General features: G+C 40.1%; 9 protein-coding genes across 9 annotated transcripts in view; 5 read left to right on the top strand and 4 right to left on the bottom strand.

Moving 5' to 3' along the window:
* Positions 1–8,693: 8,693 nt before the first annotated feature.
* Positions 8,694–97,122, bottom strand: kif26ba (kinesin family member 26Ba; the record flags this gene model as incomplete). The annotated part of the gene is made up of 28 exons (XM_083900423.1): positions 8,694–8,842; positions 10,053–10,203; positions 11,317–11,585; positions 15,000–15,214; positions 15,311–15,463; positions 15,658–15,923; positions 16,316–17,256; positions 17,352–17,976; positions 18,098–18,390; positions 18,536–18,715; positions 19,576–19,703; positions 19,823–19,924; positions 20,006–20,267; positions 20,444–20,573; positions 21,133–21,291; positions 21,370–21,708; positions 22,382–22,553; positions 24,472–24,655; positions 26,582–26,768; positions 27,389–27,505; positions 27,786–27,931; positions 32,135–32,228; positions 33,060–33,275; positions 45,131–45,335; positions 53,813–53,994; positions 65,409–66,137; positions 95,716–96,108; positions 97,063–97,122. 28 exons carry the CDS (start codon positions 97,120–97,122, stop codon positions 8,694–8,696), a joined length of 7,047 nt encoding a protein of 2,348 aa, XP_083756549.1.
* A 3,640-nt stretch (positions 97,123–100,762) lies between these two features.
* LOC310936515 (E3 ubiquitin-protein ligase TRIM65-like) lies at positions 100,763–101,797 on the top strand (the record flags this gene model as incomplete). The annotated part of the gene is made up of 2 exons (XM_083900588.1): positions 100,763–101,248; positions 101,360–101,797. 2 exons carry the CDS (start codon positions 100,763–100,765, stop codon positions 101,795–101,797), a joined length of 924 nt encoding a protein of 307 aa, XP_083756714.1.
* Positions 101,798–102,999: 1,202 nt separating this feature from the next.
* On the top strand, positions 103,000–110,315 carry LOC310936952 (PWWP domain-containing DNA repair factor 3A). Its single transcript, XM_083901119.1, has 14 exons — positions 103,000–103,148; positions 104,351–104,418; positions 104,973–105,274; positions 105,373–105,628; positions 106,223–106,366; positions 106,456–106,526; positions 106,670–106,746; positions 107,257–107,317; positions 107,419–107,494; positions 107,601–107,651; positions 107,736–107,989; positions 109,233–109,454; positions 109,608–109,696; positions 109,789–110,315. Exons 2-14 carry the CDS (start codon positions 104,412–104,414, stop codon positions 109,886–109,888), a joined length of 1,710 nt encoding a protein of 569 aa, XP_083757245.1. The 5' UTR covers positions 103,000–103,148; positions 104,351–104,411; the 3' UTR covers positions 109,889–110,315.
* Positions 110,316–114,364: 4,049 nt separating this feature from the next.
* On the top strand, positions 114,365–136,673 carry ahctf1 (AT hook containing transcription factor 1). Its single transcript, XM_083901221.1, has 39 exons — positions 114,365–114,495; positions 114,717–114,867; positions 115,059–115,161; positions 115,822–116,002; positions 116,173–116,380; positions 116,697–116,813; positions 117,200–117,284; positions 117,383–117,533; positions 118,027–118,159; positions 118,285–118,466; positions 118,610–118,671; positions 118,769–118,897; positions 119,985–120,075; positions 120,417–120,506; positions 120,878–121,018; positions 121,551–121,655; positions 121,773–121,869; positions 122,166–122,289; positions 122,382–122,438; positions 122,693–122,839; positions 122,934–123,124; positions 123,203–123,347; positions 123,559–123,690; positions 123,813–123,960; positions 124,193–124,343; positions 124,445–124,540; positions 126,673–126,817; positions 126,935–127,150; positions 127,237–127,852; positions 128,017–128,196; positions 128,390–128,495; positions 128,577–128,698; positions 128,817–129,115; positions 129,418–132,042; positions 133,091–133,349; positions 133,427–133,588; positions 133,676–133,764; positions 134,349–134,404; positions 135,765–136,673. Exons 1-39 carry the CDS (start codon positions 114,375–114,377, stop codon positions 135,961–135,963), a joined length of 8,412 nt encoding a protein of 2,803 aa, XP_083757347.1. The 5' UTR covers positions 114,365–114,374; the 3' UTR covers positions 135,964–136,673.
* A 1,746-nt stretch (positions 136,674–138,419) lies between these two features.
* kif28 (kinesin family member 28) lies at positions 138,420–151,936 on the top strand (the record flags this gene model as incomplete). The annotated part of the gene is made up of 27 exons (XM_083900470.1): positions 138,420–138,494; positions 139,511–139,702; positions 139,811–139,861; positions 139,933–140,085; positions 140,197–140,232; positions 140,365–140,484; positions 141,591–141,698; positions 141,819–141,973; positions 142,072–142,183; positions 142,800–142,867; positions 142,965–143,107; positions 144,353–144,474; positions 144,637–144,727; positions 145,216–145,276; positions 145,763–145,886; positions 145,966–146,101; positions 146,361–146,479; positions 146,766–146,873; positions 146,965–147,057; positions 147,536–147,676; positions 148,802–148,872; positions 149,023–149,157; positions 149,313–149,479; positions 150,298–150,392; positions 150,491–150,623; positions 150,854–150,987; positions 151,778–151,936. 27 exons carry the CDS (start codon positions 138,420–138,422, stop codon positions 151,934–151,936), a joined length of 3,102 nt encoding a protein of 1,033 aa, XP_083756596.1.
* A 2,831-nt stretch (positions 151,937–154,767) lies between these two features.
* On the bottom strand, positions 154,768–195,508 carry LOC310936999 (frizzled-3-like; the record flags this gene model as incomplete). The annotated part of the gene is made up of 10 exons (XM_083901179.1): positions 195,191–195,508; positions 175,747–175,943; positions 174,471–174,773; positions 174,213–174,375; positions 173,417–173,716; positions 172,957–173,208; positions 169,791–169,939; positions 169,215–169,329; positions 168,745–168,908; positions 154,768–154,990 (listed from the first exon to the last, which is right to left on the bottom strand). Exons 1-10 carry the CDS (start codon positions 195,500–195,502, stop codon positions 154,768–154,770), a joined length of 2,178 nt encoding a protein of 725 aa, XP_083757305.1. The 5' UTR covers positions 195,503–195,508.
* A 4,944-nt stretch (positions 195,509–200,452) lies between these two features.
* Positions 200,453–209,425, bottom strand: krtcap3 (keratinocyte associated protein 3; the record flags this gene model as incomplete). The annotated part of the gene is made up of 6 exons (XM_083900587.1): positions 200,453–200,524; positions 201,335–201,469; positions 201,622–201,819; positions 201,912–201,971; positions 203,184–203,368; positions 209,404–209,425. The coding sequence occupies 6 exons, from the start codon at positions 209,423–209,425 to the stop codon at positions 200,453–200,455; spliced, it is 672 nt and encodes a 223-aa protein (XP_083756713.1).
* A 2,580-nt stretch (positions 209,426–212,005) lies between these two features.
* kctd3 (potassium channel tetramerization domain containing 3) lies at positions 212,006–223,624 on the top strand (the record flags this gene model as incomplete). Its single annotated transcript, XM_083900820.1, has 19 exons — positions 212,006–212,076; positions 212,979–213,032; positions 214,532–214,577; positions 215,231–215,304; positions 215,415–215,473; positions 216,324–216,404; positions 216,551–216,712; positions 217,507–217,597; positions 218,213–218,403; positions 218,488–218,603; positions 219,109–219,196; positions 219,332–219,448; positions 219,998–220,168; positions 220,272–220,427; positions 221,256–221,352; positions 221,511–221,704; positions 221,897–222,035; positions 222,144–222,266; positions 222,854–223,624. 19 exons carry the CDS (start codon positions 212,006–212,008, stop codon positions 223,440–223,442), a joined length of 2,619 nt encoding a protein of 872 aa, XP_083756946.1. The 3' UTR covers positions 223,443–223,624.
* Positions 223,625–232,332: 8,708 nt separating this feature from the next.
* ush2a (Usher syndrome 2A (autosomal recessive, mild)) overlaps positions 232,333–244,253 on the bottom strand; it is a gene marked incomplete at both ends in the record, with an annotated part of 202,896 nt that continues 190,975 nt past the window's right edge. The window contains 12 exons of the mRNA XM_083900586.1: positions 232,333–232,422; positions 232,558–232,758; positions 233,847–233,915; positions 234,509–234,596; positions 234,706–234,847; positions 234,937–235,020; positions 235,756–235,932; positions 236,049–236,147; positions 236,687–236,805; positions 237,009–237,154; positions 237,861–237,953; positions 238,443–238,649. Coding sequence (XP_083756712.1) covers positions 232,333–232,422; positions 232,558–232,758; positions 233,847–233,915; positions 234,509–234,596; positions 234,706–234,847; positions 234,937–235,020; positions 235,756–235,932; positions 236,049–236,147; positions 236,687–236,805; positions 237,009–237,154; positions 237,861–237,953; positions 238,443–238,649 — 1,515 coding nt within the window. The remainder of the gene's footprint in view (positions 232,423–232,557; positions 232,759–233,846; positions 233,916–234,508; positions 234,597–234,705; positions 234,848–234,936; positions 235,021–235,755; positions 235,933–236,048; positions 236,148–236,686; positions 236,806–237,008; positions 237,155–237,860; positions 237,954–238,442; positions 238,650–244,253) is intronic.

Raw genomic sequence — 244,253 nt, 5'->3', positions numbered from 1 at the left:
CTATTTTTAATGCCTCATTTCTTTAAGTGGATTTTGTGGAACCTTGCCATCTGTGTGTGTGTGTGCGTGCGTGCGTGCGTGTGTAAGGTTTTCTAAACTGACGTCCGTACTCTGTACATGTTTATTACACATGCTTCCCGTGTTAATCCCTGTTTTTGTGTGTCATTCTCAGTATGTGACCGCAGAGTTAAAGCCAGAGTGCCTCTGTCATGATGGTATGTGCTTAAAGGTCTGTCCGTCTCTCTCTGACACACACACACACACATACGGAGTTGTGATGACACTCACAACACCATTCCATAGCCCTTTACTCTGACCTAACCAACCCTGAAACAACAATAGACACACACACATACACTTACTTCCCCATGTTAATCCCAAAATTCTACCATTTGCAAACTGATGACAGCACTTCCTCTAAGAGGACAAACTGTGTGTGTGTGTGTGTGTGTGTGTGTGTGTGTGTGTGTGTGTGTGTGTGTGTGTGTGTGTGTGTGTGTGTGTGTGTGTGTGTGTGTGTGTGTGTGTGTGTGTGTGTGTGTGTGTGTGTGTGTGTGTGTGTGTGTGTGTGTGTGTGTGTGTGTGTGTGTGTGTGTGTGTGTGTGTGTTTCTATAGTTTATGGAAGGATTACACTAACATAATGTTTAAGAACACAAATAAGTTTTTGCTTTTATGACACTTTTTACTCTCAGTTCTGCAAAATCCTTCATCCATCCCAGATTATTCAACTGTTCCATGTTAGTTCTTATATGAAATCACAGCCGTAAGTATGGTTAAGTATGTTTAACATTATAGACAGTGTGTGTAATATGAATTATTTAGTCAGTATTGATAGCAGTTTTACAGTGTTGGGTCATTGACTCCCACACTAATATGTTAATGTCTATATCTTGCAGTTATACAGCCTTTAGTCATGTGTTGTTTTGTAGAGCACTCCGTCTACTTCACCATGTCAGCAAATTTCACGTCAAGGCCCAAAGGATTTGTTGATCCACTGCTCTTCATCAGTAAATTTAAATATGCTGTTTTGTGACTATAATGATTGAAAAGCTGTTTGTTTTTTTTACGTAGGTGACGGAATGATTCCAAATGAGGCAGCGGTAAAGGCAGCAGCAGCAGCAGCAGCTCCTGTGTTCCAGTAAGCCATAAACACTGATTGTCTCTGTGCACTTTTGCTCTTCTTCACTCTATTTTGTTTCCTTTCCTTCTGTGAAGTGTGCTCTACCACCTGCTATTTCTAATAATACATATGACAAAAAGGGAAAACAGTCAGGTCAAAAATATAGAAATATGATGAGTTCATCCCTGCGGATACCTTCCTTTGTTTAAAATACAAAGTAATGTTTTTTCATTTGTGCCATAAATCCAGTTGTCACTGGTTGTCATGTTGGAGGAAATTGCATTCTGGTAGACGAGATGATAAAGTGGTGAAAGCAAGACTTTATGGGAGACATATAAAAGTGTGAGCGCTGTCATTTTTCTATCACGCTGTGCCATCAGTCTTAACATAAAAACCATACGTTTAAAAAGTTGCACTTGAACCTAATAAAGCTTCACATTGACCCTCAGAATGAGCAGGAAACCGGCGACTGTATGTCTTAATGTTTCTCCATGTTTTCTTCAGACACAGATGAGGAGCAACAACAGTCCGTCATGGCTGATCTTATCTCAGGAAAGATGGTTCTGCCTTTCATGGTTGACTGATCATGACCTGTGGTTATCGCTGTATATTCATGATATTCCTATAATCTCTCCTTGAATGGGGGGAAAAAAAGGCAGAAGGCAGGACAAGACCATATCTCACTGTTCACACCATGTCTCCCATCTTTCTGTCATCTTTCATTTCTGAACTTGATCATGTTTGCCTTCACCTTCCTGGGACAACAACAAAACTCTTTCACCCACTTCTGGTCATTAATAACTTTGTTCACATCGATGTTGCAAACACGCGAGATAAGGAAAAAACAACCACTGACTGATTTGTTCAAAATGTTTTTCCATTCTTAAATGTGGTTTGTGTTCTCCCCCTCCTCACCCATTTTATTCTCTTGCAGCACTTCCATGCCTCATCTCTTCCTCCACTCTCCTGAACTCTTAATCCTTTGTTCTTCTCACTACTCTCTCTCTCTCTCTCTGTCCGTACATTTCCCTTTTACTGCCTCACCTCCCCTTGTTCTGCGCTCTCTTTTCATCTATTCTTTCCTCGTTCTTTTTTCTCCTTATCCTTCCTTCCTTTTCCTTCCTCTTCCCTGCTGTGTGTGGGTGATCAAAGCAAGCTGAGCAGGGCAATATGTCACCGAGAAAACTGCCTACAGGGTAAGGTCCACACACACACACGCACACAGAGAGATAGTGGAAACACATCCTCACATGTATTAACAGTGTGTATTAAAACACTAAGATGATCCTGGTGAACACAGATGAATGCATCTGGACCATTCTAAATATAGAAACTCACAGAGAAAACAAATCCACTGAGGCTTTGTAGTAATGACCTGTAGCCTGTCAGACCAAGGTCAGATGGGTGTCTTTTGTACTCTAACCCACAAATCGAGGCCATTTCGTTCAAAATTAACTGTTCTTCAAAATGTGTTCTGAAACTGTGTAGAAAACCTAAATGTTTTGGATTAGATTAAGATTATTTGTATCTTGGATTCACTGTGAGACTCAGATTTGTTTATGTACATTAAGATAAACTAGTGCAGTGCCCGTAGGAAGTATGTATTCCTATAGTGGGAGCTGAAGAAGGTTTTTCAGTTATGGTAATGCATGATAAGGAACTTAAAGGCTAACATAATACAAACACTGTGCAACCATATTAGGCACAACGCAGATGTTTTCATATTCGATTAGCATTAGCATAGCTAGCTGTGTTGTGACGGTTTGTGATGTGCCGAATGAGGTTGCATAGTGTTTGTATCATGTTAGCTATACGCTAATGCTAATTGTAGCCTCGCTCGCTTACCTTTGGAAACTGGTTCGCCAAGTTAGCCGCAAAGTAGTAGCATGCTTGTATTATCTTAGCTCTACGCTAATGCTAATCGTAGCCTCGCTCGCTTACCTTTGGAAACAGCTTCGCCAAGTTAGCCGCAAAGTAGTAGCATGCTTGTATTATCTTAGCTCTACGCTAATGCTAATCGTAGCCTCGCTCGCTTACCTTTGGAAACAGGTTCGCCAAGTTAGCCGCAAAGTAGTAGCATGCTTGTATTATCTTAGCTCTACGCTAATGCTAATCGTAGCCTCGCTAGCTTACCTGTGGGAACAGGTTCACCGCAAAGTAGTAGCATGCTAATACAAAATAAATATGTGCTGGCGTATTGGTGAATGGACACCTCGCCGTTTTCAGTATAACACCATGTTCTGCGGTGAACCGTGTGAAAATGTTTCACATCACTGCCAAAGAAGAGGTTTTTAGAGGCATTATTTGTGTTGCATATTGGACCTTTAAAGGAATTACATTTTAATACTGTATATCTTCCTTTAGTTTTTAATCTCTCTTTATACCTTTTGTTTCTATTATCCTATCATATTATTCCTGGAGTAAACTATGTGTATTTAAAGGTCGGCAGCTGTATCGTTGAAAGAATGAGGAGTCAACAGTCTTAACTTTCCAGTACATTCCTTTATTTACATTCCCTCCGTCTTTTTCTTTTCCATCAACACAAAGTGCCGCACCACATTTTTCAAACAGAGTTTGGAGACGATATCTAATTGTAGAAGTGAAACGTTCCCAATTCACATTCACTATAATGTGCACTGATAAACTGGCTCTGTAGAGATTTCCCAACGACCGTCCTTGAAATCTGTTTTCAGAAAATGTGGTCTGGACCCATATTATTACACACACTTCTTATCATTATGCTATGTGTCAGATTTCTAGATAACACGTTATAATTCACCAATGTTGTTCCTGCAAAAAATAATGCAACAGCACAAACTGCACGTTTGCTAATTTCTGACTTTTGCGTCAACACGTCAACATCGATGAAAAACAAACTCTTACTCCTGAAAAGTCGACCGTGACCTCAGGTGTTTTTCACACTGTAGTTATTGCTGGAATTATAAGGCGCTACCAGAGAATATTTGGCAGTGACACATTGAGAGAGAAACCTCACACATAGCAGTTGAAAATGCACATGACATTCCACTCATTCAGAGGCTCCTGAAACATCCGCTTACTAATAGCACAAATGAATACTGTAGAGTGTAACACTGGCAGTTCATTTAACACAACACACACGCTGATTTCAAGTTGACATGCTTTTGGTGCCACTTTACAGTAAGACCTCCTAATACTCAGGTGATTAATTTGGGGTGTTGCTACTTAGTGAATGGTTTATCAACACTTGAAGACAAACTGAAACACTCCATCCTCTCTTTTTTTTCTTCTTACAAATGAGTTTCATTAGTTCCAAAAAGGAGCCCATTGGTGTGACGTTCACCTCACTAAAAGGAGATAAAACACATTTCCCCACACAACTAAAGTATATTCCCAGTTGTGTTGTTTCTAAAGACATTTTTTTTTGCATAATCTTTATTTATGCAAAGCATGAATTCTTGCACAACATTGATATTAATTTCCTGGATTAGGTTAAGACCAGGAAGAGATGATGTTTTCCATCTCTCTCGCTATAAAAAGACAGTAGAGCGTCCCCCTAACACCTTAAATAATGTGTGACAAGCCTCCTGTCGTTAAGGCTCCATGAAATTTCTGCTTAAGAATAATTTCGATGTGTGGCAGAGTAATTATTGAGAGAAAAGGTTGATGATGGTGATAACTGAATATCCGATAGTAACTTAAATATATCAAGGAGCTTTATTTTGTTGTTCAACATGTAAGGAACATGAGGAATGTCTGTCTCTTATACTTACAAGTAAATAGAATGTAATAAAAGGCAGTGAACAAACTGTTAGATATAAATGTCGGCCTATTGTGAAGACAAAGTCATCTATGGGATCTGAGGCTAGTCTCACTATTTGGCAAGCAATTTTTAAAGCCTCATAAGTGTCGTCTCATTGAAAAGTGGTGCCACCTTTTCTTCTTCACATAGAAACAAAACCTAATGAACCATAAACCCCTGGTTTTTAGAGTCTGCTCAGTATCAGATGGACTGTAACTCCTCTTGTGCGGAATCTGCGTGTGGACATTTCAGGAAGCCCCCAAAAACACATTAAAATTCCCAACTGGAACAGAAGGAGCAAAGGAAGTCAACAGAAAATATCCAAAATAAAGATGAGCACATATGTGTTATGTGTACAGTATATATATATATTTATGGCATGGGCTCAGCAATGTACAATTTCTTTTTTTTTTCTCGTAAATGCATAGTAACTTCTGAAAGTCGTAAGGCGTAAAATAAATAAGAACGTTAACTCTGCTCTCTTGAGCGCAAATAAATAAAAACATAATTCATGACGACAGTGAACTGGGAGATTAGTAAAGGAAATGAGAGACGTCGCAGGTCCACTTAATAAACACATCGTAGATACTGGAACTCGCAGGTTTGTCCTTCATGAAATTAATAAGTGGCACATTTTATTCAGGCATAAGATCGAACCCCGAAATGTCAAATACTGTATATTTCCTGGTTTTGTGTCTCAAAGAATCAAACCAGCGTTTCCTCTCCTGTTAAGTCTCTTCCTTTACTTTCCCCCCCATCTCAGTCTACAAATGGGATCTCCCAGGATGCTCTCTGCTTCCTGGGCAAAGGGCGTTCAGAGGAAAAGGGTGGTGGTGGTGGTGGGTGATGACGACAATCGACGGTGATGTAGAAGAAGCGTTTGACAAAGTATAGTTCTGTATTTCAGAGGGAAACAGGCTCTTTCCATATATTTATATTTGTACAAACATTTAGATCATAAGCATTTCAAGCACCATAGATAATATTCACAAATGTTCTATCCATTCAAAAAAATGGAACCAGGCAATGATACATGTCTCTTAATTTGGTCGTCATCCTTGTCTTTCTTTAGCTTAATTTCTTCATATATACGTTTTAGTCTGGATACAGGATTGCAGTACGGTATCATTTGTAGTCTAATTTCACTACTTTTGATTGCGATAAAACAAAGCCTTAAAGGTCCAATATGCAATATTTAAGTGTCGCTAATTGAGCAAAACAAAGGTAATCTTGACAGCCAGTCTAGACTATCATGACATCTAACACAATGTCAAGTTAGTCCAGAAGGAGAAAGACTAACTCCAAATCATCGTGGAACAATATTAATCCTCGGCTTATCTCTCTCCTAGTCTTCTTTTTTGTTTGGAAGTGGAAGTTTTGAACTATATTCTGCCATCTTCCCTGCATTCAAATAGTCCTTATGAAATCAGTAATCACCCTGTCCACACAGGACATCCTAAACTCTGAGCTTCGAGTAAACTCCGAATGAACATTTGAGTTTTGTATTTTGGTCACAATAAACAATTTCTGTCACATCACTGCCAAAGAAGAGGTTTGATTACAGCACGGAAAAGTGCGACTTAACTCTCTGCTCATGACATCAATACTATATATTTACATAGGTCATATTTGTTTCCTTAGTGTTGCATATTGGACCTTTAAAGGAATTACATTTTAATACTGTATCTCTTCCTTTAGTTTTTAATCTCTCTTTATACCTTTTGTTTCTATTATCCTATCATATTATTCTATCATACATAGTCTTTACATGGTCCCATTTAACTCAAATAAAAAAGATACAGTAATATAAAACACACACATTGACACGTCATTCAGTTTCTTTAAGAATAAGAGCATAACAACACAGATACAAACAACAGACGGTCCACGTGTCAGTCCATGGACTTGTACTTTTAACAGTGGGACATAGAAAAGCATTTTTTCACTTCCTCTGTGACTCAGACGCGCTACTGTACATGAAAGAGTCGTCACGACACCATCAGAGGGTCAAACTTCAGATGAGTTCTGTTGGTGAGTAAAGTGGAGGGGAAATAAAAACGACTGTTTGAACACGTATTATGTTCTTTCCTGTTTGGTTGTTGTAATGGTTAGTTTTGCTGTTGCTTAATAACCAAGCTATGCAGTTTTCCATTGGTGGAGAGCTTTACCAAAATTAAAGCTGGGGTAGGTAACATATGTTTGTTGATATTTATTATCGTGTAAAGATTGGATAATCAGACTGTGTTGTGATTGGCCAGTCAACGAGAGCTTTCCCAACTGTCTTGCGATTGGCCAATACCTGGAAGTGACGTAATTTGCACGTCAGCTCTCAGAAGCGCAGCTCCCCCCTCTGGAACGGTGGATGCACTGCTTCTCATTATCAAAACATTGTTTTAACAACGTTTAGAAATGGCTTTGTCACGACTCCCCGCCGCAGTCCTTTTTGCACCTTTGACCCGGTCAGAAGACACCGTCACAAGTGAAACACCTCCACAACGGGCGTTCTACTTCTGTGGTTCAATGTACGCAACCCGGATGTACCCGGAGCAGGAGGATCTGCTGTTCAGGAGACGGGATCTTTTACGTCACAATTCCAGGCTTTTTCAGACTGCTTGTCGAGCCCGAGATTACAATAAAACCTGTTCTTTCAAAACGTTAGGACTTCATCAACGAGATAATGGCACAGATTCATACCAAAAACGGCGTTAATTGAAACTTCCGGTCTATGGGAGCTTTAAATTACATGGAGGTTATTGGAAAGAAAAATAGTTGAGGTGGAATTGATCATGCAAGTTGCCGTAGACATGAGTACACTTTGGGTTTAACTCGTATACGGATACAGAGATATGTAGAAACGAAGCATTGGGAACCCAAAGTTTTTCAATTGAATCCAATCCACTATAGTGAGACGTTGACCCACGGTAAAACATCACATTTAGTAATGGCTATAAATTCAAAGATTTTCCGAGGACACTCATCTTTTTTGTGTGTTTTTTCTTTTTTTTCTATTTTAGCACCAAACTTAATGCATGTACACAAATCCAGAGACAAAGAGAAAGAGAGAATTGGTCTCAGTATTGTTGAAAATGTCCACAAGGCACTTATCTTAATCATTCCCATTGTCCTACTATCTTTCTCTTTCAACAAACGCACAATACCAGGCAATGCTGTAGTCAACGCTCGGTGTTTAAAGTCAATGGCTCTCAACTGTGTGTGTACTTTAAAAAGTGCTCCTCTAACATTATGGGAGAATTTGTTCCTCACCTCTCCTTCATCCTCCCCTGCTTTGAAAAAAAAATTGGCAGTTTTTGTTTCACTCTCCGCTCCTTTTTCTTCTCCATGCATTACTAAATGAACGTCTGAGTCTCAGAGATATTCCTCCGCAGTCCAATATGAAAATGTCATCACTTGATTATGCTTCTTTTCAGACTCAAAACCATCTGTCTGTGCTTCTGGGCGGCCATATTTATCAGATTCACAGAAACCTGTCCTTTAGATGCTGCTTTGTGCCTGTTTCCATGAAAATCTACAAGGTCATCTGTTTGTTTGCGTTGTCCAATATGTCCATTTCTTTTATCCCTCCATCTCTCCATACATCCATCCTTCTGTCGACTTACATTTGGAGTCATGAGGGAGTCTGACAAATTCCCTGTAGCCCCTCCTTCCATCTGATCCAGTGATGTATATATTTAGGAGATTCAAACTAAACATGTTAGATTAATCAACATCTGATTAAGTCTTGCTGTGTCTCCACCTCTCGTCCTCCTGTGTCTCCTCTCTCCCACCTCGGTCTACCGATGTCTTGAGGACACGTCGAAGCAGGTGATCATCATGAGATGAGCTTTGCAGAAGTTGACTCTGGTCTCCAGTTTGTCCGTTACCATTTCCAGGGCTGCCAAATACTCCACTGAGTCCACTTCATAGACCTGCTGGAGCTCGACTGGATATTAAACAGACGAGCAGAGAAAAAGAGGGTAAGACGGTAGACTGGAGATGTTCATAACAAAAGGAAACATTGTTTAGACATGTTCATTTTCTATAGTCACATTTTAGGTTTCTTTAAATCAATCCCACTTAAATTGTTTTGCTGCAATCAAGTATCATCCCACCACGATGTCACCCACTGGTTCTTATGCACTGTTTAGCAGCTCGCTCAGTGATTTTTCGAAACCAGAAAATACCATTATTGAATGAGCTGGGGAAGAAATGAGTAGTAGAGACTATGTCGCTTTTTCAATACAGTCTATGGCAGCAGTAAACATTCAGTAGAGCTCAACATTTGTGTCAGTCCACAGCTGAAAATACTCCCCAGAAAATACGATGTGTTTTCCTGGTTGAGTTATGGTCGAGAACTACAGCCCCAACTCAGCTTCTGTAAAATGACTGCGCCTTTTACAAAAGGAAAATGTCAGTTCTCTTTTAAAAGATTGATATCTTCAGAAGGACTGAATAGGTTTGTCAGTGTACGTGTAGAGGTGGGGTACAGTCATTATCACCAGAGATTCCCAGTGATTTAAGTCCCGTCAAAATGTGTCAGGTCAGTAATCATTATTAAGGCGATGTCAATAAATATTCCGGCTACTTTTAGCTTGGGTGAAAATTACCCCCGTGCAAATAGACCAACAGTGAATATATGTGTGTAAATATTTCTCCATATCTTGTTTACCAGTAAGCTAAGCAAGGAATTTCAAGCATGGACGCACTTGAAGAAGTATTCAGTTTTGCACTAGGCAATTAGACAAGTCTGTGGAAAGACCTCCACCATTACGAACCAACAGAAGGTCAAAAGCACTTGCCAGAGGCACTGGACTTCTGATTGATGAGAGTAAATAAATCTGAAATGGTGTGGTTAATGCACCATGGTCTCAAACTGCCTCTGAAATCAAATTCAAACACACACATATACGCACAGGAAGCAACGTCATACGCACATGACGTCAGGACGTGACGGCGGTGTGTAAATCCATTTACTCATCCCACTTGTGGTATTTTTTTTTACTGAGATTTCCTATCCCAGTGCGAATTGGTCATTTATTACAGATGTCCTGTGGTAAAATGACATTACTCCACCTACCCACCAACTAATCCCATCCGAATATACAGTAGTACTATAGACTATGCAGACGCACACTTCCTGATGCCTCACTTACACTCAGTGGTCCATTTTTGTGGCTCAAGCATCAGGTACTGTTTGGTTTGCTCCAGTTCTTTCTTCAGACAGTGATACTTGGCTCTGACTTCATTGATTCTCTGCTGGCGATGCTCCAGCAGACGCAGCTTCGCACTCGCAGACACCACCTCCTGACACACACACAGACAGAGGTAGAGGACAGACGGATCAGTGTTATTTATCCAGAGAGGTTGTGTAGGGAAACATGTGTCCCTGTTTTAACAGCAGCCTGCTTAACATTCACACAGCTACAAAAATTCACATCACACCTCAACAACTCCCAGTGTGACCACCGCAGAGTACACTTGGACACTGAGCTGCTCCAGTGGAGCAGCTGGGGGTTAAGTGGCTTCTTAGGGCTGCTGCAGGGAAAATCTATATTTCATGCTTTTCTCTCCTTTCCTCTGCAACACAGCGCACAATACCCTCTCTCCTGAATTCATCAAGGTTTAAAACCCTGCACTATGCATTCATTTGCACCCACTTAATCAAGTCTGTATTATATTAGATCGCTGGAATTAAAGGAACACAGAGGGAAATTAGATGTAGATTTATTGAAAATGCTTACTATTCACACACTGAGTTCTAATGTTCATTTATTAATTTTATGAAAATCCTTACTGTTGTGTGTTAAAGCCTGTCGGTTTTTCATAAGTCTTTTAACTCTTTGGCGTGTTCAGTTCAGCAGCTCAGATCTCTTACCCTCTGATGTCTCTTATCCTCTCCAGCTACCTCGAACAGAACACTTACTGCTTTTCACTGTTCAGCTGTGTGTGCTCGCTGTACTTGTCCGATCCCACTTTATCTAGCCCCTCAGTGCTTTGCTCTCTTGTTATGTGCTTTTAATGTGCCACCATAAACTAGGTTAATGCCCGAAAAAAGAAAAACCCTGGTAAATTATATTTTCAAAACATGTGACTCAAATTACACCCTTTTGTTCACTCATACAAACAATTCAAGCAGAAGCATTTACAGGGCAAATTGTTTTCCTTCTTCCACTGGTTTAGGATGCTTAAATTATATTGTTGGCTCTATACAAGAGAGTGCAGCAACACCAAGGGCTAAACTGGCCTCATGCTACTTGTTTGCTTCAATCCAATTTGATGTGGGGCCCCAAGGTCCCTTTTGGCTGGGGCCCCCAATATTTATGAAAACACCCCTGGTATTGCAAATCTTCCTGTGTTTGGCTCGCTTTTGCTTGGCCATAGGTCAGTTAGAATTGGTGCGCTTTGAATCTGACTCACCTTGCTCCCTCCTTTGTCTCTCCTCTTCTGTAGTCGCTCAACATCGTCTATCTCATAGACCTTGATCTCAAAGTTTTCTGTTGTTGCAGTGGTGCCGCGGAGGTTTGAGGAACCCGGGGGTCCCAGAGGTCCATCTACCCAGCATGCGCCAGGGCTGGAGGAGGAGGAGGAAGAAGAAGTGATGGCCTGCTTTGAGGAACGATGAGAGGTGGAGGAGGAGGAGGAGGAGTCCAAGGTCAGTGCTGGGATGAGGCGACGACGCTGAAGGCCTGGAAAAACAAGTAAGGGAAAAAATAGAAGTGATTTAAAGGTTGTTGGTGCCAGATGAGCTGGTCTGGTCTTTCACACACAACCATTCTTTAGTGTTGACAGAGAACACTTTCCAGCGTGCTGCAGTTCTCTGTGTGAAAATGCCTTGTTGATGCCAGAGGTCAGAGAAAATTTGCCAGACAGGTTAGAAACGATAAGACTGAACGCACAACGTACAGCGGGGCTACAGCAGCCGGTACATTAGGTTCACGTATACCTAATAAAGTGGCCAGTAAGTGTAAAGTACCACTGAAGTAAAGTGAGCTTTACTTTACACTAACTGTTTGCTTAGTATCAGCTGAGGAAAATGGGAAGATGGTTGCATGGATATGAAAGCAGAGCATTAGTAAGCTGAAGATAGAGAAAAGAGTGAAGAAAGAGTCATGGAAGAGAATTAACTATCCGGTTATTCACGTAGAAAGTGAGAAACATGTTTGTGAAAAAATAGTTGTGTCACTCTTCCTGAAGGTCAAATAATGAGCTGGGGAACACTAGGATGAACACACACATGCACACACTCACTTTACATAGAAATTGGGAACCATGGGATAATGAATGTGAGTGTGATTCACAGCAAAGACGAGACGACAGCCGCAGCCATCTATTGGTCTGAGTGTGGCACAGAAAGGTCAAGCAGATATATTTGTAGTCCATTGCATAGGAGGAAGCAGCATACAAGATGGCAGAGAAAGACTGATAGTCTACAGGGAGGAGAGGGAGAATTGGGCAAAAGAGGTAGAAAATGTAGGAGTGACACCTGAGAAAAGATGAGGACAGGTGGAGTCACGCAGGACAAATTGAGAGCTAGTGGATCTCATATAATGGGAATCAAGCACAAAGACTCCACTGGAGATGTGATTCACTTTTCTCTCGTATATCACACAGTGCTTCAGTCTGTGACACATCTGTCCCCTCTTTCTCTCAAGGCACATACGCACCAAATTGTGTGTGCCCCATCAGCAGTATCATCTAGCGACAAATTACCCCCCTGGTGACAAGAAGCAATAATTCGTAGCTTCCAGCGTAGATGGTGGATGTCCAAGCAAAGACTTCTATTTTTATGTTTGCTGTACACCATTTACAGTCCACCAAGCAATGTGAGATGCAGGAATCAAGGTTTATTTTAAGACACAACTACAACCTGAATTTCTCCACATTTTGGCGTTTTAGTTTTGACTAATCTCTGAGAACAAATCATATATAAATTTAAAGGTTGATGAATTTTGGTCAAAATGTTCCACCTCTTTTATTCTTGCTATCCCTACCTTTACACCACTTCCCCCTCTCCTTCTGCAAAGATCTCCACCAGCAGACTACAGCATAACATAAGCTACCTTTACCGTTAATTGTCAGTCAGAGACATAGCACTGTTCAGTATCCATGTTGCAACACTGAGTGCGTTTACATGCACACTAAAAAAAAACGATTACTGGCAATGATCGGGTAACTGGAATAAACCATTTAAGGTGTTTACATGTCACTAAGAAATCAGATTATTGACAGAAACCTAGGTGGGTTATACAGGTTTTTCAAAAAGCGATAAAGGCAATAAACCGATAATGAATATCAGTTTATTCCGTTTACATGAACACTTGAATAACCAGATAACTACAAAAACCCGATAATAATTGTTTTCGACTGTGCATGTAAACACACTCACTGTTTTTAAGCCGTTGTTATCGACTGGTCGTGCTAATAATGGCTAATAGTGGCTAGCCAACTGTCCAACTAGCTAATGCAAATGGTACGCACCACAATACAACAGAGAAAAACATGACAAAAGCCAGACACATTTATAAGCCTAACTAGGAGAAATATTTTATGTTATGCCATGCTTAAAGAAAGTAATATTTTAAAGTTCATGAATGTAGGAAGACCCAGAATGATGCTTGTCATGCTAACAACTAGCCAGCTAAACCAGAAACTGACTATTATAGCGGATATTACACTAACGACTGTCAATTCAGCACACACGCAGGCCTCGGTACAGGACACACTGCAGTGATGCCTGTCAACAGCTTTGCCTAAATTTAGGACCAAACTATGATATCTATCTTTGCCATAGCTGTCATTTCTCGTCTTCACCTTCATGTGCAGGAAACAGTCCTGTCTCTCTCTGTCTATGTCTTTTTTGTGTCCTCTCAGGTGCAGGTTCGGTTGACTTAAAAGTAAAATGAGAATATATTCACATTTGTTACATCCTACAAGCCCAGAGTTAAGGATTATTCCAGTGTAAATCAATAATGAGAGACCCATGAGAAAGAGCTGCCTCTGTCCGATCTGGTTTTATGCGCATATCCATCCTCTTTGTTAACCACTAGAGTGTAAATTGCAGAGCACATTAGCAGGCTCTCTGTGTGCTGTTGTTACGAATATATATTCATTACAGCCCTCACCAGCAGATTCCTTTCACCATTTCACAGATGGTTGGTCAGGGTCACCTTTCCTACCTGGCTCCTACGGCACAGCTTTCTTTCTCTTTTCTCTCTCACCTGCCTATTATTCCTTCACTGTGCTTTATCTCTTCTTCTCTTTCTATCATAGATACTTTCCAGTTGTTTTTTTCTCGAAGCTTTTAGAGTCTCGTGGTTGAGCATTTTTTAGCTGCTGAGCTAGCATTCAGTAAAAAGGAAATCAGGTCAAATCATTCCTCAATTCATTCTTTCACAAAAACAAATTATTTATGCTGTTTGAGTTTTGATAATTGGTTCTAATTTGGTGTTCAAATTGTGTTAAACCGCACCTGTTCTACTTCTGGTACTTTGAAAGGCAATGATTGAGGAAAATATGAACCTCAAATTGCACAATAAATTAACTTTAAATGTAAAATATAATTAGGGAATACTTATTTACTCAACAAATAAATCAAACCAAATCATGTTGGGTCCAACAAGCGTTTTAAACTCATTTTAGTTTAAAACGCAGGGTTCTTCACAGGGTTCTTCTACAAGGGCTGAGGTTCTACCTGGAACCATTTGCTAATGGTTCCAATAAGAAACCATTTTGATCCAGTGATCTGAATTCTGATCAGTCAAAGATGTGGTGGATTGAAACATATGTCCAGGTGTCGACAGTCTGGTACATGCTGTTTGTATAAGATCTCATCTCTCATTTAAACGTAGTTTCTATGCCTTACCTTAATTACTAATGGATTTTTAAAATAATTTTTCAGTTGATATAATGTTCCTGTTGCTGCTTGGGTCTCTTGTTTTAACTGTATTTAGCTCATCTATACAGTTTTTGCAATACTATTCAGATATTGTTCTTCTGAACTACATGAAAACAATAAAAGGCCACAGACTGTGTTCTCTTATACCTCTATGAAAATGTCTTCATAGTAATACAGATAATGGAGTCAAGAGTTTAACTGAGACCTGTGTTGCTCCTGCTCTTCTTGCTGCTTTTGGAGCTGCGTCTGGAGGAAGCCGTGGCAGTGCTGTGCTCACTGAGGGAGTCCTGAGCAGAGGAGGTGCTTCCTGTGTTCTCGCTGCTGTCTCTCAGCATGCTCTCATAGCCACTGCTGCCTCCACTGTGGTAAAACAAGGCTGTTTTCCCCATGGCTGGAGGGAGCTCGCCGCTCAGTACACTGCTGTTGGAGTCAAAGATGGGATCACATTTAATAGTATAAACAAAATATTATATATTTTTTTTAAATTTCTCATTTTTGGTCAACTTGAAGTCATACCTGTTATCGCTGGCATGGCCACTACTGCATTTGTGTGGTTTTCTGGGAGCTGTGATCTTGCTGTAGGGAGAAGGTAGTGTTTGGACCACGGCTGGTTTCTCATCACCAAGACTGCTGCCACTACTGCCACTACTGGTACCACTGGTACCACTGCTACTACTGGTACCACTGCCACCAGTGCCAACACTACTTCCTGCTGCAGCAGCCCCTCCACTGAGAAAGCAAGTAAAGAGGAGTCAGGAATCCTTACAAATCAAAGTTACACATGTGAAATTGTGTTTAAAAGACAGATAATGGTGTTCTTTTGTACCTACAGTATTCAATTAAAGAATGTAAATTTGACTAGCCTTGATGCTCCAGCTCCTCTTTCCTCTGCAGGATCTGTGCCTCCTCCCTGGGCATGACTCCTGGAACGGGAGCCTGCACTTCCCTGGAGGAGCTCTGAGATACGACCATTAACGGCCCTGAGAGGCAGCTTGGCTGACAGGCTTCCTCCACGACTGCGACTCAGAGACTGGGTAGACCAGGATCCAGGAGAAGGTCCCTGCTGCTGCTGCTGCTGCTGCTGCTGCTGCTGCTGCTGCTGCAGTGGAACCTGTACTGAGCCCTGGGGCTGAGGAAACAGAGGAATGACTGTTTGTCTGTAGGTAAGTAACACAACAACAAAAACTACCAAACCACTTTTCTCAAAACTTTGTATTTGCGCTTTGTATGTTATTGGAGTATTGCACTGGGGGGGTTCACCACAAAACTCTATAGACTATAAGACTATATAGAACTACCAAATTTGCATTTAGTAAAAACAAAAAACAAGATGACACTGGAGGAGCTTGTTAGTAAATAGCTTTGGTTTTTGAGTATTTTCTAGGTTTCAGTAGTGAATGATTTGAGTATGGTCTCATGTAAAAAAAAATAGAGTAGGTGACATTGATGGCTCTAATCTATGAAAATGTCTTTTTAGAGATGAGTAGTAGTATGATTTTTTCTACAGTAAAAAACACTTACTTTTCCATTGGGAGGAAGGCTAGAGCTGCGGCTGGTAGTTTGACTCAAAGACTTGGTAGAGAAGCTCAAGGTCTTGGTGCTGGAGGAAGACAAACTCCTGGATTTGGGACTACTGGTCATCAGCAGCTTACTCACAGCTGAGAGTTTTGACTGGCTGCTGGTTTTGGCTGGTGACTGTGGAGCGCTGCTTGAACCATGACTGCCATTGAAACTGGAGTTGGACGTGTTTGCAGTAGAAGAAGATACTGATCCAGCACGGGTGAGACTACGGCCAGTGCGAGGCATGGTGCTGTCCCCCCTAACTCCTCCTCTACCTCCCCCTCTCAGGCTCTCACCCCTCTCCAAGGAGAAGCAGTCATAGTGGTGGGAACTATTATGGGAACTGTGTACCCGACCCAACGAGTTGGTTCTGTTTGCAAGCTGTTCCAACTTGGCACTGAAAAGTCTACTGCTGTCTATGCCGGAGCCTCGTCTGGCAACACTTACAGATCCACATACCCCTGCATCATCTGCTGAGCTGCCAATCAGTGACACTCCGTGACTGGGTTGATGGAGAGGGCTGGCCGCCCTGCTGCGCTGGTCAAGGCTAGACTTACGTACTGGTGGCAGAGGTGGAATGCTACCCTTTTTGTGAGAGAAAAAGCCTTGTTTTCCAGTTGATCCCCGACGGTCAAGAGTAGAGCGGGGACTGCAGGGAGTTGAGGTGGTGACGCCGAAATTACGGAACTCACTTCCATTATCTAAGCCATCGTGTCTGTTGAGACGGTGCCAGGCACGGGGAAGACTAGCAGTGCGGTGGATCTCTGGATTATATGTGCTCAGACTCAGACAGTCTCCCTGGGCAACAACAGTGACCATCTCACAACCATCCACCACTCTTTTAAAGGAATCTGGAGATGACATAGCCTCACCACCTGAACTTGAGCTGCCATGATCCAGACCTAGTGATGATACAAGACAAAATATGATCTCAGTTTAAGACATTTAGAAAGCAAGAAGTTTTTCATTTGAGATATATATCACTTCTGTTTCTCACCATCCCTACATAAGCTCTGGTGGTCTCCAGTCCCAGCTTTAGTATTTTCATGCATAGGCTCTCTGAATCCCTCCTCCATGCCACGCTTCAACCAGGGGTCATCAAAGCTCATCTCACTGGACATTGAAGCTAAAAGTGATGCATGAACTTTGCTTGTGTCTTTCATGAAGCCACTCTTGGTCGGTGACGTAAGAAGAGTTGGTTCTTGGATCATCATGTGTTTGACAGCCACACATGGATGAATGCTTTTTGTGGTTTTGAAAGAAGAAAGGTTACCAGGTCCTGTCAGAATTTGAATGTTAGTCTTAGCCATGGAGGGAGGCAGTTTCCTCAGCCTGTCTTTGGTGCCTTTATCAGCCCCATTCTCTTGCAGCACCACCTCTCCTTCCAGACTCGCTCTTCTTGGATAACCACAGCTGTCATATCCACCCAGCCCCTCAATTTCAGAGCTGTGGCTGGCTTCAGAATCAGCTAGGGCCTCCCCTTGCTGGCTCTGAGATTGGCTGAAGCTGTGGAGAGACTGGTCAGCTTCACTGCCTATGCTCAAATCACTGACCCAGGAGCCACAGTTAGTCATCCCAGTAGATAAGGCTTCACCTTCTGTCCGCAGCTTGGCCATTGCGACCTGCAATAGAGAGCAATATAATCATACAAAGCATCTTGGAATCCACTAGATTTGAGGTGTAGATGCTTCTTCATACCAAATGATCTGACAATATATTAAACACCAAGTCTGTCACACTAACCTCTGCCATGGCGACAACCTCTGTAACCCCAGAAGTAACTGCCAGACCTGCAGGCAAAGAATAATTCCCCATAGCTCCATCCTCAGCAGCACCACTGATGACACTGATAGGCTGAGCGCCTGAAGCAAGGGCAGCGGCTGAGTCACATTGGCTGTTGAAACTGATGATGCTGGCCGGATGACAGTTCAGGCCACGTGTTTCCATGAGAGCAACAATATCAAGGTCCTCCTCACCTCCAGAGACCATAGTTAAAACCACTTCGTCCTCTCTGAGTCCAGCTCTTTCTGCAGATACTGCAGCTTCTAAGGCTGAAGGAAAAAAAAGACTTGTCAGCTTGAATCTTTTATTCTTGATTTTCATATTTTTCATCAGAATTCTAAGGGTAACTCTTTCTAACTTTTTTTTTTTAATTTTTACACCATTCCTTTCTTGTCTCACCATCTTTGTGAGGGTCCATTGGTATAGGTGGTACGTCATCATCACAGAGCGTCTCAGCTGAGCCCAGGCTGGCAGACAGAGACGGCGTTGGCTCTCTGACTTGTTGGCTCATGCCTACTGGAGATGTTCTGGACAGAATGGACTCTGTGGAGGAACGACCACTGTCTGCAGCCAAACTGTCTGCAGAATCACAAACACACATTTGCCATATGATTTTTTTTTCTTCCAAGAGCAGAATACATAAAACCACTGATGCACTGGTAAATTCAAGGGATTGGCATTTAAACTTTGTTATGGGTTTGTGTGTAACATTTATTATAAATAAATGTCCATAACATTCAAACTATTGACAGATGAGTTGACACAATGTTGATGACGCCTCAGTGCTTACACAACTGTGTTTCTTGGTATAGCAGTGTTTTGTTTTCACATCTGTGGTGACATTCCCATGCTGCACCTTGAGTGATGTGTTTTATGTCAGGACTGACGGAGGGGAGGGGGAATCATAACAGCTACACTAGTAATGCAAGATGGCAAGACGGCAGCAAACGGTTGGAACATAGAGCTAGAGTTGTCCTTTCAGAAAGCTCTGTGTGGGATAAGTCAGATGTCACTGCCAGCTTCTGATGCCAGCAGTGTTTTGGGAACAGACGTTGCAAATTGGAGCTTTAAATAGAAATATTCTAAATATTTTAAATATTCTAAATATTCAAAAAAGCAAATCTAGTTATTTGTGTTGTTGCAAGTCAAGGACGGTCTATAACATTCATGGCTTATCGGTATATTTCACCCATACAGATGTGACTGACTAACGACTGTGATGGACTGGTATTTGAAACACTATTTTGGCCCTTGAAGCAAATTTTGAAAGGACAGTGTATTCAAAGTGGGGAAAAAAGGAAAAGAAGAAATAAATACATGTTATATATTTAGAAAAATTGAAAATTTCAATCATCATAAAGATCAAATGTGTATTTCAAAGTGTCAGTATAAACACAATTCTTAAGCCCTGCCCCTAAACAAGATAGAAAGATGCGTACTATCAGAAGTCATAGCATCTGTGGCCTGTCCATCTTGAGCCAGAGTATGTGAGGACAGAGGGGGTGTTGTTGGCATCACACCCTTCTGGGTGTACACTTTACACCTCTGGGATGGGGAGGATGGAGGCCTGAGAGGGAAACACAAGAATACATGATGAATAAATTAATTTGTGATGTGTTTATTATATGACAAGAAGCTACTTTGTTTGATTTAGTCATAATAGAATAGTCTTCCTGTGCACGTCACCTGTAATCTGAGGTTTTGGTCAGACTGGCGATGCCAAGGCGCGGTGATCCAAGTGGACGTGCCTTTCCGTCTGAATTACCGTTCACATTGAGATTCTCACGGCTGTGAAGAAGAATGTCGAATATATATCAAAGACAAACAGCCAGACACACAGTAATAAGTACACCGTCAAAATTTCCTCACCTGTCATGTAGGTGGGAGCCTTTGACCCTGTGCAGTGGGTTGGTGGTGATGCTGCTGCTGTTTCCAGTCACACTCCAGGCGCTGGTGACGATGGAGGAACCAGAAGTTTGAGTCAGGCTGTGGATCATGGTCTGGGCCAGCTCAGCCTCCTCCACCACCTCCTTGATGTCCTGTAGCTGCTGGTCATTGGTCCTCCTCTTGGAGGCTGGTGCTGTGGAGGTGAAGGAGAACTGCACAGCACCGTCTTCAGCGAGTGCAGAGCCTGAAGATGGAAAAATAAACATCAGTGGCGTCTGAGGTGGAACCAAAACGTGAGTTTTACAAACAACAATAACAGAAATGTTGAGTCAAATAATTACAGACAAATACATTGGAGGCATTTTAGCCGGTTATGAGTACCTTGAACTCAATATTAATATAGAGCATAAAATGATTTACCTGTTGTTTCTTCTGTATCGGACAGAGCAGCAGATACAGGAGCAGCAGGAACTGTGGTTGAAGAGAGACATGGCTCTTGTTTGGCAGCTTGTTTGTTTGCTGGAACCTCTTCAAAGGGGAACTTTGCCACCTAAGCAAAGGGGTGTGATGATTATAGTGATGTCAAGAAACAGCTCATTCCTCAAATGAAATTCATATTGTTAAATTTGACTGCTGACAATGTTTACTACATCCAGATCTTTTTAAAATATGATCATTAATTAATATTTTTAACCAAATTCACGTCCACATCACACAATAAAAGAGCAGTTCAGTTGTGTTGAGTTAAATACTAAAATCACTCTAATCAATATCGGTCACTCATCACCCAGCAGTTTCAAGAGGCCAAAAATGTGATGTGTGAGGCCACCATGACCTTTGACCGACCAAAGCTAAACTTTTAATCTGTGAGTTCAAGTGAACATTTCTGAAGGTGTATATAAGATGACACATTCACGGTGGTGAGGTCACATGACCTTGGGCTTTGGCCACCGACATTTAATCACTTCATCCTTTAAGTGACAGTTTCTACCAAATTTGAAGAAATTCCCAGATGTTTCTGAGATTTTCACAAGAATAGGATGGATGACCTGCATATATAATATATATGCCACAGCAAAGGCAAAACAAGGAGAGAAAACTCCTATTACCTCTTCACTCCCATCGATGCAGTCTAGTCTCTCCTGCAGCTCTGCAAAAGTGTTGCACTTCAGACACTCAGCTCCTTCCTCTGGGACCGGAGCCAGCGGCTGCCCGAGCAAAGACTGAGAAGGACCACTGAGCTGCTCCTCCTGCTGACACTGCTGCACCTGCTGGAGCAGGAATCACATGAAGGTGAGTCATCTACACGTTCTATCTTCTACATACTCTTTGTTGATTGAACTTACCTTGTTCTGGGCTCCGGCTGCCGGACTTTGACTTTGTGTGTGATGCTGCTCTGGTGTTTTCCCTCGAAGCAGAGCAGGAATAATGGGAACAATGTCCGGGGGTCCCTCGTTGTCTGTGAGCTCACGGTCCGACACCGCGGCCCCATTCGGGCCCACGTAGATCACCGTGTCACATGACTGCTCGCTGCTGGAGTACTCGTCCGGATCGCTGGACAGCCGCAGCAAGGGAAGATCAGAGTCGCTGTCGCCGCGGTGATGGAAAGGACGCAGATGGGTCGGGCGTCGCATGCGGCCCTCTTCGCAGGAGCTCTCTCCTCCGGAGGAGCTGGATGTGTACTGCTGCGGAGAGATCGAATGACAGGGAGAGTGGGCGCACAAGAGGAGAGCGGTGAGAGAGAAAATCTTCCCTTTTTTAGATTTGCGGAGAGCCTTTAATTGACAGTTCACTCTGGAGGAAAAACGATGACGATGATAATGATGTAGGTCCTGGACTAACGTACACTAAACTTCAGTGACCCACCACATTGAAATGAAGAACTTTCAATTTCAAGTAAATTACTTTAGTCAAATTGAATTAATCCTTTTTTCTATCTATGTATGTCTTTACATCGTGTTTATTTGTGTAAAAGCCTCTATAACAACACTATAATCTGAACTACAGCCAAACTAAAGCTAATGAGATTATGTAAATTGTGGTTACCATGTTGTCAGTATCAGACATAGTCATGCAAACTTCCTGTCCGTTGCTGCCGTTATAGAATGCCCCTCAATCCTCCCTACGTCTAAGGCACCAACAGACTGCCGTACCTCACGAGCAGAGTGTGGAGTTCTGGCTCTTGACTTGGACAGATTATTGTGGAGTAGTAGAAAAGTTACACCTAGATTTACTGAGAGACCCATGTCACTAAGCAAACACTCAAAATGTCTCACTGAGAGCAGCTTTAAGTATAACACTGAATCTTTGCATTTCATATACCTGTCTTAAAGAAATTGAGGTTGGATGACGACTTACCACAGTGACTTTAGTTTTCTTCTTTTTCATGCGAAGGACACGGGAAGCAATCTGGATGGTGGAAAGTGTTTCTGAGAAATCTCTGGGTGAGGCAGAGATGTGAGCAATCATGGTGGTCCGGCAGTTCATGTTGCCTAGCGACTCTCTTAGCAACATGGTCAGCTTGCTGTCCCTGGTAACGCACATACACAGAGATGTGAGCGCCAGCGACAGGATGGAGATGTACACAGTTTCAAGCGTGGCAACAAAACATAAATACAATTAATTTAGTAACCGCTTCTCAAAACAGGCTAAAAAATACAAATACGCGGACAAGAAGAAGTCTTAGAAGAGACTTTAGATGTTAAACAGTAATCCAATATTGGAAGATGATCTATATTCCATAGAGATTATACTGTTGCAGCAGATAGAAGAGTAAAAGTAGGCTGTGTGTTTAATAAAAGACTGTCTCCTGGGTGGGCGACTGCAGCCATTCACAACATGTGCGTGTGTGTGTGCACCTGAGGCCTGCAGGCTGACAGTGAGTACAGCTCCTCTGTGGCTCAGTACCTCATGCTGCTGTCCCCCTTTTCTAAAAACACAGCCTGCAGGCCTGTCTCACACACACTTATATGTACATTCACACACACACACACACACTCCTATCTTGACCCCCTCTTTCTCATCGAGCCTTTTCCTCTCTTGTCGTCTTCCTCAGTTTTCTGCCTCCGGCTTTAACAAACCCCCCCCCCCCTCCCTCTCTCCTTTCCCTCGCTTCCTGTCTGCCTCGCTCGCCGAGATTAATGAAGGTAAATTCATGACTCATGAAGTATTCATTTGCATGTTAATTCAAGTGCCGAGACACTGTTGAATTGGATCTTCCACTTCAGCCTGTGCCAGAATTATTAGACCACTTGTATGTAACGTGAGGCCTGCTATTAAATCAAAGCTAAAATAAATGCAGTTATTATAAAGCTTTAGGTGTATTGAGCAGATTCCCAGAAAGTTGGGTCTTCAGATATCAATCATTATTAGAGGATGAATTAGTATGAAAAGTAAGTAGACGTTGAGATTAATTATGACCATGAGATATTTGATTTAGATCAGTGAAAAAGAAAAGAAAATGGAGAAAAAAGGAAGATATGAGACTGGTTTATTTCAGTACACCTGTGGATTGTGGGTAGTGCAGTACTTCTCTTTGTAATATAATATATATATAAAACTAATTTAAACTTTAACTGATTTCTCTATAACATCATTGTGCAATCCTGTGAGTCGACCTTCAGTGGTTACAATATTATGGCTGATCATTCACATCACTGCTCTGCTACACTCTGTGGTCTCATGTGCATTCAGGGCGTGTCCAAATAGTTGTTTATGAGGATTTCCGCTCCATCAAGATGGCAGATAGCAACGAACCAGTGTGCCTTACACCTCATGCTGAGACGATCACACCCATGGGAGCCCAGATGGGCACCGATGCATTTGCTAATGAACCATCATTCATTGATGGGGAAAATAACACTGGCATCATCAGGCACTAAGACTAAAGACACTACTGCAGATTCTGGTAAACTTGTCCAAATGTCCTCACAGTCTGGCACTAGTTTTTGAGTCACCAGTGCCAAACCACTGACAGCTTTGGTGTTGGTTTGCAGGTTGTTTTGCAATGTAAATGCAAACGCTGGTGATTAAATTAACCCAGCATGGAGTACAGAAGGGCACAGTCTTAAGGAGAGTGTCAGGAGGAAAGACGAGAGGAACAAATAAATGAAGGAAAAAGGATAAATGAGTAAATGTTGCACAAGTGTTAATATTTGTTATGTTACATGGATTTTTATTTATTTTACCCATTTTTACCATTTACTTTGTCTGTGTTATACCTCCTTATCTCTCACTCCCTCTTTGCTCTCATTAAACCAGCAAAATGAGTGTGATGAATATGGAACAGCAGCTGTTGTTGTTTATAACATTATGTCTCCAAAACCTGAAGCAGCTTAAGAGATCTGTCTTCAGCTTTTTGTTCCTCCGCTGTGCCAGCTCCAAAACATCCTCCTCTCCTCACTCATACACCTGCACACACACACACACACACACACACACCACCCTACTTGTATGGGATGTGCTTGCTCCCGTTGACCAGGGCGAGGATCACATTGCCGAGGGCAGATAAAGAGAGGCACAGTGGGGCCGAGCTGTGCGGGGAGTTCTCCTTGGTCATTTCGTTTCCTCCAAACGCTTTGACATCACAGCTGCCCAGGTCCAGCAGGTGGAGACGACTGCGACCTCCAGACACTATGATAGTAAAGACAGAAATGACAGAGGGTTGCAAAGACTAATATTTCAGTTTACAATAGCTGTTTGAAGCTGTTGCAGGCAGCACCATTAGAAAGATAGTGTTATATTTAGGTCATTCTGTCAGATCTGTCCAGTATCTAACACTGTTTTTGCTTTGGACCACTGGCAGTTGTTACCAATGCTGTATTAGCAACCTTCCCACTGAAGGGACTCGTACATGTAGCTGCTTTGTAGAACAGCCAATCAGAGCGCCCTCTGTCTTTCTGAACTGTTCTGTGATTGGTCACATTCTCCTGTCACATGTCAGATTTCCCCAAGTCTGGAAACAGAGTCTAAAGGATGTGAGGGAGTCTAATTCTCTGTCAGAACACTAGGCTGAAAGGTTTATTGATCACTAAACACCGAAAACAGACTTAGGTGATCAATACAAACATCTGATCGTGTCATAAGAGGCCGTTTTCTGACTGTATTTTGCCTATAAGTCCATAAGCAAAATACTAAAGTGTATAATATATACTTTGCATTACATTTACCCCACAATATATAAAGTGCGTTTGTACGTCAACAGTGTATTTTCCATTTAATATACTGTTGTATTTGCTGGTCGCTCTCTCATTGAGGCAGCAGCACACACCTGTGGCTATTTATTCACACTCTGTTCAACTCACAACAGGCAACATGGCATCATCATCACATCCCATGGTGCTGTTGTTACCATGGTTATCAGTGCATTAAAGTGCAAAGCAGTGAAATGCAAACCTTGCTGATTGAATTATATCTTTGTAATATCTGCTACAGCACAATTGAAGCTGATTCAATCGTTTGTATATTTTATTTCGGCGCAACATTACCGAATCACAATATTTTGTGTTGTTGTTGTTGTTGTTGTTGTTGTTGTTGTTGTTGTTGTTGTAACAGGTGTGTGAGCAGCCACAGCTGCGTCTTTCTTTCTTTCTCATATACTCAGGTTTCAATCAGGTACAACCTCGTCTCACAAAATGGACATTCTCCCACATGTATTTGCTTACAGATTATGTTTGTTCTTGTACCGCCAATGTAGTTCACAAGAATTTGAAGCAACATCCTTACTTGGGGGACGAGGAGGCTGGCGTCGTGGTATGTGACAAAGCAAAGTCTACCGAGTGCTAACAACAGTATCACGTTTATAGCTGCTATAGTCTGTAAATATTTAAATAAGATGATGTATTCTGCATGTCCTAGTAGACAAGGTTGTACTGTATTGGCTACAGAGTTTAATTTTACCTTTACATGTTAATATAATACAGTAGAACACAGATATGTAAAATTAAGTATAAGGTTATTATATCAGTACTGGTCATGAGAAAGTGGTTTCATGCCATGACCAGTTCCTCAGAAATGAGGTTCTGCCTCATTAGGACCAGGTTTTGGTCTTCATGAGGACTACTGGTTCTGACAAGGTCAAGGTCCATAGGCGATAACAAATACAAGTACACACACACACACAGGCTGTAACTATTAATAATGTTATTTTTTCTCTAACCCTACGCTGCTCTGTTATTATTGACAAAGACAAGCGTGATCGTGTGATTTGACTGTGAATGAATCAAAACACAGGATCAATAGAGCGATTGTCGGTGCGTGATACGTACGCCTTCAGTTCTTAAACTGTTTATCAATATTGACCATGAAGAGTAGATCGATCCGTCTGTCAGTGTTGTTTCCATGCTTTGATTTGCATGTCGTGAAGAAAGAAAATATTAATAGAAGCAGATTGTTTGTGTTTGCCTTTATGCTCCAACAATGATAACACAGCAGGCATTGAGTGATAACATAACAACCACGTAGCATCAACAGCAGCAGAAATACAGAGGATGTCAATGTTGTTGTTGAGTATTATTATTCATATTTACATCTGAAGTGGGCAAAGATAACTGTACTCACTCCCTCCTTTCCCCGTCTTCTCCATGCGGTATTGGTATATGTGTAACGTAAACAGCATGTGTGAGTTCCGGTGTTCTTCTTCGCTGGTGTCTGGGTGTTGGCTGCTGTGGCGAGCGGCTATGGCGGCGTCCAGAAACCAGGCGGCCTTTTCCGGGGTTGGGGCGCGCAGTTCAGACTGGTTCTGGAGCTGGAAGCAGGTGGAAATATAAAGGCAGCCGAGCAGAGAGAGAAAGAGAGGTGCCGCAGGATATCATTAGTCATGAGATTATGTCAGATTAGTGAAGGATTACACAGATGTGCTTGTATCAGATCCTGTAATCCTATAAACATATAAAGGACCCCCCTCACACACACACACACACATACACATAGACTTGTTGTTTGCATCCTCTTCATCATTGTAGATTATTTGGGAATCAGTGAATCAGAGTTTAAGGTGTTCTTCCATTTTTTTTGCACCTTTCTTGCAATTGTCTTTTTTACTTTGATTCTGACTAAGACATGAGCTGAAGTATTTCTCAACCTTGTTCTGATCCTCTTATACTTGTGTGTAAGTGTCTTTTGGAGGCTGTGTGGACTAATTGTCAAACAATCCTATCTTTGTGAGGTCATTTTGCCTGGTCCACACAACTTTAACAGACTAGTGGAGGATTAAGACGTGGTTTTAGGGTTAGAATTAGGGTTTGACCCTTAGTTGTTGTGGGTAATGTCAGGATAAGGGGCTTGGGATTGCATTATGTCTATAAGTGTCCTCAAAACCAGGGTGTCTGTGTATGTGTGTGTAGTCAAACTGTGTGTATACAGTACCTGCATGCCACAGATGGGGTCCTCACAAAGATACACTCCAGGTGACTGTCCGTCCTGTAAGCTGCCTGTCGCCACTTCAGACAGCAAGTCCTTCAGGTTCTCCTCTTTCCCCCAAACCTACACACATACATATATTCTAATTACATGACTTAAACCTGTTATTAAAACATGTTTTGCCTTTATTTGACGGACAGAAATGAATGCAATTTTATAGAGAGAAGGCTCTGTCCATTTAAATAAAACTATCTGTACGTCATGAGCCTTAAAACTTAAAAAAGGCGTAACTATTTTAAGTCATCCTTGTTTCGTTTAAGTCATCATAAAATGATCTGCTTTCATCACAGTGTCAGTATTGTCTTTGTTTCATTGTAAAGTTTGTGAGACGGTGAAAACTGACCTCGACTGCAGAGACACGGACAGAGAAGCGCGCTCCTGTTTTCTCCTTTCTCTCGTTGATGAGTTTAAACAACCAGGAAATGGCACAGGGGATCAAACCCAGGGTCTGAAGGGAGTCGTCACGGCCCATCATTGTGTAGGATTTGCCTGTGAGAGACAGACAGGGAGTCGGAGATAAACAAACATACTGTAAAAATCCAGAGGAGCATCATCAGATATGTGTGTGTGTTATCGTGAACATGACATGCATGCAAATCAAAATCTGTCACACACACAAACACACACACCTGCTCTGTTTGTCGGCAGTTGAAGATCAAACACACGGACACAAAGCCGCACTCAGAGTCACATGTAACAATCACACACCGACACAAACACAGGACATCAAAAGAGCGAGACTCCTGTGATGCAGGTGGAGAAATGTGTGTGCGATTTAGTTCTGAGGCAGGGACAGAGGGGAGGCTGTCAGCTACACTAGCATTTTACATTGTTCTCTCTCAGTGTTTCCTGGAGCAGCTAGACTTACTGTCAAAACAAAGGTACATTTCATGATGTATCCCAAACACATTGTAAAAGCAGAACTCAACTCAAAAAGGCTTGTGTTCAGGCAGAAATAGTTTATAACACTATTATCACCGCGTGTTCAAGGCAAATGTCAACCCACTATGACGTGACCCATTGGTGTGTTGGCTGCCATGTTGAAGTACTGAATGTTAGACTTTGTCTTTCTTGATTTTTTGAGAACAGGGGAGACGACATTTAAGGAGTATACCACCAAAATTGCACAAGGAAATTAAGATGCTAGACCGGGAGTCGACTCCAACATCTTCTTGCTGTGAGACAACAGTTCCATCGACATTATTCTGTACACTCTTAGAAATAAAAGTGCCAAGTAGAACCATATAAGGTTCTTCAGCTTGTCCTCAAAGGAGAACCCTTTTTGGTTCCAAGTAGAACATTTTTATAAAGATTCCACCTGGAACCCTTAGAGTTACAAAGAACCCTTGAGAAACAAATGGTTCCAGGTAGAATTCTTAAGACCCTTCATTCAGGAAAGGGGTTCCAAAGGGTTCCCTGGATCAAAATGGTTCTTACTGGAACCACCAGTGTTACCAAGAACCCTTGAGAAACAAATGGTTCCAGGTAGAACCTCAGCCCTCGTAGAAGAACACTTTTGTAACCCTTATTTCTAAGAGTGAAGGAGACCCAAAACTCACATCAAGTCGCCCCCTGATGGCCATTTGAGGTAATACAGGTTTCAGGCACTTCCAGGTTGGCTTTATTTTCCAGACTCAGAGACTACATTATATCCATTATTTATACACAGTCTCAGGCTTTGAGGCCCATATTGTTCTCCACAGAGCTTTATAACAGCTTAATGTGGTGATCAGTTATATTAAAACAACTATCTCAAAGAAACATTGGGTCATTTACTTTGATTTAGCGGTGGATTTTCTTTTGTTTAACAAATTAGATGGACTTCCTCAGTCATATTGTATATGATGCCATTACCACAGAGCACTTTAACAACCCTCCTTGCCCTTTCCGCGCCTCCGCACCGGTGTATGTGGAAGAGAGTCTTAAATCAAGCACCTTTGTGAGCACTACAGTGTTTGCTTCTCTACTTCAAGACTGACTAACAGTGCTACAGACAACAAAGCCGCATGTGTGTGGGAATCTGTGTGTGTGTCCTTGTCTGTGTAGCTGATGTATATTCCCAGTAATTGGCCTCATCGAGCAGAACTGCCAATGCTGTCAGAAAGAAGTGATGACAGGGACGAGAACAAGGCCGCACAGTATTGGGAGTTCAAAGAAGCACACACAAGTCTGCACTCACACGTCGTCAGAAAAAGATGATCCTTTTAAGGCCAATAACACATCAGTGTAAAGCCATGAAGATTCACTTACAGCCCTGAAGTTCCTCTTTCTATTTCATTTAGACTTTTATTTAATTTTCCTTCTCAATGAAAATCTGATCTTGTTAATCCTTGTGAAAATGTGGATGTGTGAGTACAGGAGTAAACTGTCGGAGTCTGACTCGCACAGACAGACATGGCTGCCGATGCATTACTTTCCGATAATATAATAAGAGGAACAATCTGTGAAGATCTGTGGCTAAATCTCAGAGAATGATCTCATCAGCTGCTATAACACAAAACTGGAACTAGGAAGGCCGGCACAATCTGCAGCATTACTTTAACAGAAAAATCGACTGAAAGGACAAATTGCTTTGACAGATTTTTCACTTATGTAATAGCAATGGCAGTGTCAACGGCAGACTTACATCATCAGACGCATTCAAACAGTGATAATCTGTTAGGAATACATGTCTGGTGGCTCCAGTCTGAAGGAATCATGAGACAGTTGGTCTTTTTTAATGTGTCAATATTTGACAGCTGAGTGAAAACATGGTGTTTACATCCAGTATCAGGTGGTGAGGTGGTGAGGACTGGTGCTTTACAGCAAGAAGGTTCAAATGTGTGGGTTTTCTGTAGGTGATCCAGCCTTCTACAGTCGAAATAATGCAGATTGGGGTGAGGGTTAATTGGAGACACTAAACTGACCATATGTGTGAACGTGTGGTGTGAATGGTTGATTGTTTCTCTTTATTGCCCCCTTTAGGAAATAAATGTTGTGCCACAGCATATCTGTATATATATATCACAGTTAATAAACAAGTAGATAAAAGCTCCTTAAGACAAGACATTTGTCTGACTACTCATGTTTCTTGCTTCATAAGACCCAGTTGGCACAATTTTAATCTTAATAAAAAATACTACACTATAATACCAATAATACAAAATCTGTTTTTGTTTGTGTTTTTAGTAATTGTTGGTTTGGTGTGTTCATTGTTACTTTGGTACTAACACGCACAGACAAACGTTCCTGGAATTTATATATAAATTCCAGGAACGTTTGCAATTTGATATCTATATATTATATAGATATCAAATTGCACCAGATCAGTTTCATGCACTTGCTAAAAACATGTTTTAAGGGGCAAATGTCACCTTGAACTTTGGCTTCCCAAATCTAAGAAATTAATCTCTGGGTCTAACTTTGAATAGTTGTGCCAAATTTGAAAGGATTCTCAAGGCTTTCTTATGAACATATGGCCAAAGTTTTTGCGAGATCCGAGCACCATTTGATTACTATAATCTAATAAATTCATCCTTGCCTTTACAGCTAGATGACCCGGGTTCGCAACAAGATCTTTTCTGCATGGAGTTTGCATGTTTGTACTCCTGTGTGTGCGTGGGTTTTTTTCCAATTTTCCTCCCACAGTCCAAAAACATGAGATTTGGGAACTGGTCAATCTACATTGACTGTAGGTGTGAGTGTGAGAGTGAATGGTTGTTTTTCTATATGTGGCCCTGTGATGGACTGTGTGTCCTGGCCAGGGTGTAACCCCGCCTTTCGCCCTATGTCAGCCGCAACCCTCATGTGGAGGATAAAGCGGTAAAAGATGAGTGAGTGAGTTACTCCGGCTTCTTCCCACAGTCCAAAAACATGACAATTTGACACTCTACAGTGACTGTAGGTGTGGATGTGAGAGTGAATGTCTCTCTTGATCGTCGCTGAATGTTGGCCCTGTGATGGACTGGCGTCCTGTCCAGCATAAACGCTGCCTTTCACCCTATGACAGTTGGTATTTGCTCGAGCCAGTGTGGAGGATAAAGCGGTAGACAATGAGTGTTCAGGAGAACGGGATGCAGGGAGAAACCTACAAGCCAAAAAACTGTTTACATCCTCATGAGAGAGACCAAAACTAATGTGCTTTTCAAAAATATTTACTTTTACTACAGATTTAGCAAAGGTGGGCCATTCCCTGCAGTAGAACACAGTGGTGTACATCACACGTTATTATTGATCCAGCGGAAACAGCACTTTCTGCTGAAATCCCTCATTCTCACCTGCTGCACGCAGTTCAAGACGAGCAAGAAACTTCAACTGGAAGTCTACAGATCATCACCTGAGAGGGATAATTCTGTCTGAATGTACAGGGATAAACACAACAGGGGTAGACCCACGGTGGAAGAGCATGTGTTTGTGTGTGTGCTGGGTCTTTGAGCCACCACGTGTATGAGTTCAGACGTGTTGCTCTGTGCACGGAGAGGTCCTGACCCTTTGTTAAGACCGCGTCTTCAAAACCTCAGAAGGATTAAAGAGCCAGAAACACAGACTGAGAATGCTTTCAGCTCCAGCGGACACTAATCCTCCTCATTCTCTCCCCGATAGATGAGGGCCAGTGGAGAGACGGCCAAGCGAAAGACGGACACACTACAGATGATTCACATGCTGCACATGCTCGGATTTTGTGGCATGTGTGTGTGTGTGTGTGAGTGTTACCCAGCTTGGAGTGTCCAAAGCAGAAGACACAGCCATCTGCTCCATTCACCACCGACTGAATCACCTCGGCAACCGTTCCCGCACACACTTCCGCCTAGCAACAGGCATAGAGCGAGCGAGGGAGAAGAGCAGAGGGGTGTAGGAAGATGGTTAATAAACGGCTGCACATGGTCCATGTGAAAACTTCTGCTGTGTTAATATTTATTATACTATATTAGGGCAATTTCATTGATTTTCATTTTTGATTGAACTGTTGTCATGTTGAGCCACACATTTAACTTTAAAACAATCTGGGAATTCATAGAAAGCTTTTGGATTTTTTAAACTTTAATCAAATCCTGTAGCCTTATATTTACACCAGATACAAAAAAAATCACTAAACTGGAGTCTGCAACACATAAGTGAAAATTAAAGGTGCTATATGTAAGAATGTGGCCAAAAACAGTAACTACATTCAAATTCAAAATACCAAGGTCTTTTGGTCTTTTTTTTCCTGACGTAACTGGCAACCCATGGTTGCTCAGCAGCTGAGACTGCAATGATTGGTAGACGGCGGTAGGTGGCGCCACATGCCAAAACATAAACATGATTTGCAGTCTGCAAATATCTTTTTTAATGCAAATATTTTGGCTGTACTGTTGTTGTTGGTGAGTTCAGTTTGTTATATGAACATTATTCCTGAGTCTGAGGATTTTATGGCCAGTTGCTTTAGATTTATTACATAATGCACCTTTAAAACTGATCAATTTCTGATTGGGAAGTTTTGTCTGCAAGTAAAAAAAAACTGGAAAATGGGGCTGAAATATAGGTGTAAACCAGGCCAAAAGGATGTGGACATGACATCACTTTAATGCTTTTAATGAACAACTTTATCAAAACCACATCCACCTCCTGAGTATCTTAAAGTCACAATGTTTATTCTCACCTGTGATGCATCAGGAGGGAACGCAGCATCAAACGTGAACATCTTTGGAGGCACCTGATTGGCTCCTGCCCTCTTCTGGGAAGCGGTGCCTGGTGTCTGATTGGCTGAAGGGTCCATGATAGTGATCTGTTTCTTCCTGGGATCCACTTTGAGGAAGGAGCTGGACTCTGCTGCGTCCGAGTGAGACACTGGACACACGCGTACCATCACCTTCACCTGAAGGTAAGAGGGCAGATCGTTTGATTTCAGAAACTGGTGACGTTAAGCAACAAGCACAGGGACATTGGAGTATGAACCTGACCCACGCACAAGTATCTGTAATACACTGTTCCTAAAAGCCAAGTCTTAAAGGTCTCATATTATACCCTATGTTAACGTAGTTCCCTGGTGTCCTAATGAACATGTCTGTGACATGCTTTGGTCAAAACACCTTAAGGATGAAGCACCATAGCAGTTCAATCCCCGTGCCAAAACAGCCCTGTTCAGAACGCTCAGTTTTGAGTGCCTGTCTCTTTAAATGCAAATGAGACACAGGAAACTACGTCAGCGTCACTGAGGCTCCGACAGCTAACAGCAGTTAGCATTTGGAAAAGCCATCATTTGCCGACTCTAGCCGGCACTCTCACGTTTTTTAGGGACAAAGCGGAGCTCACATGGCCTCCAGAGTCTCAAATATAAGTGATGATTAAAAAGTTGATTTTGCATAATATGTCCCCTTTAACATGGTTACTGCTTCTTTACCCCCATGTTACAAACACGTGCAGTGTAAATGATGGTCAATAAACCAAAACAGGTCTTTGGTGTTACATGGGGGCTTTTCTGTGTTATCCTGCATGTGAGAACACACACATGTCCTCAAAAGTCAAGGGTAATTATCTGGCACTTGTCTTATAGATAATGACTGATGCTCCGAGTGAGCTCACAGCAGGAAAAGCTCCAGATAACTCAAACCCACAGCGAATGAGTGATTGAGCAAAGGGTTCTTCCCTAATGCATAATGTGTTTAAACCAGGATGTTCCCAACATTCTACTGCTTTTGTGAAACCAAACAATCCATCGCTGCTTATTGACGTGTGTAAACGACGCACGCCAGAAAATGCCTGGATCCAATTTTGCAAACATTTTCCAGAGCTGGTGTTATTGATGATTTATTTAAGTGTTAAACGCCACACGAGAGAGAGCGCCAACTATTTCTCTGAGCATTGACTTTTTTGGGACCCATTTCACATTAGTGGCAGAATTGAGTGCTGTTGATTATTTTGTTAGGGTGGTGACCTTTCCAGGGCATATTCAGTCTCTCATGGCCCTTAAAGGATAAGTGGTATGGGATGGATGTATGGATGGATGGATGGATGAATAGAAGCTGTTTCAACTTAAAGTATTTGCACTTCAGCTGCGGCAAAACTCCCCAAGAGCCACAACATGCAGGTTTTTACATCTCATACAAGCATATACATGCTTTCCCTTTCTCGCCACCTTATTCACCTAAAGTGCTTTTCCCTCCTACCTTTACTCATCATCACTCTTTGGTTATCTCTTTCTCCACTGATCCTAAATCCCTTTCTTTCCTCCCCTTTACCACCCTCCCTGCCTTTGGCTCACCGCTGCACATCAAAAAGCCTGAAAACGCAGGAATCCCTCCTCAGCCGTCTCTCCTCCTCTTGCGATTCCTTTCTTCCCACTCCTGTCACAAAGTGTTAGCAGCCGCAATTTACCGCCTGACAGCTGCTGTTGTTCTCTTTCATATCGCAGGGAAGTGAAATGCTGAATCATCAAACCTGAGCACATTCCAGAACATTCTAACATATAAACAACCCCTTAATGTTGTGTTGAAATTTGAAGTTTGATTTTTTTTTTCCCCTCTTGTAGTTTATCATTCCTGTCTTTCTTCAGCTTTAGCTCGTGTGGGTGAATTTATAGTTGCGTCTCGTGCTGGTTTGATCTCTCAATGCCTGTGTCACTGATTCAGCCCATTTGTCTTTCTCTTTTCATGTTTGCCACTAAATCTCTCTTCCTGTTACATGCCACAACATCACCCAGAAGATTTAGACCAGGCTTTCCTGCTCCCCATCTGACGACGTGCAGAAAGGCTTTGGTCCAGCACATGATTGGCACAGGTTGTCAGCTACTGTGAGTGTTTTATGGTTCAGTCTTAAGTTTATGCGGCCTGATCATCAAATGTAGTTGATATTTACAGTGGGACGTTGGATGCTTTCTGATGTGTATGTGAACAGTCATAAAGTATCCAAGCATGTTAAAGATTTGCTCGCTGTCATGCTCAAAGCCCAGGTCTAAGGGAGGTTAGTGAGGAGACAGGTATGACAGCCAATCGTTTCATTCATTCAAACACCACAGATGCTATGTGATGTTTGTGCTTGTTGTCTGGACATAATCAGGAATTCCATTATGCTTCAGTGATCTAATCATCACTTCTTCAGGGACAGGGAAAATGCAAAAAGTAAATGAAAGATATTTTTATCTTTCAATTGAAATTTTTTTACATATCAATTCATACCACAGTTCTATGCCCGGATCATTCCCGGAAACAATAGAAGCGACAAAAACAAGGCAAGATTCAGGCCAGTAAGTTATTTGGGGCAGACAAGGAGACTGAATTTATGCTCTGTGACCTTAAAGAATGATATTTGTATATTAACCCTTAGAACACAGAGCATTTTGGCTTCTTTTTTCCATTGCTATGTTTAAACGTACAGTATAAGAGTCTATAACAATATCCTTATATCCTTTTTTAAAAACACAACCTATCTGATAAAAAACAACTATATCAACACACCTGAGCAAAAAGTACACAAAATGTTTAAAAAAAAAATATACATCACAGTTCAAAGTTCCCTTAGCTCGTTTTTATGAACAAAAAACTGAAAAAAACAGTCTATTTTGTGACTTCTGCACAATTATTGCTACTTTAGATCACTGCTAAAAATGTTATATAAAATAATTCATAACTTGACAAAACGCATAAGATTTTAAGCCTTAATATGTGACCTATAAACAGAGTGTGTATTATTTAGAGCTGAAACAATTTAGCGATCAGTCGGTTATTAATCGATCGTCAACTATTTTGATAATCGGTTAATCGGTTTGAAGCTTTTTTCATTACAAGAACGTTTTTTATTTTTTTATTTTTTTTATTTTATGAATTATAAATGACATGTATCAGTAGTGGCTGTGGCTGTGTGTACCTGCTGAGGATCATACTGTAAGGAAAAGTCTGTCAAAAATCGTTTTTTACAAGGTAGAAATTTATATCATCAGGGCACAAAGGAGCAGGTGAGATAAAAAGACGACTGTTTTTATGTGGCTCCTATGAGAGAAAGAGAGAGTGAGAGGGAGCCATCTTTTGTCTGTTTGTGCTTGTTAGAACGGATGAATCATTGTCAGAAGTGTGGTTCTAGGCTGCTCTTCCACTTAAACACCACCCTGGGATTAACAACTGCACAGTAATCCCAGAATACACCAAACCCACCACCTCACTCGCTGAATATGATGAGACTGCAGGTGATTTTATGCGACGTATTTATTCATTTAAGGATCCATTAGCTGTGACCGAGGATATGAGCAGAGCAGTCAAAGTTGCTCACTGTGTCAGTTTTCAAGTTATTTGATAATGATTTTATTGTTTGGAGGCAAAGCCAACGATGACAAGAGCAGGGTCATGTCAAAATGGAACAAATTAAGGACAATGTGAAAGCTTAAAAGCCTCCTGATTACTAATGTACTGACAACTGAAGAGTGCACAAGGCCAAATAAGAGTCTGATCATTAAACTGTGCTGCTGCTTCTGTCCCTTCTTACTCTCACTCACTCACTTTGTCTCTATCACACGCCACAGACTTTCCTTTGGTTGCATTATTTAATGGTTATGAGCCATTTCCATGAGACAATTCAACACAGTGAGTGCGTGAGTGAGTGCGTTAAAGTCTATAAAAGTATTTTCATTGATAAGGACGTGAGGTAAATGGAGATTCCACCTGAACACAGTAAAGCTGTAACCTTTATGACCCGAGAAATCGGAGATACTAAGCCTTAGTGTCAGGTCAAGGGTTTGTGTTGAAAAGAAATGCAATAGCGCTACACACACACACACACACACATGCACACACACATATGATTTATGCCCTCTCCTGACCCCAATAAAAGAGCCCATCACATCAGTGAGAGAGAGCCTGCAGGGAAGAATTTCAACATTGCTCGTTTTACAAGGCGTAACTCATAAAGGCTTCTCTCCCCCTGAGAGCTTATTTCTTCCTCGTGTAAGGTAAGAGGGTTTGTGTGTGTGTGTGTGTTTGTGTGTGATTAAGTATAATGCTGTAATGATACTTCACTTCTTGTCTGTTTTCCTGTGAATAAGCAAGACTCATACAGTGGGCCTTTTACCTCAATTACCTTTTCTTTTTCTTTTTTTTTTAATATAAGCTATCAAAACACTGTGGCGATGACAACCAAACAAACTGATGGAAAAGATGTCGTACAATGGAAACCCACATCGCTGACCTACATTTAAATCAAAAAATAGATCTGGGCTTTTGTCAGATTCGCTTGAAAATACAAGCGATTGTGATGTTGTTGTGTAAACTGCAGAACTCACTTATCTGCTGTGGAACGACTCATTCCTGGACGTCATTAACGTTGATAATTGACATTTCAGAAAAAGAGTTTTTGTTTCTGGAACGAGTCCGACCAAGTGTGACCATAAAACATTTTAGTCAGAGCAAAAGATACAGAACAAGGAAAGCAGACAGAGGTGCATCGTCATGTAAATTATTATTACTCTAATGGTGCATTCACACCAGAAGTGAACTAAAATGTTTAGTTTTTTTACCTGATTGGAATTATATACAAATTCAACCTAAGCAGCGAGTCGATGCCAGGTGATGCAAATCAAGTCAAACCAACTAAATTTGCATTCACATGCTCGACTGAAAATATCTGCTCTCGTGCAAGTGTCTGTGAAAGCAAATCGCATTCGAGATTAGAATAGAAGCTCCTCCGAGTATTTGTAATATTCTTAATTAGTTGATCTTAATTTTCCTGCAGTATTTGTCTTGTGTGAACGTATGTAGTGTTTACAGTTTGTGAGCAAACTCCTCCAATCAGAAACGTCACTGTTATACATGAGGATTGTGCTAAGTGTATAGTAATTCTCCTTGACATTGTGGATAAAATGTGTTTTTTCTACTAATGTAGGCTCTACACGTCTGCTTTCTATGACAGATGCTGAAGAAAAGAGGCACTGACTCTTTTCTGCTGAGAAACTTTCTTGGCCATTAGTTCCTGTTCACTCAGGTTCCATGAAGTCTTTGAGCCAATTTAAGTCAAGGAATCCCGGCTAAACAGCAACAAACAAAGGTGAGCGGACACAGGGTTGTTCGATAGACCCTCGCAGCGGTGCTTCATTACTATTGGCTGGAAAATCAATGAGACTGAGACTGAGGTCTAATTGGTTCCCAAAGACTGCAGGAACACACATCTGTGCAACCATATGTACAGAGAGATGGGTAAAATAAATACCATAAGGGAATAGTCAGCTCTGACTTTGGAGAATCAATTCTAGATGTAAGTATTTATTCATTCCAGCAGTGTGGTGTTAGTGTTTGTGTTTTATTCCACAACAGATGAGTCACTAAAGAACCTAAAAGAACTTGCATGTATTGTCTTGGTTTGACCAGAGCCTTTCTGTGTGGAGTTAACACCGTGAGCAATGTTTTTAGTAGCATAAGCACATGCAGATTTTGACGCTTTTCCACTATAGTTGAAGCACAGCTCGATTCTACATGGTTTGGGTTGTATTCCATTACTATAGCACCTACTATAGCACTGCCTCAATGAGGGCAGAGTGGTCACGAAACTGCCGCAATGTAGTTTTATGTCAGTGTGACTGTGACTTTGTCTGAATCCTGTTCATTCATATCCAACTGCATCGCAGGTCGATAAAATCCAATAATAAATAACTGCATCATCAGTATGAGGGGAAAATAGTTGAGTGCAATAAATGCAGAGGTTTACTTGTGTTTATGAGATATCATAAAATAACAGATATGTTTTGATGGGGTGGTGATTCAACTGTTTGATTAATCTGGAGCCCACCTGCAACCAGACAAAGCTACACCGAGGCAGTGTCATTCACTCACTCACTCATTCATATGATGCACACACACACACACACACACACACACACACACAGATGCATGTGAAAAATGCACTTGTTTACTCAAGACACAGACGCACAGCTTGTGGCCGGAGAGGGATCGTAGCTGCTATTAAAAAATTGATTAGCTGTCATAACATCATTTTCCCCCCAAGGTCACGTCGCAATCTGTGTGTGCATGAGTTTTTGTGTGTGTGTGTGTGTGTGTGTGTGTGTGTGTGTGTGTGTGTGTGTGTGTGTGTGTGTGTGTGTGTGTGTGTGTGTGTGTGTGTGTGTGTGTGTGTGTGTGTGTGTGTGTGTGTGTGTGTGTGTGTGTGTGCGCGCAAAATGCTGAGTGTAAATGATAAAAGACATGGAGGGAAAAAAAGCTCCCACTTTTTCATTGTCATTCAGGGAGGGTTTAGGAATAAAGGGATGGTTCCATGACATGGAAGACAAATCCTGGGTTGCTGTGAATAAACGGCAGATTCATGTGGAACAGATATTTTGGTTGTGTTTTTTTTTATATGTGGTTTAAACTGCATTAACAGTAGCATCTCTGATTACATACTGGTTTATTAACCATTACAGGAACAGTATTTTGTAATGATCAACAATGCTGTTAATTTAAGGCAGCTGCTGTATATGAATTCATCAGTTAAATATGATTAAATATAAATATGAGTTTTCCCCAAAATAAGGTTTAAAAAAAATGCCAGCTCTAATCTGTATTCTGGTGTAATCGAATGGTAAAATTTATCTTGTAGCTATCCACTGTCCCCTTTAAATTACATATAACAAATACATACACAAATAAATAAATAATTAGCATTACAGCCTTTTCTATGTAAAATAATGTTAGTTATATGCCCGCTAATGAAATTATCTCTAAAAAACCACTCACTCACACGCTCTGAAAGACACACTCGTATCAAATGCATCTTAAATGGTCGATATTTCAGCATAAGTAGTTCTTAAAGTGAAGTAAAAGATAGAGCGTAGATCTGCAGTGTGTTCTGATGGAAGACTCCCTGCTGACTGGGTTGATTAAAGCGAGGCAGAGCTCACCAACAGATGCACATGACACTCAGACAGATGTGGTGAGGGAAACTATTTAATTTGACATCACTAAAGGCAGCTCGGCAGAACTGCCATCATCATCATCATCATCGTCATCGTCATCTATCTCTCTTTTGCTGACCTGTGCAGGTGATTTCCCCTGGCTTAACATGTGACGTTTCAATCTGTCTTCTGCCGTATTAACATCAGCCACAACACTAACCCCACCACCCCCCCCCGTCCTCCATCCTCCATCCTCCATGCAGACAAACCCATGTATTCTGCAGGCTGTATTGTACACACTTGCACCAGGGGCTTCACTCCTTACATGATATCTTTCATGCTTCTCTATAATCCTATGAATTTCTGAGTGTGACTGTGTGCAAAAGCGATTCCAGCGGGGAACCGACCCCCACTGCAGGTGACATTTTTACTGGAGAAATGTCACCACGGCCATTTTCCTCCGTCTGCATGTGTGTGTGTGTGTGTGCATGAGAGTGCGCTTGATTAGGTCCTGGCAAGCTTCGACTGACTTAACAGCACAGAGCTGTGAAGTCCAAATACCAGAATATCTCTGTGCCTTGGGGCCATTTTCTCCTCTGTTTTCTTCTGACACATCAGCACCGACTGACTTGGCAACAAACATATAATATATAAGACAAGTTATACTGGGAATTTAGAAATTAGGAAGATGGGAATTTACAGCCAGTCGGTGGAGACTTTATTAAGAAGCCATGATGAATCTGTATAAACATTACAGCAAAACAGTGTAGTGGTTGTTTGCCTCCATTGACCAATGCAGTTTCAGTCAAAATTATTTTCCAGACGTAAAAGGACGTTAAAGGGCCACTTCACCCAAGATATATACAAATTATACTAATTTCCAGAGATAAATGTGTTATTTGATCATCAGACAGTGGATCTGAGAAACAGGTCTCATTAACCACAACAACAGAGGACTTAGGGATTGAAATAAATAAATAAAATTGGCAAATAAGTTGATGTTCAAAGGCACTTCCTTCAAAGAAAAAAAAAAGAGGGGGGGTTTGAGTAAAAGATATGAAAAAGCAAGTTTATTCTTCATTTGACTAAGTGGGAAAAAATGGGTGAAACCGCCCTTTAATGTTCAAGGGGCCAAAAACATGTTTTGTGAGGCCACAGTGACTTTGACCTTTGGCCTCTAAAATCTTCACTCAGCATCCAAATGAACATTTAAAGAGATTCTCTTGAGGCATTCTTGAGATAACACATTCAATAGGCAAACAAATGGCTTAACCCTTGAAACCTAAAGTGTAGTGATTTATTTAAGAAAAATAAAAAAGGACAACCTGAAAATCTAAGGCCTGTGACCACTGGATGTCATCAGGTGTAAACGGAACAAGCCTTTAATGTTGAAATAAAGTGAAATGTTTTTCAGATTTGTCACAGGTGATTAATGGCAGCAGGACGACAGGGAGTCAGAGTTGGCATGTAGTTAAATAACACGTTGATCAAAGCTCCACGGTAACACACATCACAGTGGAGTGTATATATATATATATATATATATATATATATATGGCGGCTGTGGAAGAGGACGGTGTCTGACAGTCGTAATTAAACGGCAGCCGTCGCAGACATTTACGCAGCGGGTCGGATCAGACGAGATCACAGAGGATCACAGGGGCTTTTAACGGAAGCCAGACAAGAAAAAAACAGGACCAGAGCTGGAGAACGTGAACACAGTTTTAGTGAATATGCAGTCGTTCCTAATATTTGCAGTGGATTTTTCGGCTCGTAATATAATACTAAAATATATTTGGCTGCCACGGATGTGAGTGTGAACTGGTCTCCCTGACAACTGACTGGACATCTGTCACCTCCATATGGACAGACACGGAAACAGAGTCTCAAAGGAGGAACAAAAAAACCCCAAATGGATTTAAAAAATGAATGAAAAACTGCACAAAATCACAATTTAAATGTTCAACACTGACAGTAAAAGTAGCTTCAAGATTTCAAGAACTGGAAAATGAACATGTCTTACTGTATGTGAGGGCAGAATTTAATTTAGTTTTCTTCAAAATGGCAGGAATGAAGGTGTCTCTTTGTTCAGGGCTGCAACAATGACGCAATTAATAACCAGCTACTAAATGTATCACCATCAATTTTTATAGTGTGTTTGTGGGTAATCTGGAAAATAATCAGCAGATTACGTGATAATGAAATGGATTATGAGTAATTGCCTTTAACATTGACGTGACTTTAACATTTTATTTTACTTTATTTACTCTATCATGTAGAAATATCCCATTTTCAGTTTTTTGCTATTTCATCAACACATTGTGATGAAAGAAAAATGGGAAAGAAAATGTTGAGATTGTTGAAACCAGATGAAGCAGATTCATCTCATCATTCTCGTCTGTCGTGGTCTGTTGTCAGCTTCCTCTTCACGTTCAGTGCCTATATCTTAATATACTGCACGTCTGTCTGTCCTGGATGACGGATCCATCCTCATTTTCCCCTGTAAAAGGGTTTTTGTGGAGATTTTTCTCACTCGAGGGCATATGCTGTGTTTGTGATGTCGGGCTATATAAATAAAAGTGAACTGACTTGACTTGACTGCAGATCGTCGATTTTCGTCTCCTCTGGTTGAGACATTTTTGAAAGAGGTACTGAGGCTTTTTTAGGTCTGGTTTTGTTTCTATTTCCAAAGCTTAGCGGCTAAAGTTCTCTTTGTGGTGAACTGTGTTATTGACTGGGTGGATGGTGAATGGCAACAGACCAAAACTACAAAATGTAAATAGACTGAATGTGCGGCTTCGAATGAAAATATATTTTGTGAATATATTAGCTGCACCATTGTTTGGTTCAATTTAAACAAAGCTGGAAGTCATTTGAAAAGGCTCATTCGATAGATAGATAGATAGATAGATAGATAGATAGATAGATAGATAGATAGATAGATAGATAGATAGATAGATAGATAGATAGATAGATAGATAGATAGATAGATAGATAGATAGATAGATCTTCTTTGCTCAGATGCAATATGTAGCAGAACAACCTTGTTTCAGGCTCTCAAAACTCTTTTTCATAAACATTTTCTGAAAGGTCAGTGGACATAATGAATGATGGCGACTGTATTTCTGGCACCAGTGCCGTTGGAAAAATGGGCAGTGACTGATCTGCGCTCTGTCGTCTCACAAAGAGACGCAGTATGCAAAGCCAACTGTGAAGCACTCTCTTCATTTCATACTGTATGAACAGCTGTGTGCACACGCAGAGGAAAACACATCACCACATGTGCGGGGCTCCTTTTCTAGTACAGGACACTGCTGTTTTGATTTTGTTATCTATTCTAATTCACTTTACACACACACACACACTCTCTCGCACACACACACTCTGTGGAGGAGGGGGCACTAAAAACTCATTACATGGACGATCAATATTGCACACACTTGAGAAGCATGACTCCCCCCACATCCACAATACACACATGTTTCATCAACCAGTCACCAGGGTGACAGATGACTTTTGTCAGCCTGAAATGTGTTACCATGGAAACCATTAGGCTACATTTCACTATGGTACAGCAGGGGCGACACACGCACACACACACACATACCGATAGACAAACTGCACAAGGTCATGGTACTTTTGTAGAACTGAGCCAAGTAGATTTGTTTGTTACTGTAGTTTATTTATAATATATTCAGCCGTTTAAACCTTAAAATGCACTTCAATTGCTGCTCCCATCAAAAAGATGAATGTGTGTAACTGAGCTGTCAGTCATGTCCTACTGTTTAGTAAAACAAAACAAAAAATTTCCATTTGCAACAGTGTGGCAAACGTAACAGTGGGTAATATTAAGGAGTTTTTTTTTTTTGGCAGCATGCTTTTTGAATTTTGCACCTGAATCTTTTTGCAGGTGAGAATTGTGTAACTGAAGGTAGGGATATGCAACACATTTGTGCCATTATTAATCAATAATTCCAATTCCAATGACCTTGCAGCATCATATAAATTGAGTGATCTGAGAGAGACTCAGATCACTCAAAACGAGACTCATCTCTTCTGGACTCTGTTTCAAACTTTGTGGTTATTTGGTCGTTGATAAGAGACTTGGACTAATCACGCTTCTTAACAGAACCAACCTGTTAACTGTCATTATATCTGATCCATAAAAACACACATGCTCTTATACTGACGTGCTTCACTTTTACAAATTTCAATTCACTGCGGCCAACAATAATAAAAAAAAACTAAAGCCTGTAAGAGATGAAAAGAATGAATGAAATGAAAGAATGACAGAATGAAAACAAAACAGTAAAAAAAAATAATGTATTCCACATTCATTGTACATAGCAATACACTGAAGCCATACATTGAGTGCACAAGCTGTTAGTTTTTCCCTTCATTGACTTTCAAAATAAAAGTATTGCTGGTAATGTTACCACCTGCTGCTCACCCACGTCTAGTTCATTTCCACCTGTGCTCGAACTCATGAATTCATGTATATTTTTTCACCTTTTTCACCTTTTTGTGCAGTTACCAGTCCCCACTGCAGGACTCTGACTCACAGGTCACTTCAGAGACAGATGGCGCTCCTATTGGCTATTCTACCAAGCAGCTGCACAAACCAGTGCCTTCAGTGGAAAGGTCAGCAGTCAACTGAGTGTTTTTATTCATTTTCTTAAACAAATCTTGACAACTATATATTTAATGCTGAGCTGAAGTGAAAAAAAAAGTCATCAAATAATCAAAAATCTGTTTTCATCAGGGTGTGTAAGCTACAGCAAATGTTACATAGTGTTCTTTAAGGCTGACTTTATAGATTTACTGTACGTTTAAGTAAAAAAAAAAAAACATGTTTATATTACCTTTCCAAGGCCAGGTGTATCTTTAATCTTATTGACAGCACGGAGGAGACAAGGTGGAGCTGGGGGTGGGGCCATCACCAGGGCAGAGCTGAAGTTGGTGGGGAACAGAGGTGGATCGCAGGATGACGATGAGCTCACTGGAGCCGTGGCCGCAGCAGCCTTCTGCTTCTTCTTCTTTGAGGCTAAGTTTAACTTTTGTGCAGCTCTGAAAAAGCAAGAGGAGAGAGGGAGGAAACGTTTCGAATCAATTATGTTAATGTCACACTTTGTCACTTTATAAACAACATCGTGAGCAATAAACAGTTTCAATGGATAAACATTAGGATGAGGAAGCACAGGACAAATGGTGGCACATGTGTATCACCACATACGTCCATAATTACATCCTTAAAGTTTACCACAGCACAACCAGGGTAAATATGCTAATTTCAGAATAGAAATGATTATATGCCCTTCAGCACATGCACACACACACACACGTGTACACACACTGCTGTTTGCATATGTACCAACATCTGGATTGGGAGTGGCTCATTTGCTTTCTTGCTGCTTGATTCCCCACAGCGTTTGGTTTAAAAGGAGATAGAAACACATTTGATTGAAATACACTCCACATATTCTGCACTCAGAACTCTGTCCTCCTTTTCTACTTTTAACTTCTGTGTCTCTATCTCGTGTCTTTTCTCACCTTAAAGAATGCAACAGGTTCTTTGTCTTTGCCTCTTTCAGTAACTCACATCATTTTTCGTGGCTCACTTTTTCTCTCCACTGTTCCTAAGTCTTTTTTCCCCACAGTGCAGAAATGTTTGATTTAGCTGCACAGCAGACTTCAACCTACATAAATGATCTATAGTAAAGAGTTATTATAGAGCTCTACGTTTTTCTGCGATGACAACCACAGACTGTATAATAACTGACCTGCCAACCAGGAAATAAGAATATATTGAATGGCCACTAGGTGCAAAAATAACTCAGTTTGAATCGAAGTCTATGGGGAAATGAGTCACTTCCCAATTGATTTATAACATCAGCAGACATTTTCCTGAGGAGTTAATGTTCTCAACCTAGATTCACCTCTTCCTCAATAGAACGTGATGTCAGTCTTGTAAATGATGTTCCACGTTTAGAGGAAAATAGATGATAAAGCACGGCACATACAAGAGACCACCAGTGTCACTGACAGTTTATATCATCCGACATCCAACAGGAGCCTGGTTGCAGGTGATATCTGTAAACAAGGCTCCAAAATTGCAGTTCAGACACCACAACTGATACAGGAGTGGTATTAAAGTGATGTTCTGGAATTTGTTTCTTAACAACATTTGTTTTCTTTTTTCTTTTTTTTTTGTAATCCTACTGCAAGGATGAGAACTTACAGATTACAGACAAAATTATAAGAACAAATTGCAGCCTTTGCAATTCACTTATTGTCTTTTTTCAAATTAGGATTTAGATTTTGTCCTCTCTACTCTTTACTCTAAACCACAAACCACCCAACCATTTCATTTAGACCACACGCGAATGATTGGCTGACGTACCTGTGTGTCACAAATCGACCTGTCTGCCTGCACACTCTCTGCCCGTGCTGATGAGGCATGAAGGCTGAACACGGGGTGGATGCATAGATTGCATTCTTTCCACAATGGAGCCTGCTTTTCAATTCCCTATCTATCTATCTATCTATCTATCTATCTATCTATCTATCTATCTATCTATCTATCTATCTATCCATCTATCCATCTATCCATCTATCTATCTATCTATCTATCTATCTATCTATCTATCTATCTATCTATCTATCTATCTACCTACCTACCTACCTACCTACCTACCTACCTACCTACCTACCTACCTTTCTCTATATATCTATATTTATATCTACCTTCCTTCCTTCCGTCCTACCCACTTCTGTCCTTCCTTCCTACCTTTTTCTATATATCTATCTCCTGACCTACCTACCTACCTACCTACCTACCTACCTACCTACCTACCTACCTACCTACCTACCTACCTACCTACCTACCTACCTACCTACCTACCTACCTACCTACCTACCTACCTACCTTCCTTCCTTCCTTCCTTCCTTCCTTCCTTCCTTCCTTCCTTCCATCCATCCATCTACCTAATTACTATATTTTCCACACTTACTGACTCTTTTGCTTTAACGTTAATGAATTAATAAAAACCCTCTAAAACCTCAGTGGCAGGAATTCCTCCTCTGTTCCTCTGTTCAGCTTCAATCTATCCTCACATATATTTCTATGATTATCGATAGAGAGAGAGAGAGAGAGAGAGAGAGAGAGACACACACACACACAGAGAGAGAGGAGACCTTGCACCCCAACACACTCTCTGTCAAAGAGCCATATTCTCACACCATTGGCTTTCAATTAACTGCAGCAGGTTACAGAAATGAGAGCGAGGGGGGAGACTCAGAGAGAGAAAGGGGGAGAGAGTGGAAGAGAGATAAATAGAAGAGATGGGGGGGAGAGAGAGACGTGGACTCAGTGACCCATAGAACGACGAAGCGTTTCACCATTTGACTAGCTCTCCCAGGAGATTTGTGTGTGAAGGTGTGTGTAGGTTTGTGTGTTTGTGAGGGAACATAAAGCTGCTCTGACACACGACACACACACACACACACTGATGGGGTTTCCCACCGTGAACCAGCTCAGCTTACACATTTACCGCTGCAAAGGCCAACAAAGGCATTAACAGTCGTAATTACTTGTGAAATTAAAAGCTTAAAAAAACATTACAATCAAAACAAAAAAACATGTTCAAATTAAAATATCTACATAATATGGTAAAATGAGGATACACATGTAGCAGAATCTAAATACTGCTAATTGTTATGTGCATAAATGAACTGTATTTTAAAAAATAATTAGGGGATTCAGTGAGATTGATGTGTCTGAGCTAAAATCTACTGCTGTTTGTACAGGAGGAGACAGAGTCATGTTTGTGCAGTGTTTCCTTCATCTCTACTGGTTTTCTGGGGGATGATTTTGTGGGAGTTTAAACCAAGAGTGTGTTTGTTTTGATATGAATTGACACATAGTTCAAGGAGGAGTCAAACGCTGATATTTTGGCCAGGTTTTCGTGTTTCGGAGTAAAATGTTTGTACATCTTGAATTTTGGGAAGCATCTACTGTAGATGACACACAGATGACAAGGCACGCCAAGAAACAGTAAAGTGAAATTGATTGAGTCATTTAATCCAATTATTTGGCAACTTGACTGAACCAAAAAAAAAAATATAAGCACTTATTTCCACTCCAATATTTCTGTCAAAGATCCAGGATTTTCACAAATGTGTTAAAATCTATAGCAGTGAGCACTTCAGCTTTGCTAAAACAGGTGAGACACATTCATATTCTGATTAAATGGTGTGATTATTGTCCAGGTGTGGCACCGGTTAAACATTCTTTGATTGTTGGTGTTTTTGCTCTTATTTTAATACTTTAATACTTTTAATACTTATAGGCAAAAAGCAAACGGACAACAATTCATCCAAATGTCCTGTTTTTCCCTCATTATTATTAAGAATTCCACATTCTGTGGCACAGTTGTTGGTCTACACACACACACACACACACACACACACACACACACACACACACACACACACACACACACACACACACACACACACACACACACACGCTAATTGGTAGCATTTAATGACAAGTGGCCAGGGATTTGGTCAAGTGGATCTTTTCCAATCCAACACTGAAGTGAGTGGCACTTGTTATCCATCCATCCATCTTCTCCGTCTCTCCATCCATCCATCAGCTTTTTCTCTGACACCCCTTTCTTTTATTTACTCACTCCTCCATTACTACCATTCATGTCTCCACTCCTAAATCCCTCTCACTCTTTAAAGCCCTTATTTTTTTTCCACTGTATCCCCGCTCTCCCCATTATTTTCATCCTTTGTTGCCCTCCCTTTGCCTTCCTCTTCCTCTTCTTCTCCTCTGTCTACTATCCATCCATCCAGCCCTCCTCACACATATTGATCCTGTCACCCATCCCTTCATGTGTCTCCCTCTCGTTAAAAAGCAGCACGGGTCACAAATAGTTCAGCTAGTCACATGCTGTTGCTTTGTTTTCCTCATTCTTTCACACTCAACAAACACTTGACGTATACATACAAAGACTCACACACACACATACACACACTGTTTCCATGACTTCAGAGGACATAGCATTGACTTACATTCATTTCCTGGATTAGTACTAGTTAGTACGCTCTTAGAAATAAAAGTGCTAAGTAGAACCATATAAGGTTCTTCAGATTGTCCTCATAGGAGAACCCTTTTTAGCTCCAGGTCCACCTGGAACACTTTTGAAAACCATTTCTTTGGGAAAGGGTTTTTCAGAAGCAAATGGTTCCAGGTAGAACCTCAGCCCTTGTAGAAGAACCCTTTTGGAACCCTTATTTCTAAGAGTGTACTGACTAATTGACCCTAACCTTAACCTAACCCTAACTTTAATACCTTAAAATGTAGTCATTTATGTTATGGGGACTTAATTTTTGTCCCCATAATGTGACTGAATAATTAGATTTAGGTCCCCACAACATAAGGAATACACACACACACACACACACACACACACACACACACACACACACACACACACACACACACACACACACACACACACACACACACACACACGCACACACGCACGCATACACACAAAGCTGATTTATTGCTGGTGTCCATGGACTGGGTTGTTTTCCCTGTAGAAAATTACATCCTATTTAACAGGGAAGAGATTATAAAGACACTATGTGCATGTGTGTGTGTGTGTTTGTGGGGGTCAATGAGACTGGCATGGACAGGGGAGTGGCTTTAATGACACTATCTATGGACACGTACATGTGCTCACTTCCTACATCCTATTAAAAACGCCACCAGATACGCGGCACGCTGTAAAAATGAACACATGCCTGAGCGCTAAAATATTCATACACCATTGTGTTCTACATGGGGCTGCAGTCACCACATGATACAGTATCGCTGGTGGCTGAAAATGTGTTGATTAGTAAAGGCAGTTTAAAAAGAAATGTCACAGTGAAGTGGTGGTGGTTTTGCACTGGTGCCTCTAAGCAAAAACGGTCTCAGTTCAAATCTCTGTTTGTCTGCTGTCTTTCTGTGGGCGTTTCACATGTCCCCACTCGTGTGTGTTGGTTTTCTTTCTTTCCACTTTTCAAACCATAACGCTACATCCGTTTTTACACAGTCTATGGTTACACACCACCACTAAATCCTCGTTCTAATGACAATTTTGTCTCAAATAAGTCAACATTACTTACAGTATAATGTGTATGAACAAGTTTGCCAAGATTTTATTCTGTACAGAATATACTTTTTTTTTTACGATGATAAAATCATGATTTACAAGAAAATATAGTAGTTACACCTTTATTTTATGGCAGCATGAGTGTATTGCATGGAGCAGTGTTTCTCAATCCTGGTCCTGGTGACCCACTGCCCTGCCATGTTTTAGATGTTTCCCTGATCCAACACACCTGATTCAAATAAATGGGTTGTTATCAGGCTTCTGCAGGACTTGCTGATTATGTGACCATTTGAATCAGGTGTGTTGGAGCAGGGAAACATCTAAAACAGGGCAGGGCAGTGGGTCACCAGGACCAGGATTGAGAAACACTAGACTAAAGAGTGTATAGAGTTTGTAGTTTTTGGTTAGTGACCTGTCCAGGTGTAGTTATCTCCTTGGTGCCCTCATAGGAAGTATTATATTCAAACTATCAGACCACTTGATCAGACCACTCCTACCCTTCTCTTTCAAAACTTCAAGCTTTGTTTAACGAGGGCCAGATTTGATCATGTGAAGATTTCTGGGGGCCAATGGTCACCTATTTTTGTACTGTTTTATAATAATTCCATTTTTAAATGGAAATGTAGCCAAATCCAAGCCACACAGGAGTGATTCTGCTTTTTAAAAAAATAGAATATGAGATGAGTGCATGTATTGGTTTATCATAGATGGGTTTTAAACCCAGGACTCTGGATTCAAAGCACAACTCTTAACAGTTAAGCTAATGGGGGTGACAAGACCTTCCCTGGCCATAAATAATACATTATAAAACTGAAGCTGCAGGTCATATAAAATCTCACCAAAGCCGTGATTGGACTTGCCGGACATGTCTGACATGTCTTAAATCATTAGTCGACCACTCTTAATTGTGGCTAATTGGGGGCCAATTGTCATGTGATGGCCTATTTATGCTGTAAGAGAAGAATTAAGAGGTAAAACCAAGGAAGAGGCAGTGACAGCGACCCCCACCCTCACGGTCATTCTCCATCCCAAACAACAACGCCCTCCCAATTCACCAGCTCACTGGGGACCTATTCATTTACTCTGTGACACACAGCCTCACACACACACACATTCAGACACACAGCCAGCCAAATCCCTAAAGGTCCAATCCTCTGAGCATGCAGCAAAAAATTCCTGCACCGATAGAAGCTCCCTTCCCCCCAGTGAGAAAAATGCCTGGGCCAGTCCTGCACGTCTCCATATCCTCTACCCCAGCATCCCCAGAGGGCCACTGCAGCACTGTGAGGATGGAGCATGGCCGTGTGAGTGTGACACATCCACAGACAGATTGGTACTAATGAAAGATATTACTCGCATTGCACATTAGCAGAGGTAAAGAGAAGGTCAGTGTGGAACCAGAACGGAGGAATAAAAGGCTCAGAAAGAATGGAAGGGAGGGAGAGAAAGTAGAGAACAAACGTGTAATAAGGGAAATTAAAAACGTAAGGAGAGGAGAATGAAGGATAACACAGGAAGATGAGGGAGATGAGGATGAAAGAGCTCAGGAGAGAGGAGATGTTATTTGTGCAAACACTGGGCAAGAGTGTGTGTGTGTGTGTGTGTGTGTGTGTGTGTGTGTGTGTGTGTGTGTGTGTGTGTGTGTGTGTGTGTGTGTGTGTGTGTGTGTGTGTGTGTGTGTGTGTGTGTGTGTGTGTGTGTGTGTGTGTGTGTGTGTGTGTGTGTGTGTGTGTGTGTGTGTGTGTGTAATAAGAGTGTCTGTATGCAGTCCACGTCTGGGAGAAAAGACCAAGACAACCATAGGATTTCCTAGCACTGCATGGCTGCATCCGTCGACCATTAACGCACACACACGAGCACCAGAGTCAAAAATAAAAGGTGACAGAGTGAGCGGTGTTTATTTACTTTGCCAATTAAACTGAAATCCGCCTATACACACACACACACACACACACACACACACACACACACACACACACACACACACACACACACACACACACACACACACACACACACACACACACACACACACACACACACACACACACACACACACACACGGGTGAAAGGAAAATGCAGGCAAACAGTGTGTGTGCAAATCTGTTTTTGGAAAACAAAACAAATCCTGTGACACTTTGTCACTCTGGTTTTAATTGGAAAATTACACATCATGCTACTGAGAATCCACTGTGATTGTACACAACTAAGAGAGATGACGGTTACACACAGAGACACACACAGACACACACAGACACACACACACACAGAGACACACCCATGTCCGCACCATGACACCTGCACCATTAAACAAAGCATGTTCTTTCACTCAGAAGGTGACTGCTCAGAAATTGAGATGAATTCTTTTGGAATGTCAACCAGATGTGTGTGTGTTGTGTTGTGTGTGTGAGTGTGATTGTGTGAGTGAGTGAGTGTTGGCCTTGACAGTTCAGGAGGTAAAGCTGGTGACATAGTACACGCACATGTTTTTGTAAGCGTTTTTACGAACAATTTATGAGTGGGTCTTGGTCACTGGTGCAGACAAAGACAGACGAGAGGAAAAACCACTATCATTTAAACTGTGTTTTAAAGTCTGTGCAGTATATACTTTACACTCTGTTGTTACTCATCAATAATTTAAACCTTCATTTTGAGCCAGCCATGTTATCAAACCATATGAGGCACGTCTGGTCATCCGGAGAAAGCACAGGTCATTGATGACTGGTGACTGAGGTGATGTCTTTCCTCATGGTTGCAATTTGTAATATGCTCACTCTTTGTTTTCCCTTTTTTGCTTAATTAGGTACTTAAACAATCCCTAATGTCCCTAATCAGGATATATGATCCAAAAAAATGAAACATTACACATGATCGGGTTTAACTAAATGAGGAAGTCAAAATGTGGAGGACAATTATTCTGACCACCAGGGCCATTAATATTAATATTAATATTAATATTCAACTACAAATACTGCCCAGCAGATGTGTGCATCCAACACTGTTTTCTCCAAAGTCGTATAACATGCATCTGTTGACCTAAAAGGCTTTTTGATTGACCTTCAATCAGAAATTCCAAAGGTGTACCTGAGACTTTGCCTTTTCAAGATCACGTGAGGTTTTATACGTTTACAGGGGTCTTGACCTTTGACCTTTGACCTTTTACCAGCAAATTTAAAAAATGTGACAGACTGTCAAACAAGCTAAAAACACAGCCACTGGCTGTCACCAGGTGTAACATTCACTATTACACTTAAAGTTAAAATTATCATCCTCTCCTGATCATTATAAAAATAAAACAGCTGCTTGGTGTGTGTGTGTGTTTGTGTGTGTGTACACAGAAAACAGATCTGTCAGTGCTACTTTGTTTCTTACCTGGCAAAGAACGAGGCAGCGGCTGATGTCGCGGTCTGTGCTGTGGTGGTCACAGCTGGAGTGTGACAGGGAGAGCCGGTGTGCGATGATGAATTTGTGTGTGAAGGAGAGTGTGTGTTGTAGCGGTTCAGCGCAGCTTCAGTCTGTCCTTCCCTGAAGGCCTCGGAGATCATCTGAGAGATCTGATGAGAGAGACAGTGAGACCCAAAACATAATTATTAAAAAGAGAATAACAGAAATAGCTTCACATTTAACAAGCGTTTTTAAAACAGCTATCAGAATGTGAGGAGGATTTCAACAAAAAAGTAAAAAAATAATAATTACAGACCCTAGCTTTAAAGAACTGTATGAGGTATAGACACATATTACACTGTCCTCAGTCCTGAGAGAGACATTCGTTCTCACTAAAACACGTCTGCCAACAGGGACACAATGAGAAGCAGATTTGAGCCATTTAACAAAACCATAACAAACATAGCACAAGCCCACAATATCTTAGGAAATTCCGACTGGATACTAAACTTTTCATCCTTTTGAAAACCATTTACTCCATAAAGTCCATGAAGAAAACCAGCATGTTTAGCTTGTGTGAACACAGGTCGCCATCACAGGGCATCACATTTGAATGATCCTCTATGGACTTTGGTGCAGATGAGTTACTTTTTGGTTCTTTGTTTTGTAAAACACACTCACACACATTTTCCTTCTAACTGTAAGGAAAAAAGAAAAGATGGATCACTTAAATAAAGGGACAACTGCTTTAAGTGTACATTTTCTAACAGTTTTTACCGTTTCATTTTTTTTTTAACACAGAGCCGACAGTGCAGAGGCACTACGGACCAAAAAATATGGCGAAAGAAAAATGGCTGTGACATGCAACATGGATCCCCGGGATGGAGCGGAGTACTGCAATTACATGGTATGTGCCTTCACCACGAGGCCACTCTGTCTGTGTATCTGCTGATCTGAGAGAGTGACCACGGAATCTCTGCGTGTGTCAGCATTTGGAGGCGTCTCATACTGCGTCCAGAGGACCACACTCAAACACACAGATGAATTTATACATCAATTTGACTCATATATATATATATATATATATATATATATATATATATATATATATATATATATATATATATATATATATATATATATATATGCAGTTATGCAGTTGCACAAAAGTGCAGTTGCACAGATGTGTGTGCACTTGTTCACAGGTATCATGTGTGTGTGTTAGATATGGATTATTGATTATAGCTCTTTATGTGCTGCCAGTACAGCAGACAGCAGAGCACCTAAATCACACCCACACGCTGCATTGCTGCAGCTAATCTGCGAGCACGAATGTCTATTGTGCGTATGTGTGTGTGTGTCCTTGTGCAGGCATGTGTCTGCACTCCTCTGCACCTGTGTGGATGTGTGTAAATCACTTTCCCTGCGCGTGTATTTACTGCTGAGGGCTCCTGGGGTCCGAGCGTGTAGCCCACTGCCTTGATAAATTACCTATTGTAAATGAGATGCCTCTATAGTTTATCTATGCCTCTGTGTATCTACACCCATTTCAAATGCTCAGACTTGGCTTGCTACCTATGCATTATTAAAGGAGTTGTGAGCACATTGGACCAAAAGGTTCAGGGAGCGACATAGAGTACCTGTGCATTGGTATCGCTAAGTCATTTGTCCTCATGAGCGGGGAGAGGGAAAGTACTGATACAGAAAAGGAAAAAGATTTCCCCACAAATGGCTCTTATGTGTGGGTGAAGACGGAATATGTGGTAATCTGAGGATTCAGCTGCTCATACAATATTTATTCATAGCATCCATAAAGCCACCTTAATATTACAGCTACACTCCTGCCCAGTGTTTGAATGTCTAAATATTTTTCCAGACTTGTATGTGCTTGCATGTGACTTTTCGCCTATGGTCACCCAAATGTGCCAAATTTGAAAAGATTCTCTTGGGGCATTTTTATATATGTGAGAAGAAGAAGAAAGCCAGTTGCCCCTTCCAAAGCTCCCTAAAGCTGGGGACACACTACAAGATTTTTTGCCCCATTTTACCGACGATTCACAGTTGGGCAGAGTCTGCATCAGTCAGCACTAGTTGGAGACGGTCAACGTGGCTCGTTGGCACAGATATCTGCAAGTGTGTGAGGTTAACAGACCCAATCTACCACAGTCACAGTCAAACAAACATGTTTGAATATTGGACACAATGTGGCCTTGTGTACTGATTACTAATACTATATAAAATAATATATATTAATATATATATATGTGTATTAATAGCAAAACAACGCTGAAGCACTCCACTTTGCGCTAGACTTTGATGCATTTAGTTGGCTTCAGTTGGTTTGACAATTATAAAAAAAATCAGCTGAAACCAGTCGGTTAGTGTGAACTCCAAGTCTTTTCAGAATTGGTAAAGACTGTGAAAGTTGTATAATGTCGCCCACCTTAATGTGCCGCTAATGGACAACATTTCAAATTTAAACTGAGAAAAAGACGTGTGTAGCTCTTATACACTGTTGCTATTTGTCACTTGATATCCTTAATTTTGCATTAATGCCGTTTCCTTATTACTTATTTCTTCCCTATTCACTTATCACATTCAACCGACTATTGATCATTATTGACCTCCGCCAGGAGGTATATGTTTTCACCGGAGTTTGTTTGTTTGTTTGTTTGTTTGTTCGTCTGTCTCTCTGTCTGTCTGTTAGTTAGCAACATAACTCGAAAAGTCACGGACAGATGGGACCAGGAACAACTGATTCAATTGTGGCCGCGATCCGAACACGGTGTGCGCCAGCAGGGTGTATTTTGTAGGCACTGAACTGCCGTGGAGGAGGTTGGCGCGCTCAGAGTGCTTTTATAGTTGCATTAAGTATTGGTTTAAGGTAAATGCATGACGTTTACAGATATCTTGCACTTTTGACCAACACAATCTAATCAAATCAAGTGTTTCCAGTGTTCCAAAACTATAGTCTGGTCTGGAAAAGGTTGCAATAGCAGGCTGCACTCATGCAACTGATACAACATCTCCTGTCTGCTCTCTTTTCCAAGCTTTGCCCTCAAAACACACAGATGCACTGTCTGATAAGAGCAGAGAGGAGAGAGCGCTTCACAGATACTAACTGCATCATGTCCTAATCACCTGTGAGTAAACACTATCGTATCATGATGAACTGAACATGTGAAGAAATTCCCTCAACATGTTCCTGAGATTTTGCTTTCAGTTCTCAGGGCAACAAAAAAAATTGCGCTTTGCAAGGTCACAGCAACCATGACTTTGGCCTTCAACCATCAAAATCTAATCAGTGGACAACTTCCAGTCGCCAGGCACAGAGGCATGAATATGTAATTCTCATTTTCACCTTTTTAATGTGTTGAGGCTTCAATACAAGTCTTTTTTCTGTGCTTCTCTGTCTGTCTCTGAACCAGCGGTATGTTAATGGCTAATTATGCTTCATGCTGCTCATTAACCCAGGTGAAATGTATGAGAGCTGTCGCATTAGCGCCTCATCTCAGCCGCTGCACACAGGAAGTACATGGATAGCATGGTAAGTCCCATTTAATTCAACAATTCATTGTGGTTATTAAAAAGTAGAGTACCCAGAATGCTCTTACTGAGACTATATTAATACTTAGATTCATTTATTTATGTTTCACGGACCTGCTCCCTTTTTTCCACAGAACACCTGGTGGTCAGATGGAGACTTTGAATAATGTGATTTCATATTTTCCCAGAAACAGGAAAGGTGAGAGAAAACAACACTAACACACTTGTCTTATTTCTAACTGACTCTAAAAACACTCTTTTTCTTCTTCTTCTTTATCTCCACCTGTCTTTCTCTACTCATTTATCTTCATCACAACACAAACAACGTTTCCCCAACATTTGCTTTTCTCATTTGTCTCTCTTGATTTTTTTTTTTTATTTATGCACAACACATTTATGCGTAACACAAACAACAAATTTAGATGTAGATAAATGGTCTGTTTTTCTGTGCGCGTAGATTCAGTCTGTAAAACAATGTCAATATTTACTGCGACTCAAAAAGAAAGGTTTTATTTCCCATTAAAGACGCAGTTAAAGAGAGAGAATGAAGAAGGTAAAGTGGGAAATAAAAGAAAATTAAGCACAGAGCACATGAGAAGTTATAGTGTCGTAGTATAGTGTGTTATAAAAGTGTGTTTGCACTTGCATAAACGTTACATCAATATATATTCAGGTAGATATATATTTTGGTACGTCACTGTGATAATTATTTTTATTGAACTATTGCCAAACCCCGAGCAGATGATGGATGATTTTATTGCGCTTCATAATAAAAAGCACTCACAATTAGGGTTGAACAATAAACTGTTTTCATATTGAAATCCCAATTAGCATATTTCAAAGGCTGACATGTATTCTTTGTATTACTCCGTGTTTCAAAAAGATGATGTAAATGCGTGACAGCGATGTTAGAGACAACTTACAGTTTTATGTTTAAGTTCCCGTCCTCACATTAGAGCAGTGTTTCTCAACCCTGGTCCTGGTGAACCCACTGCCCTGCTGCTCCACACACCTGATTCACATAGCTCATTAACATGCTCTGTGAAAGCCTGGTAACGAGCCGTTTATTTGAATCAGGTGTGTTGGAGCAGGGAAAACACTGCATCTTCCACAATAAATACTGAACTTACATTTTTGACGCATAACACTTTATATTAGGGAACACATATTCACCATTAACTAGGTGCTTATGGTGCGTTCCAGGGCCCATCCAAACCAGTTGGACATGGGACTTAAAGGGACACTGTGTAGTATTTATGGGTTTATATAACCCAAAATCCACTTTTTTATACATATTATGTGCTCCTGCATTGTCTAGTCGCTGTATAATATTTTTTGTTTCATTTTCGTAGTGTTTCAAAAAGTCATGTAAAATAACACGGTCGCGGACCGCGGTTGCATAGCCACTGTTAGCAGCGAGACGCCATGTTTCTACCGGAGCCTGTAAGGACAAACGCGAGAGAACAAATCAAGCGTCTCTTTACTTGTAGCGGAAGTCCCGCCTCCTCTCTCTCCGCTTCGTCTGCTACGGCCGCGGTAGCTCGCCCTCTCCCTCACCTCACGAACCTCATCTGCTGACACGGAGAAAGACGACGAGGACGACATTTGACCGGCTGCGGATACCGTAGCGCTCAGGGAAGGGAGGGGGTGAGCAGAGCAGCAGTTCTTTGTTGTAAATTTCAGCCTCTCCTCTAGATGGCACTATAAACTACTTACTTCACCTTTAAGGCCACATTATACTTCTCTGACTGCGGTAATGCGTTATCCGACTGCGTAACCATGGAGACCCCTCGAGCCTTCATAGTCCTCCGTCGTGGTGACGGATACGCACTGCAATTTTCCGCCCGATCAGTAGGGGTCGCTACGCAAGGTTGTTGTGCATTTGGCTACAGTGAGCAATGGCGTCCGAGAGAGAAAGACTGTTGTTGTTGTTGTTGCAGCTGAATAACATTGAAATAGTGGCCGTTTCTCACTTGAAATAAATATTTTCTGTGTCCCAGAACACACAGTTTTAAGATCATTTGAGGCGAGAAATTAGCCATTTAGAGTCTAAACATGTGGTTTGTGTATTAAGATATGAAGTATTTATAGTTTGGCAGCGACGTTGTCAGCGGTGATCAGCTCCGCCTCTGTGGACCCTCGGTGTGCCGGCACAGAGCAGCATTACCTCGGCCTGTCCTGAGGACCAATCGCAGCCCTTGCCGTCTCCGTTGTCCCTTGACGGAGTGAAGGACACTTAAAAAATATTTTGTGCACCCGGAGGCGACAGAGAGACCCTACGACAGCCTCTCCGGTGATGTTGAGGGGTCTCTGTAACCGACGTAGAGCACTTCACGCAGAAATATACATTGGGCTTTATCCTACCTCCAACTACAAAAAGTGAAGTAGGAGCTAGTACAATACAGGTAGGATAAGTCCCACATCCCATTTGTTTGGATGGGCTCTGGAACGCATACTTATACTAGCCCTTTATTGGTAATCATGAAGCACGTATTAACACCTTATTCTACATAATCTTATTCTACCTCTATTATGACATGAATTAAGATTTTTCCTACATAAAGTGTTCCTTAATATTTACTAATAAAGGGCTTGTATGCAACTTATATGCATGTTAGTAAGCACATAGTTGAATAAAGTGAATATGTGTTCCCTAATATAAAGTGTTACCAGAAGTTTAATCACAAATCAAATTGCAATCACGTCACCATGAGATAATTGTGCGTAGGACATGTATTATATTAAGACGTAAAACGGCCATAATCTGTCATCAGAGATTAAGCAGACATGTTATATTGAAATACCGATTTCACTGATAAGTGATACAATGGTGCAGCATCGTCATATACAAAATGAATGTTCATTTGTCGGCCACAGGCTGTGTTTATGCTTTGGTTTGGTGTTTTGTTCTGCACTGCAGCCCATCTCATCACACAGCTCATTGCACTTCAACACACAGGATGTCAACAGAGCGAGCAGCCAACAGGCTGCTATAGTGTGGGAATTACTGAACGTTAATGGACCTAAAAACGCTTTGGTAGCCCTCTTGACCAGAGGAGGAGAAAAAAAGTGAAGTGTCTTCAGAGAAGACATTAATAGATAGTAGAAAGGAAGCTGATGACAGACTGTGACAGACATGTTGGTGTGGATACTTTGCTCCCAGACAGGGAAACAACACGGGGAACTTCAGGTATTTTAAATACATACAGTATATCATCTTTATTATTTCATTTGAGACTCTGCCAGTTAAATGGTTCAGTGATTGTGAATAACACTGTAGTATGTGTGTGTGTGTTACTGTGTTTCTTGTTTTCTGGTCTTTGAAATGGGGGAAGGCCCAGTTATTATACATTCTTACATACATTCTGCAAACGAACAACTACAACAAGGAAACACAGTAATTATGTAAAAATTAAATACTATAATATTGTTTTTATCCATCCATTATCTACCACTTTATCCTCCACCAGAGGGTCGCGGGGGGTGCTGTGCCTATCTCAGCTGACATAGGGCGATTGGCGGAGTACACCATGGACAGTTCGCCAGTCCATCGCAGGGCCACATATGGAGACAACCACTCACTCACACCTACGGTCAATTTAGAGTGACCAATTCACCTAATCCCCATATCGCATGTTTTTGGACTGTGGGAGAAAACCCACGCACACACGGAGAGAACATGCAAACTCCTCGCAGAAGGGCCCTTGTTCCGAAGTTGTCCCAAGTGGGCCTCGACCCCAGGTTCAAGACCCGGGTCTTCTTGCTGCAAAGCAAGAGTGCTAACCACTACACCAACGGAAAATGGTCTACGTCGTTGAGCAAATAACACACAATGACAAGTTATTTGTCTACTTTTGCCGCATTTGTCTCATCATTGCAGTGAAAAACAGTTAAAGTTGAGCTTCAAAATCACGTAAGACGATGTCATCCGTGACAAACAGCTGATTCTGAACAAACTAGCGACAATCGCGTTCTAGCGCACGTTTAGTATTGAAGTGTGAATAAAGCACAGTACATATTTGACGACATTTCAGAGAAGGCTGAGCTTCCCTTGTTGTCTCAGAGCAATCACCGCTGCACTGAGCACACTGCGGTCTGACCTCACTCATTAGTCCTGCAGGCTGGAGCTTTGGTCGGGCAGCTCTTCACCTGCTGAGCCAGCAAGATTTTAATGTCAGCTCCACTGACAGACAGGTCGCTGCCTCGCTCTCTGTCTCCTCTCTGTATCATATCTGCTCTCAGTCTCCCTTTAACGGTGACATTAAAGGGGAAATGAATCATTAAAAATGGGAAGATTGAATAAAAATGTGCTGGTGCTGCTGCTGATCCAAGTGTTTTAAAAAGACACACATTTTTGATAAAGCCCATCGATTCCTGCTGCAGCTTTATCCCGTCTTTTTCAGCTCTCAAGCCATTTGTTTTCTCTTTGCAATATCTTACCTGTGTGTTTCATCAGTGCCATTAGTCATTGAATCGCACTCTGAAAGCTCCACTTATACATCGGGAACCGTGTTTTAAATCTCACGAATGTGTCCATATACACTTAAAGTTCATTTAAATACACAATATGAAGTGTATATTCTCTTCACTCTCTCTGTCCACATCTTTACCTTTCAGTCTAAATTCCCCTCATACTATAATTCCCATCATTTGATCATCCCTCTGCTCGGCTCTTCCTCCTCCTCATACCCTTTATCTCCCAGGGGTGAGTGTAAAACGACGGTGATTTATTATCATTCTCTGTTTTCTCCTTTCCTGCTGCCTGGAACACCATTGCTGCCAAAGTCACAGCACAAACATTCACTAACATTTTACACCTTTCAACACAAGCTTCCACTTAAATAAATCCCCAGAAAACACACACACAAAAAAGTCTCAGCCCCGGAATACACAACAGCTCTCATTCTAATTTATTTCTGACCAGTGGAGCAAGATAACAAAACAATTTCCACCGACAATTCAACATCCCTGTATCTGATTCAAATCATGGGCTGAATAAAAAAATATACAGAGACACGAGGGAACGGCAGGAGAGGACATGAACATGACAAACTGAGAAAGTGAGAAAGATAGGAATAGTAAAAAAAGGAAAGAAAAGGGCACTCTGCGTGTGTGTGCGTGCGTGCGTGCGTGCGTGTGTGTGTGTGTGTGAGAGTGAAGGGGTACAGGGGGTGTGTGACATAGTCCCCAGAGTCCTAATTATCACTGTATGAATTATTACATCTGTAGTACATGCTCATACACACACACACACACACACACACACACACACACTCCTCTGGATCTCACCAGGAGTCTCAGCTCTCCTGCCTCTCCACCTCTCACCTGAGGCGTTTTCTTCTTTCTACCTTCCTCTCCCATTTTCTTCTCATTCTCACTCTCTTCCTCTGTCTCCTCCTAACTTCCTCCTCGATCGTGTCGTATAACCTCTGTTGCCTATCTCTAAATAAGAGATGTTATTAGACTGAAGTATGTGATTAAGGTGATTAAAAATGAATTAACATAATGTCCCATCTCAGATTCTTTAATGATCACTTCTGCCCCTCTTCAACTTATGTCATAAATACTGTTTTAGGCACTATAAGCTGTCTTAACACGGGGATTGAAACAGCATTTAAAGACTGATCGTGTCACAGCACCATGACTCGTCTTAGCCGTCCCATTTCACATCCTCCAAATGAAGCTGACAAAAAAGTGTCCTTCAACTCCAGAGCAACAAAAGATCCATCAATCCTGGCTCAAACTATCCAAGGACTCAGTGAACATTGGAAACATTTGAGGACATTTGAAAGTAGAGGACCAACAATGACAAAACATCTAAAGTAAGATGTTTACCAGGCTTAAACTCAATTGGAGCTAACACATTATTTTGCAGTGTGTAAAAGTCTGGATGAGCAAGTGATAGAAAAGGGGAATCCTGTGTAGACCAGACTGTCTCATTTCAGCTCAGCCTCCGAGGTCTATCCTGGTTTTGCTGGCAGCATAAACCACGTCCTCCAGAGAAACAGTTCCAACAATGCTTTTGTTGCCATGGAGTCTGCTAATGAGCTACACTGATTTATTCTTGTGATATTGGCACCAATAATAAAGGGAAGCTAAATTCATGGTTCATAGTTTTATCCATGATACTGTAGAAAAAAAAGGGCTGCAACAACTAGTTGATATGATATATATTCTCAGATTTTTCAACTCCTTAAATGTGAACATTTTGTGGTTTCTTTGCTCCATGTAAGAAATAAATAATTAAAACTGAATCAATTATGGCACACGGCCAACACTCTTGCCTCACAGCAAGAAGGTTGCTGGTTTGCGTCCTGATCCAGGCTTTTCTGCTTCTCCAGTTTCCTCCCACATGTTCAAAACATGTAGAGATTAATTGGAACACTCTAAATTCCCCATAGGTGTGAGTGAGTGTGTGAGTGAACGGTTGTTCCGTCTCTATATGTTGGCCCTGTGATGGACTGGCGATCTGTCCCAGGGTGAACTCCAAACCTTTCGCCCCATGTCAGCTGGGATTGGAACCAGCAAACCCCTCAACCCTCATGTGGAGGATAAAGTGGTAGACGAGTAATGAATGAAAATAATCAATCATGCCAAGCATTTGTTTCAATAAATTCAAAGTAGAATTCTCGATGCAGGATGTGTCACGTTCAATTTGAATGAGATATGACTCAGAAAGAGGAGGATTTTTTACTTGACATTTCTCGAGCTCTATGGGATTTAATTGCCTCACGCATCCTCCCTGCATATCTTATATGTAGGAACACAAATGCACATACAGGGGCACACTTTGCCGGAGGTAAATGCAGCACAGCCTAGTTTGATTCTGTACAAACAGAGGAGAGGGTTGAACACAGTATTTGAAGTCAGGCTTTTCCAGTGGTTGATAGCTAACAATGTCACACTTCAGTAGGAAGACATGCTGAAGTAGAATCACCGCCCCCTTGATCATGTGACTCCACTGATCATCACTTCACATCTTTTTCAGTCGATATATTTTTCCATTCTCATACAACATGCAGTTGTTCACCTAAAGTAGGGGTGTCGAACCAATTTCCACTGAGGGCCACATCAGCATAATGGTTACCCTGAAAGGGTTAGATGTAACTGTCATAGAGAATAAATGTAACTAAATGTAAACAAATATAATGTAAAATGAAGGTAACTACTCTGTAACATTATTGCTAAATAACTTTCTGTATTTATTACTTATTCAATTTCACTCGTCGCATGATGCATATACTGTGATCTATTGGCGGTGCCGTCACTTCGCGGGTAACGCAATCGCCATGCATTATGGGAAATGTAGTTTATGGTCAACGCACACCTTAACGCAGCATAGACCTATTTTAACACAGATTTTTAAGACATATTAATCACTCGCTGTTGATGGTGGGCCACATCTGGCCCCCGGGCCTTGAGTTTGACACATGTGACCTAAAGCGTAAATATACACATTTTTGTCTTAAAATTGTCATTATAAAGTTAAAACTTATAGTGCAGTGTATAATGATGATGGGAAAGCAACATTATACACCTTTGTATTGATTCACTAAGCCTTCATTTTCACTAGGTTATTCTCTTGGTCTCCAGGACACATCCTTTGCAGGTTTTTTGGCAAAAAAATATTGCAGTCCCAAAAACTGCAATATTGTGGATCCAAAACAACGACGGAAATAAGGTTAAATCTGTGTTTATTGTGTTTTTCAGACACAGACGACACCTGCGTCCATATCAGCGTCTTGTTACTGCTGTGTGTGGCCACGCAGGAACTGCTAGAGACAGGAAAGTTTGCACCAAATTTGAAGAAACTCCCTCAAGACATTGCTGGGACATTGCTCAGAAGATCAAATTTGTTTTCAAAGGTCACAGTGACTTCAATGTTTGATCGTCAAAGTCTAATAACTTCCTCTGTGAGTCAAAGTAAATGTTGATTTAAAGGATTCCCTGTAGGTTTTTTCCTGATATCGTGTTAACATGAAAAAACTATATCATGATATCAAGATAGCAACTTAATTGATAGCTTATGGAAGCTTACCTGATACGGATAGAGCGTAACTCCTCCATTAGCTCGGTTCATGTGCTGATGGGCCTGCAGAGCTGCTGTACTCAGTACTGCTCCACTGCCATTATTACCGTTACCACTGTTATTGCCAGGGCTGTTTACCCCCGTCACTAGTTGCTGATGGGAACCAGCTGCCTTCCCTGAACTGGGGGACCCGTTCCTTCTGTCCACTCCACCTCCAAGACCCAGGGAGCTGGGCTTCGACCCCAGTCTTGGCCCTGGACTCTGAGGTTGTGGGTTAGAGCTGGACGTTTGCCCCATTGTGGGACTACCGTGGCTGGGGTTGGATAGTCCGTGGCTTGGACTGGGCGTTGGGGTCTGGTTTGGACTTGGGGAGGGTGACTGCGATGCTTGATTAGGAGGATGTGAAGTGGAAGCTGCAGCAGAGGAGGAGGAGGAGGAGGAGGAGGAAGGGAGAAAAGGAGGAGGCCAGTCCCGTGGCCCAGGACCTCCCGGTAATCCTGAAGCTCCCAGTGGACCTGGAGGTCCTTGAGATCCATATCGTCCAATTAGAGCAGGGGGAGAGGAAGTGGGAGACAAATCCCACTGGTCCAGAGTGAGGACCATGTGCACAGCTTCCTGTTTCAGTTGAGTGAGGTGAGTGCCGCATACATCACAGCGACTGTCGCGCTCGTTCCACGCCAGCCGAGAACTGTTGGGCACCTGAAGCTTATCATGGAGGAGGAGGGAGAAGGAGGGATCCTGGAAACAGAGGGAAAGAAACAAAGGATTGGGATTAATAAAGGAGATGAGACGAGACAAGAGGAGAAAGAGTCATGTAGCCTGAAGGAAGATGTACACACACACACAATTCAGGAAAGTTGACCATGTTGATTGATGTCACATGAGAATTTAAAATATACATGGTTTCCTTCATTTTGAGCATTTTGCCACCTGCTGTTTATCTGACCAAACCAAATGTCTTCCAACTTTAGCAAAAAAGCAAACAAAGATGGAATTTAAGATGGAAATAAACCACTTTTCGAGTTAGATTTGACATTATAGAATATATAGAATAGACATTATTGAATTGCCTTCACCTGGCATGTGTCCCCAGTGAAGGAAATGACAGATGGTGGAACAGCTGCACTTACAAAAACACAGCCTCTCAAAAGAATGAAATCCTGTAAAATAAGATGAAACGGGAGGCCAACACAAATGGGCATTCACTCTGTTGAGGGAGCTCCAGAACCTGAGAGGCTTTTAAAGTGACATGCTGGATACTACCAGACGTTTAACTCGAGGTTATTCTGAAAACAATTTTCTGCTTTGGACAGGAGCCAGGCTGCTGGCATTGAGTTAGCCACGGTAAAGCTGATGCTAGTTCATGTTAGGAGCCAGAAAATGATGTCGGAGCCTTGTAGCGCTGGAGGGAAGCTCAGGAAATTAACGGAATTAACATTTTTGGTTTGCTTTCAGGTTTTTGGTTTGTCTGATCAGATTAATAATGAAAAGTAGATGCACACTCGTTACTGCTCCCAAGAAAACTCTTTTATTGCCGACCAAGTGACGCCGTCACCTCGTCGGATATAAAAGATAAATATCGCAACACTGAAATATAATTGTTAATTAGAGAATATTTGCTGCTCATGTTACTTCCACAGTGCAATCAGAATGTACAATTTGTTTGCGCAGCTCTGTGTCTGTGTGGATGAATGTGCTGCATGTGTGTGTGCAGGTATGTCAGTATTATGTGTACATGTGCATGACACACACACACACACACACACACACACACACACACACACACACACACACACACACACACACACACAATGAGAGAGAGACACACAGACACACTAATTAGAGCCACTCAGACTCTCCTGCCATGACTCTCTGCTCTTAATATCAAAGTTAACAAGCACAACACACACACACATGCAGATACAGATCTGTCTGTAAACCTTATTTGACCCCAGTGAAAATAAGCTTTAAATGCGCTACTTCATCTCACAAAAAAACAGGATCATTTTGTTTCAAATAGATTTCCTAATAAAGGTCTGGGCCCTTGAGATTGATGCTGGGATTAAAGAGACATAGCAGGCTAATTATCGTTTTGTGTAGGTGAGTATTATCAGTACGTCTGCTCAGGAGCTCTGTAATTCAGCAAAACATCTGTGTTAGGTGGTGCCTGCCTGATAACTGTTATTAACCTCCTGCTTTCAAACAGCCCACCTTTTCTCCAACACTGAAGTCAAGTGTCTGCCCGTTTGTGCACGGTTAGAGCAAACTGGTTATATAAAGAAAAAAACATGCGACATGTGATGTTAGACAATAAAGACATGAATAGAATCGATTTAGAACACTGTATACGCAGTTATATGACACAAATGCGGGAGCAAATGATAGTAATATTTTCTGTGATTTTGATTTTGTGCTTTTTTTTTAGTTGTTTACATTCTTCTCAACAAATGGCATGAAATATTTTCTCCAAAACCACTTTACTTTTGAATCACGGTAATTACCAAGCACAGCTGCATCTCAAAAACAGCCATTGCAGTCTTCTGAGTACACTAGACTGGAAAAAAACACCATCACATTTTATCTGTTGGTTTTGTGAGCTACCACATCTTGGTTTTTTGAAAGCAAAAATAAAACCATAATTTGGAAAAGCTTCTCCACTGCACATCAACCTACACACACAACCATGTGTTAACGGTGTCAACGTTAATGCATGACGCATGACGACTGACCAGAAAAAGACGCGTGTGACGTCATGTTTGCATGAATCCTGAGTCCTGATTGCTAAAAAGAGTCTCCAAAGTAACACAGTTTTTCGTGCCGCGGCACCGGAGTCCAGGCACCATTTTCCAGTTAGCTCCTTAGCTGCGTTAGCTCCTTTAGCGTCGTTAGCGCACCTAGAGTCAAACTGTTTCGGGTCACATAACTTGCGTTACATGGAAAAATCTAAACTACACCAAACAGGAAACCCTCCTTAACCCTTTAAGGTATGCACCAAGGAAAATGATTTCTTTGCATTTTTTTTATCATTTTATTTTATTTCATTATGATAACCATAATGACAATCAATTTTTTTGTGGGGGGGGAAAAGTGAATGCTGGAGGATACAGTTTGATGAAGTGTTGGCCTAGTAGAGATTCTGCTTGCAGACATTTTTCCCTTTGATTTCTGAAGGCTGCCTCACCATCGTTTCTTCATCCATTTACTGATGACGCATATTAATCTACACCGAGTAACATTAAACACATCGGTCTTTGTTGTCATACTGGGCCTTCCACAGAGAAGAGGCTGTGCATGTGCACTATTCATCAAAGTGATGGGTATGTACTCTTTTGTTTAGTGAAGTTAAATCAATGCGTGAGTTATGGAGATGTGAGCCTGTGCGTCCAATCGATAGACATGTGATAGACACAGGTGACGTCTCAGCAGACATCAAAGCTCAGGACTGTAAGAGTGGAAAAGCTAACATTAGCGTGCTACACGTTTGACAAAATGCAATAAATACATCCCGGTGTCAGTGCTCTGGTCAAAGGGTCACCTCTGAAGGTTTGTAATTTCGCCATTTTGGCTACTGTCTCTGCAGCAAAGGTGTGCACAGGTACGCAGGTCGTTAACCCCGGATTTCCACTGGACACGCGCGTTACAGCTTCGTCTTCTGCCCAGCGTCAATCCCCACCGGGCGTGTTACAGCAGCGGCGCGGTGCCTTGGGAGCCAGCGGTATTCACGGAAGAATAGAATCGCGAGTTCACGAGATCCCGCGATAGATTGTGTGTATAAAGGAAACAACAACAACAACACAGCTTCTTTTCATTCTCTGACGTGGAAGAACTGTTGATCTGGTGTCATAAATGATTTTATGTTTCTCCACTTCAACAATCAGTCCCTCGTCGTACATTATGACTCTCCGAGATGCTCTGATTAATTGACTGTTGACCTGGGAGCACCGGTCACGACGTAATGTTGATGTGAAGTTGCGACAGGCTGTATGACCTGCGTATTGTGTTTTATTTTGAAAGGGGGGCGGAAATGTTTTACTTTGAGTCTGTGTCGCACTTCCTGTCTGGTGCGATCTGCTCTGTTGAAATTTACGCGGTTCAGCAGCAGCAACGGCAAAAATAGAACTGCTACCTATCGATATCGCTGTGGCGCAGCGAGCCGCTTCTGGGACGCTGCTGAGATGATCCGCAGTGCAGCCAGTGGAAATGCTCTCATTGATTAGAATGGAAGCTATTTGCAACAGCTGTAACGCGTCCAGTGGAAATCCAGGGTAAGTGATAGGTCATGTTTATTACAGTATTGCAAGCAGGGCATGAAATTAAGAACCAACCACACACCGAATGCAGGTACATTTTACGATTCGGCGAGTGAATTTTTTTTTTAACTTATGAGGGTAACTCAACAAGCCAGTCCAGCATTTTTTAAGCCTATATTAAGCGCCATATTGCGAGGGGGGAAGAGGCCGGTTGTAACAATGGACCAACAAGAGGATGACAGAAGTCTAATCCATTTGTAATTGGGACAAAATACTTAAAGGTTGAGGCAATTAGGCACCACAGGTCCTCAAAAAGCCACTTGCACACATTAAGCTGTAAAGTCGGGAGGGCGGCCCTCCCAGAGGAGACAGCTCTGCGGTCGAGGCACTGACATTCATTTCTATTTCTGTTATCTTAACAGACTAACTAGGCCTAGTCATTAATTAGATTTAGTTGGCTAATAACTCGACAGCACTTTAATTTGTATTCTGAACAAGTTCAAGAACCATTTTCGTTGTCGTTCAGCTTTATTTAAGGCACAAGAAAATGTGGCTGGTAAAAAGTCACTGTGGATGCTGGCCAAAAAAGTTAACTTCAGGCCAATGGGACAATGGACAAAAGCTTTTTTATTTTTGTTCCAGAAAAGACTTGTTGATGGCTATCAGGACAAATAAGATCAAATTTATATATGTATATAAAAAAAAGACTTTGAAAGATGCAGACAGGTGGCAGGTGATAGACAGTACAGAACATTGGTAAATAGTTATATCTACATTCACTGTTAATGTATTTAATACACTCCATTTAATACACTTACACTACAAACTAAATACAGTATACAAGCAGGTTCTGTGCGGCGCAGTGTCTTCGGTGGCCCGCATGCTGATTAAGGAACAGGAGAGTTAATGTAACACGGCGTCTGCAGCTCTTTCAATAACGAGCCTGTTACCTTTCCTCGATCAATAGCCATTTCTGTACAAGTGTGCGGGCAAATATGTGCGCACACAAAGCAACATTTCATCTAATAGTAAAAATGCAACCTCTCAGTCTGCGCGCTGCCTTCCAAGAACTGTGTCAACAAACCACGAGACCACAAAACACACACACACACACAGATGCGTGTGTGTTTGTCTGTGCATTCATGAATAACTACCTTGTTACTCAGGCAAAGTGAGTAGAATAATGAATAGAACGTAAGTTTTAAAACATACATACAGAATGAGCACATTCAGGTAAACCTGGCTGACACGAGACACCACATACATCTCTCTTTTTCTACTCCTCTGCACACACACACACGTACTGTACAACGTGTTTGAAGAGGAACACGCATGACAGGAGAAGGGGAAGGGAAAAGCAGAGGTGGAAGCAGATTTGAAAAGTTGATTATTTATGAATGCATGTATTCAAGGTTTGTGTTTTTTTTTTACTGTATTTTCAGTGCTTTGCCTTATGTGAAAAGTTGCACTGCCGTTTCTGCCAAAATAGAGATTTTGATTGACAGCTGCAATATTGTAACTATTCACGGTCGAATCACCACGTGCTTAAAGACTGTGAAACGATGTTAAGGATACATTTTGCTCTCAAATTCAAAGTACAGACATTTAAATTTTGAATATTGATGACATTATTTAGAGTCGCTCCCTTTTTTATGGGCGTTTGAAACCAACCAGTTATCTATTGTTGCTGATCAGTGATTCAAATCCCTCTTCCTCATTCCATCCATTCATCTTTTTCTTTTCCATCTTGTCCATCTGTCTCTCCTCTGAGCTGAGACACTAGAAGAGAAACAGTGAGTGAGACCTGCGCTTGACCTCAGTCAGCGCAACATTTGCCCAACACCTGAGTACATCCTTGTGTGTGTGTGTGTGTGTGTGTGTGTGTGTGTGTGTGTGTGTGTGTGTGTGTGTGTGTGTGTGTGTGTGTGTGTGTGTGTGTGTGTGTGTGTGTGTGTGTGTGTGTGTGTGTGTGTGTGTGTGTGTGTGTGTGTGTGTGTGTGTGTGTGTGTGTGTGTGTGAAGTGTCATTTATAACCTCTGTGTTATTGACCTTGCTGCTGCACAGACACTAAATCACTCACACACACACGCAAACACACTCTCGCAGTTTGTGTGAGTGTGTGTGCGTGTGTGTGCGCGTGCATGTGGTTGGGTTGTAATAACAGGTGCAAGAGAGCAACTATCCTACACACACACAAACACTTGCTAAAATAAGCTAGCATATGTTCCTATTCCTCGGAATTTATATGATTTTCTCTGTATTTATATAGTGCTTATCTAGTCTTGGTGACCACTCAAAGCTGCTTTACACTACAATTTTTGCCATTCACACCCATTAACTCACACGTTCACGAGCACAATGGGGTCAAGTGTCTTGCCCAAGGACACATCAGCATGTAGACAAGCTCTACCGAGGAATCGAACCCACAACCTTCCAGTTAAACCACATATTTGTCTTTTCTCGTCTTTCTGATCAATATTTTCCCTGACGACAGGTGAAGTAAAAAAAGGGTTTTTGATTTGATTGATATGGCATAGTAAAAAACATTTAAACACAATTATGGCACAGCATTACAATATTTTAAGAGGTCGAGGATAAAACACACAAAATTATAGATTAATTTTTTTTCCATGGCGACACATGGTACAGATTCACACGCCTCCACTAAGTTCCACTCAAATATTTAAAACATTATCCAGTAAACCAAACAAGAATAGTTGCACCACCATGAGTGGACAAAATTCACATTTCCCAACATTTAGTATATCTATCTGCCATCTCATGACTGTACATTACATATATCCAGGGGCCCCACGGTTGGTGTAGTGCTCTTGCCTTTGCAGCAAGACGACCAGGTTTCGAGCCCCAGTTGGAACAAGGGCCTTTCTGCATGGGGTTTGCATGTTCTCCCCGTGTGTGCGTGGATTTTTTCTCGTTGTTCTCCGGCTTGCTCCCACAGTCCAAAAACATGCAGAATTTGGGGAATAGGTAAATTGGATACTCTTAATTGACCGTAGGTGTGAATCAGAGAGTGAATGGTTGTTTGTCTCTATGTGTGGCCCTGTGATGGACTGGCGAGCTGTCCAGGGTGTACCCCGCCTATCGCCCTATGTCAGCTGAGGTAGGTACAGCAATCCCCCACGAGGATAAAACGGTAGATAATGGATGGATGGATGGTCAATATGTCCAGGACACAAAAAAACTGTGAGAATGTAATCACAAAATATAGTGGACAACATATAGGTGTTTTTGTTTGTTGATTTTATATGTGTGTGAGTTGGAGATGTGTGCGGGTGTGCGTTTGACAGCCGATTTCACTGAACCGTTTACCTCCGGTGCACTCACACAAAAACAGTGAGGGACAAACAGAGTCGCTCAGGTCCTCTTATCAAATCTCAGTAATGGAATCCTTCTGTCTGCAAACGTACAACCACCACACACACACACACACACAGAGACACACAGACAGACAGCTTCCCATTGCTGCACAGACTGATTGTCACACTGAGAGTCACCGGGGTCAATGTTCAGTTAGCCTGGACGCCATCTCCATCTCTGCGCTTCCTCTCCTGCTATCAGTCACTCCAGCCTCACAGTGCACAGCTGAGGCCGTGTTTGTCTGCCCTTGTAGGAGGAAATGAATCACACACGTAGGCTATCTGTGGTGCTGAGACCGATTGAGTCACTCGCAGAATACTGATGAACTCAGCGCTGAGGTGAACGCTGGAGGATACAGTTTGATGAAGTGAGAGAAAAGCTGCCAATATAACATTTAACAATACAGTATATATGTGCATATTTATTATTATAATGCTTATATAAACCATATTCATTTCCATGTTGAATTCCTTATTCTTTATGTTTGAACCAAATTCATGTCTCACACAGGGGTTTCAACACAATGATGTGTGAGTTGCTGTTTTAAAGAGTTTTGTAGTTGGTCATGATTTCTCTGTTTTATATGGTATTTCTATACTTAAGCTCTTTGTTTTTTAAACCAGTTGATGACCATATTTGGAAAATATATTTAGTGGAGCTGGGAAATAATCCGGGGTTGAGTTTTACTAAGAGTTGCCTTGTGTGTGATGTCACCTGTTAATCACACCATACCCACACCTTCATACCCGCCCCAATGTATTGTCAATTTGAACTGGAACTAATGATTGAGACTATAAAATCCTCATCAATTTTCTTTACAAATAAAATGAGAAGTCAGTTTATTTTCACCTAGATTAGAAATGCAAATCAGTTGAATTGCCCCCTGATGGACAGTCAAGAGAATACAGGTATCAGGTAACACTTCCACATTGGTACGGAAGAGGATTAGCGCTAAATGTAAAAAGAAATGTGGTGTCTGACCTTTTTTAAATTCTGACCTTTTTAAATGTTGCTTCCACATGTGGCCCTAATCCTCTTTCTGTACATTGGCTTCACTTTAAGCACCTGCAAAATGTGTCCAATATGCAGTCCATGATATTTATGTAGGACATTGAAGACATGACTCAAAGCAGACACTGTTAAACAGCATGTGGGAGTCTGCTCACGGAGGACTTTTGTCTTTGTCTCTTTCAGTTTCCCCTCAGTGACAAATAACTTAAGCGACCCAGTCAGTTTTCTCCCTCACTCTCCCCCTCTCTCTTTTCTTCTCTGCCAGTTCCTCCCTCTCATTTATTACCTGCACCCTCCCCCTCTTCTCCTTTAATCACCTTTTTAATTGGTCATTCCTTCCTTCATATGATCCAGTAGGACACACATACCGTACAGCTGCAGCCCATAATGCATGTGCACACACACACATGTAGACATATTAATGAACAGACACACACACACACACACACACACACACACGCACGCACACACACACACACACACACACACTCTCCTGTGATGTTGACACACCATATTAATAACAAAGAAAAACACATTTCAACGTTTGAGTTACCATAGCAATGCAGAAATAAATTAGCATATACAACTAACCAGCTAGAGGGGATGTAAATGACTTTAAAGTGTGTGTGTGTGTGTGTGTGAGTGTGTGTGTGTGTGCGTGTGTGTGTGTGTGTGTGTGTGTGTGTGTGTGTGTGTGTGTGTGTTCTTGTACTTGCGGCATACTGAGGACCAGTGAGGGTTTTTAAGAAAATTTTTTGTATAGTATAGTATAGTATGACGTTTTTGTCAAAAAAATCCTTTCAAATTTTGTGTCAATTTTTTTTTTCAAATTTTGTGTCAATTTTTTTTTTCAAATTGTGGGTCAATTTTTCTTTTCAAATTTTTGTGTCAATTTTTTTTTTTTCAAATTTTGTGTCAATTTTTTTTTCAAATTTTGGGTCAATTTTTTTTTTCAAATTTTGGGTCAAATTTTTTTTTGTTCAAATTTTGGACGACATAGTATAGTATGACGTTTTTGTCAAATTCAAATTTTGGACCAAAAATTACAAAAAAAAAAAAATCGGAAAAGTTTTCCAGCCCTTTTTGCTCTGGGGCTCCACCTGCAGACATGTTATGGTACTGCAACCAGTAGTTCTTTGTAGATGTCATTCATGAAGTAGATATTTGTAATTGTGTTGATTTATAAAGTGGAAATACTGGTCCTCACTTTGTCAGCAACCCAGTCCTCAGTATGCAGCAAGTACAAGAATATGTGTGTGTATGCATGTGTGTGCACTCTGTTCAACATGGAGCCTCCCACAATCAATAATAATACAGGTGTCTCTTGATATCTAATACATGATAAGTTTGCACATGTATGCAATTTCATCTCTTTGTTATATTCTCTCTGTCAGCACTGCAGCTCACAATCACATGCTGATATTGTCTCTCAGATTAATAATACACTAGATTATATTTCAAAAGATTCTGCTTTGCTATAGTAATCGAACACCGATTGATTAAACTCTACACACAATAGCGTCACGATGAGATGGCAGCTCGGCGGTAGAGCGAGTCATCTTTCAAGTTGAAGGTTGTGGGTTCGGTTCTTTTGCGCTATGTCCTTGTGCAAGACACGTTGCTCCTGACGGCAGTGTGCGAATGGGTATGAAAGAGGAGTGATACAAAAAATGTGCTGCACATGTGTGAGTGAACGGGTGTGAATGGGTGAATGTAGTGTAGAGCAGACTGTAGTGTAAAGCAGCTTTCAATGGTCATCAATGCCTGAAAAGCACTTTATTTAACATGTACTTGTTTTAGTGTTGAAGCGGTAAAAACATGTCACGAGAAGTTCCAAATTAAGGCCACATCCACGTGGAAATGGCACGAAAAAAATCTATTTCTTTGCTGTTTAAAAAAAAAGTTATTTCAGGAAATATCTCTGTCCACACAGAACCCTCTGAAACGACTCAAAACGCTGTAGTACGTAAGCCAGGCCTGTAAGAAGAAGTGGGCGCATGCACATAAAGCCTGCGAGATAAGTGCAAACTCAAAAACCAAATCACTTTAGACTACAAGACAACAAAGCTCCAGGAAAATGTTGGCTGGGAGTCGTGTCTGTCCAAATACAGTGACATACTGGACGCTTTTCGGATGCAGAGACGAGGGCAAAATGACTACACTCAGTGCGGCGAGCGAGGCTCTTGAAATGCGGAGGTTTACCATCCATTCACTGTCTATGACAACTCCATTGACACAGTTGTCCTTACCAGCTGCTGGTTCGCCCCGGTCGTCACTGTGGATCTAGAAGCATGTGGCTCACTATACCTCACTGTAGTGGTAAAGACTGGAGTATCAGATTTTTCTGGAGTATGTCCAAGAAGATCTGCGGCACTTATGCAATCCTGTGATCTGAGGTTCTACCTGGAACCATTTGCTTCTGAAAAACCCTTTCCCGAAGAAAGGGTTTTTCAAGGGTTCTTGGTAACACTAATGGTTCCAGTAAGAACCATTTTGATCCAGAAACCCCTTTCCTGAATAAAGGGTTTTAAAAGGGTTCTTGGTGGAACTCTCCAAAAGGGTTCCAGGTGGAACCTTTATAAAACTTTTATTTCTAAGAGTGTATGACGTTATTTTTGCACGGAAAACACGACGCCGACGTTTTCAAAAATACCGTTTCAGGTCCTGTAAAACGTTGTTTCCGTGTGGATGGAACATCTCTCTGAGTACATGTACTGACACCTCTGTAACCATGTGCTGCTGTAAGTCTCTTACAGAACAGTAACTCTCCGTGGAGGGAGAACAGCAGGACCAGTTCACCGCCTGAGCATAAAGACAGTGGCTGCTTTGATGCGTTCCATCTTCAATGGTTGTGGGTAAGTGACTCTCATCAGTGACGGTGTTCATGATAGGCCTGCAGAGCCTTTGAACTACTCCTTTAGACCATGTTGATGACGTACTTTCGGTCTGCAGACGGCTACAGGCTACATTTATGTTCTGACACCGGCTGTCTGAACATTGTCTGGAAGTCCTCATCATCAGACACTACTTTTTTCTCATTACGAACACACACACACACACACACACACACACACACACACACACACACACACACACACACACACACACACACACACACACACACACACACACACACACACACACACACACACACACACACACACACACACACACACACACACACACACACACACACACACACACACACACACACACACACACACACACAGTGAGTCCAGTGTGTACAGAAATAGCTACGGCTTGATCGCTGTCAAAGAGGCTACAGAATACATGAAACAGATACTGCAGAGAGATCAGACACCGTTATGCTTGATGTAAATACAACATATTCATGTGTTTTCATGAATGCTTTAAGCATATCGAAGAATTTGTGTCTGCCACGCTATGAATGTGTGCGTGTGTACTGTACACACTGTGCCTCTTCATTTTATGTTGGATGTACCAGGCCTGCAGCAAATGGTATAAGATGCACTTGTCTAACCATATTTTGTGGCCAGTGGTAAACAAAATTGAGACTGTGGATGTTCCATCAGAGCCTGAGATTGAAACTGATTCTCTGGTTTCTTCCCACAGTCCAAAAACATGCACATTTAGGCAAATCGAACAATTTAAGTTGACCGTATAGGTGTGAGTGTGGATGGTTGTTTGTCTCTGTGTGGCACCTGTGATGGACTGGCGATCTGTCCAGGGTGTGACCTGGCTTTTGCCCTATGACAGCTGGGATTGGCACCAGCACGCCCTTGGTACCCTCATGTGGAGGATAAAGCAGTAGAAGATGAGTGAGTGTGCTTTAGGTTGAGTTGAGACTAAGTTAGGTGTGTTGCACTATATATATTATTTTTATTTTGCACCTATTAATTGTCATGTACTCTAAATGTGTCTGTAAACATTGGTAACAGCACATCGTCCCAGCACACACTGTGTTAAGTTTAGGTGAGCCCACTGCCACAGTGTAAATTAACTTGCTATAGCAGGAAGAGAGTCTTGTTGCTTTTTCGCTGCCCTTTGCTGTCAATTTTTTACGTGAAGGATGCCTGCTGGTGCATATTTTTTTTTTAATTATCTGCCTATCCATGGTGGTGCCTGACAATTAATTAACTTCATATAAAGTCTGCTGCCTCGCTTAGTCCCATCTGCACCAGAGCTGAACTGCAAATGAGGCATTTGCTCTGCCTCAAATATATGTAGGAATCATCTTCTTCAGTGGCTTAGCTGGCTGCAAATTACACAGTTGTCTGGAATTTGAAATTTGCATCAGGATCTTGGCTCCGTTGCTAGTTAATTTAAGTGCGAGGGTAAAGTATGTAAATACTTGATTTCACGTGGGATGTCTGCAGGAGGTTTAACTGGCTCAGAGCGCATAATAATCCTATAAGTCCGTACAGTAAAACCACATGGTAAAAATGCAACAGTAAGTAAGAGAAAGTAAGAGTGAGTAAAAGCGAGGTGGCAGCAAACAGGTTGACGTAAGAATGAAAACACAGAGTGCCTGCGAAAAGTTTCAGAATTGAATTTCAATGCTCAGAAAACCTGATTGTTCAGCAGTTTGATGAGATGAATGCTTCTTGACTTCTGTTTGACAGAGAGCCCTTTTTAATATGAAGATGAAGCATGCAAACAATATGACACTGTTTATGTTCACAAAGACCAAACAGAGGCAGAATAACACCAGCAACAGCAACGTGAAAAAAAATCACTGGAGCTTTAAATAAGGTCTGAAAAACTGAATGTTCATCTTAGTCAATCAATCTGAACAAGTTGCCGATTGTTTCACATCTAAACTATTGGAACAGGTGTCGTTGGGACAAATGGGACCTTTTGTCCCTAAATCTAAAACTTCATGCTCAAGTGGTGAAGTCCATGGTCCTTTTCTTGTGTGGAGTAAAATAACTGAGCACCATCTTATCCTCATAATTTATTATTCACAATGATGTGCCATATTTACCCTTTACCCTCACAACACGTTAAATGGCTTTAATAGCTTACAGTGATGTTATGTCAAACCACTTGAAAATCCAGGAAGGTCAGCTCAAGAGCTTGAGGAAGCAGGAAGCCTGTAGTGCTCATGTTCACTCTTCCCAGAGTTGGTGATCCAGCTCACCTTGCTCCTCACCTTATCATTGTTCATAACGTAAAATATGATTCAGTAGGTTTACTCTCTCGCACATTTTTTTTTTATCCATCACCAACTATTCCTTCTTATTCCACAGAACACCCTCACCCTCTTTCTCTTCTCTACTCCTTTGCTTCCCTCTCTCCAAAGTCTCACTTTCCCTCTCTCTCTCTCCCTCTCTGACAGTGATAAATTGCCCGTTGCGTTGGGTAATCCATCTTCTCATATTCCCTACACCTGAACACACACACTCCCATGCCCTCTCACTCTCACTCCTCCCCTCTTTTCCTCCTCTTTTTTCTCCACATCCATCCATTCCTCCCTCCAGTGTCTATAAGTCTCAAGGTTAGTGAGGCTCACAGAGGTGGAGCTGAAGGTAAGGATCTGCCTGACAACTCCCACATGTGTGAGCGCGCGCACACACACACACACACACACACACACACACACACACACACACACACACACACACACACACACACACACACACACACCCACACACATTCTTGTACTTGCTGCATACTGAGGACCGGGTAAAAGAGCTGACAAAGTGAGGACCAGCATTTCCACTTTATAAATCAACACAATTACAAATATCTACTTCACGAATGACATCTACTAAAATTTGACCCAAAATGTTTGGTCCAAAATGTGAAAAAAAAATTTGACCCAAAATTTGACAAAAACGTCATACTATACTGTCATCCAAAATTTGAAAAAAAATTTGACCCAAAATTTTTGGTCCAAAATTTGAAAAAAAAATTGATGCAAAATTTTTGGTCCACAATTTGAAAAAAAAAAATTGGATCCAAAATTTGACGCAAAATTTTTGGTGCAAAATTTGAAAAAAAAAATTGGACCCAAAATGTTTGGTGCAAAATTTGAAAAAAAATTGATATAAAATTTTTGGTCCAAAATTTGAAAAAAAATTGGACCCAAAATGTTTGGAAAAGTGTTAGCATAGGAGCCGTATAGTACAGTATGTAGGTTTAACTCAAATATGCTTATTCTGTCAGGGGTTTTGGTTCAAAATAAGAAACTACATCATTTGATTTTACACCTGAGGAACCTTTAATTTGATAAAATGTTCAAAAGATTGTCCTGTTCTGACAATATTGTGGTTATAACTGAATGAGTGTATGACTGCATATTCCTGCTTCATTCGTTTTCAGATCTTTTGTTAAATATTGCATGCTTTTTGTGTCTGTTGGTGAAGCCAAAATATGGTTACCTGCTTAGAGACGATAACTATTGAAGTGATAACCACAAATATGGCATCGGTTCCCAAACTATCAGCATCTACCAAACCAAAGTCACACCGTTAATGTCAACGCCTGTGCTGTTTACATGAGCCTCTGTAGTCACTCTTCGCACTTGCAGTGTTTTAAAAGCTCTATTTTCTCTTAATAAACTGTTGTTTATTGATGGCCATCTAGATGTAAAGAGGATTTCAACAAATAACAAACAAAAGTGTTTCTGTAACAAATCATGTACTAAAGTTCTGTTAAATTAGCCATTTGCTATTCTTAATTACCCCTGTCATTTATGTGGTACTTTTACATTTTAAATGAAGGCACCATGAAGAACTGTTTTAGTGTGAATTGAAAAATAGCCACATGAAACATATTATACCTAACCTCGTATAATATGATGACGAAACCAATAAGTAGTAAAAAGGTAAACATTCTTAAGAATTTACACAGAAAACCTCAACTTTTTAAAACTATGTGTTAGTGAAACACATGAGAAAAGGGAACATCTGCACAATTTATGTATATGAACCTGATTATTCAGGGTCAGATTAATATCAACAAAGCAATGCAGAAAACCCAGTTGACCAGAACATTAAACCCATTTATCAGGTGTTTCCCTGAGGCTCACACAGAAAGAAAGAGGTTTTATGTCTTCTAACGTAAACCTTAGCTGCGTGCTTGAATGATCCTGCGAACCTCTAAAAACTAAAACACATTTTTTTTAACAGTTCTATGTCCATGAAAGTCAACCAAGCATGCCTGCTCTTTTCCAGGCTTCACAGTTGCTCCTATTCATACCTGACATCTCTGTGAAACAACCACAGGGCTTCACTGTTTGCACAGGGAGCTCCTCAAAGAGAGCAGCTGAGGTTTAAAAGTTATTTTTTATCCAAATGTCAAACCTTGATTCAAAATGACACCTGTCCAGCCACGACCGTTTAGTCCCAACAGCTTCACTGCTGCTGATCCCGAGTCAGGTGTTGTTTTTTCAATATAGTGTAAGATTTGAGATTTTGTGAGCTGGTATAAAAAAGGACATAAATAGATACAAAGCAGTAAAGATTAAAGATGGATTCTCCTTTATTGTGACATCGTCGCAGACACTGTATGTCACCTGCTGTATCATCAGACTCAGCAGATAACAGTAAACAACAACGACCATTTAAGAAGCTCTAAATCGAGCCTCGCAGGCTCCATCTGCTCAAGGTAATTGGAAAGTTTAACGGCTGGAGGCTATTCTCTGGTTCTGATTGAAGCCCCGGCAAGGAACAAACAGCCAATCTCATTCTCACTTTCTCTCTCCCACATGTGCCCACACTCTTTTTTATCTACTTTGGTGTAGCCCTTTTTTTTTTTACTGCCACTCATTTTCTCTGAACCTCTACTTCGACTCATCTCTGTCTTTTTTCCTCCTTTCTCGTACTCATTTGTCTCTCGTTTATCACCCTTCTCCTCCGTGTAAGTCACAGAGAATCTGGAATTGGAATCAACTTCAAAATAAATTGCCAACTCTTTAAAAAATTAACCACCTGTGACTTCTGTCAAAATCTTCTTTGCCAAAGCTTTCTTGCTCAAGGTGCAACATAAACTGTTTCTAAAACAACGATGAGATATTGGAAGAGTCTCAATGCCGAATGGCTTCCATAACATTGTGCCATGCAAACTTTTCATTAGGGCACGAGTGTCCAAACTTTTTTTTAATGAGGGCTAAATTTGATAATGTGAAGATTTCCGGGGGGCCAATGGCCCCTTCAGGCCTTTTTTTCAAAAATAAAAAAAATAATGAAATAAATAAAGGTTACATACAAATACACTGTTTTATAATTATTTTTTTTCCGCGGCACAGGTGTTTATAGGTCACATATTCAGGCTTTAATTTTTTTTTTCCCCCGTCTTCTTCTGTGTTGTTGAGTCAAAGTTTTTAGTTGATTTTTAGCAGTTATATAAAGTAGCAATTATTTTTGCAGAAGTCACTAAATTTATTTATTTCAATTTTTGTTTTTGTTCATAAAAACATGTGACTTTTTAAAAAAAGCAGCTAAAATTATATTTTCTATCACATGTGGAGTCAGATTTGATAACATAATAAGGGATCAATGGATGTGTCTTTCTGTCACAGCTGAGTTTCGAACACGAAAGTGCCAGTCAGAGCACAAATCAAAACTAAACAACAAAAATGGTTTGTTAAGAATCAGCAAAATAAAACTGCAGTACTATACAAATAAAATATACAAAAAAAATATAGTACAAGATAAACGCATGTAGGTATACAGCTTGTCACTTTTATCATCTCATCCCTTTTGTTGAATTCTGCAGAGAGAAGCTGCTACCAGGTACAAGCATTTCTTAAAAATAGCCTTTCACAGGAACAACTACTGTAATGAAGTCTGCCATGGAGCCAGACTGTAAATGTCAGCCATGTTCTTGTTTCACCTGCTGCCCTTTACAATGCCCTGAAACAACAGATTCACAGTCCTGATAATACTGAGAGAGAGAGAGAGAAAGTTCTCTTCTTGCACTATTATTGGCAGTAGCCAGACTCCTCACCTATATATGTGGTGAGGCTATAGTTATAAGCCAGAGAATGTACAGACTCACAAATGTCACAGGCGAGCAATGCAGCATATTTAGATCAGGAATGCCACTACATGACTTTTAAAACAAGAAGGACTGACTGACAAAGCTGTGGCTCAAATTAGTGTAGCCTTATATAGTTAGAAAGGTTGGATGGAGTGGTGGATGAATGATTTTTTTTTTTTTTTATTGTGCTTAAATATGGGTATTCTGAATCGTCTGAGGGGAGAATAAGTTGGTATTCACTGCTCAGGACAATGAAATTAATGTTCAATGAATTTTTATTAACTTGTCCAGAGCCATTTGATCCTTAAAGCCTGTGTAACTGCTTTAGCATGTGAACCTGAAACACCAGCGCGTTCAGACAAATGACTGTGAGGGCACAGAAGGATTTGCACATCATACATTAGTGAGCTCATCCTCCAGAAATAAACCACTGTGTGAGTGTGAGAGAGAAAGTGAGAGCAGACAGTATCACAATGACTTCATCCCTTCTTTCCTTTCACTGCCACTGTGCTGCTCAACATATACTGTACATGGACCAACTTCACATCACCACCTGACTTTTCAGCGAGCAGATAGAACCTAAAGGTCCCAAACTGACTTTAAAATGTATTTAAAGTTGCATTTATTGAGACTTGTATACCACAGTGTACCATTGTATTCTATTCGTTTGGTATTACATCTGTAGCTGTCAGGAATGCTGCAAACAGAGTTGTTTGTTTAGGGTTGGAGGCTCACTGTTCAATCATATGCTTGAATTGTACGACTCTCACGACTTGAGACACTTTTTATGTGTCTTCACAGCATAGAAAATTGCTACCAATTTTGAAATGGCAACCTTTACAACCACAGTAGGAGGCAGCCACTTACTCTGAGCTGCCCTGTGATTGGTCCGATGCTGAGACTGTGGAATCACTGATGTATAATTACAAAACTATTACCTACCCCAGCTTTAAACCAACTCTAGATGTTTTGATAAAAGTAAATGCCCTTATTTCATCAGACAGACAGACAGACAGCTAGGTAGGTCGATAGATTGGTCCGTAGGAAGCAAGAGGGGTAGTTACGTAGGTAGATAGGTAGGTAGGTCGGTCAGTTGGATGGACGGAAGGAAGGAAGGTTGAGAGATAGGTAGGTAGGGAGGTCGGTAGGTAGCGGTAGGTCAGTAGGTAGGTAGGTCAGAAGGAAGGTTGATAGCTAGGTAGGAAGGAAGGAAGGTAGAAAGGATGGTAGGTAGAACGGAAGGAAGGTCGAGAGATGATAGGAGATAGGAAGGAAGGAAGGATGGTAGGTAGGCGGGAGGGACAGAATGTGGATAGATAGGTAGGTAGGAAGGAAGGTCAGTAGATAGTTTGTAGGTAGATAGGTAGGTCAGAAGGAAGGAAGGTTGATAGCTAGGTAGGAAGGTCGATAGGTAAGTAGGTCGGTAGGAACGAAGGATGGTAGGTAGAACAGAAGGAAGGAAGGTCGAGAGATAGCTAGGTAGGAAGGTCGGTAGGTAGATAGGAAGGAAGGATGGTAGGTAGGCGGGAGGGAGGGACAAAAGGTGGATAGATAGGTAGGAAAGAAGGAAGGTTGATAGATAGGTAGGTAGGGAGGTCGGTAGGTAGGAAGGATCGTAGGTAGGTGGGAGGGAGGGACAGAAGGTGGATAGATAGATAGGTAGGAAGGAATGAACGTTGATAGATAGGTAGGTAGGGAGGGGTAGGTAGGTAGGTAGAAAGGAAGTATTGTAGGTAGGCGGGAGGGAGGGACAGAAGGTGGATAGATAGATAGGTAGGAAGGAAGGTCAGTTTCATTGTGTGAAATGTTGTTTTCTATTCACAAAGAAGTTTAAAATTACAATCAATTTCAACTTTAACCCAGCAGCAAAAATCAATTGTGTAGTAACTTTTTCATCCCTTACAGACTTTACTCATCTCCTTTGCAAAAGCTATGCACACACGTCAGTGAATTAGTGGCCCAGTGAAAAGACTCTCATTTTGCAAGCGCCTTTACTTTGTAAGTAAAAAAGAAAAAAAAAGATTTTCACACGTACGAACACAGACACACAACCACAAAAACACCTCAACACATCGTCCTTGTCTCCCGCTGCCTGTCGAGAGTTCTTTTTCCATGGTGAGGATAGAGTTGTGTGCACACGAGGTGTGTTTGTGTGCGTGTATGAGCATGCTCCTGTGTGATACATCAGCTCATGACAGCAGGCTGGCTAATGTTAGAAGTGTTGTTAGCAGCTCTTCAAATAAACCGTCAGCGAGCGAGACTTCACAGTGTCACAGGGAGCTGGAGCTGGCACCTGCTACTGGAACACTGAGACATTCTCACTTTCTTTTTTGGCTCTGGATGGTGGGATTAAAAAAAAAACTTTTCAAACTCCAAAAAAAAACATAAAAAAAAAACATTTTGAAGCACAGCGCAGTAGCAGAGAGGGAAAAAATAGACAAAGAAGTGCAAACCTTTGTCATGACCACTTAGTGTCAATAAACTCCCCTATCTTGCAAGGTTAGCAATTATTTTTAAAAAATCCTGATCCCGGATCCATCATCACACATCTAAAGCTTTCTTTCTTAGGCCATAAACTAAGTCCCCAGAAAATTCAATCTAAATCTGTCTTTGAGATTGTGAGTTGTTCTGCTCACAAACAGACAAAAACATCACCACTTTGACAGAGAAAATAAAGAAACACAATTCTAGACGCCTCCTGTCTGACTGGACGAGAAGTCAGACAGGAGGCAACTGCGGTACTACTTTGCAGTATTTTCTGCCTCTTGTTGTATTGCTGACGTGATGGAGAAGCAGTTGCCATGGCAGCAGACCACGTGGTAGCAGGTGCCTTTGCCACTTTCACCACCATCCAGTGTGTGTGTTGTTGGTGAAAGACAAATGAGCCAACGTGTTTGTCCATTTTATGGATTGTTTTCTTATGAACCTTGATGTTTCCACGCCCGTACAACTGTATAAGTATCATTACACATTACTATGAAGGACTGTGTTTGGGTGTGTTCACTCATGCATGTGATTTGCTGTTGTCTGCTTGCTTGCAGCAGTGGTGGTGAGAGTGTTTGCTGTGGTCGAGCTCCCTGTGAGTTATGCAGAGGTGCTATAAATGTAAAACAGGCTTCCATTTGTCACTGCTTTAAATCTTGGACCTGTGAGAGTGGAAAAGCTTGGAATAGCAGAGCACACCTGGACAAAACGCAACTGATACATCCTTCCCTTATTGTCACTATAAGTGCGTCTGTTTGTCCTGTTATCAAAGCTCCATCCACTGACACTGGAAGTCTCTGTCTGTTTTGGAACTGTGAATTTTGGCTACACGTTAGCCCCTTTTCGACCAGGAATTTTTATGACGAGGAATTTAAGAAAATAATTGCTGGTAATTTGGTTTCAACCGCACCTGAAAGTTCCTGAAAATGTATTGAAATCAGCCTGATTTGATGACGTACGGGGGAGTGGTATGAGAAACTGCACTACATCTCCAAGTGCCGCTCAACCTCCTCTGAGTCTGGACCTCGACATCCATCCGTTGTAAGTCCTTTTCTTTTGCTCCATATTTTTGAAATGTCCGACAACAAAATTAATATTTTTTTCTTTCTTTGTTGTCTTTTAAATTGGTTCCACCAATCAGTGTTCTTCAGCACACAACCCCATCTCTCTAGAGTTCCTGGTCAACTCAGTCGTCCAAGTTGCAAGTAGGTACTTCTTTGGGTGAAAGTTTGGGGTCGAGGGCAAGTTTTTCCCTGGACAATTTCGATGGAAACGCACCAAGGTTTTTCAAAATCTCAGGTTAACGAGAAAAGTTCCTGCAGTGGAAAAACGGGCTATTTTCTGACATTTCCTGGTATATACTGTATCTATTCAGGCTTGTTTGCGAAAGACTAACAATAGCAGTACTTAGCTTTGAGTTGGTGTTTTGTTGATGTGCTGGAGTAATTAAATTATAACAACAACCAAGTTGCAAGTCAATCAAATTGCATGAATATTCTTTAATTAAAAATGCAGTGAGTTATTGCAAATAAACTGTGTGTATTTATTTGAAAGCAGAGCAAAACGTAGCCTTGTTCAGAAGCATGCAACACCATCACCTCACATAGTCTTGTGATTAGGGATTCGAGTTTGCTTTGTTGTCGTGGAGACAAACTTGTTGCCATGCACGCTCAGCAGCTTTTCTAAGTGTATTTGGCTTCATTAAGCATATTAGCTGTTTTGGAGTCGGCTAATTTAATGTCAAGCAAATTAGAAATTTGACCAATTATTTAGGTCATTTGTCAATCATCGTCATTATCACAATCAAACATGACATTTAAATGTCAGAGTTTGCTGCTTTTCTTTGTTTTTGCATGACACTCTGAAATCTCCTGATCTTTTACATCAACCATTCAAAAAACTGACAGATTAACGGACAGTTTACACGCAAAAATTCCGTCTAATATAACAAATGTAACTAATCCCAACCACTTTTTATTTTTCACCACTGGATTGCTGTAATTACTCAAATTGCGTGGGCTGTTATTTCTCTGCAATCTGTCCTCAAATGGATGTTTTTCTTCACACATGTAGCTAACTATCCCATAATAGGCTACCCAAATCCCATAACATTACAGAAGCGAGCCCCCGGTAACCACGGCAGCTGGGTTGCCACGGAAGTGACATGTGACAGATGTGAAGCGCATACATATCTCCATCGACGTTAATGGGCTCCTCATAGCTGAGGCAGAGCGAGGGTAAAAATATATGAATTTAATGCGAATAAAGCCGCGTGTTGCATTTGTGTGTTTTTTAGAGCGAAAATGCATTCTATATTCGGTGTGTGTGTGTGTGTGTGTGTGTGTGTGTGTGTGTGTGTGTGTGTGTGTGTGTGTGTGTGTGTGTGTGTGTGTGTGTGTGTGTGTGTGTGTGTGTGTGTGTGTGTGTGTGTGTGTGCGCATACTATGTATTTGTTTGTGAAAAAGAGAGCGATCATACCCTCGTGATGCCGTTCAGGTGTGGGAGACATTACCATATAAAGAGGTGGCTTCATCAGTAACAGTGAGACGGTGTGGATGGATGGCTTTGTGTGTGTGTGTGTGTGTGCGTGCGTGCGTGTGTGCATGAGTGTGTGTGTGTGTGTGTGCGTGTGAGGTAGAGAGGAGGGAGGGATGCTGATGCAGGAGAAAATGATTGAGGAGCTTCTTAGTGGTTTTAACATACAGCAGATACAAACCACCTCAGGATCTAATATCTATTATTGCGTTGCTTCGCAGCGTTATTGTTATTTATTTATCCATTTAAAAAAAAAAAAGTGTTTAAAAATTTAGGTATTTACAAGGAAGCTAGAATACACTCAGTAGAGCGCGTACCTCAGTTGGACTTACCAGTTCGAATGAATACTTAAGCCATCAAAACAATGCTCATGATGAATTGTTTGGGGAAAAATTCACAAAAATATGTCAGAACAACAACCTATAGTGAAAATGTAAAGGTAAAAATCTTAATCTATAGAGTCTATGCATATACATTTCAGATTTATGGTTAAATGTGGCGTTAGGAGACAGATGGGTCGGACAATTATGCAGTTAACAGTTATTTCCGAGCAGGTGCGAGCATCTAATTTGATTGGACAATTTACAGGAATGTTTGATATTGAGCATAACAGCACCTGGGACTTTTAACTACAGTACGACTCCGCTTCACAGTTGTGTCTATAAAAAATACCTCATGACTGCATCACAACAGCGCTCCCTGATATTACTTAAACCTCATAGAGGAGCCGAGATCAGCGGGTGGTTCACTTAACTGACTGAGGACTCGGGAACATGATTATATCTAATGTTTAAAACGTGTGGGTTGTCTCTGTTTTTAAACTCCAAACGGACATTACAGGAGAGTGAAAGGCTTGAAAATGACTTTCTTTGGGACCATTTCTCACTGTTTATGTACCAGTGCATTTCCACGAGGCTCAGTGTGTCTCAAAATAAATCACAACAGTGACAACTTCACCTATTCTCCAGGCAGATACAGATAGTGGGTCCCCTTTGGGATGAGATGGAAGCAGCTTCAATGTGTGCTACTTAACATCTTGCAGAAACTAATTTACATCGATGGAGATCCCTGTGGATTTCCCCCCACTGCTGAATTGTACGCGTCTATACCACAAGCAACGCACAGGGCGTCAAAACCAGTATAGATTAGATGTGTTGGCACATGCTCTGCTATTTCTCCTACCTCTGTCCTATTGTCTCCTTTTATTGTCTCCTTGTTCCTCTGTCACACGTCGTCCTCTTTCTTACTTATTGAGAGAAAAAAACTGTAAAATCATCAGACGCAAAAAGGTTTAAATTTAGAAGCAGAGAGCGAGAAGGAAGAAAGAACATTTTCTCTAATAATGTTATCATTGTCATTATAGTCTTTGACCCAGAATGGACACACTTAATTAGACTAACTAGCCTCGCCAGTAGGCTGCCATGGTCAGCACACTGTGTGTGTGTGTGTGTGTGTGTGTGTGTGTGTGTGTGTGTGTGTGTGTGTGTGTGTGTGTGTGTGTGTGTGTGTGTGTGTGTGTGTGTGTGTGTCCTCCTATGAGGAGCCAGAGAAGCTACGAAAAGCTTTGCCAGTTCCAAAATGCAGCAGATGACAAATTAAGGTTTGCCACAGTGTGCTAACAAGGACATTAAAGACAAAAACTCACCGTGGAAGATGAATGGAGACTTTTTCTTGGTCTATTTTAACCTAAACGTCTTATTGTGATGTTAGTGCTGACAGCAGCTGATGACAAAAAAAAAGACCTTAGATTTACAGAAATAGATTTACAGAATTAAGGAATTGTATCCAAAACAATTTAAAGACGCTGCATCTACCAGGTTAAATCTTTGATGCAGGGATGTTATGACACAACACCTGTTCTTAGATTCTGAAAATACCTGTGTCCATACAAGCATACGCTCCTTGTTGTATCTTTAGTGACCACACAGGAACTGCAAGGGACATAAAAGTTGCTTGTTCCTCCTTTAATGCGGGACAAAAAATATATAAAAGTGCCTCAGACAACAAAGTCAGCTTACTGGGAAAGAGAGAGAGAGATTTCTTGGCTGTGTTATACAGAGAACTGACAGCTTTTATAGCAACATGCATAAATAAATGACCCCAGCATGTCAAGATTGTAGAGCGCTTTGCTTTTCTAATGTCACAGCATTGTGTCTATTAATGATCCCAGCCTTAGTGGGTGTGTAATAAAAGATCAAAAATCCATTTAGTGCAGAATCTGCTGACAGCTGTTTCATTTACAGCCACATATTCACAGACAAGGTAATGGCTTTGCTAATATAAACATGTTAAGTGCATTTAGTCTTCTACACTTCATATAACATGTTCAAAACCAGGAGTGCAAATGTAAGATCTCCATAAATCCCAAGCTGCTAGTAAGAAGTCAAAAAACATTTCCTTTTTTGGTTTTATTTTGTCTGATGTGGAACTGTGTATGTTTCACTTTATAAACACGGATCGTTTCTTTCAGCTGATCTGAAACAGACACACACACACACACACACACACACACACACACACACACACACACTGACCCACTTTCCTGGGCTGAAATGGACCAACCCAACACACTTCACCCTCCTTCAATTTATGGCTTGTATGTGGACGCAGGAGGACGAATGAACATAAACAGACAGACACACAAACGTACACAACAGCAGAGTGGGCACTGAGGCCTTAACTGGGTACAGCTGTGCAGCCAGATGTGCTTCTGAGTGCTGTGGTTACAAGAGAGCATGCGATTTACGTGCATGTGTGCGTCTGAAATCAGAAAACCTCTGTTCATTCGAATCCCTCAAAAGACCGACGTGGAATCACATCAGGAAAAAAAAGAACAACATACACATGCTATACATGGGACTTTGAGTTCCTTTGTCTGATGTCAGTGACATCAGTGCCATGTCTCCTAACAGCCACTAGGGAGCAGACTAATTAAGAACCGCTGTGTAAATAAATAATTATTACGCTTCCTCTAATTGGTAAATGGTCTTGAGTGGAGCTTTTGTACTCTCGACGACCACTCAAAGCGCCCAAGGACGCATCTGTATGCAGACGAGCAGAGTCTGGGATCAAACCGCTAATGTTCTCAGCCACAGCCCCTGCAACAACGCCAGAGATATACTTCCTGTTAATTACACATACGTGTTTGCATCATGGCTGTCCCACATCTGTGTCCGTTTGGTGCATTTGTTGACCATTATACCAACAAGTCTAATGGCGCTTTTCCACTACCCAGTCCCAGTGCAGGACTGGGTGGTAGTGAGTTGCTTTTCCATTAACAATACTACCTGGTACCTGGTACACTGGAAGAGTCATGAGCGCGATGTCCGACACAAGATAGTGTTGTGTCGGTCAGGAGTGATTCGTTCGAAAGTACGAATCATTTGAGTGAACAAACTGACTGGGATCACTTCATGAACTGATTCGTTCCATTTTTGGGCTTCACTGGGCTCCTGCTTAGAACTGAGCGATTCGGTGAACGAATCTTTTGAACGAATCATTTTAATGAACTGATTCAAGTGATTCAGTTCACTCAAATGAACTGCCGATCCCATCACTAACACAAGAATCAAACCGAACAATGCCATGAGATTCTAATTCTAGGCCAGCAAGATGCAATATTCACATGAACTCTAGGGGGCAGTGCAGAGGCAGGACAGCTATTGTCACCACATTATTGCTACACAGGTCACAGTATTATCTATGATGGAGCTGTGATTATTTTACTGCTGTGATCTCATAAATAACCACAAGTTAACCTTCTTCAGTGTCGCCATGATTTTCTATTTTTTTTCTTCTTTTTGAAAATGCAAATGTATTTGAAGGTGAACAATAATTACACAGAGTGATTTGTTGGATACATAATATTAATATTTGACATTTAGTGTCACATGTACGTGTGTTGTGTCTCAAAAAACATGCAAAATACCCGACACGGCCTCTCATGTATTATCCACAAGACAGGTCTCCACAGTTCAAGTGTGTGTGCATGTGTGTGTTTTGTATTATGGGGACTTGTCTTCCTTACGGGGATAAAAAAAAAGAAGTTATCATATAGATATATTTTAAAGTTAGGCTGAGGTCAAGTCATGGAAATCAGACTCTGTGTGTGTGTGTGTGTGTGTGTGTGTGTGTGTGTGTGTGTGTGTGTGTGTGTGTGTGTGTGTGTGTGTGTGTGTGTGTGTGTGTGTGTGTGTGTGTGTGTGTGTGTGTGTGTGTGTGTGTGTGTGTGTGTGTATCTACACTGGTAGGTGTTTTATTCAAGCTGTGAGGGGTCACATATGTCTCAGTGTCCCCATGGAATAACATGGGACCTCCTGCTAACACCACAACAGGAACACACACACACACACACACACACACACACACACACACACACACACACACACACACACACAGAGGGAGCGAGAGAGAGAGAACTGCTGCTGTGGCACATTTTGTGATAGCGAAGGATTACTGGGTCACATTGCATCTAAGGACACCAGTTCAGCGTTTCCCAGACACAAAACACCTTTGTGGGTCATTTCTCTCTTGTAAGAGTCTGGAGAAGAAGTCACTTTCTTAAAAAAAAAAGGGAAAGCAGCCATGAAATGCAAAGCTGCTCTTGAGGATGAACACTTGCTGTACATTTACAGTATGCAGCACTTGAGCGCCACTAGTGGCCGCACAGATGAACATGGATGTGAGGCTGAGAAAAAGGCAGCTATTGTGTCTACTGTAGCCGATCAACAATGAAAACAGACATGTGACATAACGCATGTTCAACACTCTATTATATACAGTATTTCCATAGGTAATATTAGTTTCCTGATGCATAATGCTGCATATTGTACCTTTAAATGAAACAAACCAATACTGATACAATGCAACTGTTTGGCCAGCATAAAGAAAGAAGAAATGACACAAGCAGTTCATCACACTTTGGTGCTCAGTCTTTATTTTCCCATTTATGCGCCTTATGCAAATCAACAATGAGTTACAGTATTTCTAAAGTGCCATGAAAGCGCTAATTGAAATGTAATATAACTTGTTCATGCAAGAATCCACAAATTGATCCCGAGTGAGTTGATTCCCACGACTGGGCAATGAGAGCTGAGCAGGAAAGCTTAATTAGAACGACAAAAAAAAAAAAAAAGACATTTTCAAATGCATAACAGGGACATGTTTATTCCGGGAACTGTGACTCTACTGTGACAAAAGTTAGTGTCAGTCTCCATTTTATTGCCAAGTTAGTAAAAATGTTGATTTCATTCACAAAATCCACGAGCCAAATATATTTTTATGCCATCCTGCAGCAGCAGCAGCAGCAGCATAGCATAGTTTATAGTATGTTCAGCGAATATTAAGCAGCCAGTTTTCGTTTCTGTGGCTGGCAGCTGGGGACACAAGCGTTGTTTTTTGACTCCTATTGTTTTATGCACATACTGTATACTGTATTTTTCCACATAGACACAAGGTACGATACTCAACTACATTAATGCAAGCTGTGTCTGTGCTTGTTCTGCAATGCAGTTCATTTAAAGTCAATGGTAAAACTTCAATCCTTAACCCAAACGTCACAAATGATGTTTTAATTGGGAAGTTTACCCACAGTCTCCATTAAAGTCTGCAGTTCCTAACTTGTTATAGTGAGACGCCACTGTCTCCACATCTCTCCCTCTGCACCATAATAACCCCATGGAGCATAGTAAGTGCTGATTTGTTATCAATTAAATGAAAGCCCTATGCATGACCCCACTGTACTCGTAAATCAACATCGAACCCAAAGGCAACACAAGACGTGCTGGTTTACCTCTGCCTCCATCGGTTAGTGTTTTGGCGCTAAAGCCCCAATGAAGGATTCCAAACTCTGAAGTCAAACAGTGATGGAGGCAGCAGTGGATCAACTGCTCCTGTGTGCTGTGAGCTTAAATTGCTGTTTTTGTCAATTGACACTGGTGTGGTGTAGTGAGCAGTTAACAAATGATGACGACATGGATTTCATTATGTGAGCCTTTGTTTGAAGTGGCTAAAATATATATATATTTTTTTTTTCTTTTGTCTCTCTCACAGACATTTTTCACTGCGCTTGTCTGCCTGCTGCCAGCTGCTTCAGAGCACAGGGAGTGAACAGAGGTCGTTTTCACACCGAATCGTCCGCCAGACTCAGTACGATTGGGGACTCTGTTCAATTGGGGGTTGCAACATTCAGCCGATCCGGGTTTGCTTTCACACTTTAGTGAAACGAACCGAACCTTTTGAATAACGTATTCCCCTCCTCGCCTGAGGTGGCGCTGCATCAAGAATTACTGATGGAGAAGGCAAGACAAATCCTATCAGTCTTGGGTTTTTTTTTTATTTTGTTTTATGCAACATTGGTTGTATTCACCCACAATGCGTTGTACCTACAGTGCCTCACGTTGTAGTTTGGTTCACTTGAAGCGAACCCAGGCATAAGTTTTAAGGGGCGGACCGGAGTTCACTGCATGGTGCGCATCAGAGTTCGGTTACGCATTCACACCTCCCCAAACAAACCGGACTTTCCGAGCAAACAAACTAGGGTTCGATTAAGTGGTGTGAATGCACTCAGAGTCACCTGTCTATGCTGCATCCCGGATTAAATAAACTAAATGAACTACCTGAACTATCCATTTAATGCCTTCTATGAAAAATGTTATAAAGAATTCAAAACTTAGATACATAATAAACTCATATGGCCCATGATCCGATGCTCCATCATAAATCAACTGAGAATCGCCGAACTGATGAAATTAAAATTGATTACATAAACTAACCACAGGAAAAAGAAATGACCTGTCAGACAACATTTTCAAAAAAATAGCAATCCATATAAATTAATATCTCTCCTAAATGGCCACTGTCTTCCTGTCATCCATGATGGCCATTCCCTCGAAAGGGGGGGGAAGCAATAAAGAATAAAGCAAAGCCATTGATTATGGTGATATGATCATTCCAGTAAAATGGGTAACTGCATGAGAAAAATCAAAACAGTCTTGTCTGTGGTTATCATTCTGTTTTTGGCACTCCATCGGGGATTGATTAACAGCTCCAGATACAATAATTATCCTCCTTCCCCAGAGGTTGTTTGGTTTCTTCTCTTATCAACAGTGAGTCAGATGATGGACAAATTACAGCATCCTTATGATGGATGACAATAATAACCTCAGACAACACAACATCTCTGTAAGCAAGGGTATGATTATAATCCCAGTTTGAGGAACCATCAATTAATGTTACTATCAGAATGCCACAGTTAATGATGGAGCAAGTTGTTTTTGGAGGCTACGCTGCAGAGCATAACCAAATCGTCACTGATAGCCAGAAAAATGTCACATCTAATATTTGGCCTAAGTGCCGATAGCAATGTTTCCTCATTCCTGTTCCTGGGGACCCACTGCCCTGCATGTTCTAGGTTTTGCTCTGCTCCAACACACATTCATTGGAATCAGGTGTGTTGGATTCATCGGGCTCAAATTATGAACGTGAGGTTCATCATTTTCACATCTCGATGATGGGCTGACCTAAGACAACACAGAAGTCCAACTTCATCAAGTACAAAATGTTGGTGAAAAACGAAGGCAACATAATAAAGTGTGGGACTATTTTTTTGGCTTGCATTTGTGTTTAAGGTGATCTTTATGTAAACGTTCGTATGCACCATGAAACAGAAAGGTGAGCAATTTAGTTTTTACCTTGCTGGAGTACGGTCCAGGGATGAGCAGCTTCAGCGCTTGTCTTTTCAGCTCTGTCAGCCGAGCGTTACAGTTCTCACACCATATCCCTCTTTCACTGCCAGGGGAACTTCCACTGCCCGAGGCTGGTGATCCGGTGCCAAAACCCGGGGAGCCACCAAGAGAACCAGGTGATCCTGTCCCAATCCCTGGAGAGATGGTTCCTGGTGATCCAGAGAAGGAGCCTGGTGAGGAGATGCCTGAGCCTGGCGATGGAGTCCCTGTGGAGCTTGGCATTGAGCCGGCACCCTCTGGGGTTGGACGTGTGCTGGACCTGGAGGTTTCTTCATAGGCTTTTCTGTACCATGTGTCAGGAAAGAAGGAGCCAGATTTGGTCGGTGATGTGTCAGGTACCTGTGAAGATTTGAGAATTGATTGTTTAGCCAAAACACTGAGCGAGAGACTCAAACACAAATCATCCTGGTTGAAATACATCAACCTGACTCACATCATGCAGTCATCACACACAGGCAGTGTGCAGCCACTCAGAGACTAAACTACCATTAAATCAAATGGTCTTTCAATTTAAAACCCACAGGCAAGAAGCAGCGATGTTAAAGCAGTCAACATATTGGATGCTTGTATTAAGTAAATAGGATTAAGTCAGACTCAGTGCATACACACTGGTTATTTCTCTCCCCCCCACTCACAGACGACTGCATGGGAACATCAAATGAGCCACAAAGAGTTGGAAATTAGATCTTTGGTGGCTGAGTAAACCCAGACAGAGAAGAGAGACCCCTTGATGTGGTGTTGGCTATTGAGGTTGAGCACTACTGCTACTGTAAAGCCTTACATGAGCTATAATGAGGCAGGGATGGAAGTGCTCAGTTAACTCCAAACCAACCCTGTGTTATAAATGAACACTAATGAGTATGACTGAGGTGGACAAACTTCACATTAGTACTGTTTCAAATCCACCAGTATCACATTGGAGCTGTTGATCTTTGACCCATCAGCCAGTTCTTCACCTCAGTCGCTTCTCAGTCAGACAAATTCATCATCTTAAACAATGAAAGAGTCAATGTAATGTCAATTATTTTTAATTTTAATATTAAAATTACCGCTTATTGTGTGTAAACGTGTAAGTTAAAAGCATGTTGAATGTTTGGTGGGATTTAGAACCAAGAGAGTGGCATAGTTAAGAGCGATATGGGGGGGAAAAGTCAACACCAATGAGACAAATCTGGGCCATGCTTCTTTTTCATGTCAGCCTGAGAAGAAAGGCTGAAGGTGAGTGAGCGGAGGTAAAGTGCTGCAACACTGAATGTGTCCACCACCCCGCGGCTCTTGGAATGAATAACCTACCCCATATTTTCTGCTCCGGCTGCTCACAGACCTCTCCTTGGTCCCAGACAGTGAAGTCATGTTGGAGGTGAGAGATGGAGAGGAGGAGGAGGAGGAGGAGAAAGAACCTCTGCTGCTGCGTCACATTCAAAAAAAAGAATCCACCGGGTCGACTTCAATTAGCTGCACGCCCCTGCAATTTGCTCTTCTGGAACCAGCCTCACGCGTCTTCCAAACGCACGTGCGTTAAACCACTTACATCCCCGTTCTGCCACCGACAACCATCAAATAAAATACAATCCAAAACGGTGTTTCTTTCTTTTTTTCCGTATCCCTGACGTTGTTGCCTCCAATCACCTGTAAAGTCCAGGACAGAAACACGCCCAGCTCGTGCGTAAAAGCAGACCGCTCCCTGTCAGCAGAGCGTGCTGTGCGCTGAACGCGGCTCTCTGCTCAACAGCGCTCCACACTCAGCTCTGCCTCCTCTTTGCTCCATCAGCTATGCGTCTCCGGCTGCCCAGGTGAAAGCACACACACCACACACACACACGCAGGAACCCAGGTTCCCACGCACCACTCGGATTTCCAACGAGGTCACGACGCGCTGGTTGCGCAGGAGTAAGGTCAGATACTCGCTGTTTGGAGTTGAGGTGTGAGTGTGTGTCCAGAGCCTCCTGTTGACTTCCCCGCGGCTCCGCACTCTGCTGAAGCGAGCGGTGGAGTGAGAGAGGAGGAGAGGAGCGCACATCTGGAGGAGGGGCGGGGCCTTCTGTCCCTCATCCACTAACACAGGCCAATGATACACATCCAGAGGTTGCAGCGGAGTGGCAGGTAACCTGCTGCAGCCTGTCGGACACGACTTTTGTTGTTAGTGTTTTATTATTCTACTCAGTTAGGTGAATTTGAAACAGTAGAGTAGGCAAATCACAAATACTGCAATTTAGAATATGCTGAAATGCTATACTATTCTACCTAATGTCAGAGATTGTTTACATGTCAGGTTCCTATTGGACGTAATAAATTCTTATTTATTTATTTATTTATTGAAAGTTCTTATTATTGCACTAGAGCAGTAGTTCTCAAACGTTTTACCACAAGTACCACCTTAGAAAATATTGAGCTCTCAAAGAAACAATTATCATCAATGCATCAATGATAAACAATGATACAGTGATGTAAATAGGAGGCAGATTTAAATAATCTATAATAAGATAATTTCTCTCATCCTCCTCTTCCTCACATGTACTTCAGACACTGGTAAAGTGACATTAGATTAAGATGGAGCAAGTGACCAGGTGATTCTTATATAATTTATTATTATTATTATTATTATTATTTGTTAATTGTTTCATTTTTCTACGCACTGCGGTCAAACTTCCTCAGCTCATCTCTGATCACATTCCCCAGTATATACCGTAGTACCACCGGAGAAGGCTTGCGTACCACCGGTGGTACACGTACCACAGTTTGAGAACCGTGTAGTATATACAGCAGTTGTAATGCTCCATCATGTTTTAAATATTTAGTTCAACACAGTGAATGTTGAACTAAAGCTTGGCCAAATCATGCCTCCTATTATAGAGTGGTATTATGATAATAATAATAATATGTGAGGTAGGACTTAAGTTCTGAAGCAGCAATTGCAGATGAACTCACGGCACAGTGGAATCATTATTTAATTACAAACAGGGACATATCAAGAGACTTTGGGGGCCCAGGGCAAAAGGGGCATTTTCACTCATACTCTAACCTGTTGCAGCTGTCATGCTTCACTGGAGCTGTAATAGCTGTTGTGCTTCCACCTTACCTCATTAGTTTTTACGCAAAACGCCTAAATTAGTGTGTGCGCAGCACGGGAAGGTCCGTGCATGACCTAAGAACAAAACACAGCAATCTTCTGAGTGAGTTAACTTGCTATGAGTTAAAGATGTTTCACCTCTCGTCCTAATGGCTTCTTCAGTTCTGGCTCAGGGGTGGGGGAGACAAACAGTTATTGTATCAGTCATTAAGTTGAACAACACTGAAACCTGCATTGAGAGGTGAAACATCTTCAACTCAACTCAAGAAAGACGACAATGATGTGGATGAGTGAGAAACTTCACAGACAGAATACAGAGTCATGTGTAGCTGACAGACCCATTATCTGTGTGAAGTCATTTGGCAGTGGCTTGAATGTAATGGACATTCATCCCTGTTGTGAGTTTGGTGCAAGTGTGAACAAGCCAGAATTAACATGATCATGTGAGGGCTCCAACAGTTGTTGCAGTGTTTGCACCTCTGGATTTTTGTAATTTGCACCTACTGTGTGTTATGGATGTGTCTAAGAAAAGACTGGCCGAACACATCTGTCACAGAGATGATCGTGGAGCTGAATTCATGGATTCACTGTCCTCATCCACCTATAAAACTATTGTCCAGTCAACCTTCATGTCTGGAATTGACTATGGAGAAACATCTGATACTGTCACGCTGTCCCCTGTATCACAGTGCACTGTGTTTTATCATAAAATCACCAGACACATCACTGTTTTCTATATCTGGAAGTGAGATATGCATCATAGAAAGTGAACACTGAAGCTCCCAAACTACCTCACAGCTAATCTCACTTAAATCCAGTTTCTACAAGCTGGAGTATCTTCCGTATCCCTTGAGTTTGCTCTGGTGTCACAGGTGCTATGCTCTGAGTAAATGGAATGGAACTCCAAACTGTGGTCAGTCTCTCGTGTTACAACCCCAGTGGATATTTTAAAATGTTACAAACTGATGTGTTTAATGATTCTTGAATTTTTTTCCCCTAATCTTTGTAATGTGTCATAGTACAATGTGTCTTTGTTGGTTATTTGTGGGTTTTTTTTAATTAAAATATGGCTTTTATCTAAATGAGACAAAGTAACTAAATAAAGAAAAGCAAAAAACACAAGTTGTATCAAACAGAGAGACTTTGTTTCCCTAAATTTTCAGCTGACACTGTGAGAGTCTAATATCATTTATTTTACTGAAACAGGGTCTAAATGAATCTAAAGCAGATGTTATTCTGTCGACTGTCGACTGACTTACTGCTTCAGTTCCTTTGTGTGCTACTTTGCAGTTTAGAGCATATTGACATGCAAGGATGCACAAACTGTGCACATTAACAATTCTGTGTGTGCTCAGACAGAGCATATAGACATTCTCAGGTGGCACTGGTTATAGAGAGCAGTATAAACGTGGTAACACAGTGCCCTCTGCTGGTTTGAGCTATTTGCTGAATTCAGCAGCATCTGTATGACTGGTAGGGTGAGGATGACAATAATAATGCAGTAATTTGGTCATACAGGAAAAAAAAGAAGTGTAGAGTGACAGGAGTAATGGTAGGATTGAGAGAGGACAAAGGTAACGTCTTTGAACTGGAATACATTACTTTCATCACAGGCAAAAAAGAAAAGGCAATAAAATATTGTCTTTTATCCTTTTATTAGCAGTAAAAGGATAAGCAATAATACTGTGAAGTGTGCATTATACCCAGCAACAAAGTGTTTTGATCGCTCTCTGCTCTCACATCGTCGTAGATTATACTGTACAACGTTTTCTGTTATTAATTTATTCTATTTAGTGTTCATTTCATTAATTAAACATATTTAATATTACTTGGTAACTAGTTACTTTTAACCCTGTAACTCAGTTAAAGTAACTTCTTCTGAGGACGAGAAACTCAAGACGGTCGTCGTGACTGAGAGGTGAAATGGCGCAGACACGAGTTAAGCTGCAGAGAGAAGCCTTCACTTGTTCCATCTGTTTGGATCTACTGAAGGATCCGGTGACTCTTTCCTGTGGACACAGCAGCTGTATGAACTGTATTAAAGACCACTGGGACACAGAGAATGTGAAGAGGAGCTACAGCTGCCCTCAGTGTAGAAAGGCCTTCACACCGAGGCCTGAACTGAAGAAAAGCACCATGTTAGCAGTTTTAGTGGACGAGGTGAAGAAGACTGGACTCCACACTGCTCCTGCTGATCACTTCTATGCCAGAGCTGAAGATGTGGCCTGTGATGTCTGCACTGGCAGGAAACTGAAAGCTTTCAAGTCCTGTTTGGTTTGTTTGGCCTCTTACTGCGAGGAACACCTTGAGCCTCATTATCAATCACCTCCATTCAAGAAACACAAGCTGGTGAAGCCCTCCGAGAACCTCCAGGAGAACATCTGCACTCGTCACGATGACCATGACACAGTCTCAGCTGCAGCAGAGAGGAAGCAGAAGCAGAGAGAGCTGGATCTGAGTCTAGAAGAAATCCAGCAGAGAGTCCGGGACGGAGACAGAGACGTGAAGGTGCTTCGACAGGAGAGGAAGACTCTCAGTCTCTCTGCTGATAAAGCAGTCGAGGACACCGACAAGACCTTCACTGAGCTCATGCGTCTCCTGCAGAAAAGAAGCTCTGATGTGAAGCAGCAGATCAAATCCCAGCAGGAAACTAAAGTGGGTCAAATCAAAGACGTTGAGGAGAAGCTTCAGCAGGAGATCACTGAGCTGAAGAAGAGAGGAGCTGAACTGAAGCAGCTCTCACTCACACACGATCACAACCAGTTTCTCCTCAACTACCGCTCACTGTCAGCGCTCAGTCCATCTACACAATCGTCCACCATCAACATCCGTCCTCTGAGACACTTTGAGGACGTGACATCGGCTGTGGCAAGGCTCAGAGGTCAACTGCAGGACGTCCTGACTGAGACGTGGACGAACATCTCACTGGCTGTGGCTGTAGAGTTGATGTTTAACTGACAGAACCATGCAGAAGCAAAGACCAGAGCTGAATCACACTGGATCCAAACACAACTAACAAATATCTGTTAAAGTAAGATTAATGAAGGGAAATCAGTTTTATTCTAGTCACACAGACAGATTTACTGATTATTGGTATCAGATCGTGAGTAAAGTGAGTCTGACTGGACGTTGTTACTGGAAGGTGCAGTGGAGAGGAGGATATTTTGTAGTAGTGACGTAAGAACATCAGAAGATCAGAGAGTTTGTTTTTGGATTCAATGACAAATCTTGGGCTTTATTTTGAAAACAAACCAGTTGTTATTTTCTTCACAACAGAATCAGGACTGGCGTCTCATATGTTTTGTCCTCCAGATTAGGAGTTTACCTGGATCACAGAGCAGGTCTTCTGTCCTCCACAGAGTCCAGACCACGTTCACTCAGACTCTCTATGCTGGAGATGTTTTTCTTGTCACTTTGTAAAGACCCAAATCTTTAATCACATTTAACATTTATCTCTTTGAAATAACTCATGTTGTTGTTTTTCTGTATCAATGTCAGATTATTTGATGTTTGGCCAAGGAAAGAACAATATGTACTTTAAATGTCAAAAATAATTTAAATGGTCAGTGAAGTGAAAAAGCAACTGTTGAGTTGGGGGTGGGTGATATGAGCTTCAAATTATATAATGATAAACTATCCTGAGATCAGTATAGCAATATTAGTGAAAATATTTAACAGAATTTCAAAACAAAGGTGTTTGTTTTGATCTGGTACCATACAAACTAAAGTATATTTACCAAGGCACAATGAAAGTATAAAAGGGACATACAGAAATAAATTTTTTTGCTTAATCTTCAAGTAAAATAGGTAATTATTATTATAATATTAAGTGACCCCATGCCATTTTTTTTGTCAAAAACAAGCATGTCCTGATCTTCACTCCAAACCGTTGGTGGCGGTAACGTACCAACAAACGTTGTCTGTGTGGTTTCTCAGTTATCCGGGTCTTAGTTATCTAAAAAGTCACCGAATAACTAAAAACTGGAACTGTACAACTATAAAAGACCAATTTCTTTCTCGAGAAAACCTACAAGTCCGTTTGCAACTGAATCAACGGTTTTCGGGACACCCCCGAGACGTTATTCGCCAACGGCCATTTAAGACGTAGAAGAAGAAAGAGGAGGAAGAGGAAGAGGAAGAAGGCGGGGAAGAATTGTTGTTTATGATTATTTACAGAAACTGTGTCGCAAACTTTTTCATTATTATTGCCATTCTTCACTCTGTGGAGACAGGGAAGGTTAAAGGAGTTTATTGTGGTGTTAATGCGCTTTGACGAGCTGGAGTAGGAAGCTAATGCAAACGTTTTAAGGTGAGTGGCCTGTTGATCGAGCTGAAACACCCGTCACATGTTTCCTTACTGGTCATTTTAAGACTTCGCAACCACGTAAAAAAGCGAACACTGGCTGTTGTACGTGGTTGTGAAGTGCACGTCTTATAATTATCAGTAAGGGAACGCGAGAAGTCAAGTTAGCAGGTTGGCTGCAGCAAACACTGACGTGTTTGTGACGTTACTCATCTATACGCAATATCTGCTCCTTCATGTTACTAAACATCGTAAATTAAATAATCTATCGCCATGTACTAGCTCGTCAGCTCTCGGCTAATGTGCTCCTACAAATAAAACAATAATAATAACAAATTCATAAATCGCTTTCTCTACACATATGGTAGCCTTGCTATTTCATATCCAATTTCCATATTCACGACAAGGTCCGGTTTAGCTCCTAGTTACTCAGGGAAAAGTATGACATTTGCTGCTGTGGTCATCCCTATTATTTTGCCATACCACCAACTGGATGGGGGAAAAAACAGTCATAGTAGTAGTACCTAAGGAAATGTTTAAGTTAAGATGAAAGGTTCCATTCTGTTATTTTACTGGCAATAGAAAACAGTGAGTATCAGGCTGCTTTTACGTTCAAAGACAGCAGTTTGAACAGCAGGGTAAACAAAACTACAGACTCTCTTACTAACCAGGATGATCGACAGCTCATTTGAATGTAACTTAACTGAAGAATGACCTCAAGTGAGCGACACAGGAAGTGTCAAAATGCAGTCATAGCAATGTGCAGGACGATAACAGTTCAAAACAGACTTCTTGAGGCAGGGCTGAAGTCATGCAAAGTCAGGAAAAAGCCCTTCATTCATGAAAGACAGCGAGGAGCCAGGCTGTAGTGTTGGTCATCAGTTATGGGCTTTGTCCAGCACCTTGAGAGTCCTTCAAGCCACAGTCTCCCACCATCTATCTTCCGCTTGACCACTTTTCAGAGGTTTTTAGTGGGGTCCATGACTGGATATTTGGCTGGCCATGGTAGGATTTTTATCAAGTGCTCCTCCATCCAAGATTTACCATGGAACACTGTCCCGTCTGAAAATATAGGAACCACCCTCACCTGCCTCTGCTCTGTAAGCAGCTTCCTTTGATCTTTGAATGGCTTTTGAGTAAAAACAAGAGTCATCTTTTTGCATTTTCCTTTCTCTGTATTCATTTCCACAACTGTGTCTCCTGCCCAGGTAAATGAAAGAACCATTACAGAACCAGAAGGAAGTCTCCTAAGAGCGTAAAACACCAACAATGAAAGGTAAGTCAACATGTGCACAATAGATTGGATCAAATCAAAATTGGAAAATTGTGATTGTGAAATCAGATTAGATTAAGTAATGCATTTTTTTTTCCCTTGAGGTTGTTCAAATCTAAATAAAGCCTCAGTTCCAGACTTTTTAATGGGATTTGGGTAGCTGATCTAAAAACGCAATTATTATGTCCCTAACAGATTAGTGCACGGTATGACATTTGCAGGTCCTTTTCTGAGAGACTGGTGAAGAATCCTTAAAGATAATTACCTTAGTTCGAAGATCATAAAATCATAAAATATCAGATAAAATTTGCTACACATTTAGTCTAAACTTGATATACTCCAAGATGGTGTATTACTTGTACTGCGGTTACATTATCCCTGCCTCTGTTGGGGGTTGTGACGGTCTTTACAGTACTGCTTGCAGCTCTACTTCCTACTGTATATTGATTTTTGATTCATAGCCTCAGTTGAGGTATCTGATTATTCAGAACATTTTAATCCAGATAAATGCTTTTGAACAATGAGGAGCATGTGTCATTATAAATGTCATCTTTCAGGCGGACCTTCAAAAACACGGAAAAGGAAACGTAAGACGACAGCAGAAAATGCCACTTCAAACACCGTTTCACCTGCAGACACGGAGGATTTAAATGCCTTGTTAAGCAGTGATGTTTCAGTCGTCCACATTTCGTCAGAATGTTCCTCACCAAGCACTCCTCAAAGATGTACGAGACGAACCGGACTGAGACAAGATGTCTGCTGGACCTCCTCACCAGTGCAAAGCAGCCTCTCTGACAGCCTGAGTAGCATCTCAAAGTCCTCATCTGGAGCAAAACAGGCAGAGCTAGAATACACAGAGGTCTTCACCCATTTCATTGATCATCTTTACTCATGAATATTGATTCTTCTTTCTAAGCACAAGATTTTTTCATTAATTATTGAACTGTTCTCTTGTAGGCCTCAGACGCAGATTCACAATACTGCAAATCCAAATCTACTATCAAATGCAGGAGGCGTTCTGATCCACCACACCCAAGACGACTCAGAAGCAAGGGCCGACAGGAGCAAAAACAAACCTGTAGTAAAACGAGAGAACCACAAATCAAGCGCCAGAATGGCAAGACGCGCAAGACTGAGAAAGAGACTTTGCAGGAGGAGACCGCTCAACGCTCAAGACCAAGATTTGAACTAAAGCCTGACGCAGCAGAACAAGGTAGTACTACCAGTACCTCCAGTCTATCATGCATTTTCATCACAATGCTTTAAAATGCTTTAATAGTTGTGTATTAATTGTACATGTTCTTAAGTGTTACAAGATGTCAAAGGCAGGCACGATGCCTCGACCACAGTGAAAAAGGCCGCTAGCTGACACCAGGAACAATTGAGAAAAATAGATTATAGTTTTAAAAAAGGCCTCACTTCATAAAATCTATGCCTGCTTACCTTAGCTAACCTTGCTGTTCGATGGCCATCGACAAAAACATACCTCACAGATCATATTAAGTAAACCTTAATTTAAATGGCTAAAATTTGTTTTGTTTTTTTTCATTTTGTCCTCCTCCTCAACACAGGTAGAGCACAGAGTGCAGTTGCCTCTATATTTAAAACACTGAATGTGAGCAATCGTACAATCTCTGTCAATCAAAAATCTATCACTTATTAACAATTATTTTGTGCTGTGTAGTTGCTATTTTTCCAACTACTGCGGGTGCAACACCTATCTTACATTTTTAATCCAGGTGAATAACATTATCTCCTCTAATTGTCCTGTATTGTTGCTGTCCCTGTTCTTCTGTCCCACAAACAGATGAATTATTGCTGTCTTCAGATCTGTCGATACAGCTGAGTCCTTATGAGGAACGGCTGCCATCTTGGTCTCTCCAGGAAGAACCGGAAACTGAGGAGGAACTGGAGGAAGATCTGCCCAGTTTCTTGATGGAGATGAACAAAAGTGAGAGAGAGTTCAGATAGTGAATGGTGTATTACCTTTATTAGGAATCATTATAGACTGGATTATGTTGACATACTATTGCATTTCAGAGCCCCCGCCCATTACAGAAGGAGCCTTTGTGTGGCACAAAATAAGAAATTATCCATTCTGGCCTGCATTGGTGAGTGTAAAAACCTGTTTAGTGTTGGTAAGAACATGTTTTACGATGAAAATCATTGTGCATAGTTGAATTTGTTTGCCTTCATCCAGAAAACAAAGCCTCACATCAGAGAAGCTCATGATTTTAAAATGTTTACCCTACAGGTCAAAAGTGTGAAACGTAAGCATAAAAAAGCCAGTGTAATATTCATTGATGACCTAATGATTCACCAAAAGAAAGGGTAAGAAATAAAATATTTTTTCTCTTCCTGAGACTATCTAGCTTATGAAGTACTTTGTAGTGGTAGTTTCGACAAACATGTCATTTTTGTTTATTATTAGAAGTTTGCGACTTCATCTTAACTGTTCACATATTGCACTGTAATGTCCATTAGTCCTGCATTAATCATTTGAACTAAATCTGGACTAAATTGACTCGATACCGGCTCCTACACTTGAGCCCCAGTACTGTTAACTGACCAGCATCACACACAGAGGCATGGAAATCACAATTAACATGATTTTTCTACTAAGAATCACCATAGTCTATCATGCATTAACGAAATACATTTTTGTAATTGGAAGATACTGAGCGATCAAGACGGATCAATCAAACACAACCTTAATAGAAATAATCAGATTTGATGTTAGTAAATCTAGCAACACAACTCAAGATATTTATATAAAACACTAATTGCTTGCCCGCTATCAAATATTTAACGCCTGACGTTGTTGTTGTTTGTTTCTTTAAGGTTTTCTGTACCTCTGAAAATTCTAAAGCCTTTTGACTGCAAAGAAGCTGATGAGCTGGTGGTAAGAACTTTTCAAAATGTTAAGTTGCTTTTCTGATGATAACAATGTTTTAATTACACAGTACCAAACTATCTCTGTGCTTCATATTGTTTTTGACACAGTGTGGCGCCAAAGAAAAGTATGAAGCGGCAATCAAGTGGTCCATAGACCTTATAGAGGACTACAGAATACGGATTGGTAAGTATTCTTTGTTGTAGACAGAAATGAATAATTAACACACTGTAACTGTGTTGTTCTGACACAAGCACATTATTTGATTCATGCTTATCTTTCATCTTTGTAGCATGTGGCTCATTTTCTGGCTCCTTCATCGAGTACTTTGCTCATGACATAAGTAAGTTTGACGTTCACATAAAATACAGCGTGAGTTCACCTGTGGCCCTGCTTGGTTCTCACAAGGCCTTTTGGATTGTTTCAGGCTATCCTGTGAGGAGAAAGTATCCACAGGAATCCTCGGCAAGACTCACAATCTCCAGCGATTCGATGCTGGTGGACGAGTCGGAGTGCGACGACGATGTTCTTGGTGATGATTCCAACAGTGAACAGCTGGAGAACGTCACCAGGTGTTCAAAGAGGCTGCTGCCGGACCGGACTCAATCTGCCCATAACCGTGCGACTCTAAAACTCGTAGATTTCATAGTCAAGCAGCACAGAGTGGAAGAACGCCTTCTGGTACGATTAATGCAGCTTTGCATGTTGTTGATGTAGATTTTGTAGATCACGTTGGTAAGGTCGCTACTTATGCACAATTTTGTGTGCCTTATTTTGTCATTTATGTTTGTATACTTTGCATTTATTTATTTGTTTAGTTGAGAGGGACAGCTTCATGTCTGCATCAACAAATTTTCACAATGTACCATACCGTACCCTTAAAGTTTGGGGTCAGCTATACAATTTTTTTTGTGTTTTCCATTAAAAGTCACACTTTTATTCATCAAAAGAGTTGCAAAATGAATAGAAAATATAGTCAAGACATTAAAAAGATTAGAAATAATGATTTTTATTCAGAATAATAATTTTGCCCTTCAAACTTTGCTTTTGTCAAAGAACCAGCAAAACTGTTTTCAGCTGTGGTAACATAATTGCGCAAGGGTTTTCTAATAATCCAATAGCCTTCTAACACGATTAGCAAACACAATGTACCATTAGAGAGCACTGGACGTTTGCAGCAAGAATAGTCGTTTACCACATTAACAATGTGTAGAGTGTATTTCTGATTAATTCAATGTTATATTCATTTAAAAAAGTGCTTTTCCTTCAAAAATAAGGACATTATTAAGTGACCCCAAACTTTTGAACGGTAGTGTATTCGTTAAGTTGAGAGGGACAGGGTGTCAGAAAATTTTCAGAATAAATGTACTCCCGTCACCCTGAAAAATGTATGTGATGTGACCACAAACTGCAACACTCGTATGAGCAGTTGGAGCAGCGGTAGTGAGTTGTTAATATAAGATTGCATTTTCCCATCATGGGCTCAAGAGTAACCACAAGCTAATCTTCACTGTCTCCTGTTTCTTTTGTCTTTTTAGTCAGTGACAGATTGACCTGAGAGATTTTGATTTCAGGTTGTTTCCATGTCCTTTCTTCTTTTATAAAATGTCTTGAGGGAATCCAAATACGGCACACACTGACTTGGACTCGAGGAGGAACTGATTTAGATTTTGGATGTTAAATGTCAAGTGTCACCCATGAGACCATAGCTGTGCCCCAAAGCCTACCCTGCTTTTTGGTGGGTTTGGGCATCAATAACAAAATGGGCATAATGCTGTATTGAAAAATATCTTAAACTAGTGACTGAGAGCATAAACAACTCAAGAAAATGCTGTACTAATGTTAGAAAATAATTTTTCTTTTATGCTTGCATACAACTAATGGAGTCGTCACATCACCTTTTACCTTGTTGTTCTTGTTACAGGCTGTTGTCCGTGGATGTCAGCCGTCCAGATGGCTTCGCTCTTTTCTGGGAAGCAATCGGAGACGAGTGGTGAACACGTACCTGGAAGATGAGGATCAGTTAGACCAGGTGTACTGGTACCTAAGCGATCTGTACGCCACAGAGATCACCAACACTCACTGTCTGGCTGAGGTGGTGTTCACTGACCCTATCCCCTTTGTCCTGGATGTGCTTCTTCCTGAGGTGCACTGAAGCTTTCATTAGCACTCACTTGAGTTATTTTTATTTCTATTGCACCATCCTTTTGTGTATTTCCTTTATATGTTCACAGTTTATGTAGTTGTGTGGTGGATGCAGTGGTAGGGAAGGAATGAATGGATGTGTCTTTCTGTCCAGGCTATAATCTATGCTATTGCTGGGGTTGATGATGTCTCGGTTAAAAAGGCAGAGGAGAAGTACCTGAAAGGACGATGTTTAAGCAACAGGTAAGAGTTTAACGATTAATAACATTCAAATAACTTTTTTTATTATTATTTGCATACAAGAATATGATGGGTCGTTATTTTTTTTCTTTCAGGGAAAGACAGGAGTTGGATGAGATGATTGAGCAGCAGATGAGGAGAAGAACACAACATCAAAAGACGGCGTTTTCGTTTTCCACCGACGTTATCACTTAGACCTGTTGAAGGATTAGAGCTTGGTAAAAGAGAAACATTAATTTATTTTTGTATGGTCCGTTTTTGTATATATAACTGTGCTGACAGTGTGCCAAAACATCCACACTGATATCCCATTGTCCAGGCTTGTACGATATTGCAGGATAACCTGTGTGTAGTACCATGGCTTATCCTCCAATTCCTAGCCCTGACTGACAGTTCTGCTAAATTAAACACGGCTCAGTTAAATGAAAACGATTGTTTATTCAGCTTATTGAGCTTAATGAAAACCGTGCTCAGTACAATGTCCATTCGTGTATATATATATATATATAAGTACCTTCTTCAAACTGTGCAAACTCTTATTTCAATGTGAATTTTATACTTTTCTTTACTCTGGCTTCATTTGCATTTGTACACGTTGAAAATTAATGTGGCTGGGTTTCGATGTCCCCTATGTCGGGTGGTAAAGTGTCAATATAACAATAATTATAATAAAATAAAATGTTTTGGTTTTGAAGTGGGACATTGAGGAGATGCATATGCCTTATTTTATCAGACAAAAACTTAAGTTATGTTTAAAAAAAAAAAAATTGGATGAGTTTTGAACAGAGCATCAGTAGCACATGAGTCTTCTACTGTGTAAGTAATATTCACAAGTTCTTTTTTTCTTAAACTTTGTTTTTGGTGTGTTTTTGGTACAGTGTGATGTGAGCCACTTTTACCGATATAATAGCTAAATAATCCTTTCAGACTTTCATCCAACTCGCATAACAGTCTACACAAAGTGCTAGTTCTGTTTATGCTGATATATCCACCCATCCACAGGGGGTCAGACACAGGGGTTGCCATTAATCCTGAATCCTGTTTGGATGAGATACTTTATATATAGCTGCACCAAAGGTTTTACACATATAGAACATATTTGATTTGACATTTGATTGAAATTGTTCGTTTTTTCCTGGTTGGGGACTCTCGTGGAGGATTATGCGGAACAGACTACCGGGGCCAACCCAAACCATTAAGGTGGATTTTATTTGAGGCCCACCACCTCAGAGTAACCAGTGCTTGACTGTTATAGATACCAATGTAACTATAAATTGGATTAATTATAATTGTGTTATTTATACCAAACCAGTGTCACTCGTTTTCTTTTTGTAACATTAGAGGTCATTAAAAATCACAGAAGTGGTCAAGCTGTCTCTATGTGGTCCTGAGTTGGACTGGTCAGCTGCAATAACTTTGTTAAAGTGGTTACACAATAAGAACCCACAACCTCCCATTTAAAAATATCGCACCCTACCACTGAGCTACCATGGCTCAATCCCAACTCCTCACTTTTTTAATACTTTTACTTCTAAAACTTAGTCTTTTTGGTTTCGTCTTCTGACGTAACTGGCAACCCATGGTTGCTCGGCAGCTGAGACTTTACTGACTGCAATGATTGGTAGACGGCGGTAGGTGGCGACACATGCCAAAACATGATTTCAAAACATAAACATGATTTGCAGTCTGCAAAATATTTTTTTAATGCAAATATTTTGGCTGTACTGTTTGTTGTTGTTGTTGTGTTGGTGAGTTCAGTTTGTTATATGAACATTATTCCCGGGGCTGTGACATATTAGGAGGATTTTATGGCAAGTTGCTTTTGATTTATTACATAATGCACCTTTAAGTGCATTTTATCAGAAATGTACTTTTGATACAGTAAATGTTATATACTTTAAGACTTTTAATTCAGTAACATTATAAAAAATTACTTTTAGTCATTTTCTGGTATGTTACTTTTACTAAAGTATACATCTTAGGTACTTTAAACAAATAACGTAAACACAGACTTGTTTCAGAAAAAGTAGTCATTAGACACAATTCCTTTCTGTATTACTGTATTTTATGTTTTATTCTATTTAATAATAGCAGTTACAGTCTTCAATACAACTAATCGTGGAAAGATAATAATCAATTGTATTGATTTGATAATTTGGTACAAACAGTAGTAATTATACCCAAACAGAGGAGGGCAGTATTCTGAGTTGAACCATATACCACGGATGGTGAAGAAGACGCGCATCAAGCGCTGCTCTCCTTTCAGTCTGCTGTAGACGTCAGGAATCAAGTCCGCGGCGTTTACGCATGAGGTGTACTTAAAAGCAACGGATTATGACACGTGAAAGCAGGTATCCAAAGACTTCTCAAGGGAAACGAAACATCAGTGGCTTCACAAAAGCCGTCAACATCACCGGACAGGTCAGTGTCTCGTGTCCGTTAATGGTGGCAGCAGTTTGTGATGAACTGCATCACGTTTTCTGGCGTAGTGGACAGAGAGCTAACCGGTCACTCACAGGGTCAGACCTGGGTGAATACACAGATTATAACTCACGCGTAATACCACAATTACACATTTATTCAACATACATGTGTTCTACCGTTGCTCACGAAGATCAACTCTTAATGGTGGTGTTGCTAATATAGCCACAAGCTAGTTGCTTGTCACCTGGCTACACAACGTTTGGGCAAATATACACCACTCTACTCTACTCTACTCTACTCTACTCTTGCTTATTCCACGCACTAACGTTTAGAAAAGAAGTGTATCTACTGACAGAGGTGTGTGGTGTTGCTACTGGTGAAATATCTCTCGGTTGTCGGGGTTTTAACGTAGGTTAGCTAAAGTAGCAAGACACATAAGGCTAGTCCAGCTAGCCACCCTGACTTTGCTTCAAACTCCTCATTCTGAACTCCGTGATATCAAATGACGAATATTGAATGTGCCGTGATGTGCATTATTTGCACCACAGTTATGGCGATTTAACAGCAGTCCACACTTGGAATAACAACATTGCTAGCCCGATCACCGAAATGCTCACTCACGTCTGGGGCTAGGCTAAATTAGCTTACTCAACTTTAACGTCGGGCTCGGAGACTGTAATTCTTCGTGACCTTGCGGGCTAACTGATTAGCCTGCTTATATAACTGACTGTAACTCTTCTCCTGTGATAAATAGCATGACCATATTCTTAACGTGTCGTTGCTGTCACTTTTGTGTAACACTTGTAATTCACACTGTACACAGGTAGCGATCAATTTTATGTTTACATTATGGCAAAGCTAAGCTCGCCGCTTGAAAGTGCTGCTGCATATGCTAATCCTTACTCCAGTCCGAATACGCTAACAGATGAGCTAATATTACTCACATAACTCGGCTAGTTGGCGTCTGTAAGACAATAAAGTTTGTAATCCATTTATTGTGGTTTGGTGTTTTGTAATAAGGTTGTTGCTGAAGTCGTAAGAGTTCATATATCACGTTCTGTTACATACAAACCCCACACACGTGAACGTTAGATGTTGGATGTGGAAAACCTAATTACAAACAAAACCTTGTTTGCCGTTACAGCACTTTAGCCTCTGTTTAGTGAGTCCGCAACAGGGTTGTATTGCGTTTAAGTCCACAGCTAATAACTCGTTTGCTTTGTTATTGTCATGAAATGTCTTCACGTTTCAGGTTTCATATAGCTGGGGCATGTGGCAGCGCAGTGACAGGCTTGTTGCGCGGGAGTTCGCTTGAAATTGCTGTGTTTTCCTTTGTGATCGCAGAGGGCAGTGTTGTGTCCTGTTTCTACTCGGGTTGACCCGGCATTGAAAGCACCACCGTGTATACAGTATACCAGTGTTTACCAAAGTTTGTACATTGGGAGTTTTGTGACCCACTTTTCAAAGATGCCTAGCAATCGCGACCCAGTTTGCAACATATAACAACACAATATAACAGTACTTTGTGCATACAATAGTCTCTATTCTTACTGCCACATTTATAACACCGATATCATTTTGAATAGCTAAAGCAGACATTTCCAAGAGACACATTCAATAAATAAATCACAACTTAATTTTTTTCAATAATTACGTTATTTTATTTTATGTATACATTAATAATATATAATGCAAAATTATTTAGTGATACAAAAAAATCCCAAGCAGAAGGGTCTTTGTAGGTCAGTATCTGCAAATGACAGAAGTTTACATACTTTGAAAACAGTGTTGATTATTTGTAAAACAAACATTAACAGACTGGGATCTACATACAGCTACACACCTGTCAGTGTGTAGCAGTACTATGCCATGTGTTGTTTTGACAGCAGGCACAAGCTCTGTTGCAGCAGCAGTCACTCAGCAAGTTTGCTGACAGCACATTTGACTAACAAAAATGGGTGCAACTGTGGTGTCCAAGAAAGAGCTCTTTTGTGGTGTAAAAATCCTGTCATGCAGATTAAACATGAAGCCGATTTGTGGAGTTGGACAGGTTCAGTTGGGGTTTTCCACAAGTTATCATTTTACTGTTGGTTTATTGTTTACTTAGTGAAGCTTTATGTAGGGCTTGGTATTTACAGAATAAGATGGCATTTTGCCACACAACGTAATCAGTAATGTTGCTGTTATTTCTAAAGTGAAAATAAAAAAAGCTGATTGCTAAAATACTACATGTCCTGTTTTGTTTGTACAGTGAGCAATGCATAATCTCACTGCCCAAGTCACCAGCAGTCTACTGCCTTTCCCTGGAGTGACTGTTAATGCGCTGGGTGAGGATGAGATCACCCTAGACTCTGTTCTTCATGGGAAGTTCACTGTTGGTAAGTCTTTTTTCAAATTATCTATATTTGCAGAACCTTTCAGAGATTTTAGAGAACTTAATTATTTTGATGCTTAAATGTCTTTTTGTCAGTGTGTCAAGGGGGCGTTTGTTTGTTGGTTAATGAGAAGTGTGAGGAAAAACTGAACCCTGCTCAAAGACGACCTTCAAATAAATCTATATGACAACCTTCTAAACTGATTTCTGTCTCTATGTTTAAAGGTCGCAGTGGTCTGGCCTGGCTTGTCTGTGGCCCTCATCTGGAGGTTGTGCATGCAGTGACAGGAGATCGTCTGTCAGCCTACTGCTTCAGTGGTGGAGGGGAGCATCCACCCAATGTCCTTGCTGCCAGAGACTTCAACTGGCTCAAAAGGTTAGTGCTTTGTGTCACTATCTGTCTTTATTCTTTTCATCTTTTTATTTATCACTCAAATACATGAATTGTAGTCACTGGCAACAGTAAGATGTATGTTTAACGGTAATCTGGATTACTGTAACAAATACATTTTCTATTATTAACATCAAACATAAAAAGGTAATTCTGCTTTTGTTTACATTGACCAGGTCTGGACTGCTGGTTGGTTTGGAAGAAGCAGAGGGCAATGTGTTGTGTCTTTATGACTTGGCAGTGTCGAGGGTGGTCAAAGCTGTGGTTATACCAGGCAGGGTGAGTTGGCTGTGCTCTTTACTCTTCACATGTTGACATGGTCATCAGGACAATTTTCCAATTGTGCATCCAACAATACATGAAAAATTAGCACTTATAATAGAGAAATACTTGGTCATTGTATTCAGACATCATTATGGTTTTTGTTGGTCAAACATTTTTCCACTACCACAAGATTAATTTCTTTATGGGGATCAATAAACCTACTCTTATTGTAAGATGGCTTTATGTGGAATATATTGGTTCTCTGTGCAATATTCTTGTAGTGAAACTTGGTGTATAGTTTGTAAACGTTTGCAGAAATTGTTTCTGTGATGGTCTGAAATTAGTATTGAACCTTATAACTTGTTTGGTTCATTGTAAGGCGGAGCCATTATTAATTTAGTATCATACAGAAAATGACAGTTTTCCATTGAGACACCCTGTCATTACAGCGAAATCACCTCATTTTGCAGAAACCACAGTCGGTGAATCACTTCAGTCGGCTAATCGTTTCTTCTCAAAGTGAATTATCAGCTGTGGTGGCACAACATGTTTTCAGAAATATATTTTAGGATTTAGGCTTCTTGAAAAACATTTGGACTTGAACTTTTGAAAAGCAGTAACATAAAAGTGTCTGATCTTTGCATTCTTACGGAATATTGTCCTTCTCTTATCTAGATCACAGCCATAGAGCCTTTAGTGAGTTATGGCGGAGCAAGCACTTCCACACAACACCTCCACCAGAGCTTGCGCTGGTTCTTTGGCATTGCTGCTGTGGTTACGGATCTTGGTCACGTTCTGCTTGTGGATCTTTGTCTCGATGATCTGTCTGGCAGCCAGAGTGAACTGGAAGCTTCAGGTAGGCTGCTGGTTTAAGAATGGATTGGGTTTACAGGTGCACCATATATGTTTTGGAAATTGGCTCTGGATGAAAATGGTTAAATATGTGGACATTAATGGCCCCATTGCAGACCTCTGTTCCCTTATGTAAATTTGAAATTAATCTCTTACTTTGTTTTCTGTTCACAGCCCTACAGGTAGTGACCAAGTCTCCTGCAGACATCCCCAGGCTGAGAGAAGTGGGCACCAGACAGGGCAGACATCTTTGTCTCCAACTGAATGGGCCAAGTGGAGTCGGAGCCACAGCTCTGCAGTACATCTCCAGGACCAACCAGCTGGCAGTGGGGTTTGCCAATGGATATCTACAGCTGTGGAACATGAAGACTCTTAAGAAAGAGTGAGTCTTTGTTTTACCGTTTATACTTTGTTTATGAGTATTAAATTAATTTTGATTCTGAGTTCTGACTAAAACCAGACCTTTATAAAATACATGTAAACATGTTAGTTTGAAATTGAATTATACTTAATAAAATTTCCTAATATCAGACTAACACACTCGCATAATGAGATTGGGAGTTGGGAGAATTACTGCAGATATTCAGTTGGACTCGAGCTGGCCTCCTCGCTCCACAGTTATAATGTTATACCACTGATGTGTATTTTGTAAATGACACAAATATGAGTTTAAACATTGTTGTGTTGTTTTCATGTAGATACAACTCCCAGTTAGAGGGTGGTGGGGTCCCTGTGTATGCCTTCACCTTCCAGGAACCAGAGAATGACCCCAGAAACTGCTGCTATCTCTGGGCTGTGCAGTCTTCTCAGGACCTGTAAGTCTTTCATCAGTCATACACCAGTGTGAGCTGCAGTCTGTTGATGTGTTGCTGTTCATGATTAAAAACCAGTAGAAAGGGGTGTACTAAGAACAGAGGTTGACCTGGAATTTTGTTGATTATTGTAGTTGTGAATTAATGAATTAATCAATATATTTATTGTCATTCTACACAAGGTTCAATGAATTTCAGTGAGGCTCTCTTTGTAAAATGTGGGAACGAAAGAACAGAATAAGATAAAAGAAGGCTATGCACCTTAAAAAAAAAATCCAGATTCTATTTTTTCCCCCAGAATTGTGCAGCCCTGTTATCCAGGCAAAGTATTTTATTTATTAATTTTTCAAGCTGTTATTTTCCATTTATCACCTCTCTCACTTATGCAGCGAGGGAGATACAGTCAGCCTCCGTCTGCTTCAGTTGGCCTTCAGTGAGAGGAAGTGTTTATCTTCTGGGAAGATCCTTTATGAGGTTTGGTGATTCCATCATGTCATTCCCAGCAATTGCACTAAATGTTGACCCTCCTTGATTAATGCTCCCACCCTTTTTTTTGTCTCTGTGACACTTAGGGTCTGGAGTACTGCGAGGAACGCTACAGTCAGGAGCTAAGTGGCACAGGTTTCCCTCTCAGGACACAGACGACAAACACCCGCCTGCTAAGCTGCCGGACCGTCGAGAAATTCAGATCCCATCCTGACAGAGATGACAGCATGAATGAAGGTTAACATGCTTCTCTTGAGAATAGTTGTGGAAGACTTGAGTATTAAGGGAGCTACTTTGTTGATATTTTATTCACTGTTGACATCATAGCTCAGGTCTGTAATTTCTTTCTGAAACACTTATTTTATGTGTTGACGTCCTCTTCGTGTCACAATAGCTATCAATACATAATACAAAAAATAATACCAGTTATTCAGTTGTGACCACATTAAATTATTTGCTGGCATTATACGTCACTAACCAACCTGCCTAATCGTGTGCACCCTGCCCATGCTTTCACTGTGTGGGCCGTAGAGTTGTACATCACTGAAACAGAGGACCAGAGGGAGGGAGTATTTCACAGTGCATCCTGCTAAGGCTAGCTTTTCCACACTTACAGACCTGATCTTTAAAACCACTATATGTGTTCTAAAACAGATAAGAACTTTTTTTCTCTTTTCTGTCTCTACTTGCTTTCATCTGGATCACATCATTCACACCTCTTCATTTTCAGCTGCATCTCCAGACACCAGTGTGTCTCTCTTCAGCTGGCAAGTCAAAGCCTATGGTCAGGGAACCCCATCCACCTTCATAGGAGTTTTTGACATCAACCGTTGGTACCATGCACAGATGCCTGACTCTTTAAGGTACATACATGATAAATGCTTAATTTATATTAGTATTATTATATTATTTATATTAGAGTAAATGCTATGCATCTGTCATGGATGGTATGTGATGCAGCTTTTCATTTATACTTATGTGTTGTCAGGATGGGGGAGTCTCTGCAAAATTGTCCCTACCTGGCAGTTTGGTCTCTGGACACGGTGGTGCACATGGTGTCTCCACATGTCCTTCTGGATGTGGTGGTACATGACCGCAGCTTGGCCAGGGGACTGACCTTCACCTGCCCCCCACCAGAACAGTACTTTAACCCCACCAATTACAACTTTGGTAAGCACGGACATAAAAAGTTTGACCATCTCCACGTAAAATAATATATTCTGTTATTTTTCTCGAGGCTTTGTTCTTTTCTAAGAAATTTACTTGCATATGTTTTGTATTTGAAATATTTTTGTTTTTCTTAAATGTCACAGATGCTACCTGCTTGCTCAACTCGGGAATTGTGCACCTAACCTGCCCTGGGTATCAGAAAGAGGCAAGTTTTTCATGTTTATTGATTTGTTTTTCTATATTTGCTAGTTTTATTTAAAGTAGACTATATTTTTACACATCTGTGTTGTCATTAAAACCAGACCCTGAGCTTTTTGAGGAAAGCTGCTCCTTGCTCCAGTGATATCATCTCTGCATGCTACTCCCGCTGCCTCATGTCCGGGCTACTCCCATCCCGTCTGGCTGACACTCAGGCCTCCAGCCTCTCTCAGGTACACACCCAGCTGACGTTTATTACTCGCGAGATCGTGCCCTTGAAAGTGACATCACATCAAGCACCCAGGCACCAGGTCAGAGGAGTCTTAGAAAATAGGGCAGCAACTTACCCGATAAATGGTAAGATTTATTAGCTTAAGATGACTCGTAATAGATTTTACAATTTAAATAGACATTTACAAAATATTGATGGCCAGCTAACGTTACGTAACATGTCGGTAGCTTAAGCTAATTGGGCCTGGTGCCAACTCAGTGTAGCTCACATAAGTAAACTGATAGCTTTAAGCGAATATCTACACGCCATGATGTAACTGCTGACTGCATTTTCAGATGAGCTCGTTCAAATATTTCTTGAAGAAGAGAAAGACACCGGATGAAGATGATGCTAGTCGGGTATCTTTAGCCTTTTACTGACTCATAAATGAAGAAGAAGAATTACATTTACTGTTCACATTTGTAATCAGATGTGATGTGAGTGTAAATTATCTAACGTTAATGTTGGTGCAGGAGAGCAAAGTGATGGTGCAGGAGGGAGAGATGAGAGTAAAGGATAAAAACGGGGAAAAAGGAAAGGGAAGCACATGTTTTATTTATTTATTTTAAAATCCATTTTAAGCCATTCAATAAATAGGTTGTAAAAGTAAAATCTGCAGTCAAGTGTCATTTGTTTACACCACCACGGCTCCCCGGAGATCCTGCCCCTGCTGCTGAAAAACATCCAAGAGGAAACGCTGCATACTGTTGTTTTGATTCCTTCCATTTGTTCACATTTAAGAAAAATAATTTGGAAGCTAAGCAGCTTCATCTTTATCATGTGTCCTGCAGACAGTATCACACACAGGGCTGGGTTTACCTGGTATTGAATTTCCTGCGTATCACCGGTTTTCATAAATGTGTTGTCAGTGAGTCTTTGTCGTGTTTTGAGAGGCTGAAGTCCAGGTATACATTCATGATATATATTGAAAACGTAATAATCAATACCCAGCAATAGTAACACACTACAAATAAGCAGGAATTACATGTATAATGTTTATTTAAAGTGTGGATAGTAATTTTCTCATGCAATTAAATTTTGGATTTCAGGAGGAGCAGCTAGACGCCATCTTATCCACTGCGGTTGAGACCAGCGCCCTGGGATTAATCACTGGCTGCATCAAACAGTGGACTGCAGAAGGTGAACATTCGTGGACAATAATTGCCATACTGTTTTTATTGTCCTTCACCAACACATGAGATTAGAGCAGCCTCGCTGATGTACGTCTCACACAAGTGAACTGCTTTTAAAAGCTTTTATTGTAAAGTGTTTACAAGAATGCAGATACACAAAGACTTGGTATTTAGTTGAGTACGTAGGCTGAGAAATATATATATATATATATATATATACACATACATATACATACATATATACACACACACACACATTTTAGGCAGTTTTCAAAGGCAACTCCTATGTAAAACATAGCAACAGATATGACTCGGGCTCATCCTTCAATTTCTGTCATTCTTCAACAGAACAACCAGGCTCTGCACTGAACCTGCGCTACGTCCTGGACTGGGCCTGGAACAAAGTCGTTCAGACCAAGGAGGAACTGGATGGAATCTGTATGTTTAAATGGGGATCTACTATTTTATGCCGTCATTAATCGGGGCTAAAATAAAACATTAGTTAGCTAAAAGCCAACTGTTTGGGGATATGTTTTTTCTTCTTCTACACCAATAATCCACTATCGGATCATCCTATAGATTTTATTAATTGTCCAGAGCAAAAGATCTGTACAAACCTATTTCACAAATGAGTGTGACCATTCCCAGTGATAAATTGGAAAAATCAGAATCAAATATGTTCACATGTACAACGCTTCTCTTGTCATATTATTTATAATGAAAAAAGGAAGCTCTTGTGAAGGCATGATACACACACGCCTCTCTTGTGTAGTTATTTATTTTCTATCTGTTTTGTGTGCTTTTTATAGGTGCGCCGCTGTTTGACAGCTCTTCAAACTTCACAGACCCTCAGACTCTGCAGTTGCTCCAGCACACCCAGAGGCTGCTGGGTAACCTCGGCACCGTCTTCCACTGTCTCCTCAGTGAAGCTCAGGAGCTCACACAAAAAGGTTAACACACAAATCCTCTGCCAGTATTTAGTATTACAGAAAAGGTTTGAATCAAATGCCGTTTCATGTGTGGTTGAGAATTCAAAAATGCACATTTTATCTCTGCAGAGAGCTCACCTAAATAAGTCACTCTTTTAATGTGTTTCCACACAAAGCCATTTGCAGATAAGATAACCAAGTAAACTCTGTCTTTCATGGAGGATCTGATGTCAAAGAGAATGTGTCAATATTTTCCTTGAGTTTAATGCATTATATATGGTTGGAATATGGAACATAGTTGCACACCAACAATAGACTGTCATGGAACCAACCAATAAATATATTGATAATTATAATAATTTTAAACTTGTGCACTTCCTGGAACCTTGTGTTTATAGTATTTACTTATAGTTTATAGTACTACAACTATTTGCTATTGCTAAAGCTTTCACTAACTGTTCATGCAGCCATATCAAAGTTTTATGACTGCCACTTTTTTCCTTTGCCATAAGTACATGTTTTATAATGCTTCATTTGTTGTTTTGTTGTTTAGGGCTAGTGGGGCTGATAAACAAGAACATGGTGTCCAGTCTGATATCCAAGTATGCTCAGGTGGTTCTCTGGTTCTGTCGCACTGGCCTCTTGCCGGAGGGATCAGGTAAGAACACAACGGCAGACATTTATTCGTCTAATATTGTGATATGTCTGATATATTTCTCTGAGATTAAATCTTTTGCATATCTCCCCCTCTCTGCGCTGCCTCCTACCCCACCAGATGATGACGCTCTCCAGATCTCCAGACCTTTCTACACCCACTCAGTCATCAGCAACTATTACACCATACGCAGAGAGGAACTCACCAGGCTGGCGAAGTGAGTGCTCTTTACTCAGACGCAGTAAAGACGAAGGAAATGTTGAATTTATTTTTAATTCAAGATTTACTTTTTATCACTTGGTTTGGTTTAAAAATGGATTCACTTTCCTCTGCGTTCCATCCATCCAATGTGCCAATTATCTTTTGAAATCATTGTTCAGTCTTTTATTCTACAAAATTCAGTGTGAAGTTCTGTTTTTGTAATGCTATAATGAGTGGAGGAACCCAAACTTTGAGCAAGTGATAATTACTTTAGTTCATTTCATGCTGAATCTCTCCTGTTGTCTTTTTCAGGGGCAAATGGTGTGCAGACTGCTTGATGATTGATGGTTTGGTCGGTCAGTGTGGTGAACAATTAACCAACCTATGGGAAAGAGATGAGGGTGGGACAGGGCAATATCCACCACCAACGTTGCATGTAAGCAAATGCATATTTCACATCTGTGTCAAAGTTTACTGCTTTTCCAACATTGTAAAGAGCAGGATAATGACTGTGACTTTGATCCATAGGCCTTGTTGGACATTTATCTCCTGGACAACATTGATGAGGCCACCAAACAGGCAATTGTATCCTTCACAATTTCCCCAGATAGTTTTTGCAGCTATTATTGCGCCTTTACGTTCTAAGCAAAGGTGAATAAATTATATTCAAAAAGCTGTATCAGTTAATTTTTGCAGTTTTGACTCTATTCTTGTTTTTTATTTCAATATTCCAAAGGTGGGCTTTAAATACATTTTCTTTCTTATGTTCTGATAGAAAATAAATAGAGATGTCCTAACTCAAGCCCTCTGCTTGTTTGAGCCTTAACCTTCTGTCTCAGGTGATTTACCTGTTGCTGGATGTCATGCATTCATTCCCCAATAAGGATGGAGCATCGATTCACTCTTTCCCTTCAGCTTTTGCCATTCCTGTTGGACTGGTGAAGCTTGTGCAGGGCCTCTGGCTGTTGGACCATCATGGCCATCAGGTTATTATATTTACACATTTTAATTATGCTATTCCTTAAGACATATTTTTTTCTATTTAGCCCTGAACTCTTTTTTGTTTTTTGACCCAATTAGAGTTCATTTGAGCTGCTCCTGCATCCGGCTGCCTCTACGTGTCACTTTAAATGGCAGCACGAGCGCGTTCTGAATGCTCTCATGTGCCAGGACCAGCACGCAATCGCACTGCGATATCTTCAGTTTACGAAGCCCCCGATCTCCTCCACCTCCCAGGCCAAGCTCTGCCTGTCTGTTCTGCTGCACAACAGGTAAGAAGATTGAAACAAGAACAAAGAACATGATGGCAATCCAATGCTAGCATCTTACATGGCATGTGCCTTTTCTAGGTGTCTCATAGAAGCGTGGTCCTTAGTACGGCAGCACTCAAATCAACTAAATAAGGGTGAGCTGCTTGGTATCCTGTATGAGAGCTGCCAGGAGCTGGGCCTCGTCACGGAACTGCTCAAACTCCCACTGGGTCTGGCTGAACAGGTAGGAGACGATTTAAATCTCATGATTGAAAAAGTCTTTATGACCTACCCATTGTTTTAGGGTTGACCATGTGTAAATCCCATACAGACTGGTCAACCATTGGGTGGTGTTCCAGTTATTATGATTCTGCTTGTACCTTGACATTTAGTTGTATCTTTGGATTATTAAGTTGATGCTTGAACTCCTGATTTGTTGATTTTTCCCTCTATAGGAATGCCTGGAGAAGTTTCTCCAGGGCACTGGAGGCCTGCAAAATCGAGAACTACTGATGGTGCATTACCTTCAGCAGGCCAACTATATACCTGCCCTGCAGCTCAACCACAAACTTAAAGTAAATCTGGTGGTACGTTCGACACCCACAGCAATTAGCAAAACATTAACCGCATAGAAATATGTGATATGTAGTATCAAAGAAAGAAGATGCTTGAAATAAATATCAATAACAATCATCCTTTTTATTTCTAGAATGAGCGAGATCCAAAGCTGAAAGAGCGGGCCAACACAAGGAATGCCATACTGGAACAGTACGGGAAGGTTTTACCCAGAGTCCAAAGGAAACTGGCAATGGAGAGAGCGAAACCCTACCATCCTCCGCACACCATTCACAGAGAGGGTAAGAAGGAGGTCTTCCACTTGGACTCACTTCATCAGTAACCCCTTTCTTTCTGAATGACTTGGGTTCAAGAATGAAATTTCATAATTGTGCTGAATAGGATTTTTTTTTTATTTACTCCTGGAGCCAAACTATTGAACCCAACCCATACCTGCTGTAACATGTTTTCACAGTGAGCAAAAAAAAAAAAAAAATAATATGATGAAAATTTCTTTAACCTCTGTCATTACAGTGCCTCGGCCACAGCCGCTGTCAACTCTCTCAAAACGCTCTGCAAGTGAGAAAGTGATCTCCAGGGCCGGATTTATTAACAGTGTCCTGACCAAGATTGAGGAGGTGTGGTTAAGCAAAGACGCAACACCACGGTCTTCACCAATCAGGAGGTGAGCATGAATCACACGTTAGACTTAATTTTTTTATAATTCTGGTTTATTTATTTTTTTCCCTTACATTTTTTTTTTCAATTTGTTTCTGTCGGTTCTAGCGTAGCTAATATTCCGAGCCCGAGCAACAGGCCTTCATTCCTCCCTGATCCCTTCCTCGGAACTCCCATCACCATGACCTCCAAACGAAAGTCAAGGTACTTTGGCGAGTCAAAGTGAGGCACCGTCGTATATTTTGTATACATTAGGCCAAAGGACCTGTTGAAGTCAAATTTCCACATCAGTAATACAGTTATAACATGAGTGGTCTCACTTTGAGGAACCCTTGAAGACATATTATGGACATGGAGTTCAATTAATGTTTTTGTCCTTTACATCTCATATGTTATGTGTTTTAAAATAACATTGAATAATATGCATGCAAATCCCCTGTTTGTTTTTTGTTTTCAATAGTTTATTTCTTTTTAAACTCAAAACTTAAAATGGCACCTACAACTGGATATTGTATTGATTTATTACATTTCTCTGTATTACACTCAATACATATTAAAATGTTAATAATATTAATAATCAAGAATGCTACATGAATGCATCCAATCCAACAGCTGAAACAAAGTGCTGTACATCAGAGATAAATAAAATATAGAAAAAACTATCTAAAAGACAATAATACAAAATACTGTAGAAAATGTTTTTAAAAAATCAATAAAATAATACGAATTATAACGGTAAAATCATTGTCTCATATTGGGTCGAAAGCTTAAAAGTCGAAATGGGTTTTAAGATACTTTGTACAGTGAAGGGGCGTGTCCAACATGCAGAGGAAGATTGTTCCACAATCTAGGGTCAGGAACAGAAAAAGATTTGTGAGGGGGGCAAAACATTTCAGGATTTAAAAACAAATAAAATAATTTTAAAATTAACTCTAAAGTGCAAAGGCAGCCAGTGGAGTGAGGCTAAAATGGGTGTTATGTGTTCCCTCTTACGTGCTCCAGTTAAAAGACTTTTGAGCAAGCTGAAGACGTGAGAGGGAAGACTGTTACTGTTTTGATTGCTGTTTTGAAAGGATATGTTTTACCTTTGTTAGCTTTCTTAAATGAGAAAACTGGACTCCACCACTGCACCAATTTGACGGTCCAATTAAAAATCACTGTCCATCTTAAAACCAAGATTTGTGACTGTAGGCTTAACATGCGGTGCCAAAGGGCCCAGGTCAACAGGAAGGGACTCACAGGAGCCATTGGGTCCAAACAAACATCACTTCCATCTTTCTTTTATTCAAATGTAAACAGTTCAGGGCCATCCAAGCTTTAATCTTTAAGCAATAAAAAGTGATTTGACAGAGTCAGTATTTTTCTGCTTTAGGGCTACATAAATCTGACTGTCGTCAAGGTAACAGTGGAAAGAGATACCATGTTTTCTAAGGGTGGATTCCAAAGGAAGTAAAATAAAGTGAAAAAAACAGGGGCCCTAAAATTGAGCCCTGTGGCACCCCGCGTGACAGGGGAGGAGAGGAGTATTCAAAACCAGCAAGTCTTCTACACATATTCTATCTGCCAGATAGGACCTGAACCATTTTACACAGTTTCAGATGCTCAACACAGACTGATCAAGACCCGATTTCATAATCAGGGGTTGCACTACTGCATGTTTAAAATTTGCAGGCACCACACCAGACTGCTGTTAATAATGGCAAAAACTGACTGATCTATGATTCGGAAAACCTCTTATAAAAAGTTGAGGAGGGACAGCATCACATTGTCCTTTCTCCACTTGCATTCAGCTTTATGGCACTTCCGTCTGAAGGCACAAGTTCTGTCATTAAAGGGGCTCAGGTTTACCTTTTGACTGCTTAGTTTTTTAATGGAGCCACAGAGTTGAGGATGTTTTGGCAGGAGAAGTGAAACGAAGAATTAAGTTCCTCAGTATCATACGGAATGGAGTCCGAAGGGAAACACAATTGGTCAAGAGCAGCAGTTAAATGGTTAAGAATTAGACATAGCCGAGCAGGAGCGCAAGTTTTATCTGCAGTGCAGGATAATCCAACCTCAAATAATACAGCCTTGTGATCGGTAAGCACATTGTCCGAGATCTCCAGGTTTACACAGACAAACCATATGAGAGGACAAGATCTAAAGTGTGCCCAGTGTTTGTGTGTGGGACCAGACACAGACTGAACCAGATTAAAATAGTCGATAAGGCTTAAAAAGTCCTTCACCAGTTACTTATCAGAGAGAAGTCATTTAAAAAGCCCTTATTGTATTTGGGAGGCACAGTAAATTAGATTTAATTCATACTGTGTATTATCTTTGTCATGAATGTGGCGCAGGCTGATGGACTTGGTGGTTCAGCCTTCGTGTCAGAGCCCTCCGCTCCTTCTCAGCCCCCCCAGACCTCCCACCTCCTGGGTTTCTCCGAAGAGCATCAGCAAAGCTCCTGAACTCGGTCTCCTGCAAACACCACAGGTCGTCAAGGCAAGTAGACAAATGTGGATTTTTTTTTACTTTGTAGGTAATGTGCTTTTATGGATAGATTTAATTTGTTTTAGGTACTTTGTTGTTTATGCTGTTTATGTGTTTGTGTCCTCTCAGCGAGCTCGAGCCTTGGCAGCCTCTGGCCCGGTTTTCTCAGCCTTCACTCCCCAGTCCATCCTGCGCAGCAGCCTGAGGCCCACACCTGTCGCCACCCCTTCTGCTTCTCCAGGTCGTTCCATCACTCCTCCACTCCGCAGCAAAGAAAGCCGCATCACTTTCATCAAAGAGGCAGAATCTCCTGAACTGGAGAAAGACATCCAATGGACCAATGGGGTAAGACAAAGACCAAGCTTTTTGGTCTATTTAATCCCATTTTGCATCCATCATCCAACCACCTTTCTTCCTTTTATCTTCTGTAGATGGCAGCAGAGAGTGAGATTAGCCTGTTGACCAAAGGCTCCACACTGTCTAAGGACGCTGGTAATACTTGGTCTTCACAGCCTGCTGAAGAGGAGGAAGAGGATGTAGATGACGGAAAGGAGCCGCCTCATGTGAAATTCTTGCCTCCTGAAGGTGGTGTTGCCTCTCCACAACTCCGATCCTTTGAGTCCTCGTCCATCCATGAAGAAACCAAAACATCACACCCTACACAAACTCGACTTAGCCTGAGCTTTGACACCACACAGACACCTGTGCGGTCCACAGACACCACTCTGGAGTACTATGACGCACAGCTATCAATAGACCAGGAAAGTGAAGAGCAACACGCAGTGACGGATGATGAGGATGTTGTGACGCTGAACATCAAGGTTCTAACCAGAAATGAAGAACCAGAGGAAAAGCCTTTACCAACCCTCGAGCAAACCCCCATGTTTACACTGGAGGAAGACGAAGTGGTGAAGGAAGACGCAATATTTAAAGACTTAATGGAGAAAGATCACGAACAGGAGGCTGAGGAAGATGAACAGGATGTTGAAACAAGTAGCAAACAACAATATGCTGCAGACTTTGACCCTGAGGATATGCCCAGTCAAGGTAATTCCATCGCTTAATAGTAGAGGTGTGGTATTCCACACTGCAAAGGACTAAAATCCACAGACAATCATATGCTCACAATTCTCAGAAATGTAATTTTATATAATCGTTTGTTTTGCTTCACCTCTCTAAAACATTGCTTAATTTGTTTTGTATCCTACTAGTTTGTAATCAGGTGACTGAGAGCATAGATGCTACCACTGTGGTCAAATCTCAGGATGAACCAGTGACGACCACTGAACAAGATTTCCAGGCTTACGCCACAAAGATTACTGAGCATCTGAAACCGTGTGAAGCCATAGAACAAACAAGTGAACCAGAGGAGGATCTGGAACAATCAGCAGGTTTGTCCTTCCGTTATGCTTTTACACTGTTCCTACTTCTTACATATTAACACCACACACTAGAAGAGACGATTGGTTTTTAATTAATATACAAAGCTTTGGGGAAATGGTGTGAGAAAACAAATATTACTTTGTTTTGAGAAAGAAAAATAACATGTTCTTAAAATCGGTGATTTTGATTGATGTCCCACAGATCTAACAGAGTTTGTGCAGCAGCATCTGTTTGGCAACGATCTGTCTCCTCCACTCACCCGCTCAGGAATCCACAGTGCATCACAGATGCAGGTGTCATTCAACAGGTACAGTACCTTCTTTGTAAATCAAATACTTTGACAGCATTTTATCTTAATAAGAAGTTGCAATGATTTACGTTCTTCCAGTGAGTCACTAGAGGAGGTTGAAGAAGAGGAGCAGGCAGCCGTTGAGCCTCCCCCAGTTCTAACAAGCCAGAAATCTAACGCTTCTGTGGCATCGTCCGAGCCAACAGGCACAGACTCCCACTGTGAGTGAGAGACTGCAAACACATGCACATTAACACTGTTGAACCTAGTGTTACAATACAGCGTTATGCTCCCAGTTCATCACTTCCACTTTTCTATTTTCTTTTTTAAATCTTCCAGCTGTTGTGAGTGTAAACGATAGTGAAGAACTTTCTAGCCCTGCATCTGAGGAAGATGAGGAGGAGGAGGAGGAGGAGGAGGAGGAGGAAGAATCGGAAGAGGAAGAAGAAGAAGAAGAGGAGGAGGAGGAGGAGGAGGAAGAAGAAGACTCTGGTAGTGAGGTGGAGATCATTGAGGAGGTGCCACCCATCACGCCCAGTTCAGTGTTTGTTCAACAAGAACACACACAATTCCTGCCAAGTCTCTCGGAGCAGGAGGCTGCCGAGTTCTCCCTGTTTACACCTGCTGTAGAAATGAAGGTAACGTCACACAGAGCTGATATAATGGAAAATTAGTCAATGATGATTTTAATAGCTGTTGAAGGATAAATGCCAAATATTTTCTTACATTAGTTAACATGAATTAATTGGCCAGCAAAGCTGTCTGTTACTGATCTGCCCGTACTCTTGCTGTGCGTGACCAGTGACCATAGCCAGAAGTTAGCAAGCAAGTCTCAGAAAGATGAGAGTGCAGTCAAATTTCCACTACAAACACCAGGATTGGAACATCCTTTTTGGTAACCTTTGATTACTAAAGTTTTTTGTGTTTTTTTCCTACACAGATGGTAGGAGGGGACATGGGGGATGAGGTGGTGATGGTGAGAGTTGGTACCAATGAAGGAGGAATGGAGGACAAGGAGCAAGCGTCATCGTACATGGAGCTCAAACCTTCTACCACTCTCCTGGTTCCCCTGGAGCTCGTAGAGGAACAACATGGTCCGCTGGATCTCCCCGAGATTCAGGAAAATGTTGTGTCTGATGATCAAAGGACTGAAACTCAATGCGGCTTCTCTCTGATGCTCGATATAGAGGAGGACGAGAATAAAGATGCAGGCGAGCTTCCTATGGAGAGTGATCTGCAGTCCTCCAATTTCTTCACCCAGACTTCAGAAGAGGAACCTAGTGATGAGCTTAATGAGGAGCCTGTGGCCAAACCTGAGGTTATTCTTTTGGGCACAGATGAGCAGGATACACCCCTTCATGATGAAGTCATACAAGATGACCAGAGGAAAGACGTGGACAGCCTGGATGGAATGGAGGTAGCTGAGCTAGAATCAGAACCTGAAAAGGTTCAAACTGACCATCAGGCTGCAAACACAGGGGAAACTGAGGAGATTGAAGAGGCCAATGTTCTGAAGGACACAGAATTGGTTATGCAGGCTGATGATCCCAATCCTGCAGCTCCAGAAGAGGAACTATCTGAGGCTGTGGTTGATGATGGCTCTGTGACAAAAGATGTGGCTGTTGAGGAGATGCAAGAGGAGAAGGAAATGTCAACAACTGCTGTTGAGGAGAAGGAAATATCAACAGCTGCTGTTGATGACATACAAGAAGAGAAGGAAACATCAACACCTGCTGTTGAGGGGATGCAAGATGAGAAGGAAACATCAACACCTGCTGTTGAGGAGATACTAGAGGAGAAGGAAACGTCAGTACCTGCTGTTGAGGAGATGCAAGAGGAGAAGGAAACACCAGTACCTGCTGTTGAGGAGATACAAGAGGAGAAGGAAACACCAGTATCTGCTGTTGAGGAGATACAAGAGGAGAAGGAAGCATCAACACCTGCTGTTGAGGAGATACAAGAGGAGAAGGAAACACCAGTACCTGCTGTTGAGGAGATGCAAGAGGAGAAGGAAGCATCGACACCTGCTGTTGAGGAGATACAAGAGGAGAAGGAAACACCAGTACCTGCTGTTGAGGAGATACAAGAGGAGAAGGAAACACCAGTACCTGCTGTTGAGGAGATACAAGAGGAGAAGGAAGCATCAACACCTGCTGTTGAGGAGATGCAAGATGAGCAGGAAACGTCAGTACCTGCTGTTGAGGAGATACAAGAGGAGAAGGAAGCATCAACACCTGCTGTTGAGGAGATGGATGAGGAGATGCAAGAAGAAAAGGAAACATCAACACCTGATGTTGAGGAGATACAAAAAGAAAAGGAAACATCAACGCCTCCTGTTGGGGAAATGCAAGAGAAGGAAACATCAATGCCAGCTCTTGAGATGCAAGGGGAGACGGAAACATTAATGCCAGCTCTTGAGGAGATGCAAGAGGAAACGGAAACATCAATGCCAGCTCTTGAGGAGATGCAAGAGGAAACGGAAGCATCAATGCCAGCTCTTGAGGAGATGCAAGAGGAGACGGAAACATCAGCACCTGCTGTTGAGGAGATTCAAGAGGAGACGGAAACAGCAACACCAACACCTGCTGTGGACCAGGAACAACCTGAAATGAATGGGCCCATTGAGACTGACACACAGATTGTCCTCAGTGCAGAGACCGAGACTGCTGTGGAGGAGCTGCAGCAGCAGGACCACAGAGCCTCAGCAAAGACAGAAGAGAAAACGATGGAGGAAATTACTGAAGTTGTTGAAACAAAAAGAACCAAAAGAGGAAGGCCTAGAAAAGAAGAGACACCTGTGAAAAATGAACTCGATGAACAGCCTGTTCCAGACACCCCCACTTCTCAGAGGAAGAAGGCTCCTTCCACACCAACAAGGGTGACCACAAGAGGGAGGAAGGCTATTTCTTTTATTTCTCCTGTCCCGGAGGAAGCAGAGGAGCTTGAGGGGAATGAGAAGGTAGAGCCAGAGATAAAGGTCCATGCCTCAACTCGTCGTACACCCAGAAAAAGCCAGGCCCAGACCAGCACACCCCGAAGAAGTACTCGCAAAACTCAGCCAGATCAAGAGGGGGAGGCTGTGGAGCAGCTTCCCACTGTTACTTCAACCTCCAAGGCCTCTTCTCCAGGCAGGCGACAGGTTTCCCAGAGACCTGCTACAACAAGGACCAGCCAAAAGGTCCTGAGTAGCAGCGAGGATTCATCTACAGATAGTGAAATAAACGAGGAGGAGGAACACCAGGAAGAAGAAGTCCCGCAAATAAAAGTTGGACGACGAACAACCTCCAAGACTCCCACTCCAGCCAAACGCAAGAGTGCTCAGGCAGAAACTCCCAGGAGATCCACCCGAAGAGCACTGAGCAGCAGCGTGGTGGAGGCGACGCCATTAAAGAGCTTGGCAGAGGAGAACGAACTGGAAGAAGGTTTAGCTCCACCTGTTAAACACAGCTCCAGAAAGAAGAAGTTGGAGCGGCCGGAGGAAGATGAGGACAAAAAACGCCAAAGTCCCAGCCCTGGCAGGGCGACTCGACAGTCCAGCCGCATTTCCCTCAATATTTATCCACAAGTAAGGATGGAAGTTTTCCTAAAATATATTAATCATCTCATTCTGATCATCTATTTTTTCTTATACATTGATTATACTCATGTGTGCAAGACATTCATCCATATTCTTTTTTTTTTTCCTTAATTGCCTCAAATTATATTTTTCCTTTGCTGTGTTTCGCAAATGTGACTTAAACTAATTCTCCAAATCTAATTTGTTAAATTACAATTAATTTCCTGTTACATAAACGGAGTAAATGTATCCTTTTCCCATCAAAATTCAGGCTTTTCATTTGCACCTGTGAGAATTATTGGCTGCCTGAAATGCAGTCTATAAATGAACTTATTAATGAAGCAGTTGCAATCTAGTTTCTAGATATAGTTATGAAATGGTGATGCTGGGGAGTCGACGGAGAGCAACATATACACTACCATTCAAAATTAATAGAAAATATAATCAAGACAGTAACAAGATTAGAAATAATGTGCTAACATCATTTCACAAGGGTTTTCAAGGGATTTTTAATCATCCAATAGCCTTGTAACGCGATTAGCAAACACAATGTACCATTAGAACACTGGAGAGATGGTTGCTGGAAATGGGCTCTATACACTTATGCACATATTCCATTAAAAACCAGATGTTTGCAGCTAGAATAGTCGTTTACCACATTAACAATGTATAGTGTATTTCTGAATCATTTAATGTTATTTTTTTTTTTCAACATTTATAAGGACATTTCTATGTGACTACAAACTTTTGAACGCTAGTGTATTTCACATTGAAATTGTTACACATCTTATGAGTCAGGACAGTGATTTATTGCTGTAATGATAATTTTCCTGCCTCCAACCGCCACCAACCATACAGTATATGCACTGTAAATAAGACCAGTGTTATCTAGTGTTTTTTGCCTACTAAATACATTTAGCAATAATCTTAACAGTATTGCTACTAGGGAAAGAAATATGATTACTAACTAACTGCTGCGCTTATACTATAATTCATTGTCATACATTTTTTTTCTTTTTCCATGATCATCATTGTGGATCATTGATGACACTCTCAGGTCAAACTGGTTCCTGTGTCGCTCCCTCAGAGTGTAAAAAAGATGAGACCAGCGACTACCACTGAAAACACAAATGAAGGCGATGACCCACACGAGTCTGGACAAAACCACAACACCAGTCACAGCAGCGCTCGTCCGCCGACCAGAGGCAAACTCTGGAACGACACGGAGGAAGATCGCCCCTTACTGAACTCTCCTCTGGAGGTGGATTCTGAAACTCCTGTTGCAGACGCCCTCATCAAGAGACTCCAGCAGGAAGGTATGTGTTGGCTTTGGACTGAGTTGTGTTCATTGTGTGGCTGCAGGTGTGTTATAGTGCAGTCACTTAAATTACAGGAGGAGTTGTTGTCTCAAAGATGGTGAGAACCAGCAAGAAGAGTACAAAGTCGTCATTGGAGCAGTCTGTGACAGACGACACTCTCCCTGAAGCCCCAGAGGATGAGTTGAGTCCGGGCGAGCATTCAATCATCTACAACCCGCCACGGAGAAGAACAAGAGGTGAGACGAGCTTCTATTTGCCCTCAACAATGTTCTCATCCATTTGTCCATGGTTGCTCTAAACCTGTTTTTATGTTTGTGTTTCAGCTCATAGAGCAGAGTCGCAGGGTCCAAGTGAAGAGACTGCAGCGCCTGTGACTCGCAGCAGGAGACAAGTCAAAGATGGTACTCTTCAGGTGAGACTCCCACACTTTTACTGTGCAGGAGGTGGGGATTTGTGTTTTTAAGGCCTGGATACTGTGAGTGTCACACTCCAGCGGTGACACACATGTGATCTTCCACCAGGGGGAGCCCTGACTCATGTGTTTCAGTCTCAAAATGTGAGCGGTGACAGAAGAATTGAGGCACAAAACCAGTTTCAGGCTACAGCCACATGACTGGATACCATTTTTAAGCTTCAGGGCAACTGCAAATGTAATGTTTCATGTCATAGATGCTATGGTGAGCTACTCTAATGTTCCGTGACAGTAGAGTGCTACTTAGGCACTATTGTCAACAAATGAGGCAAAACTGGATGCAAATCAGTTGCAAGTTATTAACTGCAGCGACCTCTTATTTTCCCAGCTGTTTTTTACTCAACTGTAATTTCTTTGAGGATGTTTGATGGTGCAGATAAAAGAGGCTGCTCTGCACTGAAATAAAAGACCATATTTCAGTGCATCATCACCTCTGTACAAAAAAAATTGTGAATTTCCTCGTGGATCATGAGGGAGAAATAATAGTTGTTTTTATATATATATATATATCCTTCATCTTCCAGGATGCAGCTGCTTCTGAAGAAGATGTGACGACGAGAAAGAAGCGCAAACAAACAAAGTAAGATTGTTTTCTTCTTTCTGCTAAAAACTTTTATGCCTCTTTATTTATTTTGACATTTTAAACAAGACTTTAATTACTAGAAATGTGTGGGCTACAGCTACACTGGCAGCCATGTAGTAAATAATGTGTGCATGTTCATTGCTGTTCAAAGAGTTGCAAAATGAATAGAAAATATAGTCAAGACATTGACAAGATTAGAAATCAGTATTATTTTTATTCAAAATAATACTTTTGCCTTTTGTCAAAGAACCAGCAAAAGTGTTTTTTCTCTTCAAATTACTATTATTTTTATTTGGGGTGTCAAATTATAGAGTTAATTGTGATTAATTAATTACAGTCATCATTAACGTGTTATGTTTTTTAATCGCGTTAATCTCTTATTTACTGATGTCCTCAATACCGGTGCAGCGTCAGACGCAGCGACAACAACATCATAAAACCATGTCTAACTTTAATAAACACAGACATGCTGCATACCCACAGAAAGGTCAGAAACTCAGCTAAAAGCTCATATAAACCATTCTAATGTTCACCAAACACAGTTGAAACACAGATGGATCAAACCCACAGGATGTGAAAAAAAACTTTACATCGCACATGTTTAAAAGCGGCACCGGAGCGTCGGCGTGATCATGTAAACAACGGAGAATTCACAGATTCCACCGGTACCATTTTTATCACCCTATGAACAAGATTCACGGATCCAGCCCCAAAAAAAGAGCAAAACAACAACTGACTTTCGAGAAATACAAGCGGAAATGTTGTCGTACTTTTGCTGTTTATCAAAACAAGTTATTTCCACTGGAACAAAACTGCTTCTCATGAAGAACTACACTTCCCAGCATGCTTTGGGAACAAATCCCAGTCTGATTGATTATTTACTTTGTATTTTTCAACAGTATTATTTTGTTACAGAAAAGAGAGAAATCTTTGGTTATTTATTTATGTTCAAATCTGTTCAGTGTTCCAAAATATTTGTTATTAAATGTTACATTAAGTTGTTATAAAAGCAAATGTTTGAATAAAATGTTTTTTATATTTAAAAAAAATTGTGGAATGTATCAAACCGTGGGTCAAAAATCGTGAATCGAATCGTGAGTTTGTGTATCGTTGCAGTCTTACTATGTACATATTCCATTAAAAACCAGAAGTTTGCAGCTAGAATAGTCGTTTACCACATTAACAATGTATATAGTGTATTTCTGATTCATTTAATGATATATTCATTGAAAAAAAAGTGCATTTCCTTCAAAAATAAGGACATAAGTGACCCCAAACTTTTGAACGGAAGTATATCTGATCCGATTTTGTACTTTTGTGTCATCCTTTTATGTTCATATTTCTTTGCCGTCTTCAGATCCAAATCCGTTTTGGAGCCTCCTCCTGCAGCAGAGGTCGACCTGATCTCGCCTCTGCCCAGCCCGGCTGATCCGCTCCCACGGTCGCAGAAGAGGGTTAAAGAAGCAGAGGCTCCGGCCTCCAGCATGAACCTCAGGCGCAAACGCATTATGAACATGGTTTTTACAAAACCAGTTACACGGAGGAAGAATCTATGAGGAGGTCAGTGGAGTCTCGAAAAACAAAAACCTCATGGCTCCACCTCAAGATCAGAACCGACTCGTGTTGGATCGAGTTAGACTCTCGGTTCTGCGTCTTCAGATGCCTCAAATTGTCTTTGTATGTCGGACAATACAATAAAAGCAATGAGAGGACTTTATTTTTTTGAAGTTTACTGGTCCCACTCATACAAACTTGATTTTTGATCCGTGGCCATTTTGTGTTGCTCAATGTAATCAGCCGGGCACAAAAAGAAATCAGTGTGTGTGCGTGTGTGTGTTTCAAGAAGCTGCCACAGATAAAAACCAGAGACTGAACCTAATCTGCCTCTGATTAAGGGGTTTTATTATTAAGATGTTATTTTAATCTTTTTCAGTGTTTACTTTTAAGGTTTTCGAGGCCTGCTGTTTCTTCTATTTAAGAAGAAAAGCAACCCTTACCCAGTGGAGATGACACATTTCTACTGCTAGATTTGTATATAGTCTTTTGCTATGTTCCAAATAAAGTTAATAAATAAATGCTTAAGAGTTTTGTCCATGTTCAGGTTTTTAATTGTTCCAAGTACATTTAATCATCTGATCAGCCTGCCGATACCACAGTCTTAAATTAGCTTTGGGAGTTTTCTGTGTAAGAGACACAGACTTGTACACTATTGCCAACCGAATGTGGCCGTTTTTGAACGTCATGGAGATATTATTGTATATTGTTGAAGGGGGAGCACTGCATTTGGAGTTGTTGAACTTGTTTTGGGACATGTTAATAATAGACTTGTTTAATCAAATAGGTAAATAGGCTATTTTCTGACAAATGTATGTAGAATGTCTTATTTTTTGATGACTGCTACCTGATAAATATGTCTAAGCTTGAATAACTCTTTATCCTCAGTGTCCGTTTCTTAAGTGCATGTGTTGTTTGGTCACAGAGCCTCAGTTTTCTGGGCGTGTCTGTTCATGCCATTTTCATGACATTTACAAACACCTTGAGGGAATTTCTCCAAATTTGGCGCAAACATTCACTTGGGATCAAAGAGGAACTGTTGTTTAGTCTGTCGGCACAATATGGATTTCTTCAAATTTGGTTCAAATTTGGAGCTCGATAGATTTGTTTTTCCTTTTTACCAGCATAAACCTTCCTCTAGGCTGACAAGATATGATGTGACTTCATGTTTTAGCCAACTTCCTGTCCATTGCTGTTAATATTCCTCTTTACATCACTTCATTTGTTGAAGGTTTATTGTTATTTACCCACCAAGGCCCTAATGAGCAGGAAGGACCGCCTCTATATGGAGCTCTGGGTCCTGATTGGATAAAGCTTTGTGGGGAGAGTGGAAAAGTTTCTCCAAGATTTAATGTCCGACTATTTTGTCCCGCAACACTGAGCGTTACTCTCCGAATCAGTGATCGCTGTCAGAATATAGAGTGATTTAACCCTGATTTAAGGTAAGGTAAGGTTTAAGGTTTAAGGTTTTTCACCGACTGCAGCTTTAATTGTGGTTTTATACTTAAAGTTGGAAATCTATAAACCCTTTTCACAGGAGTCGACCTCAGTTGAATGTGTAATTCACTTTTCTTTCCCCTGATTGTATGAATTGTTGTTTTTCATTACCCCAAAATGAGCCTTTTGTGTATATACTGCATATTTATTTAGAGATGTGATGCTAACTGAAGGCTACATATGTTCTTCATCAAGACCTGGAAGGGACGTGTGAGGTGAGGGAAAACCTATAAATGTAACTGAATTTTTCACTCTACCCTTCACATTTGAACGCACCTTTGTTAAGATTTCAACATCCACAGATTTAAAAGTAAATGTTTTTGGCCTCTTTAATATAAGATTAAATATTCATGCCCTTGGTCAAGCGTTGCTCACTGGAAGCAAACAAACACTGCAATAACTCGAGTTCTTGCCTCAATCTTTTCTCTTAATTATTCTGCACAAACCACTGAGATCAAAGTCAATCACCTTCCAGTTTGAAAAAGTAGTTTCTTATCAGTTACTCATTGGCATGATGTTTTTATTGAAGGTGAAGTTGCAGAAATGTTGAGGTAAATGCGGGATGTTTGTGTGCAACTGTCCTTTAGACATCCGACTCTTGTTTCCCTGCTAACTTGTGTGCACTCAATAATTTACTATGTTGGAGTTGGTGAAAGTGAAGCCATCTCCATTACTTCGCTCCATTAACTATTAATTTACTGCATTCTATATTGATCTCTAACGACCAGTACTTAAAATAAATGTGATATTTGATTTTTGGCAATAATAACACTAAATGTTTTGCTTTATTTCGAGTTATTTCCTTGCAGACTTGCTCTGTATGTACACTGTGGACCACACAGTCCTAAACGTGTCTGTGTGTGAATGTAACTGGAGCCAGTTGTTTGGAGTCGTTTCCTTGTCCTTTGTGAGGTTTTCTGATCTCACAGACGGCGTCGCGTCAGTCATCTGTCTGCACACAATGAGGCCAAGGACGTCGGACATGATCAACAAAGACTGTGTCAGAGTGGCGGCCAGAGTCCGACCCTTTAACAAGGTCAGTGTTCAGACATTTACTAAAATATCTACCATTTCATTTATACTGGAACTTGTTATCCTTTCATTGTTTTTACTTTCTGACCTGCCTGCTGTGTTTTCTAGCATATATGTATATATATATACATATGTATGTGCAGTATATACATATATATACATACATACATACATGTATACATATATAGCTTTAAAATTCAAATTGAGAGTCCGACTCCACAACATGCACTTGTTTTTCATGATGTGCTTGTAAAAGTTGATCTTTTTACATGTCTTCTGCTTGTGTTTTAACTGTGTAAATGTGTGACTGTGGAGTGTTTTGTGTTTGCTGCTGCCTGTCTTGGCTCGGACTCAATTGAAAAATAGGTTCTTAATCTCAATGGGATTTTCCTGGTTAAATAAAGGTTAAATGGTTTTTTTTATTATTGTAAATTTAGGTTAAAGTAATCAGAAAATGCTATTTATATGGAACTGTTTATTTTAGACCACAGTCTGAATCTGGTTATAGTTTGTTGGTATAGAGTATTGTCACCCATGTAAACAGTCACTTACTTTTTACTGTAAAGAGTAAACACAATGCAGATGTGGCCATAATTATTGCTTTACAATTTTCTTGCAGAAGTCTATGATCTTCATAATAATATGTTCCATCTGAAAAATATAATAATTATAATATTTAATTTAATATTTAATTTAAAACATTTTAATCATTATAATTCATATAGTCTGTGTTTTTTCAGAGATATTTGTAGAATAAGCAAGAATTCAGCTCTTTTCATACCTTATGTATATATAGTTATATATTCTATAGAAATCATTAGGCATTACAAGTAGTTATTGTTGCTTACATACAGCGCCTCACTGACCCTTCCGTCCTTCCTTCCTTCCTTCCTTCCTTCCTTCCTTCCTTCCTTCCTTCCTTCCTTCCTTCCATCCTCATGTATTCTTTGAGCTCCATGTTGAATGTGCTTATGAGAATTGAGCTCCTTCCACAGCCGTAATCTTCTTTGCCACCTCCAGAGGGAGAAAGATGCTGGCAGCCGCTGTGTCGTCTCCATGGTTTCCAGCTCCATCACCATCCAGGACCCACGTGACCCTCAGAACCGCCGCTCCTTCTGCTTCGACTTCGCCTACTGGTCCTACAGCGGCTTCTTTCAGGACCGCAGCGGCCTGTTTGTGCCCGAGGAGGCCGACGGACGCTACGCTGACCAGGTCAGATCCAACAAGACGCAACATAACAATAATTGTATTGTCTTTATTTATAAATATATATAATCACTACGAACGTTTATCAGCTCTTTAAATGTTTTCAATTTGCAGGACAGTGTTTTCCAGGACCTGGGAGAAGGAATACTTGAAAATGCCCTACAGGTAACTACATCATCATGTGAGATTTTATTCTGTGCTTCTTCTTACAATAATCCCTAATATTATAACTCCAGGGTTATAATGCTACTCTGTTGGCGTATGGACAGACTGGCTCTGGGAAGAGTTACTCGATGGTGGGCTATGGCCCGAACAAAGGCCTCGTCCCCAAACTCTGTGAGCGACTCTTTGAGGCCATTCGAGGAAACCAGGACAGCAGACAGTGTCAGGTCTAAAAGCTGCTTCATGCTGTTTTCCTTGAGTGTCATCATCACAGTGTTATCTTTGGTTGGCAAATGTAAAATTCTCTGCAAACGTCTTTGTTCTTGATGACCACACAGGTGTTTTTCAGTATGATGGAAATCTATAATGAACAGGTAAGACTTTAGTCCATTCATCCGTCTTTTAAATTCAGCATCTTTTTTTGTCCTGTAGTTCTCTGCAGACGACATGATTGCAGAGGTCAAGTGTTTTTTCCCCCCCCCCTCCGTCCGTGGTCCATGGTCCAGGTGATCGACCTGCTGTCCCAGGGGTCTCGTACTTCAGGCGGGCTCCGAATCCGCGAGGAGCAGCAAAGAGGTTTCTATGTGGAGGGTCTGCGTACAGTCCCGTGTGACAGCGCTCAACAGGTAGAGACGGGGATAAACTGAGCTGTAGCTGTGATTGGTTTCTGTATTTTTGATTGAATTTACTTTTGCTGAAGACGTTAAGTAAGATTTGTGCCTCCTTCTACAGCCCAGTCATCATTAACCCTTAGAACACAGAGTGTTTAGGCTGCTTTTTGTTTCCATTACTATGTTAACACGTACTGTATATACAGAGGCTATAAGAATGTGCAATAAAGGGTGTCTTATATCCTCTTTTTTTTCAGCACAACATACTGTATAGACAAACGGATGACATGATTTTTGGTCCCATTTCCATCAACTCTATAAGGACACCAGAGCAAAAATACTAAAAAAAAATTAAAGTCCGATTGAAATTGTGAAATTTGGAAATGAGTCACATTTCAAAGTTGGCTTGGCTCGTTTTTAATGAACAAAAATTGAAGAAAAACGGTCTATTTTGTGATTTCTGCACAATTATCAATACTTGATACTTGAATTTTGACTCAGCAACACATGAGAAGACGAAAAAACCCATTTTGTAAAGCCTGAAGATATCATTCCCACTGCAATTTACTAATTATGGGTTCACCTCTGGCACAGATCCGTGCCATGTGAGCACTAAGGCTAAAGCTCTTTGAGGCTGGTAAAGGCTCTTGTGGTTGTTGAAGTCCCATGTTACAGGACACACACTTTGAAAATGTGATTGTGAAATTTTAGCTACAAAATGGACTTTTGTTGTGTGGAGAGAAAGTCTGGTGTTCATCTACTACTACAATACAACAAAACTACAATGTTTTTTTCTAAATAAACCCTTTTGTTTTCATTTTAAACAGTAAATGCACTGTATTAACATTACAGTAAATTGTAAATAACTGCCAGATATTGAAAATTATTCTGGACAAAAGCACATTTGAGACTTAGGTGTTAAGAGTACAGCTATATTTCTATATTCATGTTTGAACCTAAATATCCTCCAAAAAGAGATGTTTTTCATCATTTATTTTGACTTTTCATTCATTCTTACAAAGGAAAAAAAATCCATGTTTTCCTCAACATGGCTACATTAATCAATAAGAGTCGTCATAGCACACTATTCAAAGACAGACATGTTATAAATGTTTGTGCAGGTGGAGCAGTTGATGGAACAAGGAACCAGGACTCGAACCACAGCTGCCACTCACATGAACGCCAACAGCAGTCGCTCGCACATGCTGATCATTCTACAGCTCAAACAGGTACATTTCAGTTGGCTTCCCTTTAAGTCAAGAGACACCCTCAAAAACATTGTAAGTCATTTTTTATTCCACTGGTATTCCTCCATATTTCTGCACTCAGTGTCTTCACTCGTTTTTCAGATCTTTTCCAAAGAGAACATCACCAAACAGTCCAACGTTAATCTCGTGGACCTGGCCGGCAGCGAGCGTCAGAGGTCGTGTGGCTCTGAGGCCGATCGACTCAAAGAGGGCACAGCCATCAACCTGAGCCTCACCACGCTGGGGAACGTCATTAGGTTCAGTCAGACCTGGTGTTTAAATGCTTCAAAGGTTCCATTCAGGGTTATTTGTGTTTTACATGCTCTCTCTCTCATCTCATCTCCCTCCTCCTCAGTGCTCTGGCTGATGTGGCAGTCGGGAGGAAGGTCATCCATATTCCTTACAGAGACTCTGTTCTCACAAAGCTGCTGCAGTCTGCACTGGGAGGCAACAGTCGCACTGTCATGGTAACAGATAGTGTGGATGCTCAGGGCTTAACGTGTCTGTGGAGAGACACTTTACATTTCCACATGTGTGTGTGTGACATGCTCAAGGTTTTCTTTATTAGTAGTAAAATAAAAAATACTATTATTAGTTCTATTATTCCACAAATAACATCTGTCTTCTTCGTTGCCTCTTGACCAATACAAGAGCAGCGTGACAGGAAAGTGTGGTGTTACAGGAAGTCTACGCATGTGTGTACAGTCTACAGGCCTACTCCAATTTTCATTTTCTTGAAGCCAAAATGTGTGATAAATGACCATTTTAGATTACGTGTCATCCTGATAATAAAATAAAAAATCCTGATTATTTTTAATAAGCACAAATAATACACCGTAATCATTTCAAATATGTTACTCAAGTGAAAATGAGAATAATTATGTAAAAATTCACTCTCATATCGAGAATCATTGCAGTCGCAATTTCATGTCAAAAGAATCACTCAGCCCTAGAAATTTCACACAGACCTTAGCATGAGGAAAGCATGACCAGTTCCTAACATAACACCATCCTTTTATCAGAGATCTAACTCCTCTGCAGGTTTATCTTGATTTTAATTTTAAAATTAATGATTTGTCCGAGATCGCCACGCTGAGCCCTGCAGACATCTGCTACGAGGAGTCGCTTTCAACGCTGCGTTATGCTGAGAGGTAGCTACAACAAGACTGCAATGACTTTCTACTTCCACCGATTACTTCTCAGCACACCTCAAACCTTGCCATCTCTTATCTCTCTCCACTTCTTCAGGGCAAAGCGTATCCAGAACCGACCGGTGGTGAACGAGAGCCCCACTGAGCGTCTGGTCAAAGAGCTGAAGGCTGAGAACGCCAGACTGCTGCAACGGCTGAGTCGCCTGGGTCAGGAGGGACGAAGAGCCAACGACGAGACCAGTAAAGTTTAATAATAATAATAGTCTGAATGTGTCACTGCCTTATTACAAAATATTATTATGTGATAATATTATTTTATTAAAGGTGCCATATGCAAGAATGTGGCCAAAAACAGTTACTACATTCAAATTCAAAATACCGAGGTCTTTTAGGTTTCGTTTCCTGTAACTGGCAACCCGTGGTTGCTCGGCAGCTGAGACCCTACTGACTGCAATGATTGGTAGACGCCACATGCCAAAACATGATTTCAAAACATAAACATGATTTGCAGTCTGCAAAATATTTTTTTTAATGCAAGTATTTTGTCTGTACTGTTGTTGTTGTTGGTGAGTTCATTTTGTTATATGAACATTATTCCTGAGTCTCTGTGACATATTAGGAGGATTTTATGACCAGTTCCTTTAGATTTATTACATAATGCACCTTTAAGTACAGCTGCTGAGTGAGAAGACTCCTCCAATTGTCTCTTCAGAGAAAAGGTTGATAATCCAGCCTTGGCTAAATTTAATAAAGCATGTTAATATATAGAGATATAGACCCTCAAGTGATTCTGCCTAACCCATCTTTAATCTAAACCAGGTCACAGAATAAGTCAGTGTCAGAATAAAGCACATACAGTGTATACATCTTAATCGGATTATAACATCCGTCACAGAAAAGGCTTGAAGTCATAACTGGATTATTCTCTAAAACAGTTGCATGTCAACATCATTCTCTAATCTGATTAATGTCTCACTCAGAATAAATAATACCTTAACCTGAATAGGGTCAGAATAATAACAAACATTACACAGATTAAAGCATGTGGAGTAATCAGATTTTTAATCACATTATGTAATCAGAATGTCCCACAGCAGCAGTGTTGTAATGTAACTTTACTTTGTTATTCATATTTCTAGCAACTTTTACTTTCACTCCACTACATTTCAACAACTATCTTTGTTACTCGTTACTACCAAATAAAATCAGAAGAAGAAGAGTTGGTAATGGTCTGTATTTAGATAGCAGTAAATGTCATATACTTTAAAACTTTTAGCAATATTATTTAAAGCAAAGTAATTTTCTGGTAAGATACTTGTACTTTTACTCAAGTATCCATTTAGGTACTTTATACAATGTTAACATGGAACATGAATGATATAATATGAACATCTTATTCAGAATAAGTGCAGATTATTGGTGTCCAGAATCTCAGAATCATACAGGACTCAGCACTTCTGTGCGTGTGTGTGTGTGTGTGTGTAGAAGAGCTCCGTCAGCTGCTGACCAACAATGAACTCCAGATCAGAGCCATTCAGACTCTGTGGGAACAACACCTGCAGGAGGCGCTGCGGGACTGGGAGCAGCAGTACGCTAACATCACACAGGTGCAAACAAACCCTTTACACACACACACACACAGTCACACAAGTGCACACATTGGAAATGGAAGGAACAGGCATGTGCAGGGTTTGTAGTTTGTAAAACACAGAACAACATAAATGCATTCGGGGGAAGATTTGAAATGAAAAACAATCTTTCTCTGTCAGGAGAGGAGGATGATGCAGATGCATCCCTACATCCTCAACATTAACGAGGACGCTCAGCTGTCAGGTGTGGTCAAGCTTTTCATCCAGGAGGGTGAGTCTGAATCTTTGACATCATCTTTTTCTTGTAGCAGTTCAGTGTCATCGTCAGTACGATCCAAAGCAGGACCTTCCTTTCCTCGCTCTCTCTCTCTCTGTCCGCATCTTGCAGGTTGCAGGATCCAGCTCCAGTTTCGAATCTACTACTATTATTATTATGATTTTAAAAGATGTCATCACCATTATTATCATCCTATTATGTATATTATATTATTATGTATAAACTCAGAACTTGACACAGTTGTTGTATGTTGCTGCACACCTTTGAGTCTGCTTCTGTCAGAGATTTCTTCTTCAGTTAAAAGGGAGTTTGTTTTTTCTCTCCACTTATGCCTCGTGTTTGCTCATTGTCTGAATTGTTGGGTTTCTCTGCTCTCCATGATGTTGTCTATATGTACAGTGCCTTGAGATAACGTATGTTATGATTTGGCGCTGTACAAATCAAATCAAATAGAATTGAATTATTACTGTGTTGCATTTCAGGTGAATGGGACATCGGACTGTGTGACTCCTCGCCAAGATCCATCACTATCAAGGGCCTAGGGTGAGTTTTCTAAATGAATTGTCAACTATTTTGATAATCGACGAATCGGCTTGAAGCTTTTTTTCAAGATTAAAACAAGATTTCTGATCGTTTCAGCTTCTAAAAATGTGAATGTTTTCTTCGTTTCTTTGCTCCACATAACAAAGAAATCATTAAAACTGAATCATTTTTGGTTTGTGGACAAAACAAGACATTCGAGAACATAGTCATCTCCAGGTTTGACAAACACTGATCAATGTTTTTTGTGTTTTTTTTCCATTTTCTGACATTATATGGACCTTAATTAATCAATTAATCAATTATGAAAATAATCGTTAGTTGCAGCTCTAGTGTGTGTCTCTATCCGTGCTCAGGAGAGGGGATCAGGACAGAGAGCCTACATCCCATAATCGTTCATATTTATCAACCTGAGGAGGAGACTGAACAATCCCAGCCCACAGCTGCTTTAACGTGTTCTCTCACACGTGTGTGTGTGTTTGTGTGTAGGATCCAGGAGCGTCATGCTGTTTTCAGAAATGAACAGCGCCGCGTCACGCTGACCCCACACCAGGGGTCAAGGGTCATTGTCAATGGACATGCCGTTTCCCAGACAGCTGAGCTGCAGCACCTGGTGAGTCTCAACACAAGCACAAACTGTACTGATGTGACAGAGCGATGTTTACACACATTCTCTGTCACTCTCTCTTCAGGATCGTCTCATTCTAGGATCTAACTGCACCTACCTGTTCATCGGTTTCCCCTCGGACAGGGGCGGAGACGAGTGGAGTCGCTATGACTATGACTATTTTCAGTCTGAGGTGGCGGCTGCTGAAGGCATCCACCTGGGTGGGTAGGGGGAGGATCAATGACCTGAAGTAAAGGATTATTTTCTTTTTGAAGGAATTAAAGTTAAAGCTGCTTTCAACGATGTCATCTTTTGACTAATTCCTTCTCGTTTGCTGACGTTAGAATATCCCTCCCTCGTCCCGGTGTCCCCTCATGAATATCAACTCTCAGCTATATTGAGAAATACAGAGAGTCAGCATTGTGTGAACTCATTTTGGGGAAGGCTTGTAAAAATGTACATGTGTCTTCATGTGTTCAGGTGAGTCCAGCACGGGCTGCAGTCACACTGAGCCCAGTCTCCTGGCTGTTTTCTACGACTACATTAAACTGATGCCAATGGTGGCCGAAGCCAATCAGATGAGCCAGGAGCTGAACAAGGTAACACAATACACACAGATGCAACATAAATTCATTTATATACTTACTAAACCTAACCCAGTACATATATAATCCATCTTGTGATGATCCTCTCAAATTTGGTGTTGATGTTCACTTGGAATGACAGATTAACTGCTCAGATTCTCCCAAAGCTGGTATATTGAATTTATTGATTGTAGTATTTTCTCTGGTTTTCATGAAATTTGTGGAAGATGATTTACTTTTATTTACATTTACTTATTGATTAAATACATAACGTGCTCTTTTTTGCCTGCCGTATTTGTAGGGGGTGGAGTTTAAGTTGGAGATCAAGAATTTGGCGCTGTCCGATTCAAAAGGCCACGATCTGGAGAAGGAAATAGTGGTCAGAGTCACCTCAGTTGGGAAAAAACAGGTCGGCCTCCACAGCTCCCTTTTTGCCTTTTTATGAATCCAAATTCAGTTTAGGTTTGTTATTGGAGTTCAGTGTTTGACCAAATCCACAGGTGTGGATATGGTCCAAGGCCAAGTTTGTGAACCGTAAGTTTCTGATGGAAGACGTTTACCAGCAACATCAGGCTGAGCAGAGAGAAACCAGTGTAAGTAAACTGAGTAGATATTCTGAAAACGAGTGTAAATCTGAATGTGTTTGCATTGTGCAAACATAATCACTTTGACTGTGTGAAGTATTTACGTTGTTGCAGCTGAGACTCTACTGACTGCAATGATTGGTAGACGGCGGTAGGTGGCGCCACATGCCAATACGTGATTTCAAAACATAAACATGATTTGCAGTCAGCAAAAGACTTTTTTTAAAGCAAAAATGTTGGCTGTACTGTTGTTGTTGGTGAGTTCAGTTTGTTATATGAACATTATTCCTGAGCCTCTGTGACATATTAGGAGGATTTTACTGCCAGTTGCTTTAGATTTATTACATAATGTACCTTTAAAGCCAAAATGTGTGTCAAAATATCATTTCAGATTCATTATTGTCTTGATATATTTACACCTCTTATTCTACAGACTGAAGAGAACAACATCTTTTTTTTTTTACATGTAAATGATTGACGCTGTCAGACAGTGGAGGGGCTGACGTCAGCTGCATTACCCAGAGATAAAGACCCGTTCTGGGATCCATTGGAGCCTCTGCTCCTTGGTACCGCTCACCTGTGGCTACAGTCTTTAGCCTTCCGCATCCCACTGGAGGAGCAACTGGAGGTAAAACCACACACACACACACACACACACACACACACACATTCTTGTACTTGCTGCATACTGAGGACTGGGTTGCTGACAAAGTGAGGACCAGAATTTCCACTTTATAAATCAACACAATTACAAATATCTACTTCATGAATGACATATATATAGAACTGATGGTTGCAGTACCATAAAATGTCTGCAGGTGGAGCCCCAGAGCAAAAAGGGCTGGAAAACTTTTTCGATTTTTTTAAATTTTTGGTCAAAAATTTTACAAAAACGTAATACTATACTATGTCGACAAAAATGTAAAAAAAAAATTTGACCAAAAATTTTTGGTCCAAAATTTGACAAAAACGTCACACTATACTATGTCAACCAAAATTTGAAAAAATCTTTGTCAAAAAAACTTTGGTCCAAAATTTGACAAAAACGTCATACTATACTATGTCGTCCAAAATTAAAAAAAAAAATTTTGACCAAAAATGTTTGGTCGTCCAAAATTTGACAAAAAGAATTTGGTCCAAAATTTGACAAAAAAAATTTGGTCCAAAATTTGACAAAACAATTTGGTCCAAAATTTGAGAAAAAAATTTGGTCCAAAATTTGACAAAAAAATTGGTCCAAAATTTGACAAAAACGTCACACTATACTATGTTGTCCAAATGTGATTTTTTTTTTCACAAACTGAGTATAGCATGTTATAGCAACCTAAGGAAGTGATTTCAATGAAAACAAAGTGAAAACCAGCCAAAATGTCCTCACTTTGTTGGTTAAAAACCCTCACTGGTCCTCAGTATGCCGCAAGTACAAGAACACACACACACACACACACACACACACACAGGTTAGCGCTTCATCGATAGTGAGGACCCTCATTGACATAATGCATAACCTTAACCCTCACAACTAAGTGATACGAGAAATAGAATAAATGCCAAATTGCCGAACCTTAACTTAACAATTCAAGTCTTAGCTCTAAACTTGAGATGAAGTTGTAAAAAGTTGATGTAAAGTAATGATTTAAGTTGGGTCTTTAACTTCTTTGAAATACAGTCATATTGTTGATTATTGAATGAATGTATTGATCCAGGTGAATGAATCACTGTACTGTACTGTGTGATGACTGTGTCTGTGCAGGTGCTGGGGTCAGAGGGCACAGAGGAGGCCATTCTTCAAGCTCAGCTGGTTCCCTGCAACTCTACTGGACTGTATGACACACGCACACACACACACTGTACACACACATTAAAGGGATAGTTTAGGTTTTTTTAAAGTGTGGTTGTATGACATACTGCCACCTCATACAACCATTCCTCAAAAAACCTGAACCTATCCCTTTAATAAATCAAAAATTCCAGCCCACTTGGTGAGGACGACATTCTGATCGACCCGTCTGAGTTACTGGGACGGCGACTGGACTTTCAGCTTGTCCTGGAACAGTGTTGTGGTCTGCGCTGGATCAGAGAGGCCCGAAACAGAGGGGTTCAGATCGGGTAAAGCAATACTATATAACAATATAACATTTAAATAGGACATCATTGTAATTTTACTATTTTGTTAAGTGGGAAACATTCTAGATACTTTATGAATATGAGATATTTTGTTCTCCTGCGTCCTCCTCACCCTTCTCTCTTGTCTCTTGTCGTAGTTTCAGCTTGTTTGACTGTAGCCAGCCTCTCTACACTCCAGCTGTGTGGCACAACGTCAACCCTCTGCTGGATCACAGAGTTCACTTTGCGTCGATCAGTACGTCCCAGCGTCTGCTCGACTACCTGCAGAGCAGCGCTGTGGTGCTGGAGCTGTGGGGTCTTCAAGGTACGGACAGAGAAATGACCAAGGCATAATCACTATGTTCATCCTGCATCCCACTTTCTTTCATTTCCTTTCACGTTATTGCCATGTTTAAGTCATTTAAATGTAGAAACAGTGTTGTAATGTAACAAAGCACAAATACTTTTTTTTTTACTGTACTTAAGTACAAAATTCACATATCTGTACTTTACTTTGTTATTTATTTTTCGAGCAACTTTTGCTCCACTACATTCAAATCAGAAGAAGAAGAGTTGGTAATGGTCTGTATTTATAAAGAGCTTTTCTAGTCTTGATGAGCTGCTTTACACTATAATTTTGTCATTCACACGCGCAAAAATTCTTGCTCAATGACACATAGACTACCAGAGCCAGGAATTTAACCCACAACCTTCCAGTTAAAGGACAGCTTGCCCTACCACTGAGCTACTATGGCTTACTCCTCACTGTTTTAATACTTTTACTTGTAAAACTTAAGTACATTTTATATCAGAAAATTACGTTTGAAAAAGTGACTTCAACTTCTACCAAAGTCATTTTCTTTTTTTTTGTCAAATTTTGGATCAAAATGTTTTTGGTCCAATTTTTGACCAATTTTTTTTTTGTTAAATTTTGGACCAATTTTTTTTTGTCAAATTTTGGACCAATTTTTTTTTTTGTCAAATTTTGGACCAAATTTTTTTTTGTCAAATTTTGGACCAATTTATTTTTGTCAAATTTTGGACCAATGTTTTTTTTTGTCAAATTTTGGACCAACATTTTTTTGTCTTTTGGACCAACATTTTGTGTGTGTGTGTGTGTGTGTGTGTGTGTGTGTGTCTCAGATGGTTGCACAGACTTGTCATCATCTCTGGAGAGAGTGAGGATGACCACAGAGGGCGTGTTCATCATCGATGACGCAGACCCAACAAACGGCGCAGTGAGTCTCACTCTGGCCTGTTTATGTAATAAATAATAATATACTATAGATGTCAAACCAGTGTGTGTGTGTGTGTGTGTGTTTGTGTGTTACTGTAGGCTGTAAATTCTCCAGAGCTCAGCTGTGCAGTGCGAGCTCTTCAACAGGACGTGGACGAACTAAAGAGTGTTAATGCTTCACTGAGGAAGGAAAATCACAGTCTGAGAGAACAACTCAATACAGCCAGGAATGGTATGTGTGCTATATTAATGTGTGTGTGAATGTTTGAACACTGCTGAACCTGCTCTTTTTCATTGGCTCTTGGCAACATGTGTTTGCAGTTGGGTCAGTAATCAGTACACACCACCTGATTGTGACCTGACATGTGTAACCTGAAAAAGCAGCCAGTGAGCGTTTAATGTGTCTTGTGTTTTAATTCATGAATTAAAAGTCAATCAAATCTCTTCACGCTGTTGTTTCAGGTGGTGATGGTGGGCGTGGCCGCTCGCTGCGTCCCAGCTGCGACGCAGAATTTGCCCGCGCTCTCAAGGTTTTCTACCACAGTATGACCTCAGTCAGAGCTCAGCTGCAGCGCCTGCGCAGACACAGGCCCAGTGTATGTACACCTGTGTGTGTGTGTGTGTTTGTTAATACAAAAATCTTGATAATCTTAGTGAGATTACAGTGAAGTTACTCATTATAACTCATTATATAACATTTTACATGTGATTTTCTTTTCTCCTTGACTGGAAAAACCAGGGAACATTAAACATGTTGCACAAGAGTGTTTGATGAAACTTTCATGTATAGTTTAGTATTTATATGTTTTTAGTAGTATTATTAGAGTATTATTTCATGTTTGCTATTTACAGACTTCGCTCCCCAGTGTTTAATGGACAGAAAACATTTACATATAATATATGTAAATGTTTTCTTTAGAACGCAAATGTTTTCATTTTCGATTAGCATTACCATAGCTAGCCACACCGCTAGCTACGTTAATGCTAATCGAAAATGAAAACATTTGCGTTGTGCCTAATGAGAATGCAGAGTGTTTGTATTATGTTAGCCTTACACTAATGTTAATTTTAGCCTTGCCAGCTTACCTTTGGAAACAGGTTCGCCAAGTTGGCCCTGCCTCTTCACTCCCACCTCCCTGCTCCAGACAGCGCAGCTGCTGCTGATGAGCCGCTAGCTGGTCATAACAGCTAGCTACGCAAATGCTAAGTAAAAAATTGCGTTGTGCCTAATTAGGTTGCACAGTGTTTGTATTATGTTAGCCCTAGACTAATGCTAATTGTAGCCTCGCTAGGTTACCTTTGAAAACAGGTTTGCCAAGTTTGCCGCAAAATAGTAGCATGCTAATGCTAATGCTGTGTGTGTGTTTCCTTGTGTCTGTGCTCCAGGAGGAGTCTGACCTGCTGGGCCTGAGACTGTTCACAGACGAGCAGAGTCGTCTGCTGAGGGATTTCTCCGAGCAGCTGGAGCAGAGCGTCTGCGCGCTCAAACAAGACGTCGCCGCCATCGTCCGCCGGAAACGGGAACGGTCGGGAATCTGGTCCTGATCGTCTACAGCACTCCAGAGACTTCAGATGTGAATTGTGAACCGCAGGATGACGACAGTGGCACATCACTGTGCTGAGAATATACTCTTAATCTTTTCTTTTTTTTTTACCACAAAATTGGATACAGTCCTGTCAGTGCCACACCTGCTTACATATAGATATATATATATAGTCAGTATAACATATTTAGATAAAACATTGTAGACGTTTCACATTCTACATTGTTTTCCATTCCATCGCTGGTTATGTTACTGATATTTGCAAGTTTTGTATCTGTACCTAGACTTGGATCATTTCATTCAGACCACATGGAATAATCAGCCTGCGTGTCTGTCACTAATAATATATGTAATCTACAGTTCCACTACAATGACAAATATCAAGTGTTTTTGGAGACAGAGAGCTCTTCCAGACTTACAGTCCTTCGCTTTAAAGGAAAGAAAAATGTATTTAAAGCGGACAATATTCATTTTGTCTTAGCATCTCACCCTTCAGAATACAGAATACACAGATCAATGAAAGTCTATAAAATGTTTATTAGACTGCGTGTGAAACAGGTCATCACAGTCCCAAAATGCGAATAAATTAAAAGCCAAAGTACAACTCAAGTTTCAGAATTCAGAAGAAACGTACTGCACAATTATGACAACATCAAGTCATGTCAGCTCGATTGACATGTTCAGTTAAAAAAGAAAAAAAGAAAAATTAGTATCATCTCTCGTAAAGATGTAAAAGCTTGAGAGTTAAAGTCTGAAGAAGTCAACAGCGGCACAGACACTTTGTTTAGGTCCAAAAAAGACGAGTGTGGACACACGAGCAGGAGGAGCAGGCAGAGGACAGAAGGTGTTTGTACGGCAGATTCACGGGAGGCAGTTGGTCTTTACAAGCTCACGTTAAGAACAGTTAGATGAAGATGAACCATGAGGCAGACAGGAGGAGAGAGAGGAGTCACATGTTTGAACTGAAGAGGTAGAACACAGAAACATAGATGTCCTGTGTGCTTGTGTGGAAACCATTGTGAAGACTTTTTTTTTTTTTTTTTTTACCACTTAAAGAGCTTGTTGAGTCTTGGTTTTAGGAAAGAAATAGAACAGTTTAGGTTAGGACTAGTGGTTAAGCATTTAGTCGTGGTGGTTAAGTGATCAGAAATACTTTATTGAAATTGCCTAATTATGTCTTCACAATTCAAGAAAGAGAGAAATGTGTGTGGATGTCGATGAAGGAAAAAGACAGAACCCATAATAAATCTGAATCTAAAAAAGAATACCCATACATTTGTGTTTGTGTGTGTATGCACGTCTTTCTGTTGTAAGAACAAACTTTGGTTTAAAGCTGTTGCTGTGGCAAGAAAAGGAATATTTTGGCTGCTCCTGATAACTTTAAAAAGAGTTCTCTGAGGGTTAAGTTTTAGTGTTTAAATTAAAGGGAAATGATGTGTAGTTGTGGCGTTAGGGTGGGTTTACCGTACGTATATTCAAACATACTAAAGTCAGAAATGTCAGAAATGACGTTGTTTTAGCCTGAGTGTGGTGTCCAGTTTCTGAGCTTTAAGTAAAAGGGGCTAAGAAAAGTGTCCTCACAACTATGGAGAAACATGAGTGAGTGGGTCCAGAGAAGGCTGAAGGTAGACGTGAGGTAGTAAACTGGAACTTGAGGGATCGTGGAACAAAAACACACAAACAGTAGAGAGACAGTAATATGACACACTTCCTGTAAAATAAAAGTGAGAAACATGTGAAGCCTGATCATTGTGAAAAGCACACACACACACACGCATGTCAACAGATTTCAGAATAAAAGCTTTTTAAAATGAAACTATGGTTTATACAGCTGTGAGACTGTGAGCACAGTGACGTGTGGCGACCTGGTCGTCAGGTTTGTTGTACCTTGAAACGATTGTGAAGCAATTTGAGGCAGACGTTCGGACACCAGTTTGTTGTGTTGCGCATAAATATGTCCATATTCTATATAAAACAACCCTGTTACGTCATGAAAAAGGTCACAATTAAAGTTTAGAACATATAAAACCACTTGTTTTGTGTCTTATTTCTTACATGCGCGCACACACACACACACACACCTGCACATACACATACACACCGACTGCGAAACAGCAGTTGATTTTCACAGTATAAAAATATCTCACCAAACTGCTTGATAGGGCTGTTAGTAATTGACGACTAAATTAACTGTCAACTATTTTAATTATCAGTTAATCTGTTAATCTGAGTGTTTTTCAGTTTCTTCAGTGTGAATAAAAGTTTTCCGACCCACACTTTTTGTCATTAAGATACTTAATGACACATAAACTGAAACTGATAACAATCAATTAATTGCAGCCCTCGTCTGTGTTAACCCAAACAGAGATTAAGATTATTTATCAAGAGCCGCAGACATTTTGGAATAAGTGGAACAGAGGTGAGGAGAAAAAAACATTTAAGATTTAAGTTATAAAAGCAATGCACTGCAATGTTCACATATTTAACAGGAAGTTCTGCAAGATGATGCAATAATCCTTTGTAAAATGTTGTTGGGATGGGGTTCAATCCTCCAAATCCAGGATGCGAGTCCACCTGTCACATCCCGTTTCCACATCCTGTCACTTTACCAAAACTTTCCCTCAGGAGAAAGTCACACAGGTGCAGCCAAAGTGGATTTATTCACGTCGGCTCCGCCTCCTGCTGTGTAAACATGTCTGTTTACAAATGACAAGCAGCCACTTTTCATGAAGGGAAAACTCTGACACGCTTCAGTGCATTTGCTCCGAGGGCAAAAGCATCAGGGCAGCGTATGCTGACAATTATTCCATTTTCAAAGTTTTGCAGCTTCTCTCAGGCACTGGTGCCGTCGTTCTCTTCCACGCGACTGTTGCTCGCCGTGGTTCCGTGCGTGATGACGGGAGGCGGAGCCTCTGAGACATCTCGCTGGCTGCTGCGCCTCGAGTTGCTGTCTATCTGGTGCAGGCTGCTGTGCGTGGAGAGCGGGTGGTCGAGACGTGGCATGCTGCTGTGGAAACTGCGCTCCTCGGTGCCTCTGCACGCCAGGGTGTCACTTCTGAGGAATAAGGAGGGTGTAAAAGTTATCACTCCAGATGACAGAAAAAATCATGGGTAACACTTTATAATAAGTACACACAATGAAGCGTCAGTTAAGCTTTGATAAATATTGAATACATCATTGAGTATTCATGCTTTATAAATTTTATAACACATGAACACTCATTAGTATGTAGTTTATAAACAGTTATACATGTTTTACTCAGCAAGTATTCATGTGTATTTATTAATGCTTAACTAATTTACAACATGCTATACTATGACTTTTTGGTCAAATTTTGGACGACATGCTATACTATGACTTTTTGGTCAAATTTTGGACGACATGCTATAGTATGACTTTTGGGTCAAATTTTGGACGACATGCTATAGTATGACTTTTTGGTCAAATTTTGGACGACATGCTATAGTATGACTTTTTGGTCAAATTTTGGACGACATGCTATAGTATGACTTTTTGGTCAAATTTTGGACGACATGCTATACTATGACTTTTTGGTCAAATTTTGGACGACATGCTATACTATGACTTTTCGGTCAAATTTTGGACGACATGCTATACTATGACTTTTTGGTCAAATTTTGGACGACATGCTATTGTATGACTTTTCGGTCAAATTTTGGACGACATGCTATACTATGACTTTTTGGTCAAATTTTGGACGACATGCTATACTATGACTTTTCGGTCAAATTTTGGACGACATGCTATACTATGACTTTTTGGTCAAATTTTGTACGACATACTTTAGTATGACTTTTTCGTAAAATTTTAGACGACATGCTATACTATGACTTTTTGGTCAAATTTTGGATGACATGCTATAGTATGACTTTTTGGTCAAATTTTGGACGACATACTATACTATGACTTTTTGGTCAAATTTTGTACAACATGCTATACTATGACTTTTTGGTCAAATTTTGTACGACATACTTAAGTATGACTGTTTCGTCAAATTTTGGACGACATGCTATACTATGACTTTTTGGTCAAATTTTGTACGACATGCTATACTATGACTTTTTGGTCAAATTTTGGACGACATACTTTAGTATGACTTTTTCGTCAAATTTTGGACGACATGCTATACTATGACTTTTTGGTCAAATTTTGGACGACATGCTATAGTATGACTTTTTGGTAAAATTTTGGACGACATGCTATAGTATGACTTTTTGGTCAAATTTTGGACGACATGCTATAGTATGACTTTTTGGTCAAATTTTGGACGACATGCTATAGTATGACTTTTTGGTCAAATTTTGGACGACATGCTATAGTATGACTTTTTGGTCAAATTTTGGACGACATGCTATACTATGACTTTTTGGTCAAATTTTGGACGACATGCTATAGTATGACTTTTTGGTCAAATTTTGGACGACGTGCTATAGTATGACTTTTTGGTCAAATTTTGGACGACATACTATACTATGACTTTTTGGTCAAATTTTGGACGACATGCTTTAGTATGACTTTTTGGTCAAATTTTGGACGACATGCTATACTATGACTTTTTGGTCAAATTTTGGACGACATGCTATACTATGACTTTTTGGTCAAATTTTGGACGACATTTCATAGTATGACTTTTTGGTCAAGTTTTGGAAGACATGCTTTAGTATGACTTTTTGGTCAAATTTTGTACGACATACTTTAGTATGACTTTTTGGTCAAATTTTGTACGACATGCTTTAGTATGACTGTTTCGTCAAATTTCGGACGACATGCTATAGTATGACTTTTTGGTCAAATTTTGGACGACATGCTATACAATGACTTTTTGGTCAAATTTTGGACGACATGCTATAGTATGACTTTTTGGTCAAATTTTGGAAGACATGCTATAGTATGACTTTTTGGTCAAATTTTGGACGACATGCTATACTATGACTTTTTGGTCAAATTTTGGACGACATGCTATACTATGACTTTTTGGTCAAATTTTGGACGACATGCTATAGTATGACTTTTTGGTCAAATTTTGACGACATGCTATAGTATGACCTTTTGGTCAAATTTTGGACGACATGCTATACTATGACTTTTTGGTCAAATTTTGGACGACGTACTTTAGTATGACCTTTTTGTCAAATTTTGGACGACATGCTATACTATGACTTTTTGGTCAAATTTTGGACGACATACTTTAGTATGACTTTTTGCTCAAATTTTGTAAGACATGCTATGGTATGAATTTTTGGTCAAATTTTGGACGACATGCTATAGTATGACTTTTTGGTCAAATTTTGGACGACATGCTATAGTATGACTTTTTGGTCAAATTTTGGACGACATGCTATACTATGACTTTTTGGTCAAATTTTGGACGACATGCTATAGTATGACTTTTTGGTCAAATTTTGGACGACATGCTATACTATGACTTTTTGGTCAAATTTTGGACGACATGCTATAGTATGACTTTTTGGTAAAATTTTGTTCGACATGCTATACTATGACTTTTTGGTCAAATTTTGTACGACATACTTTAGTATGACTTTTTGGTCAAATTTTGTACGACATGCTATAGTATGACTTTTTGGTCAAATTTCGGACGACATGCTATAGTATGACTTTTTGGTCAAATTTTGGACGACATGCTATACTATGACTTTTTGGTCAAATTTTGGACGACATGCTATAGTATGACTTTTTGGTCAAATTTTGGACGACGTGCTATAGTATGACTTTTTGGTCAAATTTTGGACGACATACTATACTATGACTTTTTGGTCAAATTTTGGACGACATGCTTTAGTATGACTTTTTGGTCAAATTTTGGACGACATGCTATACTATGACTTTTTGGTCAAATTTTGGACGACATGCTATACTATGACTTTTTGGTCAAATTTTGGACGACATTTCATAGTATGACTTTTTGGTCAAGTTTTGGAAGACATGCTTTAGTATGACTTTTTGGTCAAATTTTGTACGACATACTTTAGTATGACTTTTTGGTCAAATTTTGTACGACATGCTTTAGTATGACTGTTTCGTCAAATTTCGGACGACATGCTATAGTATGACTTTTTGGTCAAATTTTGGACGACATGCTATACAATGACTTTTTGGTCAAATTTTGGACGACATGCTATAGTATGACTTTTTGGTCAAATTTTGGATGACATGCTATAGTATGACTTTTTGGTCACATTTTGGACGACATGCTATAGTATGACTTTTTGGTCAAATTTTGGACGACATGCTATAGTATGACTTTTTGGTCAAATTTTGGACGACATACTATACTATGACTTTTTGGTCAAATTTTGGAGGAAATGCTATAGTATGACTTTTTGGTCAAATTTTGGACGACATGCTATACTATGACTTTTTGGTCAAATTTTGGACGACATGCTATAGTATGACTTTTTGGTCAAATTTTGGACGACATTTCAAAGCATGACTTTTTGGTCAAGTTTTGGAAGACATGCTATAGTATGACTTTTTGGTCAAATTTTGGACGACATGCTATACTATGACTTTTTGGTCAAATTTTGGACGACATGCTATACTATGACTTTTTGGTCAAATTTTGGACGACATGCTATACTATGACTTTTTGGTCAAATTTTGGACGACGTACTATAGTATGACTTTTTGGTCAAATTTCGGACGACATGCTATAGTATGACTTTTTGGTCAAATTTTGGACGACATGCTATACTATGACTTTTTGGTCAAATTTTGGACGACATGCTATAGTATGACTTTTTGGTCAAATTTTGGACGACGTACTATAGTATGACTTTTTGGTCAAATTTTGGACGACATACTATACTATGACTTTTTGGTCAAATTTTGGACGACATGCTATAGTATGACTTTTTGGTCAAATTTTGGACGACATGCTATACTATGACTTTTTGGTCAAATTTTGGACGACATTTCATAGTATGACTTTTTGGTCAAGTTTTGGAAGACATGCTATAGTATGCCTTTTTGGTCAAATTTTGTACGACATACTTTAGTATGACTTTTTGGTCAAATTTTGGACGACATGCTATACTATGACTTTTTGGTCAAATTTTGGACGACATTTCATAGTATGACTTTTTGGTCAAGTTTTGGAAGACATGCTATAGTATGCCTTTTTGGTCAAATTTTGTACGACATACTTTAGTATGACTTTTTGGTCAAATTTTGTACGACATGCTTTAGTATGACTGTTTCGTCAAATTTCGGACGACATGCTATAGTATGACTTTTTGGTCAAATTTTGGACGACATGCTATACAATGACTTTTTGGTCAAATTTTGGACGACATGCTATAGTATGACTTTTTGGTCAAATTTTGGACGACATGCTATACTATGACTTTTTGGTCACATTTTGGACGACATGCTATAGTATGACTTTTTGGTCAAATTTTGGACGACGTACTATAGTATGACTTTTTGGTCAAATTTTGGACGACATACTATACTATGACTTTTTGGTCAAATTTTGGAGGACATGCTATAGTATGACTTTTTGGTCAAATTTTGGACGACATGCTATACTATGACTTTTTGGTCAAATTTTGGACGACATGCTATAGTATGACTTTTTGGTCAAATTTTGGACGACATTTCATAGCATGACTTTTTGGTCAAGTTTTGGAAGACATGCTATAGTATGACTTTTTGGTCAAATTTTGGACGACATGCTATACTATGACTTTTTGGTCAAATTTTGGACGACATGCTATAGTATGACTTTTTGGTCAAATTTTGGACGACATGCTATACTATGACTTTTTGGTCATATTTTGGACGACATGCTATACTATGACTTTTTGGTCAAATTTTGGACGACGTACTATAGTATGACTTTTTGGTCAAATTTTGGACGACATGCTATAGTATGACTTTTTGGTCAAATTTTGGACGACATTTCATAGCATGACTTTTTGGTCAAGTTTTGGAAGACATGCTATAGTATGACTTTTTGGTCAAATTTTGGACGACATGCTATACTATGACTTTTTGGTCAAATTTTGGACGACATGCTATACTATGACTTTTTGGTCAAATTTTGGACGACATGCTATACTATGACTTTTTGGTCAAATTTTGGACGACGTACTATAGTATGACTTTTTGGTCAAATTTCGGACGACATGCTATAGTATGACTTTTTGGTCAAATTTTGGACGACATGCTATACTATGACTTTTTGGTCAAATTTTGGACGACATGCTATAGTATGACTTTTTGGTCAAATTTTGGACGACGTACTATAGTATGACTTTTTGGTCAAATTTTGGACGACATACTATACTATGACTTTTTGGTCAAATTTTGGACGACATGCTATAGTATGACTTTTTGGTCAAATTTTGGACGACATGCTATACTATGACTTTTTGGTCAAATTTTGGACGACATGCTATACTATGACTTTTTGGTCAAATTTTGGACGACATTTCATAGTATGACTTTTTGGTCAAGTTTTGGAAGACATGCTATAGTATGACTTTTTGGTCAAATTTTGTACGACATACTTTAGTATGACTTTTTGGTCAAATTTTGTACGACATGCTTTAGTATGACTGTTTCGTCAAATTTCGGACGACATGCTATAGTATGACTTTTTGGTCAAATTTTGGACGACATGCTATACAATGACTTTTTGGTCAAATTTTGGACGACATGCTATAGTATGACTTTTTGGTCAAATTTTGGACGACATGCTATACTATGACTTTTTGGTCAAATTTTGGACGACATGCTATAGTATGACTTTTTGGTCAAATTTTGGACGACGTACTATAGTATGACTTTTTGGTCAAATTTTGGACGACATACTATACTATGACTTTTTGGTCAAATTTTGGAGGACATGCTATAGTATGACTTTTTGGTCAAATTTTGGACGACATGCTATACTATGACTTTTTGGTCAAATTTTGGACGACATGCTATAGTATGACTTTTTGGTCAGATTTTGGACGACATGCTTTACTATGACTTTTTGGTCAAATTTTGGACGACATGCTATACTATGACTTTTTGGTCAAATTTTGACGACATGCTATAGTATGACCTTTTGGTCAAATTTTGGACGACATGTTATACTATGACTTTTTGGTCAAATTTTGGACGACATACTTTAGTATGACTTTTTGGTCAAATTTTGGAAGACATGCTATACTATGACTTTTTGGTCAAATTTTGACGACATGCTATACTATGACTTTTTGCTCAAATTTTGGACGACGTACTTTAGTATGACTTTTTGGTCAAATTTTGGAAGACATGCTATAGTATGACTTTTTGGTCAAATTTTGGACGACATGCTATACTATGACTTTTTGGTCAAATTTTGGACGACATGCTATACTATGACTTTTTGGTCAAATTTTGGACGACATGCTATAGTATGACTTTTTGGTCAAATTTTGACGACATGCTATAGTATGACCTTTTGGTCAAATTTTGGACGACATGCTATACTATGACTTTTTGGTCAAATTTTGGACGACGTACTTTAGTATGACCTTTTTGTCAAATTTTGGACGACATGCTATACTATGACTTTTTGGTCAAATTTTGGACGACATACTTTAGTATGACTTTTTGCTCAAATTTTGTAAGACATGCTATGGTATGAATTTTTGGTCAAATTTTGGACGACATGCTATAGTATGACTTTTTGGTCAAATTTTGGACGACATGCTATAGTATGACTTTTTGGTCAAATTTTGGACGACATGCTATACTATGACTTTTTGGTCAAATTTTGGACGACATGCTATAGTATGACTTTTTGGTCAAATTTTGGACGACATGCTATACTATGACTTTTTGGTCAAATTTTGGACGACATGCTATAGTATGACTTTTTGGTTAAATTTTGTTCGACATGCTATACTATGACTTTTTGGTCAAATTTTGGACGACATACTTTAGTATGACTTTTTGGTCAAATTTTGTACGACATGCTATAGTATGACTTTTTCGTCAAATTTCGGACGACATGCTATAGTATGACTTTTTGGTCAAATTTTGGACGACGTGCTATACTATGACTTTTTGGTCAAATTTTGGACGACATGCTATAGTATGACTTTTTGGTCAAATTTTGGACGACGTGCTATAGTATGACTTTTTGGTCAAATTTTGGACGACATACTATACTATGACTTTTTGGTCAAATTTTGGACGACATGCTTTAGTATGACTTTTTGGTCAAATTTTGGACGACATGCTATACTATGACTTTTTGGTCAAATTTTGGACGACATGCTATACTATGACTTTTTGGTCAAATTTTGGACGACATTTCATAGTATGACTTTTTGGTCAAGTTTTGGAAGACATGCTTTAGTATGACTTTTTGGTCAAATTTTGTACGACATACTTTAGTATGACTTTTTGGTCAAATTTTGTACGACATGCTTTAGTATGACTGTTTCGTCAAATTTCGGACGACATGCTATAGTATGACTTTTTTGTCAAATTTTGGACGACATGCTATACAATGACTTTTTGGTCAAATTTTGGACGACATGCTATAGTATGACTTTTTGGTCAAATTTTGGACGACATGCTATAGTATGACTTTTTGGTCACATTTTGGACGACATGCTATAGTATGACTTTTTGGTCAAATTTTGGACGACATACTATACTATGACTTTTTGGTCAAATTTTGGACGACATACTATACTATGACTTTTTGGTCAAATTTTGGAGGAAATGCTATAGTATGACTTTTTGGTCAAATTTTGGACGACATGCTATACTATGACTTTTTGGTCAAATTTTGGACGACATGCTATAGTATGACTTTTTGGTCAAATTTTGGACGACATTTCATAGCATGACTTTTTGGTCAAGTTTTGGAAGACATGCTATAGTATGACTTTTTGGTCAAATTTTGGACGACATGCTATACTATGACTTTTTGGTCAAATTTTGGACGACATGCTATACTATGACTTTTTGGTCAAATTTTGGACGACATGCTATACTATGACTTTTTGGTCAAATTTTGGACGACGTACTATAGTATGACTTTTTGGTCAAATTTCGGACGACATGCTATAGTATGACTTTTTGGTCAAATTTTGGACGACATGCTATACTATGACTTTTTGGTCAAATTTTGGACGACATGCTATAGTATGACTTTTTGGTCAAATTTTGGACGACGTACTATAGTATGACTTTTTGGTCAAATTTTGGACGACATACTATACTATGACTTTTTGGTCAAATTTTGGACGACATGCTATAGTATGACTTTTTGGTCAAATTTTGGACGACATGCTATACTATGACTTTTTGGTCAAATTTTGGACGACATGCTATACTATGACTTTTTGGTCAAATTTTGGACGACATTTCATAGTATGACTTTTTGGTCAAGTTTTGGAAGACATGCTATAGTATGACTTTTTGGTCAAATTTTGTACGACATACTTTAGTATGACTTTTTGGTCAAATTTTGTACGACATGCTTTAGTATGACTGTTTCGTCAAATTTCGGACGACATGCTATAGTATGACTTTTTGGTCAAATTTTGGACGACATGCTATACAATGACTTTTTGGTCAAATTTTGGACGACATGCTATAGTATGACTTTTTGGTCAAATTTTGGACGACATGCTATACTATGACTTTTTGGTCACATTTTGGACGACATGCTATAGTATGACTTTTTGGTCAAATTTTGGACGACGTACTATAGTATGACTTTTTGGTCAAATTTTGGACGACATACTATACTATGACTTTTTGGTCAAATTTTGGAGGACATGCTATAGTATGACTTTTTGGTCAAATTTTGGACGACATGCTATACTATGACTTTTTGGTCAAATTTTGGACGACATGCTATAGTATGACTTTTTGGTCAAATTTTGGACGACATTTCATAGCATGACTTTTTGGTCAAGTTTTGGAAGACATGCTATAGTATGACTTTTTGGTCAAATTTTGGACGACATGCTATACTATGACTTTTTGGTCAAATTTTGGGCGACATGCTGTAGTATGACTTTTTGGTCAAATTTTGGACGACATGCTATACTATGACTTTTTGGTCATATTTTGGACGACATGCTATACTATGACTTTTTGGTCAAATTTTGGACGACATGCTATAGTATGACTTTTTGGTCAAATTTTGGACGACGTACTATAGTATGACTTTTTGGTCAAATTTTGGACGACATACTATACTATGACTTTTTGGTCAAATTTTGGACGACATGCTATAGTATGACTTTTTGGTCAAATTTTGGACGACATGCTATACTATGACTTTTTGGTCAAATTTTGGACGACATGCTATACTATGACTTTTTGGTCAAATTTTGGACGACATTTCATAGTATGACTTTTTGGTCAAGTTTTGGAAGACATGCTATAGTATGACTTTTTGGTCAAATTTTGTACGACATACTTTAGTATGACTTTTTGGTCAAATTTTGTACGACATGCTTTAGTATGACTGTTTCGTCAAATTTCGGACGACATGCTATAGTATGACTTTTTGGTCAAATTTTGGACGACATGCTATACAATGACTTTTTGGTCAAATTTTGGACGACATGCTATAGTATGACTTTTTGGTCAAATTTTGGACGACATGCTATACTATGACTTTTTGGTCACATTTTGGACGACATGCTATAGTATGACTTTTTGGTCAAATTTTGGACGACGTACTATAGTATGACTTTTTGGTCAAATTTTGGACGACATACTATACTATGACTTTTTGGTCAAATTTTGGAGGACATGCTATAGTATGACTTTTTGGTCAAATTTTGGAGGACATGCTATAGTATGACTTTTTGGTCAAATTTTGGACGACATGCTATAGTATGACTTTTTGGTCAAATTTTGGACGACATTTCATAGCATGACTTTTTGGTCAAGTTTTGGAAGACATGCTATAGTATGACTTTTTGGTCAAATTTTGGACGACATGCTATAGTATGACTTTTTGGTCAAATTTTGGACGACGTACTATAGTATGACTTTTTGGTCAAATTTTGGACGACATACTTTACTATGACTTTTTGGTCAAATTTTGGACGACATGCTATACTATGACTTTTTGGTCAAATTTTGGACGACATGCTATAGTATGACTTTTTGGTCAAATTTTGGACGACATTTCATAGCATGACTTTTTGGTCAAGTTTTGGAAGACATGCTATAGTATGACTTTTTGGTCAAATTTTGGACGACATGCTATACTATGACTTTTTGGTCAAATTTTGGACGACATGCTATAGTATGACTTTTTGGTCAAATTTTGGACGACATGCTATACTATGACTTTTTGGTCATATTTTGGACGACATGCTATACTATGACTTTTTGGTCAAATTTTGGACGACATGCTATAGTATGACTTTTTGGTCAAATTTTGGACGACGTACTATAGTATGACTTTTTGGTCAAATTTTGGACGACATACTATACTATGACTTTTTGGTCAAATTTTGGACGACATGCTATACTATGACTTTTTGGTCAAATTTTGGACGACATTTCATAGTATGACTTTTTGGTCAAGTTTTGGAAGACATGCTATAGTATGACTTTTTGGTCAAATTTTGTACGACATGCTTTAGTATGACTGTTTCGTCAAATTTCGGACGACATGCTATAGTATGACTTTTTGGTCAAATTTTGGACGACATGCTATAGTATGACTTTTTGGTCAAATTTTGGACGACATGCTATAGTATGACTTTTTGGTCAAATTTTGTACGACATGCTTTAGTATGACTGTTTCGTCAAATTTCGGACGACATGCTATAGTATGACTTTTTGGTCAAATTTTGGACGACATGCTATAGTATGACTTTTTGGTCAAATTTTGGACGACATGCTATACTATGACTTTTTGGTCACATTTTGGACGACATGCTATAGTATGACTTTTTGGTCAAATTTTGGACGACGTACTATAGTATGACTTTTTGGTCAAATTTTGGACGACATACTATACTATGACTTTTTGGTCAAATTTTGGAGGACATGCTATAGTATGACTTTTTGGTCAAATTTTGGACGACATGCTATACTATGACTTTTTGGTCAAATTTTGGACGACATGCTATAGTATGACTTTTTGGTCAAATTTTGGACGACATTTCATAGCATGACTTTTTGGTCAAGTTTTGGAAGACATGCTATAGTATGACTTTTTGGTCAAATTTTGGACGACATGCTATACTATGACTTTTTGGTCAAATTTTGGACGACATGCTATAGTATGACTTTTTGGTCAAATTTTGGACGACATGCTATACTATGACTTTTTGGTCATATTTTGGACGACATGCTATACTATGACTTTTTGGTCAAATTTTGGACGACGTACTATAGTATGACTTTTTGGTCAAATTTTGGACGACGTACTATAGTATGACTTTTTTGACCAATTTTTGGACGACATGCTATACTATGACTTTTTGTTTAAAATTTTGGACGACATGCTAAAGTATGACTTTTTTGTCAAATTTTGGACGACGTACTATTGTATGACTTTTGTCAAATTTTGGAAAACATTCATTTTCTGACAAATATTTGATGACTAGCTATACTATGACCTTTTGGTCAAATTTTGAAGAACATTTTTTTTTTACTTTTCTGTCAAATTTTGGATGACATTCTATACCATCACTTTTTGGTCAAATTTTGGACGACATGCTATACTATGACTTTTTGGTCAAATTTTGGACGACATGCTATAGTATGACTTTTTGGTCAAATTTTGGACAACATGCTATAGTATGACTTTTTGGTCAAATTTTGGACGACGTACTATAGTATGACTTTTTGGTCAAATTTTGGACGACATACTATACTATGACTTTTTGGTCAAATTTTGGACGACGTACTATAGTATGACTTTTTGGTCAAATTTTGGAAGACATACTATACTATGACTTTTTGGTCAAATTTTGGACGACGTACTATAGTATGACTTTTTGGTCAAATTTTGGACGACATACTATACTATGACTTTTTGGTCAAATTTTGGACGACGTACTATAGTATGACTTTTTGGTCAAATTTTGGACGACATGCTATAGTATGACTTTTTGGTCAAATTTTGGACGACATGCTATAGTATGACTTTTGGTCAAATTTTGAAACATGCTATACTATGACTTTTTGGTCAAATTTTGGACGACGTACTATAGTATGACTTTTTGGTCAAATTTTGGAAGACATACTATACTATGACTTTTTGGTCAAATTTTGGACGACGTACTATAGTATGACTTTTTGGTCAAATTTTGGACGACATACTATACTATGACTTTTTGGTCAAATTTTGGACGACGTACTATAGTATGACTTTTTGGTCAAATTTTGGACGACATGCTATAGTATGACTTTTTGGTCAAATTTTGGACGACGTACTATAGTATGACTTTTTTGACCAATTTTTGGACGACATGCTATACTATGACTTTTTGTTTAAAATTTTGGACGACATGCTAAAGTATGACTTTTTTGTCAAATTTTGGACGACGTACTATTGTATGACTTTTGTCAAATTTTGGAAAACATTCATTTTCTGACAAATATTTGATGACTAGCTATACTATGACCTTTTGGTCAAATTTTGAAGAACATTTTTTTTTACTTTTCTGTCAAATTTTGGATGACATTCTATACCATCACTTTTTGGTCAAATTTTGGACGACATGCTATACTATGACTTTTTGGTCAAATTTTGGACGACATGCTATAGTATGACTTTTTGGTCAAATTTTGGACGACATGCTATACAATGACTTTTTGGTCAAATTTTGGACGACATGCTTTAGTATGACTTTTTGGTCAAATTTTGGACGACATGCTATACTATGACTTTTTGGTCAAATTTTGGACAACATGCTATAGTATGACTTTTTGGTCAAATTTTGGACGACATGCTATACTATGACTTTTTGGTCAAATTTTGGACAACATGCTATAGTATGACTTTTTGGTCAAATTTTGGACGACATGCTATAGTATGACTTTTTGGTCAAATTTTGGACGACGTACTATAGTATGACTTTTTGGTCAAATTTTGGACGACATACTATACTATGACTTTTTGGTCAAATTTTGGACGACGTACTGTAGTATGACTTTTTGGTCAAATTTTGGACGACATACTATACTATGACTTTTTGGTCAAATTTTGGACGACGTACTATAGTATGACTTTTTGGTCAAATTTTGGACGACATGCTATAGTATGACTTTTTGGTCAAATTTTGGACGAAATGCTATAGTATGACTTTTTGGTCAAATTTTGAGACATGCTATAGTATGACTTTTTGGTCAAATTTTGGACGACGTACTATAGTATGACTTTTTGGTCAAATTTTGGACGACGTACTATAGTATGACTTTTTTGACCAATTTTTGGACGACATGCTATACTATGACTTTTTGTTTAAAATTTTGGACGACATGCTAAAGTATGACTTTTTTGTCAAATTTTGGACGAAGTACTATTGTATGACTTTTGTCAAATTTTGGAAAACATTCATTTTCTGACAAATATTTGATGACTAGCTATACTATGACCTTTTGGTCAAATTTTGAAGAACATTTTTTTTTTACTTTTCTGTCAAATTTTGGATGACATTCTATACCATCACTTTTCGGTCAAATTTTGGACGACATGCTATAGTTTGACTTTTTGACAAACGTTGGATGACATGCTATAGTATGACTTTTTGACAAATTTTGGAGGACATGCTTTAGTATGACGTGTTTACTTGTCATCACGTGTGCGGCGCAGGCTGCCATGGTAGCTGGTCTTGCTGTGGACGCTGCTGGCTTTACTTCTGGTGGAGGCGGCATGACTCTGGTGACTTCTGATGGGTTCATCCAGGTCCTCCAGGACTGCAAGGTGAGTGGAGGAGGCGTGAGTGGAGGTGCCCTAGAGTACACACACAGGGATAGAGGAGATTCCTAGTCATTTTAAAGCTGAAATAGACAATGTGTTGATAGATCATGTCACTATTATGGTAGCAATGACCAGCAATGACTTCTGAAAATATCCTCATAACATAGGATGTTACGTGTGCAGAATTATTTCATATATGAAATGCGACATAGCATAAAAACGAGAACACATAAATATTTGAAACTAAAAATGCTGTCGCTACTTTATTTTACATTTAATGTATTCTGCAGTGTGCTTGTTCAGTAATAATAATACAATAATTATTTTGTGAAACAATACCTGAGTGGATGTTCCTCTGGACTTCCTAATAACGGGGGTGTTGGGTTCACGCAGCAGAGACTGGGTGAAGTCTGGCTGCTCCTGGAGCACCTGGCGAGACTCGTTCACGCCGCTGCTGCAGGGAGAAGACGGAACAAGTGAGGCGAGGAAACGTGCAAATGGGCAACACGGGACCAAGAGGAGATAATGAGGTTGAAGGAAGGGAAGAGAGTGAAGGAGTCAGCGAGGAGCAGTGAAGCAGGAGAAAGAAAATCAGAGATAAGAGACGTGTGAGGAGACCAGAGGGAGAAGGAGTGTGAAGAGGAGGGTAATGAAAGGTGAGCAAACAGAGAGGAACAATGGAGAGGTGAAGGACACAGCAGAGGTGGAGAGAGAAAGAGAGAGAGAGAGAGGAGGGGCGGAGCAGAGGATACTTGTGTCGCCATGGTGAAAGACAACAGGTAAATAAGTATGTTTACTTCTGCTTTATTTGTTTAAAGCAAGGACATCAAATGAAATTCACTCTTCATTTCTCACACTTTCGAATCAGCACCTTGACTGAAACTAACAACAGAGGAGCTTCCAGACTCGTCTTACTCTTTGCGCCGGCGTCCGTGCAGAAAGCTGGCCCATTCGAAACACGTCTTCTTACTGCCGACCCAGAACACAGAGGGGACGCCCACCACCAGCATCATCAGGTACTTTATCAGGAACAACACCATGACTGGGCGACTGGTCTGCTCCACCTGCCCACAACAGAGTTCAGACGAAATATTAAATCGGCCAAAGAAACGACAAAAGACTAGTTACTACTACTACTGTTAGAGGAGGAGGAGGTGTTTTTTTTATTATCATTTTGAATACATGAACATGCTTCTGAAAATTCATGTACAAAATAAGATGCATGTAAACACTACACATAACATAATAAAATAATATGCAGAACACAGGATCTGACAGCAGAGGGCAGCATTTTACAGACATTAAGGCAACCTTGGATTTGTTGAATACAAAGTAGCTTATTTTAAGTTTTATAATATAAAACATTTTATATAAACATCTATAAAATCTATTATTATTATTATTGTTATTATTGTTATTATTACACTTCCATTAAAGACCTACTGATTCTTTTAAAAATCATATAATCTAAGAACTGACCTATGGCTTCTACAAACAATGTGTAAACGAATTGAAAATTTAACAAAAAACAAAACAAACAATGTATATACTGTATTTGGAAGTGTAAGTGAACATGTATGGGAGTAAAACATGATCAGGAACATATACAGATACTTTCTACATAAATTATCCAGCAATATATTAAATGCAGTTGGACTGTTCACACTAACGTAACAATGAGTAGATAAATTCAGTATTTCAGTTTAAATAGAACATGTAATTGTGCACCGATGTCCTCTTTTAGGTTAACAACCCGTCTGTTGGTGCTGTTGGCGTTTGCCTACTTCCTGCCTATGTGTCCTCACAAGTGCCGTGAACATTGTGGAGGGTGATGACTGGCACGCAGCCAAACCTCACCAGAAAGTCACTTTGTGGACTTCTGGCTCCTGAATGTAAGAATAAAGTTCTGCAGTTTCCTCTCCATCAGTGAAAGCTGTCAGAATACAGAGCTATTTAAGACTGATTTTAACTTAAGTCTTTCACTGACAGACGCTTTCATTAGCTTTCGTCTGCCTTTCCCAGAACGAGATTAAATGTCACAGATTAACGTGCCAATATAAAACTAGAAGCCGTAAGCCTTCTGTAAATTATCACTCACTCTCACACACAGATGCTGGTTTTGCTTCCTTTGTGTGGACACTCAGACATAATGCAGTCCCTAACCCTTTATCCCTTAACGATCACAACTAAATGCATAACCCTAACCTTTAACCCTAAAACCAGGCCTTAATCCTCAAAAGCCTTTTAAAGTTGTGTGAACCTGCCACAATGTCCAAAAGATATGTCCACATGGCCTATTAAAAGACATGCACCCACACACAAACACACACACTGGTTTCCATGACTTCAGAGGACATTGCATTGACTTGAATTCATTTCCTAGAGACTTACTCTAACCTTAACTATAATTACTATTGGCCTAATCCTAACCCTGACCCCTCAATCTAATAGTCATTTAAATTATGTGGGGGGGGGGCTTCATTTTTATCCCCATAAGGAAGACAACATCCCCATAATGTTACTGTCTAAATAGATCTAGGTCCCCACAACATAAGAAATACCACATACACACACACACATGCTGTTTTTGCATTCTTTGTGTGGACAGTCATAGACATAATGCAGCCCCGAGCCCCTTAACCTAACCTTAACCTGGTCTTAATCCTTAAAAAGCCTATTTAAGTTGTGTGGACCAGCCAACATGTCCTCACAAAGATAGGTTTGCTTGACAATTGGTCCACATAGCCTACTAAAGACATGTACACACACACACACAGAGAGAGAACAATGCCCACAGAATCTTCAATAGTACAAAAATACACAATTGTAGCCTCTTACACACATGTTAACATTTGCACCCCCAGGGCAAAGATCAAATAACAGCAATATTGAAATTCCAGAGCTACAATAAGACGTGAAGGGGCGGTCATCTCCTCATGTCCTCACACACACGCGCACACACGCGCACACACACACACCTGCTCCCACCGCTCTTCAATACAGTGTCGTCTGTCAGTAAGAAGAAGGACTTGTCTTTCATCACGCCACTCTATCACCACTGTATTTTAATTACCACATAACAACAGATGCTTCTGAAGTTTCCACAGTCTTACATTCAACGTGTGCGACTAATGAAACACTTTCATCATAGTGTGTGTGTGTGTGTGTGTGTGTGTGTGTGTGTGTGTGTGTGTGTGTGTGTGTGTGTGTGTGTGTGTGTGTGTGTGTGTGTGTGTGTGTGTGTGTGTGTGAACGTATTACCAAGACTGTTTGTGTGGTTCGCATTTGATTTGGTTTATCAGGCAGTATATAACACGCATGTCACTCCCACCACTCTTCAAAAACAGCTACAAAGACGTTACAGAGAGCACACGCAGCAGAGCATGACCGAGCAGGCCCTGAGTGGGCGAGCAAGAGAGAGAGACAGGCAGACAGAGTGAAAGAAGTGTGTGTGTGTGTGTGTGTGTGTGTGTGTGAGAGAGAGAGAGAGTGAAAGACAAAGAGACAGAGCAAAACAGAGATGACAGACGGTCTTGTGTGGAGCCAGTCTTCAGAGCTGCATTAGCCGAGCTAATGATGTATGTTGAACTTTGACCCCCCACTTCAACAGATACCTACTCAGTCAGCCATACCCCACACACACACACACACACACATAATCATTGTTCACATTTATTACAACTTTAATCTCATAGTTGTGTGACTTTCTAACTATAAGGTTTCCTACAGCAAATAAACTCTGCCAGCACTAAAATAGAATATTATTTTAAATCCAAATTTTACCTCCTCCTGACAGATTAAAACACTCTACATATGCCTTATCCCCCCCCCCCCCCCCGATTAAGAAAAAAAATATTACACTTTAAGAAGAAATGTGAATTAATATGAATTAATATAATAAAAGTGATTGTACGGTGTAATGTTGGTAGAAAAATTACACCTTCCAAATGTATATTTGTCTCCTATAAACCTTGCTTTCACTATACGTTTCTGTTTATTTATCATCGGGACACACTTTTCCACACAAATGAAATGATAGACAATTTTTTTTTTAATTTTCTTCTTTTCTTTCTCTCTTTACCTTATATGGACAGGGGATGTGGTAGCGCTTGCAGTTCTCCTGCATCCACGTCGTCTCCCAAAGGTTTCGGTAGGTGTGTTCGTACAGGTAGCACCCGATCACCGTCAACAGGGGGGCGAGGTAGAGCACCGAGAAGACGCCCATCCGGATCATGAACTTGACTAGTTTGGTCTGGTTCTCCTTCTCCAGGGGAATCTCCATGCGGACGCGATTCAGAGCCACAATGCCCACCAGCAGGAGGGAGACGCCCACCTGGAGAGAGAGACAAACGGTTCATGTGGAGCCGCACACATCCATTTACTACGCTATCTTTTAATCGTTACGCCCCAATGACACCAGTTGTATCTCATCCATCCCATCATAAATCTGTTCACCACTCGTCTCTCCTTCCACACACACACACACACACACACACACACACACACACACGCCCACTCATTCATCTTCCAAACGTACTCACCGCCACGTTGAGGCACAGTGGTGCCAGAACAAACCACCTCAGGGCGTCGATGTCATACAAGCCGATGAAACACACTCCACTGATCCCATCTCCTTCGATTTTGTTCAGGGCCAACAGGGTGACAGTCAGGGCCCCTGGGAGCCCCCAGGCCACGGCGTGGAAGAGGAGGGCTTTCTTCTCTATGGCTTCACTACCCCATTTAGGCACAGCGGCCAGAAACCAGGTGATCGTCAGTATGACCCACCACAGACTGCCGGCCATGGTGAAGAAATACAGGACCATGAAGAACAGGGTGCACACCTGAGAGAGAGACATTATCTTTATCAGAATCTACAGATTCTACATCCATTTCATGAGCATTTTAACTCAATGTGCTTTACTTGGAAACAAAATGACATTTAACTTTTTTTTTTAAGTTATGACAAATTATGACATAAATAAAAGTGCTGTGTACTTTCACTATACTTTCTCTACCAGTTATATGTCTGTAGAGGCATATTATTTATACATCAGAATAATTTTTAATATATTTACATTTTATTGTAAATAAACAACCAAAAAATACATAAAAAGAAACATCATTATCAACTCAAATCACACAGACACAATATACCACGATCATTTCCATTACTTGGATTCTAAAAGGATTTTTTATTACATTTATTTTATCTGTTTCAAGTCAGACATTTAGGAAGATACTTTACCAAAAATCACGTGTTAAACCCAGGTTTATAAAATAATCTGACACCTGACCGACAACTTTTACACAAAATCAGTGTGAAGGTGAAGCTCCCACCTTGTTGTGTGACCCTTGTGTTACAGTGGAGGCTCGGAACTGAGAAGGGCTGACGCCGTTACACGCCACCCTGTCCTCCAACAGGAAGCCGAGGAAAAACATCAGCGACACCATGACGTAGCACACGGCGTAGAAGATTATTGGACGCTCAGGGTATCGAAACCTGACGTGACACAAAAAACACATCGATTTTATTTTGCATTTAAATCTTAAAACATTAGAAATCACGCTCAGTCAGTTAATATCCGTCGCTCAAACCTGGTGACGTCAATGAGAAACGTCAGGAAGGTGAAGAGCGTGGCGGACAGGCAGACAATGGACACCACTCCTATGAAGTATCGGGTAAACGCGAGCTCCTGCTGGTTGAAGAACATCGAGGGACACGGAGCAGAACAGTCTTTCTTGCCCATGAACGAGTACCCGAGGTCAGGGTCGACCTTGAGCTCTCTGGGGCACCAGAAACCGTAGTCTCTCTGCACCGTCATGGACGACTGGTCAGTGGGGTCAGAACCCGTCAGCAGGTCCTCTGCACGAGGATAAGGCTGGTCACAATCTGGGAACCTGGGAAAGTAAAACCTCTGTGAGATTATGGAGGATAATCTGAGAAACCCCATCATCTAAAAATATGATTTTTAGAACCAATGTTTTTACATATATAGTGCTGGGCACGTCAACATTAACGCATGACACGTTCCCATGACGACTGACCGGAAAAAGACGCGTGTGACGTCATGTTTATGTGCTGTGGTACCGGAGTCCAGGCACTGTTTATCAGCTCGCTCCGTTAGCTGCTTTAGCTACTTTAGCAACGAACTGGAGTGGTCTGTTTGTTAAACAAAAAGACCAGCGCTACAAACAATCTGCAAACCTGTGTACTGCTTATGTGTGCCTCTGTTTTTTAAAGTTCAGTGTTACTTTAGAGACTCATTTTAACAATCGGGTCACGTAAACATGATGTCATGCGCCTTTTTCCAGTCAGTCGTCATGGAAACGCATCACGCGTTAACGTTAACGTGCCCAGAACTACATATAATACAATAAATATAAGACATACACATTTTTCATTTAATTCCTAATAAGGTAAAAATGTATCTGTGCCAAATTTGAAAACATTCTTTAAAATACTTTTTTTCTTTTTCACAAAGCCACAAAAAGAAGGTTTTGTTGGTCTTTCATCGTCTAATTGTAATCAGGTCATCTTTTGAGTCAAAGTGAATGTTTGCACTAGATGTTATGACATATCCCAATAATACTACCCCGATTATTCTTAATATATCATGTTCATGAAGACATGGGGGTCACAGTAACCTTGATATAGGGCCTTTGTGTCAAAGTGAATGTTTGTATTTCACAATGGTTTTAATGGATTTACAAGATCAAATAAGTTCTAATATTTTACTTTTAACCGCCAACATGTAATCAATTCATCTCTGAGTCCAAGTGAGTGTTAGGTTCAGGGTGTTATGAATTCAAAGAAAAGCAGGAAGTCTTGCTTGGTCCCAAAAATCCTGTGATTTTGAAAAGAAACCATCACCTGTTACACTCCATGTCATCTGGCCAGGTGACTCCAAATATCTCCATGAGTTTGTGGCACTCGTCTCTGGCTCGCTGGCAGAGAGAGCGACACGGCATGGACACCCGTCCATAAACGGTGCACACGGGCGCGTAGAGGGCGCACAGGAACATCCTCAGGTCGGCGCTGCACACCAAGTTAACCATTGGATGAAACGGCTGCAAGTAAGACACACGGACAGAAGGAAAAACAAGACATTATATTTAAATTTAAATCTTTTTTGGGGGGAAAAAAATCTTTTTTTAGGCAAAAATGTTACTTTTTTGGGGGGGGGGGAAGTACTTTTTTGGGAAAAAATATTTTTTTGAAAAAAAAAAAAGATTATTGAAAAAAAAACATTTTTGAAATAAAAAACATTTTTTGAAAAAAAAAAAAATTTTGAAAAAAAACAACATTTTTTGAAAAAAAAACATTTTTTGGAAAAGAAAAAAACTGTTTTGAAAACAATAATTACTTTTTTGTGAAAAAATTATTTTGGGAAAAAAAAGTAAGAAAGAGAAATGTTAAGTTGTGTTATAGTTGCAATCATATTACAAAACACCTTTCAAGTGTGGGGGGGGGGGGGAGAGAGGAAAACAAATCTATAACGGCTGATCCACAGAAATGTGTCAAATGTCAATACATTGATTACAAAAATCGAAACACCAACAAATAATATATAATAGATTATATATTCTATTCCCTGCAGCGATAGCTGGTGCTAGTTTGACCTTCAGGCTGCTGGTAAAAATCCATAAAAGAAGGTAGCATAAAAATAATTTACTGATTTAACCAAAGCACCATTAACTTCACCTGATTTACAGGTTCAACAACATCATTTGCACCATATTGTGCAGCATCTCTGTTCGTCTACCATCACAAACCCATCTACTGGTCAGGAGACTGACTCTAGTGACTGGTTCACCCATTAGTTTGTCACCAGCTGTTAAGAAACCTCAAGTTTTGGAGTTTGTCTGCGGCCATCGTGGTTTCATTAAACCAGAAGAGAACATAATTAGATGATATGGCAGCTGAGGATTAAATTTGAGTAATCGTTTGGTCCATAAAATATCAGTAAATGTTGACCCATAGGTTTCAAACCTGGAAGTGATGCTCTTTTGTCTACAATTGTTTGATTTCTTTGTTTTATGAAGAAAAAAATCTGAAAACCGATTAATCTATTATCAAAATAGAATAGTTGACAATTAATTTAGTCATCTCTAATATGGGGAAGAAGTGAGGGGGTGGATCTTATTTAGAGCACGAGAACAGACACAAGCTCCACACTGTAGCTACGCCCTAAATCATATCCTGCTTTATGACATTTTTGGCTCTAAATGAGAGCATAATTCTCTAAATCGACATCAAGCTGCACTAAAGAAAAACTTAGATCATAAACCACTCAGGAAAATGTTTAGTGACATTATAATGTGTTTAATGATGTTGTCATTTACCGATTTGACCGACACTTGCAAGTAAGAGGTCAAATTACATGCTACAGGTACGGAGTGAAAACAAAGAGACAGGGAAAACGGTGTGGCCAATATCACAATCTCTTTCCATTTAAGGAATGTTCTCCTTTTCATGTTGCTGTCTGGTCAATTATTCATCAGTTTGCTGTAAAATATTGCCTTTCCTTAGACATTTAACTGGGTCTTGAATACTAATTACACACAGAAGAACATTTTTAAAAATGAACACTCATTTGAAACAGGTTTTTCTCTGCGTCCAAACATTTCTGGGCAAAATAATGTAAAAGACTTGTTTGTGAGGCTCAAAATTAAAAATTAACTCTCGTCAATCACTTTATTTATATACCACTTCTCACACAGTGTGATGTAACTCATTGTGGTTCATGTTATAAATCAAAAACCCTCTCACCCACTCTCCACCCACAACACACAAAAATAATGCAATCTGTAACGAGGAAACAGCAGAGACTCCACGACTAATTTAAGTAATTGTGAACAACTAAACACAATAAATAAATATAATAAGAGCATAATATATCAACCAAGTGGAATGGACTGGAAATACTGTGCGGTTGTGCAATAAATATAATTATGTCCATTTCTGCCTAATAATGCATTTGTGTTCATATTTCCATGATCGGAGGTCTCATAAGTAACATTACTATATTTATTTTTGGCTCTCGTGTGCAACGTGACCTGCATCTACTCAGCTATTTAAACATTAATTCTATGTGACGACACTGGTGCTCGGTTTTCAGTGCAGCTTCTGAAGAGAGGAGCGAGAAATGAGAGCAGAGCCATAAACATACAGTACATACATACATACATACAAGCGCAGGCTGACGGTCACGCATCACTGCGCTCTGTGTGTATGAAGTATGTGTGTGTACGTACACGTGACACACAACAGTGCACTTACATTGATTGCTTTGGACAAAAGCTATAATACTGTACGAGCATGCTTGTGCATCAGTGAACGTGTGTGTGTGTGTCAGTGAACGTGTGTGTGTGTGTGTGTTTGTGTGTGTGGACAGGCCTGAGTATGTTTTGATCATTTTAAATTGCCGTGTTCCAGATCTGCACATTGGGGAGACGTTCCACCAGTAAATGGGTGCAGTGGTGCAGGAGCTGGGTGACACAGTTTTTTGAGTGTTGCACAGAAACACATGCAAGTGCGCGCACTCACACACACACACGCACACGCACGTTTGTATAGCCATTCTTCCTGGGACACTGCATTGACTTCAATTTGTCTGGACAGCCTAACCAAAGCCTTAGCCTTAACCCTTAGAACACAGAGCATTTAAGCTGTTTTTTTCCATTACTATGTTAACTCGTATATACTGAGGCTATAAGTATGTGCAATATAGAGTGTCTTATATCCTTTTTTTCAGCTCAACCGATAGGCGATAGATTGAATATGTGAAATTTGTAAACAACAACATTTCGAGGTTCGCTTGGCTAATTTTTAACAAACAAAAATTAAAACAAAAACGGTCTAGGGTTTGTGACATCTGCGCAATTATCTCTGTTTTATAAAGCCTGAAGATGTGACCTATAAACACACACTCCCAGGATGTCCATATAAGGAGTTATATGTATTATTCCCACGGTAGTTGTGGTGTAATAGTGTAATGGAGGAATAGTGATCCTTAAAATGTCAGTGTTTATGCCAGGATTAGGGCTGCAACGATCACTCGAGTGATTCGAGTAACTGGATTACAAAAATTAGTATTTGTTTGATTCCTATCTCGCGCGGCCTGTTTAGCGTAGGGATCATTGTTCCACACGGACCGTTTTCGCAGACGCACACCGCACATCCGGATTTCAGCTGGCGCGGAGACAGAGAGTGAAACAGCCCGTAAAAAGGCAGAAAATGTCCAAAGTGTGGGACCATTTCACGCTTAAACAAGAAGCCAACAAGGTGCACAGCAAACTACAACTAATCAGATTAAAAAAAATAAATAAATAAAAATAAATGTTAAAAATAGAAAAATAAAAAGTTTTGCATCCTCGATTAATCAAAAAATAATTGGTCAAATACTTGATTAGAAAAATATTCAATAGCTGCAGCCCTAGCCAGGAAATGTTGTTTTTTGTTAGATAAAAGCACACAAAAAGAGCGGCAAAGCAATTCTCTATCATTCTATTTCCTGATGGGGTCAGCATCACTGTCAAATCTACAGTTTGCACATACAAGCTTGCCGTCTTGTTTCTGCATGTATGTTACACGGACACGGCAACAACAGCGGTTTCAAAATAGAGCCTGAAGCCACACTTAAGCGAGTCTTATTTACTTTCGGCCTGAGTGCGCCTCACTGCCAGGCAGAATGGAGTCTCCTCACACTTAGTACAGATTTATGACACACAAACAGTCATTGTGGACTGAGCATGTGGGGCTATGTGAGCACACGTGTACATGTGCATGTCATTGTTCTGGTATTCTGTGCATTTGACGTGTTTTCAAGTGTGCAAGTTCATGCCTGAGTGCAGATATCTCTGTGCAATTATTCAGACAGTCACGCCAATTGTACCCATCTCTGACCACAAAGAGAATATTGATATTAAGTGACCTAACTGTGCCACCCACAGAGATAGGGAGGAGGGGGGGGGGGGGGGGACACATAATCAGTGTTCCGTGCAGGACAACTAGAGTGAATCGTCTGGCATTTTGTAGCCAGTGGTGATGTAAGAAGAGCAAGGACGAGAGGGCAGACAAGTCTGCAAAGTCAGCCTGAGGGTGAACTTGGACAAAGGCGGGGAATGATGTGCGGAAGAAGAAGAAGGTAAGGGACGGGGTGAAGAGGATCAGCCTCCTCCTGATCAATCCTACATGTGTGATCAATAATTCCATAATAACCTTTCAGCGTTTATGTAAATCGAGGCATGTGAGGGAGAAAGAGACTTCTGAACCTCATCTAGAGGAAAATATGGCTCATGGTAGGAGGATTTAAACCAATCACAAGTCACAGAGAGAGAGAGAGGGCGCCAACTATTGGCTGCTACAATAAAGAAAAACCTTTTTTCTGTCAATTAATATCCATCTTTTTTCCTTAACGACAGACAAAGGCCATCATCAGACAAACCAAAATAAAAGCAGGTTAATGGGCAATGCTACATGCTCTTAGAGAACTAAAATGAAACCTTTATATGGACAGAGCATTGAGAATAAGAAGCATGCTGGGTTTTCTGACGCGGAGGAAAATGAGAAAAAAAAGGCACTGACTGGTCCACCTCTTGTTCAATAGAGGGATTAAGTTTCTTTCTCTTTACTCCTTCTCTCTAAAGAAACCCAGCAGGAGGAGAGAGAAAAAAAAAAAAAACAACAACAAAGAAAGACCGAATGAAAAAAAAAAAAGCAGAATAAGATTAACAGTCACGTAATGCAAGCAGTTACGCTTCTGGCAAACATGATGTAGATGCCAAAAAGTGCACTAAAGCAAAAAAGAAAAGCAGTGCATGCAACCAAAGAGTACAGGGCGTGTTGTATGTGAAAACTGTCTGCTCTCGTCTGTTAAGTTAAGATAAGTTAAGTTAAGTTAAGTTAAGTTAAGTTCCTACAGAAAACCATTGCTATATTACTTTTCATGAGAATGTATTTCCTATAAAAAACAAATATTTTAATGTCTTGATTTGGCTGATTGTTTCATGCACGCCACTGGTCAACGTTAGGGGCTCGCGAGACGCCTGCGAGAAAGAGGCACAGTTGACCATACATCAAAAGTTTTGCTCAATAGGATCTGCAGGTCGTCCACGACGAAGTCCAAGATAAAAAAAAAAATGGGCCGATTTGGTGCAGATTGTTATGGTGTAACAATAAAAAAAAACTCTGGAAACCAAACCATGTGTTATCATCACCCTCATTTCCATTGAGAGCGTCACAAGTGGTTAAATCAGGATAATGTCTCATGTCTGCAGACACGTACTGTAGTAAGCTCACGCTTAGAAACCAATACACATCTCTGCACAGCACATGAGACACTAATCAGACAGTGAGTTGTTTTGGTCCATTTCTCTGTTGGCTTAATTACACGGTTTACAGCTTAATAAACCATATTTGCTGCTCTGCCAGTAATGACGATATCAAAATGGCTGAACCACAAACCACACATCACCCTCACCACCTTCTTCCTTCCTTGTGGGGGGTTGTAATGGTGTTGATTTAGATCCAAAACAAAAAAAATTATAATATGAGGTTTTTGTAGGTGTCTAATAAATCTGTGGTCGGTTTTATCCAGCTTGTTTGTGTGTGTGTGTGTGTGTGTGTGTGTGTGTGTGTGTGGGTCTGCAGGGCTTATAACGGTTGAAGAAAATCCAGTTAGCCAACTCTGCAGAAACTCATGCACATTGTCAAGTGTAACAGGAGGGAGGGAGGGAGAAAAAGGGAGTTGAGAGGGAGGGAGGGAGGGAGTAAGGCAGGAAAAAGGAGACAAACTGGAGTGGAATGGAGAAAAGAGTGGCAGTTTCCCGGTGGATTAGGGAGTCAAATGGATTGTAAGGAGTGTTTAGAGTGTGAGAACCTGAGACACACAAATGCACGGACTCGTATGCTCACGCGCGCACACACACACACACACAGACACACACTGACTTCCTGAAACTGTCACCAGCCTTGTATTGTGTTCAGATCAAGGTGACAGGCTGTCGGGGTTTAAGCCTCCAAAAGAAAGAGCACCTCAGTTCGTTTCCCTCTTAATGTCTCAGATGGAAGTGTTCTGACTTTAAATGCATAATTATCAAACACACTGTGGGTTTTTTTTCCCTCAAGAACTGAGTTCACATTCAGCCTTATTATTGCACCTATTATTTTACACTCACACCTTACGTGTTTATGCCTGTTAAGTGCTCTTTGAAGTGGTTTTTCGCTGCATAATCACTGAGCACCACTGACAGACTAATGCACACGTCGAGACTAAAATGTCAGACTACTGTAACAAGGGTTGGGCATTTAAAACCTGCTTCCAACACCGGTTCCTATTAGATTGCTTTCTACCAGACTGAATCCCAAGGCAAATTTGAATAATAACCAACGATTATTATAATTATTTCAGTGCCTTCCACATCTCAAGCCAATGACATACAGTGATGGAGGCAAGGGTCTTTGTTTGATCACAATCCAGATCACTGCACCATGGTAGGTACCAAAAATGAGACCTTATGCTCATGCTGTGCGTGTTTGATACGACTATCTGCTCCCACCTGGAGTAAAACAACTATGGTTAATATTTGTTCCAACACTTTTAGGACAAAACAGTTGTTTACTGTAAAAGTATTATGATTCGGTTATGTTTCATTTATTCTGTGAATTTGTTGACTGCATTCTTTCCCCCTATATTTATATACAAAAACAATTGAATTTTAAGTAAAAGGTGTAGGAATCCATCTGTTTTTTTAAAAAAGATAGAAAAAAAAGGCTTAATCTGTAATAATAATCTGTAAAACTGCTATTAATGAACACCTTACTTCTAATCAGTCTATAATTCAACTACCTTACATCTGAGGCATTTAAGATTCAAGATTATTGCACACACGTTTACATGCACAGTTTAATCAAGCTAAGGCCAATAGTCCGACTAAGACAGGAAACCGGACAACTTGCTGAGTCCGAGTATAAATGCGGAAGAGAAAAATTATTTATTGGCCTTGTACGTCTGACTCCGCCTCCGTAGGTGCCGATGTATCTCTCTATAAGCTAGTGCATATTTAATCAGTTTCCTGTTGACCTTTATATCACAGAAAATTAAACAGCGAACAGCAAGATGGACGATGAGATGGACCCTGCTGTGGTTTCATACATGCTATACATGTTAATCATGATACAGATTGATCGAGCATGGTTCAAAGACTGAGAAGGAAATTTTGTTGCATGTGCAGAACGCTCAGTCTGACTCCAGTCCGACTAAGCATATACATGCAGCAGGAGTAATCAGACTATGAATCATCGCTTTATCTAGGTATGTTAGACTAGCTCGATTTATGTTGGACTAATATGTTAAAATGACATTAAGAAAACCAAATTATTGTCTTAGTCGGACTAAAATCAGACTTTTAATATTATGCATGCAAACACACTTAGTGATCGTGAGTTTCATCTTGATTTTTGAGTAAAGCCTTGAAGTTGCTTCACGTCTGGTGTGATCGCGCCATTAGAGAAGTGCATTGTTTCAGTTCACAACCAATTAGCAATTACACGTCGCCTCCATCTCCCACAGAAACTCATCTTCTTCTCTTTTTTTTATCCTCTATGCACCGACGGTTTATTTACTGCAGAGTCTTCACTTTCACCGAGTTAATTAAATTTTGGAAAGCATCTTGCTAAGCACACTTGATAAATGTGCCAACAGAGAAAAACTCATGCACCTCACACACACACACACACACTGACGATGTGTCCAGCACACACTCATGAGAGAGACGGGTGTTGGCCGTGAACAGATGAACTGGACAGACAACGATGTTCTCCTCCTTAATCTCTGAAAGGACAGTGAAGAAAGGGGCACCCTTCTCCCACACTCTCTCCCTCTTTCATTCACTTGTTCGTTTATCCGTGTCCATACATCCTTGAGTCGGGAGGACAGGACAAAGCCGTTAATGGCATTCCCCTTCACGTCCCCTTCCCCTCCTCCTCTCCTCCTATCTTCTTTCTCCTGTATTCATCTCTTGTTTTCCTTTGCCTCCCATTTAGCGCTGCAGTTATTCTGACATGCACTTGTCCTTCACTTCTCCCCTTTCTTCTTATTCAAACATCAGCATTCATCGATTCAGCTCATTTAAAAAAAAAAAAAAAAAAAAAAAAAATAGCAACAGCATCTTCTTTTCTGTGTTCTCCGTGTCCTTGATTTCTTGTTATCGAACAAAAATCCAAATAATTACTTGTATTTTTTTGCCATCCAGATGGACATGGTCTCACAGGCTTTGTTTTCCAAAAGAATTTGAGTCTAAAATATTCATGCATGAATAAGGTAAGATATTAACCTGCACAATCAATAACTATGTCCATAAACTGAGTCTCACTGTCAAAACCTGAGAGACGTACTAAAAGAATGACCAATGCTAGGTTGATTCCTATATGTGCACACATTTGGGTTAATAGTTTAATGATAATAATAATAGATACTTTTAGGAACCATTGCACACTTTTTTATAATTTAATATAACATAACATAATATAATCATTAGCCAAAAGAAAAATCCATATTATTCGGCCATTACTCTGACATAAAATTGGTAATCTTTCAATTTGACATAAAAACTAACAACATGAGCAGCTTCTCTGCCAACTGGAAACCATTTTTGGCAGGAAGACGATGGTTCAAAAGGAGTATGTTCATTATTTCAGTCAGTATTAAAAATACAATATTATATGTACCTATATATAAGTCAAGAGGAGAACTGCTCGATGCCGATTTTTAAAAATCAGTGCAGCCAATGGCCCGATAATTGATGCCAATTTTTTTTAGTATGATAAAATATTACTCTTTAATAAAAACATTTATTACAAAAAAATTGATTAACTGAACAACACTCCTCACATCCACAGGTCTCTCTCCCAGATCAACATTTTATGTCCATAATGCAGTATTGTCAATAAATAATCACATATAAACTAAACATTAAATACACAAAGCACGTCAACAAAAAAAAATTAAGCATTAAGCAAGTCTCTGAGAACAGAAATGCATAATTGGCCAATTAATAATCAACCAATGCCAATTATTTAAAACACATTGGCCCAGTTAATCAACCCAACCAATTACTCAGACTACCTCTATGTACAATTTAACCTGGGATTACATCTTAATCTTATCCATGTGCCTTCACCAGACAAAAAAGAAAGTGGATTAATTTATCCAGGACTTCCTACATCATATCAACAACAACAACAACAACAACAACAGCAGACACAGTCTGCTCCCTCGTGTGGGCGGAGAGAGCTGTTATATTCTTTATTCTGGCAGCTACAACATCACTGTATATGCCAACAAAGAAGCGTTTTTATATGACGATTTTTTACTATTTTAAATATCTCAAGACAAATAAAACCTGAGAGCTTTGTGTCTTTATGTTAGAGATGTGAACTGCAGATGTCCTCGCTTGCAGTCTTTTCCCTCTTTCTCTCCTTGGTTTAGTCCAGAACACGCACACTCATCATCCAATTTCCCCTCCCTTTCCCCTGCACGTCTGTCGGTCTGTTTCCATTCTTTCCCCTTCCTTCTCTGCCTATTTAACTACCGTGGCAACAGGTGATGTGTGGAGGCTCTCAGCGGAGGACAATGTCCTCGCTGAGGATAACGAGCGTGAGCGCAGACAGACACACAGACAAAGAGAAGACACTCCTTTTTCCAAATAATATCACAAACAAGCTCGCACACAAGGGGTGCAGAAAGAAAGTGTGAACGATGGCGCGGGGACGAGATATAGAGATATAGATATGAAGCCATGAATGTGACAACAACACGCTCACTCACACAGCAGAGACGCCACCTGTGCACAGCCATCTGCTTCCCACTTACGTACACGCCATTACACACTCAGACAAAAATCATTCACGACTGAAATCTACTGCTATAAATAGCTCCTTCCACGATTTGGACCCGGTTCCGTTTTCACTAATGTGCACAATACACAGGATTTAACTGGTACGTAGAAGTGCAGCGGTTCCCGCGGAAGCAACAATTCCAGCTAATCCTTCATGAAATTAAAGGGGCATTACGTCTCCGATTGAAAAGGTTTAAATTCAGGCTAACTATTCTCTTCTGACTGTGACTGGCTATTATACGGGAGCTATTCTGGGTAGAGTCGAACATTTACAAGTGTACAATTAGTAGCATTAGCGCTCTTAAGGTCGTCGCTAACGTGCAGTATCCTGGAAATATTAGAGCCGCCTTTTGTTTAGTGGCTTTGCGTGAGAAGGGGATGAATGGTGTATATGTGTGTGTGTGTGTGTGTGTGTGTGTGTATGTGTGTGTGTGTGTGTGTGTATTTGGGTTTAGCAGCCAGTGTTAAACATCTCCGTCTCTCACCAAGCACCCACATGCAGTTCCCAGGCCGGGTCATGGGTTCAGATTAAGACAATAAGACATGGATAACCTATATTTATCAAGTGTTGAACACTGCACGACACAAACTGATGACTAGATCCCAGTAAAAAAATACACATAATCACTATTATATTATACAGATTTTAGGTCTACTTGACTGAGAAATTAAAATGTCTACCGCAGAGAAATCTGCATTTTGACTGATTTTTCAGTGCTATAAACACAGACAATAAGATGTGTGTTTGAGTTAATGAGTTCCTATTAAGCTCCTGGTGGGTGATGAAGTTTAGCGAACAGTGATTAAACATAAAGCCCATTCATACAAGGCTATAGAGACCTAACTTAGTGAAAATATTATTACTTTAGGACCTACTCCATTCATACATTTAAATAGAAACAAAAGTGACTGTATTGAGCAACAGGGCAATGAAAAATCCCCCGGAATCTTTCCCTAAATCTCTCTTTACTGAACATTGTGAGTACGGATAAGTAGCAGTGGCAGTTCTGCTGATTGGAACGCTCTGCCAAAAAAACCCAGCACCAGGCAGTGCCTTTGTTCTCCGCATAAATAAATGATTGCTTTATTTGGGCTCGTAGCCTCAATGGACTCTGTCAGAATAAGCAGGATAATCAAGAGTTCAGCTGAGAAAAGAGGGGGAACTTTGGTGCTGAATGAGGACCTGTCGGTCTCTTACTGAGAGAATGGGGTATAAGCCCTCTTCAGATGCACTGAACAGCGCGCACACACACACACACACACACACACACGCACACACACACACAAGCCATTACACATTCACTAAAACACACCTCTATAAAACCTAATTCTCTCTCATTTTCACACACATACACAAAGGAAAAAAATACAACTGACCACACTCAAGCACCACAACCCCCCAAACTCTCTCTCTCTCTCCCTCTCTCTCACACACACACACACACAGACACACACAGACACACACACAGTTGTGGGGACCTGGTGGCCTCCGGGTGGCCCTTCTTACACAGAGAAGTCTTATTTTGAAGGACAGGACCCCATACGGAGAGAAACACAAACAATGAGGACAGTAGGGTCTCAGGGACTTGACACAACCTGACACCGTCAGTGTTTCCCTCTGTATCGTCTTTATTGTTTTGATTTGTTTAGATCATTAAGGAAGAAAGAAAGAAAGAAAAAAACATTTACTTTGAATAGTTGAACAGTTTGTGTCACGAGGTAAATGAGAATTTTAAACACTGATCCTGGAGGAAAAAGCTGCTCATTTAATATTAATACGTTGCTATAAAATAAAATCTATAAATAAAATAAAAACAACTATACAATATATTACTACACAAGGTCATTTGAAGAGATGGTGATGAAGTGCTGAGCTCTTAAAACATTTTCAAATGCATTTATAGGCTTTTTCTGAAAATAGATGAGTGTACTCTCAGCCTTCAATAAGTTCAATGCTGTATAATTTTCTCCAGATTCACCGAGTTAGCATCATATTACCGTCAAACGGACACTTGAGCGTGTTACCAGAAGCCCGCTGATGTTAGTAATGATGTTGCTGCCAGATTCCTGCACTCACTTGATTTCTTAAGAAAATGTCTTAAAGAAAGCCGTTTCTGCTTTTATTGGCCAAATGAACGTGAACTTATCCACGTATCAGCACCTGCAGGGCGGTAGAGGTGGAAGAAAACATAATTGCTCTTAACGTGCAACTCAAATGAGCTGGTTTCCCATGGATGAACAGGAGACTGAAAATTTCCGCTCTTACTCGTAGAGCCAGTTCTGTCTGTTTGACTGATTCGTTGACAAAAAAGTGAAGTGAAGCGTGAAGGGGAAAAAAAAAAGGTTCTTTAGCAGCAGATAAAACTGTCCTCATCACTTTAAAAAGGTGAATCAATGTAGAAGAAATGTAATTACCGTAGAGATGATTATATTTCATCATGACACATGTACTGTAAACCAATCAGTCAAAACAATTGACAGACAGTTGTCAGTACATGCCGCGCACACATGCACATACACTAATATCTGGTCTCGCTGGCCAGCTGGAAGATTTAAGCATGTCAAATCTGAAACCTCATATCCACCATCTGTTTTAATGTTATGGCTGTGCATATACATACACATCTACATTTCATTTGAGAATTTTTCTGTTGCTTTACTTACGCCACAACCTGAAAACTATGTTCACATGCTTTGGTTTGAGCAAAGCAACTGAGAATTGTACTAATGATAATAATGATAATAATAATAATAATAATAATAATGATTGATCGCGATCACACGGAAACCTCATTAGTTTTAATTTACTTATATGGAGTTCAGGAAACCAAGACGTGCATTCTACCCATAACATTCTAATGTTATGGGTAAATGGTGGGAGTATAAGCACAGTGATTGACAGCTCTGGATTCATTAACGGTGGAGCGTTGGCTCGAGGTCTATTTGCTTTACAAACAATGGGCTCTGTTGTAGGTCGAGCCCAGTAAAGTATTTCTCCAAACTGTCCTGTAGACCAGGGGTTCCCTAATCCCTTTCACTCCAGAATCCAAAACACAAATATTGTGTCCAGAAAAAAAGAATAATGAGAGCACTGAATACCATTCTGCTGTGAAGTCTTCTTTCAAACCAGGGTCAGTTGCTATGGCAAAGCTACAGCATGTAATACCTGCCACCGTCTCCCATTGGCCCTCATTTGAAGGCTCTGCCCCCAAAACACTTAGAGGTCATTGTGAAGTAGCTGAACTGTAGTGGAATTATGACTAGTGATGGCACAATATATGATATTATCACTCATCGTGATTAAAAAAGCACTTACAAGAAGTTAATCATGGTGAATTTATATTATTGTGGTAATCGTGAATGGAGAAAAACATTAATATTGCAATTCCTTGTGATTATTTGTGCATATTCCCTGTCTATTTAAAGGAATTATTTTTCACAAATAAATATTAGGGCAGCAACTAATGATTATTTAATGTGTTGATTATTTTCTTGATTAATCGAGTCGCCGTTTGGTCCATATGATGTCAGAAAGTGTTCTTTACCAAACTTGGTAATGGTGATGTTCTCATTTGCTTGTTTTATTTGATTCAGTTTTAACGATTTCTTTGTTACATGGAGCAAAGAAACCAGAAAATATTCACATTTAAGATGCTGAAAAATCAGAAAAACCACTCCTAACCGATGGATATATTATCAAAACAGTTGACGATGAATTTAGTAATCAATTAAAAATTGAGTATTTGTATCAGCCCTTAAAAAATATGTATTATTTCCACGATGTAAGTGCTTAAAACATGACTTGCTCTTCATCTCACGTTCAGTTCACGTCTCTTAGTGCCGATACACAATCCCAGTGACGTCACACGTCTAAATCCCTGTGTCTAATGTCAACCTCCAATAATGTCATAACTTACAGCACATCCTCTGGGAGCTGTAACATGCTGCGGCAGCTGGACGGTGCAGACATATGGCCTGTGTCTCATGTCCTGAGCGACGTATGGACAGAAACACGCGAGGAAGCTCGACCGCGTGCACGCAATTTTAATCATACGTACAAATCATTTAACCATTTAATCGCTATTCGAAAGCCAATTCCCTCGTCTTCCACATGCCCCCCGTCTTATATTTCATTCTCTCGCTCAGGTTTAATTGGCCGTTGTGGCAGATGGACTGGTGGTTGGACTGTGGGAATCAATGTCTTCATTGTGGAAGTGAGAAAGAGATTAGCAGTTAGTTAGCAGTGGTGAGATGACAGCTGCCTCCGTTAGCCTCTCCTGTCTCTCTCTCTAACAATAAAGATACACTCTCTCACTCACACACACACACATGGACGAAAAAAACCAAAAAAAAAAACCTGTGCAGTCAGTCCTTAGCGCCACTCAGCAATTACACACAAGAAAAAACACTGGTCTGTGCCTGGAGCCTGTCTCTCAAACATGTTAATCACCCACACTCACACAAGGATAATCCATTTATGGCTCAGGTTGACAGCTAAAAAGGAAGAAGGCGAATACTGCAATATTTCTAACGTCAATCAAGGCGAGAGGACTCACCAAGGGCATCTCCGCTCCACACTACACACAAAAAAACAGGGTCATGCTTTCCACATAGCAGTGGGAGCTGCACGGTAACTTCCTATACTATTAATGCAGTTTATGAGTTAAAAGACTCAAAAAACCATGGCGCGTTTCCACCGAAATGACATTTTCTTGCTTGTGCCTTTTCAGATTATCAGGAACTCCAGAGAGCTTGGTGGAACACATTTTGCAGGTGTTTAAGCCAGTGCGCCTGCAACCCACCTTTAAAGGAGTAAGAAAAACTTCGCTATCAGTCATTTAAAAAAATATGGACCAAAAGAAAAAGGATGGACGATGGGGGTCCAGAACTTTGAGGTGCAGAGGAAACACAAACCTCACAGATTACCAGGAATTCTTTTCCCCAGGGAAATAACTGCCTGGTACTAAATGTTCCTGGAAATGTTGATGGAAACAGTCATATAGGGTTGTCACTTAAAGGTGCCATATGTAAGAATGTGGCCATAAACGGTTACTACATTCAAATTCAAAATACAGAGGTCTTTTAGGTTTCGTTTTCTGACGTAACTGGCAACCCGTGGTTGCTCGGCAGCTGAGACTGCCAAAAGGTGGCGCCACATGCCAAAACATGATTTCAAAACATAAACATGATTTGCAGTCTGCAAAATATTTTTTTAATGCAAATATTTTGGCTGTACTGTTGTTGTTGGTTAGTTCAGTTTGTTATATGAACATTATTCCTGAGTCTCTGTGACATATTAGGAGGATTTTGTGGCCAATTGCTTTAGATTTATTACATAATGCACCTTTAAAAAATCTAAATGGATTTCTAACCCGTAATTATTTGTCCCCACTGTCACTGTCTCCCCGATACTTTTCATTACTTTACTGACAATTATAGTAAGGGGTACTACTTAAAATAGTCTATGAGGCTGCAGCATTGCAGCTCACATGTTATCTTTACCGACCCCAATCAAAATAATATTGAATTTAATAATGTATTTTATTATAAAAATGCATCATATATATAATAAGTCACCAAAAACTAATACGTCTTACCCTAATGCACTGTATGTGATGGATGGAATATCAGTACCATGACTCAAACGATCAATCTACTCTCGGATAAAGAAGACGCACAAAAGCTTTTTACGGCTGAGGCATCATGTGATATGACATTAAAACAACAGCTGCCAACAATGGCTCCAGTTAAACTTCGAAAAAATGCGAGCAGTTTTGTTTCTGAATCACTCATTTCAAATGTCAAGGTGAAGGACATCAGAACCATCTTCAGGGAAGAGGATTAAATGAATGACTTCAAATCTTCATCAAATCACATTAACAAATCACCCAATCACACGTTGAAGCAGTAAGCACCAAAAACATCCTGCTTGTTTTGTCAAATCATGTAAAACCATATGTAGAATGTATGTTGAGTAGCTTTTAAGGTATAAATACATGTCGTTTCATATTGCTTATTGTCATAATTACTACCCTTATGTATATATGATACGTTCACACGCAGAAGTTGTAATTATGCAGCCAGTGTCCCTTGAGGGACATTATAACATGTCCTCCACAGTTCCCACCAGGACATCCACGTCTGGTCAAAAAACAGAGCAGAGCAGCAGCACTAGCACTATACTGTAACGTGGCTCGAGTTGCTGCACAACCATCTTCAGAAAGCCGTGTCTCTTCAATGACTGCAGGGACTTTATGGTGTCGGTTTAGGTTACTTAGCTCCTTCTGCATTTGGGTCAAATCAAGTTCAACAACAGATGCGTCTTTACAACCCCTGACACAGCGTGTTTTGACACGGCACTGGGGAAATCATCTTGATTTAAACATTTGCATGGTCCTTTAAAAGAAAAAAAAAGGTGCCAGCACCATAGAAAAATGAGGCTGTAAAATCCTAATTGCACGGCTGTCATTTCAAAATAAAACCGTTAAACTGGTAAAACTGCATCTTCATTCTCTATTATCTACAGGAAGAAGAAAAGGAGACGCATGCACCGCGATCTGCGCTGCATAATATCCTTAATAGACAATGTTAAAATGGCTTTTTCTGATTAAATATATTACTAAAAATGAAAAAAAAATGCCCAGGTTTAACATGCAAAGTGCACAGCCAACGCTGGCTTTAATAAAAATTAATCCGCTTTTGACCGGATGTAATTTAATACACCAACTATGAGCAGCTGGAGGCAGATTTATTTCATTGGATATCTGCTACCCTTCTGTCATCTTCACACTTAAAACCACAGTTGTACGGAAGCCAAAACATGGCGGAGAAAACGCAGTAATGTGAAGAAGGGGCTGAATACTGAATTGCTTGCAATATCCTTAACGTTAAGGATTGCATCTGGGTTTTTTTTTTGTGATTTCACGGCCAAATATTGTGAGAAAAAGACACCTTCTGGTCATCACAATTTACCTCTTTTGCTGACCTGCAATCAACCAAAGCCTGTTTAAACGTGGTGACAATTAAGAAATTTAAACCAGAAGACATAGATTCTGCATATTCACACATGTACAATCTGTTTGCCCGAGATTCGGAAAACGCTTACACACCCAAATGTGTCCGGATTGAAAAAACTGCAAAGAGGTAATCATGTCTCGTTATTGAGCAACACCTCCCTCTGTGTTCTCCCTCCCTCTCTGGGGAGTAACAAAGGAGCAGGAAAAAGAGGTAACATAATATAGATGGATGGTGTGTGTGTGTGTGTGTGTGTGTGTGTGTAGTATTGTAGTCACACCGTGTGTAACGCTATGTTTCCCTCCAGTTGCTTAAAAGCAACGCTTTGTAAGTATTCGTCATATAATCTAGTTTTTCTGCCACAGTGAGTCAAACACACACATTCATCTATGTCTACATGAACAGTGACACACACACACACACACACACACACACACACACACACACACACACACACAGAGGATGGAGCTGAAACACGAGGAGGACAGATTGACTGTCACCTTTCCTCCGGTGTTGTGCGACTCCTGTCGACTCTTTGATATTCCAGGCTTGTGTGAAAGCCACTTCAGTCCCAGTATGCTTTCATGTCGCCAATTTGTTCTCTGGAGTTGTAAAACAAGGCCTTTCAATTGTTGCTGCTCCAACAGCTGGGACCAGCGGTATGGGTTTTTTTTTGTGAGAACTAATTTAATTGTGATTTGAATTAGCAGACAATTGTTTCATCCAAGAAAACACATAAATAAAACGACAAATCTGAGGTAAAACATTAAAAAAAAACAATAGGCTCCTGTCATGACTCTATAATATCTCCATACCTTGGAAACCACGAGTCATATTTCCAAAGTCAGTCTGTCTGACATTCATCTAAATATGATGTCTACTCATTGAGCTAGTGCTGTATAGGAAAAGACCAAAATGAACGGAGCCTCTCAGAACAGGGCACAGCACAAATGTGAGCCTTCAAGTTAACATTATTCAAAGAAAAATTGCAGAAAACAACATATTTTTCATTGCAATTGTGAGTGATTGTGTGTGAGGATTATTTTGTGTTTTTCTTGCGTGTTTTTGCCTATTTTATTGATTTTATTTTGTGAGTACGAAAGGGTCTTGAGAGGGTTGAATGTATTGTATTTTTTGTATTTTATTTTATTTTTGCAGCCGTGTCAAGAAATAAAGTCCATCTATCTATCTTTGATTTTATATATGTACGTATATGTATCTATATATATATATATATATATATATATATATATATATATATATATATATATATATACATATATATATATACATACATACATATATATACATAGATACATATACGTACATATATATATATATACACACACACATATACACATACATACATATATATATACACATATACATATATGTATATAAATATATATATAAATATACATATATACATATACATATATTTACGTATATATATATATATTTAAAAAAACAAGTATGATTGTGAAACGTTAACAATTAGGGTGTGGATCAATAGTGAGCTTTCATTGCATTACTACTAAAGAAAATTAGGTAACACTTTATATGAAGGAACACATATTCACCATTAACTAGGTGCTTACTAACATATATAAGTAGCATACTAGCCCTTTATAAGTAATTATTATGCATGTATTAACACCTTATTCTACCTCTATTGCGACAAGAATTAAGATTATTCCTACATAAGGTGTTAATACGTGCTTGATGTTTACTAATAAAGGGCTAGTATGCGACTTATATGCATGTTAGTAAGCACCTAGTTAATGGTCAATATCCTTAATATAAAGTGTTACCAAAAATGATATTGTAATTATTGCTGTCATTGTGATGCCCAATGTAAGAAAACACAATGTGGGTCATTTTCTGGTTCATTGAAGGTGATTGGTTTGAAGGGGATATATATATATATATATATATAATAGTTTGTTGAAATGACTTAAAATAACTCTATTAACCAAAGTACCAAAGAACTCTTGACCTTGGACAACCGCATTTGCTTTGATATTTTTGTTTGTATTTTTAAAGATATATTACACGCAGACACAATGTGTTCCTTTCCAAGCTGCAATGGGTGGTTTATTGTGTGTTGAACTCTGCAGACTCTGTTGCATTGTGCATGTTTCTATTTGTGCACCTTGTCACCGAGACAAAGAACTGTACATGCACATGTGCTGTAAACAACAACAACAACCTAACCTTAAATCCTGTCAAAAAACAAAAAAAAAAAACTCATCATCCCATGTACTGCAGTTCGAGGCTCATTCATCTGTTTCAGCAAACACTGTAATTTGACCGCTCTCGTTCAAAGCTGATCTCTAATTTCTCCATGTGTGATACTGACACAAGCCGCACACAACACACACACGCACACACACAAAACCTACCTCCATGGCGAGGGCAGCAGTTTGCTGATCGTAGTGATTCAGTAGATTGGGCATGAAGGTGGTGTTGTAAGGCAGATCCTGACACATCCTCAGTCTAATGGGCTCGCAGCTGAACTCGTTGTGGCTCTCTACGGACTCCATGTGAATGGACAGAGCAGGTGTAACCAGGGAGAGGAGCAGGAGGACCACAGAGGCCAGAAAGAACAAAAAACAGGCAGGAAGTCGCCGCCTGCACTCCACTGGTGTAGTTCTTGAAAACCAGTCTTTGGTGCGTCCTCTCCCAGCAGGTGCTCCAGTCTCCATGTCCAACATTTCTCCACAGCGTTTCAGAGCCATGATTGTATCACGTAGTCGTGCACTTCCTTCACATGAGAAGCAGACGAGTCCATTTTTTCAGAAAAAAAAAGGGGTGGAGGTTGACTCAAGAGATGGGTACACTCTGGAAATGTGCCTCCGGGAACACGACTGAACAATTACGTGCTTTCGGATCAAAAGTGCACTTTGAAACAATGCAATTAACAAATCACAAAGGCTGCACTTTTGAGAGGTGCTATTATTATCTTATACACTACACACATGTTGGAAGCAATACTACATTTACATTCTAATAGAGGTATCCCATGTGTTTGAAATAACACAGTGTGTACTTAACTCAGGCCATAATCTTGCAAATCAAATCAAAATATCCGGGGAAGGAAAAAAATACTTTTCCCCTGATTGTTCAGTCTTGCCCAGGAAGCATATGAGGCAGAGCACCGATTCAATTCAATTGAATTGTTTCTCATTCCAATTTCACGAAAAATTCAAAAATATCTATTTCTCCAGTTCCAATATCCTTCTTGTTTAATCCCACACTGGAAGTTCCTATCATCTCCTCTCCTCTGTCCAAGTTATTTCCTATTCCTCTGCAAGACACAAACACAGGGAAGGTAGTTTTATTCATAAAGCACAGGAAGATTCAAGCTGCTGCATAAAGACCCCCAAAAAACACACACAGAGACAAAGCTGAAAGAAATCAATACAAAGTCTACAAACAGTCAATAAAAGGAGTGATTCAAGAAATATAAGCGAATAAGAACATAATAGTACAAGGGTGGAACAATTACATTTTGTTTTGATTTGGCTGCAATATCAGATATATACAGTATACAGAGCACCTGATCCAGGGTTTATACTAATAAGAATAATTCATATTTATAAGTTTTATTATAAACAGTATTAATTATTCAAAATAAAATAAAAAATTTAACTCAAATCAAATTGCTATCACAGTATTAGTTTAAAAAAAAACAAAAAAAAACCAATTAGATTATAGTCCACCAGTTTTAGTCCATTTGGTCCTTAAAGGTAAATTAACATAAAACAGCATTAAACTTGATTTTTTTTTTTACTCATTTTCTACCACTTTATCGTCCACATGACATGAGGGTGCCAATCCCAGCTGACATAGGGCCAAAGGCAAAGAGAAAAACAACCATCCACTCACACACTCACACCTACAGTCAATTTATAGGGTCCAATGTGCCTAATCCTCAGGAATGAACACATGATATGAAAAATGTAATTAAATAAAAAGAGGTTTCAATGGATGATAATACGTTCTTAACAACCAGCTACAACAGTGGGGCGTGAGGTCCTGTATGTGGGTTTAATAACACACACACACACACACACACACACACACACACACACACACACACACACACACACACACACACACACACACACACACACACACACACACACACACACACACACACACACACACACACACACACACACACACATATGATGAAAGAGCGAGGACTTGCACAGCTCATAGTAAAGTTGCAGTGCATCTGGTGTGCTCTCTTATCAGCCACACCCATGTCTCTATACAAGAAGAAGTCAGGATTAAAATATCAGATGACATGACAGCAGCCTGTTGGATGGTGACTCTGTGTCATTTAAGTACAATAAATGGCAGAATATAATTCATCATTTCACTAATAAATTATAAATATACACATGAACACATACAAACTGACTGCACTGTGTGTCTGTGAATCCCCAGCATGCACCAGAATAAAGACACATGTTAGCAGCAGTTACACCTGCAGCACACACACACACACACACACACACAGCTCTGCTCTGGTGTTTGTGTGAGGTTGGCCGGGTAACAGTGGAGCTGCTGCGTCTTCACGGTCGACCACACAGGGAAAAAAAAAAAGGCTCCGTTAATAAATATAATACATTTAAATACAATTTAATATAACCGTTAAATGATATTAACTTTTAACTTATGCACATGTTACTGTGAGCCGTGTGTGCGCAGGTCAGTTTGAGAAAGCACAGACATTTTTAGAAAAAAGGTGACGCTTCATTTAAAACAGCATGAAACACACACACGCACACACACACACACACACACACGGTGACAGCAGCGGTGAGAAACGTACCAATGCGAGGAGGCGAGCGTTTGTCACCGCGGTGTCTTCGGTCAGAGTCTCCGTCTCACCGACGTTCATTAAGTCAACACGTCGCTGTTCAACAAGACACTTCGGTTACATCATAAACGCTTCACCTTGTTTGAAGAGCGTCTTCTCCTCCTCCTCCTCCTTCTTCACCTCCTCCTGCTGCTCCTCCACCTCCTTCTTCTGCTGCTCGGCTCCACCGGCTCCGCTCAGCTTCACTGCAGATCCTCGTTGTTCCGCCGTTTTGCAGCTGGTTCCCTGCAGCGTGAAGACGCGCGTCGTGACCGCGGATGCCGCGTGGCCGCGCACAGACGCCACCACATTGACCCCCAGTGGACTGTGTTGCATGCGCGCTGCTGTTGACGCTGCACAGGGGCGGTTTAAGGGTCTTTGGGGGCCTCAGGGGTAAGAAAACAAAAAAACAAAAAAACAAACAGGGGATCTGCCAAAAAAATGTTAAGTTCTATCCATAATACCCAACAAATAAATATGTGAAATATGTAAAACTGCAGTTATTAGCTCACGGAAACAAGTAGATCAACCTATACCTGGTGTTATACCTTTTTTTTTACTTGACAGAATTCAGTGCTTTTATTAAAAAACAAAAAAAAATGATTTAAGAGATGTATGTTGCTATAGTTGGCAGTTAAGTGACAGATGTTTGGTTTTAAAAGTAAAAAAAAACAATTATTAACATTAAGGAGTTGGCGATTAAAGACAGCATCCACAATATCAGCAGCAGTCGGTGGAACGTTTATGGTTCACTGAATTTTCTGTTTTATTACAAATGTTTATGACTTAATATCATACATTTATTTTATAATGTACCTTTAAAGCTCAGGTGTGTACTTTGCTTATGAAATAGTTTTATATCTCAGTTGTTAATATCCTCTTCATGTCCTGATAGCATCAATGAAGTTGTCAGAGAAAAAATAAAGTTGGGGTCTGTTGAACTCACTATAAATAAAATCTAAATCAACAAAAAAAGGAACTTGTGTGACATAGAACTCAAAAATTGTATGGCGGATATGGATAACATTTTCCGGGATGTAGATAATGGCCAATGGAGAAAATTATGTGATTTTTCGTGGTGATTCTGATAGAGAACTGGATTGAAATTGTTTTTCTAACAGTAGTTAACCTTATTTAAGTGAATTTGTGACTGATGATAACATCCACCTCAATCTCTCATTCAGGTGTAGTGTGTTTCGTCTAGTTCTCTGTTCTCCATGGAACACAGAGGTTCAAAGGATTCATTCATCTTCCTCAAGGTCACATACAGTAAAAGACGTGAAGGGGTTAAATGGGATGCGCTTAACGTGACACAATCTGTCAAACCACACACACACACACACACACAACACAAATTCTCTCAGAAAAGATAAAGAAACTTGAATAAGAAAAACTAATACGTGAATAACACTTTATATAAAATCACAAAACGGATAGTACATCAATATTTGTTTTTTTTAATTCAAGCAATTTGTGCACATGAAAACGTAATCACACAAAAGATGCACATTTTTAATAAAATAAAAAACTAGGTTAATACCTAGAACATTCGTGTACAATAAGTACATATGTATTTGAAATGAATGAACTTTAATAACAATAATCAAGCATAGTTAAAAGTTTCAAAAGATTATTTCAATCAAATATTAGTGATGATGATTAGCCTGTTTTGTGATTGGCTAATAATTGGATGGTATTTTTTTTAAAGTGATATATTTGAAGCAATACATCAGCAATCATACATTAAAACATACCATGTCCCCTAAAACACAATAAAAATGCAAATATATATATATAAAAAAGGTCTTCATTAAAATATCACATCACAGGGCTTAGATGAGATCCCTTCATTGATCCTCACATAATACACTTGTCTTAAATATTTAAAGTCACACAGACACGCCTAATATCCATCTTGTGAATTGAAATACATATTTCATGAGTCTCGGGCGTGACATCACTGTGCTCTTCACTGAAATGGCCACACAGAAGTGTTGTGGTTCCATCGCTCAGCTCTGTGTCAATATTTATCTGTTACAGCCTCAGGATTAGCGCGCCGTGCTATGATTTCCTTACACACAATTGAGCTCAGCACTAGATTAACCGTTTCATGGCTGATCTGATCCTCTCTGTCAGTGGTGGGGGGGGGGGGGCGGGCAGCTGAGGCTGCTGGCCCATATATTCCTGTAGTGAACCTCTTAACGCTGTCCTGCACTTACAAACAGGAGGTCATAGGTTAACAAACAATGCCAGATAATATATATATACAGTGCTTAACGGATGGATTAGACCACCACCCAAAGCCACAGCCGCCCTAAATTAACAGCATTGGTAATTGTCATCAATCATTTGTTATGTTTCTGTCATGGTTAATGCACCAGTATGTAGAAGCTCTTTAAACGAGATGATATTTTTAATGCTAAAATATCTCATTATTAATGTTATCCGTTTACTGTTTTACAAAAAAACACTGTATACTGTATATGTGCTTGTGTGTATATATATATATATATATATATATATATATATATATACGTATATATATATTATATATATACGTATATATATATAATTTACTTTCTTGTCACTACTTCACATACAAGATAATATTTTTGGTTCAGTTGCTAGAAGAAAATAAAAAGAGTAGAGTTATTGGCTTCATGTAAAACTGCTTTGACACTCACCTAACTGAATACAGGTTTTTAAAAAAAATACTAGTTTCAACACAGTTGCAGTGGTGCATTCTGGGATTTGGCTGTGCTTGTTTTAAACCAAGGGTTATCCTTCCTGGTGGTTAGACGTCAGGGTTGAGGCGATGTCCAATCAGACGCCGGCTATGTGACGAACGCGCGGCCTCTTCCTCAAACTGAAAAAGAGCGTGAATGGATGAGTGCGGCTGTCACAGTTCAATCAACATCATTAAAGTTGGGGTAGGCAACATATTCTTGTGGTTTTTGATTAATAATTACATCAGTACTTTTTTTTTTTTACTTTTAAATACTTTTTCAACATAATGAAAATTAAATGCACACTGAGTTATTCCTGCCATTTGGGGTGTCTCAATGAAAACAACAAGAACTTTACTAACCTATGTCTCTATTTATAATTGTTGCACTGTATTTTTTATTGAAAGTTTTTCATTTATAAAGGTGTAAAACCGACATATAAAAAAAAAAAAAAAAAAAAAAAAAAGCTGGAGTTACATTCCAAGCATTACAAAGGGGCCACCTTCTCCTGTGACGTGTACATGTCTCTATTTTCTTCAGCTCATTCAACTATCTTTCCTGTGGTCGCTGTTCTTGTCTTGAATATAGTCCACCAGCAGCATGAAAAGGAGATTCTAAAGACAGTCGGACAATAGATGCAACAAAATTAAGCGTTTTAGAGAAAGAGAATGTAGCATCTGTTCAATGCGCATTTGGTGGGAGGAGCTCAGGACAGAGAGCCTCCATTCAAAACTAACAACCGGGAGATTCGACTCAATGATCAGCTATTTCTCTCGTGATTCTAACCTCCTGTAGCTTCAACAAGTTCAAGTGAAAAGGGCGGGTAAGCGTGTGCATGTGCATGTCTGAGTCATACAGAAATTCAAACGCAACACACGGTTACATCCTTCCAGTGTACCACTACCCTCCCACCTCCACACAAAGACACACACACACACACACACACACACCTGCTCTTTGATGTAGCTGTTCCCACAGGGTGCCATTCCCCTGAGAGCCAATCCAACGATGAAACACCAGACAGACAGTCCAACCTCCGCTGCCGCCAGCACAGCACAGGGAATCCACAAGGACAGGGTGGTGTCCTACGAGACAGAGAAACATTACAGAGGAGACGACTTCTCCTGTGATGTGTTCGCAAGCAAAACGGGAACAAATAGAGGTCAAAGAGCCAAAGAAGAGAGTGAAGAAGAACTTTTAAAAGATGGGGAAACACAAGATGAAAGCTTAGACTCACATAAATGCGGGTTGTATCAAAGGGGCACTGGGCAGCCACAGGTGACCGGGCATTGATGGGCACCTCTGTGTCATTGCACCCCTGCATCAAACCTTGCCCACTGTGGGCCACTGTGACACTAATTGCCAAGAGGAGACCAACGCAGCATGCTGCAGAGAGCAGGATGTTGAGAAACGACGTAACAATGAGTCCTATTTGCTGTAAACAAAAAGACAGCATCATACATACAGAGAAGAGCAGAGTGATTGACGTGATCATTTTTGTAGCAGAAAAATTAATCCAATTCTTACCAGTTTTAAATCACGAATGTTCCTCGATACCACAATGGCAATGATCCCAGAGGAAATGCTCTGTAAAATTCAACACAATTGTTTTTAGTGTATTACATTTACATGGTATAGGTCTAAGTCATCTTTTGGATTTGTCAGTACACTCTCTCACATCCTGAATGGAGTGCATTTCCAAGAAACGTGACATCATTTACAACCGGCAGTGTATCCGACACCTCAGTGTAATGGAGCTCGCCCTGAAGCGACTGGTGACTGGGTTGAAAAACCAGCTCCTTAATAACGGGCAAGTTTAGTCTTGATTGCTGACAAATATAGGCAACAATATAACAGAATTAGAGGAGCAAAAACCACTGACACAAATGGGTATTCAAGCTCACTATGTTCTAGGAAACAACTGTCCAACCACTTTCTCTATACTTGTTATCCTTTGAGGGTGGTGGGGGACTGAAGCCATCCAACGCTTCTATGTTTAAAGCTCAAATCTGTAACTTTTGCCAATTTTTGTATGGGTGCTGGGTCCTTCATCTGAAATCAGGCCCTGCCAAGCAATACTATAACCGTGTTTCGATCATGGTGCAGTTAAGTTTGGTACAGTACAGTACGGTTTGGAACGTGCAACGACAATGAACAACGACATAAAACACAACCCCACAATAGACAACAATGGAGAACAGAGTGCGGGCATTGAAGGAACACTGGTCGCAGAGGAGTGACGCTTTTCTGTCACCCTATCAGCTGAAGTGGAACTGGTCTAGCTCCACCCATACATTACTGTAACATTACTCTGGTACCCCAAGGGAAGGGTACTGAAAAAATTAACTGTACCAAACCAACCGTTCCACTCAGTGAGAACACGACTTATCAGGCCTGATTGGGAGAGTGTACACAGCAACAGTGTAGGGCACTTAATCTTTCTGTCGGCGCCATTTTGGGTTCTTAATCAAACTCCGACCTGTTTGCAGCCGTTTTGCTTTGCTAGCATAAAGTTGCAGTTGCCTCGACCTGTCTTCACATTAAACAAATCACTTCCTGTGTGAGGTGCATAAATGTCACTGGGCATCACGAGACCTATAAATCACTGTACAGAGAAACACAGAGTGGAGCTGGTGGGGTTAATCATGATTGTGTGAACTCATTTGACAACGGTCAGCATGTTGTTTGTATTTAAAAGTTACCCACTACAGTTTTAAGAACCGTTTCAGAAACAAATGAGCTAAAACTCCCTCCTCTGCAGTGATTCACTGACTTTGAACATCTTCATTTTTGACTCACCAACAGTCCAGAGGTGACAGAGATGATGTTGGCCACCGTGTATTCAGTGGTAATATGTTGACTGGGTTTGGAAATGTGGCGGAGGACACTGCCATGGACAATAGCTCCAAGGATGAAGTTAATATGGCCGATCAGGATGAGAGCTAATCCTTTTTTCATCAGCCTCCTTGGCTCTTTGTCCTTGTCTGAAAGACAGAAATCCAACACATGATTAATACAGCTTATGGCCAAATGATTCCACTGGAAACGGGTCAGCTGGAAGGTTCAAAATGAAACATGATGTGCATATATTTCAAATATTATATGTAAAGCAAAACAGTTTCCACTAGTCATCTTCTGTTACAGTTTAAAGCGTCTTAAAGATACTTACTGAGCAGTTTACAACTGATAAATGAATTATTATTAATATAATACATATAAATTTAAGTTTACTGTGGGGGACACACTGTAAAGGTTAAGAGAAACAATATTCCAATCTTAATGAGATTAAGACAATAGTCTAAACAAGACTGATTAATTTAACCTGCATAAGGTCAAAACAAAGAAGACAAAGAATAATCATTATTAGACACGTGGAGTTTCTGATTTCAGTCAAATTATAAAGTACACTAATCATATTACTTCCTATTGGAGTTATTACAACAGTGGACGTTATTGCTGATATGAGTCATAATGGACTTTGCTCTGTAAAAACGAAAAAAGGAATACGAAAGGAATTCTAATAGCTAATGTAAACCTCATAATCTGAATACCGTTTTAAAATAAGGTCATAATAATTTTTACCTTTTCTTGGAAATATAAATTAAATGAAAGGCTAGGGATATACAGTATATTATGCAGCATGACTTACCCAAGGTTTGTACTTTACTGTCAAGGTTTATACTTTACAAATTCTTGGCATCCTCCTGAGCCTATTTGCTGTAGTTAAATCATTTAAACCAGCCACTATTTTCTGTGACAATTGCTTGATTTTTGATTAATATATTGTATGCTTTATGCCAATTTAAAAAAAATTTAATACATGTTGCAATAATTCACTTCTTTTAGTTAGATTAATGCACTGTCAAATGTAAAGTCTGTCACACAGTGAATGTTCACGTTGAACTGAAGCCTTACATATTAAATCTCAAACACAGTGTTTGGCAGAAAAAGTGCAATTAAATACTGTATTTTCCCTTAAGTCTTCAGTCCTACCCAGGAAGCGGTTGAGATGAAGGGCCAACTTGTCTGCAGGCCACGGATTAAATTAAAAGTAAAAAACATGGATATTTGTAATATTTCAATCAAACTGTACCAGAGAGAAACCAGAAAGCAAATGAGGTAAAGTGCTAATTCATCTGCAGGCAACGGTTTAAAACTAATTCTTTAGTTGATAAATAAATAATAAAACAAAAGTAAAAGAATATTAGACACACTACACAATTCCCTCATGCTGTTTAGCCCAAATATAGTCCAGTTTTGCAATTCAAAGTCCAGTTCGATATTGAATTGTTTGTCTGTCTGTCTTTCTGTTTGTCTGTCTGTCTGTCTGTTAGCAACATAGCTCGAAAAGTCACAGATGGATTTGGATTTCAGAAAATGTCCACAATGGGACCGGGAAAAAGTGATTACATTTTGGGCGTGATCTGTGTGGGTGGGGGGGTGTTGCTGAGCTGCCTTGGCGGAGGTCTGCACTCTCCGAGTGCTTTAAAAAGTGTTGTTACCACACATCACCATCATAAAGGTACCTTCTGTATTTTCTATTGCAATGATGTAAACTTTTACATATGAACTGTTTCATATTTATTTGTATGACTTATTTTTTTTGCATAGTAGATAGATTTTAATTTCCTCTAACTATCTTTGTTACTCGTTACTACCCAATAAAATCAGAAGAAGAAGAGCTGGTCATGGTCTGTATTTATATAGAGCTTTTCTAGTCTTGATGATCTTCTTTACAGTACAGTTTTGCCATTCAGACATTCACACATCTTTCATACCCATTCAAGTGTCTTGCTCAAGGACACGTAGAATAGCAGATCCAGGAATTTAACCCACAGCCTTCCAGTTGAAAGACAACTCACCCTACCACTCATTCATTATCCCAAACTGTTTTAATAATTTTACTTCTAAAACCTAAGAACATTTTATATCAGAAAATTAATTTTTAATGCAGTAGAGTAAATATCATATGCTATACAATACTATATACGACTGCATAATACTTTTTACTCAAGTAATGTTGTAAAAGGTTCACTCCTGGAGCGTGCATAAGTTAGCAGGAGGTTTGATATTCGCTGGATATTCGTTTTCGAAAGACATTTTCTCAATCAACAAATAGACATTTTCCCATTCTGATTGCTGTAGTAGTTGCCAATGGCAACTATAGCTACTTACTAGAGGTGACGTTTTGTTGATATTTGCCATTATTGTGAAACAGTATGAAATTAAATATTTAAAATATTAACCAAAAATCAACAAATACACATTTTCCCATTCTGATTGCTGTAGTAGTTGCCAATGGTGAACAGTTACTTACTACAGGAAAAGTTTTGTTGATATCTGCCATTATTGTGAAACAGTATGAAATTAAATATTTAAAAAATTCACCAAAAATCAACGAAAAGATATTTTCTCATTCTGATTGCTGTAGTAGTTGCCAATGGTAAGCAGCTACTTACTGCAGGTAAAGTTTTGTTTATATCTGCCATTATTGTGAAACGGTATGAAATTAAATATTATAAATATTATTCTTCTAAAATACTCTGTAATAAAAATGATGATGCCTTTGGTGTGTTTTTCAGAATTATTCCCACACTGTTCCACTGAAAGTCACCTTATGTAGCAGCCTACCATTGGTAACAAGCTAGCTATGGCAAACAGATGATGGAAATGTAATTCCGTTGAATAGCTGCCTCGATTGGCAACTACTAAAGCAATCAGAATGAGAAAATGTCATATTATTGATTTTTTTAAATATTTAATTTCATACAGTTTCAACATAATGGCAGATATCAACAAAACTTCACATGTAGTAAGTAGCTGCCTACCATTGGCAACTACTACATCAATCAGAATGGGAAAATGTCTATTTGTTATTGAGAAAATGTCTTTCGAAAACGAATATGCAGCGAATATCAAACCTACTGCTAACTTATGCACGTTTTTTTCTGGTAAGATACTTGCACTTTTACTCAAGTATTACATTTAGGTACTTCATAAAATGACTGCCAACACGCTGCTGGAACATTTTGAATACACTCGCAGCTCAGCTGAGTGAGTCAGAGAGACGAGAGGGAGGGAAGGCGTGGGCATAAAATGATCTGTGGTCAGGTTCAAGCCTCTGAATGTTCACGGCTCATTTTCTACCGTTAGTATGTTCTTCTACACTCCGTTATTCACCATATAAACACGGGAGAAACCCCTATGGTTTGTACCTGCTGCAGACCTGTCCTTCGCTTCACAAACAATGAAACCCAGCGTCGGACACAAAGCGCTGACATTAACATCGAAAGGTGAGGTGGTCAACAACACGGTACAACAACACACCATCACCAGTCTTGACACACAACTCACCAAACGTGCACATCTCTCGCCACTTTTCCTCTGACACAAACAATGATTGAAATGATTTCCGTCAGAAAGTCGACAAACACAGCGGCAGCAGCTCCAGACCTCACTGAACTCCGCGTGTCCACTTCCTGTTTGACGTCATCAACCTCACCTGTGCGGTACCTGTGTGCGGTCTGCCGGTGGGTCTGCCGGACACTGAGAGACGTAACACACTTTCCACAGGTTTGTTTTTTTTAACGTTGACATATAAACGTATAGAACAACAATAACAGCACATATAAAACAAGCGGGTATTATAATTAACATGTATAAATGATGAATAGTATGGAAAATAAAAACAGAAACAAAGAAAAATGGAGACATACGATTCAGTCATTGGAAGTACTGCGGAAATACTGGAGACAGTTCAGCTGTAACATCTTAGGTTTAATGATTCAATTATACAATGAATTTCAAAACACAAAATATGACAATTATGGAAATGAATAAAACAACAAACATCAATATAAATAAACTTAGCTATAAGAGGTATATTGTGTCCATTACGTATATATTATACAGTACATGCTTTGTTCAGAATACACTACTGTAATTATAAGGTAAAAGCATTTTGCAGTTCATATTCCTAATTGCTGACTTCCTGAAAAACTGTAAACAATTTTTTTTCTACTCTGAAACATTCATATAAAATTTTATATCTATTCCATCAAACATCAGTGAAGGCTGTGTTGTGTTAGCGAGCATCAATGTTATTTTTATTAGATCACACACATCAGTCACAAAACCTGTTTCACGAGTCAGAGTCTGCTTCATTAACAAGTTGTTTTTTACGCGTTTGGACTCAATACAAAACAAAACGATGCAATAAATCTTACGTCATATCAATGTAAATAGGTCATACTTTGCACTTTTACTAGTCAGGACACAAGGGATGCAGCTGACAGCTATTTGCATTATTGATGAACTGGTTGTGTATGTTCTTTATGAGTGGTTTGGTCCATAAAATAACATCAGAAAATTGTGAAATATGATCAGGTTAGTTATATATATATGAGATGAGGTGGCTATGCAAATGAGTGTGCATTGTCAGTTGAGTGGGCACCATAGTCCTCTCCTTTATACAGCAGTGTATTGTGGGGGTGTTTTAAAGCATTAAGAGTCATTAAAGCCACTTGTATTCTCAATTTACAAAAATAGCAGTGGGAGAGGATTATTTTTGACATCAGAGGGGCTAAGTGCGTGTCCAACATCCATGCACACAATCTGGTGTATTTGTTTTAATACTTTGTTTTGTACTTTAAATGTCAGAAACTTTAGTGGTGGTGTCCCAGACCAAGGCACCATCTGGAGTTGGACCTGGCTGCTGCTCAGTGGCCTACAGCAGAAATGGGTAAAATGCAGAGGGCAAATTGGGGATTAATAAAGTTATAATAAAGCCAGCTGCACCAGAGCGACACCCAGTCAACATTCTCACTCAAAAGAAACACAGAGAAGAAAATAATACATTCACACCATCACCTTCTCAGTGTACGCATGCATGCATGCACACAGACAAGATGCTACTTTTAAATCCAAATAGCACCAAATATATCTGAACCTGTGTTGTTTCACAATGTCACTATGTTCATATGATCTTTAAAATGCCGATATGTTTGTTTTGCTTCTTTGTCACCGCTAAATTATTCAATTATTATTCTTGTGTCCATAACTGTCCTGTTGGAGACAATAATTCCATTAGTCCTCAAAACCCAAGGTTAGCCTGAGCTAATCAAAAGTACAGTATATCCACTCTTAACAGTTCAGATAATAACTAAACTGTCAGTAGTTGTACAGGAACAAATATATGCTGAAAAGACAGAGATTAAGATTTCAGTAAAGTCAATAATCCATGCTGCAATGTAGCTGCTGAACATTCACATTCACATACAAAATACCTCCTGCTCACCCTCAATGTGCTGCTGTGTTTTCATGACAGTATTTAACAGCAGGGTTAACAAGAAATCTACGGTCACTCTACCATGTGAGCAGAGAAGCGGTCAGGCTCTGTTGATTTTTAATAACCGAGCTGTCAATTTACAACCAAAGCAGGAATGTGCCTGGAACAGGAAGACAAACAAGAGGAGGAGATGTGGGAGCATCCCACAACATCGACAACAGAAAATCACCAGCTGGCAGACGTCCACAGCTATGTGACTGGGGAGGCTTCGATTTGTGGCTGGCTGTAAAATAATAATACAAAAGAGGTAGAAATGCAGAAATGCACCTGGGTGAGATTTAAAGTTGGTTCTTGAAGTGGACGCAGGAGTTTTGTTGTTCTTCTGCTGTATGCACCAGTGTTTGAAAGCCTCAATTCCATCTTACCTCAGTAAGGCCAAACAACTCCCATGTTCTGAGCTGAAATCCTTGTTTTTGTCTGTGAACTCCAGTGAACATAAACTTCATTTTCCCATTGGACATGGCTATCTAACAGCACGATAAAGCTGTGAACATATTCTAAAGATAGTGTATGGACATACTATATTTAAGAGTCTTTTTTAAGTGGCTTGAATCTATCTTTTTTTGGTGTTGTGCCTAGTTGCAGCCTTGTATTGATGTGCTCATGCCCGCCAGTCACAGAACCCTACAAAACCCTGAACTATGTCTTTAAGTCTCTTCATCAGCCACTGACCTAGCACTTTGGACTGAGACATGCTGTTAAGTTAAAGCTTAAGGAAGAATTCTGCACGATATCAGTGGGGACAACTGTTGTTTACAAAAGGAACAGGGAGCGTCTATGAGGCTGACTGCGTGAATGGGTGTGAAGTTCGAGAATGTGTGGCAGCGATATTCGTCGGTCTAAGTGTCCGAGAAAAGAATTACAGCGGAGGAAACAGAAGAAGAGCGGAGTCCAGTGAAACTGTGTCAGTATGTGTGTGAGAGATGAAAACCTGGGAAGAGATGGACAGATTATGGCACAGGAGGTGACAGCTGTCAGCTGCAGCCTTTCACAGGCCAAGCATTCCCCACACGCCTGCAACATTATACATGCCTACCATACCTGTGTGTGTGTACATGTGCACATTGGGTCATAGTAGATATATTATTCTGACCAGTGCAACAGTTGCACTGTGTGTCATTTCCTCTGCTGCTGCCTGTAGTAATGACAAAAATGCTGAAATTCGAGCTTTAAAAAATTGGGCAAAATCTGGGTTTTAAAGTCGTTTAAAAGCCTCTGAACAAATAATCCAAATACAGTTTCCAAAATAAAGGTGCAAGGTTTTCGTGACACATAAGCGCCAGTCTCCCTGCCTAAAATAGTCTTGCATACATTGTGATGCCATCCAAGTTACAAGCTCTCTCTCTCTGGAATGCCACTCTCACTTTCCCTAATGCTTCTGTCAACACAAGGAGAGGTGCAGTATCTTATACACTCCACAAAATCTACACTACAAACCATTGGGCGATGCAGAAATTCATATAATGACATTTATAATTGTCTAAAGGCAAGAAATGAAACTTAACTTGTCCAAATATAACAAAAAAATGACCATATCTTATCCTCTCAAGCTCAATTCATGCGACTATGCAAGAGTATAATGTGTCAGGTTGTACAGGTTTCAGAGCTGAGAGTGTGAATTGACCATGGCGATGACAACATGCTGTTTATCAGCTGAACCTGCAGAGGGTCAAGGCAGCTGGAATTGTGTCAGTGGATACCAAGATGGGGCAAAAAATAAATGGAAGATAGACAAACAGAAATGAAAACTAGAGGAGTGTAGGTGTGAAAGATGGCTGTAATTACAAATGATTAAAAATATGTGGATGGTAAATTTAAGATGTGATAGAAATGAGAATGTCTATCCAGCAAAATTCACCGTTTTCATCTTTAAAGTTCATACATCAAGGATGATAGCATCAAGGATGTTTGGAGTGCAGATGTTGTCACATAGTCCACTACTGCCCCTCTGTGGCTGCAAAGAGTAATAACTTTAGGGCTGACTCTGCACATGATGTCAGCAGCAGCACCAAACACTGGGCTGCTCCTCCTCACTTTATTAAAAGCAGGATATTGTAAGAGCCAACAGGGAAGAAATAGCCACACACGACAATGCTTATTTTGACTTGTTAGGACCACAGAAGTCACCAAATCCACACATTCATTAAACCATTTAGGAAGATATTCGATGATACTATAAAACTACACAATAGTTGGTCCTAAAATGTGTTGTTTTGAAGTTCTCCTGACATATTATGTGGGAGGGACTGTGGAGCTTTTGTCAACAGAAAGAAAACACAATAATGCTACTACTACTACTGCTCAACCTGAACATCGGCAGAACACCGTTTTGTTCTATAACAGAAATTATGCAGCATTAAAATGAAACACTCACTGCCCAACGTTATGTGTCCATTTTACTAACAGTCGACTGTAGTTCAGCTCAGAAATAAAATAAATAAATCAAGAGGGTTCACTTAAGGCGAGCTACTCAACAGCAGCGTGGTTCCGGAAGTGAAAATCACTCTCATTTTCTGAAGAGATGTTTTAACATTATAACCGTTCAAGGCCAACGTACCACAAGATAACATATTGTACAATTACGCTATATGCTCCTTTATGAAATGTGTAGAATTAACATTCTGTTTTAAGTAAAAACGTGTTTTATTTGCGGTGTCGATTAGATGAACTTCATTACCCACAATCCCCTGGTGTAAAAGTGATCGTTTGGTAGAATTTTGGGGGATTTACTCACCAGGAGACATTCTAATAGACGACGCCCGCCGGGTTTTAGACACAAAATGTGCTTATAACATATTACATGTTATTCTGGGTGAATTATCAAGCCCGAATAGTTTGTATTTTCCATATCCCAGCAGACCCAATGGCGGTTAAAGCGAAAACGGAAGTGGTGGGAGATGAACACTCTCGCTCGTTTCGACTGTACAGCTGTTTCACGTTACTAAATTCTGCGCAAGATATCCATGATTTACATGAAAGGCAGCGATGCGAACAGGCTCGCGAGTGAGTGGTCGACCCCGGATAAAAGCACCACTGTCCGTCCACCCTCGTCCACCATGCGGAGTGTAAACGCTACCGACGTAAGTCGTGTATGAGAGGGACATTTTATGGAAGGTGGGACGAGGCGGAGGAGGAGGAGGTCGTGGTGAGTGAGGCTGCTGTCTGTCTCCAGCTGAGCAGCAGGAGACAGGAGGGTTAGCACGGCTAGCTGTGAGGGTATGACGGTGTAACGGAGCAGCAACTACACGACAACCCGCTGTTTGTGTGTTCAGTCATGGCTGCGAACAAGAACAATTCAACGCCCGGGATGGCGGAGATCATTCAGCTCAACGTCGGTGGGACGAGGTGAGATAATGGTCATCATCATCATCATCATCATCATGTAGGGAATCTGAGCAAAGGGTTAGCAGCCACGATAATTGATTCGTTATTTAATATCGATATCAACCTCAACGTCAATATCAGTCAGATACAATTTGACATTTTAAACATCAATTGTGTAAAAACACATTTGTGTATATGTATTTACCACAGAGACATAATATCAAGCCATTTAAAAAAACATAATATTGTGCTCCTATAAAAAGTCACAAACTGGTGTCATTCTTACAGACATTGCGTGGTGAAGCTTTTATATGAAATTACATTTTTTGTTTTTTAATTATATCACATTTCACTTTCTCTTCCCTTTATCATTATCCAATCTAGTGATTATGATAATCATTAGCATAATACTGAGTATTATATTGGTTCATATCCCTATTGAAAACCAGGTATTATAAGAATCAATTAATTGATTAAAGTGTTTAACCAATCAATATAATTTATTATAATTTATTTTTATATTTCAGCTTGTTAATGGGAATATTTTAGTTTTCTTTGATCCATAAAAAATGTACAAAACACTAATCATAATTTTCTTTTTTACATTGTATAGACCAAATAATGAATCAATTAATTGAGGAACATAATAAATGCAATACACACAGGATGCTATCTGTATGTTTCAGCAGATGCATGAATATTGTTGGTGTTCATCACAGCTTGTTTTATTCATTTTCTTATTATATATTAAGAAAGTGTGTTTATTTTTTGTTAAACATGCCAGTTCTATTTCATTTGGGTCCAGACTTGATTATAACAAATCAGAAATGAGTGAAATAGGTCAATAGTCAGATTATAGGTCTCCATATAAACATAGTCAAATTGTTATACTGTATATGCTCTGTTGTGTCTTCCTTCTCCAGGTTCAGCACCTCGAGACAGACTCTGATGTGGATCCCAGATTCATTCTTCTCAAGGTTGGTTAAATGTTGACAGTGTGTTGAACTTTGTGCAAATGGTTTTCCAACTCCATCTCTCCACCCTCAACAAATAAGTCATCCATGTTGCTCTCGACATGTTCAAATCTGACATTCAGACCAGATCAGAACTTAAAAACAAAAAGTACAGTGTATTATAGAGAATATTTGGCTGTGTCACGAATGTAATCATGCTGGCTGCAATGTGTTCTCTGCACTGCCCCATGGGACTATACACTAATTAGACAGTTTTTTCAGTGCTGTGGCTGCGGCATACAGGAATTCAGCCTAATACCACTTATAGAAAGGCATAACTGCTGTCATAACTCAGTAACACAACATTTGCATGACATAATTCACAACTTTTCCCATGATAACAGTAATATCATGATAAAGTGACTCTGCAATTAGTTATATACTGTAATACAGTCACACTATATCTGTCTAACGGAAAAATACATGCACCTAAAAATGTCACGTGCAGTATTTATTTCTTTTCCCTGCTGTGTTTGCCGATTATCTCACTGTGAATTTCCTCCATGGCACAGCTAACAAGCACGTGTTAACTCCTCTGCCACTGCCACTACTGACATAGAATGAATACTGTTGTGATACCTTATACTAGACATAACGTCATTCCTGTGTTTAGCAGCATCATGAGGAGTCTGTCTGTGTGGAGCGCCTTTTAAAAATAATTTAAACATCAATATTTGGCACCAGTGAATTCGAAAGTGATACCTTTCTAGTCCAGACAGCGATGCAGAATGTTGCCTCATGTTATCGTTATTTTTGTCTGTACTTGTGATAGGAAATGACAGGGGATTGCGATCAAAAATATATTTATATTAATATATATTTGGCAGTTGTGTTTTTGTAATTCTTATCAAATAAGATAAGTCATATAAGTGTGACTGCAGCTTCAGAGAGGAAAGGATTTTAAAGGGAAGGTAAATACCACAATGAGCTCAAACACTGGGCAGAGTGCACACTTGACAACAGCTGAGTAAGTAAAGCTGAATGCTGTCACACTGTCTGCCAGTGCACCTGTTTGCCTGCCTGTCTGTCAGTCTCTGTGCCCCCAGCTGTCTGCTGGGTGCAGCCAATAGAAGCTTATTTCTCACACTCACATGGCCTTTACTTCCATTAACAGCAAACAAGCACGGCCGTGTTAATCACCACAGCTGCGCTGATGTTATAGTATACATACATGTCAGCAGTTTGATAAAATCTTATCACAACAAAGATGATGAAAGGAGTCAAACAAGCAGAAACACGGTGACAACAGATGCATTCGTACAGTCAGACTGTTGAAAGGATCATTTTACTCAGCTGAGCACAAATTATATCAGTGCATATGTGTGTGCATTTCGGACTTAAAGCATATTTGTGACAATGACCAGACTCATGTTACTCATGTTGCGGGGACCTCAATCTGAATGTAAGCCAATGTTATGTCCTCTGAAATCATGTAAACCAGACCGTGTGTGTGTGTGTTTCAGTTTGCTCAGTGGAAGGATATCTACTCTACGGGATGAAACTGGAGCTGTGAGTAAGACCTTTGTTGCATCTTATTGCAGAAAGTAGGGCAGCATCCACAGGCCACATCGACATTTAAAAAACATTCTCCAAAGGTTTCCTGCAGACAAGAAATGTTGACGTGATACTTGTACGTGCTCAGGAAGCAATACAACCATTTGAGGCCAAATTGGAATTACAGTATTTTGTGGTCCACAGTTGATTTTCTATGATTAAATATCATTCCCCTTCATGCGCTCTTTTATACTAAAACACTAACAAGTCAAAAAGTACTAAAACATTACATGGTGACTTTCTGTTTAGTGTCACCTACTCTTAAAGGTATTATATATCAAATGATTTTGGATGATTGGAAACAAAGATGGCCTTTCATTGACATCATAATATCCTGTACATTATGTAGGGCTGCAACAGTTAGACATTTACGACTAAATCAATCAATCAAACACAGCTTCTGTGATTGAAAAATTGTCTTGTTTCTTTGCTCCTCGGTGACAGTGAAATTAATATCTTTTGTGGACAAAAACAACTTTTAAGGGGATTTTTCTGTATTTTCTGACATTGTTTGGACCAAACAACTAAATAATTAATGGACAGCATAATCAATTAACATTGAAAGTAATTATTAGTTGCAGCTCTAACATTATGTTCCTCACTTCCAGATATTTATTGACAGAGACCCTACAGCTTTTGCACCAATTTTGAATTTTCTCCGAACCAAAGAATTGGACCTGCGGTAAGGAGTCACGGAGACATTCAGAAAATATTACTGAATGTTTAATTTTAGGAAGACGTTTGAGTTGTTTCAGCAGAAAACTCATGCTGCATTTTTCCCTCTCTGTGCAGCGGCGTCAACATCAGCGTCCTGCGACATGAAGCAGAGTTTTACGGGATAACTCCTTTAGGTATGATGAGCTTTATGTGGAAAAGCACAGATCACTTCTCTCTCTCTCAGCACAAACACTGATGCTCACACAACAACAATACACATGTTGTCTTTGAAGTGAAATGTCACGTACAGCTTCACCAAGGTGAAACCCTTCAAAGTGGTAATAACTGTGTGTGCGCTAATGTTGTTTTACTTCCTGTTTCACTTTATCTAACTTCCCCACATTGTCTGCGGACTTCACTGGCTGATTCAAGTAATGACCACCGAATCAGTGACACTGATGTCATAAACGATAACTACAGTGGCACATAGTGTACTTCACGGCATATTTCAAATTAATACACACACTTTATGCACTAGAAAATGTACTAGTACTACAACTGCTTCCTTCTTATGGTTAACCCTTGCTAAATGTAATAATTGTGTGAAGAAGAACAATAAAAATCTGTTACAATAGCTATTCAGTATAACATTGTTTAACTCAAACGTGTACATTCGTCTGCCTTCTGGTGTTAATTTCCCTTTGTGCCATTATAAGCACTCCTGAAATGGAAACTTTTATGTGTCTTAATGCATCTGAATTGCATTTTATTTATTTAAAATGTATTATGTACAGTAGGCTCATCAGCACATGCTCATAGGAAAAGTACTGCTCTTTTTATGACAGTGATCACATTATAATAACACCTGGAACAGCTCGGGACATCAAAATTGACCCATAAATAAAATATAAATTGGTGGTAAAATGTCTGAGAACAATCATAGGACAATTTACAACAGCGATTAATAATGAAGTGATCAACGATCCAAATGTTTTGGAGTAAGTTAAGTAAAAGCTCTGTGCGATTGTGTGTGTGTTTGCGCAGTACGACGCCTGTTGCTATGTGAGGAACTGGAACGCTCATCGTGTGGAAGTGTTCTCTTCCATGGTTACCTGCCTCCCCCAGGTAAAGACACAAATCAGGCCCAAAACTAGACTCAACATGTTCAGAAATGACCTGTTTCCCATTTACACAATAGTTTATATATAAATAACAACCAATGAGCAAGAATGTTCTATTTATAAATCACGTGAACCACCTTTCATTGACAGCCATCCCAGCTCGTAAATCCAGCCCAGTTCCATCCGCCGCCTCTGGTTGCTCGTCTGAAGAGCGGCCGGGTCCAAGCGGAGCAGAGGCCGTGGCCCGTGTTGGCCCCCCCCCTCACTCGTCCCTGCCTGGCACACCTGGAATAGATGACAGTCACCAACTGGGTGAGTGACCTGTGGCCGCTTTATGAAGGGAAGAGAAAGAGAAGACAAAATATTGGTGATAATCTGTAGATAATAGATGTGTGTATAGATTTAGTTGTTTTATTTTGAGAAGTGGAAAAAATGATGACAAATTTTCCATACAGTGTAATCCCTCTTTACTCTGTCTTAGTAAGTAAGTAAATTTTATTTCTATAGCACTTTTCACAGAGGAAACTCACAAAGTGCTTCACAAGATACATGAACAATAATAATAATAATAAAAACATCATACAAATCATCAAAAAATAGAATACAAAATAAAATAACAAAAGCAGCAGCACATTTAAGAAATACACCAACATATTAAAAATTCAAAAACGCCTGCGTGAACAGATGTGTTTTAAGTTAAGCAGAGGGAGCAGTGGTTAGTGGTTAACTAGTCTTGTTGACCACCCCCCGTCATAAGTGGTATTATTTCTAGAACAGCAAAGAGGTCAAAAACAAAGAAGTGACTCCAAACTAAGCACTGCAATGCTTCTAGCATGAATACATATATGTTTGTTACAGCATTAATATAGTAAAGCAGCAGTAATATAACTATAATAATTTATAATGACCTGACAAAAATCTAAAAAAATTGTCCTCATCTTGAACGTTACAGTTCAAAAGCTTTAGTCCCCAAGTCTAAGTCATCAGTATTCAAGGTCAAGTTAAGTCCTGACTAGTCTGAGTCCTATAACACAGGGTGAAACCATTACGTGGTTATGTGGTTATTAAAGAATGTATTTGTGTGTATTGTGTGTGTGAGTGTGTAGGTCCCACCGTTGACCCCAGAAAGGTGTTGATCATAGCAGGACACCACAACTGGATTGTAGCAGCCTACGCACACTTTGTCATCTGCTACAGGTAATGCTCACAACACGGCGCATTAAAAAGTTTCTCATTTGCTCCACAGTTCACAGGGAGGGAGACTTTAAATTATTTATGTTTGGAAAATGGCATCATTACTGCTCCATCTCGAGTTTCTCATTCATTATTGATGTCCTGCGTCTGTACCTGTGCACTAGGTCTCAGCTCCTGTTTAGTCTGATCGGTGAACTTTGCATTTTCATTAAAGAAGCAGTTGAATATTACTCTACATTTCAGTCCTGGCATTTGTTTCTGACACTCTCACCTGTATTATCAGTAACCAACCAGTCCACCTGCATTCTACTGCACATGACCTCAGACAGGCGTACACAGCTGAAGCAGAAATGAGAGCCAGACGTTAGCGTTAGAGGAGAATCACAGAAAGTGCATCCAAACTCCACAGTTCTACGTCAGACAATAGAACATTTTTGGGGGCAGTTGCAATCTTTAATTACGACACTCATCCTTAAATGAGACAACACAATCAGATAAAAGGATTTTAATCTGACTCAGATCAAGCTTCAACAAGACAGAGCTAATTGTCTTAATCTCTTAAGTGGAAATCCAGAAGAAAAAAATATGAAAATGAAATCAGTTGTGATCTCATTATAGGATAAAGGAATCTTCTGGATGGCAGCAGATTTTTTCCTCCCCCTACCTTGACTGGACCATTGAGCGTATAGCGCTCAATGCCAAGGTGGTGGGAGGTCCCCATGGAGACAAGGACAAGATGGTGGCCGCCGCCTCTGAAAGCAGCATTATCCTCTGGAGCATCCAAGATGGCGGCAGTGGTAACGAGATAGGTAGGTTACATGACAGAGGGGTCCGTTAAGAGGAATTTACAGTAAAGTAAAATCAATTATCGGTCTCCTTCTCCACCTGCTTAGGTGTGTTCAGCCTCGGCGTACCAGTCGATGATCTCTTTTTCATCGGGAATCAGCTGGTGGCTACGAGCCACACGGGGAAGGTTGGGGTGTGGAACGCTGTCACACAACACTGGCAGGTACAAGGTCATATATGCATGAGCATAATGCACAGTTAAAAACAGCAGGCTCCATTTGTAACGTCCATGGTTCTGTTTGTGTTGGGGTTTCTGGATCATGGTTTGGGTTTGGTGTGTTTAGCTCTTTAGGGAGAAGAAAACTTGACCATTTCCAATGTTTTCTCTTGTTTGCAGCAGTAAATGTCTTATATCCAGAGATTTGATAGATGATTTGTGGTCTCTGTTTTCCAGTGGTTTTTACTTGTGTGTTTAGTCTATTGCTCCATTGTCATGGGAACAACGCTCAGTAGAAATGACAGTGTGCAAGGTTGACGCCTTGTGAAAATCTCTGGCGTACACATGCAAACACAGCTTGTGTATTTTGTGTTTTTTTTGCTGTTTTTTCCCAACTTAGAAGTACTTATTTAATCACTTTTATCCGTGTGAGAGTTTGGATGAGACATACTTGTATTTTTGTTCCCCTCGTATTTTACGACTCTGATTGTGAGTTCATTGTGTGTATTAGGTTCAGGATGTGGTTCCCATTACCAGTTGTGACACAGCAGGATCCTTCTTACTACTGGGCTGTAACAATGGCTCCATCTACTACATTGGTATATACACACACACACACATGACTAACTACTTTAGTGCATGTCCAATGGTGTTAAAGAAGTACAGTGGAAATTCCCTGTTCTAGAAGAGTTACAGCAAGTCATGCGTGTCGTGTTTTCATATCTTCTTCTCAGATATGCAGAAGTTTCCACTGAGGATGAAGGATAACGATCTTCTGGTGACTGAACTCTATCATGACCCTTCGAACGATGCCATCACTGCACTGTCTGTCTACCTCACACCGAAAACCAGTGAGCACAGTAACTATGCACGTTCTTACACTTCTATAATATATAAACCTCTGTCCCACAATCACGCTATTAAATACTTTTTTCATGGAACTTGATGTTCATTAGAGAAATATTACTAGCTAGCTAGCTACTTCGAAGCAGGCCAGTTCTGTAAATATCATACAACTATATATACAGCTATATGTAAATAGCATACAACACATATCCTGACCCTTTCATCTGCTTAATAACCGATTTTGGGATAAATGGATTTAAGGTAGATTTAGTTAAGACAAGACATGGAAGAGGAGTGTATCATGCCAATACATAAATCTATTATAAAGCCAATCAGCAGACTCACTTCTCTGGACTTCTTTAACAGGAATGATTATGTGATTCATCACATGATAAAAACAACTTCCCGAGCAACTGCTAAGCAGCAGTGTATTACACAGAAATACCAGATGGTAGAATGATACAACCAGAATCAAGACTTCAACCAAGCGATGCCATAAATAAACATGGTGTATTCTGTGTATTTGTGATGTATTTTTCTCTCTCTGCTCTCAGGTGTGAGTGGAAACTGGATCGAGATCGCCTACGGGACAAGCAGCGGTGCGGTGAGAGTGATCGTGCAGCACCCAGAGACGGTGGGGTCAGGACCACAGCTCTTTCAGACGTTTACTGTGCACAGGAGCCCAGTGACAAAGATTATGTTGTCTGAGAAACATCTGGTATCAGGTGAGGAGGATACAACGGGATTATTAATCATCTCTTGATCATCGTAGTCTCATATCTTTGTATACAGAAACTTGTGACAAAATTTTTTTTTGGCATGTGTCAGTGTGTGCGGACAACAACCATGTTCGGACATGGACGGTGACCCGATTCAGAGGGATGATCTCCACTCAGCCCGGCTCCACCCCTCTGGCCTCCTTCAAAATACTGTCCCTGGAGGAGACGGAGAGCCACGGCAGCTACTGCTCTGGGAACGATATAGGTGAGAGAAAGGAAAGTGATTACTAATCATCAGACGTAATTGTAAACCTGACTTCAGCAAAAAGAGGGAGGCATAATGTTTTCAAGTTGTCCAACTGTCCCAAACACGATATCTCAAAAAACACCATGAGATTTTTCTCACTCGGAACTATGGATGAACTGATAAGACTTTGGTGGTCAAAAGCCAAGATCTCTGTGACCTCACAAAACACTTTTGGACAGAACATCTCAGGAACATCGTGAGAGAGTTTCTTCACATTTAGTACAAACACTTGGACTCACTGATTAGAATTTGGTCGTCTAAGGTCAAATGTCAATGTCACAGTGACTGTATGTTTATATAAATGTAGTATATTACAAACCACCAGTTCATGCTGTTACTCTCCACTCATATCTGCCTTCAGGTACAGAATTTACTGATTGAACAACTTTTTAATCCAAGAGCGTCATGCTTTATTGGGTTACTATTGTTGTTATTGATTCTCAATGAGAACTTCAAACAACCAATTATGTATAGTGGTTACAATTTAAACAGAAAAAAAGACATGTTTCCATTACTTAACCGTCATTAATTTAGTACTGATTATTCAAAGATCGCAAGAAATTTCAAACCCTTCTGTTGATATATGGAGAATTCAGGAGATTTTCTGGATCACACGTGTTCACAACAGAAGGAACATTTCCAGAATAATCAGGGGAGGGGTGGCAAAGGAGGCTGCTCTGACTGAATTCTCACATGGAATCACTGAGGCTCACTGAGACATTAGCAATAGCTGTGGGCATTTGTGTTCTCTGGATACTTTCAGTAAAGTGTTGTTTATGCTCTCAGGTCCATTTGGAGAGAGAGATGATCAGCAGGTTTTCATTCAGAAGGTCATTCCCATCACCAACAAACTGTTTGTGAGGCTTTCATCAACTGGAAAACGGTACATTGTCCTCAGTCCGTCAGTCCGTCTGTATTTGTACTCACCTTGATGTGACTTTGTCTTTTAAGGACAAATGTATGATACTTCCTCTCCCAAGTCTCCTCCTTTCCCTGCATTCCACCTTTCCTTTGACCTCTGAGGTTCTCGTGTTTTGCCAGGATCTGTGAAGTGCAGTCAGTGGACGGCACCACCATCTCATGCTTCATGGTGCGGGAGTGCGAAGGTTCCAGTCGGATGGGGTCGCGACCTCGCCGCTATCTGTTCACCGGCCATGGCAACGGGAGCATCCAGATGTGGGACCTGACGACGGCAATGGACACGGCTAACAAAGGAGAGGAGCGGAAAAAAGATGGTGAGGAGGAGGCAAGAGAGTGACGGTGGAGAGAACATCACAGTGTGTGTTAATGAGAGAGGAGACAAAGAATAACAGGCTATAATGATGTTTACGTTTGCTCACGTCGTGTTTAATCAGCGCTAAGTACATTTCCCAGGATTAAAAGTATGTTTCCTTTGATGAGATGAAGCTGCTCTTGTGTTTGGAAAGATGTCGGCGGGCCCACAGAGGAGGAGCTGCTGCAGCTGTTGGATCAGTGTGATCTGAGCACGTCCCGCTGTGCTACACCAAGCATAAGCCCCGCCCCCTCCGTGCTGCACCACACACGGCTGCGAGAGTCCTGCTCTAGGTTGGAAATTTTTTTACACATTTTGTGTTCATAAATAGAAAGCACATAGCAGAATGTGTGTTATTATAACATATATGATGAGGATTGTCTCGTCTTCATGTCTTTCAGTCTGCAGTTACAGGCTCAGGACTCTATTCCTGAGACTCAAGCTACTTATGCAGCTGTGCGACCCTACAGAGAGAGCCCCCTGCTGGCCCGCGCTCGACGCACCGAGTCCTTCAACAGCTACCGGTGAAATATTTGTTCACATATTGTACTTTGGGATTGATTTCTATTTACTATACTATATTGTTTTGAACACTGTTTAACTCACTTCACTAACATTACTTACATAAGTTGTGGTGGAAGAATTCACAGCGAAAGTAATAGCAAGTCCTCAAATAATTAACAAATTAAAGACAAATCTAAGTAACATTTTTTTTTTGTAAAATGGATCTGAGCTTTGCTCTTAAGTGTGGAAAAGGAAGCAATGGCAGGCTCCTGTGGGCCCAGCTTGCATCTACGGAAAGACGATTAGGGCCACATAGGAAAAAAATATTTGAGTTCTGACTTTAAACTCAGAACTACAGGTGCGCAGAATTCTGAGAATAAAGTCAGAATTCAAATATTTTTTCCTGCATGGCCCTAATCCTCTTCCGTATGCATCATCTATTGTGCAAATGTTATTTTTGGCTTATTTATTAATGGCTGTCCAGATGTGGAAAATGTTTTAACAAAAATTAAAAAAAAAAAAAAGACACTAATGGGTCTTAATGTGTATCCTCTCATAAGGTAATATCCCACTAACAACAACTAAAATGTATGTTTTGTTTTAACAGAGACTTCCAGAACTTCTGCCTGACCCGAGGTGTTCTGGACAGCACAGGTCCAACGTCTGCCCAGGAACCCAGCAGTCAGGTCACTGATGTCCGCCGCTCACTCTGTGACTTTGGGCCCGAGGACAGTGAGAGGAGAGCTTCAGTGCTGGAGCTCTGGGGTTGCCGAACGCTCGCTGCGAGCTCCAACACAACAAGTGCTGGGGTCTTGACCGGCGCTGGTGTTTCTGGGACGAAGACAGAAGGTGGTCAAGAAACTCTGCCACGGCAACCTCCAGACAGCCCGATTCCTGGGGGTGACGTCAGGAAGAAGGTGCTCGCTGTAGACGAAGGAGAGGCCGTGGCCTCAGGGGGAGAGGGGGCGAAGGCAGAGGGTTGTGTGAGGAAGAGGGGAGTACTGGAGGGAGGCTTTCTAGGGAGGAAGAGAACTCCTTCAGTTCCTCACCTCTCCTCCCTCCCCTCTGTGTCTGACGGTGGTGGCAGTGACTCCTCCGCTAATGCGTCTCCTTCCCCAACCAAACTGGCCTCGTCCACCTCGCCACGGCACAGGAAGCTGGCACCGGAGCTGCCCAATCAGGACAGCAGCCTGTGAAAACTCAGTGGGTCAAGCACAGATTTCCTCTAATGGAACGAGGCTGTAGAGGCAAGTTAAAAAGGATTTATTGGAACATTACAGCCTTAAATCTGTAGTAGGAAGATATATGAAAAAAAACAGTTGACGAGTCTCATCCCCAGGTTGTGATATTTCAGTTTGGAGGCTCTCTGAGATTAGCTCCTCCCACTAGATGATCGTGTATAGACAGATATACATACTTTATACACGATAGATACTCAAGGTGTACTCTTCATCTCTGAAAGGTTGACATGGGTTTTTACTGCGTTAAGTGATCTTATACTTTCCTTGTTGAGGTTTAAGAGGCGTGCACATGGAGCTGCTTAGTAGAACAGCCAGTAAGAACACAGTCTTTTTATACTGATGGGACAGAGTCTGTTCAGTTCATCCTTTGCACTAAATTTTAAAAGATTCCCTTGAGGTGATGTAAAGATATTGTGTGTGCTTAATAATGTGTTATTGTGAGGTCACGCTCACAATGACCTTTACATTCGAGAGGTAAAGACCAACTTAACCACATTTGAAGATGATGATCTCAAGGTTTTCACAATTATGTGACTGGGTGAATCGGATTAGATCACATTCACGAGCTAAAACTCATGAGAACATTTTACTCAATCAGCAGTTCCTTGAATTCCAAAAATGTCCCAAAAATACAAGACAGAGCTGACAGTAGCAACAACAGTAAAGACAGTTTGTAGCTTCAGTAGTAAAAAAATAGATTTAACTATGCAACAGTGGAGATATGACGCACATCGGCTGTTATCAATGTTAGCTTGTTAGATGTCTGATTTTCACTGCAGCTGCTTGTTCTAAGTTGTACATAATAATAATTTACAGGCTTTAATAGGATGATCGGCTTGTTGTGATAGAAAGAGGAGCAGAACACTGTCACGTGACATTTACTGCATTACAGTCCAACACGCCTTCTTTTGTGGAGATTTATCAATACATATTAATATAAAGGTACAGTTTCACTACAGCAGATGACTTAAGGTACATTTATAATCAATTTTATTTTTTTTAACAGTAAAAACACTGAATTCAGCCCTTCGCAATATTTAAATAAAGAAACATGTAATCATACTCATTTATGAAATAATACTACCCTCAATCAAACACTATAGTTGCAGTTTTAGAGCTTTTTAAAAAGCTTCTTATTCAACTATTTCTTTAATTAGAGGATTTATTTTTCCGTCAAAACAGCCAAGGAGTCAGTGAATGTCATCGTATTTGCAGATTGTCTAATGACAGAGAGCCAACTACTGTTGAATCTGTAGATTATTTTCTCGATAAATCACTTATTTCGTCCATTAAATGCAGCATTTAGCAAAATCTTGATCATAGGAGCAAAAAAGCCAAAAAAAAAAAAAACATAAAAACATTCACTTTTATGAGCCTGCGTACACAGAACACTTATTTCTCACAACTGTCTTGGTTTCTCACAGTAGTGCCTGTGCAACTTTTCACACTATCATTCTCTTTTTTGCAGTATCACAATATAACTACACTCAACTCAATACACGGACCTTACACTACATCACTTTACTCCCACTGGAACATGTTTTGATGCGTCTTGTGTTGTGTGGACGACTGTTGCAGTGCCTTATTTAACGTGTCTGGTGCTCTTTTTTGTGCGTTTGGTTAAATCGGTTATAGGTTAGAATTGTCTAGATTTACAGCAGGTCAAATTACATCGACGGTAAAGAATCCTAAAGGAGGATATAACTGGAAAGTGCCGCTCTGACTCCTGGGAAACATTGATCTGGAAGTGTGCGGAGACAAAACAGGATACAGTATATTATTATGCTCTGTGGAGCGTTCACACATGCACTGAAGTCTGGACATGACTGGTTATGCAGCTGTAGCATTAAGTAAAAGTAGCAAAATCATTTTAGAGCTATATGACCAACAAGATTATCATAAAAAATATCAGTCAATATCGTTAAATATTTTTGATAAATGTCAAGTAATTAGAGATGTTTTCTGTTGATCGATTATTGCCAGTTATTTGTGGTTTTAAAGTTCTTTATTGGCAAAAACCTATTAACTACAGTGAAATACCACTCAAAGGAAATGATACTCCTATAATTATTGTTGTATTCTTTGCACTTCAGATCCCCTGAAACATCTCCACTCTGTTTGTCTGTTTGGGTCAAATATATTTATGGTACTTTGTAAGGACAATGTTGAAAAAAATGTAAACAATCAGGAAAAAAAAAAAGCTGTCCTGCAATGTTAATTATATAATTTGTCAAATCCTGCAGCTTTGTAACCTCATAGATTATGTATCATAAAAAAATATAAACTGACTTTATATTTAAAACATATAAATGCCCATACTGATGAAAGTAGACAAACTCCTAACATGGATGCATTGATGTGTGTGTGTGTGTGTGTGTGTGTGATGCCGTGTTGATACTTACACTGTTGTTCACTCTACGTTGTTGATAATCATACATAATTGCCTATATTACGACGCTATTGACCTAACAACATTTGCACTTGCACTATGAAGACAGATATTTAAGTGACTTTATAATGTTTATTTTACATATCATATATATAGAGTTTAAAGTGTACAGTATGTCAGCACGCGACTGTGATGGTCGTCTGTAAATATATGTCTGTGTTGTCCTCTCTGGCTGTGTTTACATTACATTACAATAAAGCCAGACACTAGTGAGCTAAAAAAAAAAATATATATATATATATACATATCTGTTTAAACTGCTCTGCACATCATTGTTTTACTTTTGTTTGTTTTTTTATAGAAATGCTTCATTATGTTGTGATATTACATGGTTTTATTGCCTACAGTCCTTATTAAACAATGTATGATTGTATTATGTAGGGTCAGTTCACTTTGTGTGTGTTTTTTAACATTTAATCCATTTAAGTTTATGCATATTGCTCAAGAACAAATGTCACAGCCTATTCAAATGGTGGCCTGTGGGCCACATGCGGCCCTAAAGCGACCTCTTAGAGGCCCAACTCGTACTAGAAACTCTGAGAAAAAAACTAAACACTTTTCGCTGTCCCTCAAAGATTTCCACATAAATTCCTACATCAGTACTGACCATGAATGCAACACTGCTCAGCCAGACACACTCTTAGAAATAAGGGTTCCAAAAGGGTTCTTCTACAAGGGCTGAGGTTCTACCTGGAACCATTTGCTTCTTAAAACCCCTTTCCTAAATAAAGGATTCTAAAGGTTTTTATAAAAGGGTTCTCTTATGAGGACAAGCCAAAGAACCTTATATGGTTCTACTCTACTTTTATTTCTAAGAGTGTAGGTATGATAGCATTGATAATTCTTTAGTTTTCTGTTAAATGTACTTTGAGATATGCGCAGGTCATATGTGACAAATTCTTATTAATTAATTATTAAATTAAACGTCAACTGTTTTGATAATCGATTCATCAGATTGAAGCTTTTTTTCCATGATTAAAATAAGATTTCTGATTGTTTTAGCTTCTTAAATGTGAATATTTTCTTAATTTCATTGCTCCTTATAACAAAGAAATCATTAAAATTCAATAGTTTTGGTTTGTGGACAAAACATAATTTCCAGGTTTGACAAACAATACAATTACTCGATTAATCGAGAAAATAAGCGACAAGTTCATCGATTATGAAAATAATCATTAGCTGCAGCTCTAATATTTCTATATACATCATTTCATTTTTACATTTTAGACAGAAACAATTGTGACAACAACCACTGTGCATTTTTTTTTAATTTTGCTTTAATGCACTTAGATGATTGCTAGCGCCTTAGAGTCTGTTCAGGTATAGTTCTTTTATTATTTCAATGCACTTTTTGATGTGCCTTAACATGAATTTGCTGTTTACTGGCTGTGGAAAATGTCTGGCCTGGTTAAATGTCTCATTTTAGCCCTGGACTAGACCAGTGCTGTCAAACACAGGTGAAGATAAGGTAACTCTGGTTGTCACGGGTCACATTTAAACTGGTGTTACATGCAGTAGATGCAGCGTTAGATGTTTGCTGACAGTAATAACTAATAATCATGTTATTAACTATAAAGTTATGGGTAAAAACATAAAAACAATTGTGGCATTATAAAGGTTAACCTCGTGTCATTTGATGACAAATCCACACTAACCTACGGTTTTGATAAGTTTAAACTTCATCTATAGTTTCACCTTCAAACGTGGGCTCTTGTTTTGACAGTTTCAGACAAACAAACAAACGGGAAGAACGCCTGTCAGTCATCACTGAGTGGTTAGCGTGTGGTTTGTGAGGATAAAGTGCACCATTTCTGTTTTGTCAGTGTCACATCGACATGTGTGTGTGTGTTTGTGTGTTTCCTCAGCTCTTTCAGTCCGCTAACCTTCTCATTCAGACAGTCTCCTTTCTGAGACACCGTCTGTCGTCATCGTGATTTATGAGTTTAATAAAACCGCTTGTGTGTGTGTGTGTGTGTGTGTGTGTGTGGCTCAGGGCCATACTGTCCCTTACAATCACTCCACTCTTTCTTTTCACAGCCTCTCCCTCTCACGGCGGCTGACGATAGCTGTGAATGTGGCTGTGAATGTTTTAGAAGTGCCCTTGTCAGATTGGCGTCCTTGAGCGGACGCGCGGTTGCTGCTGCTGCTGCTACTTTTTTTAATTTCAAACTTGCCTCCGTGTCCCCTTAAGGGACACAGCGGGAGCAACACCAAACTACAGCTGCATCATTTTGACAGAGGCCCCTTTTGTGTGTGTGTTTGTGCTCTGTGTGAGTGACGCTAGTGCGATAACAAAGTGTACAAGTGAAGGCACATCTGTGTTTCACTCGACTCAAGACGTGAGTATTGTGTGCAACATACAACTGTGGATTAATAGTGTTATGATTCACACTTTATATTAAGGAACACATATTCACCATTAACTTACACATAAGTTGCATACTAGCCCTTTATTAGTAATCATCAAGCACATATTAACACCTTATTCTCCATAACCTTATTCTACCTCTATTATGACATGAATTAAGATTTTTCCAACATAAGGTGTTAATACGTGCTTAATATTTAATGATAAAGGGCTAGTATGCGACTTATATGCATGTTAGTAAGCACCTAGTTCATGGTGAATATGTGTTCTAAAGTGTGACCAATTATTCTAATATCTCATCATGTGTCTTTAACCTCAAACGTGAGGACTCTCACAGGCGTAATAATGCCAACCTGAACCTAATAATGCCAACCTAAACCTAACCTTCCCTAACCCTAAACGCCAAACTTTTGTGCAAAGTGCCAAAATATCCTCACAAAACAAAACAAAACAAAACCTGTGTTCACATTAATTTTACTAGTTTTATCCTAAGTGTACCATGACAACCAAAGAGAGACAAACACACACTTGTATGTGGAAAAGCATTGATGATTGAAGAATTCTATTTAAACCACCGTTACTCTTGTCAAAGTTGCACTTGTTTCAATATAATAAAAATATAAAATTCATATAAAATGTAAAATAAAATATTTTTTTAAGTAATGTGTCGTTTCATCCTCAAAACTGGACTCTGTAATGACTGTTTAAAAAAAGGTAAATATTGTCTGTCAGTCATTGCTGAGTGGTCACAACATGTTTTATGGGGATGACTGACCTTCTCATTGGTTTGTTATGGTTGAGTTTTTTTTAAATTTGTAAATGCTGCTTCAATTGTGGCATTAAAATACCAGTTCACAATGTTATAAAATAATATTATACTTACCAAAGTCAAGGAACTCTGGCCTTAATCTTCCATCCATCTTCTACTGATTTATCCTCCACATGAGAGTCACACTGACGGGTCATCACGCCATCGCAGGGACACATGGAGACAAACAACCACCCACTCTCACTCTCACACTCACACCAAGGTTAAATTAAAAAAAGACAAAGTGGAAACTACAATGGCAGTAGAGTGAATATCTCTATGCATAAGTATGGAAGCCAAAGAATTTGTTGTCTCGGGATAACGAGATAATTGATCTGCTTGCCGGTGAATTAAGCTGGTTCGTCACGCAGATGCAAGTGAAAAACAGGAGGGAAAGAAAATAATAATAATAATGATATGTAAAATTAGTGTTTGAAAAGAAAAAAAAAGCCAAAGAATGGTTATAGAAAGTTCTAAAGTCAGGTCAGATGAGGACGAGGGTCTGATCGACTCAGAGATCGTGCACGCTACAGATTTCAATTCACTCGAGCCGTGCAGATCAAGAAATTCCATTCTAATCATCGTCTAAAATCCTAATCTGAAATGTTTTTGATTTGGATTCAGACATTTTTCAGTGAAAATGTAGATCACTGGCCGACCTCACCTCCTTCCTCTTATCCTCATCCACATTAAAACTTGTTTTGACCCATCCCTCCACAAAGTTTTGTTACATTTTGATTCCATAATCCTGGTAAAAATACAAACAAACCAACATATGGATACAGGAGTAAACATAAAAGAACATATAAAGATATCTATAAAGGGGATATAGTTGTAGTTGAAAAATACAAAGCATAAATAAATAAGAACACTTTTTTTTTTCCATTTCCTTGACAATTATTTATAATTTCCCACAAAAGCAATAAACATTGATCAGCATCTATAAATAAGATTTTATATAAATAATACTGCCAGTGTAAAAAAGAAGAAACTATAACAATCAGCTTTGCACCAAACACATGAAAGTCCATCAACACAACAACACATGAATTGAACAACCTTCCCTGATAGATAATACTATCATGTTAAACTTGACTTACAAATAATGTAAAGACACAATGTGAGGAGGAATTTCTCCCCTTTCAAAAAAAAAAAGATTGTTTTCCATCGTTTTCTCGATGAGACTGAAAGGAGCTTTAGGCCACAGACAGACAAACACTGACAGCTTAACACGCGTCACTACAGCGGTGCCTTATTCCATTAAGTCTTTCTAAAAGGAAAATGTAAACTGTCCACAAAAATCTCACATTGGGCTTTTTTTTTTTACATGAAGTCACAGCCACAACAGTCACAACACGGCACATGTGTGATTCCCAGACACTTTTACAAAACACATTGGCATTTTTTTTCCCATCATAAAACTAACACCAAGGCCATTTGTCTTGTCAAAACTTAGAAACTATTGCTGCACATATCATTTTAAGCTTCCTAGGCACGACGACAAGCAGCGGCGGTGAGTGAAAGTGAAACCTTTAATTGATTTCTGGTTTGATTCTCAGTCTTGAGAACTTGATTTAGCAGATTTTTCCAAATTTTTTTAAGTAGGATAGACACATTTTGTGTGATACATGTTACTGTGATGGTAAAATACTGATTATTTTAACCCACATGTCCTTATAGCTGATGACTGTTTGTTTACCAGGCTAACCAGGCTAACCAGGCCTGATACAACCAGTTTGCTCTAGATTAGTCTGGTGCCAGGTTTCCTTTCGTCTGAGGTAATAATAACCCCCGGTTTATCTCAAGGTGATTTATTCTAGTTGGTATTTATTTATACATACTGTTTTTTTGCTTTGTTCAGTCAGCCAGGCTGCTGGCATTGAGCTAGCCACTATGCTAATGCTGCTGCTAGTTAATGCTATGAGCCAGAAAATGAAGCAGGAGCTGTTTAGTGTTAAAAGAAAGCTCAGTGATATATAAGTTCTATGAGTCTGTGAGATATATTTGTAGTTGTTAACACATGTGACACTGGAATATTCCACTAGGAGGCAGAATACACAACTCAGACTGTATGGGGGGGGGGGGGGGGGGTCAAACTCAAATGACCTGTGGGCCAATTAGCGATGCTAATGCTTGTTTAGCATCAAGTGGGCAATATGATCTTAAAATTATTACTTGAGATATTCATGACACTATTTTACAGAATTTCAAAGTAAAAGTGTTTGTTTTGAAATGGAATGATGCCAAAATATCAAAAATAGTCAGATATAAATTTTAAAGTAAGTAAATACTAACGTGGAGAGCTGTTTTTAAGGGAAGAGGAGATCGTGGGCCATGTTTTCACAATATTAAGAGGTGGGCCGCATGTGGCCCGCAGGCTGCCAGTTTGACACCTCTGGTATATAACTACAGAATTTGCATTTAACATACAGCATGGAGGAGCTGAGCTAGGTTACTTAGTTATGACAATGACTACACTGCCCCTACTGTTCATTAGAGTATTGCAGCTTTTGAATGTGCTGTGTTCATGTCTGAGGAAGTGCGTAATAAATGCACCAAACCGATGCAGGAAATGTGAGGCAGCGATTATCATATGCATTTAACAGCATTTACATGCATAACTTAATATTACCTGGAACCAGTAGAAACAAAAAAGGTTGTTTTTTGACTCTATAACTAAACCGGTAACAGTTGGCAAGCAAAATGAATCATAATCCTGAACATTCATTCAGTCAAATCATTGAAAATTAAGGAACAATGTGGTTATTGGTTTACAAACCGTATAATAACAACATAGATATGGATTACATTTAAGCTTTACAGTTTACTGTAGCTCTTTAACTGGCAGTGTGCACTGCCTCTACTCACATTAAGGCGGTTGGACTCTACAGGGAGTCATACAAGCAGTGTGGTAAAATGAGGCAACACCTGTTTCAATACAGTTTAAAATAAACGGTGCAGTAAAATGACCTTTATGGGTTTTTTTTTTTCTTCCTCAGGTCTTTGTGTCTGGTTTTATTTTACAGCATTGCGTCTAAACACTGACACTCACATTTGAACTAAAATCACTGGTCTCCAATGTTCAACAAAGTCTCTTTTCCAGTATTTTTAAGACTTCCTTAATCATATATAGGGATTATACATTGTCTAAACCCCGTTAGAAGACATGTCTGTCCTCAGTTAAGACGATAACTGCGATACCTGACTGAATGACCTTGCCTTAAAGGTGAGTGTCAGTGAACATGGTGTGCTCCTTTTTCACAGAACTTAAGGCCTTGATGGCATCCCCAAACTCCTCTTCCTCCACATACTGTGAAAAAGTGAGAAAGAAAAACTTATTTAATGGCACATTATCTCTAGTTATACTGAATCAACTTTTGCCACAGATAAAAAAAAATACAACAAACTGGCATAACTCCATATGGTAAACATGGTAAACTCTCACCAGCCCAGAATCATGTCCCAGTGGATTGTCCCAACCACCGTCCTCAATCATCAGTGACTTCTTGTCAATCAGCTGACTCACGCTGCGGTGCAGGGGATGCTGGGAGTAGGACTGACCAAGGTCCGTCTGTCTGGGGACCCGCAACACAGACATAGGGCTGAACCGTGGGCCGCTGCCAACTATCTTTGTGTCTGTCAGACCCTGTGGAACATTTATTAAAAATCAGACTATTTATAAGACTACTTCATGTTCCTGCTCACCGTCTTTGTCGTTGTGCTTTACCACTACAACAACAACAAACAACAGCATTAACCATGTGAGCAGTGTAAATCCAACACACCATTCTGCAACTTCAATTTAAAATGACAAATCAACTAAGTATCATTTGGAAGTAAAATAATGTCTAACACTTGAATTACTGACTTTAAAGTGATATTAGCTGTCATTGTTATAAAGGCAACCACCAACAGGGGGCACTACTCGACAAGGAGTGGCACACAGGAGAGAGGGCTGAGTAAAATATGCAGAAATATGTACATTTATTAAAAAAGACCTAACAAAAACAAAGCTAATGCATTTAGCCACAGATAAAAACAGAAGAGTAGAAGATAAGGTAGAAGTAGAACATGATTTTATATCGTGCATCTTCAAAGTCAACACTGTACATGAGTGTACACACACTCGGTTGTCTTACCTTTGCAAAACAGTCAACGCTTTTTTGATTCTTTAATTCACCTTTGTGCGCGTTTCTTTATTTAATTTAATTATTTTGTGATTTTGCTGCAGTTTTACTCATTCAATTCCACCCCAGTTGCTAATGTATACAGTTCCCATACTGCTTTAAATAGTTACCTATTGTGTGCCCTCAATTCATCATCTGTGTCCTCTAAAGCACTTTGTAACTGTACTACATAATCATTACAACCAAGATGAGGCAACCACTGTAATGGAGCTAAAGATAAATAGTTTAATTACTGGTGGTGTTTATTGCATCAACAAACAATTAAAAGCAATATGAGAACTGAATAACAATAAGGATCTTGTATAACCCCAACTATTTAATAATTTGAGTAAAAAAAAAAAACCACATGCTGTGATCACACAAACACACGACAGCAACAACCACCCAAGCATGCACATGACATGAAGTATACAATGTCATACCTCGGTGTACACAGTGAAGCTTTTAAGTATAACGTTGCTGATCTCAACACAGTCTGCTACAGTGTCAAACTGCAGGGGGGGACAACAAGACAAACATTTAGTAAAATACCAGGAAGCGTTCTTACTGTGCGGCAATCACGGAGGAGCACAGAGCCAGGGTGATGGTGGTGAGAGCACGACTCAGGACAGGGCCTCTGAGAGACGGAGAGACAGAGAGGTGGATGTGAAGATGGGGGGAATTGAAATATCGTGATGAGTCGAGTCAGAGACGACAGACGGACGGAAAAGAAACAATCACAATGAATGAAAGAGAAAATCATTATGCAGGGAAAAAGAGAAAGATTGAGAAAAAGAATAAAAGTTAAAGTAAATAAAGTAGTGGAGAAATGTGGATCGTTTACTTATATACAGTATGTGCTGTTCTGGTCATCTGATTTAAACACAAACTGTATACAGAGAGTCCAGCTTTAATTTACAGTCTCTGCACTAAATTAGCTTCGACTCAAGGTTAAAACACCCAAATAAATGAGTTGGTGGAAAAACAACAGGACGGATAAAACCAACAGTGAGTGCATCATTCACAGTGGTTATTACAGCTCCCTCTAGTGGAATTAGGCCACACACAGGAGAATATTTTTCAAAGTCTTCAATTTGCAGGAAAAACTTTTCATTCAATAACCTGCTGCTCTAAGAAAATCAAATTAAATACTTGTGAATGGATTTGATTGCTTTGAAGGTTTACCTGTTTTTTTGTAACCCTCCCTCCCTCCATCAATCCTCCTCTCACCATGTACATCTCTCCCCCAGGCTTCTTGCTCTTCTGAAGCATGACCAGTGGAGGGCGCTCTCTGGCTGCTGGATTCTTTCTCAGGGCTCTGAGAGAAAGAAAACAACAACATAATTTTGTTCTTGTTTACATCAACACTCTGTGCTTTTATTTTTACTACAGTTTTATGTATCATTGCAGATTCTATTCTATTATACCTCTGTAGCACCAGGCCCAGTAGAAGTGCCAACAGAAATAGACCCAGCAGTGCAAACAGCAAGATAAACCACAGTTCAGTATAAACTGGGAAGGCAGACATGCTGGCGTCCTGTTTACTGCTGTCTTCAGGCTCCGGAGGACCTGCAGAGAGTGATGAAAATGACCAGTTAAACTTAATGTATTTACATTTACTTATGCTGAACAACTGTATATGTGTGATCGCATGTTACCGATGCCTGTGGCGGGGCTGTATCTGATGGTGGGAGTGCTGGCAGAGCCACCGTTTGTGGTGCAAGTCACTTGAAAAGACAGAGCTGAGGAAACAAAACAGAGATGGAGAAGCTCAACTAAAATGGAAAACAAAGAAAAAAAAAGTAGATGAAATTACATACATTTTGGAATGTAATGGGACAATTTGGTAGGTCAAGAGCCAGGCCTGAGAGAACCTTGGTGCAGTGGAGTAAGATAAGTGCAGTCACCTGTATATAACACACTAAATACCTCATGCAACCCCACTTCCTGAATCCAATCCTGAACTATCCCTTTAAATGTTTTTTAATATTAATATTCCTAAGAGTCTCCTTCGAATGCTGCAACTTTGTCAACCTTCAGCTGCAGCTCAGTCTGGAATGACAACTCCCTCTTAGTCACAGTCCTGACTCGTCCTCGTCATCAGACTGACAGCTGATTGAATAAGCGCCGATATTACCGCAGAATGGAACGGTGTGGTCCACCTTTAAAAAAGAACTCTTAAATATGAAATATGATAGAAGTTCATGCCATAAGAAGCTTATTGCCCGTAACTGCTATATGGCCTATGTACAGACAGCAATTAATTTAAACAATATCTCATCCTTTAATGGAGATGGTGCTAACGCTTAAGGACTGCAAGTAGTTTATAAATCATATTAAGCAAAGTTAGATGTTTTTGGGGGTCATAGTGTATTTATACACAAGTTTATTTATTTGCTTATTTGTTACAGCATTGAGCAGTAATCTGATTGTGTGGATATGTGTGTGTGTGTGTGTGTGTGTGTGTGTGCTCTTACTTTTCTGTGAGGTGCGTGGAATATGGAGATAGCTGTAGAAGCCAGTGTAGACCCTCAGCTGGCTCTCTGTCACACTGTACTCCTTCAGGTATCCATTGAGGGAGAAAGACTCCGCCCAGTCCAGCCAAATAACTGTCAGGTTGCTGCCCAATGAGACAGGAGACACATACTGGGGTGCTGGAGTGAGAGAGTGAGGGAGGGAGAAAGAAAGAAAGAGGGAGGGAGAGACGGTTGTTGTGACTGATTACGCGGGAGATTTGCATGTGTGTTTGCCTTTCTGCTGCATTTGTCACCTTCACTGAGTGTGGTAACTGTGGACCAGTTGGAGGCGGTGCTGCCCATGTTGTTGAAGCAGGCGGCTCTCAGCTCGTAGGTGGAGTACGGCTGCAGACCTGCACGAGCAAATAAAAACATAGTACATACACAGTGTTTCGCACTTTTATCCAAATTTCACGAGGGCCACCTCAGTCCGACTTTATTATCCTTGTTTAGAAAACGTGGCTATTTAAGGAATATGCAGATCATCTGCTGTGGAGGAGAACAAAAAGAAGAGAAGAGTAAAGTATTTGTTTTTTAACATTTATTATGTGTGATATGGTCTAAAAAATATTGTGTTTATACATTTTTATTTTATCCTTTATTTTTGATATTTCCACACCAGGTTTGAATCGCGGTTCAAAGACTTTACTGTTTTGAGTTTGCAGGATCTCCTTTATTTTTTCTGGATACTCCACCTTCCTCACACAGTTGAGAGACATGCACATAAGCGTTAGGTTAATGTGAGACTATAAATATGAAGGGTTGTTTGTCTCTGTATCATGGACTGGTGACCTCCTGTCCAGGATTCGAACACCCCACCCAATGTCAACTGGAATTGGCTCCAGCTCCACACTCTAAAGATAAGAAGTATGGAGAAGATGGATGGACTCACCTGTTACATTGTAGCTCCGCCTTTTGCCAAAGAAACTGATTTCAATTGGTCCTTCGGTGCAGGGCAGAGGCAGAGGCTGTGGGGGCTGTGGGCACGATGACCTGAGATGTAACTCACAGCTGAAAAACAGTGAAAAAAACAGTGAGGGAGTGAGTTTTATGTGTTGAAGTAATTACAATTCAATGGAGAACAGAAACTTAAGCATATATCGAAGTAGAATTTCCTCTTTATATGGCAGAAGCCATGCTGTTTTCCAAACCGGTAGTTCCATACAAATGGAACTACCGTCATACTTGTTCATCTTGTTGCGTCATCTACTCACCTTTCAATGACTCCGTTCGGTGACAAAGGCTCATCCCAGTCGAGCTGGACGGAGCGGGAGGTCAGGGTGACGGGACGAGGAGGGGGCTGGTGAGCTGGTGGAGCAGCCAGGGTGTGGAGCTCGCTCACAGGACCCCGGCTACAGCACTGAGAAATGATCAAGTTTTAAAGAGTGTACAAAAACAGTGTCATGACAGAATTAATTAACAAAAAAAACTGCAATGTACCTAAATGATTTTACAATAAAAAAGTGCTTAATTAACTGTTGTACACCAGCTAAATGAATGACCTCACTGGACTAATCTGAAAACTCAGAACAAAACAGAAAAATTAAACTGTAACATGACAAGATTTATTTAAAAAAACAAAACAAAACAAAAACACAGGAAAGTAGAGAAAAGGCATAAGTATAAAAATGCACATAAGTATAAAAGTGATGCCTTAACAATGACTATTTCTCCTTTTTGAGTTCTTGAGACATTTTCTTTACATAGTGTTGCAGTATACAGCAGTATGTACAGTAAACAGTGTTTACAGCAAATGTTATGTACCATGAACCTTCCCATTGTAGCCGACATGATGTCCATGGCTGTGGTAAATATGTGCACGGTTCACCAGTTAGACACATTACTATTACACCTGGGTATTGTAGGAAGTGTAGTAGTTCTCCATGACATCGCAATTATATAAGATATCACATCATTTTACAATGTCCTAGCTGGTGGTGGGTCGACATTGGCTCATTTCAGAAAGTGAGTGGGAGTTTGTCTTTCAAAACCATTAATTTAATGACCAGGTAGAGCTGTACTAAAGAAAATATACTGCATCTAACGCTGCATTTAAATAATATTACCTGGAAACAGGTGCAGGCTTCTACTCCTACCCAGTACTGGGTATAAGGATGTAAACCATGGAGGATCTGCTGGCGGGACGTTCCCTCTGAGAGCTACAGGAAGAGATATATCATGTTGGTTATATCATGAAGGAGTTAATGAGAGGAAGAGGAGACAATAAAGCTGTAAACACATAGCAATATTTTCCACAAAGGTCTGGAAAAGTCTCTTTTGGAACTTCTCCTGCCTGCTCCCTAGTCAAATTTGGGGAAAATGTTCCAGTGAGTCAATGAGAAAAGCTCTGGATAATTCACAATAAGCCGGCGTCCCACTTTCTGCATGCCCAGGCCAGACGCCACCCCCTCGCCAGAATGTTACGGACATTACCCCATACCCTGCGATTTTCATTTGTAAACTCTAGAAAACGTGCCAAACAATTCTCCAGACAGAGCTTACGCCTGAAAACGGCTTAAAGGAGACTGTGAGGAAGAGGCAGTTAAAATGGAAAGGGGGTGCAGTTGGGAAAAAAAATGGGAAAAATGAAAAGAGAACAGAACAGAAATCCAACATGAACTTTAATATGAGTGTTCGTCCATCTTTACCAGAGTGATGTTGTTGTGGGTCTGAGAGAAGACTCTGTAAAGGCTGACAATCCCATTGGGTTGAGCTGGAGGGCGAATATCCACCACTGCAGAGTTGGCCGACACACGCAGGAAAATTGGAGGGTCTACGCCCTCAGGTGGTGCAGGTCCTGTCCTCCCACTGGCCCATGGACTGCCAGTGCGACCAGCCGAGTTGACTGCCCACACCTGTTGGTCAAACCTCATATTAATAAGAGTAATGCATGACCAAGAACTGATTAAGAACCATAATCAAGAACTGATTATGGTTCAATTTAGAGTCAAATAGACCACATAGCATATGTATTTGACCATAAATACTGTGTTATTTAAAGCTTCAGGGCATAAGTTCAGTCAGGGATCTGCAACATTTAGTATAAACAGAGCCATTTTTGTCCCCTCTCCACGCAAATAAAATTAATCTGGAGCTGCAAAACCCATTTGACACATACAATTAAGATAATATCACATATAAAGTTTTTTTTTAATACAGATATATGTTGACAGTCATTGTTTTCATTGCAATTTATACCCACCTTTTAGAAAACAAAGATTTTTTTTTTATTATTTAAATATGCAGACCAAGTCCATCCATTGTTTGTGGAAAATGTATGAAATTAAACGTAACCCACGTTGAAAAAAAGATTTTATGTAGTTCATGGTTGACAACTAGCATAAGAATGTGGATCCAAAGCTGGACAGAACTCCAAATGGCTTCCAATATTTCACATCGGATGTGACGCATCGTCTTGATCCGTAAATAAGAGGTGTTAACTTTGAAAGGAGGAAAAAAAACGACGACAAAGTTACAAGGAGCCACTGCAGAGGGGCTGAAGAGCCACATGTGGCTCTAGAGCCATAGGTTGCACACCCCTGGCCGAGTTTATCTTTCACCACCCTACCTCTCTGCTTCCCTGAGGTAATACTTATATTTATCCTGCCAAACTACTGACAAACAAGGTTTTTTTAGGTGCCTTTTGAGTGGTCCTGGTCTCCATCAGTAGTGATTCAAAAATCACTTCCTGTGTGGAAATGTCACTGGGCAGGCAAACTTTTTTCTCCCCTTCCGTCTGTCACAAGAGTTTATATTTATTAACTCTTAATGATGAAGGTGCCTCTTAATTACCCAGCATGCACCAGACCAACTAAAGGATATAAGTCAATTCATCGGACCATCCATCAAAAACCAGCATCAGCAGTGAGAGCAAAACCTTTTCACCATGCAACCCAACACCAACATATCTAGCATGACAATTACTTTTCACCTTCATCAAGGAGTTACACACACGCACACACTCACACGCACACGCACACGCACACACACACGCACACACACACACACACACACACACACACACACACACACACACACACACACGCACACGCACACGCACACGCACACGCACACACACACACACGCACACACACACACACACACACAGTAATCTTATTTGTGTGCTCACTTTGGGTATAATTAGAGGGTGTACACAGCACAGGGTCAGGCGGGGTTGGGATTTGCATGTGTAAGTCATCTGTAGCCTGTCAGAAGTAGTGCAGTAGGCAGATGGATGGTCCCGAGCTTTAGTCTTGAAAGTGTGTGTCCGCGTATTTGCGGCTTATTGTTTGCGACTGTGGCCGCGAGTTTTGCACACGTCCGCGTGTACATGCGAGTGCGTTAAGAGTTGAATTAACCTCAATAATAGTCAATTAGCCCGTGATCAATCAGACTGATTGATCTAAGTGACAGCACAGATGGACAGAGATGGGAGAGGAGGAAGAAGAGGGGGGAAGACGGAGAGGGTGTGGATGGCACGGGGGGAGGCGGGAGGGTTGAGTGGACATGACATGAAGAGGAATCATGAGAAATTTGAATTTTATACCCGGTGTCATTTCCTCCTATTTCAATTTTGAGATTCCAAATGTTCTTTTTGATAATAAGAAAGAAAAAATAAAGATTTTAAGGACTTCAGAACTGAGGCTTGATGAATTATTAACACTTTATTTTTTGCGTACGCCATTGAGATTTTGCCACATTAATGCTCTAACATTGGTGTCAGTGTTTTCTGTGTAGAGAGACGTACACGGTATTTAACTTGAACTGCAGTTACACAGTTAATAAGTCATTTTAAATAATAATCACGTGTGTTTTAATATCAAACCTTTTGATTTGTACATCAACTCGAAGTGGAGAACCATCTTGGAAGTCATGAAACTTGACTCTAATCAACACTGAGCACTTTTGAATCTACTTCGTCTTGTAGTTTAGTGACTTGACTGCATCTCGCGTGCAATCATGTAAGCGGTCAGACTATAAATGACAGAAAATATCAGCAGAGTGTTGTTGTTCAATACCAAGACAAAGTCAGTGTTGATAAACCCACACTTTCATGATTAACTGTGAGCACGTCGCTCATCTTCCTTGAGGTCCTCTGTCTAATGTTGTGTGGTGGATGAAGACAGGAGAACAGTGGGAGAGATGGCAGGGAGAAGAAGAATGAAGGAGCAGAGGTATGTGTGTGTCTGTGTGTGTGTGTGGAAGACGATGAGAAGGAGGGATGGAGGCAAGAATTAGGCAAAGGTCACGCTGTCAGTCTGAAAGGTCAAAGAGAACTGTGCGGGAAAACAGCGATGTGATATGAGCCCATAATGTCTCTGTGTGAAATGTTACAAATAAAAAATACATAATAAATAAGTATGTGATTACAAATAAAAATACTGAATATATATAGTTATTGGATTAAAGTATGTTGGCTGTACACTACTACATTAAAAGGGGCAATAATATTTTGATATTAAGCAGATTAAGATAATAAACTGAAACTGCCATTACCTTAACTTAAATAGCACACTCAGATTAAGCAATAATCAGATTTAGACATGTGGACTACTCTGTTCTTAATATGCAGACATGCGTTCGTCTAAATCAGATTACAACGCCCGTTGAAGTTTTCACAGCAGTGTTTGTTCAGTACACACGAGTCATAATAAGACTGAGACATGTACACATGAATATAAGGGGGACATTCTATACACTAATCTACATGATGTAAACAATATAATCTGTACAATGTCTTAATCTCCAAGATTATGAATGTGAGTGTGAAAAGTTTGTCTGTTTATGTTGTTCCTGTCCTGTGTGTATAACCTGCCCCTCATCCAATATATAAATATGTTTCTCTTAATGTTATGTTCACACTAAAGTGCGTAAATTTAACAAAAAACCCAACTTTTATCTTGTCCTAATCAGATTTGGTGTTTACACGTTTAGTGTCATTTTCAAAGCACAACATTCCCTTTTGTAAACAATGGCAGAGGAAAGCTCACACCATCCTTTTTGAGATGTAACAGGTGATGTTTGGCTCTCTGTGATTTGTGTCCATTTACCCCGGAAAACACCGGTCCTGTTTAGGAATAAGGTGACAGGGACAGGGAAAGGAATAAGGTGAACACTTTGGCTTTTTTCTTGCACTTGGATCATCGTATTATTGTGATTATTTTATGACATGCAGCTGTTTCCTTTGCTCTCGACCTCATCTGACTCTATCTGACGCTTTTTTTCATTTCACATCATTTCACTTAACAATAAACTTTTTCTATTCAACCATAAGCAGTTGTTTCTCATTTTCCCGGACCTGCACGCTTGTTACATTCACAGTCTGTGGTTTTTACACAGCGACCGTGACTTGTTGCTTTGAAGAGTTTCAATTACATTTGCTTCTGCCAATGTAAAAAATAAACTTGCGGCAATAAAACATTTCTACCCAGCAACCAGCATGTTCTTCCTTCAGTGGCAACACAATTCATGCATCAACATGACGCAAAGGCTTTGGATTTGATTAAGAAGTCAGTGCCACACAGACTGGACAGAGAGAAAAAAGTTCAACATTAAAGTCGGCCCAGATCACCTTGCCCTTGATCCATTGCTGAAAGGTAGAACTCATCTCCTCACCCTTATATCATCCACATACTTTTTACTGCTTTCTCTCCTCTTCTCTCCTATTGGGCCACAATTTGGCTTATTAGACACAAAATAAAAATACACTGTTAGCTTCCATGGCAGCAAATGAGCCACCATGGCAACAAACGACTTCAGGAAACTTCCAGACACTATTCCAGCCTTTTTATTGGCCGCTCGGAGTGCAGACTTGATTTGATAGGCGGACAGAACTACTTGGCGGGTGCATCTACTTGGGGTGACGGGGCTAAGTTGTGTGAAAGTGGGCAGTAATTAAAACCAAGCATAAAGCTGTCAATAGGAGCTTATGACCCAGTGTAATTAGCCTAATATGATTTCTCTCTCTCTGCACCGTGATGTGCTAAACTGAACTGACTTATCGTCCTTGTGTATGCCTGAAACACGGGGAGAGAAAGGATGTGAGACACAGACAGATTAACAGCTAAATAAAAATAAAGCCCGGGCAGATAGATGGTTCTGTAGATGGAGAGATAGACTTGGTGCATGGAGAATAAATTCAGTGTAAACAGTTGGTTCACGTTCCCGTCTCGACGGGCACATGTCGACACACGCACACAACAACATTAGAGTGATGCTGCGTGCACGTGCTCATGGACAACACACACATACCGTCACCCTGTCCACGTAGTCGAGCCCCCCCAGACGAATCCTCAGGGGACGTGTAGCGGTCACCATTAAAAGGTCTTTCCAATACAAGCTCTGTTACCATGGGGGCTAACAGTTAATTCGATTGGCTGGCTGGTAATCAGGAAGTGGGTGCTCTGAGGGCCCAGTGATTAATGGCTCTGTTGCCCGCCCGTCATCTCCCAAAGCTCCTCCCTCCCCTGCCTACCTCCCCTCCCTCCCCCTGTCATAAATTAGGACCCTCGTAAATAAAGACTGCACCACAATCAGGCAAACTCAATCAATTACACAGGTTCTCTGGCCTCGGCTCGTACGTCTGACAGGCAGGAATACTAATGTTATTGTTACTTCCAAAGGGCTAGCCTGTCAATTAGTGCACCAATGCACAGCACAACAGCATAAATATAGACCCCTCCATTTAACACCTGTCTGATTACTTGGCTCGTGTGTATGTGCGTGTACGCCGGTGTGTGTGTGCGCACGTGTGCCTGGACTTTTAGCAAACACTTAATTTCAGTGCTCATCACCGAATGAGGTTCACACATCGCAATGTAATGTTTTACTTTTTACAACGTCAAGTAGAGTACATAAAGGAGTAAATATTTAGAGTGACCAATTTACCTAATCCCCATATTGCATGTTTTTGGACTGTGGGAGGAAACTGGGGAAACTGGAGAACCTGGAGAAAACCACGTACATACGGGGAGAACACGCAAACTCTTTAGTTAGCAAGAGTGCTAACCACTACACCAAGCGTGTGGCCCCCTGTACATACATAACAATTTCATATATAAATAAAAAAATAAATAAAAAAATGCTGTGAATACTGAAAAGCTAAGGAAAGATATTTAAATATCAATGATATATATATGTATATATATATATATAGTTGTATTCTGTATTTACAACATGGGATGAGAATCTGTATCGCTAAGTATGGGTATTGGTTCGATACCGGTCAAAATCACTGGATCGGATAAAAATGTAATATCCGATACAATCCAAACAAATCAGCATAAGCTTTTTAGCCGAGTCATGTTTGGGCTGTTTATTTCTCCTTTTTGAGAGATCAATATTTGTGACACAGTTGAAGAATTATGACTTTGGAATGACTCGGCACAAATGTGTTGTTGACACATCGTGCCAACATCGTTCATAAATAGTATAAAATAACTGTATTGTAGTAATATCGG

This window comes from Microchirus variegatus, assembly GCF_963457635.1.
Source record: "Microchirus variegatus genome assembly, chromosome: 14".
In the NCBI taxonomy this organism is placed as follows: Eukaryota; Metazoa; Chordata; class Actinopteri; order Pleuronectiformes; family Soleidae; genus Microchirus; species Microchirus variegatus.
The sequence above is the reverse complement of the archived record's forward strand: the minus strand, read 5'-3'. Positions and strand labels throughout refer to the sequence as shown.

Bases quoted from the DNA above. Each gene is read 5' to 3' on its own strand.
- LOC310936952 (XM_083901119.1), top strand. The intron at 106,527-106,669 runs GTGAGTGTAAAA...TTTACCCTACAG, and splicing joins ATCCATTCTGGCCTGCATTG to GTCAAAAGTGTGAAACGTAA. The intron at 109,455-109,607 runs GTGCACTGAAGC...CTTTCTGTCCAG, and splicing joins TGGATGTGCTTCTTCCTGAG to GCTATAATCTATGCTATTGC.
- ahctf1 (XM_083901221.1), top strand. From the start codon at position 114,375: ATGCATAATCTCACTGCCCAAGTCACCAGCAGTCTACTGCCTTTCCCT. The intron at 123,125-123,202 runs GTAAGAAGATTG...TGCCTTTTCTAG, and splicing joins TCTGTTCTGCTGCACAACAG to GTGTCTCATAGAAGCGTGGT. The intron at 134,405-135,764 runs GTAAGATTGTTT...TGCCGTCTTCAG, and splicing joins AAGAAGCGCAAACAAACAAA to ATCCAAATCCGTTTTGGAGC.